This window comes from Podarcis muralis, chromosome 12, assembly GCF_964188315.1.
Source record: "Podarcis muralis chromosome 12, rPodMur119.hap1.1, whole genome shotgun sequence".
NCBI classification, from domain to species: Eukaryota; Metazoa; Chordata; class Lepidosauria; order Squamata; family Lacertidae; genus Podarcis; species Podarcis muralis.
The window spans coordinates 33,641,381-33,885,173 of NC_135666.1; the positions used below are offsets into that span (position 1 = coordinate 33,641,381).

The 243,793-nt window shown below is 41.2% G+C and overlaps 2 protein-coding genes and 1 long non-coding RNA gene across 6 annotated transcripts; 2 read left to right on the top strand and 1 right to left on the bottom strand.

Annotated features, from left to right (window-relative positions):
- Window positions 1-6,607: 6,607 nt before the first annotated feature.
- AHR (aryl hydrocarbon receptor) lies at window positions 6,608-51,307 on the top strand. Its single transcript, XM_028750019.2, has 11 exons — window positions 6,608-7,443; window positions 17,167-17,354; window positions 33,295-33,404; window positions 35,144-35,233; window positions 36,311-36,434; window positions 36,789-36,919; window positions 37,625-37,827; window positions 38,729-38,838; window positions 40,159-40,300; window positions 41,804-43,070; window positions 48,750-51,307. Exons 1-11 carry the CDS (start codon window positions 7,388-7,390, stop codon window positions 48,900-48,902), a joined length of 2,574 nt encoding a protein of 857 aa, XP_028605852.2. The 5' UTR covers window positions 6,608-7,387; the 3' UTR covers window positions 48,903-51,307.
- An 85,140-nt stretch (window positions 51,308-136,447) lies between these two features.
- On the bottom strand, window positions 136,448-201,114 carry SNX13 (sorting nexin 13). Of its 3 annotated transcripts, none has more exons than XM_028750046.2 (26): window positions 200,912-201,113; window positions 178,377-178,489; window positions 177,147-177,249; window positions 175,821-175,910; window positions 172,632-172,753; window positions 170,260-170,381; window positions 169,169-169,270; window positions 168,634-168,722; window positions 165,437-165,520; window positions 164,455-164,593; window positions 162,645-162,733; window positions 161,423-161,522; window positions 160,730-160,923; window positions 160,042-160,146; window positions 158,650-158,782; window positions 157,226-157,263; window positions 155,686-155,755; window positions 153,481-153,653; window positions 152,176-152,283; window positions 150,740-150,850; window positions 147,314-147,475; window positions 145,072-145,143; window positions 142,788-142,933; window positions 141,567-141,635; window positions 140,451-140,563; window positions 136,448-140,178 (listed from the first exon to the last, which is right to left on the bottom strand). In XM_028750046.2, exons 1-26 carry the CDS (start codon window positions 200,921-200,923, stop codon window positions 139,931-139,933), a joined length of 2,907 nt encoding a protein of 968 aa, XP_028605879.1. In that variant the 5' UTR covers window positions 200,924-201,113; the 3' UTR covers window positions 136,448-139,930. The 3 variants fall into 3 exon arrangements, with proteins under 3 accessions (XP_028605879.1, XP_028605881.1, XP_028605882.1); XM_028750048.2 differs by having other exon boundaries at window positions 153,481-153,620; window positions 200,912-201,111; XM_028750049.2 differs by lacking the exon at window positions 147,314-147,475 and having other exon boundaries at window positions 200,912-201,114.
- A 167-nt stretch (window positions 201,115-201,281) lies between these two features.
- Window positions 201,282-243,422, top strand: LOC144329320 (uncharacterized). Of its 2 annotated transcripts, none has more exons than XR_013394813.1 (5): window positions 201,282-201,388; window positions 210,513-210,611; window positions 218,715-218,808; window positions 234,970-235,110; window positions 243,124-243,422. It is a non-coding gene; the product is annotated as an uncharacterized LOC144329320 (long non-coding RNA). The 2 variants fall into 2 exon arrangements; XR_013394812.1 differs by lacking the exon at window positions 243,124-243,422 and adding an exon at window positions 238,147-238,572.
- Window positions 243,423-243,793: the final 371 nt, after the last annotated feature.

The following is a 243,793-nucleotide window of genomic DNA, read 5'->3' on the forward strand; positions in this document are numbered from 1 at the left end:
TAATTCCCGGCATGACAAAGAGATTGAACATGATATTGCTGAAGTGTTATCCTTAACTGATTGTCCTTCAGGTTAAAATCCCTGCATAATATTGTTTTGATGGATCTTAAATTCAAAGATAAAATGAATTGCTGTCTTTTACTGAGTCACCTTGCTCATTACTGCCTACACGGACAGGCTCTCTGGGATTGCAGATTGTTTTGTTCCTTCCTAGAACAAAACAATGCACTAGCCTTGAGGGTACTTCAAGAGTAGAGATGACCAAATTATTTGAAGAACATTCTAATATACTAAATATCTCTCAGTCTTAAAGTGATGTTGATTACATTTTTATGAAAAATTAAACAGATACCTTTGGTAGACATGAATTTTTCACATGACTGAATTTTTGCGTTAATTATTCTCATAATAGCAAGTCACTTCCCTCTCACCTGTTCTTCCATGTATTTGTTGTTACTTATTACTAAAGATGATTTCCCCCCTAAGAAGTAGAATCCAAACAATTTTTCGGTGGGGGTGGTGGTGGTTGATCTCCACATGAGGTATATCTTGTTCTTTGGATAAGATAGAGCCTTTGATCCCTCTGCAGGCAACACATGGAAGGCGTGTGAGCTTCCTGCTATACATTGCAAGTATCAATCATTTTTGAAAGAGTGACAGCTTTCTGGCAAAGAACGTTTGGGAATAGAGTGGCATCAAAAAGATAGTTGCATGCAGCAATGAAAGAATGTAAATGCAAACTTGAGCACCAAACAAGACTCTATTGCAAGCTAAATCTTGTATTCCCCAGCCCTTGGACAGATTTCCTCAGAACAATTAAGGGTTTGTCTGCACACATGATTTGTTACCAGCTAACGTTTTCAAATGCCCTTGTAGTCTCAGTCAAGCATGTTTCATTGCATGTTTATGAATGAAGTAGGAATTCTAATCTGTGTGACTATAAATGTTTGCTGTATGTATATATGTACCTTTCTATGATTGTTTCCCAGCTGGATAAATGAGTGTCCACTTATCAAGGCTTTTTTCTTTTAATTGTTTAATTGTTTAATGTGTAGATCACCTTGAGATGGTGGTTTGGAAGGCAATTAATAACTGTCATAATAATACCTTTCTGTCTACTTATCTGGACCTGGGAGTATCAGACCCCACAAAGTGGTCAGGTTTCAGGGTATGCAGGAATATTGGCTGTCAGTCTTAACAGAATATTTGTTTATTATTATTATTATTATTATTATTATTATTAATAATAATAATAAAACCTCCCTTAAATCATTTCTACATCCACAAAATAGAGGCTGACACTGAAAAGAGGTCAGATTATTTTTATTTTCCATAGGTATATCAGCAAAAATTAATCAGCAAAATATGGTTAATGTTGTTTGTAGGCAGAAGTTGAAGTAAACTTGGAAATGCCATAGAGGTGAAAAACTGACTCTCAGGCTCACACAGCTGGTGTATAACAACAAATACTAAGACAGGCTTATCATGTTCCAGCTTATGTGTTACATATTTAGATTTCTTTCTAACTTTTCCCAAGGGCTCAGAGTGATTTGCAATATATCCCTATCTCTTATTACAGCCTCCTATACATTTACAATGGAAAATAAGCTAAGAAATAGGGCAGGTCTGGGTCTTTTGCTGAAGCATAACCAAAGCAGATGACACACTTTAACAAAACGGCAATTGCTGTAAAAATGCTGGGGGAAGGTGTCGTCGCCTTGTGGATCAGCCCTAATGGTTGGGCTGAGATTTAAAAATGGACCTTCATTGTCCAAATGCTCTACCTATCATATGGTAGGAATTCTATGTTACTATTCAATTATCTATGACAGCAGTGTCACATGTTCAAGCAATAGCTGAAGTTCTCATGTGACAGACATTGATGTGTGAACCTAGTCTTGGACATCAACAATCCTCTTTTTGCAATCAACAGCAGCATTTCCTATACCTTGGCAATGGATTCCGTGAAGTCAACCAAGAGAACATAAATGCTCCTTTCACCCCAACACACACACACACACACACAGAGAGAGAGAGAGAGAGAGAGAGAGAGAGAGAGAGAGTCACAACAGAAGACAGGATTCTGATTAACTCTGAAACCAGCCACTGCACTGTCCCAGGAATATGATCCAAACAGGAAACACACACCAATTACATCAAGACGAGTGGCATATAGCCACATCATTCTAGCCCCATATAGAAAATCAGAAGCATATCCTTAGGCAATTTGTGGTAGGAACTTTTCACAAATAACACTCAGAAGTCTTCTCAGAACTTGGGATTTATCTCTGCATTTGGGCTCAGACTTAGACACTGACAATTCCTGATTTCATCTTCACGGCCTTGAAATTTGGATTTTTTCCCCAGACCTGCATGCAAGCACAATGACATGTTGTACACAATCCTTTTCCCAGAGCTAGCTTGCCTTGGGCCCCCCAAATGAAGCTGTTAATATGGGGCTTCATATACTTTGTGATTATTTATGGAGACTTAAATAATAACTATGATAAGAATTTAGGTAGCCTAATAATATCACATTATAGTATAATTGGAAAAGCACAGGCGCTCTTGTTTTTGCATGCTTGTTTCAAGCTGGGTTGTTGCAACATACGCCTGTCTGAAATGATTCTGGTGAGCTGGAAAACTCAACTGGTTCAAGCCACAGCTTTTTGATGGCTATTTAAGGCAACTAGTCCACACTATTCTATGTTGCCCAACCTTTTCGATACCATGTCATTTTAAAGATCTTTATCATTATTGTCAAAGCGGGAAATGAGCAAGAGATGACCTCATGTATCTGAAAGACTACCTTACTTCATCCCTTTGTACAGAAGCTGTGCTGGGATGCAGAAGATGGAACCCAGATTCCAGCTTGTCAAGACTAGTGCTGGCGTATTCTTAGAAGTAGATTTTTGGCTGCGAAATGGAAGAATCTTTCCACTTTAAGAGGATGTTGCTAAACCAAGCCATTTTGGCATGCTTCTTCTAGGGAATTGAATTTTTAAAAATAACACTATTGGTGTTCTCTCAATGTATTTCCACACATTAGGCTTAAGTGTAAAACCTACATTGACCAGACTACCCATTCATATTATAAATACCTCTAGGCTGCATTAACAATGATCAGACATAACATAAATATGAGAGAGGCAAAGACTATTTCAGTCTTACATATGAAAACACTCTGAGATATAAAGTCTATAATCTTGAAGCCATTTACTCTGCAATAGTAGTACTGAAATTAACTGGACCATTTCCACCCCAATTGGCTTGACAATCAAACATTTCAAGGACTGGTTTGCAACCAGAGATATATCAGTTGACTAGCTACCTTTGAACTAAGAACGGCATAATGTTCCTTCACTTCTTCTTAAAGGAATGAATTCCAGCTCTCAAAGTGTATCATCACCTTGCAAATGATCTCAAAATTGCTCTCTCTCTCTCTCCTTTAAGGAGTTTGCCATTTGTTTCAATGGAAGATAGTCCACATCCTTAGACCACTTACTGTGCTTCACAGAGCGATCTCAACCACATTCATTCATAAGTATGTCCCACTAAGTTCAATGGGATTTACTCCCAAGTAAATTTGTTTAGGATTGCAACCTTGGACTAGTTTTTCCACCAATTTATTGGTCTCCATCACACATTAAACTTGTTCACAAATCACAATGACCACAGGTACAAGCTGTCTCCACACACGTACAAATGTTTGTGTGAAAGGATGTACACATGTTGATTTCTACAGTCCCACTATTTGCATATGCAGATAGCTTATATGTCAAAATGAACAACTGTTACATTCCATAGCGACTCATTCAATGTAATGCATGAGAACCCTCTTAACTGCATAAGGAGTGCTTCACTCCAATTAGTAACAGTAATTCCACAGAGCTAGAATTCTATGCATTGGTGTGGATGTCTGCACTGATGAAGCATATAGATGGGAGTTGTTTGTGTGTGTACTTCTATTAGATCATGACTTCTAATCCCATTTGGGTGCAGGCCTAAACATAAACACTGTTTCCTATTAATTATATGAAGTACCCATTCAATGATAAATAGATGAAAGGAGCTACTGTACTGTGTTTCTATACAGTTTGTCCAAGGAAGTTAGAGAGGGCTGCTGTGCTCAGGTTCTGCTTTTGGGCTTCTCATAGGCATCTGGTTGGCCATTGTGAGAAAAGTACCCTTGACTAGATGCACCACAGGCCTGATCCAACAGGCTCAAATGATGTTCTTAGTTTTTCCAACACAGGCACAAAGCTAGCTAGCCTGTAATAGTGTACTTGCTCTCTGTCCTGTTTCCACTTCCTGCCTGGAATCCTCCAGCCTTCATGTATTTGTAAGGTGGTCTGGTTTTCTAACCCTATCCTGGTTTCGCATACTACCAGTCCGCAGCCCTTATCTTGTCAATATTACCTACAATGTAGGATTACCTACATCTTGTTCCTGATTTTTAACAGGTAGTTTATAAGGCACATGCAGACTCCAATGCACTTCTCTATATGGACTCTTACAAACATAAACCCTTCTGATTTTGTTTCCTTTCACGACGGTGTGTCTTGTATAATCTTCTGTTATTTGTCAGGAACTCTGAAGTATGTGACTAGCTATATTTGTTTTTATGATACCATACTATTGTTTTTATATTGTATTTTTGTGTACCACTTGGAGATTTTAAAATATTAAGCAGTTTAGAAATCTTTTTTTAAAATGCTTTTCTTCTGCTCTGGAGCGTAGGATTCGAGCCAATGGCTTCAAGTTGCAAGAAAAGAGATTTCAACTAAACATTCGGAAAACCTTTCTGACAGTAAGAGCTGTTTGGCAGTGGAACAGACTCCCACGAGAGGTGGTGGACTCTCCTTCCTTGGAAGTTTTTTTAACAGAGGTTGGATAGCCATTTGTCATGGATGATTTAGCTGAGATTGCTGCATTTCATGGGGTTGGTCCAGATGACCCTTGGGTCCCCTCCAACTCTCTGATTCTATGAAATAAATCAATAAATTTATTTGTAACAATTTTTATAATGAAAGAATCCACTTAGCTACTATATTATGGAGTGTTGTAACCACAGAGGTTATATAACCCTATAGGTCACGAACTGTTTTGCAGTTCCTTGATCTGTGGCCGGATTTAATCCATACGTCCATCAAATGTAGTTCATTATCTCAGCTTTTCTCTCCTTGTAGCAAAGACATCAAAAACATCAATGCACCTTAAAAAGACGAAGGCAGATAACTGATTTCTCAAGTGCCAAAGAGTATTGTAGAGCCCTTTGATTCATTTCCTCTCCTTCAAGTTTACATTGGTATTATTTGATCTATAACATGCTGTCAGCACAAGACACATATCTCATTACCCTTGTATAGCATTCATTTAAAACAGTGACAATAGGATCTGTCCTAGGGAACAATTATTTTTCTGTTTATTCAGTTAGTTCCGGTTCAGTCCTATCCATCTTTACTCTGCAGAATATATCAGAATTGTAGACTACAAGTGTCTGATGGAAACATCACCCTGTGTGGGGGGTTCTTTAAGGTACTACAAGAATCTTTGTTGATTTAGTAGAGCAGCGCTTCCCTAAAATCACATAAAATAAAGGATATACACTATGTTTGAGGAGGTGTGAAGCTATGGGAAAAAGCAATCTTTTAAATGGAGTTCCTTCAAATAGCATTCACTCAGCAAATAATCTCTATGGATGTTCTTTTCAGATGGTCACAAACAACTGTGCAGGATTGGGGTGCTTCTCGTGTTGACAACTGCACCCCATGCCTTTCTACTTGTCTGGCTGTTAAACCAGAAGGTTGGTGGTTCGAGCCCACCTAGGGATGTCTGTACCAGGATCCGGGCATTGCAGATTTGGACTAGATGACCTGAGGGTCCCTTCCAACTAAAAAAAATAAATCAAAATGTTCTATCTATGAGAGAGACTGCAATTTCTGATATTGCACCGAAGTACTACTGTTTCATACCTATTTTGAGTTTTCTACCTACTGCCTAGATTTAACGTTATGTTTTCTTTGGCGTTTGGTCTAAGCAGCTCTGGGGAATTTCTCTTTTTAAAAGGCAGGGAGTGTGTGTGAGAGAGCGAGAGCTGAGCAAATCCATTTCTAATACTGCCTGCCAGTGCAGGTGAGCCATGTGGGCGGGGAGCCACTTTCCTGCAGCAACTTCTTTCCAGCGCTCACACAGCACTTCAGGCCAACCATTTCCCAGTCTGATTCGCACGTGCGCGTTCGGCAAACTGCGTGAAAAGAAAAAAAGAAGAATCTCTCTCTCTCTCTCCACCCTCAATCTGATCGCGTCGCTTGTTTGTTATTGTCCTCTCCGCAAGCGCGGCAAAGTTGTCCTGATGTGTGGTCACCCTTTTCTCCTGGGGCCCAGAACCCCGTGGCATCGGGAAAACCGCCGGAGGAGGAGGAGGCCCTGCTGCCTGCTTCTGCTTCTCCCCCATCCACCCGCCGTGCCTGCTCGCTTCCCTCGCTTGACCTTCCCAACATGGCGCCGCGCCGCCCCCTTGACGCCGACGACGCCCACAAGGGCCTCCTCCGTGGGCGGCGGCGGCGGCGGGGCGGGCCCCGGGGGAGAGAGCGCAGGCTTGGCTGGCTGGCGGGGTGGCTTTTGAGACGGAAAGAGCCGTTGCTATAGCCGAGAGAGAGAGGGTGCGTGGAGGGAGGGAAAAACAGTAGCGAGGCCTTCTGGCCGACACTGAGGGAGGACGACGACGACAGCGGCGCTCGCTGAGGTGAAGCGAGGCTTCGCTTCCCGCCTCGCTCCTGAGGAGGTGGAGTAGGAGGAGAGACGGCGACTGAGGGCAGCTGCCCGGGAAGCCGCAGCCGCCGCCTCCGCACCTGTCTCGCACTCCCGCCGGCCAGACGGAGAGAGAACGAGGGAGGGAAGGAGGAGGAGGAGGAGGGCGGCCGTAGTGGGTGTAGCCGGCGCCGAGCACCTGGCCCCGTCCCCCGCCGCCGCCGCAGCAGCCGCTCCTCCTCCTCCTCCTGCCGCCGCCTCCTCCTCTCCCGCCCGCCTTCCTCGCTCCCTCCGTCGGCCGCCTCTCAGGGGAGTCCGCGCCGCGGCGGCAGGAGTGGCATCAGGGCGAGCAGCAGCAGCAGGACGAACAACAACGGTGTCAAGGCAGGCCGGGAAGCTGCGGGCGGAGCCGTTTCGCCCCGAGAGGAATATTCTCTCTCTCTCGCACACACACAGAGACACACAAGGTCCCTTCTTAAGCCGCCGCTGACATAGTTGCGGAGAGCTTTCTGCTTCTCAAGCCGAGGGGCGGCGGTTGTTGTTTCGGGCGGCGGTGCAGAAGTAACGAGGGGCTGCCGCTCTCTGCCGCAGGAGCCAGAGGAGAGGAGCTGGAGCCTCGGCCAGCGGGGGCAGGATGAACCCCAGTGTCACCTACGCCAGCCGCAAGCGGCGGAAACCCGTGCAGAAAATGTAAGTGGGTCGGGTGGGGTAGGGTGGGGTGGATGTTCCTGGAGAGCAAAAAAGGGTGCGTTTTTTTTCTCCATGCTGAGGTCTGGATTTCCCCTCCCCGCTCCCCTTTGCAAAGCTGTCGCCACTTTTCTCCACACACACACACACACCACGGCTCTCCTCCAATTAACCCTGATGCCCTTTTCCCTGTAACATTGTGCGTTGCTTTGCTGCGAGCGCATCGCCTCCAAACCCTCGTAGTGCCCGCATTGCAACTTTTTGTATTTTTGTTTCTCTCCCCCCCCCCCCCCCGTAAGGTTATGCTTTGCTATTGTGTTCTGGCAGTTTCTTCAGCTTGTCAATTAGCCTTCAGTTGTGGATCACGCCCCCTCCCCCAATTGTATCTATCCTATTATTATTATTATTACTATTATTATTATTATTGGTTCTAAACAAGGTACCCTGGGATAACTCTTAAACATGTGCAAAGGGATTTGGTGGCCCGAGTTAACCGTTTGCGCAATCTGTGTCATCCCTCCTTTCGTTGATCTGGTAGAAACGCATCTAGTGACTCCCCTGAATGTTTGTAAATAATTTGTAAAGGTCTAAAGGAGCCTCTTGTTCTGCGGTTGAAAGGTTTTTAAGTCTTAAGTTTAAGGCAGTGCTCATTGTTTTATTTTGTTCATCTTGGAAAAACTGGGCAGGGATTCGGAATGGCCTGCCATGGGGACCGTTCTGGAGCTTGTTCTAAATTTGTGGTGACAGGCTGTGATTTAGGGAGGGAAAGGCACTCTGCACATGCACAGGGGGAGCTTAGGAGCTACATATATTTCAGCAGTTAGTTGTGCTGTTGGAAAGGGATTCCTGGGCTGAGTCTCAGTAAAATTAAGCCTTGATTCGGGGCCCTATTTTTGTCAGGCTCTGATGACCCAGTTAAATTCAAACAGCTGATTAAAATCACAACAAGGACTGGGAGGTGGGAGGGGATGAAGGAATGATTTGAGTGTAAGGCTGCATCCCTGTGCACATTTACCTGTGAGTAAGCCCCACTGAACATAATGTGACTTGGTTCTGGGTAAACCTGCATTGGGTTGCACTGTCGGTCAGTGTGGCTGGGCTCCCTGACCAAGGATGTCAGCAGGCATTTAAGGTGATAGTCTGGCAGTCTGTTCAATGTAAGTTTAAGATAATTATCGAAAGCTTGCGGCAATGGATGTAGCTTTTGGCTTATTTTGGCTGTGGGCTGTGACTTGTGCTGTCTTAACAGGGATTGCTGGTTAATGTATGGTGTGTGTGCAGAAAGCCACGTTGTGCTGACTGTGCTTCTGCCACTGCAGAGGGCTTGTCTGTGATTCGAAGACGATCATTTACTCATTTGCTGAGCTTGGTTTTATGATGATTATATTGTACAGTATTGTGATTTGCCGCTCTCTACCTCACCACCGTAGGCCACAATGTTGTACAGTGTCAGTCTCCGGAGCAGCATCTTGTTGTTGTGGAGGCCAGGAGTATTGTGATACAGATGGAATAATTTAAGTGTGTCAGTAATCTGTGCACTTTTTCGTATTTATTGTAATGGTTGTAATTCTTCAAACGAGGCTTTACAAATGTAAAACTGTACAATGTACATGTTTACCAAGCTGTCAAAGCTATGTACTTTCAGATAGATTGGTTTCATCTTTAAGAGAATGATAAGCAATCGTAGGAAAAAATGGATTTATATTTTTAATGGGTGTGTAAATTCTGATCCTAGGAATATATGGAATCAATAGTTAATTTTAAAAAAAGTTAATCATAGGTATGAAGGTTTACCCTTTGGTGTTTGCTTTAAAATTAATATTTAGTAAAAAAAATAAATCCTTTTTCTGTAGTGTTTATGAGTACCACTTTTCACTAATCTGTGTTTATTGGTTAAGTAGCACTGCTGATGAAATATTTATTCCCCAACACAAAGTAACTGTACTGAGCTTGGTGGGATTTCCCAAAGGACTTCAAGAAAAATTAAATGGAATGGTATGGGAGCGGTCTGTGCTGTGTTAGCAATTTTAAAGTTTACTAAAGTGCATACCAATGTTTAATGTAGATTGTGGAGTCTAACTGGTTAGCCTTTTAAAATTGTTAATAGGAACAAATGCAGGAGGAAATCCATTGCAATAATGTATACAAATTGAATTCTATAACTTTGGCAAAGCTAGTATTGTCCTCAAGGTGCTAGTGTTAACCTTGAGATGCAGGATTTTTTAAAAAATAATAATAATAATCCTAGTTTATTTTTCTAATCCAGCATGAAAGTGCTAGGGCAGGGGGTTGGCAGGTGTTACTGCCATGCAGTATAAATAATTGGGGGGGGGGGTTGCCAGTGTACTTTATGTCTCTGACTTCACATTACAGTACTTGAAAGTTATCTGTGCTTATTAAGTAGCCTTAGGTACATTATGTAGTAGTTTCTAGATTCTAGAAAAGCAGCACTCTCATAAAAAGGATAGCCATTATGTCTCCAAAGTTTCCTTTAGAGGTGACGGTTATGCAACACTTACTGTTAAGTAACATTGTAGTTTGTCTTGTAAACAGAAGCAGGCTCCTGATGTGCAAATGTAGTAAGTTTTTAATACTGTATCCTGTAGAAAAAAAGTCTAGCATGTACGGAATAGTCTTAAAGTGGTTGTTGCTGAAGAGATCCCCTTGCTTCTAGGAAAAACACTCAGACTCACTGATGTACTATTGTGAGATACAACTACCAGCATATCATGTGAGGAATGTGAAATCTTTGGAAGCTTGTATTTGAGCTTCCTTGTTCTCCACAGTTTCATGTCAAACAGGGTTTGTTAGCTATGTGATTGTTGACTTATGAAACAAATCAGGCTCACGACAAAGTTAATTTAGTAGGCATTCTACTTAATAGAGCACTCCTCTTGATTTACGAAGCCAATTCCTGTAGGAGGGCAACACTTACACTTAATCTTTGTATAGGATTAAAGTTAAGAGAATTCCTTCCTTCCTGTGTCTACATTATGGTACACATACACGAATACTGTATATACAAAAGATACATACTCCAAAGGAAAAGTGCTGTAGTCGGTTGCAATGTAGAAATATTCTTTAGGGCTACTTGTGGAAGTAAAAACATTCCAAACCAGTGTTGTTGAAGAGTAGACAAAACACTTCCTTAGAAAAACATTTTTAAATTCTTACACCTGTGAATAAATCTCACTGAATTCAGAGGAACTTGTTTCTGTGCTTAAGATTTCACTGCTCCCCTTTCAGAGGTATGTGGAGCTCTTAATATTTATTTATTTTATTGCATTTATATTCTGGCTTTCTTTGAGCTTGCTTAATGGCAGGCTTTATCAGTATGGCAGGCTTTATCAGTATATTTAAGTGCTCTATTGATGTGTGGCCTACCCCCCACATAACATGACATGTATGTGGTGCTTTGCTCCTTCATGAATACTGATTCATTATACAAGGAGCCAGTTGAAGAAAGCCCTGGTTTGATGTGGTTCATGCCTCCGCCCGCCTTGTTGTTGTTGTTGTCCCATTAGGAATATGAAATAGAAAGAATATAGGTTCACATATGGCTTTCCTTCTGTACATTTTCTTTGGGCCTTTTGAAGCCCATTATGATACTGGGTGCAACTTTTTATTGGAAGTGCAGAATGTTCAGGATATAAGTGCTGGCTTTTATCCCTGCAACTGTTACAACATTCTGTATCTAAAAACGGCAAATAGACTTCCCAGTCTCCTAGGCCTAGTATACAATGAAGAATGTCCTCACATTCTGATGGAGCTGATATCATTCAGGGGACAAAATGAATTGGCAGCCCCCCACCCCCAAGTCTTGCTCTCATACTGGGACAGTGGGGCTATAGCTCGCTTGAAACTGCCATTTGTAGATTTGCTGGTTACAAGATTCTGGCATAAAAGCTGACAAGTTATTGTGTGTATATTCAGTGGGTCATACGATTGGGTTATTTATTGGAATCTGCCAGGGGGCAGTCAGATAATTCCCCCCTGTTGTTTCGCCTTCCCTTCTGTGGCTTGATGAACCTCCCTGCAGCATGGTTCTGGGAATTCCTGTCCTAACATGTTTTTTGTTTTTTCCCAGGCTGTCGTTCTTGGCACCTTTCCTTGGCTAAGAACTGAAAGTGTTATGTGGCTCCTTTTCATTTCAGTACTAGTGTTTATGAATGTATTTAGGATCAGAATTAATTTTAGATGTCATTCTATGGTAACATAATATATATACTTAAAGGGTTTTTTTTAATGAAACATTAATTAAAGAGACAGATTCAACCATTGTTACTTTTATGGACTTGGACTAAAATGTTTCAAAAGATTTGCATTTAATTTGACTTTTCAGTGGTAAGTTGTTTTTGTTTAAGAACCATGTCATATGTTGATGTGGGAAATAGTGGAATAGTTTCATCGTCATATGCTGCCTATATTCATCCATAGGTGCACAGGGGAAAGTATAAAATTGTGAAACATATCCACCAACATTGTCAAATGCACATTAAATATTATTCCTCTGCCTTAAAAACATGGCAGGCATGATTTTTGGCATCTGGGCATGCGCAGACTCAATTTCCGGTGCCACAGACATGCGCAGATGCAATTTCTGGTGTCGTGCTGCGCCAGTCCGGCCCACGGACAATGTCCATGGAAGAGATCCAGCCCATGGCGGGTAACCCTTGCTGACCCCTCCTTTATTGTGAACTACTTAAGAGATTCTCAGCATAAATTGGTATAAGCATTTTATGAGTAAATAAGTGGACACCTTTCACTTGCTGATCACCATAACACTGTCATGGAATTCTACTCAATATTGAGCCAAAGCAGAACTCCAATGCAGAGTAAAAACATGTTGCAGGATTCCCCCAAAATAGACCAGAGGCAATTAATATTTCATCCAGCAGAGCGTTACTGCTACTGAAGGCAAATGAGCATAATGGTCACAAATCCAATACACTCAGGATTGGCACTGCCCATAAAAAATCGAGTTGCAGCAGATTTAACATAAACTTACAAGAACTTCTAAGAAGTCTAAAACCGTTACACAGGTTAAAAGGTATGAAGAACCCCCTAATTATTCTGGGCGCATGACCTGATGTGTAATTCTACTCAATACTGTATTGACCACAGCAGATCTCCAATAATAGAGAAGGAGAAAGTGAAACCCAGGCTCCTTCTGGGCTTACTTTTATGGGCACATAACATTAAAATTATTAAGCCATTTTCTTTTTGCCTTTTATCTGATGGAGCATTTGAAAGCAGGTGATTGAGGCCTCGAACAATAGTGATAGAATGTTTAAGGATAATTTTTTTAACGTTTTTGGAAATCACTTGAGTCAGTAAGAATAGAATAGGATTCTGTCCATGCATACATTAAAATGCAGGTTCCTTACTTTAATATATCAACTGCTGTGTTTTACATGTGCACAGCATCTTCTTCATATCTGAACTGAATATGTACAACCTCTTCCACCCCCTCAAGTGTTGAAATACAATATTACAGAATGGAATAAAATATTACATAAATACCAGGAAGTCTATAACAATACTTGTTTAAGCTGTGAGAATTATATGCACTTGCCTTAGAGTAAGTCTCACTACATTCAGTAGGGTTAACTTCTACATAGCATTGGACTACCTGTCTACTAGCTAAAGGAAAGCTGTAAACCTTTTACAACTGAGAAATATATTTAATTGGCTTATTTTTTTCCTGCTCTTCTGAAAATTTTCTGGTGCCTATCTAAGAGTGATTTACTTAAGTTAAGCAAAACAAAACACTTCTACTATAAACTGCCTATAGAACTTAAAACAGTTCAGATTTGGGGAGCTTTAAACAGTGTGCAACTGGGAATATTCCTGGAATTCTGTGTAATCTGAGAAGTGTTCTTCTATTAAATGTCACAGTGGAATGATAAATTTTAAGTATTGTTTTGGCTAAAAAAGAGAGTATATATTCTTAAAACATTTATTTTAATATCGTGTTATAGTGAAATAGGTTTAACATAATTGCTTACTCCAGAGAAGAGATGTATTCCATTGATTAAACATGGCCTTGGTTCTTTTTATAGATATTTAAATTTTATTTATTTATTTATTAAATTTGTATACCCCCATATATCTGTAGATCTCAGGGTGGTTCACAACATAAAATTAGAATATAAAATACATAATGCAAATATAAACAATGACAACCCAATAATCCCCCCTTCTACAACACATTTTAATAGGACATTGGACGTTAATCAGCCAAAGGCTTGGTTAAAGAGGAATGTTTTCGCCTGACATCTAAAAGTGTATAGTGAAGGTGTCCACCAAACCTCCCTGAGGAGAGCATTCCCCAAATGGGGAGCTACTGCAGAATAGGCCTATTCTTGTGTTGCTACCTTCCGGACCTCTCATGGAGGAGGCACACAAAGAAGGGACTCAGAGGTTTATCTCAGGGTCTGGGTAGGTGTATATGGAGAGGGGCGTCCATATAAATCAGAGTACTTAAGTTACGGGGACGCGGGTGGTGCTGTGGGTTAAACCACAGAGCCTAGGACTTGCCGATCAGAAGATTGGCGGTTCGAATCCCCGCGACGGGGTGAGGTCCCGTTGCTCAGTCCCTGCTCCTGCTAACCTAGCAGTTCGAAAGCACATCAAAGTGCAAGTAGATAAATAGGTACCACTCCAGCGGGAAGGTAAACTGCATTTCCATGTGCTGCTCTGGTTCGCCAGAAGCGGCTTAGTTATAAATTTGGAAAACCAATAAAAAAAATTTGGAAAAAGAAAGAAAGATGCGGCTTAGTCATGCTGGCCACATGACCTGGAAGCTGTACGCCGGCTCCCTTGGCCAATAAAGCGAGATGAGCACCGCAACCCATCGGTCACAACTGGACCTAATGGTCAGGGGTCCCTTTACCTTTTACTTACGTTAAATTATGTGTCTGCCTTTTAGATACAGGTGTTAGCAGATATGTTGAGAACTAATAATTCAGGTATCAAAGTACCGTATATACAAAATAGCTAACCCTTTTTTGGATTAGATATTTTTTGGATAACTATAATTAACCCATGTCTGGGAACAACTGTGGATTTATTTTTTGCCTTGTTTCTTGATAATAAGCAATTGCACATAATATCTGGTCTATATTTGCATTTTTGCTGCATTTCCTTGTCTAAGCTGCCTAGAGTCCCATTAGGAAAATGGGAGAGTATAAAGAAATATAATTATTATTATTATTATTATTATTATTATTATTATTATTATTACTACTATTACTGTCTAAAATGTTGTGTAGAATTGAATTAATGGTAATGGCAACTGGATTGAACCTTTTGCTATGTTCTGTAAAAGAGACAGTATTGAAATGATGTTATGCCATTATTTCAGGAAGGGTACCTAGAGTGACATAGTTATCAAGCTTTAATTTTAGCTTTGTCACCTGTCTTGAAACTAATCCTGGTGCATTTCTGGTGGCATATTTGCTTTCTAATCTTGTGGGATTTCTTGGCAGGCTGTTTTCAAATACTCATTTGCTGCATAGTGATGCTTGTATATATCTTCAAACTTGCTGCTGTTGTTTGTTTTGTTTTTTGTGAGGAGGTGTTGCCACACTTGTTCTGGACATTCATCTTTCTACACATCAGAAACTTACTTACTAATATTCCGCCCTTCTGGAACTTGAATCAATAGGGGGAATTTAACTCTAGTTCCATTGAAAACTTTTCTCTCTGTGGACCTGGCTCTTTTCTGCCGGAGGACAGGTTTCTGTTGGTCCAGTAAAGCTGACTCGGGAATTAGCATTTCAACCACAAAAGTTTTGCAACAGTCCAGGTAGAGAATTTCCCTCATAAGATACTTAGCAACAGAGATGAGATCAGAGGTTCCCCCTAACCAAAATTGGGTTTCTATTGAGAAAGTAAGGCAAGATAACTTTGGAGACTGCCATAGAGAAAGAGAGGTGCAAGTGGGACTAAGTGTTGCTTCAGGGCTTGAGGGAGCAGGATGGAGCGAGGCTTGAAGCGAGCAGAGATTGGGAAGCTGGGGGCAGGGCGGGGCGGGAGAGACAGTTATGCTTCTCCTTCTTTGTGATATGCAAGAAAACATGTCAAAATTAGCAGATGTCCTTAGCATCAGGGTAAATCCAAAAAAGAAAAGGCCTTTCTTTAGCTGTGATAAGGCTTTAACAGTCAATGGCCATTGGATGAAGAGTGCAGAGACAGATACACAAAACCAAGAGCTCTAGGAGACAGTTGGGATGCATTTATTTTAACAAGACAGCTCTCCTGAAATCATATTGCTTCTGAGATCTTGCCAGGTCTCCCTGAGTGCAGAAGTCTATAACCAGTTATAGGCTTAGGAAAAACAAAAGGTTAAGGCAGTCACTGGAAGTAAGATTTTCTGGTGAACAAAAGAAGGATGAATGGCTATCCCCATTTACAAAAGGAGTATTTACTAACGTAACCAAAGAGCTCTGTTCCCAGTAGCCAGTTGAATGGTGATACAGTGTTATCTTGGAGGAGCACAGAAAAGGGGAGCATAGAAAAATTAGCCTTTAGCAAATCTGAGAGTTCCCAGGCGAGCACATACATGTTGGCTTCCTTCCTTTTCCATTTCAGCAATGTATGACAGCAGGAACAGCAAATTCATTTTGTGCTACTTATTGACCTTGTCAGCTCACCTTTACAGACAAAATGGAGATTTCTGAGCATAGATGATAGCATAGAGACCCAAATAAGAAACAGAATGGTGCTGTTGGGCAGCAAGGGAGCTGGCATGTGAAGTAAATAGATCTAACATCTAAGAAAACGCTAATAAAAATTTAAAGCTGAAAAATTTGTATGTTTACAATTAGCAAATTTAGCATTTATAAAGAAAAAGGGTTGCTGAACAAGCAGGGTGGAACAATCACTAAGAAGGAAACAGTGTGACCCTTCTTTTCATTTAAATCATAAAAGTATTGTTCCTTTTTTGGAATAAAAAGGAAATCCTGAAAGATTGTAGGACAGGATGTGGATTGATCTTTAAATAATCTAGGACTCACATACCTAATCCTTCTCTATGGTATTACCCACTTGAAGGAAGACACTGATCATTGAGGTTTTGCTTGGCTCAGACCTTATTGAGTTAGATATGTTAAAACATGGTTACTTCAGAGGGCAGTCCTAAAATAGTGTCATTAGGTAGGTTAACTGGACTTTCTGCATTGAATACATAAAATCTATGTATGGTTACATAATGTGCTCGACATTCAACAAAGCAAGTTCTTGACTAACTGGGAACAATTCAAACCACTGGTCCTGTGACCCAATTCACACATGAACCTTGCTGTGTGGGTGGCTCTTTAAAATGCAACTATGTACAGACTACCCTATTTCATAAGCTGTTTGTGTAAGTGACTTTCAGTGTAATTCTGCAGATTTCAACCTTGCAATTTCAAATGACCACAGAGCAGTATATATAAAATACTTGGAAGTTGTTAAATCCCCAAACCTTGGGGGAGTGGGTCAGAATAACATTTTCTAGCTCCCCAGTCCTTTTTCACAGCTTCCATTTGAATGGAGAGAATTTCTTTAAAAGGAAGAATGTGCTGGGGATGCATCACCTTAATGGAAGTGACAGAACTATTCAGGAAATGTGTGAATTAAAATATTGTGTGAGCCCCAATAAAAGCTTTATTAATGAGAATGTATTTAAATGTATAGTTATTTTAAAATGTGACTTTATACTATGTTCTGTTACTATGGCAGAGTGAAACCTTCACCTCCTGAAGGAGCCAAGTCTAATCCATCGAAGAGGCATAGAGATCGATTGAATGCAGAGTTGGATCGCCTGGCTAGTCTCCTGCCATTCCCTCAGGATGTTATTGCCAAGCTGGATAAACTGTCTGTGCTTAGGCTCAGCGTTAGTTACCTACGAGCCAAAAGTTTCTTTGATGGTAAGAAATTTGAGTTTATTTTCACAACTGACTATGAAATGTGTGTACTGTAACTTTAGTCTTATGCTGTTGCTGCTTTTTTAAAAAAACACACTAAACTAAAGTACTGAAGGACCAAGTGTGCTGGTAAGAATAATAAAAAAAGAGTTGCACTCCTTTTGAAAGACCTATTTTTAACTAAAATTTTAAAATAGTCTTAATCAGCCTGCAGAATTTTCCCCACCCCACATTTTTTCCTCATGCAAATATTTTCTGAGGCATGATATGGAAAAAACCAGCCCTAATCTGAATACAAGGAACTATTGCTTGAACATGGAAGTGTGTTGATCATAATTTCACGGTTACTGAATGTGACCTGTGGAGCATTGTCAAATACTGCATATTTGGCTGTTCATTATACATGTTCATATTAACAAAGAAGTGAGCTATCTCTCTACCCCCAGGATGAAGAAATGGGCTGGCTGCTATTAATCCAACCATCATATGGTTGGTAGTGCTTTCTGTTAGCTTTGTCTAGTTTAGCAGCTATAACCATTGCTGGTTAGGAATAGTCTGGCTATGTGCTTCATGGACTGGTCACCTTATGATTGGATTGCTGTAATTTGTTGTATATGGGGCTGGCCCTGAAGGGAACTGGAAAACCGCATATAATGCAGAATGCAGCCACTATAATTTTAACAAATGGGGATCCATGAGATCAAATTCCAAGGGAGTTGGACTGGCTGTCTAGTTCCTTCTAGACTCAAGGAAATATGCAAGTTATAACACTCAAAACCTAAACTGATTAGTACCCATTAGAGGACTCATGTTAACCTCTAGAATGTAAAAGTGTTTCAGCAGCCAAACTCTGTTATAGTTATGCTGATGGGCCAATGCAAGGGTATCTGGGACGAAAGTGGATATTTTTCTCCCTTACAATTTCTCTGTGCTTTACAGTGCTCCATTAAGTATACTTAAGTTAGTCATATGATAGCATAATGGATCTTGTGTTCACCACATTGCATGGTAATTAAAGAATTGAACAGTATAGGGATTGCTGCTTTGTGAAACACTTTGTGAAACATGCGAAACAGTGTTTGGGCTGCCTTGGCTTTAAAATATAGGGTGAGGGATTTTTTATATTGGAGCATTTCCCCCGCAGTCCTACAAATCTTCTCCAGAGGATCTCCAACCCTAAAGGATCTCCTTCCCTGCTCTTTCTAATCATGATGTTGCCCAAGTGTGGGTAGGGCTATAAGGGAAAGGAGAGGAAGGGAAGGGGAAGTCCTGGTGCCTGTTCTGTTAACTGACAGACACAACTGGATATTTGCCTTTGTGCAAGTTCTCCAATCTTAGGTAGTTAATTAACTAATAACTGATAGTATACCATAATCATATCAGGGCAAAATTACAGAAAGTTAGAAATGTCATTTAACAGATAAACTTTTAAATCAGTTACTTTCCCCGCAGCTAGCAGTTTTCATCACAGGCAAGGGTCTGGAACCTGAGCTTGGAGAAAAACAATTGGTGGGTAAGAGTTGCAGGAGGAAAGAGAACAGAAATCCAGTTGCACCACAAATTACAAATTGCCAGACAAGGAAGCAGTGGCTGGGCTTTGAAAACACCAGGAATGTACAGATCCACCCATAGCACCCAAACGATATAGCAGTTTGGGGACGTAACTCTAATCTATCAATAGACACTAAGCAACTAGTAGAAAAATCCTAAACTTTTCACTGTAAACCAGAACCTGATTGTTTCCCCCTGGGGTGGCGGACATCCTCTATCTCTGGAGACATTGATCTATTAAATTATTACTTCCCTTAATTTCTCACGCACCATGCGCAGAAGTCTCTACATGTAGTTTGCATGCCTGCAGTATAAAGCCTGCTGTGCTTAAACAAGCAAACTGCTTTAGAAATGCTTATCATTTGACTTCCCACACTTTGGATATCAGAACAAAGCCACGTCTGTGTTGTGCACTTCTGGCTTCTCGTCTTTCTTCTGCGCCCATCCCCACCCCATGCAGTTGTAATGCCAACTGTTTCCCGTATGTCCTGCTTCTTTAGACTACAGTGTAGTGGCAGCTTTTTTCAGAGGCAACCCGTGAGGTTAAGAAAGTGTGCACTGGCAGCCAGGTACTTCCTTTGTTTGTTCTCCTCCCCTGCTCTTGCTAATCATGATGTTGCCTAAGAGAGTAAACATAGAAGAACAAGTGAAAGGAAGAGAAGTTTGTCAAAAGGATCAGGTTCTTCTAGATACAGCACCAAGTAAAAGCACTTGTTTCTTAACATATCTGCTAAATGTAGAAATGCATATTGTAATGGGGAGTTGCATCTCCTAGGCTCATGTTAACAGTTAACTGATGTGAAGGGAAATGCTAAGTGAATAACAGGATACAAATGAGGGGTGTGTGAATTCCTGAGGAAAGTAAAATATAAACGTGCAATCATATAATCGCATTTGAAAGGAAACCCAAGAATTTGCTATAACAATAGTCTCCCTCTCCAAAAGAAACACTTGCATTTTTCTGTGTTTAAATAATCCATTTTGGAAGTCAATTAGTTAGACATAACCAAAGAATTATTCCAATGATCTTATTAAAAATGTGTAAACTCTGAAGGTATCTATTTTATATACAGTTCACATGTGGCTTGGAATGTGTCACCTACTTACTGTTCATGTAAGATGTATAGTTTAAGGAGTTGTTTTTCAGGACTGAAACACTCAAAATCATTGAGTCACTACTGAGGAACAGTTAAATTAAGCAGATTTGCATAAATGTCTACATTGCAGGTTATTTATATTTTGTGGTGCATAACTTCTTTTTAGTATATACATGTTAATTTTTCCTAAAATTTAGTTTTTTTTAAACCTCCAGTATACAGTATAAAGATTTAACATTCTTGTGTTGCAAGAGTGTGATTGCAAACTGGAGCTTGTGGCTTTACCTTAGCTTAATATGTTATCTGAACTATGGCATTTAGTTATGAATAAAGTCCTACTTATACATTTCTTGCATGTAGGGGATTGCTGGGCTTAATCTGGAGCAGGGGCATGCTTTTAGCTCTGCCCCTTTCATTGTAAAGAACCCCAATGAGCAATTGGTTGCTCGTGCATTGGCTGAACACAACACAGAGTTGTAGGAAGGTGATACATCGTCAGGGGTGGAGCTAAAAGCATTCTCTGGATTCAACACAATTGCCTTTACAAATGTTAAGAATGCTGAAAAATTCCATTTCAATATGACATTTAAAATAAGACATTTGTCTTGCATTTCTTTTGGTTAGATCCAAGGGCTACATTCTAGTCAATGTTTCAAAATTTACTCCAGGGCTAGAGGCACAGCATTTGAATGTGATGAATGCAAACAAAATTTTAGGAGGGATTATCATGCGTTTCAGTAAGTGAATTATTGAGTTAAATCATTCTTTATTTAAAAGGGTTGTGCTGCGCTTTTGGAAAATAGGCTGTATTTAAGGATACTAGGTAATCGGATATGTACTTTCTGTGGGTATGTGCTGACATTTTGTGGGAGTTCTTTTTACCTGTGCTTAGCTTTTAACTTCATGTTTAATTATCTCAGATTTCCTAAAGCTAGGGCTAGGCACATAAAACTTGTTAAAAATAGATGTTAAACCTGTCCTGTCGTGTTAGTTCAGTTGATATGTAAAATCAGTGCTAAAGATGGGGGAAAACATCATTCTTCAGTAGTCTTCGTATTGACTACTCCAAAATGAATAGCATTTCTATGTCAGCTTTTAGATTTTTATTAGCAATTAGTTCTTCTTAAAATGATGAGCAGCCAAAAGCCTGAATTCTAGGTTTAAAGATTTTGTAAACCATTAAATGAGAGCTAGAAATCACATATTGTGTTTTAATACAAAACTTAAACTGAAAATTACAATACAATTTATTGTAAGCTTTTAAAACTTCAAATGGCTTGTTCTCCCAAGAGAGAACTGTTTATTTGCTTTTTTTGTCTATATGACATCAACATAGCTTGTAACACAATTCAGAAAGCCACAGTACCTATTCATACAGAAAACCCATCTAAAAATCTGAATAATATTATCTCTGTAATCTTATGCTTGTGTACTTTGAAGTGAGTGCCCTTGAGTTCAGTGGTGCTTCCTCTCAGATTTGGTATAGGATTGTAGTCTTAAGTATACCAGTAGAGACTGAGCAGCCTTCATTTTAAAATCTAGAGACCAATAAAGAAAATTTTAGTTTTCCTTTTCCTAAAATGCTGCTATTCTGAAAATGTGGCAAACCTTTAAGATGTCACAGCACTCTGATTGTTTTTGCTGCAAACTCGGGAGGTAACAAGGCTACCCGTATTGAAATAATTTCTTAATGTCTCAAGGCTGTACATGTTTGGTAACTGTGCTTTCAATCTATACTTTGGGCAATGTATTTTCCCTTTATGATCACTGCTTCAAATGTGTGCTATATTTTTATATAGCATGGAATTCTAGTATTGCAGTGTCTTTCCAGGGGGTCTTGGTTTCAAACAGTGTGTGCTTTTAGATGGCCTTGAGCAATTCAGTCTCTCAGTCTGTTCCCAACTAGAAAAGAATTCTCCTAAAGACTGAAAGAATATATTTGCGCACTTTCTGGTAACACAGGGCTGAGGTGACACCTTTGTGTTCTTTCCAATACACTGAGAAAGCAGTTCCTAGAAATAACAGGGAGTGGATGTCATGTGCTCACTGAGGCTGCAGTTTTTCAGTTCCCTGTTTACTCAAGTGTCCAGTACAATAATTGCAAGCTTGGGATTTTCACTAGCAAAGTGAATGCCTGTTGTCCATTTCCTTTGCAAGCAGGTTGAATTCTTCTCTCCAAGAAGATAGCAGGTCAGCGGCTGTAGACTTCATATGTGGTTATTGTTATGTGGCTAAGTGCCTTTATATATTTGAGGGATCTGTTCACACTTTTCCACTGGTGCATGAGTCTTGGGCTTACTTTATTCCCATCCATCCCCTTTTATGGTGAGGAGGAGGAGAATGGAGGCATTCACTCCTTTTAAATTATCCATAGTTCCCAGTTATGCCCAAATTCAGACAGCTGTAGTTTCAGAATAAGCCATGTTTTGAAACCAAGACTTGATGCCAGTATGTTATAAGTCATCTGGCCTCGCATCAAGACTTGCTTAAAGAAGGGAGATAGTTGGGCTTCAAATTGCAAAAACACAGCATCAAAAATGTCTTTTTTCAAACTTAACACAGCCTAGATATGTGGTATGCTAACAAGAATGGCATTTATACAAGCTCACTCACCTGCATGCAATTTTTTGTCACCTATGGCTTCCATGTGAGTGCTTAAATCCAAGGCTGGTGTAACATTTAATGAGATTAATCTGTTTTTAAGAAGTGTGTTTGTATTGCTCAAAAGTACATGGGACATGTGTTTAAAGGGCTAGTCAGTAGCCAATATGTCTCTGCCAAATTCTAATACAAATGAAAACATGGCTTTAGTAATTGCTGCAAGAAACATTATTTTACTGATATTCCAAATATTCTGCATTAGTTTAAGACACCACACATCCATCAGGTACCAAAGAGTTAATGAATGCCTTGATAAACATGAAAGACTTGTAAAGAATTTGAGTTTAATGATACTGTTAGAACATCCTTTGTGTAGCTTAAGTGAGAATTCAAGGCAAAGCATATTTTTAAGATCAGATTCTTCTGCATGACTCAGCAACTACACCTTGTTTCTCACAGAAATTCCTGTTTTCTTGTTTTGATTTCATCAGAATTCCAATAAGGAAGTAATGCTTTCTTACATGCCGGAGCTTTGTAGATGTTTACAGTTAAAGCCATTTATAACATAATATGTTTCCCCTATATAAACAAATGCTCCATTTTTGCAAAAACAAACACTGCTTTGTGAATTCTCTCATGAAGCACAAGCTGAAGAATAGTTGCTTGGTAAATAATCTTAGATGTTAAAGTAGGCATATACTGGCAGTCATTCATTCAAATAAGTCATTCAGCCACCAAAGGTGATTTGTTTAGATATGAAACAGGGTTACCCAAAAATAAGACAGTGCATTCCTCATGCTTGGACTCCCTAAGTATGCAGAACTTTATGTGTTCATAGATAAAATTAGAATCCTAGAAAGCTCAAAACAAATGGCCAGACAAAAATAGCTGAATGTATTGTGTATAACCTGGATTTTTCATAAAATTATACAAGGTATATTATATATTAAGGTATTGTTATTCAGACAATTACAAATTTACGTTTAAATGTTTCAAATTCATATTTTTTTTTGCATGTGGCGCTACAGTCTGCTGAAATATAAGGAACCTTGCATCTTTTACTTTCTGCCAGTTTTTATATTTTAAAGTACTGTATATACAATGTCTATTAGAATTGTAAAACAGAAAATTTAATAAAAATTATAACATAAAATAAAAAGAATTCCAGTGGCAGGACTTGTCCATGGTTCACACCAAGTCCTGAATGTCTGGGCCAAAATTATTCTAACCCAGTGCACACTTGCTGAAGAGAGTAGTAGCCTAGATCATCTTAATCTACAGTTAGTGAAGAATAAAACTCATTGACATCAATCACTTAGGATTTCATAATGACCTTGTGGCTGCCTGAGGATTAGAGGTTGTTCTCTTGAACAAAAGAACAGTAATGTTTCCTGAGTCCCTAGCATCTGATAGAAATGCCTTAAACAATTATGTTCTAAATCAGAAAGGGACAATAGGAGAATCAACAACATTCATAATGATGTACACTTTGTTGTTGTTGTTGTTGTTGTTTAGTCGTTTAGTCGTGTCCGACTCTTCGTGACCCCATGGACCAGAGCACGCCAGGCACCTCTGTCCTCCACTACTTCCCGCAGTTTGGTCAAACTCATGCTGGTAACCTCGAAAACACTATCCAACCATCTCGTCCTCTGTCGCCCCCTTCTCCTTGTGCCTTCCATCTTTCCCAGCATCAGTGTCTTCTCCAGGGAGTCTTCTCTTCTCATGAGGTGGCCAAAGTACTGGAGCCTCAGCTTCACGATCTGTCCTTCCAGTGAGCACTCAGGGCTGATTTCCTTAAGAATGGATGCGTTTGATCTTCTTGCAGTCCATGGGACTCTCAAGAGTCTTCTCCAGCACCATAATTCAAAAGCATCAATTCTTCGGCGATCAGCCTTAAGTAAGATGTACACTTACTTACTGAATTTTACATGCTAATTTAAGATTTGCATAAACACTTTGATCTCTAGTGAGAGCACTGTGGTGTATATTTCCCACTTTTATGCAAATCTCAAGTTCTGTAAGCATCTGGAATGAATAAAACACATAATTATGAAACAGATCAGTCTTTGCCACTGTGAATGTTATTTCTTCTGGCAAATTGTAAGGATCCTACTGTGTGCAACTTTTGTTTAACCTCATCTTAAAGGGGTGAGATGCATGACACTGCAGGCTTGTAGGTTCAAATTGATTTCCTTTCCAAAAATTAATAAAAGGTGCACATGTTGCATTTTGATGAAAATTTTAATCAATCTGAAAGACTCATAGTATATACATACTTCGTAATCTAATGAGGTAAGTGTTGGTTATCTAAAGTACCTAAAGCTTTAAGGCTTTTTGCCAAGTAACTATTTTTTTCTGAGCTAGAAATTCACATGGATGTTGTCTATTGTATTGAACTTCACGACTGTTTTTCTTGTTCATTTTAGCATGTTGTATGAATTTGCCCTAATTCTCAAAATTCATAATGTCATTTTGGCACAACAAAAATTGAGCACGCTTGGACGGTAGTACATTACAAAAATGCACATATGTTATACTAGAAAAGAGACAGCTTCCTATATGACTTGCCAAAAATATGTAGAAAAAAGACAGAATGGAAAGGTTTTTATTTTTGAGCTTTTTAACGAGATGGGTAGAGTTTTATTTGCAATGCAAGTCAAATAAATCTAAGTATAATTGCTGAATTCTTACTGTCTTAAGGATAAGGGCCAAGCAGTGCTGACTTCTGCCTAATGTATGTGAACACTATGTTAATTTCCGCCCCCATTTGTATGCTTTTCTAATTATGCTATAGAAAACAGTTAATTTTCGTTTGAGTTAAAGTACTGCAAAAGTTGCCATCAGAGGAAACGCTCACACATCAAAATGCATCATGTTTTTCTGAAGATCCTATTTAGATCTGGACATAATCGTGGAGAAACTTTTTACATTTACAGATGGTGTTAAATAGTGAATATTTCTAGTAGCCAAAGCCCATTTCCTGAACAGTTATAATTTTGCGGTAGATTCTGAAGGCAATTTTAAAACCTTTGATCTGCTTGCATGTATGGAAATGGTACCACTTAGTGTGTGGTTACATTTCTAGAACAGAATTTCCAAAGCGGATAGATCTAGAAATTAAAGCCTTTAGTCACCAATATGAAGTTCTGCAATGACTTATTTCATCTTTGGAAACAACTCACCATACTCATATCTACTCTGAGCCATTATTTTTCAAATCTAATTAGTAAAATGTCCAGATCCTGGTGACTAAAGTGTGGGAAAGCAAGCCAAGTTCTCCAACAGTTTTCCTTATTTGTAGTCTGTTTTCTCTTGAACACCTTAATGGCAGGCACTGAACATCAAGTCTCTTCCTGTCTGCAGATCCTGGATTGTTCTTCTTTATCTGTTGCTAGCCTGTGACAAAAGCCAGCCATCACAATATCTGCTCAGATACTATGTCCTCCTCATTAGGAAGAGAGTAGTAGGCATTAGTCCTCCTTCAGGTCCCCTCACCACATGTGAACAACCAAACCTGAGATGCCATAGGTATTTGGGCCCTTTGGGCAATGCAGTCCTGTTTTCCTTGCATGTGTGTGGAGGGTGCCAGTGTGACGGAGAGACATGGAGAATTCATGGTGCAGCAACTGCCTCATTCAAAGTCCTGCCAGCTACCTGTGTCCACAGTAGGATGTGAGGATAATCTCTCCCCCGCCCCCATCCCATTTGGAAGAGAATTGCATAGTTTGGGGGCATGTGGTGAGCACCGTCTCTTGGCAGGTTAAGTGAGAAATGTGACTTCCTGGTTTTTAAAAAATGTCAGCTTCCTGCATCTTTTCCCTGCACCTATCCATTAAGTAAGTAGTGAGATGGATTTTCTTTGTATGCCAGTTCATGATATAAACAGCTTTTACTTCTTCAAGCTTTCAGGGACACTGCAGTTGTGCTGTAAGATATTATAACTTTCCTGTCATGCTGGGGGTGAGGCTTGAGAAACAACGACCTTCTTAACAGTGACAAAGCCTTTCCCCCTCACATGCAACTGTGGATTAATAATTTATTGTCTTGTACTAAAGGAACACCTGCTAACTTGGACTACGCTATATAATTATAGCTTTTCGAAAGGCATCTGCATCCACACAAAAATGCTCAAAAGTGTCTGTTTAACCAATGCCCTGGAAACTAGTTTTTCCTTTCCAAACAGAAGCTATTACAGATTAAAACATTTGTACGGAATATCTGATGCACTGCACCGTAGGTGCAATAAAAAATTAAAAATCTCCTTTTTTGAAATGAAATGATGGACTAGAGCCTTTTCTTGTATATTAAGTACTGAATGTTTTCAGTCATCTGTTAAATGACATTGAATCACTCATTGGAAATGCCCCTAAAAACAGATAATATTTTGGATACTATTGTGAGCATACGTCTTATAAAGATCTTTATGAGGATTTGCTTTATTTAGGAGGGAAGAAAATCAAGACTTGAAATTCGGAAGTTGCTATAATTTGCAAATGAATCATTGTTTTGCATTGTGTGAAGCCTTTTCTAAGTGCCTTGTTTCCCCAAAGCCTGCTATAGTCAAGATGTTTTTCTTGTGGTGGTATTAAATGGGGGAGGGGTCCAGAATTAACTCTAGCTGTTTTCCCAAAGCATCTTTTGTATGGTGTGGCTGCCCTTCAGCCTGCCCTTCAGGTTGCCAGTTGCTAAGGTTATGAGCTTTCTTGATGAGTCTCGTACAGCCTCATTCATATTGTTGGTGGATTATTAAATATTTAGATGGTGAGTCTTAAACTCTGTTCCCAGGGTGCTTTCTCAGCCAGTATATCCTCCGCCTATTTTAAACTGAGCATATATTTGAACAATCTTACATCTTCTGTAGTGAGGGGAGGTTCTTAATTTGAAGCTGGTTTAATTATTTCATTTAGAAAATTGAAGTATTTCGAGACAGAATTTGTATTTTAACTTTTTTTAAATCTGTTGAAATTCTAACCATTTTTTGAAGTTGAAATGATTAGATTTAAAGAGCCACAAAAATACTACTCTGTCTGGATGAGGTGTGCAGGCATTGCCTGCTTGTCACGTCTTGTTAAATGCCGCCTTGGTGTGGAATATATACAGTGTGTTCACCCTTAACTGCTTTCAAAAACTATTCCTTGAAGAGCAGCAAGTAGAAAACTTTGACCTTTTCCATTCTTCCTATTGTTTCTTCAGCCTAACTATTGTGTCCCGTCCCCCTGCTTCATATAGAGTTCTCTTCCATAAAACAAAAATTATTGTTGTTTAATTAGCTAAGGAGAAGAGCAGATTTTCAGATTAGTCTGGAAGCCAGGCCTTATGAGAAATGGTTGAGAGAATTGGGTATGTTTAGCCTGGGAAAGAGGAGATTGAGACGCAATATTGTAGCCATCTTTAAATATCTAAAGGGCTGTCACATGGAGGATAGAACAAGTTTGTTTTCTCCTTCTCCAGAGACTAGAACCTGAATCAGGGGCTTCAAGTTATAAGAAAGAAGATTCTGAATAAACAAGAATAACTTTCTCATAGTAAAAGCTGTTTGACTCCCAGGAAAGGTGATGGACTCTCCTTCCATGGAGGTTTTTCAGCAGAGGTTGGATGGCCACCTGTCATGTATGATCTAGTTGTGATTCCTGCATTGCAGGGGGCTGGACTAGATGACCCGTGGGACTCTTTCCAACACTACAGTTCTGTGCTTATATCATATATGTGTTTTCACTGAAAGTATAATTTTAAAGCGCTTCTGTATCATGGCATGTAGTGGTTCTGACATTTCAGTGTTTTGTCAGCTACCTAATCTGAAAGAGAAGTCAGTCTCCTGAAATAAACATAAGCTGGTAAACAACCATCAACAACTTAATATTTGGTATTCTAAAATGTCCCCCACCCCTCCTTTTTACTTAACTTTCGGAAGTTCATTGCAAATTGATTATCTTCATTGGCATTATTTGGAACACCCATGTTATTATTGTGATTTATTTTTAAAAATATAAAAGAAGACATTTATTACTACAATTGAGAATACGTTTCACTGAACACTGTGGGATTCACTTCTAATAATAATAATTTATTATTTATATGGCACTTGGTTGCTCCAGGCACTCTAGGCTGCTTCCAACAAATTATAAAGCCCAAAGTAAAACATAAAACATTAAAAACTTCTCTATAAAGGGCTGCCTTCAGATATCTTCTAAACATCAGATAGTTGTTTATTTCCTTGGCCTCTGACAAGAGGGTGTTCCACAGGGCAGGCATGACCCTCTGCCTGGTTTCCTGCAGCTTCACTTCTCGCATTGAGAGAACTGCAAACCTCAGTGTCTGGGCTGAACGATGGGTGTCGAGACACTCCTTTAGGTATACAGGGCCAATGCTGTTTAGGGCTTTAAAGGTCAACACCAACACTTTGAATTGTGCTTGGAAACGTACTGGGAGCCAATGTAAATCTTTTTGGATTGGTGTTATATGGTCACAGCGGCTGCTCCCATCCTGACAGCAGCTTCTTAGAAAACTGTAGCACAATTAACGGCTGTAGTTCAATGGTAGAACATTAAATAAGATCAGTGTAGTTTTGGCCTCTGTGTATAACCCAACCAGCCAAACCCACTCGAGTCACGAATGGTGGTCCTTCAAGAGTTTGATAACCATTCTGTTGTTGCTGCCTGAGCACTACAATAAACAAAGTGGTATAAAGCACAGTTTGCCCCAATATATGGTTGGTGCCTTCAGCATTGTGGAATCATTAGTTGTGCAGTACTAGTTGTTATAGTGAGCAGGGTTCCATACAGTTAAAGGACCAGCCAGTTTCTGATGTTCACATATTAGGTGTGGAGGTCTGGTGGGGGATACATACACACATAAACAATTGTGTACCATATACAGTTTTGTATCATCAGTATTTGGAGATGAATGCCATCTGACAATGGGCAAGTTGCAAAAATGAAGTTGTGGAAACCGTAGCAGCCACAAATATCAATGACAGGTTTTACCCTAAGGTCTTCATCTGGATTCTCAGCAACAGCAAGAATAAGTGATCATACGATGAGCCATAGTTCAGTGGTAGAACATCTGCTTTGCATGTAGAAGGACCCAGGTTCAATCCCCAGTATTTCCAAGTAGGGAAACGCAGGAGACCTGCTACCAGACAATGTAGAGAAGACTGAAGCTCTGTGTAAGACAGTTCCTGTCTTCCTTAATGTCAGGCACTAGGCAACATTTCTCATCCTTGGTTTTTTTTGTTCTATCCTAAAGCAACATGCTTGTAAGTGGCACCTCTGAAGTACAGTATGTTTGACTGGGATGGCCACTGGTCTTAGTATTGTGAACAATATTTCTACAGCTTTTGATGTATCTAATCTTCATCTGTTCTCAGTTCTTTCAGCCAGTGCTTCTTTGTACTTAATCTTGTTACGGTTCTTAAGCTTATCTCCATCAAAAGAAGTCAGCTTCAGAATGGCAAATAATATAAGCAAGGTTTAGTTTCGGCCACCAACGTGAAATATTCTATGCCAGTGTTTCCCAGAACTTCTCTTTCATTTTCTAGGACCACATTCCACCCTTAGCCCAAGTACTTTATTTGTCAAGGAAAAAAACGGGATGTAAAGAAACATAAAATAATAATAAAACACACCATTGCATTATAAATGCTAAATAAGCACCCTATATTAGAATTCACTAAATCTGCATACTATGTACAGCTTTTGTAATTTTCAATATGAACTTTAACTTTTTTTTTACTTCATAAGTTTTCTGGAGTTGCATCATTCAGTCACAGTATAATATCACAGTATAATACAAGTACTTTAGTTTTCTTTAATACAGACCAAGATTAAATCATTTTCTTTCCGTCTTCAAAGTTAGAAGCTACAAAAGGACTTAGGTATGCACTCAGGTTCCCTTAACCCTGAAAGCATGTCACGTTGCTTTTCAAATTTCCCTGAGTTTAAAAATCAAAGTTTGAAAAGGTATCCCACAGATGATAAAAACCATCACCTGCATGCCCAAGAGGTTTGATAAGAATCAAGTGACAAAATCTCCTGAAATCTTCAAGTATGTGTGCAGATGAGACTTTACGAAAGTGGCAAAATAGAGAAGCACATGCACACTGACCACTGACACAGACTACAGTGAAGAGGAATAATTATTTGTTTTCATTTGCTTTGTGTTTACATTAAGTCCATCCTCCATTACCATACCAAGTTAATGAATGACTAGGGAATGATGGATGGTTTGAGACTACAGCATGATTGGGAAATAGAGAAGCTTGTGCTGGTAGCCTTGGCCTCAGTGGTAATCAAACAGATACTTTAAATGTGAAAAAGTTATTTTGCTTGGGGTCAGTGAAGATCACTGGTGTTCTTAAACTTTTTTCAGGTACCATTTCTCAGCCTACTTAGATACCCTGCCTCCTGTATCTGCCCTTCTCAACCATGGATATTTTTATGCAGAGAAACAGATTTGAATTTAAAGTGGCACAAAATGTCATTCACAGAATGTCTAAACAATTTATGACTGTTGAGGGCACATCTTTTTCCTGTGATAGAATGCTTTAAGAAAATTGCACTTGAAAAAATCAGTGCAACTCTGTTCAGTAGATTATAATATGCCTTTGTTTGCAGTAGACTGCTATTGTTTCTTACTAACAGTGGTGGTATTCTATTAGTGTGTAGTAGAATTTAGTAAGCCTGTAAGCTATCTAAAATATTTGTGCTTGAACTGGCAGATTGGATTTAATGCGCTTGAGTTTTAATTTTTGAGAAAACCAGGCTATGTGCAGAAAATTCTTGGCCTTTTTCAATCCACTAGTGGGAGTGTGAAATGGGCTTATGATTTTTTTATGTATTTGAGTTATAATTGGGTTCAAAGCCAAATATTTATCTGTAAAGCCAAGGGTGAGACCCAGAAAAACCTTTGAATGGTTGAAGGGCAAGAGTGGTATCTCCAGTTTCTGCTAGTTTCCCCAATGAGAATGGGTTTTGTGGGCTAATACAGCTTCAATAGGAAGGAGGAGGTGGGGAAGTCCTGCTGCAGAAGCAGACCTCTGTTCACAGTTCTCTGAAACCTGCCCATGTCATTCAGTGATACAGATATTCCAAGAAGATGTGTTATTTTATCCCAGCTATCAGTTTGCATGAAACTCAAGTGAACGTTGTACGATGAGGCTATGACTTTTTCTGTAAGTTGCATCTTGTAAATTTGCTTCTTTGTGAGTTGAGAAATAAACCTAATATTTGAACTGCAGCGTTGGAACACAAATGACTTCATATATCAACATTAAGGAACGTGGTGCATTTGGAGACTGAGCAGGTTGCCTGATTTCTCATTTTAGTTGGCGGGGGGGGGGGAATCGTAGAGGGTGCGTCATTGAAAAAACTGTGTGTCCAGCTCACTTTCAAATACGTTTCATCTAATGGAAGTGAGAGAAGGGCAATGGCCTGCTCATAGAGGGGCATCCACTTCATTCACGATCTCTGGCTTTATTTTAGGACTGCATAGTAGGAAGCAAAGCTAGGGAAGCTGCATTCCCAGACCTGGCACTTTGGTCTCTAGGAAGCCAGAGCCTGAGACTCAGACTACACACTAAGTGGAGTCCCTTGACTTTGAAACTTTGCATAGCGTATTGTTTGGGGCCTTCCTCAAGGAAGCGGATATGTCTTATTTTCTTTTCTTTCTGATCTTCCTCCCCACCCCACACCTCCATGTCACCTTCCTTCTATGGAGCTTGGCTTGAAGAGAATAGATTTATTGTTCTGCAAACCTGCATTTGATGCTTCATTCTGGGCGGAGTACAAGAGAACACACTGCACCAAAACAACATGACCTAGTGACAAAAACTAGAGAACTGACCCTTCTATATAAAAAAAGCATGTGCTTAAACGAAGACTGGAGCTGCCTATGTATTTTCTTTTTAAGATGGTCTTAATTTATGTATTGCCGAAAATGCAAATAGGAGTCAAATAAAAATCAAATATACATAATTCTTGAAAATTGTAGCTTCCTAGGCAGGAAAAATCAGGTCACAGAGCAGAAAACCACAATACTAGTTCCAGGCAGCCAGAATGAGTGTGTGAGTGTTTCTATCAGCAAATTCATGCGTTTCATGGCAGTTTGCCCTCAAAATGCAGTGAACATATCTGTAGCATGCATGCTTCCTTGTCTCCCCACCCCCAGTCCCAGCCATTCAGTGAAATTCTGCTATGTAGTCACAGCTTCTTGAGCTTTTGATCAATATTCTCCAATCAGTGTCCTTACTGGCTTCACTCTTCCTTTCATTTATAGCTTAATTATTGCCAAAGCGGTTTCGTATATCTTCAAAATTATAAAACCCTAAAATGAAAAACAGTTTACTTCATTTTCCCTGTTAAATATGAAATTAATAATGCAAAATGTTTTATTCTTCAAATAATTGCAAAGTTTTTTATTTTAAAAAAATATATATAAGACATGAGAATTTGTAGCAGTAAGAACTGGAGCAAATACAAGAATCAATTCCTTTGTGAGAAAGCTTAATCCTATCAATGTTGCAGCATTGGATAATAGCTCTTAGAATTATACTTACTCTGTTATTTTTGGAGTTTTCCATCTTAAATAAGCATTTCCAGAATATGTAGTTTTAGAAATAGTACTTTTTTGGTATTTCGTGTTAATCAACTCAAGTGATAATTTGTTCACAGAAATGTTACATTTTTATTTTTCTGCAGTTGCACTAAAATCATCCAGTTCTGCAAAGTCTGACAGAAATGGCATTCAAGAAAGCGGCAGAACTATTAAACCTAGAGAGACCATGCTTGAAGGAGAACTTTTACTACAGGTACTTGTGGTTATGTTGAAAGAATTTCTGTGGGAAATAATCTTGGAACATGGGTTTAATTTGCTTCATTCATCAATAGAAGCATAAGCAAAAACTTTGCATCTATTCCAGTTACCACTTCAGGCTTTTCTTTGATCTTTTTCTAAGATCTAGAACATAATGCCTTACTATGTATAATGGGTTGAACCAGAAAATCATTGTTTACTAGCTAAGCCTTGTAAGTAAGCCTACAAAGGTTACTAGTCTAGTAAAAAAAAAATACACTAGTCAGCTAATGGCCTGCATTTCAGTTTTTGCTACAGAACAGGGAGAACCTTCTTCATGGAAATACAGGCTAATAAAATTATTGGCTTTAACTGGCAAAGGAGCTTTAACTGGAATGGTCCACCCCTCTTCCACCAGTCCTCGTCACAGAGGAAAAGACTTTCCTTCTTCAACCTTTAGCACAAATACTCAACTGACAGGAGAAATTTGTCCCATCTTCTGCCAGCCCACTCACTGGCCTGTACGGATTTCCTTGTCACCAAGCAAGTTGTTAAATACACACTATGTTGCTCATTTTACTTATTTACATAATTTGATTTCCAGAGTGAATGTTAGTATTTTGGGCTTAAATCAAACTAGTAAGTTGGGATCTGAATTACAGGTTTTTAGGTCCTCAGCTCTGGACTGCATATGTATTTTCAAAATCCCATAATTAAAGCATTAAGCATATAACATCATAGGTGTATCTTAATCTGTAAATGTGTGCAGAATCCTTTGATGCTTTATAGTAACACTACCTGAAAGTGCCCAGTGTTGCCTGGGAATCTAAGAAACTAAAACAGATTGAGATTTTTAAATGAATAGTGTAAGTTGTTAGTTTTGAGGGCTGTGCTCAGCCCCCACCCCCTGACACAGAGCCCTGATCTGACCTGGGGGACATCTGACCAGATTTGGTCCTGAATCCATTTTCGGGTGGGGCTAATGTTTAATTAGCAGGCCAGGGGAAGGAGGGACTGCATCTCCTTTCCGCCTTCTCCTGAATGCACTGCAGAGATCAGGAGAGTTGTCTCCTGCTGGGTGTTGCTTTGAGAATGCATTCCGTGCAAGAAATAAACTAATGAAGCAGACCCAGTAGCTAGCAGTGCTACAGCCTTGGTGCATGATTCCTTCAGTGTTGCTGGCAGCCGGCACCTGACACGCAAACATAGACAAAAACCGACTCCATTTTCATGGGAACAGTCATGACAAATTGGGTGACAGTATCTCGAGTTGCCAAAACCCAGGCAAAACAGCCAGCCAGATGGGTCTAAGCCTCTTCCCAAGAGATATAGTAGATGTTAGATTAGATGATGGACCACATTTTCCTAGATGCAATTTCTAAGGTAACATTCCTATGAAATGGTCGTCGAACATTAACATTATTACACAAGTGTCTTTGATTTGACTTTGGATTTAATTTTCACATCATAAAACCCTTGGATGTTAGTATTGCATGCCTAATGCACTAGCAATCTCACTCTTGGGGGTTGTTGTAGATTTTATGTAAATGCTTTGAAAATCGAAAACTTAGTCTTTAACATGGTTTTCTGCTGCTGATTTGCTGTTTGGTATTGGCCAGAATAATAAGTGTGGCTATATTAACATTTTTCCTGTGCTTCTTGTAATATATATTAAATTACATTTTTAAATCCTCTTTTTCAACATGCAGTATCAATGTATTTTTCAAATTAAACTTGTTGCTGTTCTATCTTCAGGCATTAAACGGCTTTGTGCTGGTGGTCACATCAGATGCACTCATATTTTATGTTTCTTCTACAATCCAGGATTACTTGGGTTTTCAGCAGGTAAGCACTTTTTCCTCTTTCATAAAAGAGTACTTTCAAAGTTTCAGGTCTGCTTCATGTATCGAAAGGCAAATTTATTTGTCATGGAGCCACTAGAGGAATCCCAGAAATGGTAACCTCCCTGGGGTAACAATGGTAGCTCTTAAGGAAGCTGTAGAGAAACCTCTTATAAAGAAACTATGGCCTATTTAAAAAACTACTTCTGCTTCAAACTTCCAGTCTTCTGTCGCATATAATTTAACTGCTCCATGAAGACACTGGGAGAGATTATATGGAGAGTTGGGCTCTGTCACTAGTTGCTATCAGTAGCTCTCTTGAAGTTTCCATGTGAATGTATGTAGGTGGCACAAGGGTGTTTTACACCAGCCCTCCACCTTCTCACTTTCAGTGCAAAGGCCTGAAGAACAATTCCAAGCACAAGTGTGAAACACAGGAAGATCAGAAGGAGAGGGGTCACCAAGTATTGCACAAAATATGAAAATAAGTAAATGGTTTTTGTAGCTCCTGTGAAAGGATTAAGAACTCCAAACAATTATCAGCACCCTCAAAAAAATAATGTTCTTACTATGAGATTTAAAGTTGATTTTAAGTCCACAGCATAAATGTGACTTTGATTAGTAGACTAGCCCCTTAAAAAAAAAAAGATACTATATTTTATTATCTTGATTCCGAATTAAGCAATAGAAATGCACTACCTAACTTATAGCCAGTTGTTGGAACTTTGGCTGGCACCGCATCAGTTAAATGCATACTCTAGTTAGATTTGAAATAAGCAGACCAGTTTCAACCCTGTTCAAGATACGCTTATATGCTTAGCACCTTTTGGATGTATTGCAAGGATATTGTGGTGTTTGTTTTGCTCCCAATTGTACAGATAGATTTAATAAACAATTATGAAGGATTAAAAAAACTGGTTTTTGCTGGATTAACTTTCCTTCTTTCATAATTCTATAGGAGTCCATTAATTGTAGTGGACTGTCTTACTTAAAATGTGATGAATTGTAATCTTCTCGGTAGCAATAAAGCACAGCAATATTACTTAGCATTTTCTTTGCTATCATTGTCTCTTGAATATAGTCTGATATTATACACCAGAGTGTATTTGAACTAATTCACACGGAAGACAGACCAGAATTTCAGCGCCAGCTTCACTGGGCTCTGAACCCCGTACATTCTACAGATTCTGGACAGATAATGCAAGGTTAGTATCTCTTAGTAGTACTAGCAAATAATTTGTGTCTGTCTTTACGAGACATATCTATGAAGAAATGTTTATGTTTATAGGTATTGGGGAGAAAACTTCACACTGCATTCTCTCCTACTACCTGCAAAGGTGCTTATTTGTAACGGGGACTGATACTAATGGGCCATGCATTACACATCTAGAGGTTTTCCAAATGGCAGATATTTATAAAGTGTGTTATGCCTTAGCGATACCTCCCACTGTCATTCTTGTTTAGAATAGTATTTGAAACCTTGGTTACAAAGGGAGTTGCCATTATCATATGAACAAATGTTTGTCTAAAAGGAAGTCTTAAATGATCTTTTCATATAGGTGATAATGGCTTTTCACAGTCAGCAACATATTATAACCCAGAGCAGCTACCTCCAGAGAATTCCTCTTTTATGGAACGAAACTTCATCTGTAGATTACGCTGTCTCTTGGATAATTCATCTGGGTTCTTGGTGAGTACAGAGTTGCATTAATGTCTGGTTCACACCTAACAGGATACTATGATTTCAGATTTTTCACTCGATTTTTAAAAGAAACAAAAAGCTATCATAGCTATTCCACTTCTGAATCCTGTATGCGTGAGTAGGACTATATTGACCTTGAATTGGAGCTAGCAAGTGCACAGCCTTAAGCCAGGCATAGACAAACTTGGCCCTCCACCTGTTTTGGGACTACAACTCCCATCATCCCTAGCTAACAGTACCAGTGACGTCGGTTTGTGTTCCTGAGCATGCGTGAGTGCCGAAACCCGGAAGTAACCCGTTTTGGTACTTCTGGGTTTGGCGCGGTCCACAACCCAAAAACGCGCAACCCACCTCATTCGTATCCCGAGGTATGACTGTACTTTCAAAAGAATTGTTTAAACAATATAAAAAAGTAATCTGCATATTTGCATAAAAGTAACTACTTGTGAAATAACAGTAAAGGGATTCACTCTCAATAGTGCATGATGCAATGGCTGTTCATCAAATCTCTTAATTTAAGATTCACTATCCTTTCACATGATTGGTCGTCCCATAGTAAAATTGGGTAAACTTGCTCTTTTGGATGATGTTTAAAATATCCAGTGGCATAGCTTATCACAGCTATATCTAACAAAAATGAAATTGTATCTAAAAATGTGGCATGAGGTTATAACTGGTTTTCTTCTTTTAAAGGCCATGAATTTTCAAGGGAGACTAAAGTTTCTCCATGGACAGAACAAGAAAGGAAAGGATGGCACTTCAATATCCCCCCAATTGGCTTTGTTTGCAGTGGCTACTCCACTTCAGCCTCCATCCATTCTTGAAATACGTACCAAAAACTTCATCTTCAGAACTAAGCATAAGCTAGACTTCACACCTACAGGATGTGATGCAAAGTAAGTGCAAGGTTATCTGAGAATAATTATACGCTATAGCTGAAATTCAGAAGTACAGGTTAAAGTTGTAATATATCTAGCCCCGGTGGGGCTAGATATCTATGTAGCCCCGGTGGCAATTGTTCTGCATCCTTAGTCCTTACACCCTTTCCATTGAAGTTCAGCTAATTATCCCCTCTAAATAAGTACAGCTTCATTCATGATCTTCTTCATCTTTAATGACCAAAATGTACATATTTCAGAGAATTACTGGTCAATAATGAATTTAAGCCACATTTTCAGGAAGCAAGATATGGGACACTTTTCTTCTATCATCATCATCATCATTTTTTATTTGTATGCCGCCTTTCCATAGTCAAAACAGTGCTCAAGGTGGCTTACAGCATGACAAGAGTTACATAATTACCAACATAACAAAAGTCATAAACAATAAACAGAGCACATCAGAAGGTACACAACCAAATGGAAAACAATTTCCACATAAATCATAAAATCTAAAACAAAAAAATACAACATTAAAATCAATAACAATTTAAAATGACATACATAAAAAGTAAAAACAATTTTAAAAAAGGATCCAGTGATCAGTGATACTGGCCTACTGTACTTCATCTCCTAACTGCTTATAGATTAAATTTTGTATTGTAGTGTTTTGGTTTCGTTGCCTTAATATTTCTGGAAAGGTGGTAAGTTGTTGGGTTTTAAAATTATTATTATTATTAATTATTTTGGGCAACATTTAGCTGTTGCGAATTGCCTAGTAGTTGTTGTTTTCTGCTTATTCAGCTTTTCAGTGGGAAATTCTGGTTTTATTTTGTTTATTTTGGGTTTTGTTTTATTTATTTTTCTTCAAGCTCTTGATTGCATAATATGTTTAAAATGTTTTAAATATCTTTTGCAGAGGCCGAATTGTGCTGGGTTACACTGAAGCAGAACTATGCATGAGAGGAACAGGATACCAGTTTATCCATGCAGCTGATATGCTTTATTGTGCTGAGAATCATGTCCGAAGTAAGTGCCCTCTTCTGCTGAGCCATGAAGCAGAACAAAGTGTGCCAAAATAAATTCAGAAATGTGTCCAAAATTAACCGTATTGTTTTTCTAATAAGGGCTTTTTTCTAGACGTGTCCTTCGACCAAACATGGGAGCTTACGTTGAAAGAAGCAGTGTTTAATTTTCCCATGTGGATTCCTTTAGCTTCATTCTCCATGTTCCTGTCACATCCTGCTCTTTGCACTTCCTCTTCTCTGCCTCTCTTGCTGCCAGTTCAGCAGTTTTCTCAGGCAGATGGAAAAAATCTCTTCAAAGTAGTCAAAGTCTAAATTTAGAACGTTTTCTGACCTTGATGTATTTGAATCCCTTTGTCACAAATTTTGACCATCTCTATAGCTTCTGCTGAAGGGGTGTACTCTTTCTATGTCCTATATAGCATTTTATTTGAGATGCCTTCCATTCTCCTTGCTGAAAGCTTTTTTTAAACTACAGTTTCCATTAATATGGGAAATAACTTTGTTTTCTAAAACCAGTTAAAATATTCCATATTTTTATCCTCTTTAGAGACACCCCTTCCCCCCAAAATACTGAAAAGTTTTAAATAAGTTGCAGTTGAAACCTCTTGGGTTCTATACCTGTTATTTCTGTTTACCTATGAAATGTTGGCCATATTTGTACATAATACCAACCCATGGTTTAGCATGTTATGTACAATTTGCAATGAACTTGGGCTTGCATACTTTCTTTTGCTTCTCCTATATAGCTCGGAAGATAATTTTGGAAGCTTTTATTGACAGATTTAGTTAACCAGAATTAAACACTGACTATGGTCAGTTTAAATCAAGCCAAATTCAAAACATGGTTTTCTGAAGCCAAGTTGTTTAAACTAATCGCAGTTAGCATTTACCACAATTTCAGGACTGTACAGTGTAGGGAAATGTGATTTGCTAGAAGCAGAACGAAAAGTTTCAAAAGCTATTCCAGCTATACAAGAGAAGTCCTGAGACTTAATTATGCTTGTGCATTCTCAGCAAACCATGTTTTAGCCTGGCATGCAAATACAGTCATTGTGTTGTTGAGAATAGAATACAGAACAGTAGGTTAGATCCAAACTCCGTCATATCTAGAGTAAACCACTGAAATCAATGGGACATGAGTCAGTCATAACTAAAGGCCCATTTAAATGGATATGCATTTGATCCTGAAAATTAGCTGGACTTAACCTTTTAAGTAGTTTTGATTTGATTAGTTTGTAAGTTCTATGTAAATAGGAATGCCAAATTTTTATTGGGCATCATTAAAGATGCTTCTCTCTTTTTTCTTGCTCAATTTTTTTAGTGATGAAGACTGGAGAGAGTGGTATGACTGTGTTTCGACTTCTTACCAAAGAAAATCGATGGGCCTGGGTTCAAGCAAATGCACGCCTGGTTTACAAAAATGGGAGACCAGATTATATTATTGCTACACAGAGACCTCTTACGTAAGTAGCCACTGACTTATAGAGACACTGCAGTTGGGATGATCTAAGGATATCTTATTCAAAACTTTTATATATAAAAGTTTGTCCTGTGGGGAGAATTCTAGCCCTGTACTTCCTATCCTCCCACTAAAAGCATTATCTCCCTATGGAGCAAATGCAGGCAAAATGCTGGTTCTGTGGTTAGTTATGAGAATCTTGACAATGCCTGCTTACCCCTTAACCAGTTTATCAGTGCTTCCTTTACATGGGACCTGAAACAATGCCTTGCTTGGTTTAGGGACTTGCTTAATGTTGTTTTGTTCTTCTTTTCTCTGTGGGTAGTTTGGCCCTTTTTACAGGGCAATATGTATTTGAAACAATTATATTAAACTTTTTAAATTGTTGTGGTGTTGCTGTATGAGTTACTAGTAACCTTCAAAATGGGATACGGTTGGTTAATAATCTTATAGACTGAAACCCAAAACAAGTACATGCTAGAGGCTTGCATTAGCCCAGTGTGAAATTATTTGCTTTTATTGTCTCTGAAGAATAACTACAGTATCACAAGCTGCTTTTAACTCTACTCATTTTGAAAAAGCTAATTCCCATACAGCAAGGGGAACTGTTATTAATCAAAAGGTTTGATGCCCCCTGAGGTGCATAGAACTATCTTCACTTTTTTTGATCTTCGCCTAAGTAAAGAAAAGTAAATATTCTGTAACATGTTTCTGTGAATGACAAAATCATTTAAAATACTTGTGTGTACTTTTAGTTGTTGTTCTTTATTATTAATGCTATGCAGAATATTCATCATTTTATTGAATGTTGTTTATAGATACAGGATTGATAGAATTTCTAGTCTCCATTAGCAAATAGTTTCGATATAAAAATTGAACTTAATGACTAGGATGCAGAGTGGCCAGTCATCTCTCCCCACCCTTCCCTGTGCTTTCAAAAACATTTTGCCATGTGGAATTGGCAAAAGCTAGGGGTGTCTTTCAAAAACATGTTCAAACTTCCTGTAGGCATAAGGAAGCTGTCATGTGGTCCTTTGGATCTAGGTCAATATGTAAATTATGTTTTTTGTCTCCCAGCCTACCATTAGCGTCTGCTTCTTATATAGGTGCACAGTTTTAGTGCTATGCCTTTCCCCCACTTATAATTGCTTTCTGTGTCTGTTCAGGTACTGGGAGAGTCTGTTGCAGCACTAAAGTAAAATACAGTGGACGCTTGGGTTGTGAACATGATCCATGTGGGATGCACGTTTGCAACCCACAGCATTCGCAACCCGCATCTGCACACGCGCAGGTTGCGATTCGGCGCTTCTGCGCATGTGCAAAGCGTGATTTAGCATTTCTGCGCATGCGCAACTGCCGAAACCCGGAAGTAACCCGTTCCGATACTTCCGGGTTTCAGCATTCCGTAACCCGGAAAAATGTAACCTGAAGCGTCTGTAACCCGAGGTATGACTGTATAGCTTTCCTTTCTTTCTTAACTTGCTATTCTTGTTATTTTGCAATTCAGAGATGAAGAAGGGGCAGAGCATTTACGGAAGCGGAACATGAAGCTGCCCTTCGTGTTCGCGACAGGTGAGGCTGTGCTCTATGAAGTGATGTTTCAGCCGCCTGGCTTAATGGATTCTTCTCAGGCAAAGGTTAAAAGCAGCATTGGGAAAGGAGCTTCTTCTAAGGCTACACTGCGCAAAGAATCTGTTGATCCCAATTCACTTCTGGGTGCAATGTTGCAGCAAGATGAATCTGTGTATCTCTGCCCACCTGCTCCAAATAAAATTTCCTTTGAGAGGAACCTTTTTGCGGACACCTGGGATGAACTGGGTAGCATGATGGCCTGTGATTGGCAGGATAATGTTTTACCAGTGAGGAATAACAGCATTCTGAAACAGGAGCAGACTGAGTGCCCCCAGGAAAGCAACTTGATGCTTCCTGAAGACAGCGTGGGACTTTTTCAGGATAACAAAAACAGTGAACTGTACAACATCATGAAAACTCTGGGTGTTGACTTTGAAGATATAAAATGTTTTCAGCAGGATGAAGAGTTTTTTAAAAACGAACTTTCTGGGGCAGATGATATTAGAGACATAGATATAACTGATGAAATCTTGACCTATGTTCAGGAGTCTTTAAACAAGTCTGACCTCTTGTATTCGGGTTGCCAGCAGCAACAGCAGCCCATGGTTCAGAACTCTACTTGTTTAATGCAGCAGCAACTGGAGCAGCAGCAGAAGCAACAACCAGGGGTGGAGCAGCAGCAGCAGCAGCAGCAGCAGCTGTGTCAGAAGATGAAGCACATGCAGGTCAATGGGATGCTCGCAAACTGGAACTCTGTCAGCAGCATGCCCCTTAACCCTTCACAGCAACAGACACAGCCGTATGTCTTTTCTGGCATGCAGGAAGTAACTCAGGAGTTCCCTTACAAATCTGAAGTCAACACAGCAACATACGCTTGTAGGCAGGAGTTCATTCCCTACAAGCAGCCAACCAGCATGGTGTCACAGCTTTCAGATTTTACACAGATAGACTTCCCAGTAGGAAGCTTTGACAGATCATCCTATTCAGGGTCTTCTGGTCTGGAGGATTTTCTCAGTTGTTTGCAGCAGGTTCCGGAAAGCCAGCCTTGTGGAGTAAACTCTCAGCAAGTTATAGTAACTCCACAGACGTGCTATGCAGGTGCTGTGTCAATGTATCAGTGTGTATCTGAAACTCAACCAAACAGCACAGAACAAATGCAGTATAATCCTGTGGTATCTGGACAGCAAGCATTGCTAAGCAAGGTATGGCATTTCTGAAATTATTTGTTTGGCTTTTTTTTTAACTTGGAAATGTGCTATGTCAGTGTTCTGAGAGTTGCTCTCTAGCTAACAATTTTCAATATACAGATTCATTGTACAAATGAACTGTTACCATCTGATTGGTTTGCATCTTAATTTGTGCATGGAGTTTTATTCAGTGGGCCATCCTAAAGAGACCTAAGGACTTAGCTGTGTAGCATAAATTTTCTGGTATCCCTCCAATAGAATCCTTTTCTTCTGCTGCCTCATTATTGCTTAGCAATTATTGTAACTGTAACTATGAAGAAAAAAGGATTAGTCATGTCAAATGGTGAATTATTTGCTTCATTAGGGTCAGGAAACTTAATTTTGCTACATTACTGTAGGTAATTTAAGCTATTTAAAGTAGTGATTAATGCACTTTTGCACGGGAAAGAAATATACAATATCTACATAATTTGAGTGTGTTCACATGGTCGGCATCAAATGCTCTCAGATTATTTTTGGAGTCATAAGGAACAATTATTTAAGAACCAAAATAAGTGTAGAAGGACAATATTATCTTTAATGGCTTCACATTATTTGTGAATAAATTTTGGCTGGCATTCAGAAGTTTGTGGGATAGAACACATTTATAATATCTCCTTAGGACAGCATTAGGAGAAGAAAATTGATGTGGCTGATGATGGTTATTTGGTGTAGGTCAGGTCTAGTGATGACTCTTCCAACCCCAGCTGGCAGCTTCTCTTGGCAAACTCTCATATGGGCTGATCTATAAGACGATCTTGCCTTGGGACTAAAATTGGACTTTCTGATCTTTAAACCATTTTAGCCTCAGTTCTGTTAAATTTGTATACAACACACAGGAAATGAAACCCCGTTGGTATATCTTAACAATTACTTGCTGCTGCAGACCAGGATTTCTCGAACTTTCTACTCCCAGATTTCACTTGAGAGGGCTGAAAATTCACGAGAGCCAGAAAATGACAGAGCCAAAGGCAGAATCAATCACAAAATGATAGTAGACTGAGGTAGAGCTTGGCATAACTAGCTGGCAGTTACTGGCATTTTCTATTGGCATCTACTTTCTCTTTGAAAATTGCTAAATTCTTTGCCACAGAAATTTCCTTGTGGCACGGATGTCCATCCTTCAGCTTTTCTCAACCTAAATATAGGCATTGGCTCTGGATGTGTCGTGACTCAGCATCCCCATTTTAGGTAGAATTCACTAAACCAGGGCCAAGATGCTGCTGCGCTTGCATTGGTTAGTCCAATAGGCTACAGTATGCCCAAGCACTTGATGCCCATCTAGTAGTAGACATGGGCCCACTGATGGCCCCAGACCCTCCGCTGGCGAAGTACTGCTGTAGATGCATGAAAAAAAATCAAAACACTACAAGATATTAGAAGCTGGCCACTGCTTAAAGCTATGTTTTCAACTTTTAGTACAGTGTTGCGTGGCTAGAACTGTAATCCTTCCATAGCTGTAATAGTTGACATTTTTCCATCATTGTTTGAAATGCAGCTGGGTCTGCCTTCAAGCTATTATATTTGACTCATTCAGTAGCTCTCTGACTCACCCAGCTTGAAGGTTTACTTTAGTATGCATTGAAACTTGTTTTTTTACTCCAGTAAGTTTGAATTCTGAGTCTGAGACCCTATAACAAAGCCCACAGCTAAATCTTCATCCACAGTAGTTTTCATTAGTTGGCAATTATCCCCAACAAGTGTTATAGAACTATAATGTTCAAAACCAAAATAGACTTTTATGTGCCATATAGTATGTTTCAGGCAACAAATGTAAAGAAACTTTCACACAAGCCCTTTGTTCGGTTTGCCATTCTCTTTGCTTAGCTTGGAGCATATATCCAAATTCCAAACTAGAGGTTTTCTAGAAAGACTCACATTCATCCTGTTAGAATTTTTTAAAAACAGTTTATGTCTTCTTCAACTGCAGCCTTGGGATCTAGATCGATTTCTAAAATGTAGCATCTTTTGGTGTATAAAGTCCCTTGTGACAGTTCCCCCAAGACCACTTCACTGACCCATACTCTCCATGTCTTGCGGCAAAAATATTCATCTTTAAAAATCACATTGAAAACATGTGCTGTTCGGAAGCTACAGTGAATTATTCTTGTTTACACAAACTTGGCATGTAATAAACATTATGGACTGCAAGTGTAATGGTCATGGATGTGAAATTCCCATAAGCTATAACAACAACAGCAGCAACCAGAAGTTTCCTTCCCTATCCCTCACTACATGGGCCACAACTAATTTGTACCTAGGCAAGAGGAAGCGTTGGATAGTTGGGAAAACTGCAGGATAGGGAATGGCATAAGGCTACAGGGACCATCCCTGGCCATTAAACTAGATTATGTCAAATTTGCACATTGCCTTAATAAATATAACAGCAATCATGCTGCTCTTATTCATTTCAGTAAACATGAATTGAACAAACTTTTTTTTTTTACAGTTCCAAGTCTCAATAGATGCTTACAAATAATGACATGTGAAATCTTATCAAATTTAAGCTTCTTTATTTGTGTAAAAAGGTAAAGGGACCCCTGACCATTAGGTCCAGTCGTAGCCAACTCTGGGGTTACGGCGCTCATCTCACTTTATTGGCTGAGGGAGCCGGCGTATAGCTTCTGGGTCATGTGGCTAGCATGACTAAGCCGCTTCTGGCAAACCAGAGCAGTGCACGTAAACGCTGTTTACCTTCCCGCCGGAGCGGTACCTATTTATCTACTTGCATTTTGACGTGCTTTTGAACTGCTAGGTTGGCAGGAGCAGGGACCGAGCAACGGGAGCTCACCCCATTGGGGGTTTCGAACCGCCGACCTTCTGATTGGCAAGTCCTAGGCTCTGTGGTTTAACCCACAGCACCACCCGCGTCCCTAATATCATCTCTCTTTTGATCCATTGAAATCAAAGAGGCTGACTTCCTCATACCTGATGAAATTCAGTATAGTGTAAGTGGACTTTCTCTTTCCTGACCGGACTTTCACTTTACTCTCCTCCCCGCTCCCGGAGTTCCCTGAACCTCCCTCATCTGCCTCTGAATGTCTCTGAACCCTATGGAGCAGATTTGGGAGGGGGCTGCAAATGGGAGGAGAGGCAGAAGAAGTCTTGTTGCACAAGGAAAAGTCCATTCTGCTCATGCACAGACACCAATGAACACTCACCCATCATGTTGATGAAAAAATGTGGGGGGGGGGCTTAGAACTGTCAGGATTAAATAACATCTTTGTCAGGTGTTTGCTGCTCATAGTCAAGACCTTCAATGTGGGTTTCAAATAATATTTTGATATTAAAGGGGGGAAAGGCACTGAAACATTAGTTTTAGAATGCTTGTGTGCATCAGAATATGTGCTTTTCTAAGAGCAGTCACCTGGAAAAAATTGTTGATAACATTGCTTTTAGATTTGACTTGTATCAATCCAATATGTTACCAGTTAATTTTATGAAACACTGCATTTCTGAAAAAGAAAACAACCCCAGGATGCAAGAGGAGGAAAGAAGCACATAAGGCTAAAACTTGGTTCTCCTCTCCTCGTGCAGATAATGCCAAACCATGACATGATAAGTTGTGCATTCTTTGAAACTCTTCATTAAAGCTTTGTGCTTGTAGGATTTAGATCTCTTGCTATAAAGGTCAATGACTTGGGGTAGGACATGCTCTGGCAGTTTGGAGTGTATGCTTGCACAGCCCTTGGCTGCACTTTCGTTGGCCTTAGTTGGTGCTATTGATCTTTTAGAAAACCTCCTCTGGGGCCATCCAAGTCCACTTTTTAAGAGAACATCACTAGCCTTTGCATACGCATCCACCATGCATCCCACAAAGAGACTTTTTGTTAATGCCTGTATTTATTATTATACATCCTCTCGGTGTAATTATTTGGATCATGTGATTATTCATGTCTCAACAAAAATTGCATTGTAGAACGTTGCATTTAATAGAACTGGATTGTCTTTATGATTTATAGCCATTTCTGAGGGTGCTGATGTGTAATTTTTTGATGCACTTTATACTCATTTTAAGAAGAAATCTCTTCAGGCTTTTTGGAGCATCTCCTTTTGGCCTGAAATGAACTTGAAAACACTCTTAAGAGGAAGAGTTCAGTGAAAGCAGTGATTCAGACAAGAGCTAGTGGAACTTCTGTTATATAAACTAGAAAGATCTAAAGTTAGGGGTAGCTGGAAAACAGGCTCCAAAATATTCTGACAGAAATATAAATTAAATTTTTGACCTGTTAAGGTGCTGAGAAGGTCAGATCAAGTGATGCAAAATATGCTTTTTCTTCCAAGTCCTGGATTTTGTTATAATTTTTCTCTACAACTGACAAAAAGATTTCAGAGCTGTCAAATGGCTCAGTATCCAAAAGTCTAAATAGGTTTCAGGATGTTGCAGCAGTTCATAGTGGTATATATTTTAGGCTGCAGTCGTGTACACATTTATGTGGGAATAAGTCCCATTGAACTCATTGGGGATTATTTCTGAATAGACATGTATAGGATTGTACACTGCATATCTAAGTTATAGTGTTAGAAATGTAGTTATTTGTATTTGATACTTGTGTATAATCTATTTGATAGGACACTTCTTCAATCAGAAGATGTTGCATATTTGGAAACCAGGCTAGATGTTTTACTTCTGCTTTTGTTGATGTTGCCTGTGTTAGAGCTTGAAACTAAAGCATTTGAAACAAAATGTGAAATTTAGATCTTTGATTCAAAGACTGAAATGTGATCTTTGCTGCCTGTGAAATAATGTTTTCATGGGTAGGTGGGCGAGTGAAATTAGAGCAAAATCCAGAGTGCACTAAATAGCAGTGAATATCTGCTGCTGCCAAATGCAAAATACTCTGAGGCTGTTTAGCTAAACATAGCTAAAAAAATTCAGAATTCATAAATTTTCTGAAAATTTTAAGAGCAAATTCATCACCATAATAACTTTTAATAATTTGGCATTGGAATGGAATACCCTAAAATTATGTGGTATGTTGCACATACTTGGTAGAGTGCCAAAGTATGCAGAATTATATTAGTTTGTACTTTTAAAAAGCAAATTATAAAACCTCCAATGAGCTTGCCCATGCTGTCAGCATCCAGCACCTATGGACTGTTGAGGGTATCTTCTTGAGGTGAGGTGAATGAAACAGACCTGCTTGAGCAGATATTAGGTAGATACTATGCTAGGAAGATGAAAGCCATAAGTTGTTTTACACACACACACACACACACACACACACACACACACACACACACACCTCCCTGTATTATATGGAGATACTTAGAAGAAGAAGTGGGGGAAATGAAATCTTTTCTCTTTATTCAGCAGAAACCAGTCTTTCCTGCTAGGCAAGAACCATTTCAGGAAGCTGGGAAAGAAAACAATTGTCCTTTCCACTACCTGTTAAATGTGTCCCGTTAAGATTCTGTGTTACATATTTTACAGGTGTTGGGATAAGTTGCATTTAGTTTTCATTGAAATAACTTTTCACATTGGCTCCCAAAGGACCTGAGTGCAACTAGCTTAGCTGGGATCAAATCGTTTCTGCTTAAGCAGTGAAATTAGGATACTGCATGCAGGATCATTTATTCTGTACCTGGATATAAATTAGCGGTGTTAAGAAGAAAGCAATTTATCTTTAATAAGACCTTGCCTTTTTTTTCTAGTTCCAGAATAGTTTTAATGGAGGAAATATGAATGATGCATATCCACCGCAATTAGATGTTGTCAACACCCAGCCTGGAACACATCTTCAGCCTCTTCATCATCCAGCGGAATCCAGATCTTTCTCTGATTTGGCATCCAGTGGTTTTATGTAGTTCAAGAACAAAGTCATATAGAGAAAGAGATCAGGACTGGATTATTGGACAGAGATTGAAAATCATGTGTGGTTGCACTTAAAACGCATGCATATAGGATTTGTCATCCCAAACCTAATATTTATAGGTGGAAGTTGGAGCTGTAATCGTGGCCTAAAAGTGTGCACATGTAATTTTCAGTGAGTGTGAAAATATGCACTATTGCAGTATTACTGCATCACATTGTAGAACATAAGATAAGGCAAATGGTTTTATGTTTAGCAGATAAAATGGGCACTTTCGACAATCTTATTTGGAATGGTATAAGATAGTTAATCTTAGGTTATTTTAGGCCTTTTAAAAAGCCATGTTCTAAATAGAGGAGCAAGTGAAGCACTCAATTTTTTATGTCTTTTCTTCAGTTAACTTTATTTAGTAGTTTTTCAGCTTATCCTTTTACTTTACATGTCAGGTTCTAGCACTTTAGTAGACAGTTTAATACAAGGGTTTGATACACAGTTTTAGGTTTTGTACAACCAAATCCGTTGCATTCCTCCTTTACAGTTAGCCTTAAGTGCCTCACAACTTTGCTACCTTATTTCAGAAAGGAACTTGTTAGGAAAAAGGAGATTCACTGTAAGAACAAATCATATTTACTTTGTGACTATTTAGTGATTACTTTGGTTTGTTTTTAAAAAGCTAGAGACCTATAAGCAGTGTATTCCTTCTCTATTAAATGTATATTGTTTTTCCTTAGAATTTGATATTCTATATGTGCAGAGTTTTTACTTTGTTAAAAGACTGGGATTTTTGACTTTGTGTTTTGTTGCTTTTCTGCATTCTTCAGGTAGAACAGGGTAAAAACAGAAACCTTTTAGGAGAAAATTGTTTCCTCGGAATTAGCTCTGAATTTCAAATACTGAAAACATGTGCCTTATCTTGTGTTACAACACTTGTCAAATGGTCTCTTTAAAAAAAAAAAAGTACAAGGCTGCTCTATGCAAATACTTCCATTTAAAGTGGTTATTGAGATAGGTTAATTTTAAAAACCAGTGGAAAGCAATGTCTCAGTAGCAAATAGTACTAAAGTTTACTTTTGTAAAATAAAATTTCTACACTGAGGGTCAAATTTTGATTGGCTGCTGTTTTTCAACCGTTCCAGTGGGGAGAGGGTCTGTTCATGTTAAATATCCCTGATGATTGCACTCTAAAAAGAAAAAGCTATCTTTCTATGTGTATGTGAATTCACTTTAAATGTCTTTGTTCAAGAGATGAAAAAACTGAAAATTTATTTTAGTTCAAAATTAGAGAGAGATGATCCTTGTAACAAAAAAAAGGATATTTTAAGCTTTGTTTTTAAAAATGGAAAACATTGGATTTTTATCTGAGGATTTTTAGAATCGCATACACCAATGTTTGGTGTTTCATAATAGTTTAAATGGGGGGGGGAGGGAGGGATGTGTACATGTTCAAACAAGTGAATATCCTTACATGCTGTTAATATGTAATAAGCACCATTTAATGATGTCTTTGTAAAATATTTTACAAACAGTTAATTTTAAAGTGTTATTCCATATTATTAAAATGTCTATTGCATACATATGTATAATGTAAATGACAGTGTAGACTCTTCAAAAAAGAAAAAAATAATAAACCAACTCCCTCCAGGGTGGTGTTTAAATTTTTGATGAGAAAAGAGTTTCAGTTAAGTTTTTTTTATATATACGTTTATATAACAAGAAGGAATGTTTTTAAGGCTAAGGTTGTATGGATAGTGGGAGGTGGCTACCCATTTTAATCACTTGAAAGCGGTGTTGTTGTTTTCATCTTAAATCAGAGTCATGGTAAAATTTTGCTTACACAAATCATGTAAATTTGTCCTTCTTGAAAAGATGGTCAGGCAGTTTGTAGACCTTCAAATTTAGGATCTAGCGCTGCTTTTAAAAAGGAAATACTGTTTGATACTATGTTTCAATAATAGCTATGAAGCTTGGGCTATAATGCCCTTTAAGCAATTGAACTTTGCTTTGGTCATCACTAAATGCATTAGATTAGTAGCCATTGATTGCTTCTTATTATCTTCTTTCCAAACAATTGCTGTAATATTTTTTGTAACAGTATCTTCTTCTTATTATTACAAGAGTAATGTTGACAATCAGTAGCTGTACTGTAAAATGTGAAAGGTTCAAAGGGATAATGTAGGGTTGTTGTTTTTTAAAGAAAAAGACCAAAAGAAAAACAAAAAAAATTAAACTCCACAACAAATTGAGACCTGCGTATCATATCACTTCTGCTAAACCAAATATGATCTCGCCACTAAGTGCCAAGGCTGCAGTACAAACTGGTGTACTGCTTTATTGTAGCCTAGTTTAATTCTGTTACGTGTAATATCAACTTGTTTTTCTGCATTAGCTGCATCTATATGTGTATTGGTGGTGCACTGTTGATCTACACCAAACTGTTCTCAAAAGTGATGAATTTGCTGACTTATTGCCCCACCAACCCCACACTTACCCTCCCACCTCCAAGCAAATTATTTCCTAGTTTTAATCAGTCTTAGACTACCCATTTTTGTAGATTCTGTCTTGGCTTTCCCCCTTTCCGTCTGTCTCCCATCACCCTTTGTTATCTATGCTTTATGTCATGCAGTTAATTTCTTACATGTTGGGGTATAATTTTATAGTGCTTTTAATGAGCTTCAGTCAAACTTGTAAAGCATAATATACGACAATAAAATATCACCTGACTAGAGCTAATACGTAATTTTTTCCACAGCACACCATACTTTATTCCTAGTTCTAGAAGATAATACAGACACTTGAAAGTATATTGTATAACTTGGTTTCCAGGACTGCTTGGGATGGACAACCCTCTTTCATACACAAGATCCAACATTGCTAGACCTCCCTCTCTCTAACCATCTGTTGCATACTCCCTCAGGTGTCTGTCTCTGGCAAAGGTACCAGCTGAGTTCGTGTTACTCCCCAGTAACAGAAAGAATTTCAAAATGCTTTTGGTGCCTTTAAACCCCTCCTTCAAGTGCCAAACAGAGTGGAAAGGATGATAGAATTCAAAATGAGGCTTCACCTAGTTCTTTTAAAACAGTTGAGGTGGATCTAGACCAGAGCTTTCCAAACTGTGTGTCGCGGCATGTTAGTGTGTCAGCTGCAATGTGTAGGTGTGTTGCGTGAGTGCACTCGGCGCTCCTCCCGGGGCTGGAAAGGCGTTAGTTTAACCTCCAGTTTGCTAGTAAAACTGAATTACTGTGTCACAAAATGATGCCTGTCTAAAAAGTGTGTCACCAACATGAAAAGTTTGGAAAGCTCTGATCTAGACTTTGTTATGCTTAGGAGAAACCCATTAAAGCTAGTGGGACTTCAGTGGTAACTATATTTTAAGTTCCATTGTTGTATTGGGTCTCCTCTAAGCATAATTAAGGTCCAGATCTAAAGCCTGCGTGTGACGAGGGAGGAAGTAAAGGGGGGCATTTTTTTTTTTAATGTAGGATTTGTTCTGACACTGATCCCCCAGTTAGAATTTCCAAATGCTAGACCTGACCTTGGATAATATTAGACAATATTTTTATTCAAACAAGATGGGTCCCATGCACAGAAGCATGTTTTTGTTCAAGGCTGGTACTCTCTTCCTTTGGCTACATCTCAGCAGCTAGATCTCCACTTCAGCACTATGTAATTCTGCTCACGTTATTAGGACCGCACAGAAGAGCGGACTGGCACAAGGTTGATGCTACACAACTCCGCATGGGAACCTTTCGATTGCAACCATAATATTTCGTTCTTTTGGTTGTGGGATTTCAGAGAAATTGTCTTCGAAACACTGACAACTCCATAAAGGATAACTTTTAGCTGGGTTTAGAGCTGACATCAAAGTCCAACATACTGCTTTCTTCTGAAACTCTACCCTTATGTACTTTAACGTAGAATGGTTCACCTCTGTTGAGTGCTTTGTGAATGTGTGACACAGATTGGGATGCTGTTGTTCCAGCTGTTTTGGTACTCTTCACACTGAAGCCTCTAGATACAGCTGTTCTCAACCTGTGGGTCCCCAGATGATGTTGGACTACAACTCCCATCATCCCTGAGCTCTGGCCTTGCTAGCTAGGGGTGATGGGAGTTGTAGTTCAACAACATCTGGGGACCCACAGGTTGAGAAAGGCTGCTCTAGAACAAAAGCATTTTGTTGTACAGGCATACTGAAGTGAGCTTTGACTTCCCTTTTGTATATAAGACAGGAAAAATGAAAAGGTCACTTATAGCTCTCGACCACAGAATTTAACTCTACCCTTTAGACTTAAAAATCAGTTACCTTTAGCTGCCAGGACAAAATGCAGCATTTAACATTCTACTGGTACAAGTGGAAGACCTGCAGTGATCCAGATGTGGCAGAACACCCATCCCAGCCAACATGGCCAGTGGTCAGGGATGGTGGGAGTCATTTCCATTTAAGGACCACTTACTATCTTCAGCAACATCTGGAAGGCTGCAGGTTTCCCCCCTCTGTTGCTATGGAGTATGGTGTAAAACTAAATTTGGTTTCTGTTCTTCAGTCTTGCATAAAATATCCTTGCAGACCCATTCCACTACACAGCCTCGTTGGAATTAGCAACCCGAAAACATGATTTGTGTGCAAATACACATTGATCTGTTGCTGTTTGTTGTTTCAAGGGATATGTGAATACATGGTGCATTCAGTGGAGTGTCCCAGTTCCATGAGCTGTTTTTGCAGGCAGTCTTCTGCATGCGCAAGGCAGCCATGCAGTATTTATGAAAGGCAGTTGCTTTCAGGTGTTAAAAGAAATCAGTCCAAGGAGTGTGCATACCAGAAAGGTTTGGTGTTCCATGGGAAAATAGCCCCAGAGTTTCTGATTAGCTGTATGAGAAGAGGTGTAAAAAAAAGGGTGTGAACTGTCACTCGGCTGCAAAATCTTTGGAATGTGGCGATGTGTGCATTTTTGTGCAGCTCGTTCACGTGTGCGTTTCTAGAATGTGTGTTCATTGTAAGCACATAGCAATTATTTCTCCTAGCTTTTTGTATTATAGCAAGAATGGATACAAAGGGATGCGGGTGGTGCTGTGGGTTAAACCACAGAGCCTAGGACTTGCCGATCAGAAGGTCGGTGGTTCGAATCCCCACAACGAGGTGAACTCCCATTGCTCGGTCCCTGCTCCTGCCAACCTAGCAGTTTGAAAGCACGTCAAAGTGCAAGTAGATAAATAGGTACCGCTCCGGCGGGAAGGTAAACAGCATTTCCGTGCGCTGCTCTGGTTCACCAGAAGCGACTTAGTCATGCTGGCCACATGACCCGGAAGCTGTACGCCGGCTCCCTTGGCCAATAAAGCGAGATGAGTGCTGCAACCCCAGAGTCGGTCACGACTGGACCTAATGGTCAGGGGTCCCTTTAAGAATAGAGAAGCTGTAGCCCTCTAGATGTGCTCCCAAGTCTCTTCAGCCGCAGTCAGCATGGCTTAACAGTAAGATTACTACATAAATTGTAACCCAACAAACATCTGAAGGCCACAGCTTCCCCTTCCCTGTGTGTATTTCAGAATAAATTCTCTTCTCTTCTGACATTGTGTACTTTGTTTTCTTTGTGCTTTAATGGCCCAGTGCTTGCTCACACTCAAAGCTAGACATATTCCTTACAACTGTGTGCTGTGTAGGTTGAGCACTGTGGAATCAAAGTTCCTCCAGTCACCTCATTTTAGAGTGTTGCAGGTGAACAGTATTTTCAGTCTGAAGTGATGGCACTCACAGTTTCATTTATTTGTACTTGCGCTCCCGTTTACTGACCGTGCTTCTTGTGCTACCTCAAGGGGCGAGTCCAGTGCTATGATTCAGAACCACACCCCTTGAATGCTCAAAAGCATTTGGGGCAAGTACCAATTGAACGCAGCAACTGGGTGAAATCCCCTTATCTCAAATGCAATTTAAAAGTGTCAGGCAGCAGAGCATGAACAGTACAGAATGTTAGCTACAAAAATATAAGTTCCTTGTCTCTGCCTTTTCCCTTGTGGGCATTTTTTAGGAAAAGCTCTGGAATTCTTTCTAAAGTGGTGTGTGTGTGTGGATATAGTTTATTTTCCCTCTGGCTTTCTGTCCTTTCATCTAGTTGTACTTTTCATTACTTTGGTTCCTTGCCCTAGAGGCCCAATCACAATGCATTTAGCTCAATCGTCAGTTTTTTAAAAAATAAAAGAGCAAGCAAAACAAAACCTGGCTGTCAAAAGGTGGCAGGTGAGTTTAGAAATGGCCTACCTAGAGACATTCTTTAAAGAAAACATACTTTCCCCTTCACTGTGGGCAGCTTCTCCCCCCCCCCCCCCACACACACCTCTTGTTTTAGTACTAGGCCAAGCCCTTTTTCTGGTACCTCAGGAAAAAAAAATCTGTCTATAGCACTCTATTTCACCCTTCTTTCCTACTGACTCATGTCCATGGTGAAGTACTTAAGATGCTTTGAAGCTGAAGGCAATTGACATCCTCCTAAGATGCTATTAAGCAAAAGAGATGGGCGGCGTAGAAACTTATTTGGTCCATTTTTTAAAAAACCTACATCTTGTCTAGGTCTTTAAGCTCTTTCATTTTGTCTGTACCTTTAAAGCACCCCCACTTTCTGCCCCAGCAATGGAGAACCACAGGGTGTTTCCTTACATCTATTTCTGATTATGTAAAATAAGCCTGTATATTCAACACTGTGGCAAAGAAAGCAGGTTGTGGCGGAGAGAACTCTGTTTGGCTCTTCCGGAAAGTTCTCATAATAAAGTTCTATAAATACCCTTTGTGATTGCTGACTAATAAAAGAATGGAAAGAATACGAGAACGAAACCCACAGGGCATCGAAGAAATCTTGGAAGCGGCCCCACCCACCACTAGAGAGATGGAAAGCTCCTCTGCACATTTTGTGGCCCGGTGTTCCATCATCGTTCCTTGTTATCACACAACACCAAATCAGAAGTGAGACATAAAAAGAGAGAGAACTGGAAAGCAAGTGATAAAATTGCTGTAAACTGCCACATAGATCAAGGTGAATTTAACATTAATTGAATTCATTTCCTTTGTTTGCTGAACACTTCACAATGGACAAACAAACCCAAGCACACTTGTACACAACATTTGCTCTTATCTGCCTCTTTTAGATATATTTCATTGCCTCACCTGCCTGAGGGCCCTTTCATGCAGACTGCAGTTCCATACCTATTTCCACTTACCTGTGGGTAAGCAGCACTGGAAATAGTTCTAAGCAGGCATGCATAAGATTGCATCGAGAAAGCAGGATCCATTTATTGTCTTTTATTCCTCGGACCTGGCCCCTTAAGGCGGAAACAGGGAAGCAGTGGTTCTCCCATCAGTTGGTGCCGGCACAGCCAATGGTCACAGATGTTGTTGTCTTACACCTTTCTCATCCCTTCTGTAGGGATTGCAAATCTCAAATAATGACGTGAGAAATAGTAGCTACCGTATTTTTCGCCCTATAGGATGCACTTTCCCCCCTCCAAAAATGAAGGGGAAATGTGTGTGCGTCCTATGGGGCGAATGCAGGTTTTTGCTGAAGCCTGGAGAGCGAGAGGGGTCGGTGCGCACTGACCCCTCACACTCTCCAGGCAGCTATCCGCAAGCCTTGGGAGCCTGGCGCGACTTCCCGCCGGGCTCCCAAGGCTTGCGGACAGCAGCCCGAAACCCGGGGAGCGCAGCGGAGCATGCCCAGGGCTTCGGGCAGATATCCGCAAGCCTTGGGAGCCCAGCGCGACTTCCCGCCGGTCTCCCCAGGCTTGCGGATAGCAGCCTGCATCCCGAAACCTGGGGCGCGCTGAGCAGCTCGGGCTTCCCCTGCCCCAGCCCCGTGCCTGGGGGGGGGAAATAATTTTTTTTTGTTTATTCCCCCCCCCCAAAAAAACTAGGTGTGCCCTATGGGCCGGTGCGCCCTATAGGGCGAAAAATACGATACTTTAAATGGATGCAGGCCATGGCAAAAGGACTTGCTCCTGTTTATTTTAGTGCTCCTGCAGTCTTTGGATGTAATAATAATTTAAAAAGAGGACCAGTTCACACCTGTGTCCCTTGATCGCTGTTGCAGCTGGTTTGTGGATTTTATGTTTGAATGAGCCCTCTCCAATCTAACATCACAAGATTTCCATGTTGCAGGATGTCATTTCAAATGCAATCATTGCCAGTGCCATCTGTTGGCACATTCAACAGCAAGTCATTTAAATTATGGGAGCTTGAGTGATGTACACGTTCTGTACTGTTTGAGCACAGTAGAGTCACCCTACTTCTATCAGAGTTTTTTTCTTCTAAAAGAGGTCCCTTCCTGCTACAAATGCCTCCATTGGAGACAAAGTGAGCATATGTTAGGTTTACATGGCAATGATGCATCTACTTTCTTTCAGCTGGTGAGAAAAGTGAAAAGATAAAAAGATACCTTCATGCTAGTGCACTTTTTTCCTCATCAGTTATGCTCTAAAAATGGGGCTTCTTGCTATCTGTAGTTACAGTTGGATTGCCCTGTGCCTCTCTTTCTCAGAAATTTTATTTCACAGGAACAGCTCTCATCAAACTTCTTGGGTTGGTTTACTGGAAACCGGGCTTCAGAACTAAATCAACGGCAATGTACAATGTGAACTTTCCCCAAAACAAACAATTCCATGAGGCTCCACTTTACATTGAAGCTGCAAACCCTACTTATATAGGGTACACTGTAAAAACAAAAGCCCTCAGTTGTTCTTGGAACATGTACCGTGAGATAATATGAAGCAGCTGTCTTGAATCTTGTCCCCCAACCCCACCCCAAAGTCTTTAAAGGTGTATCCTTAATACAGCATCAAACAAATGTTCTGGCAACATCCCACTTAAATAATTTCCCATACAAATTTAAGCTTTAACATACATGAAGCTTATACCATCAGGGACCATTGTGCCATTTATGACTATTCCAGAATGCATGCATAGCTACAGTAATGGCCAAAGATCTATTCAGTACCATATTTCCCCTAGAGAAATTCTTACTCCAGGGGTAGCCAACACAGTATTTGTCATGTATTCTAACGCCAACAGCCCCAACTGTAAAGGATGGTGGGCATTTCCACCCAAAAATATCACCCCCTCCCTCTGCGCCTTATGAAATGCTCTCCCTTAAGAAGCTCACCAGATGTCTGCATAAACATCAGTTTTCAGGCCAGCTGAAGACCTTCCTTTTATTTCAGGACTGCAAATGGTTTTAGCACCTTTTGTTGCTGTTCCCGATGGGTATTTTTTAGTCTGATCCATTTTAATGCTTATGCTGGTGGTTCTCATTATTGTGACAATTCTTTTTCTAGTGGTTTAGCAGACATTGCAGTGGTGTTTTTTTATTATTCCGTATACAGTTATACCTCATGTTACAGACGCTTCAGGTTACGTCTTTTCAGGTTGTGTCCTGCGGCGACCCGGAACTACTGGAAAGGGTTACTTCCGGGTTTCACCGCTCGCACATGCGCACAAGTGCTAAATCCCGCTTCATACATGCACACAAGCACCAAATCACACCACGCACCTGCGCAGGTACGGTGCTTCAGGTTGTGAACAGGCCTCTGGAACAGATCCCGTTCACATCCAGAGGTACCGCTGTATTTAATTAATTGCCATTGAAATGTACTGGTGTCAGGGGCTGGACTGAGGAGGAATAGTGGGGGCTGCCCTCCCTTCTCCCAAACCTTCCCGAGAACAGGAGGACAGTATAGATTTAGATCAGGGGTTTGCAGAAGGGCATAGTTCAGAGGCTGCAGAGGGCAGAAGCTAGGAAATATTGGAAGAGGAACAGCAGGAAGAAGTAGAAACACCAGGCAGACAGCTGACAGACTCTGTCCTTGGAAAGCATTCCTGGACACACACCCCTTCTCCCAGGACCAGCAGGGTAGTAGAACAGAGAGCTCAGCGGCAGAAGGCTAAGATTAGCAGATGCAGGACTAATATAGAATAGGGGTGACAAAGGTTGGGGTGGGATTTTACTTGGAGCAACACTATTTCTAGAGTGGGATTGCATTTCTTTGTCTCTGGTAAGAGAAGACAGGAGTGCCTGGCGTGCTCTGGTCCACAGGGTCACGAAGAGTCAGACACGACTAAACAACAACAAAATTGGTAAGAACTATTCTGGACCATAAAGAAGGCTGATCGCCGAAGAATTGATGCTTTTGAATTATGATGCTGGAGGAAACTCTTGAGAGTCCCATGGACTGCAAGAAGATCAAACCTATCCATTCTTAAGGAAATCAGCCCTTAGTGCTCACTGGAAGGACAGATCATGAAGCTGAGGCTCCAATACTTTGGCCACCTCATGAGAAGAGAAGCCGCCCTGGAAAAGACCCTGATGTTGGGAAAGATTGAGGGCACAAGGAGAAGGGGAAGACAGAGGACGAGATGGTTGGACAGTGTTCTCGAAGCTACCAGCATGAGTTTGACCAAACTGCGGGAGGCAGTGGAAGACAGGAGTGCCTAGCATGCTCTGGTCCATGGGATCACAAATAGTCAGACACGACTAAACGACTAAACAACAACAACATTCATTCTTTCTTTTTTATCTGCTTCTTTGCTGCCACCAGGGGAGGGATCTTATTCCCCGAAGCCTGACAACTGGATTTTTTTAAGTTAAGCCAATTTGAGACTTGCTGTAAGGCAGGGGTGGGGGTGGGGAACTGAATTTCAAGGACTTCCTCTCTCCATATGAACCAGCCTGGAACCTGCAATCATAATCTGAGGCCCTTCTTCGTGTGCCTCCTCCATGAGAGGTCTGGAGAGTGGCAACACAAGAACGGGCGTTTTCTGTGGTAAATTCAATGGGGCCTACTCCCAGAGATAGGATTACAGCCTTGGTGATTTTATGGCTGAGTGAGAATTCAAACTTAAATCTTCCTAGTCCTAACCCAACGCCTCTAACCACTACACCACATTAATTCTCATCCTTCCTTTGTATGACAGGCTATGCTGAAGCAAAACAGATCACATTTAATGATAAGATTTACATGTGGCCTTTATTTATTTTTACTTGGGGGAGGGGATTGTTCAGAAGTGTTTAAGTACTAAGCAAATGTGCTTCCATATCCAAAGGAAGTTGTTTCAGTGAACTATATGTGAATAAAGAGAGCTCTAATTGGAACCATTTTCGAAACCGAGCGATAGAAACTGTCATCATATTCAAACTGTAATAAAGTGACCCTAATGGGTATGTGGTTCACTAGTTATAAGATTGTTTGCTATAGTTATTCATAATGTATAGAATCAAAGGATCATTATTTTCAACTGTCTCTCTCCATTAAAATTCCAGTAAGTTATGTTTATCCATGCAACATAGGCTGTTTCTTATTTCTTTTAAAGACCTTGTTGTGAGAGCACTTGAGAAAGGGAGAAGTGAGGCTAGGAATTCTAGGCTGAAGTTTTGATTTCCCCCAAATAAATCAGTTTAACCCTCCCCAAAAAAATACTTCTCCAAAAAATACTTTGGAGAAGTGTGAATTTTAAAGGAGAGTTGTGCTTTGGTTTGTGCATTGTTTCATGAAATGGTAATTTGCGAAACTACAAAAATTGCATTTATTGAACCAATGGTGAACCTCAACATCACGACATTTGCCCTTTCCCGAATTTTGCAGTGCATTGCTTCAACCAAAGAATGGCCACAAATATATATATATATATATTAGGGGGAAGTGCTCACACAAATGCATACATTAGTGGCAATAACATACATAATCAATTTTATAATGAATGTTTTTAGAATGTTGGACTATTTTGTTTGTTGTTAGCCACCCTGAGCCCAGCTTTGGCTGGGGAGGGTGGGATATAAATAAAATTTATTATTGTTATTATTATTATAAATGCTTTCTGTCCAAGCGGAAATTGGAAAAAAGGCATACATGCTATGCAAAATTGTGTTTAAAATATGCAATACATGTGCCTAAGAACACATATCAATTTTCATACAGACTTTAAAACAGTTTTTCAAGAAACAAATGCAGAAATGGGGAGGACCAAGCTTAAAAATGAGAAACAGAGAGAGACAACTATGTGGATCCATTCATCCTTACTTACAAGCTTAACACATCATACTATTTTCTTCACTAACAGAAAAGTATACTTACATGATAAGAAATGCCCATCTGCCCATGAAATACCTGAGTGGAAATGTAGGATTTCTGCTTTGATTGTGCTGTGCTTTTAACAGAGATGCATGGACCCAGTAGGTTCAACTCCTTTCCCCTAACCCCCTGAAGATCTGTTTTAGATTCTGGAAGCTCCTATTCTGGTGGCAAACATGTAGGAATCCAGTGGATTCCATAAGCCTCCAAATCTTCAGCAATGCAATCTGTGCATGCCCAGAGGCATTTGGTGCCATGGTGGCGCTGCTGTGTTACTGGAGGCTTCCCAACACATTGTGGAATTCACCAGTTTCCAAGGAGTTTGAGCTTTGGCTCTGTTGTGATTTTGAAAACTCTGCTTTTCTGCTTGCTCCCTATGTTATATTTAGGCTCTCAAACTAGCAGCTCAAGAATAATTGCTGATGTGCTCTTATCAGAAGTTATTTTGAGAGAGGCCCAGAAACCATTTATTGGTTTTCTGTGCCTACAGTGTGGTTGAAATCAACTTAACTCTTCTCTGCAGGCCTAATGTAAAGCAGATGTGTGGGGGTTTTTTTTCCTCGCAAGGAATGAACACATTAAAATCCTCACTATAATGCAACATATATAGCACTGCTAGATTAATACTCTTGCCTGCCAGATTTGTAGCTTTGATTCTCCCTGATTTTGAGCGCTTAGTGGGATTTATTTCAGTGATTCTGCCCTTGGGCCAAAATGAATCAGCTTTTATCTGAGATGATCATATTTTGGCTAAGCCCTATAGCTTTTCTTTTAATAAACATGTAACCTTAGACTACCATTACACACACAGACAATGCAAACATAAGAAATCCAATGAATTCCCCCAAAACGCTGCAGCCAAAACAGAGCCCACGAAGCTCCTGATAGAATTTGTGCCCAGGGAGATGCAAATAAGCCTCTTCATTACTGTGCCATCTTGGTTTTCCCTGCTTCACTCGAAAGCTTGCTCTTCTTTGCATTTATGCTTTTCGCAAACGTAGAACATCCATTAGTCACAGACAGCAAAAGAGCATACACTGAGACTGGGCATATATTACAGACTTGGAATTTCATTCAGAGTAGGCATTTTTAATATAACATTTTGGCATCAAAAAGCATTAGATTGTAAATCAATCATAGAGTTGGAGGGAGGGGGATGTGTAGGCAATCCAGCCCAAGCCCCCATTCAATTGAGGAATTCCAGAGCTTGAGCAGTCCTAAAAGATGGATAGCCAGAGAGAGCATCCACCATCCCTCTGGGTAATTGCTTCCATTGTCAAACTGCTCTTCCCATTAATACGTTTCTCCTCATGATAGCTCAGTAGAGCAGGAGACTCTTAAGTTGTGGGCTTGAGCCTCACATTGGGCAAAAGATTCCTGCATTGCAGGGAATTGGACTAGATGACCCTCATGGTCCCTTCCAACTCTGCAATTCTATGATTCTATGTTCACCTGAAATCTGTCCTCCTGTAACTTTGTGCCCGTCGGATCTAGGCCTGCCTTTTAGCCACGAAGGTCTTAATCTACAGAAGCTAAAGCAATGGCAAAATGTTGTCCATTCTTGTCTTGCTCATCTCCACAGCAAACTCTAGAAGAAAGTTCAGAAAGCTGAAGTCACCTATTGATTTTTGATAGCTGTGTATGGATTTGAGCACAAGTCTCCCTGAAGAAAGTCAAATGTCTTATTGACCATCGTCTCTCTCAAAGAATTACTAACGAGAGCCATTTTTAATCATTGTTGTTATTATTTATTGAATTTATTATTCTAGTACAACCCAACAAAGCATATTACAGCAGACTAAGAGATCTACACAAATATTTTGGATTAGGTATCAGATTCTTAACAGGCCCAGCAAGAAGAACAAGTCTGGTTGAAGAATCAGTGTGGTTTCTGCAAAGGTAAGTCTGGTCTCACTAAATTTCAAGAATTCTTTGAGAGCGTTAGTAAGCATGTGATCCAGTGCTTAGAATTTTGGAAATACTTAGGATAACGTTTATCCACAAAGACTCTTGAATAAACTTAAAAGTAACGGAACAAGATCTGCTCAAGATATTTTGCTGCCCGTGGCGAAGGGACACCATGCTGCCTTTCCCGTTCTGTGTATAAACAGTGGCCAGTTTGACAGTGGATTTTTCTTTAACACTAGCAGAGAGACTGAATCCATAACCACTGTACTCGAGAGCAGCTTAGCACACTTGGGCAGGCCATGTGGCTCATGCAGCCCTGCTCCATCTCCACACGTCAGCACCTGCCCCCTCACTCCACCTAATGATAGGGCAGGTGCCCTGCCCAATGACAGTCAAGGCCTATCCACATTTGGACAGCAATTGATGACTTTGCTAAGGGTGGCAATAGAGGGACTGCTGAAGGCAATCAGAATTTACTGCATGCCATGAACTGGGCATGCTGTTTTCACTTAGCTGACATTAAAAGGATTTTCTTTCTTTTTTAATCCAATGGATTTTTAAATTTTTTACTCTTTTACAAACTTCTGGTAACCACTATCCTTGGCAGAGTCAAGCCAAAGCTGTGCAGATGAAAAGAGGCATATCCCATTACCCAGCCAACAAATCCTCCAATCGTCCTCAAGAAATTCGAGTCGAAAGCTCTTCCTTTCCAATCGGGCTGCTGTTACAACTTGCTTGCTTACCCGGAGCCATGCCAGAAGTAGTGTCAGCGGGACAGAAAGCCGTTTGATCATCATGTCACTTGTAACTGGTGCATATTAAACCGCTGCACTGCAGGGAGACTCCCTTGCTTGTCGTGAATAAACCTATTGTTTTCTGTTAGGTTCACTGAGTCTTGAGTGTTCCCTGTCATCGGCGGTTTCTCCATGTACTAGTCAAGGATGGCTGTGACTGACAGTCAGTTTAATCCTCTGCCTAACTCAATTCCCACTCCTACCAAACAGACTGAATGAGTGGCATCTGTCTGTACTAGTAAATGTCATGCCAGGAGAAATGCTTTTATAACTTTTGTGGCAACCTCCTGCTGCTTGAGTTTCACTTCATTATATAAAGCGGAGGCGGGGGGAAGTAGGATTCCTTCAGGGATTGGTTTGGAAAGGGAGTGAATAAACAGTATGCACTCTGATCTGTCAAGCCTTCCCCCCACCCCCCAAACTTTCCTGGCATGGATTCAAGACCTTTTGCTGAGGAAAGAGTTGAAGACAATATTCTGCTGTTGTCACTGGGGTGGGGGGTGGGGACTGTGCTACTGAGGAATTCAAAGGCCGTACATTTCATAAAAGAGGTGATCAACATTGCTTAAAAACCAGATTGTGTTATTGGAAAACCAGCCTTGACATTACGCCCTGATTTACCATTTTTAATAATAATAATTGTAATAGTAGTAGTAGTAGTAGTAGCAGTAGTAGTGAGCTGAGTGCCAAGATGTGAGCAAGTGATCAATGAGTAAATGGCCAGCAAGCACATAGACTCAAGGTTATCCTTGAGAACTTCTCCTGGCATCCACAAAACCTCTGAGCACCCCCTTTCCCTCCTCACTATTTCTTCTGTTATGAGGTGGGCAGGGACCATTTTGTTACCCTTGAAAAGTGCATAGAGTTGAACTGTGTAGAATGACACACTTTCCCACTTCCTGCTTCCATTCCATGTGGTATTCTTAGCTCAGACCAACTCCTGAGCAGTTGGATAGAATGTGGAGTAACTGAGAGGGTAGAAGGGAAAGAACAGCAAGCTTGGAGACTGAGCAGAGGGAAATGGAGGTGCCGGGGTGGGGAAAGGGAAGAGGTGGTGCCACAGGTCCAGAGGGATATAAGATTGATACACAAAACTTACCCTTTTAGATTCAGTAAAACATATTTGAAATTGCATCCTTCCCCATGGGTTCTCATCCCAGCTACCATCAAATCACAGAACACATCTGACTCCATTGGCAGAATCATAACAAATCACATAACCAGTTGAATGCACTAGTGCTTCTGAATACCAATTGCTGGAAACTATGGGGAAAACTCCTGTAATATTGGGACTCTTTCTGCACATCATTATATGTATATGTAACAGTGTTCCATTGCACCAGAAGCAGTTTAGTCATGCTGGCCACATGATCTGGAAAGCTGTCTGTGGACAAACGCCATCTCCCTTGGCCTGAAGCAAGATGAGCCCCATACCCCATAGTCGTCTTTGACTGGACTCAACCATCCAGGGGTCCTTTACTTTTACCTACCTTACATATATAAGATATATACAACCTATCCTTACTGAATTATGTAAAAGCATTCTTATGGAGTTACTATACACAGACTGTAGCGGGTTTGGAAAGCCCAAATACTCTCGCAGCTTATATTTTCCAAGATAGTAAAGCATTAAACAATGTGCACAGTTATCTTGCCAAAACATTTTGGCTGGTCGTTTTTTTCCTTGGGTTCCCAAAAGTATAGAAAATGAATAAACATGCAAACTTTTTATTCAGAAATGTATACAGTGTCCTGGAGATAGATAGATAGATGGATAAAACCACCCCCTTATTTCTCCTGCAGTCAGAGAACATACTGAGGTTAGAATATGCTAAAGTAATGTTTTATAATGTAAGTGAAGCCATTGTTTTGTAAGATTTTCTTATAGCCGTTTTCTTTTGAAGCTGAATTACTTTTTAACATTTTGTATACTCAGTATGATATAATTCTTATATAAAAAGGTGTGTGATGCATTTTCTTGTTTTATTCTTCAAAGGATAATACAGTCTAAAGCGGGTCATGCTTATCAGATCATTAGGGATCCACAGCATTTTCACCACATTCTGCCCAACTGTTTGGCAAAGACCCAATTCCCTTACAGCACAATCCTATACAAGTCCCAAGGAGTTCAGCACGGTTTATTTCTAGGAAAAGGTGCATGATTGCTGCCAGAATAGCATTTGTATGAATAGCACTTTCTAAAAGAAAGTTTTGAGGGTTGCCGCCATATAAATCCAGACACCAAAGTTCTTGAGCTCTTTTTTCGGAAATCAATCAATCTTTATTACGATGAAAGGCCAGACAGCAGAGTTAGCAACAGCAACGTATGCCACATCTGCATCAAGAAGCGGACGTAATTACAAACTCTCCATAAACTTATTTACATTAAAAATAGCACTCCTTCAGCTAACATCTGTATTCCAGAGAATAAAATCAGTACTCATTCCCCGGCCATCACTCTCACCACAGCCTGTCTTGTCCTCGTTGCCATAAAACAGAATTTCGCAACAGGTCTGATGATATCAAGAAATCGCCCAAATAGTTGTTGATGGGTTTTTTGGGGGCGGGGGGGTGAACCTCAGAGTTGTTGAGCTTTTAAATTTACCTCCCAAAAGGCAAAGAGTGATACTCAAACACACACTTCCTTGTTTCCTTGTTGTACACTGCTTTGAGCATTATTATTTTTTTTTTTGGGGGGGGGGGAGGCAAAGCAACATGCAAATAAACTGACTGACTGAATGAATGGTGGTTTGCTCCATAACTGGTTGAATGAATATCACCTTCCTGAGCAGACGAGCTGAAGTTTCGATTTATTGGGAATAATTTATTTGGAGGCAACAAATCAATTAACACTGGCTATTGTTTCCTGAACTAGCAATAGCAATGCATGCAGTGTGCCCTTTGACGAAGTCTGAAAGATGGCCATTTTTATTTTTAATTTTTAAAGGGACATGATGTCATCTAGCCAAGCTGCTGGTGGGCAGCCTTGCATTGAGAGATATCGGGAGAACCGAGCAGAGAGCAGAGCTATTCCAACAACAATGCAGGATGCACAAATGGATATAGACAGTGCACTCGAATTCTTTAGCTAACCCCTCAGGCTTGAGGTGACAACCCCAGAGAAACAGATTTCCCAAAAGGGGGCCTGCACAATGTTTCCCCTCTCTGAAAGAGAAGCAAAAGTCAGGGGGAGGTCACAGTCAATGCTTGTTTATTATTTCTCCCTCTCTCTTTAGCAAGAGGGACATTAATAAGGTTGTGGAAATATCCGTCGACTCTAGTGGAAGGATGTAAACAGAGAGAAGAAATATTTAATCAGAAGACTGAAATGGATCTTGCCTGCGGTTTTGAGAGAGACTGAAAATCTACAAAGAAGGATGTCATGCTGAGCCAGAAAGCATTTTCTTCTTTTCTCTCCCCACCCCCAAACTAATGTTTCCTATATTGTAAACATGCTATTAGTTCTAACTAGGGTTTCGGAAAGGTAAGCATCGAAGGCTTATCTTTCCTTTGGCCTTTCTCTTGCTGAAATAACTTGCACAAGTCACTTATGCAGCCAGATATCTTTTTTTTCCCTCCCTGCAAAAGGAGAGTTATTGATTTTTCATCTTCTGAAAGCAATTTGGATTCCCAGGAGGTACACAACCTACCAAAAAGTCTGTTTTCCCTTTTAAGTAGTCTAAGTGAGATAGAGTTGCCTAATCAATGTTAAGGGGAGAGTATGGAACAGCAGAGGGCTGTGATACAAGAGGCAGCTATTATATTCTGCAAAGACTTAAAGGGCAGGACAAAATCTAACTCTCAAATAATCACAAAAAGAGATGGAGCCAGAGAGCTAGACTGCCTGGTACATGAACAGCAGTGGATGACAATCCTTGCCTTAATTCATTTTATTCCTCTGGACTCTTTTTATATATATATACAGCAAAAACTTCCACCTCTGAGACTTTTTTCCAAAAGGCACAATGAAGTCAGATCAATGCTGACATTTTGATGCAGACTGATTCCTAGAATGTGGTCGTGTAAAGGAATGGCCTTGTTCTGTAGTGAAGTCTGTACTCTTCTTTAGTATGGTTTTAGATGAAGCTTTGGAATTTGTATATGTTGCCGATCATAAGGTCGGTGGTTCGAATCCCCGCGACAGGGTGAGCTCCCGTTGCTCAGTCCCTGCTCCTGCCAACCTAGCAGTTCGAAAGCACATCAAAGTGCAAGTAGATAAATAGGTACCACTCCGGTGGGAAGGTAAACGGCGTTTCCGTGCGCTGCTCTGGTTCGCCAGAAGCAGCTTAGTCATGCTGGCCACATGACCCGGAAGCTGTATGCCAGCTCCCTCGGCCAATAAAGCGAGATGAGCGCCGCAACCCCAGAGTCGGCCACGACTGGACCTAATGGTCAGGGGTCCCTTTACCTTTAATCTCAAATTACAATCTCATATTGTGTCGTCTGATGGAAGGTCAACGTTAACTGAACACTGAGAGCTATTATGGTGGGGGAACATCCAAGTGAGTGGACTTGGGGGACTAGGCGAGTTTCCTAAATGTTCCCAGTACGTTAAAATGTTAACCTGGAAGCCTGTGCCCAGTTTAGGGAGGGAGGCAGGATGCTCCCACTTGCAACGTCAAGATGTTACAATGTCACACATGCAATGTTGCCCCCTCACACACCCACACACCCAGAAATCGTACCTCGGGTTAAGAACTTTGCTTCAGGATGAGAACAGAAATCGTGCGGTGGCGCAGCAGCAACGGGAGACCTGAAACTGTTCTTAACCTAAGGTACCACTTTAGCTAATGGGAGACCCCATTAGCTAAAGTGGTACCTTAGGTTAAGAACAGTTTCAGGTTAATAATAATAACAATAATAATAATAATAATAATTTATTATTTATACCCCGCCCATCTGGTTGGGTTTCCCCAGCCACTCTGGGCGGCTTCTAACAGAACACTAAAATATAATAACCTATTAAACATTAAAAGCTTCCCTACACAGGGCTGCCTTCAGATGTCTTCTAAAAGTCTGGTAGTTGTTTTTCTCTTTGACATCTGGTGGGAGGGTGTTCTACAGGGCGGGCGCCACTACCAAGAAGGCCCTCTGCCTGGTTCCCTGTAACTTGGCTTCTCGCAGTGAGGGAACCGCCAGAAGGTCCTCGGCGCTCAACCTCAGTGGCACCTCTTTTTCTAAAAAATGGCAATGGCACCCACCTGAGAGGGGCCGGAATTGAGTTCCAGAGAGTTTCGGCTGAAAAAAAATGCCCTGATTGTGGTGCCCATGTAGTTCAGGAAAATGAGAAATAGCCCACACAGGAAACCCTCAGTGAAGTGAGCCAGTATGAGGAGTGGGAGGCAATTGCAATGGAAGCATGTGTATTATTAATATTATTAATATTATGTTATTTTATAATATTATATGTTATATATCTTGCCCACCCATCTACCCAAAGTTGGTATAACTGGAATATAGGCTTGTTCTACCAATTTCCTAGGTTTCCTCTGCGAAAATTAACCTCCTGTCAATTTTAGCCTCTTTTCCCCCCGGGTTTAGATTAGCAAACATTTTAATTGTCCCCAAGGCCACATGGATAAAAGAGATTCCATCTTGCATTTCAAGATTTATTTATTTTTTAAAGAAATGACTTAACCACCTTCACCACAAGGTCCCAGAGCAGGCTACAGCCATATAATCATACACTATTAAAACCCCAAAGAACAATTTAAAACACACCAAAGAATGCAGATGGGCAACAGGGGTGGTGTCACAAAAACAACACAAATCGTAAGCCAGCTAAAAGGCCAGAATAAAGAGGTGTGTCCTCAGGCAACTGTGAATTCATCATCAATAATAGGGATGAATTATGTGAAGCTGCAACAAACTAGGTGGCCTAGATGCACTTTTTTATTATTTAAAATCATCACACACACACACACACACACACCACTTTTGTAAGCTGGTGTGTGCCTCAGTAGACCACGATGCTGGAGCATTAGCCCACCCTTAACTAAGCAGGTGCTGTGAGCCAGTTCTGTTTTGTTTGGCCTCCCCTTCCTCTTCTCCTCTCTGTGACACAAAGTCGAAACTAAGGCCATAATGTGAAAGAGTCTTGTGCAAAGCAGCACGGTCTCCTCTGAAAAGAGGATTAAAATAAAAACATGTTTGGGCTGAAGCAAAATTAAAAATAGCCTCTAAAATGGATGCGCTTTTAAAAGTTGTCTTTAGGAGGTTTCATGAAGCTTTTGCTTCTTAGAGCGTTATCTGTAATCTGCCCTGGATATAACCCAAGTTTTCTGAGCTTACTGTGGAAACAGACCATTGCTGTCGGGGGGGGGGGGGGGGAGGAAGCTGAGAAGACATTCCCTCTTCATTCTGTTTTGCGGTCCAGTGATGGAGCCAGACCTCATCCAAACATACAGTTGATTCTTATGCTTACTTACCTAGGAGTGCACCTCATGGGAATTATTGAGACTTACTCTTAAATAGATAAGAACAGGCTTGCACTGTCAGATTTCATTCAGTTCTACTTTCTTTATTGTCATTATTTTAGAGCTGCTGTTTGATTGATTTCAACCAAATTACGTTTTAAAATAATTAAGAATGCATGTTTCACTTGGAAGACAGAAGAAATACCAACGAAAGAACAATAGCAAGGGAAACTTATGGAATGTGCAGAACTGGCAAAACTAACAGAAAGACTACATGAAAAGGACAACAAAGACTTTAACAGAGAATGGGAACTATTTACAACATATATGAAGAGGCAACATAAAGAAATGAACTCATTGGCAGGGTTTGAGTAAACAATCGACTGTATACAACAACAAAAAAATAATATTGGGGAAATTTGGGGGAAACAATACGCAGGGTGAACAATATGGAAATAAAAAAATGGGAGAATGAGGGAAGTCCAGGGGAGGAAGGTGGAAATATGAAAAATTGTTAAAGATATATTGTTAGAAGAAGTGTACATAAAAAATCAATTAAAAATATTTTTAAAAAAGAATATATGTTTCACACATGAAACTAAGATGTCGCCCTATGTCTGTCTAGTTTTACATGTATATCTCATTCTTTTATCACCAGATTAACAGCAACATATATAGGATTCTGAGGTGGTCCTTCTGTAGTTTAATAGCACACAACAACTGAAAAGTAAATCCCATTGAGTTCTAGGAGGCTCACACTTCCAAATAAATGTGGATTTCAGCATGAAACACCCATGTTATCATTCTTTTTTGGCTTGACTAGCTTATAGGATAACATAAGAATGGTTTGCTTCCATTAATAATATGCTTTCTTAACTAATTTTGCCGACTTCTATTGTAGCATCACCCATGTGGGATCACAGCAACATCCATGTCACTTCATTGTTACTCGTCTGGCCATTCATGAGAATTTATTTGCTAGGCTATTAATCAAAAACTGATGCCGAAATGGGAAATCATAGCTTATTCATCTGGATTGTATCAACAAGAGACATTGCTGTCTCACAGAATATCTACACTAATAGATATTATTGGAAAGCTAATCCTTATTAATGCTGGCTCTTTCTTTTCATAGTAAATAGGATCTGAGTCTGTTTACATAACCAGGGTCATCATGTTCTATTGGGTAGATAGACATATATTGGTCTTTCTCTTTTTCCTGCATCATCCTCATGATTGCTTCTCCCAAAAGTGCTGTGACCCCACCCACCCTGTCAAGCCACTCCCACCACCAGAATCTGACAAGTCAAGAGACAGAACCTGGTGGGTTAAGGGCAGAGCTGAATGTGCTTGGAGGTGCAAAGCTCTGGTTATCTAAGATTGCATATAGCATACAAGTCTTCCACCTTCAAGCAATGCCATCCACACACTGCTAGCAGGTTATCACTGATCAATCTAATCTTTAGTGCGCTTCAGACCACAACTTTGCCAACAGGAAGAAACCACAAAATAGACTGCAGGCGGAGAAGGCAACGTAAGAAAATTAGCAAATTTGCAGGCAATAGATCCCACGTTATAGTCATTATATGACCAAGAAAGTAATAATTTAGACATTTGCCCATTATAGAGATGGGGAAGATAGAATCATAGAATTGTAGAGTTGGAAAGGGCCCCAAGAGTCATGTAGTCCAAACCCCTGCAATGCAGGAATCTCAGCTAAAGCATCCATGACAGGTGGCCACCCAACCTCTGCTTAAAAACCTTCAATGAAGTAGAGTCTGCCACCTTCTGAGGGAGTCTGTTCCACTGTCAAACAGCTCTTACCATCAGAAAGTTCTTCCTGATGTTTAGTTGGAATCTCCCGTAACCTGAATCCATTGGTCTGGGTCCTACCCTCTGGAGCAGGAAAAAACAAGCTTGCTCCATCTTCCATGTGACAGCCTTTTTTATATTTGAAGGTGACTGTCATATCACCTCTCAGTCTTCTCTTCTCCAGGCTAAACATGCCCAACTCCCTCAACTGTTCCTCATAAGACTTGACTTCCAGGCCCTCTAAACATTATTTAAACAGAAACCTACTGTAGATGACAAAAAGTGGAATCTTCTTTCTCTGACTTATACACAGATAGGGCTTACATAACCACATCAAACTCATACACCTTAGGAGCTTCCATCAATGAAATTGTGGCCTAATTCAACCCAATACCAGTTTCCCGTGTATGTTGTTTCAGTCCTCTCTACACTAGCTGTGGACATCATGCACCCATGGCGGCAACTGCTGACACCTGGTGTGTGTGTGTGTGTTCGTTCCAGACTACAGGACCCCAGAGAGGTTACGTGTAGAACAAAAGCACACTAGCAAATACTCATTGGCCCCTTTGAAAGTAAGGTGAGCACCACTAAAACCCACAGGACCTCTCCATAAAACCCACTAAAACCCATAGGACTTCTCCATAATTTCCGGAGTGATATAAATAGAAAGGAATGTAAGCTCTTTTTATATGCAATAACAGCAGCAAGAATATTACTGGGCCAAAAATGGAAGCAAGAAGAATTACCGACGATTGAAGAATGGAGGATGAAGTCAATGGACTATGCAGAACTAGATAAACTAACAGGAAGGATTCGAAACCGGCGGGACCAGAAATTCACGGAAGACTATTTGAAAAGTATTTGTGAAGATCAGACGACGTTTGTAGGTTTGCAAGAAGTTTTGTGAGGAGTATTATTGGAAGTACTGCAAAAATGGAGAAGGGGAAGGATGATTTGTTAAGAGATGTAAAGGCAATATAAAGTTAAGAAATGCATAAGAAGTGGTTAAAACGGTGGATCATCAGAGGTGCTGATGGAAGTCTAAAAAGATTGTATAAGTGATAAGTTTTGTGGTACATTTTATAATTTATATGTTAAAATCAATAAAAAATAATATGTATATAAAAAAGGCCTTCTCCATAATTTCCACTGTAGAGCGGTTTAAAAAGTTAGATAACTTTTCAGCACAGCACTAGAAACAAACATCCTTATGAACTACTGCTGCCGTGAGTGCATTTTGACATTTTTCAACCCAAGCTAAATAAGAACATAGGTGGCCACAGATATCTGATTATCTTTTTCCTGTGTGTGTGTGTTTTTAATGCCAGCAGGGCATTCCACAGGAGAGTGTTCGGAAAACCAAACAAAAGCAGACTGCAGGGTTTGTAGGTAATTAAGTTACAGAGCTCTGAATATCATGTAAGCACTCGCTGATTACACAATGCATGCACTGTGTTCATTAGGTAATGTGATGTGTCTGCAGTAATTGCACGTTCTTGTAGATAGCTTAGAAATCCAAGGGAAGGAGGGGGCGGAATCTCTAGTTATTTGACATTGCGAGAGGCCGACAGTTCGCACTGGACTTCTTCAGAATGTAAAAATGAATCTCTGTACAGCAAGTGTGAGCGCCAATGTTCCGTACAGTAATTGCTCTAATCAGCGCAAAGGTTACCTGAAAGAGGAGAGAAATCAAATAAGGTTATTTTTTAAAAAATAAAATAAAAAATGTGCACACCCACCGAGCCTCTTTCCAGTCAGAGAAAACCTCAGGCACTCTTGCCTGGAAGAAAGCTCTGAGTCACAGAACAAGCTCTGGCAGGTTCAAATGATAATAGAACAAGTTCGTTGCAGTTCAAGTGTTACGGCTGAGCGGTTTATACTGATCAGAGAAAATACATTGCGGCTGGGAGACAATAAATCATTTTAAGAAGATTTTTTCCCCTGTAGCTGAAACATGATTTTCGCCCAGTTGTCTTTTGGGGTAAACATTAATTCACTCTTCCTTTTTCTAGTGGTACCCAAGAAAAAAACTATTTAGTGCTTGCTGGATACATTGGCACCTAGTTTTTCTGAGTGTTGATGTTGGTGTCTAGTTTTTCTGTGTGTCGTGCCTAGTTTTTCCATCTGTGTGGCTGAATCTGGCGATTTTTGAAGTCCTCAGGCAGGGAGGATTAAAATAACAACCCAAATCTTTTTAATAACTCAGTGCACAGTCCGGTAATGAGGGTGGACCCAGGAAAAATAAATTATGAAATTGCTTTGGAGTGGCTAAATTAATTATCCAGATGTCGCATAAATGTCCAAAGAAATTGGATCCAGACTCTGGATTGTATCTGAACTGGGACTCTATCATCACCATGTGTATGGACCTAGAAGTCACAGCCCATCTCTCAGTATTCATGTTACGCAGTGCTCCAGTCCAGCTGCCCTCTTTTTATATTGCTTCTAGAAACACCAGAAATTTCTGGTTGTTTATAGCAGTATCCCTAGTAGGATAGCTATCATCAATTTATTTATACCCTACTTTTTTCCTGACAGTGCATGTGTCCTACATTGCAGAGGCAGGCCCTCTATTTTTGAAGGGCTAACTGGCTTGAGTCTGGTTTAAAGATAGTGTTAAGAAGGGCCTTGAAATTCCCTATCAATAGTTCACACCTGAGGAGCAAATTATCCTGACACCCATGTCACCTGGTCACACTCTTCCCTACAGTGGTCAGTTGAATTGTATTTCTCTTTAAGTAATAGTCATTATTTAACAACAACAACAACTTTATTATTTGTACTTTGACTGGGTTGCTCCAGCCACTCTGGGCAGCTTCAAGCATATACAAAAACTTAATAAAACATTACACATTAACAACTTCCCTATATGTGCGCTCTTAGATATAAATTTGTATTTGCAAATGTTATGCAAATCTCTCCTCTGTGTATGTTCTAACTTAATCTCAGGCATCTTCTGTATTCTTCAATGGCTGGAAATGTGTTTGGCAAGAATCTAATCTCCTTACTGCTTTTTAGGATCAATAGTAACGTTCTCTCCGTTACGTGACACAGCCTCCCCCAATTCGGTGCCCTCCAGATGTTTGGGATGACAATTCCCATCAACCACAGCCAAGGCTGGAAGGAACTAAGTTGGGAAAGCTGATGTAATGTATGAGTTTATGGGTGGAGCACTTACACAAAGCCCCCAAAGAAGAGGGAACATTAAAGTGTGTGCTCCATCTACCTTTCATGAAGTTTGACAATGAAATTATTTTCCTTATGAATAGGAATGCAAACTTGTTTTGTTTGTTTTTTAAACCAACCCTTGATGCAATTTGAGAGGGTTACTGAGGATGGATGAGCACATGACATTGCTGGGCTGTGTGGTTCAGATCCTGGCCTTGTCTGAACTACAATTTACACCTCAGTTAGAACTGTATGTCTTAAAAGTGCTCCCTCGACGGTGCTGACTGAGAGCTTTGCACATCCTTTTTTTTTTCTGAAGGAAAAAGTTTCAGCTACCTCCAAATGCACCTGCAGCCATAGGCTATAATTATCTGCACTTCTCAAAAATGCTTTATGGGAAACATGTAGAGGGCTTTGCTGCCTTTTCCTGTCTGTTTTATGATTATAGCAAAAATATGAAGCTGTTAGACTTCCTCTAACAGATGGGTCAGCAAAGCATTTGATGACACTTTCAGATGTATCTGGGATGCAATTGGCTCCGGGCAATATGTTTTCACGCAGTATGACTTACCCATTTCAGGATAAAGAAAAAGATTCACCAGTAGAAAAATAAATGTATTCCTTTTGTAATAACTGGTTAAACACTGTCTCCAGTTATTGTGGGTTGGAGCTAAGACTGAACCCTTTAGCTTGTTCTTGTGGATACTTTCATTTTTCCTATGTCTTAGCCTGTCCATTGGGCATAGGAAGAGAGTAACCTTGCCTTATATTAACAGTGGTGTTAAGAAAAATCAGATGTCAGATTAATTTAACCCAGGAATAGAAGTATGGCAGGAAAGACAGAGACACTATTTCCTTGCTGATGAAATTGCTGAGGGTGACAAAAAGGCAACCTTTCTCAGTGTTTATGGCAGTAAAACCTATTCCCTTTAAAGAAGCCGAGCGCAACCACAAAACCTAGGGCATAAAAATGAGGCAGTGTTGCCAAAGATCTAGTTGGACACCTATAGGCCAAGGTCAAGCATAACTGTGGTATATTTCAAATTCCATAATAGGAGGAGCAATCAGGGTGCAATCTTGTGAGGTGTCTAAACACATTTGGGGGCACCACATGAGATCGCAGCCCCGAAAAGTGCTTTTTTCAGGGGGGATGAGATCACAGCACCCAAAATGATTGCCGAGATCTCACACAAAAAAGGGTTGCCCCTTTTTTCCCATGAACTTGGAGGATATGCATATGGCAGCTTGGGTTTTCCATGGATTTTGCTCTGATTCCACAGTAAAGGGCAGGTTTTTGCGGGGAAAGCAGAAGGGCAAAAACAAAAACCAGTCAGACACCAACTGGGAAAGCACAGACCTGTGCCCAGAAATGTGGAGCAATGGCAAGTGTGGATGAGCCCTAACTGTGGAGTTCAATAATTATCCAGTAGGCATGAAAATAGTTAAAGGTAAAGGGACCCCTGACCATTAGGTCCAGTTGCGAACGACTCTGGGGTTGCGGCGCTCATCTCACATTATTGGCTGAGGGAGCCAGTGTACAGCTTCCGGGTCATGTGGCCAGCATGACTAAGCCGCTTCTGGAAAACCAGAGCAGTGCACGGAAACGCCGTTTACCTTCCCACTGGAGTGGTCCCTATTTATCTACTTGCACTTTGACGTGCTTTCAAACTGCTAGGTTGGCAGGAGCTGGGACCGAGCAATGGGAGCTCACCCCGTCGCGGGGATTCAAACCACCGACCTTCTGATCGGCAAGTCCTAGGCTCTGTGGTTTAACCCACAGTGCCACCCACATCCCACATGAAAATAGAAACATGGCTTCTATTACCATAGTCAGAGACAAGACTTACCAACAGTGTAAAGGAGAGCTGAGTGAAATTAAGGATTTACACTGGGAAAAATATCCCGGTCCTATGATCAGTAAGCATTCCAGCCATATATTGGGTGAAATGCATACAAAATGGTGTTTTAGTGGAAATAACGCACAAGGATGCATATGAATATTCATACATTTTGTAAAAAAAATAAAAGCTGCAGAATGATGTGGAAAAGAACTTAAGTTTGGAAGAATGAGAAATTAAAATGGACAGTTTCGCCCATTCTAGTTCCTAAAGATTTTTTGTTTTTGTTTTTTTATTTTAAGAGTAAATTGCTTCCATTAAACTCTTTTCCAAAATAGAGCCTGTAGGATTTCAGCCTTTCCATTGTCTGGAGCCTGTTTAATTCTGAGACTGTTTCCAGAGCTTTCAATGAAGAGACAGACACAAAAAGGATGAACATGACCAAGGGAAACAGAGCTGGTTTTCCCCCATGGCCATCCTGTAGGTTTGCCTCTGACAAGCTATGCTAGTTCTTCTGGTTCAACAACCTCACTGAGGTTTAAGGGGTCATACTGTCACTTTTCAGCCCTGGCAGTTGAATGCCATCTAAGAAAATAATGCACACAGCAGAGCTAGATCAAAGGCTTAAAAAAAAATCAGTAGCAATCAGTAAAAATAAAATATGAAAATGACTCTTTGTTTACGTGTAGATATATGGAACCTGGAGCATCTTCTGTTTGCTGAACAAATATTTATGTGGTTTCTCTCTCTGTATGTGAATAAACTATGGAAGCAGCTCTGGGGTTTTGAAGAATATTCACCCAGTTTATATGCACATTTCAAATATATTTAAACACACTGCCTGAGTGGCTCCATTCAACTGGACAGAGACACAATTCTCGTGAAGTTCCAAAACTAATTTAATTAATTAAAGCAACAAACCAGAAGGGATTCCATTGTATGCAAAACCCATTTTTGCTCCAAAAACTTAGACATATAGGAAGCAGTCTTCTGCCAAGTCAGATTACTGGTCCATCTTGCTCAGTATTATCTACATGGATTAGCAGCAGCTTTCTACAGTTTACGACAGGGGTCTCTCTCAGTCATATCTAGAGATTCTGGAGTTTGAACCTGACACCTTCTACATTCAAAGCAGCTGCTCCACCACTGAACTGTATCCCTTCCTATGGATGGTTACTCTTGTCACTGCTGAGAATCCAGATGACCTTAAGGTAATATTGTCATGATCTTTGTGGCTGCTGCAATTTGTGATTCGAGGACCCGATCCCCGCTTGGGGAATGAAAACACGTGGACACAGTATATTAGGTTAATGGGCAAGAAAAAGGCCACAACTTCATTGATTACAGCATGTGAGAAGGTATTGGCTTAGGCATTGGACCACAGGAAATTTGACTCCACCCACTCGGAGAGGGGTGAGTCTGTTGAGGGATTAACCACCAATGGGGAGAGCCTGTTGATGCAAATACAACTAGAAGCTCTCCCCTGATGTCACCGAGGGTTGTGCCATGACCCCCCGCCACACAGGACGATCAGGAGCGCAATGGTAGGGAGAACTGGCACGGCTGCATATGAGCGGCTAAACCATGCCTCCCCCCCGGTGCCACTCGCTTGGGTGGCCAAGAGGGAGGCGTGGCACACCAGCGATGACGAGGGGCAGGGGGCGGAACGCCCCTTGCGAGATGCAGGAATCGTCTCCCGCTCACAATCCCTCCCCTCCGGAAGGAGGAGAGGCTTTCCACAACTTCGTTTTTACAGCTTGCCCATTGTTAGGTGGAGCTCTCAGAATCATAGAATTGTAGCATTAGAAAGGTTCCCGATGGTCATCTAGTCCAACCCCCTGCAATGCAGGAATCTTTTGCCCAACATGGGGCTCGAACCACGTTGAGTCTCATGCTCTACCAACTGAGCTATCATAACGCATTCACCCCCAGATACTGATGAAATACACTTGTATACCAGATACAATGTTATATGTGCCTAGGTGTCCCATGCTGGATGTCAACACATATCATAGACAGACCATCATAGACAGACTAGCCCTTTAATTGTGTGAAAACCTCTTCATTATTATAGCCGCCACATAACTTACAATCCCATTATGCTGAAGGCAATCCATATATTGTGGCAAGCTGCGCTTGACAGCCTTTTTTTCTTTTTCTTTTTTGCAGCACTCTGGCAGCAGCAACAGAATATTTATGAAACTCTTGATGGGCCGGATGGGTTACACACAAAATCCTAAATCACTCTGAGCTTACTTAATCATTTATGTGAGACCAGCATCTAGAATAGTTTCCTAGCACAGAAAGTCCTTATTTTGCTAAGGGGAGAATGCAGGCATTTTGAATGAGCAGCTTCTTGAGAAAGTTCCTATAAATATGTTTTCCTTCTCCTAATTCATAGTGTAAACAAGAATTCCCTGTTTCTCCTCGTACGATAAGCAAACTAAATCACAAGGAGTTCAGTCATTCAAATTCCACCGTAATCTTAAATGGAACAAGAGAGAATGTTGGAAGAGTGTATCTTTTATCAAGTTTGAAAAGTTGGTTTTCATCTGGAATTTCCCCCTCTGGCAATCTTGATCTTTTTCGCTTAGCGGGTTCTGTGACCTTTCCTGGGGTAATATTTGTGTTGCTATGGCAAGGTTTGCAATATTATTAAAAGGTGCTGTCAAAGCACATGCTTCTGCAGCGAGAAACACTTCAAGGGAGAAAAAGTGGCAAAATATTATACACAATGAAAGGAAAGGAATTTAGAGTTTTACCAGAATGGTAAGAAAGTAAACCAGAAGACACCCATATGCATTTTTTGAAAATCTATAATGGTATTTTGCACCAATTAAAAATAATCAAGTGCCAAACTTGGGTTAAAATTGATGACAAATCTAGCAAAATATTTGAAAAGTGAAGTCACTCATCCAGAATTGTTCAGCATTATAATTTCCTGCAATGGCTCTCTAAGAATAAAAAGACACGACTGAGGGCAGATGAACTGAATATTGATTTCATTTCCACTGTTGGCATCTCACTGGCTTTCTGGAAGTTGCGCAGGTAACTTCTCTTTCTAATTTTTTTTTGTTTGTTTCTTTATTGCATTTATATCTTTCCTTTCCTCTAAGGAGCTCAAAATGCTGCACGTAGTTCTGCTACCCATTTATCTCCACAACAACCTTGTGAGGTAGGTTAAGAGGCAGTGACTGTCCAGTGAGTGTCATGTAAGGATTTGAACCGGGTTCTCCCAGGTCCTAGTCAGACGCTCTGTTTGCTCCTTCTGGCACTGGAATGGTTCAGCATAAATTGTTCTATAGTTTAGCCTGAAGGGGTGCCTCGTAAGATACCCATAAGAAAGGGAGATGCTCTCTTATTTTTTAACAGACAGGATCACAGCCTTGATACTGGATAATTTCTCCATTCAACCATTAGATCAGTGAGTCCTTTATTTTGCAAATTCTGATCCCCAAATTATATGCTGTGCTCACAGTGCAACCAAGATGCAGGCGTCTGTAGACCACCCCCCACTCTCACTTCCTGGAAAATGCCTGGTCCCAGATAATCCACCCCAATGAGGCCTAATTAAGAGGATGCTCCATTAGAGTCCTAATAACAAAATGGTCAATTGTAAATGACTAAATGGGACCATTCTTTTCAATCATGGTCTTTAGTAACAAACCAACAAAAAGATTCTTAGCACAGGATAGAGCCGTTCCTCATAGCCCAGACATCTTCCACCACATTCATTTTCTGAGCAGCTTAAGTGAGCTCGTATGACTAATGCAATCCTGCTATTTCCATCATTCATCAGTTTACTTTATACCTGTCCTAATGGAAACAACAATTTAACTCTGATTTATGGCATAGTAAGCAGCAACGAGAGCCTTTACACTTCCTATTGTTGCAAAATCAGATTTCCCGTCCTTATCATACTAAAGAATTTACTGCCCCAAACTAGGCTAGATTCCAGATTATTTAGCACCAGTAGTAATTAGCTACATTCACTTATTAGCTAAACAACTCATTTCTGTTGACAACGGTGCTTCGCCAAGGAACTACCAAGATTTGTTGGCCGTTGCTGCACGGAAGCTAATAAATGTGAATAGGATCAGTCTGTATGCCTACATAGGATTGTTGCCAGGATCAGTTGTGAAGGCTGTGATCCTGGATCCACTTATTATACCACACAATACGAATGGAAATCCATGGGACTTAACTTCTGCATGCACATGTATAGGATTGCGCTTCTACTAAAGTCTTCAGCAGTCTATACAACTCCCATGTAGAGCAACACTGAGTAGTCACTCCTCCTGATGTCTGTGCGTAAAACAGGGTGCAGCTGAGGATTTAGCTAGACCACCGCTTCCAAAAAGGAAGCTCTCTCGGCTTTGGGACTGTGTACATTAATACCTGAATGCCTTAGTGAGGAGACTAGTGGTCCTCCATGTTGTAACTAATCCTTACTAATTAGAATCAGGCATTCTTTACACTAACTGGAAAAGAAGGTATTATATTTATATGCTAACATTTCAGCTTCACTTCACTCTAAGCTCTGTGAGAAGGTGCTCTTTTAGATGGAACGGGGGAAACCATACAAGTGAGTTTCTCCCCATCCTTTCCCCCAGAGTGCCTGTCTTTTTTAAGCAGCAATAAGAGTAGCAGTTTTAAAGTGGTCCTTGGCCCTGTTCAGGCACTCACCATTCCATAACAGTAGGGATATACAATCCCCAGTCATCAACCTATAACTGCCTAGAATTACGGCTCCTTTTTTGGCCCAGCTTACCACGCCAGCCTGCAATCGCCACTTACCTTCATCTCATTTTATGTAATTACTTAAATGTTTATCATAAAACAACCATAAATGTAGACTAGCAATATGCTGAGCGTATATCAAGTATATATGAAAACTACCTCTTTTGACAGTGAAATAGGTTTCTGAACGATATCTACGGCAGGCAGCTCCTGGAAAGGCAGGAGAAGTGCCACAGAACTTCTTTATTGGCCTAATTAATGAGACAAAAAGCCATTCATGCAAGCTGAGTTGTGTGGTCAACAAGAAAAGGCTTTCTACAGAGCCAGAGTTCAAGTTGCTAATAGATTTGGAATGAGAAACACTTTCATGGTCAACAGCAGGCTCAATGGGGCAATTTTGGAAGAGTAGGCTGTGGCAGGGACTGGCCCTGACTCCTGTGTAGGGGTCATTACTCCCTGGCGGATAGTGAATACATGAAGGGACAATGCAAAGCTTGAAGAGTGACTTCTGGGTTACGTCACGAAACCAACAAACGAATTCCAAGCAAAGACAGAAATCCTGTTCAGGATTGTGTTATCAACAACAAAACAGAACACCACTTCTTCTTGGGTGCTACTGAAACACAGGAATTGGGAAGAAATTCCAGAATAGCTTCATGAGGCTGAAGGAATATGCTTGCTGTAAACAAGGCTTCCATATAGACAGGCTTTCTCTGGAATTCAGGCATGGCTGGGGCAAAAGCTGAAGGGAGTCATGCCTTCCAGGAGGGATGAGGTGCAGTAACCGTGGTGTGGGGCTGCAGTTCTCATCAGCTAGAACGGTCAATGGTCAACGGTGATAGGAGTCCAGCAACATCTCGAGGCCACAGGTTCACCATTCACCTGTCACACAGGATCAGCTGGGTCCAAGCTTTCAAGATGCAATGAAGGATTTCCACATTCACTTCAGCGTAGGAGCCATTTTTTCCTGTACAATGGAGATACACGCATGGATCCATTGTGGACACTTAAGTGAAAACTCCTTGTCACACATAGAAAGTATCTGTGTGTCTGAATGTGCACTATGGGCAGCATAAAAGCACACTGGATAAAATAGCCTTCATTGTCTGCCAAAAGCCAGTGGAGATTGTTGCACAGTTTGGACACCACGGCAGAGAAGAGCTGCCACCATTATGCCTACCTGCCATACCTCAGACAGCAAATGAATAGAGAGGAGAGCATCTGGACAGGCATGCACAGGAAAACCCTTTGTAATAGTCGGCACACAGGTATTCAATATGTTTGCTGGTTCCCATCCACAACCATATACTGTAGTCACCTGGTTCTTGATACTCTCTTACGCTCCTCTGGTTTCCATGGTGATTTCCAAGGAGCTGCTGGAAGAAGTGGCAGTTTAATAGACTGCGTTTGCATTTGAGCAAATCTGTCTTGGCAGAAAGCCAGAAGAATGGAATAGCAACAAGTTCATGCTCCCAAGCTGGATCTAGACACATCAAAAAAAGCATTTCAATTTAAAGTATTGTAAATTTAAGTGAGAGCTGGACCATCAAGAAGGCTGATCGCCGAAGAACTGATGCTTTTGAATTATGGTGCTGGAGGAGACTCTTGAGAGTCCCATCAACTGCAAGATCAAACCTATCCATTCTTAAGGAAATCAGCCCTGAGTGCTCACTGGAAGGACAGATTGTGAAGTTGAGGCTCCAATACTTTGACCACCTCATGAGAAGAGAAGACTACCTGGAAAAGACCCTGATGTTGGGAAAGATGGAGGGCACAAGGAGAAGGGGACGACAGAGGACAAGATGGTTGGGCAGTGTTCTCAAAGCTAGTAACATGAGTTTGACCAAACTGCGGGAGGCAGTGGAAGACAGGAGTGCCTGGCGTGCTCTGGTCCAGGGGGTCACGAAGAGTCGGACACGACTAAACGACTAAACAACAACAACAAATTTAAACAGGGAAATCAGGTAGAGAAAAAAGGAACTCCACGTCGCCTTCTGGTGGCACAATGTTATATCACACATACAACGCATGCAAATTGCTGAGTCCCCAGACAGCATTCTGGGAGGTTGGAGAGGGGAGTAGTGGATAGCTGCAATAGCTGAAATCCCCAGTTATGGAGATTTGTATCCAATTTGTACTGTGAGCAGTGCCGGATTTATATATAGGCTAAGTAGGCTGAAGCCTAGGGCCTCTAAATCTAGGGGGCCTCGCCAGCCCGCCCGCTCCCCAGCAGGCAGTCTCCCCTCTCCCAAATTGCAAACCCAAGAGTTCATGTGAGGGCAGGGCAACTCAGGCCTCTAAATCCAAGGGGCTTCACCAGCCTGCCCTCTCCCCAGTGCTGCTGTCTCCCCTTTCCCAAAATTGTAAACCCAATACTTCATGTGAGGGCAGGACAACTTGGGCCTCTAAATCTAGGGGGCCTCGCCAGCCTGCCTGCTCCCCAGTGCTGCTGCAAGGAATTGTACAAAACAAAGTGGCACTAATAAAAAAAGTTCCAGGGTGGCAACAGAAAGCAAACTAAAAATGCTTTTGCAGTTCATCAAAACTATCCAGCAATATAAAGTTATAGGAAAACTGGTGCTATTAACAGTAATCCTTCTAGTTGGTTAATTGGTTCGGCAACTTCCATGCACATGATGTGTGGTGCTAATTATTTCCCCCAAGAGATAAATGATGACTAATCAGAGGCAGCTACAGTTGCAATTGGCAACAAAATATCTGTGAAAGGAAGAGGAGCAGGTTTGCTTAAGTGTGTTGCAGGTAGAAATACTGTTTGTAATGAAGTGAGAGCAGAAGTTTACTTGCTGGAATTAACAAATAAGAAAGTTTTGAGAATTTAAATTCTAGATTAAAATTGATTACTTCATTGAGAAGGGGATTGTAACAGAAACACTGGGGCCTAATTTGAATAGTAGAGTGCCTGGTATCTGGTGGGCAGACCAAAGCACTTGTCAGGAGAGCTATGAGATTCAGGTGAGGGTCCTTGTCAATCCCAGCAGGTATAGAACAGGAAGACCTGGCCTGCCCAGGCTTCCAAAGTTCAGTTATTGCAAAAGTTTTTCAGTGTTAATTTTATGCATTTTTTGAAATCACCATGGTATTTAACAATAATATTTTATGTTCTTTAAAGGAGAAATTGCAGAATTTTAAATACCCATCATCATCCTTGGCTTCACTTAATTTTGTTTATAACACTCTTCCATTTTCTTCTAGTTGTGAGGGTGAGGGTTGGGGAGGGGCCTAGGGCCTCTCTTCATCTAAATCCGGCCCTGACTGTGAGGAAACATCTTAAACCAATTACACAACTATATGTTGATAGGCTGTGATCCCTGCTATCTTCCTCCTAATTATCATACCTAATTGCTAGCTAGGAGAAAGAATATCCTTTCCCAGATACTCTGCATAGTAACTAGGAAAGTGAGCTCATGGTTTGAAGGCATATGAGGTCATCACCTTGCTGAAGCTAAGCAGGTCTGGGTCTGATCAATGATGGCTTGCTGCTCTGAGTTTCACAATGGGGGGGGGAGCAAGATATAAATGCAAATGATTAAATAAGCACAGTTGCAGGCTTCTTAACTAATGAAGAGTGACGTTAAAAAATGATGAGTATTTTTCAGCCTGATTTTAAGTTTCATAAGCCATAGTAGTTTTAACAGAGGGGTACCTACCCTTCCAGACTGTAAAGCACTCTAGCTCCCTTCATCCCCAGCCAGCAAGGCCCATTGTCAGGAGTGATGGGCATTCTAGTCCAGCAGCATCTGGAAGGCCACAGGTTGCCCATCCTTGATTTAATACTTTGTGTCATCCCTTTAGGAATTAGAAAGAGTGCAGTAGGACAGGGATTGCCAAGCTTTTTGGCCAGTGGGCCAAAATAAAGTGCTGTGGGCACTGGTCACGAGAAACCTACATGGTTGCGTGGCATAACACAAAATAGCTTCTGTGGAAATGCAGCACGATACAAAATGGCTTCCCCATCTAAAAGGACAGGATAAGAAGTCAGGAACACAAATAACTAGTCAGCCTTGATTACTTTGCCAGGCTGCTGGCCAAATGGATCTTCTGGATTTTACGTGAATGGCAATTGGCGACAACCTGGAATTTTGAAAGCAGAATTAACCTGAAACAGAGCCAAGTGACAGGAAACTAAAAGGTAATTGATTAAAACAATTAATAGCCACCAGAAGGAGTTAAAAGACCTTCATTCTAATGCCAATCAATGTGATTTTTGAATCATGACCAACATGCTTAGAACTGGCAAAGGGAATAAAAGGTAAAGGTAAAGGTACCCCTGCCCGTACGGGCCAGTCTTGACAGACTCTAGGGTTGTGCGCCCATCTCACTCAAGAGGCCGTGGGCCAGTGCTGTCCGGAGACACTTCCGGGTCACGTGGCCAGCGTGACATTGCTGCTCTGGCGAGCCAGAGCCGCACACGGAACACCGTTTACCTTCCCGCTAGAAAGCGGTCCCTATTTATCTACTTGCACCCGGGGGTGCTTTCGAACTGCTAGGTTGGCAGGCGCTGGGACCGAACAACGGGAGCGCACCCCACCACGGGGATTCGAACCGCCAACCTTTCGATCGGCAAGCCCTAGGCGCTGAGGCTTTTACCCACAGCGCCACCCGCGTCCCCGGCAAAGGGAATAGACTCCACTAAAAATAGGTAACATGTTTGATTTTATTGTGTGTGAGAACGTTAAAGTTTATTTTTTATCAGGAGCTTTAGAAACTCTGAGTTAATATTCACCTAAGCAAAGAGACCCAAGTTGGATAGCTTAGACTGTTTCTATTGACATCGTGCACGATTGATTTCTATAATCTCTGCTGACTGGAAAGTCATGAGGTCAAGTGACTCTTCTTAAAGCAGGCTCCATGTGACACACAGAATAATATTTGGTGACTTTGAAGCTTGTAAATAACTGCAGGCTGGGAGAAAATGGAGTTTTTAGTAAGTAGCGAAATCCATTGAAAAGTGGATAATTTGTCAAAGGATACTGATTCCTAGTCAAGAGGAAAACTCAATTCTCCTGTTTGTTAGACCTTTGCCCCAGTCGCCGGCCACACAATTTTATGCCCAAAGGGAAAAATTGGCATTGATTTGCAAATCACAATCTGTTCTATTAGCTCTCTGAATCAAAACATCACTCCCACTGTACACCAAGGGCAACTAGTGCTGCAGGATATTTGTTTGAAATGCTTCTCGTATATTGTCATCAAAGCCGATTACTGATCCCCGAACTCGTAAATATAGATGGCAGAATTTGTTTCTCAGCTACAGTGTATCTAGCCATCCATTTGTCAACATTTTATTTAAATGTCAACTGGAAGGCTACTTTTATTAGATTCTATCTCGTTTTCACATTGAATATTATTACACAGTGCCATTTCCACATCGGTTCCAGCAACACAGAATCTATATTATTAGTTATTTTTGTTTTTTTATCAAATTGAAGAATACCAAAGATTCTTTCTACCTCCAAATCAGTATTCAGAATTTATGGGTTGTATGCAATGTTAATCTCACTCAGAGTAGACTCACTGAAATGAATGAACACGACAATGGGCTCAACAATACCTCCGTTTGCCCTGCCATTTTCTCCCTTGAAAACTCTGGGTTTACCGCTGAATCGGACCAAACAGAAATCAGTTTTTTTGCAAATTTCCATTTCTTCCGATTCAGCGGAACTGAACTGAGCATGCTTTCCAGGGGGAAGCTGCAGGGAAAATGCAAAACTGCTCAGATCTGTGCTTTCTAGGCACAAGAAAAGTAGAAGTGTGGATGAGCCCTGAGTTAGGTCCAGTAGTTTCGATGGGTCTACTCTTCATTGGCTATAACACTATGGATCAGAGGAAACGTCTCTGGATCGAACCCTCTGTTTGGCACCATGCTTTTTCCAAATGATTCCCTGCCCCCCTCCAATCCTTCCATCAGTAAAACTGGGGTTGGGGCCATCTTGACAATTGCCCCTGTAGCATCCCACGCACAAGCCACCTTTCATGCTTTTCTGAAGGGTCTCCCAACCTTCTGCAGAAGATTCTAGTGGGGTTGTGGGGTGCTGTGGAGGGCAGGAAGACCCCCTAAAGATTGCCTTGGTCCCTGTCCACTGAAAGATGGCTCTGTGGGATCAAAGAGACTTCAATCAGCAAAGAGACACCAAGTGTTCTAATTAGTAGTAGAAGAAGAAGAGTTTGGATTTGATACCCCGCTTTATCACTACCCAAAGGAGTCTCAAAGCGGCTAACATTCTCCTTTCCCTTCCTCCCCCACAACAAACACTCTGTGAGGTGAGTGAGGCTGAGAGACTTCAGAGAGAAGTGTGACTAGTCCAAGATCACCCAGCAGCTGCATGTGGAGGAGCGGGGACGCGAACCCGGTTCACCAGCTTACAAGTCCCCTGCTCTTAACCACTACACCACACTGGCTCATACTTCTGCAGTAAAGTGTGACGCTGCCTTCATTTTCAACACATATCCTTGGAAAAATGTAATTCCTCTCCAGACATAACCGAATGGTGATAGTAAACACATGATTGGGGGGTGGAGTGGGGCAGGGCAGGGATGACCATGCTAACCCTGCCTCCTCCATTGCTGTTTCTGTTACCTTCCACATCAAAGGTGACAATATGTAGCAGGGAGACTTTTGTAGCCATGGGAGGGCATGTTAGACTCCTGCACAATTCAGGTTCCAAAATGCCCCCATACATTCAAAAAATGCATTGGGTTGTATTCAATACAGATCTGTTAAAATTAATAGGTATGGCTAACTTAAGTCCATTAATTTCTACTCTGGGTAGAACTTAGTTGGAGACAGACCAGTTTATTTGTTCATTTCCTTACACCTCTGCCCCACCTTTCTTCCATTATGGAACCCAAGGCAGTGTACAGATGGTTCCCAGGCACTGACCAGGCCCAGACCTGTTTAGTTTCAGCAAGGTGGTGGCCTGCTTCCAACTCTTGCCTTCCATGCCATCTCTCATTGGAAGATTATTATTATTATTATTTATTTATTGAATTTATATAACACCCTATACCCGGGGGTCTCGGGGCAGTTCACAGAATAAAATCAAGATATAAAACCACAAAATACCTAATAAAAATAAAAACAACAACCCGATAGCCCCTCCCAAAAAAAACTACACATTTTAAAAGGGCATAGGATGTAAATCGGATCAACCAAAGGCCTGGTTAAAAAGGAACGTTTTTGCCTGGCGTCTAAAGGAGTATAATGAAGGCGCCAGGCGAACTTCCCTGGGGAGAGCAGTCTACAGACAGGGAGCCACTGCAGAGAAGGCCTGTTCTCGTGTTGACAGAAATGGCAACTGAGGCAGTGGACCTAGGATGCTCAGCTGCATATAACTCTCCTCACATATTTACTGTAGCTATTTAGTAATGCCTGAAGAAAGCTGAAGAGAAGGAAGCAGCAAGACCTTCAGGTTCCAGTGTAGGGAAGGCCAGCAATTAATAACCACAGGTGCTTTTATTCTGTGAAGCACCCAGAGATCTTATGATGAAGGGCGGAATATAAAACTGAGTAAGAATAAGAAAGAATAAGAATAAGAATAATGGACTATGTGGTTCAAACTGGCCCAGCCTCAGCACAGATCCGCTGCCTCACATGTCCACTGCCTCATCAGAACTAACTTGGTCTAGTGGTCTTCTTCACCAGATCTTAGTGCATCTGGATTTGCCCTAAGGGGGCAAATTATGCCATTGCTCCCTTGGTTCCTGCCTCTGAACCACCGACACCACAGGAAACTTATTTTAATCTAAAAAGGGTAAATGGAAAGTAATAACACACAAATTGAAACCCCCTACTTTGCCATTGAGTTCTCAGAACAAAAGATGTCTTCTGAGAACAGTTCTCAATTTTCAGATCAGCTGCTCTTGTGGTTAACCAAGCTCTTTCCAGTTGTTATTACTTATTTCTGCCAGGTCCCCTCCCCCCCACCCAATAGGTTATTGCCAGTTTTTGCAAAGAATTTGGAAGAGGGGAGGGGGAGAGAATCACATTTTAACAGTCCTGGAAACCAGATGTTCTGCAGCTTCAGCTCCAAAGTGGCCCAATGCACAGCGAGAGCCCAGTTCTTGCACTGCATCAGATGAGGTGAGAAACGTGAATGGGGAACTCGGCTGATTCAAGCGGCGAAAACTGCTCCAACAAACACTGCGGTCTCTTTTAAAGTGTTCCCTTCCCATATGAACGCCACTTTACATGAAACGAAGAGCCTAGCATGGGTGTTTTGCAACTCAAGGCACTGAGCTGAGGAAGGATTTCAAAACAGCCTTGAAACATTTGGCCACAATTATTGTGCTTGTGTTCCAACACAGAAATGTCAGCTGACACTAATCGGCGTCTCAAATATGCAGCCCGAGACGCTGTGGAACAGGCCCGTCGTAGGCTTGTTCTGAGATGCTGACACAGCAGCTGATAGGCTCAGATGGTGAGGACCCCCAACAGCACAGAAGGGCGAGCCCTTTTAGTGGTACTGAGACCTGACCGCAGACACATTAGTGCTCCTCCACAGTCAGAGGCAGTAGGCCTCTGAATATTAGCTGCGGTACCAGTCGCAGTGCCACCCTCCCCCCCAGCAGTGGTTAAATTAAGGGGCGATAAGATTAACTCCATGAGAGTCCCATGGACTGCAAGAAGTTCAAACCTATCCATTCTTAAGGAAATCAGCCCTGAGTGCTCACTGGAAGGACAGATCGTGAAGCTGAGGCTCCAATACTTTGGCCACCTCATGAGAAGAGAAGACTCCCTGGAAAAGACCCTGATGTTGGGAAAGATGGGGGGCACAAGGAGAAGGGGACGACAGAGAACGAGATGGTTGGACAGTGTTCTCGAAGCTACCAGCATGAGTTTGACCAAACTGCGGGAAGCAGTGGAAGACAGGAGTGCCTGGTGTGCTCTGGTCCATGGGCTCACGAAGAGTCGGACACGACTAAATGACTAAACAACAAGATGAACTCAAGCAGACAATGATCTGGATTCAAAATGGCCACAGCTTTATTGACTACAGGTGTAGGTGGAACTTTGGCTCAGCTGGTTCAGGACGCCCAACCAGAAAAGGGGGCAAGTGGCCATTGGTAAGAATCGTAGGAGGTGAGAGTGTTCTTGTGCTCGGATCCTGCCTCTGGGTTGTCGTCCCCCTCAGGCTTCTGTTTGGCCACTGTGAGAACAGGATGCCGGATTAGATGGGCCACACAACATAAGAACGGCCTGCTTGCTCAGGCCAATGGGCCATCTAGTCCAGAATCCTGTTTTCACAGTGGCCATCCAAAGGCCTGTGGGAAACCAGCAAGCAGGATTTGAGCGCAAGAGCCCTCTCCCCTCCCATGGTTTCCATGCCACTGGCATTCAGAAGCATTGCTGTAGAAGCAGAGCAGAGCCAATGTGGCTAGTAGCCATCAATAGCCCTCTCCTGTAATCCTCTTTTGTGGCCATCTCTGTTGGTGGCCATCACTGCCTCCTGTGGGTTGACCTGATCCAACAGACTCTTCTTCTCTTCTTACGCTGCAAGGAGTTTTGCTTTTCCCAGGTCCATAAAGTTTTGTTTTGTTGCCAGAGTTGGCCATGAAGGAAAGTAAGCAGGGATGACTAGCACCAGATCCCGGGAGCTGTCTGAACTAGGGACGCTTGAGAAATTTTGTGGGGGTTTTGAGGTGGGTTTTGGTGACACGGGCTGCAAGCCAAGCCTTCCTGGCCTCCTGCTGGCAGGGCTTCCACAGAGCACTGCATCCACAGCCTTGCACATCCAACAGATCCTGGGCTAGCTCAGGCCCTTTCTACTTTTCAAATGACCTATTTGCATACCCGCCAACATTTCTCTAATGAAAATAAGGATGTCCTATTCAACAACAACAACAACAATAATAATTTTATTATTTATACCCCATCCATCTGACTGGGTTGCCCCCAGCCACTCTGGGTGGCTTCCAACATATATAAAAACATAATAAAACATTAAACAGCTTCCCTATACAGGGCTGCTTTCAGATGTCTTCTAGAGTTGTATAGTTACTTATCTCCTTAGCTGGGGGACCACACAACTGTATACTCTATAACAGTTCTCCACTGAAAACAGGAAAAGCGGGACGTTCCAGGATAAAATCAGAAACTGGGATGGCTTCTGTAAATCCGGGACTGTCCCTGGAAAATAGGGACTCTTGAAGGGTCTGCATTTGGGGGTGTTTTGTAGGCTACTACCAGCAATAGGCAGTTAGGACCTCACCTACCTGCATGTTTGGTGGGCAGAAGGGGCAGAAGGCCACACATTCCTGGCTATTGCGATTCCCTCAGAGTATATGAGTATTACAAGTTCTGCTATAGCCATTCATGCATTTTCACTTACGCACTCTTGTCAAAACAAAAACCTTAGCCAGATTACCCACTAAAGCTTTGCCACAGTCACCAATAATGTATCTACCAGCGATGAAGATTAAACGTAAATGTCTTATCAAAAGTCTGGGGTTTTGAGTATACTGAAGAAGGATCAGTAAGCTTCTATTTCCTGTTTCATTGGACGATATTTTTTTATTTTTTATTATTGGGCAGACCAGAAAAGAGCAGATTCCAGATTTCCACTTTAAAAGTCTTTTGGAATGCATAGCTAATTTCCTGCAGACATGAGTTTTAGGCTTTTATGTAGTGTTGCAATAACTTGTCCAAAATATCAGTGGGAGAAACGTCTACACCAAAAGGCATGATGCAGCCAAAGTCGAGCAAAGTTTTGAAGGTCCATTGATATCAACTGGGGAGATGTGTTTTCTTTTGCCATTGAAGTCGATGGAACCAAAAGTACTTAGCTTGGATGAATGGATCTTACAGCAGATTCCCAAGAACTGACATTTCTGTGTGTTGGCACCATCAATGTATATATCGTGAAGCACCATAGAATTCAGGCTGTCAAATATAACTGAAACTGAATTCTAAGTTTAGTTTTTCTCAGCAAAGCTGTTAGGTCTAACAAGAAACATGCTATTCTCCCACCTGTTATCAGTAATTCTGAATGGCACGACTGGTATGGTCAACTATAGCTTTAAATTGACTCACACCAGGAATCAGGAAGGCAAGAGGGACAGATTTTGGCCAATCATGTGGAAAGTCCACTATCAGTAGGAAATGATTCCGGCATCCTTGATTCACCAGATTCCCAAAAGTGGCAAGAGTGAAAAATAATTGTTTTTGTGAATCGTGCAGCTCTGTAACCCCAAGGAGAGAGAAAGTAGATTTTTGGAGTTCATTCCACATTACTGCAAAATTCCTTTTCTCTTATCCACCATGATAAGCTTTCAAATGATCTTGTAGTTCAGAATTATCCACAGCACTCTTGTATAACAGTGCCTCTATCAGTCAGTTTACCATCTGTTCTCTGTTTCCAAACACAGACATGTGTTCCTCTTTATCCACTATGTGTCACCAGTTTGCTACAACAAATTTAGTGAAGTGTGGAAATCAGGTCAAGGTGAAGTTTATTTTATGTGCTTACATTCCAGTTCATTTGTATAGCTTGCCACGTGACCATCAGATGTATTTAGAACGGCAGTTTTTAAAAGCATGAATCCACAGTCCAGCTTCTCAGTGATGTAATTGCTCCGTTCAGTGAATTTCATTCATCCATCTAAAAATGACTCTGGGTTATGATTCAAAGAGTCTCTTAGATGTGCACAAATGTGTTTGTACATGTTCCGAGGCTTCCCCACTTTTTTCTTTTTCTTTTCTTTTTACATACACCTCTTTGTACAGTTACACAGATCACTCCTGAAGCTTCACTGAGTTTGGGGCATAGATGGGATCGGGTGGGGTACAGTCAGCAAACAAGTCAGGAAACATGAGTAGGGCTCATCACACAACCTCTACTCATGGATTCCATGAACGCATCTGGGGGAGCAGGGTAGGATCACATCTATGGCCACATTGCCAGCAGCCATGAATAGTAAGGATCCCTGGACAGTTAAGTTCAGTCAAAGGTGACTATGGGGTTCCGGCACTCATCTTGCTTTCAGGCTGAGGGAGCTGGCATTTGTCCACAGACAGCTTTCTGGGTCATGCAGACAGCAGGACTAAACCACTTCTGGCACAATGGAACACAGTGATGGAAGCCAGAGCACACGGAAATGCTGTTTACCTTTCTGCCACAGCAGCACCTATTTATCTACTTGCACAGGAGTGCTTTCCAACTGCTAGGTTGGCAGGAGCTAGGACAGTGCAACGGGAGCTCACCTCATCGTGGGGATTTGAACCACTGATCTTCTGATTGGCAAGCCCAAGAGGCTCAGTGGTTGAGATCACAGCGCCACCAGCGTCCGTGGCAGCCATGAATGCAGTGTTTGTGAAAAGTGGGCCCTCTGCAAGTATAGCTTCCTGCCCAATCAGGTCTCTCAGATAGTAAAGGAACTGCGCATGTACAGCGTTTCTCGCTAGGGCTCAATGTGCAGCCATTTGGGAGGTGTGGGAAGTAGCCAAGGGATGTGACCAGTGGGCATGGTGCTCTTCCATCCTCATGTGTTCATTAAATACATGGGGTGGTTATGTGAAGACCCTTCATTGACATAGCTATTGGGAGTAGTTAAGAGCAGCCTTTCTCTGATGCATTTGGCACCCTCTCAAAATGCTATAGCTCTAAAAAAGGGTGAAATTTTGCAGTGGGCCAGTGCTCCCCACAATTTGGCATTCGTCAACAGTGAATAAACAATGGTGTGCATCTCTGTATCTTGTTTACAGAATGCAAAAAAGTAATTATGCATATTTACCTTCTGCTTTTAATATACGATAATTTTCATTTAAAAGGGTCCTACTTTGCCCACTCTTGGCATGAGACTCCTGGAAGGCTGCCCATGAGGGAATTGGCCACTTCTGGGTTAGAGACATTGCTTTTAGCAGATCCTTGCCTGCAGCCTTTTTTAATGTCTGGATTGCCAAGGCACCATAAAGCACATCAAGGCCCCCTGCTTCAACTTGTGCCACTTCATACAGTTCCCGCTTTTCATCTGATGAGCCAAAAATCTTTCTGAGGCAACCCGCTTCCCTCACTGGGATTCAAGATTCATCAGAATATGTTGCACCTCTCTGGTTCTTGAAAAACATATCCCATCATACAGTTGGGCTGGCAGATGGAATAAATGTTATTCTAGCTAAGTAACTATGATGGCCAGTTAAAGGTAAAGGGACCCCTGACCATTAGGTCCAGTCATGGCTGACTCTGGGGTTGCGGCGCTCATCTTGCTTTATTGGCCGAGGGAGCCGGTGTACAGCTTCCGGGTCATGTGGCCAGCATGACTAAGTCGCTTCTGGCGAACCAGAGCAGCGCACGGAAACGCCATTTGCCTTCCCACTGGAGCAGTGCGCCACCCGCGTCCCTTGGGATGGCCAGTTATACTGCACCAAAAAAGAGGACAGAAGACAGATTTGTCTAAAATTTGAAAACAATTTAGAAATAATGGCTATAATTTATCTAACATTGTGATGAATCTCACCACACTGTGTTCTTTGTCTTTAATTTGGACTTGACAGTCCTTTGAATAGAAAATGCCTTAAAAGAGAGGGCTCAATACCTCAACCACCTGTGTCTTTCCTGAGGAACCAACAGCCCCCCTTTCTGATGAGGGCTATTTCCATGGCCAGGCTCCATGGTTAGGTCATAGAAAATTTACTCCAGCTGTCCCGATCACAGATAATGTTTAAAGACCAAGTGAGACTTGGAGATTTGTTGGGTAACTAATATTAGTGCTACCATAGAACAGATCCAGAATTGTGGGGCAACAATGATGGTGATAGCAAAGACTGTCACATGCCCGCTCCTGGGTTTGTTTTGGTTGGTATGAGGACTAGAGTAGAGAAATAAGAATCTGTGAAACGAAGGGGCAAAAATATTTTCTTTCTGTTTGGTCAAGGAGGCAGGCAGCAGTGGGTTGGATCTTAGTGAGTTAGCTTCCAACCCTGTTAGGGCATTTCCACAGGCCACAAGAGCAAACCAAAATGGAAGCCATTTCATAATAGTGGGGATGATATTTCTAACCAAAGAAATTATCAAACCAAAATAATATTCCATAATTATATAAATAAAATGGATCTATTGTTGAACTAAAAAGATCATTGTCATTGCCGTTTTTGTGGGAAAAAATTAATCCTTATGGTAAAGCAATTAGCTTGAGAGAGGGAAATTCAGTTACTGGATTACGCTAAGTAGCTGACATTCTGTAAGGCTGCCAAAGGCCAACCTAAACTCTCATTATTTTCTCTGTCAAAACTGTTCAACTGTGTAAATTTCTGGACCACCAGAATACCTTTGGCATTTTAATTTAAAACAAAAAAACAAAAACAAACTGATGTGAGTATTGGGGCTTTGAAGGGTGAGGTTATTTCTGCTCACTTTCTGTATATGTTCTCCATCTTAAAAGCAGTCCAATTTTTGTATTTGTTTAATTGCCAGCTTAATGTTTGTTTGTTTAAGGAATTGATTTGCTGTGCTTCAGATCATCAGCTAACATGGTTGATGCATTCAAGCAACAAATTAAAAGCCAGCAGAAAATAGCAGCAGTGGAAAAATTAGTAATCTGGACTATAACATAGATTAAAATTCAGAATCTAAAATGTCCAGACAAGTAAGAAAATCCTGGTTGTAAAAAAAAAAGGGGGGGGGGGACCTGATATTTGGAACTAGACAAGCCTTCCTAGGGAGAGCATTCCCAATCTGGGTGCCACAACTAAAAGGCCACTTTTTGCCTTAACTTTGTCCACTGATTCTCATATGAAAATACCCTCCCATTATGCTTTTAGCCCATTTTCACCGCAAAATGGGCTTCCAAAATAGGTCAGCCAGCCCACTGGGGTCATGACTTCAAGACAGGAAGCAGGCTTACATAGGCTTCAGTCTGCTTCTTCTGATTTCTCAAAAAAAAAAAAAAAAAAAAATGCTTCTATATGTGTCCTGAGCTTTGTTATGTTCACAAGCCTGGATTCCTATACCTGAATTGTACGCATCTGCAGTTATAGATTTCTCTTTTTTTGAACTGATCCATTTATTCCTCAGTAACGAAGCCATAATTGAAATGGCATATGGTTAAAAGATGGGCTTTTCTCCATATGCCATTTCAATTATGGCATGCAGCATATGGCTGGTGTTTTGCTTCTCGATCCCATGTTGTAGGGATTTTATGGATGTGCATTGCTGAGCACCCCAACTTTTTATGTGAGCAAGAACCTAGCTGCTCCACACACAAAGCAGCTTGTGCTGATCATGTGTTGTGAATTCCTGCCAAGTGGGGAAATCCATGTCCCATGTGCTTACTGTCAACTTGTTCGCAATACATTATTAGAAGTTACAGCCAAACGTTTAGGCACATAAAATTGGGCCAACACAGCTGGCTCAAGGCTGGTGAGACTGCCACGTAGGCAAAACAGTCCAAACTCATCCCTGTCTCATGCCCTCTTTTCTCCATTCTGGGCTGAGGAACGACCCCATTCCTGTACCAGTTGCGAGCAAATAAGGCCACATTCACGCCACACATTTATAACACTATGATTCCGCTTTAAATAGTGTTGGCTTCTCACAAAGATTCCTGGGATGCTGATGCATCCAGATTGGCCCATGTTGGACCAAGGCAAATAATTTCTGCACAATGCAGCTGCGTCACTCCTGCACACCCTTCAAATGTCCCAATTTTCCTTGGACATTCCCAGAATCACCAAAGCCATTCCAGCTTCTGATTTGACCCCACTACCTCTGCCCTGCAATACTTGCTCATCTTGTACATTTGCAAATATGTAAAATACCAAAGACCATTATATTCCTTCAAAGAAAATGGAGTCCCCTAGGTTTTCCCTCAACACCCCACTTAACTGAGGAAAGGGGATTGCAAAGCAATGAAATCACCTCAGTGGCCATCTTTCTTTTCGTATTGGGTGGTTTACAATTTGAGAGAGAGAAGCAAGGCTCACATTAAAATGAAAAACAGAGACATGTGGCAAACCTGTATACAACCCAAAAAAGAAGACGAAAAGTGCTAGGAACACTTCTGAATCTGCTCTACTATAGCAAGAGAGACTCTAGTAAACTTCACTGTAATGGAAGTGTTGGCAATCTGCTTTTGTTTTTGACAGTCTATGGGTTGTTTTGCTCATTATAGATTGTGGCCATGAGCTATATATATAAAGAAGACTAAACAAATGCTTCATGCAAATATTTGTATTTGTTCCATGGACTCCAATAACTGTTCCTCTTTCCAGTTCCTGTGGTTGCAGTATCAGAATGGCGAATGTTCAGGCCTGCTGTGAAATATATAACAGAGTCCACATCTGCCTGCTCACCTTAATATTTCCCTAGTTTTGTAGATAAATTTGGCTAGATCTTGATCCTTGAATGTAACCACTACACTTGCCCTATAGCCATCATGGTACAAACAATCTATGGAGATAATATCATCTGGCCTCATTGCTCCTGGTAGAATATAATTTAGAATATGTTATGCATTCTGTCCAGGAGAGAATTGGACTAATTTGTGATAACTAATTTTTGTGGAATTATCACCAGGTTTCACCTTTTTTTTCTGGTGAGGGTCTCTCTGGGCCTCTGGATAATCAGATAATGGGTCAAGTTCAGTTTTATAAATAGTGTCCTCTCTATTTGCATGCCCGTCAACTGTTCCGATTTGACTGGCGAACCAGAGCAGTGCACGGAAACGCCGTTTACCTTCCCACCAGAGTGGTACCTATTTATCTACTTGCACTTGACGTGCTTTCGAACTGCTAGGTTGGCCGGAGCAGGGACCGAGCAATGGGAGCTCACCCCATCGCAGGGATTTGAACCGCCGACCTTCTTGATCAGCAAGCCCTAGGCTCAGTGGTTTAGACCACAGTGCCACCATAAAACATCCATATATAAAATGTTAAAATATATGCAAATAAACATATGTAAAATATGTAATAATGAGGATTTTCCTTGGAGTTTCTTCCCGCTAAATACTATTGATAAAAACTCAGCCACCCTTGCAGTTACTTCTGGGTTAATGTCAGACAGAATCTGATTAATTCCAAAGACTAATATCCAAGTGCCAAGCGTACCCCATTAAGAATATGAGTGAATGTACATTATAGTCTGACAAAAAACGCCAAAGACCTGGAGGCAGGACAAACTTCACTGTCTCTCTTCCAATATGTTTTGTTTACAAAAATGAAGATAAGAATCTCAGTGTATCTTTCCTCCAACCACCACTGCTGTCGCTGCCACCTTCGATTCAAAGTTGACTTGGAGCCATGTTTTGCTAGACGGGAGGTCTCGGGTTTATCTAACTTAACTTAATTGCAAACATTCTTTAAAGAACTTGGGAGAAAGATGGCAAGAAAGGCTTTTGTCTAAAAAGCTTTCAGTTAGCATTGCAGGCTCAGAATGTCCTGTAGCATATAAGACAGAGGGATGCAAAAAGGCCTTCGTGATGGTTTTTGTTAATAGTCTAATAGGTTTAATCCATGGTCCCCATCAATTCCAAAGCCCCAAGCACTTCTGCAATTTGCTCTTTTTGTGGGATGCTGCAGTCCTAACTAAGTACAGCCTGTCTGCAGTGAAGCTCGCTGTTACGTATACAATGACTATAAATTATTCATTGGGTCAATAGTTATAACGAAAAGGTTTCTGCACAAGAGCCTTTTACACCTATACAATGTGAAATGTATGCAAATTTGTTTTGCAAGGAAATGAAAAGCAATACAAACAAGCTCCATTTGTTTTTGTGTTTTCATTTTCACACAAAAAACCAAGAAAAAGCAAAACAAAATCCCATTTGCTTCATTGCTTCCAATTGCTGAAGACACTGTTTTTCATTGTATACATACTTTGGAATAAAATGTACAGTTCACAGCAAGGTGATAGTGAGGGGTGGAGGTGAGGGAGTGGGAAAATGGACAAACTAGAAACTCTATTTTTAGTTCAAATAGTAGGTTACATCTGTGTGCCTTTCTAAACTGTATATAAAATGGGGACACTTTGTCCAATCTATCTGAAATTTATCAGATCTGATGCTTTAGAGGGGTACCATAAAGCTTGTAAATTTAATGCTAATTGGATGTAAAAAAAAAAGCAAACAAACAGATTTTATAAACAGAAGAAGGGCAACTGGGTTTCCCATTTAAAGTAATAGGAGGCTTCTAAATTGCTTCTAAAACCGAGCCTCATTGTCCAATCTCTCCAAAACTTGGCAGGACGAATGGCATGGTGCAGCAGTGTGGCACAGCAGAAGGCCTGCAAATTCCACGCCACTGGAATTGAAAACACCAAAGTTATAAATGAAACAGAAATTTAAAAAATGAATGAAGTAATAATGAATGAAAAAAAGGAATCAATACAATTCAAACCACGGGAAAACAAAAAGAATGGGAAAGCTACAGAGAGAAGTTTTGCAGTGCACAGAACTTGATCCCCTCTCCCTTCCTCCAGATTATTCATTTTCATAGTCATATCATCAGTCTGCCTTATTAAAATTCAAAAAATAACAGCATCAATGCAGTGGCAGACCTTAGTGCCTCAGATTCCTGTGGTGCCCTGGGCAACACCCAAATCTGGTGCCCCTCCCACCTATTGCATTCCATTGGACCTCTTAGTCATGGCTAATGTTGGGGTGCCCCCAAGGCTCAGTGCCCAGTGCAAAAGGACCGGCCATGCCCCCTACATCCGCCTTTGATCAATGCTTCTGGTTACTGAACCATTTATGTGACTATGGTTTTGTTGTTGTTCTGTTCCTGTTGAAGTACTCATCCTTTGTTTTGGACCAACGTAGCCCATGTGGTCCCCTCCAGGTTTTACTGGGCTATAACTCCCATCATTCCTGATCATCGGCCTTGCTGGCTGGGCCTGATAGAAGCTAGAGACTAACAACATCTCACAGGCACCAGGTCACCTACCTCTGTTTTGAACTGTGGTGTAGTGATTCAGGTTCAGCTTAATTTCAGAGTATAACTCGGGCCTGACTTTCCATTCTGGTTTGATGTAATTCTCCTATTAAAGGAAGTGTCTATTTTGATACTGATGCCTATAAGCAAATAGGATGAACCATTTTATCTCCAGAGAGGACGTCTTTCACAAAAGGAGGAAAAAAATCTTGTCATGTGCCAATTTAAAAATGCCATTAAAAATAAATAAATACTTAAATTCAGTTTATTTCAATGGGATTGAACCACATTTATTTCTCTCTGGATTGCAATTGTTACTCCTAAATAATTCCATCACCACTTGGCACTCCCATCATAAATACATTGACTGGGATAGACATTTCACAGATCTAAGGTGCTTCCAAGTGAGGATCATGGTTTTAAGCAGTCTTACAGCTCAGTCCAGAATGTAGTTAAATCAAACTATTTGGAACAGAATCAGAGGCTGAGATCCAAGGGGCTGCTTGGGATCACAGAAAGGTTTTACATTAGCCAAATGGAATTTATTTCCTTTTGTTATTTGGATAGTTGATTTCCCTCTCCCTTTAGGGAACGGCTATAACTCAGTGGTAGAGCATCTGCTTTTCATGCAGAAGATTTCAGGTGTTCCATTTCCAACATCTCCCAAGAGGGCTGAAACCCAGGAGAGCAGCTGTCGATCAGTACAGAACTTGGGTAGCCAATGTGGTCCCCTCCCATCACCGCTGACCATTAGCCATGGGCTCACAGAACTATTTTCATAGTTTTGGGGATCCTAGCCAAGCCGACTTTCATTGAGTTCAGAAAGAACAAACCTGAATGAATTGACTTAACTAGATAGTTGGTTGAGGTGTCAGCCAGGCTACCCAATGAGTGAGGACCTGCTTCTTGAAAAATAAGGAAAGTATTACCGGAGCAGAGTTCGTATTGGTCTGAGTTCATAAAAAAATCACCGCCTGTGTGTTTATTACAACCATCGTCTTTTTCGGCTGCTGCCATCGAACCTATCTAAAATTAAAGAACACGTCAGCTGGAAACGCCTCCTCGATTTCCAATGCATATTTTAAATGCTTTAACCACAGATCACAGACACACAGGACCCAAATGTAAGGAAGCAATTAAATCTTTGTTAAAGCGCAGAAGAAGCACTCCATTTTTTTGCGTTCGGCAGTATATCTTCCAGGGACAACGGAAAGAAACAAAACCGCCTTTCTAAGTGAAATGCCTGTCCCCTTGCCCGGGGCCTGGGCTGACTTTCAAAGGAAAAAGCCAAATATTAGATAAGCATAACTTGGCAGCGTTTGTAGAGTTTGCTGCCAGACGGGTTACAGAACTCAGGAGAGTCACAGAAGAAGAAGAATCATTTTATAATGACAGTGCCTTGGGATTCGAGAATGAAAACCTTCTCCTCGGTGGTACATTTCTTTTGTAATTAAACTCTTCCACATTCTTTGAGAGATTATGTAATTAGGTGATGGTGTGTGTTTTTTAATCCTGCATCTGCGTACTTCAACCATAACTGTGATCTGTTAAGTTTTGTTTTGACAGACACCATCTATCTCTATTCTCTTTCTGGAAACAATGGACAGTCAGAGAGTGATCCCACCCGTTAGGAATTTGTGAAGATGAACCGTGTGGAGGGTCAAACTAAATGTTACTTTAATTGCACAGCTAACAACCACATCGGGAGATTTTAAAATTTATTTTTAATGTAATACTAGGCAGAGGAAGGCAGTGTCCAGTAGGACCATGGCACATAGGGAGGGAAAGTTTAACCATTCCTAGTCATGATCCTAACAGGAATCACTCCTCTGGCAGTAATTAGCCTTAGGGGCAAAAAGCTCCCATTGGCCCCCATGGGAGCTTTTACAGATAAAGCTAATTGTTAGGCAGGGTAGCAATTTGGGTGCAATTCTGGTGCAACTGAATCCCCGTTGCAGGGATTTGAACCACCAACCTTCTGATTGGCAAGCCCAAGAGGCTCAGTGGTTTAGACCACAGCACCACCCGAGTCCCTATTTGGCAACCTAAAGAGATTAATGGTCATGTAGGACTTTTAAACCTAGCTCAGCTACACCACACTGGCTCACAGTCCTGGCTAGTTATGGTATTATGGACCATTGTAGAGATTATTCTTCCTCCCTGAAAAATCTTCTCATTGAAGAAGACACTAATTAATACCTTGGCTTTCCTCAGTCTGGTGTTCTCCTAACACTGTTGGATTCCAACTCCCATTGACCTCAGCCAGCCTGGACAATTGTCAAAGGCAGTGGCGGCTGTAGTTCAGCCACATATGGAAAGAGCCATGTTGGCTATCTGTGTTCCAGGGAAAGAGGTGAGAATGGGCAAATGAGAACTGAAATACCCGCCCGCACGAGGGATTCTGCGTCTCTAGACACAAAACAAATGTATTATTTGGGGAGAGGAAAGCAGGAAGGTCTTTGCCTCACTTCAGTAAAGCTGCAATTGATTTGCAATCCTTGGTTTAAAAATACACATGTGTTTATCCTCTACGGAGAGTTCAACTCTTGAATGTGTGATTTAGTATATAAAGATCTATAACATTCTGGCTGCAGGTACTCAGTGGCTGGCAAACATGTGAAGAAAAGAGCTTGGAAGTTACAGATGTTGTCCTTCGACTCATGAGAGAAAGATTCATGGTTTTAGTTTTGTAGGTCTATGGTTCTGGACACACTGGCAACTGGATGGTAGCATGAGATCATCGCTCACATTACATAATGGCCAGCCCCCTTATATTTAGTAGCATCCAACCCCTTAAAATTACTATTTTTGGAAAACAAGAATAAGGCAGGGGATTAGTTGATAGGATTTGTGGTTCACATTAAGGGCTGCCTACCTCCCAGTAGAATATGAATTGTGAACCTGTGGCCCTCCAGATATTTTTGGACTACAGTTCCCATTATACCTGACTGTTCACCATGATACCTAGGGTGGATGGAAGCTTGGAGTCCAAAAGCATCTGAAGTCCAACTTGGTTCTCCATCCCTGATTTGGAACATGTTAAGTAGGCCAACTGCAAAGGTTGCCATGAGATTATAATTGGCGATGCCATTAGGTCACAACCTAAAGACAGTTTTATTTATTTAGTTAGTCCTGCAGCCATGAAAGACTTTGGCCATGGTTTGGCCTGTGCCATTTCACCTTTGGTCCCATCACCCATCTTCTACCCTAACAGTTCTGGGACAAAACAAGATGGGTGGTGGGCTCAGAAGACTAGACACTAGAATTTGTGGACATTCGATGAAGCTGGAAGTTGGAAGACTCAGGACTTTAGAAGATGATCTCAGGGTCAAGAAAGGTTCATATGGAAAGAGGCAGTCCTTGGGGTATTGCAGTCCTGAGCCATTTAAGGCTTTATAGGCCAAAACCAGCAGTTTGAATTGGGCCCGGAAACTAATTGGTAGCCAGTGCAGTCAGACCAGGATCGGTATAATATGCTGAAATGGACTAGATGTGCCATTGGCCCAGTCCAGCAGACTCTTCTTAACTTCTTATGAGAAGCATGGCAGGAAGGCTCACAGCTTCATCCTCCTTTCCATATGTTGGGCTGTTGAAGATACAGCTGGCTCCATGGGGTTGTAGCAGGGATGCTAACTTGAATAAAATATTGGAGGTGGGGGTGGAAGGTAAGCCCTGCCCCACATAATCGATCACAAGACGTGGTGTGCAATCACCATGGGGCCCTTGCTTAGAAATATCAAAAGGGCTAGAGTCTTAACATGGGACGGGTGGAACTAAATATGAGCATGGATACTTTCCATTTCCATTTTTATCTTTGGGTGTGTTTTTATTCTTGCTGGAAGAACTCGAAATGTATTGGCAGTTGAGCCGGGCCAAAAAAAGTCAGCACTCGTATGTTCAGAAATGTAATTGAGCAATCCTAGGCTCCCGGAAAGCTTACGCTGAGCTTGAGAAAGAGCTCTTGATGGGAAGGAAAACAGTTCCTCATGGAAATGGCCGTGCTTCTGTTTCTGCTTTGGCAACAAATGCCAAAATGCGAGTCCTGAAGCTGGCACTATTAGTTACGTTGGGAGCCAAGTAGGTATAAGAGAGGATGTGAGAGAGATGGATGGGCTGTGCCCATTGCCTTCTGTCAAAACATCCGTGCCTGCCTGCCTATTGTGGTGTTTGATGCAGAGATTACACCACACTGTGTTTCCTGTAGGGATGAGTGCTGAAAGCAAACAGGAGCTGAGTTCCCCAACTGTTTCCACACTTCTCCCAAGGACCTGCTGTGTGTGAAAAAGTGCAAAATACCCACAAAGTGTGTTTGGGAGGGGGGAATGCATCCCTGTTGCCAAAGGAAAAGCAACAGTAAACTAGTGCACCAAGACAAGGGACGCCCATACTACCAAGCTAGCAGATTTAATCCAGCAATGGTAACGTTCCTTCTCTCTCTCCTGCCCCAACTGAGGGTAAGGGGTTGTCTTCATTTGCCCTCAGTGATATCATCTCCTGACTGAGTTGTCACTCTTTCTGTGTGATACCTGATTGGCTAGGATTCCTCCAGGGAAGAAGAAAGGGGCCTTATCATGGTGCCAAACCAGTAGCAGAGAGGCTGAATATTTGGGAGGGGGGAGGGGGAATGTGAAAGGCACAATAGTAGTATTTTTGTGGGGTTGTTTTTTGTATCCCTTGAAAGCCCGCTTTTTGCCTTAAGTGCAGAAATCCTCTGGGGGCCACATGACAATGGTGGGAAGGGCCAGAGGCAAAAGAGACAAGAAAATTGATACTTTTCAGCCATATAAAAACCAGAGATTTATATGTAACACACTCGCCCACATCTCTCCATCCAAGCAAGCAATGAGGTCTTATTGTGGTTCAAGGACAAAGTCCAGTCAGGCAAAAGCACTAGAGGAGGGCATGGAGCAAGGGCTGTTAGGAGAGTGGCCTAATGAAAGGGGTGTCTTGAGATGGTGTGTTTTGGGGGGTTTCTAAAAAAGGCTGAACAGTTTCGTTAGTTTCCTTTAAAAAAGCTCACATTTTGGGGGCCTTCCCCAAAAGCTCAACAACTTCTGGGGTGTCCTGGCTTTTACTTTTGAGGAAGTTTTCTAGTGCTCTTTTTAAATTTGCTCTTAAAATGTCATCTGGAGAGATGTTTTGGCTCAGCCTCAGTGTTCCCCTCTGTCTTCCTCACAAGAAGATGTTACACTTAAAAATAAGCCAGATCTTTTGTTCTGAAAAAAGCCACAAACCAAATTCAAGCACATTCCAAAAGAACCCCTGGGGTGAGCAGCCCACAACAGAAAACTCTCACCCACAAAATGATTTCTGGATGTCTGTACACTTTTCCGTTTTTGTTCAACATGACAGATAGAGATCCCCCCCCCCCCAAGGCTGGGTGCATTTAACATACTTCAGAACAGAGAAAGTGGTGTGTACCTTAGCCAGAGAATAAAATGACACTAGCCTACAAACCTTAATGCTCATTGACAAGCTGACACAGAAATGTTCTGAAACGGAAGTTGGGAGTATGGTAAAGTTACCGGCAGTGTGCATATAAATTTTTTCCAGGACAATGAACATATGAAAGAGTTGCTTGATTTGGTAAATGTTGCCCTCTATAGCACTGAAATGCCTACAGGGCCCTATAGAGACTATTTCAAACACATCAGTCAGTTTTAGGGCTCATCCACACACCACAGTAAAGGGCATGTTTTGTTGGCATCAGGTGAGATTCAGGCGTGTGTGCTTAGATGCTCATTGTCTTAAAAGTCCTGTCCTGGAAATGAGTGCTTTTAATTCTTGCTGTTTTAATAACCTTCTCCAGCCAGTTACCATTCTGTTCTGCCCGGACACTGAGGTCCAGCGCCGAGGGCCTTCTGGCAGTTCCCTCGCTATGAGAAGCCAAGTTACAGGGAACCAGGCAGAGGGCCTTCTCGGTAGTGGCACCCGCCCTGTGGAACGCCCTCCCATCAGATGTCAAAGAGAAAAATAACTACCAAACTTTTAGAAGACATCTGAAGGCAGCCCTGTTTAGGGAAGCTTTTAATGTTTAGTAGATTATTGTATTTTAGTGTTTTGTTGGAAGCCGCCCAGAGTGGCTGGGGAAACCCAGCCAGATGGGCGGGGTATAAATAATAAATTATTATTATTATTATTATTATTATTATTATTATTATTATTCAATAAATATTATTGTAAAGCAAAGCTATATATTATTCCCACTTAGCTCATCCAAGCCAGTTTTGTCTTGGGATCTCAGGTGCTAATTGCGACCCTTGCCTTATGTCACTCCTCCATTAACCCATAGAGGGCAAGGTCCCTTTGCCCCCCCCCCCATAAAATATTTGAGGAGGCCACCCCCACCCCCAGTTGATGGGCACTTCCATTCAAATGGTGTGTGTGCACCACGTATTGTGGTCAGTTATGTGGGACAGGGCTGACCTGGACCCTTCCCCCAATATTGCCATCCCTGCATTCAACCAGCTTGCACAGGGTGGTTTGCATAAGCCAGCCCAGGGATTCCTCGTCTGGCACAGTACAGTGGCTTGCATTTTGCCTTCTTATCCCCAAATACTAGCTAGATTCTGACATTCATTAATTTATTTGGTTTAGGAGAGTCTCTCCGCTCCCAAAGATTCAATCACTGCATCCTCTGTAAAGCCTGGGCTTGTGTGAACAATTAGTTGAATCTAAGCCTGTTGATTTCAGTGAGCATAAAGTGCGTAGCTATGCATAGGACTGGACTGGCATTTTCTTCAGCTTTGAATCATTTTCTCTGAAATCTTCAAGCACCGCTAAACTATTATTTAAAGAGCTGAATCGCCTAAACTTTCACATAGGCACATTATTTTTCTGATTGCCTGGATCTTTACGGAAGGGGGATAAACAGGAAAAAGCACCAAATAATTTTGTGGATGTGCTTGAATTTTGCTTATTAGCTCATAGATTTGTTGGCAGATAGGTTTGTTTTTAAAGTTTTCAAACTCTTTCTTACCCGATAGATTTAGAATTCAGGGCCTGGTTAGCCTACAGCTGTCTTTCCATGAAGGAATCAAAATCTGGTTTAGATCTAGACTTAGGGTGGATCTAAACACAGGGGGGAAATGCTATAAATAACTCAGAAATTAGATCATTACAGGAAAAGGGGAAAAAATCTCTATGGAAAATTGTGTTTTAAAATTCCCTGCTCTCCGGCACTATCTGATGTTGCATGTTTATAGCTCATTCAAATCACTGTTTCTTTACTAATGCGGTTATCTTTGGTGCCATTGAAGTCACTGGGGTACATTCGTGACACTGTAACTTAGTTCCCATTGAAATCAATGGGAGTTAAGGTCAACTTAAGTGTGAACAAGCAATGACAATCCCCATGTGATGTTTCCCCAAAAGCTTAATTTAGAAATACATTGAGTTAGACATCCTGATAATATTAGCTTTGGCCTTGCTTTTGATAATACCAAGTTATCAAGATTCAACACCAAGTTTAAACTTGTCAAGCTTAAAGCATAGCCATAAACTCTGTGCAAAGAGCGGATCTTCACATCTTTACAGCACTTGGCTACACATGAGATCCAAGAAATAAATTTGCTGGTCTTCATTGGCTGTGAATTAATACTGATCTCCAAAGCAAACATGTTCAAAATGTGTAGACAGGCCGCAGGGTGGGAAAAGAGCAAACTTTGTCACAATGCTCTCTGTTTACTGCCATTCAACGTTCAGATAAAGGACCATTTCTCAGACGATGGGGAATGCAAGAGGAATTCTTGAATTTATTATATTTAAATGCATCTTGGCAGCACAGAGCTATCCCACATCCTGTTGACAAGTGTAATATAAGAAAACAAGGAGAATGTCTGAGTCACCAATCGCAGATCTGTATCGCTCCGTATTATAGAGCACATACTTGGGTAGCTTGAAATGTTATGAAAATAATGTTCAGCGTCTGATTAGGTTTCTATAATACACATGGAAAGGAAATTTAGAATTAACACTGAAACTCCAGCCTTCACCCCCACAGCTGTGCTTATTGGCTGGTCTTAAACACTTGGGACTCTGAAATCTTTGGGCCTGGTTGAGAACAGTGGTTCCTCCTTATCGCTGAATCTTTTGTTTTGTTACTCTTTCTCCTAGACCCTTGAAATTATATAATCCTTAATGCATGCCACTTTCTTTCACATCAAACATTTGCAAATTGGCTACCATTACCATGCTAGACCTTGGAGACTAGTGGTGGCTAGGACTGGGCTTCACATACCCCTAAGCTTTATTCTTTCCAGCATGTCTGAGCCAAAACTGGTAAGCAAAAGCCTTGAAGAGAGTATCAGATATTTGGCTGCTTCCTCAAATAATTTTCTAAACGTATAAAATTAGAATTTCCCAGGAAAGGCTAGCTGAGAACTTCCTCCTCAACATCCTAAGGACTTGTTTATGTTGCTGGAGAACATCTATTCCTTTTAAAAATGACTCCACTTTCCTCCAGTAGAACCCAAAGCAGCAAGCAGCAACCAATTAACTGCAATATCAGTAAATAAAAGGGGGGCTACCAGCATCACAGCACTGTCTGGACAACAACAGCTTCACATAGTGGCAAAAGTCATAGCATAGTCATTGTGGCATAATAATTCCAACAGTGGAGGTTGAACATAGGCATGAGGGTTCTCCACCTTTGTTTTAGGGCAGAGTGGTCCAACTTTTCATACCAATTGGGCCGCAAGAGTACTTCAAAATGGAACCTGTGGGCCACACACTGCCATGTTGTGTGGGGAGGGAGGGAGGCCAAAATTTGATGTGCCTCTCCCCAGCCCTCATGCTGCCTTCCCAATGCTGGCTAAGCAAGGTGCCAGACTTTGGGGAGGAGGCATGAGGCTCTGTCAGGGCCCTAAAGCCCTCCCACCGCTTTTTCAAAGCTGGAAAAGTGCTCACTAGGTTTTGGAAAGGAGGAAGAAGGATTCTAGGACCCTGTCAGAGCCCTCACACCAAAGCCTTGTTTACCCGGCTTTAAGAAGGCAGTGCAAAGGCATCAAATGTTGCCGAGGGCCACCAAAAAAGGTCTCAAGGGCCACATGTGGCACTCAGGCCACGTGTTGGACTCCCCTGCTGGAGAGCAAGCAAAATGCTTTCAACATTAAGACATTCAGTACCACAGGCGACCTGAAATGGTGAAGCTCAGCAACAGATACATCCCATAGGGCTTCTGCTTTTCTGTTTTCACTCTGAGAAGAGCCCAGATGAACGTGACCTTGCAACTAGTGTTTCTTTAAAATAACAAAAAACCACCCTGAGCTTAATTTATATTTGTAAGTAACACATTTAGTGGCAATTCCTTTTGGAGGCGTAGCAATGGGGTGAGAAAGATTCAGGGAATTACCGCTCTCACTCGTTGGCATGTGAGCGCATACACACACACACACACACACACACACACACATTTTATTGCCAAGTCATCCCGCAAATCTCTAATTTGATCACTGAAGGCTTTATTCCCCTTCTTCCCCGGGTGATCAAAGCGTTCATCAAAACTAAATAGCTTATGTCAAATTGGATTGAAAAGCAATCCAAATTCCAAAAGAAAACAAACTCCAGAAACTAAGTATACAGTGCAGTAGCTCTGGGAGTTTGCTGGTTGAGTGAACTCGTGGCAACCCAGTAGATGTATCGAACCTGACACTGCTGTGTTGAATTTGCAGGCTTATTACTGGGAAACAGTGGGATTTGGCATCATAATGGTCCCATTTGTCCTCTCGTCTCTCGTTGGAATAAATCAGCAGCAACCATTCCACCTCTCCAGTTTTAGGGCAGAGCAGCCCCAAAGGAAGATGAAAGATGTCACCGTTTTGCTTGTCAATCCAGATGCAAAAGATTGTCAGGGTGGGGAAATCACTCTATGGCTGTTTGTTTTAAAATAACTTCACACTTAACTAATGTGGAGTGACCTATGAGGGGGGAAGTACAGTTAAACACTGGAAGCATTGTTGGGAAGTATTGACTGATTGGCTTATTTGATATTACAGGACTTCACTCTACCAAAAAGAATGTCCGTTTAAGAATTCACTGCCTCCTTACATTCAGCTATCATGCTATGCTATTAGCATAAGACCATCATTATGGAATCATGGTGAAAAAAAGAAATATGAGGAAATAACTGAAATTTGTGGAAATGGCAAATATTATGCGCAAGAAAAAAAGCAGATAAATTATTGTCAACAGTGCAAGGATCGCAGGCTGTTTGGGAAAGGAAGAAAGAAACTACCCAAGTACGATGTTTGAGATTATGCCAAAATAACCAAGGATCTCTCCAGTGCAGAACTAGAAGGCGCAACACAAAAGGAAAAAGAGTTGGGAGGGAGGAGGAAATAAGCAAACTTGGGCACTAGTTCTTAGTTACAAGTTCTTCTAATGACCAGCTGGGATAGAAACAGATTGTAGGAGAGGAGGAGCCACTGGACTGGGCCTCCATAGCAGTTGAAACTATAAAATTGAACGTCAATTAAAATGCCTGATGGGATAATGAAAGGCTTTAAGTAGGGAAGCGGCCTGTCTCACCTCAACTAGAAGAGAGTTTTAAAAAATTAACACATGGTTCCTGGCAGATAGAACCTGCACATCTGAATCATTGGAGGATTGCTAGCAATTTAACCTCTGCCCAGGACTTCCAAGATTAGGCAGGGATGTGAGGGACTGAGCAGTCCTTGAGGCACCCTGGACTCAAATTGTTACAGTTCTTGTGAATTAATAAAAAGAACGTTAAACTGGCCTGGTAGCATATGGGCAGCCAGTGCACATTTGAGCATGGGAGTTACGTGCTGGCAATAATCTGTCCCCATCAATGGTCTAACCACAGAATTTTGCACCAGGCCCACCTGTTACCAAGCCCAATTCAAGGCACTAACTGTAACAGATAAAGTCCTATATGACTTGACAGGAACACCTGAGTGTTGCTCATTGTGCAGTGACCCAGAAGAGGGACTTCTCAGTGGTGGCGCCCCAGTTATGCAATTCTTTCCCAGCGGAAGAATCAATGGCCACAACATTAATGGGCTTTCGCAGGTTGGTGAAAACAAAATGGTTTTCAAACACCTTTGGAGACTGCCTGTGCTTTTCTTTTTGTTGGCTCTTTCCCGCAATGTTGTTAACCAAAATTATATTTTTACGAATTACAGTATTATGCATGCTTTGTATTTTATGATGTTTTATTGATTTTGTTTTTATTAATGTGTGCTTTGATGGAAACCATTTTGAGGTCTGCATGATATAAAGCAGTGCATAAGAATTTTAAATAAAGAAAACATAGTATGGGCAGCAGTCTAAATGTTGTATGGTAAACTTGCCTACATAGGAATGCAGTCTTGGTTTCATATGGGAAATTGTGGTGAGTTAATGGGCAAGGACTGCACTGCATGCAATAAATAATAATAACAATGTGTGTCATCTTAAGAAGCTGGCCAATTCCAAACTTTTTGAAAAAGCCACACCCAATTCCTTGGTAGAGCACAATGCAGTGATCAGCAGAAATTAATTCCCTCCCTAGAGTTTATTATGCAATGCCACCTTTACCTTACACTTCCTTCTGGTGGTAAGAGAAATCTTTCAGAGCAACAGTTCTGGTGATTGTGGTCTAATGCTACAGCCTGGAAACACAAATTGCCAAATCCTTGGACCTAGTAAATAAGCATTCCTTCCAAGTATTGCATAATTCAATTATGAGCTTTGTTTAATGATTCGGTGCGAGCTTTAGATCATTTTTCCAACGAGCTCTTTAACAAAATAATCGCCATTCTCTTTTTAATGGGATTAAGAGATATGGAGTCATTTACTTAAATTACAAGAGAATTAGTTCAACTAATCATTTGAAGAGATTCAGTACGGAATAGGTGGAAGTAATTTGAATGCCAAGACTAATTTCCTTAATATCACAAAAGAATGTGTTCTTCTGATATTAATTACCATGCAGTAAAAGATTGTCAAGACTATAGATGCCAAGCTATTCTTTTCAAGTTGGTTTCTAGGGATTGTAAAATTAAATGTTCCAAAGCAAGCTCCAGTTACTGGAACATCAACAATGGCACAAATCCTGACTAATATTTAGATTGCTCAGCTCTCCTGTTACAGAGGATATTGGCACTCATTTACCAATGTCCTGGTACCATTTTGTCAGTGTCTGCAGAAACTTTATTTCAAGGTCTACAATCTCATTTTTCCGACTAGCTTGATGGATACCCAACCTATGTTGATAATCAGGGTTACCACAGTACTGAATTTGTATGGGGGACAATGAATGAGTTTTAGGTCAGTTTAGACATGATCCCCACAATATAGCTGGGACACTGGTGGCGCTGTAGTCTAAACCACTGAGCCTCTTGGGCTCGCTGATCAGAAGGTTGGAGGTTTGAATCCCCACGATGGGGTGAGCTCCCATTGCTCTGTCCCAGCTCCTGCCAACCTTGCAGTTTGAAAGCACGCCAGTGCAAGTAGATAAATGGGTACCACTGCAGCAGGAAAGTAAATGGCATTTCCATGTGCTCTGGCTTCCATCATGGTGTTCCGTTCCTCCAGAAGTGGTTTAGCCATGGTGGCCACATGACCCAGAAAGCTGTCTGTGGACAAACACTGGCTCCCTTGGCCTCAAAAGCGAGATGAGTGCTGCAACCCCAGAGTCGCCTTTGACTGGACTTAAGCATCCAGGGGTCCTTTACCTTTTTAACCACATGGACAGCAAACAGCATAGTTTAGCCCAGGAGTTTTAATTTGTATATTGCTATACAGAATTGTTAGGGATGCGGATGGTGCTGTGGGTTAAATCACAGAGCCTAGGACTTGCCGATCAGAAGGTCGGTGGTTCGAATCCCCGCAACGGGGTGAGCTACCGTTGCTCGGTCCCTGCTCCTGCCAACCTAGCAGCTCAAAAGCACATCAAAGTGCAAGTAGATAAATAGGTACCACTCCAGCGGGAAAGTAAACAGCATTTCTGTGCGCTGCTCTGGTTCGCCAGAAGCGACTTAGTCATGCTGGCCACATGACCCGGAAGCTGTACGCCGGCTCTCTCGGCCAATAAAGCAAGATGAGCGCCGCAACCCCAGAGTCGGCCACGACTGGACCTAATGGTCAGGGGTCCCTTTACCTTTACCCTATACAGAATTGTTAGATAAGCAGAGGCAGATCTAGGGGGGGGGGGGGAGAGAGAGAGAGAGAGAGAGAGAGAGAGAGAATGAGAATTGTTTGGAGACTTTTAGTGTAAAGTAATATACAAGTTGCTCTGGTTGTTAGCATTGGGCATAGAGAAAATTCTGATGATGATGCCAACTGGTGCCAGCGCTGCTCATAGACATGATGGAGGGTTGGGGTTGGGAGCTTGAACGAAGGACCACCTCTCTTTGTATGAATGAAGAAGAAGAAGAGTTTGGATTTGATATCCCGCGTTATCACTACCCGAAGGAGTCTCAAAGCGGCTAACATTCTCCTTTCCCTTCCTCCCCCACAAGAAACACTCTGTGAGGTAAGTGGGGCTGAGAGACTTCAAAGAAGTGTGACTAGCCCAAGATCACCCAGCAGTGGAGTGCATGCGGAGGAGTGGAGACGCGAACCCGGTTCACCAGATTACGAGTCTACCGCTCTTAACCACCACACCATACTGGCAGCAGATGTGTTGGTTTGTTTTTTAGCACATCCACCACATGTCACTCAAAGAACACAATAGCATTTGAAATGAAGATATGCATTTCATAACTCCATAGATGGAGAATGGCTAGGGTTCCTAGGTATATTTCTTCAAAGATGTGCATTGCCCCTTTAAATATCACATTTCTCACCATCTCTGCCACACACACACACACACACACACACACACACACACACACATGCTATGAAGCCTTCAAAATTGCAGATTGTTCCAGGCTGGGCATGCCAGCCGCATTCAGCCTGCGAAATGGAAATGATAGTGACTTAACCCACACAGCCCCTATGAGAATAAAACTATAAAACTAGACCTTGGCATTCCGAGAACAAAAGGTTGCATCACAATTCAAGACAATAAACTAAAAAGGACAGAAAGAAATCCGTTTTACTGGAGCATTCCAAGGGGTAGGTCAGTTCTCATTTCGTTCAAGCCAATTCTATTTTGAGCCCCGTAATCCAATTGTGTACATTAATAAATAGCTATCGAGAGAAAGTGGATTTGCAAGTGCTCTTTTTATTTAATTTCTAGTTAGTGGATATTGTTAAGTGAGCCAGATGGTCGTAAGGAAGCTAAACACTTAGAAGGATTTGAAAGCAGAAACCATTAGGACGGCAGTTAAAAACAACAAAGGGGAGGGAGGGGAAAGAAGTGCTTGGTATTTTAATGCAGCTTTAAGGAAGGCCTCCATCTGCACTGTACACTTAAAGCAGTATTATACCACTTGTAACAGTCATGGATCCCAGGGAGCTAAAATTTCCTGAGTAGATTTGCAATCAGTTCCTCTTCCTGGGAACTATTGGGAAAGCATGCAGTCTTGTTTTCTTCATTCATGAATCCTGTTTCTACTACTTTCATTCTTTTTAGGAGTTCCCATGATCGGGGCCGTCTTTAGCACACGCACCACCGGGGGGCAAAGATCTGCCCAGCGCCCCCAAATTTAGTTTAGCCGCCCCCAAATTAACTTTTATTGAGCTTTTTGGGGGAGGGAGAAGCCAACGTTGTTGACCTTTTTTGGGGAGGGCAAACTCAAAGTTTTTTTGGGGGGAGGAACACTCACTTATAACAATGATGTAGCAGAAAAACTGCTTTTGTTTCCTGACTCATCAGGAATATTTGACGCTACAGAGTAACAGAGTGACGGAGAGGGGGTGGGGACTTTCACTCCCTTGCTTTTCACTGCCGCCGATCGAGAGGGACTGGTATACAGTAGGTATACATTTGGCGCCTCCCAGAATTTGGCATTTGGGTGCCCTGCACCCCTTGCACCACCACCCCTGTAAAGACGGCCCTGCCCATGATGTTATCTGTTGTTCTTTCATATCCTTCGAGACCTTATCCTTTGTCTTTACCCCGAAATTTCCCAACAACCGCTCCCAATGGTTTCATATAGATGTTAAACAGCCTTGGGGACAAGGTAGTACCATGCAGCAGCTCCCCACAAAACGACTACCTGAAAAACGATCACCCAACACTCTTCGCTGAATCCGACCCCAGAGATAGGATTGCAGCCACTGTAAAATAGTGCCTCCAGTACCCATCCTACTAAGTCAGGTCAGAATAATACCATTGCAAAGGTTTAAAAAGCCACCGAAGATAAGATTCCCTGCTGCAGACATTATTCTCAACATGAGGACAGCAATGGGGTGGGTAGGAGCAACACAGCAACTTTGAGAGCTGGCCTAAAACACAAGCGCCTTTCAAAACGCTTCCCCCTATGCACTGTTTCGTTGGCTCGCTACTTAACTAGAAAGAAGTTGCATGAGTACTTGGCAGAAGATCTATTTACCAAACACGAGCATAATTGGAAAACCAAAATATCTCATTGGCGCACCCCCAACACCATTTTACACAAGAGTTTATTTTTAGCCAAGGCCTCTTTTTGTGTGTGTCTGTCTATAATTTAGGCTACATGGTTATGTGCACAAGGAAGCACATCTAGGCACTGAGAGGATGCATGCATTCAAAAAGCAGGTGATCAAACTGTTCTGTGCCACGTGCTCAAAAGCCTATTTTGGCATTCAACAGTATATAAATTAATTAATTTTATTAGTTTATTATTTTAACATACATGTCCATTAAACAAATGGAAAATCAGAAGCTAGATTCTCGCCTGTTATTTCAACACAGTGTTCTCAGGCAGCCATAATAAATGCAAGCTATGGAGGGACTTTGATGCTCCAGAGATGTTCCTCTTCTCCCTTGAGGAGCATATTCCATTTTTTTCCTTTGTACTTACGTAGCATTAGGTTATAGCTACTGCAAGCAAAGCAAGGTCATAATGTCAAGCGAATGTTCCAGTCCTTAATTTCTTATCACTTCCACTGCCTTATAGTGACACTTGCTGGTAGAAGATGGGACTAGAAGGAAAACCACAGCGTCCCCTCCAAGCAACATCAATACTAAAATAACCAAAGCAGGGGTCCCAGATGTGGCTGGATTTGAGGTCCCATCAGTCCTCCAGTTAATGGTCAGGGCTGACAGATCACCAAATCTGATGGCCCACAGGGATGGCTCTGACCTGAAGTTAAATGGTTAAACCTGGTTTATAATCAGAAACCCCCTCTTTGTGTCATTATTGTGGGATTTCTTTTTAAACATGAACTAGAATTTTAAGAAGATGGTGAAAGCCACCTCAAGTATGGTAGTTGAAGGATAAATAACATATTGATTCAACAAAGCTTTCATTTATGGTGGTTTTACTGGTAATTTTAACTGATAGTGCTTCAAGAGCAGTTTCACTTAAAAAGCAGAAAATGCATTTTAGACATAAATTGACCCCTTTTAATAGCCAAGGGCTTATGGGAGGTAGCTCTACAAGACTACAGTTTAATACTGCTAGCTGGAGGACATATATTTAAGTATTTGCTTTGGGAAATGTCACATTCATAAACAGACCAGCAGGCTCACTTTTATTTACCGGTAGTTCCAAATCTTAATTAATAGGCAAGGGAGCATTTTCACCTGTTGCCTGTGAGCAGCAATTGACTGGGTTTTTGTAATGTCACGGAATTGTCACAAGCATTCCAACTGCTAAGGAAAGGTCAGTTGAGTAAACAATAACATACATGTGAGAGCAGCAAAAGGTCAGTTTGGGGTGGAACATACATTTCATGGCCTACGGACAGTAAAACCTCAGTGGCATTTGTGGGAAGAGGGACTAGAGAAGGAAGATGACTTGGAAGCAAGGAAGTTGAGCGATGCTCAAGGAAGCTGAATAAGAGGCAGTGAAGGAAGGAAAAGAAGACTCAGAAAGCAGAGGGACTGAGGCATTGGCACTACTGAGAATGTAGCTGGAGGAAGCAGAGGGGTGAAAGGAAGAGCAGAGGAGGCAGGGATTTGAGGAAAGGACTGTTCAGTGAGAAAATGGCACATAAGAAAGCAAATATACTGAAGTGTAGGCAAGATATAATGATAACAGCAAGAACCTTTATTGAACTAACAGAACTGGACAACAGGGACAAAGCAACTGCTTATATACATTTCTGGAGGCCTGGGCCACTCCCACTCCCAATGTGATTGGCTGTCTAAACTTCCAGGCTGCGAATCATAAGTCAGAGTTTAAGGGCCAATGGCAGAGGCCTAAATCTTGAAATGTTCTGTGATTGGATATCATGTATCGAATCAGCACAGGAACTCAGAACCCTTAGTCCAGACTCAAGCCGAGACAACACAGACTACTGAATACATAACATATACTATGTAGCAGTTATGAATAAGGGTGACTCTATACTATTGGTGAGCAAGACGGACAGAAACAGGAGCCATTATGAGTCAGTGAACAAGGGAAGTAAAGCTGTTGCATCCACTCTAGGGTCAACTTTGCAGATTAAAGTTGTTCCGTGGCAGCCCTCACGCCTGTCTCTATCAATGCTCCAAAGCAGAGAGCCCAAAGGCACAGGAACTGGAATGGAAGTATTTAAAGAGCCAGCCAGATTTTTGGCTTTAGGACTTGACAGCCCAATATTGGTGAATCCTCTTAATAAACAGGAAGTTAGTGAAATGCAGGAAAAGTAAAAACTGAGGACAGGAAATGGTGATATATTGGAAAATAGTTGAAATATACTCAGAGTCGCAAAGTGATTTCATGCTCTTTATTCAGCTCATGGTGGTGAGGAGGAATGAATGAATGTCCCCTCAAAGTATCTGCTTTATATACATTATTTACACAATGGGCTGCACACGATTGGCTAATTCCAGAATTCTACTGTAAGGCAATCAGGTTGTGGATTCGCTTCTATCTGGAGAATGATTGGGTGGTTCCTGCCAACCAATCATACTGCTGCATTGTTCTAGGACCAATCAGACTGCTGCATTCTGAATCCTATTGTTCTAGGACCAATCAGACTGCTGCCTTTTGGATCCTATTGTTCTAGGACCAATCAGACTGCTGCAGTTTGGATCCTATTCAACTCAGTACATAACAATAATGAAATTTCTCTTTGTGTGCAGTGTTCAAATGGTTTGGGCCCAGGCCAGCACAAGCCAGTTCCAGAGCTTCAGGAACTGGTTAGAGGGAGTCCCTGGCTAAGTTCCCTCCGGTGGGGCTCCTCCTATTAAAGTGCCCCCCCAAGCTGCTGCCTCACTCCTCTAACTGCCTGCTCATTCCCCTGGCCTCGGATTTTCCTGGGAACAATGGAGAGGCCTGGAGAGCCAACTGCAATTTTGATTTTCCCATAATGCTCTAGCTCAGCATCAAGCATTGTGTGAAAGTTGAAATGCCAAAAGTTCCATGTCCAAGGAAACTCCAGAGGGGCCAAACAACAACCCCAGTGTGCCCTGCAGGGGTGGCTTGACCTCTGGCAAGCCTTCCTGGGTATTGCCACAGGTTTTGCTGGATTTGACATAAGACGTTAATTATAGTCCATCTGGGACCACCTATGTAGGGAGCTATCCCACTTGACAGGCTACATGGCCAGTGAGCTGCATATAGCCACTTGCCTCATTGGCCTGTCCTTTACCTTTCCTCCCTATTGATCTTTGCCAAATATGACAATCTAGTCCAAAGTGCAACTTGAGCATGAAAACGTAGAAGAGAAACGCTTCCTCCAGGAGCAAAGCCAAGCTAGTATTTGGTTTCAATATTAGTTCTTCCTTCTATGAACACAAAGAAGTTTTGTCACATGCATACTTCCCTTCAACAACAGCAAAAACACTGGGCATGAATGCCTAGCATTGCATATTGCATGGCAAACTAAGACCCTTATATGTCAGCTGTTGCTAAATAACTTGGGGTGTCTGTGTGTGTGTGTGTGTGTGTGTGTGTGTGTGTGTGTGTGTGTTTATAAAAAGAGAAAGCTTGGTAGAGAAGTCCAGCTGTGTCTCATAGAGGGGGAGGCACAGAGAAAGTCCCTTCATTTATCATTTTATTCCATTTCTGTTATTTTATTTCTATTCTCTGTTTCTTCCACAGGAGTCAGCCAGGTGGTCTCTCATCCAGAAGTGGACCAGACTCCGGGCTGCTTAGCTTCAAGACATTGGCTTCAAGACCACGTGCCTCTGGGAACTCTAATCAGTGGACAGAAGAGGGAATTTATGCAGGTACAGCTAGTTTTACAGCAGGGCTGGGGAACCTCAGGCCCAGGACCAAATGTGGCCCTCCAGTCCTCTCTCTTTCACCCTCTCAGTTTCTGGACAGCTTTCTGAGCTGGCTGGTTTTTACCCCCCTTGAGTCCCCCCCCCCCACATGACTGCAATGTGTCCTTGAATTCTGGTAATGCCTGTTGCCTGTATGGATGGAGAATGGAGAGGATTTGCAAGTGTGAAGAAACTAGCCTACTGTACAAATGTCAAATTTACACTCATTTATCCACCCGGATTTGCCTCTGGCCCTGCTAAGCCACAGACATGTGGTTCCCTCAGCAGGTTGTCCAGGAGGGAATGTGGCTCTAGGGTTGTGATGCAGGGATGCTTCTCCATCTGTCTGGCCAATTATTAAATATAGCAACAACCCTTAATTGAGCCAGAGTTATTATACCCATAAGGAGCTGTGGCGCTGTGGGTTAAACCACAGAGCCTAGAACTTGCTGACCAGAAGGTCGGCGGTTCAAATCCCGGCGACGGGGTAAGCTCCCGTTGCTTGGTCCCTGCTCCTGCCAACCTAGCAGTTCGAAAGCACATCAAAGTGCAAGTAGATAAATATGTACCGCTCCGGCGGGAAGGTAAACGGCATTTCCATGCGCTGCTCTGGTTCACCAGAAACGGCTTGGTCATGCTGGCCACATGACCTGGAAGCTGTACGCCAGCTCCCTCAGCCAATAAAGCGAGATGAGCACCGCAACCCCAGAGTCGGCCACGACTGGACCTAATGGTCAGGAGAGGAGCAGAGCAGGACTTTTAGGGGGTTTTATGTTCTTCCAATTTTCTTGGTGTTTTCTTGACATGGTTGCTACCTGCCAACACATCTTGTTGTTGTTGTTGTTTAGTCGTTTAGTCGTGTCCGACTCTTCGTGACCCCATGGACCAGAGCACGCCAGGCACTCCTGTCTTCCACCGCCTCCCGCAGTTTGGTCAGGCTCATGTTTGTAGCTTCGAGAACACTATCCAACCATCTCATCCTCTGTCGTCCCCTTCTCCTTGTGCCCTCCATCTTTCCCAACATCAGGGTCTTTTCCAGGGAGTCTTCTCTTCTCATGAGGTGGCCAAAGTACTGGAGCCTCAACTTCACGATCTGTCCTTCCAGTGAGCACCCAGGTCTGATTTCCTTAAGAATGGATGCGTTTGATCTTCTTGCAGTCCATGGGACTCTCAAGAGTCTCCTCCAGCACCATAATTCAAAAGCATCAATTCTTCGGCGATCAGCCTTCTTTATGGTCCAGCTCTCACTTCCATACATCACTACTGGGAAAACCATGGCTTTAACTATACGGACCTTTGTTGGTAAGGTGATGTCTCTACTTTTTAAGATGTTGTCTAGATTTGCCATCGCCTTTCTCCCAAGGAGCAGGCGTCTTTTAATTTCATGACTGCTGTCACCATCTGCAGTGATCATGGAGCCCAAGAACATAAAATCTCTCACTGCCTCCATTTCTTCCCCTTCTATTTGCCAGGAGGTGATGGGACCAGTGGCCATGATCTTCGTTTTTTTGATGTTGAGCTTCAGACCATATTTTGCGCTCTCCTCTTTCACCCTCATTAAAAGGTTCTTTAATTCCTCCTCACTTTCTGCCATCAAGGTTGTGTCATCTGCATATCTGAGGTTGTTGATATTTCTTCCGGCGATCTTAATTCCGGCTTGGGATTCATCCAGCCCAGCCTTTCGCATGATGAATTCTGCATATAAGTTAAATAAGCAGGGGGACAATATACAGCCTTGTCGTACTCCTTTCCCAATTTTGAACCAATCAGTTGTTCCATATCCAGTTCTAACTGTAGCTTCTTGTCCCACATAGAGATTTCTCAGGAGACAGATGAGGTGATCAGGCACTCCCATTTCTTTAAGAACTTGCCATAGTTTGCTGTGATCGACACAGTCAAAGGCTTTTGCATAGTCAATGAAGCAGAAGTAGATGTCTTTCTGGAACTCTCTAGCTTTCTCCATAATCCAGCGCATGTTTGCAATTTGGTCTCTGGTTCCTCTGCCTCTTCTAGATCCAGCTTGCACTTCTGGGAGTTCTCGGTCCACATACTGCTTAAGCCTGCCTTGTAGAATTTTAAGCATAACCTTGCTAGCGTGTGAAATGAGTGCAATTGTGCGGTAGTTGGAGCATTCTTTGGCACTTCCCTTCTTTGGGATTGGGATGTAGACTGATCTTCTCCAATCCTCTGGCCACTGCTGAGTTTTCCAAATTTGCTGGCATATTGAGTGTAGCACCTTAACAGCATCATCTTTTAAAATTTTAAATAATTCAGCTGGAATATCATCACTTCCACTGGCCTTGTTATTAGCGATGCTTTCTAAGGCCCATTTGACTTCACTTTCCAGGATGTCTGGCTCAAGGTCAGCAACCACGCTACCTGGGGTATACGAGACATCAATTTCTTTCTGGTATAGTTCCTCTGTGTATTCTTGCCACCTCTTCTTGATGTCTTCTGCTTCTGTTAGGTCCTTTCCACTTTTGTCTTTTATTATGGAAATCTTTGTACAAAATGTTCCTTTCATATCTCCAATTTTCTTGAACAGATCTCTGGTTTTTCCCATTCTATTGTTTTCCTCTATTTCTTTGCATTGCTCGTTTAAGAAGGCCTTCTTGTCTCTCCTTGCTATTTTTTGGAAATCTGCATTCAATTTCCTGTATCTTTCACTATCTCCCTCGCATTTTGCTTGCCTTCTCTCCCCCGCTATTTGTAAGGCCTCGTTGGACAGCCACTTTGCTTTCTTGCATTTCCTTTTCATTGGGATGGTTTTAGTTGCTGCCTCTTGTATAATGTTACGAGCCTCCATCCATAGTTCTTCAGGCACTCTGTCCACCAAATCTAAATCCTTAAACCTGTTCCTCACTTCCACTGTGTATTCATAAGGGATTTGACTTAGATTGTATCTTACCGGCCCAGTGGTTTTTCCTACTTTCTTCAGTTTAAGCTTGAATTTTGCTATAAGAAGCTGATGATCTGAGCCACAGTCAGCTCCAGGTCTTGTTTTGGCTGACTGTATAGAGCTTCTCCATCTTTGGCTGCAGAGAATATAATCAATCTGATTTCGATGCTGCCCATCTGGTGATGTCCATGTGTAGAGTCGTCTCTTGTGTTGTTGGAAAAGAGTGTTTGTGATGACCAGCTTGTTCTCTTGACAGAACTCTATTAGCCTTTGCCCTGCTTCATTTTGAACTCCAAGGCCAAACTTGCCAGTTGTTCCTTTTATCTCTTGACTCCCTACTTTAGCATTCCAATCCCCTATTATGAGCAGAACATCCTTCTTTGGTGTCACTTCTATAAGGTCTTGTAAGTCTTCATAGAACTGGTCAATTTCAGTTTCTTCAGCACCAGTAGTTGGTGCATAAACTTGGATTACTGTGATGTTAAAAGGTCTGCCTTGGATTCGTATCGAGATCATTCTATCATTTTTGAGATTGCATCCCAGTACAGCTTTCACCACTCTTTTGTTGACTATGAGGGCCACTCCATTTCTTTTACGGGTTTCTTGTCCACAGTAGTAGATATGATAGTCATCCGAACTGAATTCGCCCATTCCCGTCCATTTTAGTTCACTGATGCCCAAGATGTCAATATTTATTCTTGCCATCTCATTTTTGACCACATCCAACTTACCCAGGTTCATGGTTCTTACATTCCAGGTTCCTATGCAATATTTTTCTTTACAGCATTGGACTTTCCTTTCGCTTCCATGCATATCCGCAACTGAGCGTCCTTTCGGCTTTGGCCCAGCCGCTTCATCAGCTCTGGATCTACTTGTACTTGTCCTCCGCTCTTCCCCAGTAGCATGTTGGACACCTTCCGACCTGAGGGGCTCATCTTCCAGCGTCATAACTTTTATATGCCTGTTGTCTTTGTCCATGGAGTTTTCTTGGCAGGGATACTGGAGTGGCTTGCCAGTTCCTGCTCAAGGTGGATCACGTTTGGTCAAAACTCTCCACTATGACCTGTCCATCTTGGGTGGCCCTGCACAGCATAGCTCATAGCTTCTCTGAGTTATTCAAGCCCCTTCGCCACGGCAAGGCAGTGATCCAACACATCTTAAGGGTGGGATATTCACAGTCTAAAGAAAGAAAGACACCTGCAGGCATATAAGCTCCTTCAGATGCTATTCCACAACACTTACGGAGACCACGTGGCCTCAGTGGAGGCTGGTCCCTTAGGGCAAATGGGGCACTGCCCCACCAACCTCAGCCAATGCTCACCTGATTGCCCTCTTACAACCAATCAGGCCGTGGCTCTGCCTAGTATTGGCTCTGCTGCCACCCACTTCCAAGCTCCTTACTTTCTGCCCTACTGATCCCATTGGGCAGCAGTTCCCTGGGGTTTTTTTGGGGGGAGGCATGATTGTTGTCACGACTACAGTGGTACAGTGGTACCTCGGTTCCTGAACATAATCAGTTCCGGAAGACCATTCAAGTTCCAAAACATTCGAAAACCAAGGCACAAAGGGCTGTCTACAAATTCAGTTGAGAAAATTGAAAAACACACAGTGGAAGCCGTTCAAATTCCGAGGCACGTTCGAAAATGGAAGCATTTACTTCCGAGTTCTCAGCATTCGGGTTCCAAAACGTTCATCAACGGAGAACGTTTTGAAACCGAGGTACCACTGTATATACAATGTACATAGTGTTGCTGGGGCCTACGTTTAATGTATTCTGTAGTGCTCTCTCTCTCTCTCTCTCTCTCACACACACACACACACACACGCACACGCACACAGCCAGAAACAGTTTCCAGCAGTTTCATTGGCTTTGGAAGTAACTATTAAAAAGTCCTCTTTTGTCCCCAAATTGTTACCATACTTATCAACAACAACGGGGGATCAAATTGCAGTTTCTTGTTTTGATTCTTGCCATAAAGCATTAGATGGAAACTGTGGCCTTGATGTAAACAGTCAAATTCCGGCAAATGGTATTAGTCATCCCTTTGTATGCCCGGCATTCAGTTCCAAATAGCAAAGCCGGGAGTTACAGATAACGTCCAGAGCTGCCAAAGGGATCCAAAAGCTTTCTTCAGAAAAACAGCCCTGGCGAGGATGAGTAAGACTTGACATTTTCAAGTTTGGAATTTTCGTAAATGTCTCCCTCCCAGAGGATAACTAGATTTCCAAATATTTGGTTCATTGTGGTGCGTCTCTTTTGATGCTGGAGCCATAAAATCCATCGGAGGAGCACGCTGAGTAGGAAAACAATTTATTTAACTCTTTGAGGACTAGGCATGTTGAACACAGTTTTTTAAAATGACCAAACTAGCAGGGAGTTTTGGAGAAAGAGAGCGTGGTGATTAAGTTAACAGGACAGTGTGCTGTAGTGGTTAGAGAGTTGAACAAGGACCTGGGAGACCAGGGTTCAAATCACCACTCGGCCATGAAGCTCATCGGGTGACCGTGGTCTCTTAACCTAACCTACCTCACAGGGTTGTTGAGAAGATAAAAAGTTGAGGTGGGAGAAGCATATGCACCACTTTGAGTAGCCTGGATGAAAGGTGGGCTGCAGATGTAACACAATAATAAAAAACAAACAAAATAATCAGAATGGTTATTTGAGTGGCACCTGCAATGATGCGTTGCTAATGTGATCCACTGTGCATTGGGTTTGATGAAGTGTTGTATTTGTGATTGATGTTCCTTGTGTACAGAGCAAGTGCTGAAGAATCCCTCCTTGCCCCCAGAGGCAAAATGTGAAAGCTTTTCAAAGAGGCTGTTGAGGAGGCTCAATAAGAACTCACCTGTATAATGAACTTACAGTACAATGGTATTTGTATCAAGTCTCTTGGTGTTTAATGATGCTGTGCTCTCTAGATACTGCTACAGCTCCCATTATCCCTGCCATTACTCACACTGGCTGGGGCTGATGGGATTTGGAGTTCAACTTGTGGAGGACCACAAATTCTCCATTCCTGGTTTTCAGAAAAAGTGTATCTTAGTACTGCAGTACCTTGGTTCTCAAACTTAATCCATTCTGGAAGTCTGTTCCAAAACCAAAGCGTTCCAAAACCAAGGGGCGTTTCCCCATAGAAAGTAATGCAAAATGGATTAATCCATTCCAGACTTTTAAAAACAACCCCTAAAACAGCAATTTAACATGAATTTTACTATTTAACAAGACCATTGATCCATAAAATGAAAGCAATAATCAATGTAAAGGTAAAGGTAAAGGTAAAGGGACCCATGACCATTAGGTCCAGTCGTGACCGACTCTGGGGTTGCGGCACTCCTCTCGCTTTATTGGCCGAGGGAGCCAGCTTACAGCTTCCGGGTCATGTGGCCAGCATGACTAAGCTACTTCTGGTGAACCAGAGCAGCGCACAGAAATGCCGTTTACCTTCCCGCCAGAGCGGTATCTATTTATCTACTTGCACTTTGACATGCTTTTGAACTGCTAGGTTGGCTGGAGCAGGGACCAAGCAATGGGAGCTCAGCCTGTTGCAGGGATTCGAACCGCCGACCTTCTGATCAGCAAGTCCTAGGCTCTGTGGTTTAACCCACAGCGCCACCCGCGTCCCTAATAATCAATGTACTGTACTATAAAATAAATTAGACAGTACTCTAGATGATAAAAATTAAATATTATTATTTTTTCTTACCTGCACTAATGATATTCATTGTTTGGATGGGGGGCTTTCATCCATTTCCACAGTCACACAATCAATCAATCAATCAATCAATCAGTAGCTGGGTTCCACACAGTCACAAAAACAAATTAGCTGAAAAAGCTTCAAAAACAAAAATGCAAAATAAATAGCAAAAACAAAAGCGCCAAACGTAATCCATTCCAGATGTCCATTTGACGTCCGAAATGTTTGAAAACCAAGGCGCAGCTTCTGATTGGTGCAGGCACCCCAGAAACAATAGCCAACAGCTGCATTGGACTTTTGGCTTCCGAAAAACATTTGAAAACCAGAACACTTACTTCCAGGTTTTTGGCGTTTGAGTACCAAGGTACCACTGTATCTAACTTGTGCTGTAGTCGATTGTTCTCCTGACACACAAACATCAAGAGTACACAACCCTAATCAGGAGGATTGCATCACCTGTATTTTCCCTAACAAAAGAAATGTGTCTGAAAGCTTTTCCATGGACTATCAAAAAGAGTAATCTTAGTCATTCTTTGGCCCCATTAACTCTCTCTTTACACGTATTAGCTAGGTTTCAAAACTGATTCCACTGTATAAAAATCAGGGCTGTGGTTTTCTGACACTTTTAAACATATTTTAGATGCAAAGATTATGCCTTTTCCTTAGAAAGCCATCTTCCAGCATTTATAACATAAGCAATTGCATTTGAAAGGTTGCTGGCGACCACATGCATTTTTGCATAAAGGCATCATCTAGACTAAACAAGGTCAACTTGATGAGGGATTCAGTGAGTCCACCTAGGAATAATTTCCTTTTAACATTTAAAGCTCATCCCCACACCCAAGTATTTCAGGAATTCTGCTGCATCATAGGGAAAAAATAGCACATATACACCCTCAAGCTGAAAACCTCAGCGCATAAACAGAGGTGACCTTAAGTGGAAATCTGGCTTGGAAGTGAGAAGTGTTGTAAATGGTGTCTATGTTTCTAATTCAGGCAATAAATTAAAGATGTTCTCCCCACACACACCCCATAATAACAAAAGTCCATTAGTAATATCTTTAGATCATTACCCGTAAAGTTAAGTATTTTTCATCCACCCACTCTGAATCTCAGCACACTCAGGATAGGAGTTGAAGTCCACAGCATCTGGCACCGTGTTGGCAACCACTGCTACAACACTTGAGAGTTGTGAGGGCTGTGTGTGTGTGTGTGTGTGTGTGTGTGTGTGTGTAAGAGAGAGAGAGAGAGAGAGAGAGAGAGAGAGAGAGAGAGAGAGAGAGAGAGAGGTAAAGGGACCCCTGACCATTAGGTCCAGTTGTGACCGACTCTGGGGTTGCGACGCTCATCTCGCTTTACTGGCCAAGGGAGCCAGCATACAGCTTCCAGGTCATGTGGCCAGCATGACTAAGCCGCTTCTGGCAAACCAGAGCAGCGCACAGAAACGCTGTTTACCTTCCCGCCGGAGTGGTACCTATTTATCTACTTGCACTTTGACGTGCTTTCGAATTGCTAGGTTGGCAGGAGCAGGGACCGAGCAATGGGAGCTCACCCCATCACGGGGATTCGAACTGCCAACCTTCTGATTGGCAAGTCCTAGGCTCTGTGGTTTAACCCACAGCGCCACCCGCGTCGAGAGAGAGAGAGAGAAAGAGAATAAAAAAGCAACAACACGTGGCTCCAGAGCAAAGGTTCCCAACTAGCTAAGTACTGCAGACCCCGCACTTTTTAAAAGCCAAGCCATGGACTCCCTACTTTTGAAAATGTTTATATCTCTGTGGAAGCTTTTGTTACGTGAATGATGCCACTATACCCTCCAACATGTCCCAGAGCAAAGCTAGGCCATGTTCCAGCATGAGTCACATAACCCACGGGAGAGCACGATACCTCAAAACACATTTTGGGGGGCACCACAATCTTGCACAAGACACAGCACAATCTGACACATTTTGGGGGCTTCCTCAAAATAGGATGTTCTGGACAGTTAATGGGTATGTGCCATGGACCCCCTGAGTGGGCTACACAGCCCCCTGGGGTTCGCTGACCACCAATTGCTAACCACTGCTCTGGGGCAAACATATCTACAAAAATCGGGCCCTTCAACAAAACATTGCAGGGTGGAGCAGGAGTGGGAGAATCTGTCAAGTTTGTGCTCTCAGATTCTTATCTTTCCAACCTTAAATTCAGTTCTCCACATGCATGCAGCAATTTTTGTGTATGTTGTTGTTTTTTAAGCCTCTTTAGCATTTTGGTGTGAGTTTCTCCCTAATGAACTCAGGCAGATTTGACACTCACACACATTTTTGCAAGCAATTTCCCTTCATAAAATGAACTTTGGTGTGTAATATTCTATGCATGCTTTCCCCTAATGTATGCATTTTGCAAACTTGGGTTGGAGAACAGAATCCAAAATTCAGATACCGGTAAGTGAATTTTGAAGGGTGGCTGTGTTTCAGTTCTCATATTTTTTCAAATGCCGGCGTAACAACCCCCACTGGCACCAGGAGTGGGAGAGGGTGTACACGCACATGTACCCCCCACGCCATGGGGGCAGGGCACCCAATTGGGCAGAAGCAACCAGTGTGCACCAGCGCAACGCTGTGGGGGAAAACATTGTGGGGTGCGCCACTGCGAAGGCACCTGGGACTCAGGAGACAAACCTGCAGGCCAGTGCATGCCAGCTGCACCCCTCCTGGGTGCCCCTTCCAGGTGCCCTCCTGGCAGTGCATCCCACACTTTTTCGGGCAGCGCTGGGCCCACTGGAAGGCAGCTGCGGCTGGGAGGGAGCCAGCAGCTGGCATCCCCTGCAGGCAGGGCCGGATTCAGGTTTGATGAGGCCCTAAGCTACTGAAGGTAATGGGGCCCTTTATACGTACAGCTGTCATTTGTCAACAACAAATTGTTGCTTTTTTTGTGTTGAATATATGCTATATGAGGGACGTGGGTGGCGCTGTGGGTTAAAGCCTCAGCGCCTAGGACTTGCCGATCAAAAGGTCGGCGGTTCGAATCCCCGCAGCGGGGTGCGCTCCCGTCGTTCAGTCCCAGCGCCTGCCAACCTAGCAGTTCAAAAGCACCTTCGGGTGCAAGTAGATAAATAGGGACCGCTTACTAGCGGGAAGGTAAACGGCGTTCCGTGTGCTGTGCTGGCTCGCCAGATGCAGCTTGTCACGCTGGCCACGTGACCCAGAAGTGTCTGCGGACAGCGCTGGCTCCCGGCCTATAGAGTGAGATGACCGCACAACCCTAGAGTCTGGCAAGACTGGCCCGTACGGGCAGGGGTACCTTTACCTTTACCTTATATGCTATATGGTAATTTATGGACCTAATAGGTATCTAAAGCCATTTGCACATAACAAATAGGAGCCTACACAACACAAAACACTGTTGCTCTATGTAGGTTTTATTTTATTTGTTTTTTATCTTATATTTTGGAAATGTGCATCCAGCTTTTTTTTCTTTAATTTTTTTGGGGGCCCCCAAGAGAGTGAGGCCCTAAGCTATAGCTTGTTTAGCTTATATGTAAATCCAGCACTGCCTGCGGGCCTCGTGCCACCCATGGCACACCCCAAACTGTGTTCTCAGGAAGCTCTGAGCTCGCCTGCTAAAGGGTGCCCTGCAGCCTGTGGCACCCCCCCCCCCTTTTGCTACTGCTTTCAGAAAGTTCACCTTTGGGAGACTGGGTTTTAAATATGAACTGAAATGAATTTCTTCCCCAAATTGTAGTGTGGACTGCTTCAATTCAGGATTCCAGCTGCTCCATTTCCCCTCACAATAGTCAGTTGACATTCTGCAGCCACTATGCATGCTTAGTCCCCATTGTGGGCATCTTGGCTTTTAGAGATGGTACGCCTATAAGACGCCCCCATGTATAAGACGCCCCATGTATTTTGGGGGACTGAATTTTCAGAAAATGGGGAGAGATGGCAAAAAGTTGTTGAGCCTTTTTGAGGAGGATTGCCCAGAGTTGTTGAACTTTTTTTGGGGGGGGGGATTACCGGGGGTTGTTGAGCTTTTTTTGGGGGGGGAATGCTGAAAATTGCTCACCTGCACGCATCTCAAAATCCGCCTGCTGTCTGTCCCCTCACCGGCAGAAGATGCCAATCGCCCGCCTCGGCCAATCAACAACACCCATTGACACAGCATCCAATAACACGCACAATAGCCTCTGACAGCCGCAGCAACAACCAATCAAACATCCACCCTATGCACTACCCATGTATAAGACGACTCCCACTTTTTAGCATGATTTTTAAGGGGGGGGGTCTAGTCTTATACATGGAAAAGTATGGTATTTGTGTGCTTGTCAAATCAAGAATAGATTTGTCCATTCTTGTAGCGCTCACCAGGTGGCAGCATAAGCCTAAAATGTTTCTGCAGTAAACTATCAAATAACTCCTTGCAGCTGTATAAAAACCCTGAAAGGATATGTAATAGAATCGTTAATTCCAAAATGGACTTGGTTTTGCTCTCTGTTTTTGTTTATCAGAAGACTGAGTGGAAAAGAAGAAAGCATGTAAGAAGAGCTAATACAATATTACCAAAAAAAAAAGTTTCAAACTATCAAAATGTGAGTATAAACAAATCATAGAAAAGGACCAAGACATCCTGACATTACTAAACTATTTATTTGAATGTTAGATTATCCATATCTATTTCAATATTTAGTAGGCCTTTCTAGCTATTCCTAATAATAATAATATATGTTGCTTTGTTAAATCCCTGTCTGCCTTTTGAAATTGATGAAGGCTTAATTATTCACATGCCATTAATGTAAAACACACACAAGGCGGCTTACAAAATGGCAAATATACATAACTACAACGTAACAGAAGTAGTCATAAACAAAAAGTAAAGCACTAAAAATACATAGGCAAACTGAGCAATTTCCACACAAATCAGAACAAAATCTAAAATAAAAATATAAGAAACCAACAGCAACAACAGTAACTACCCCATATAGCTTATGAAGGTGTAGCTATAGGGAGCTGTCATGAGTACCTGTACTTCAGAATTTACTCCTACAGCCACCTGAGGTATCACATATTTATATTTCTTATTATTGAAGCTGTCTCAAAACCAGGAGGGATAGGGTGGAAGTATTTGAATTAAACAACATGGTTTACAATGATAAAAATATGAATCAAAAGTTTAAAGCCAAGCATTCCATCTCTCTCCTCCAATCAGGCGCTTATCCTCCTTTCCCCATATCTACCCCCCAACCCTGTCTCCTCTGCTCAAACCTCACAGGATTTCCCCTCAAAAGTTGTTGATGACAACTAGGCCTTGATCAAGTTTCAGCTAAGCCTGGAGTCTTCATCAAAGCCTGGTGCAAGACTCAGGTTTGCATCTCAGACAACAGCAGAAAATAAATCTTATTTCTCTTCCCTGTGTGGGCACAGGGTGGAGCTAGAGAACAAGTCTTTCAGGAAATCATTTGTATGGCAGTTGAACACATCACCTGCAAAAGGAAAATGAAAGGAGTAAAAACTGCTATAACAATAATGCTAAAAAGAGACAGAGAGAGGCTGGATCCAATAATAAAATTGCTCCTGGGAGGGAAATAGAGGAAACCCTGGAATAAGCTAAATAAATGTCGTTTTGAAATCTGTGGTTAAAATCAGTGCATTATCTTGATTCAAAATGGCCTCCAATTGCATCTGAAAAGCCTGCTTCTTCATCTCAGGAGCCATCCTGCAAAAGAGCAGTTCTGCCAATGGAGGAATGTAGACAAGGGAACCCCTTAGTGGTACCTGTGCTTTTAAACTTGTTCAAAAACCACATAGAGTTGGGATGAGCAGCAAGGTAGACAAGCTTGCTGGTGATAATAAATTGTTCAAGGACAGCATCTTAAAAAGCAGAAATATCACCTTGCCAACAAAGGTCTGTATAGTTAAAGCTATGGTTTTCCCAGTAGTGATGTATGAAAGTGAGAGCTGGACCATAAAGAAGGCTGATCGCCGAAGAATTGATGCTTTTGAATTATGGTGCTGGAGGAGACTCTGGAGAGTCCCATGGACTGCAAGAAGATCAAACCTATCCATTCTGAAGGAAATCAGCCCTGAGTGCTCACTGGAAGGACAGATCCTGAAGCTGAGGCTGGCCACCTCATGAGAAGAGAAGACTCCCTGGAAAAGACCCTGATGTTGGGGAAGTTGAAATGCCGAAAGAATTGTATTTGTATCTGATATAAGCCGTTTTATTTTCAATTCCTTTCCTGATGATTCCTAGCATTAGGAAAGGAATTGAAAATAAAACGGCTGATATCAGATACAAATACAAATCTACGGCAAGCCCACAATTTAAATGCTGAGCACAGCTCTGGCCATCTCACCTCAAGGAAGATATTGTAGAGTTTTTGGGCCTTTTTACTTTACAGAAAGGGAGAGTAAGAGGCAAACGTGATGCAAGTGTATAAAATAATACACAATACAGAGAAAGGGGATAGATAAAACACAACATAACACAAGAACTCAGAGGCATCCAATGAAACAGAGTGATGGGAGATTCAGGACAGGCAAAAGGAAGTATTTCCTACATGCAGTGCGGAAAAGCTATGGAATTGGCCTCAACAAGAGGCAGTGGTGGCCACCAACTTGGATGGCTTTGAAGGAGGATTGTAAAAATTCACAAAGGCTTATCAAAGTCTACTAATCCTGATGGCCATGTTCTACCTCCACTGCCAGAGGCTGGAATCCCCCAAAGGGGAGACTGCTGTGGTGTTTAGGTCCTGCATCCCAAAGGCATTTGGCTGGCCACAGGATGCTGGACGAGATGAGCCACTGGCCTGATCCAGCAGGCTATTCTTAAATAGCTTGGGGCCCGTTTACTTGATGGAACATACTTCCTAATATACACACGCCGGAGGACCCTGTCCTTCATCCCACTGGTGGGAGTTGTATGTTATGTTGAGACATGGGAGAGGGCTTTCTCCACTATGGCGCCCAAGCCATAGAGCACTCTCCCCTTGGAGGCTTGAGTGATGCCAACATTGATGGCACTCTGGCCCAAGTAAAGACTGTTTATTCAAGCATTTGGGGTTGTTGATTGCACCTTAGCATCATCTGCTCACTGCCTGATGATTATTGCTGATTATATTATGAATTGTGGATTTAATTGATATGTACCTGGTGCCCGAGATATGAGGCAGGTTAGATTTATTTATTTTTTTGTAATTATAATTTATTAAGTTTCAACATTTTTAACATATACAAGTCAAAACACAATTTCGTCTTTTCTCTTATTTTTATCGACTTCCCACTCGTTTCCCCATGGAGTTGCTGTTCTTCCTGTTTTGCTGCACCCTATCTTCTATCAAATCACAACCACAATATTATAATCTAATTACTTCTGTTGCTCATAGCTCAAGTCCTGCTTGCGAGTTCATCATACTATATTTCTTTAGTCCAAAAAAGGCACCCATTCTTCTATAAAACACTCATCATTAGTTTTAATGTTAATTTTGCCAGTTCAGCGTAGTCCATTACCTGACGTATTCCTTCTTCTTTGGTTGGAACAACTTCTTCCTTCCATTTCTGTGTGCATAGAATCCTAGCTGCTGTTGTTACATACAACTTTATTATTATTATTATTATTATTATTATTATTATTATTATTATTATTATTTTCTGTCCTTATAATCCCTAACGGGTTAGAACTATTTTAATTAACTAATGAATTATGGCACCCAAGATTCCTTTTGCAAACTAGGATTGCCAGCTTCTTGCCCAGCAACGGTGTACATGCTCCTAACCACCAGTCAGGACTACAGACACCATTTTCCCACAAGTCCCGAGGTCTGTGTTCGTCCCCTGCTTGTGATGGGACAGAGTAGTGAGAGTGCCCCTAGCATCATTGAACCCTGCCAATCACTAACTTGCCAGGAATTCTTTTTTTTTTAACCATTATCACACCTGAGCAGGACAGCATGTAACATGTAAAGGGCAACTTTGTGCCAATGAAGAATGAATCGAAAGCTTGCACCCATCTCAACTAACTGATGCTAAAATGCAGTGGTCCCTTGCTGCTGACCTCAACGTTTCAGATCAATCTTGGTGCTGCTTCTCGCTTACCATCTCATATAGTACAGCCAGCTCTCACTTGACAACATAAAAAGTTCACTTCAAACAAGTCGCTCGACCTTTAGCAGGTGCTCTCCAGGAAAAGGTGCTACCGGGCAGAGTCAGCTGCTGGAATTCACATTTCGGAGCTGCTCTTCCCATTAGATGGGTGTATTGGATGATCAAAGCAAAACTTCGAGGTCACACCTCCATCTGCTGTGTCTCATAATAGGATTATTATTTGTGTTGTACCCATGAAATGGAAACCAAATAGCTCTTCAGCCTTCAGAGCAAGCATGCATAGGATCTGGCTGTTAGGAGTAATGTAGAAGCGTTGTCGCCATCTGCAAAACCCGTGTACTCTGGTTTGCACCCTAAAGGTTTTCTTTATTATTATTATTTTTAAGAAAAATTGTATAGTTGGGGTGGGAAAAGATTCTGGGGCACATTAAAACTATGCCTACTCTATTTCAGAGCTGAGAATTGAATTACCCTCATGGAGCGAGATAAGATGCCGAGAAAGCAGAAGGGCTACAGGTTCAGCGCAGCCCTGTTAATTTGCTTGGCTCAGTGGCTGGGGCCTGTTAAGCCCTTGATAACACAAATGGAATGTGTGTTGTATAACCCCGGACAGCTGGAAGGAGAAAAAGGCCAGTCACAAATTAAATTAAGAGGTGTAAAATGCCGTGAGAAGAAAAACAAATTGAGATGGCGAAAACAGGTGCCAACTGACATTTATTCCATATTCAGTCACACTTTCTTTTCTCACTGTGTGATTAGCAGCTAAGCTGAATTAGGGCAGATTTCATGCTTCCGTGACCTCCATGAGCACCCGTAAAGAAAAGGGAAAAACACCTGCAGGTAGATGTTTTTCCAAAGAGCTAAAACAGTAAAATCCCCAACTACTGTTGAACTGGCTTGGTGAAATGCTACCCGGAGTGAAAGGGCAACACTGCGTTCACATGGAGAGATTCAGTCGCTGGCTTAAAACACTTACGTACTTTAGTAGGAGTTCTTAAAAGATCGTTTTTGGTGTGCACAGAATATAGAGAACTATTTTCTTGCTTCTTTCACTTGCTCTTGAATTACTTCAAGTGAATCATGAGCTCTCAGAAATGGTTTATTTAGGTTCATTGCTGATATGGAGTGTCCAGGTTAGCACTGGATGGTACAGAGAGGAAGCTGGTTTTCATATTCAGAAAAAGAAGCTCAAAGTTTTTCATAAAATTAAGTTTAATTTTCATGCTGTATAAGATAGGGAACTCCTGATCACTCATATTCACCAGCTTGCATTCATAATTTCTTAATGATCACTGATCTCTCACATATGTTATGCTTAAGATCCAATGTATTCTGTAATCTAAACACATAGGATAACCATCCTCAAAGTAGGTGCACTGATTTCAGCAAGTCTGCTCTAAGTATAAGTAACGTTGGATGTCATCCATATTGGTCCCCCCCCCCCCAAATGAATTTACTTCTTCCTCAGGACCAATTTTACTAGATACCTGGGTAAGAAAAGAGCTACAATAAACATTTTTCAAGGGGACAAACAAGTGACGTTTTAGAAACTTGGTACTGTGGAGTTGTTAGGATTAATGTGAAACAGCTGGAATTTTTTTACATATAAAGTAGAACAATAGTTCTTGCATGCAGGTCCAGCTGTTGTGAAAATAAAACCTTGGGGGGGGGGGGAACCCCTATCGGAAATTGCTGCACTAAAGATACACAATACTTTGCGGAAGGTCTGCTATTATGTATAGCTAATGTGGTTGCATTGCGGGTGCACTGAAGTTTGAGGTTCATTAAGTTTTCTTACGACACATTTATTCTAAATCAATTGCTATTACACTTATGCTTCATTCAGTCCAATAACGTTTTTCTTTAATCTCCTTTATTTTGTTCTCCTAAACATGATTTCACCATTGCAAAGATCTCACTGCAGCAAATCTGCTATTTCACACGGGCTATAGTCAAATTAAGCAAATAAGACAAATTCAAAGTTTTCTTGTTAATACTTTTATTAGTGTACTTTTCTGAACTTCTCTATTGGACAAACATAATGCAAACTCCAAATAAAAACTTAGAGTTCTTAGCCGTCAGAAAGAGAGACCATGGCATTCCAAATTTGTTTTCATTCTTCATTAAAGAAAAAGGGGGAAATATTGAAAGAACCATTAGGCACACAGTTGACACATACTGTACAATGATATGCACAAGTCATTTATTTAACAGCTATATTCAGATGTGCTCTTTAGATTTTGCTCCTTGCAATGTAAGAACCATGCTCATTCGAGCACAGAGAAGTAGGGATTTACAAGGAGTGACAAACCAGACTTTTAAAACAAGTCCTTAGATAAGCCAACACAGCAGCAATAACAGAATATACATTGTTGGTTAAGACAGTATACCTTTGATCTCAAAACCTTAAAAACTTTCTCTCTTTTTTTAAACAGTTATTCAAATACACATGCGTTACAGGAAAATATTGCACTAAATTAAAACTGAGGTTGTGGAATTCATATTTTACTTTTAAAAATTATTACACATTCTGGTAGCATTTAAAATTAATTGTTTAGTCATAGCAAACACCAGAGGCAGAAGCTTGAGGGTGAACCATATGAAATATTCCACCTTACTGTTCATTCTCTCTCAATTAAGGCTAAAATTAAGTGCATTTTGCTGGACAATGGCACATTTATTTTCAGAGGCTGGTCACAGCATTCTCAGACCAGGTCACACCTGGCTAAGTATCTGCTGCATTTACACAATCAATTCCGGGGCGCTTTTAAATAACACGGGCTACAGTCGAGATAATGTGAATGGACAACATGGGAACAATGCATAATAACTAATCAGGAAGAGGTGTACAAATTGACTGCTCCTTTCTACAGGCACGCTCTGAAATTAAATATAGATGGAAAAAACCCTTTGTGCAATAATTGCATTCAAAGAAACAACACACCTTTGTTTCATTTACACATTTTCTGGATATGTAATCAATTTTAAAATTTAACAATTGAACATAATTCTGAAGTCTAATGTAGATAGCCCAGGGGTAAGAGATACCACATACTATATTGATTGTAATTCATTTCCACTTTGAAGTGTTGAAAATTAGACTCGAGTCACATATTGAGGCTATATTATGACCTGTATTTAGGCCTGCCTTTTCTCCTATTATCCAGTGTTTCACGTGGATTATAGCATTCTACTGTTTTAGAAGTCAAACGGGTAGGAATAAAGGTCATTAAGAGCTGGCATAGGCCTAAGTTTCCATTGAGCAGTATTCCTGTGTAGATCATTCAACTTCAAATTGCAGGTGATGCCTGTACACCGAAAGCTAACTTTACAGGGAAAGATCAGCAAGCTTATTTCGTCCCAACGTGACGGGTTTCTGTTCTACCTGCAGAGCTCTTTTTTTAAATTAATCGTGCAATCCTCCCCTGCAATTTAAAGTAAGAGCATCCAGACAGTTCTAATATCTCAATGAGAATTAGGCCACAGACTGAGGAACAAATCTTAAGATATATATTTTTAAGTGTATGTATATATGAGAGAGATTCATGTCAATTGCCACCTATATTTAAAAGCATTGAGGAGGCTACAGAAAGAATACTTCATACATGTTATCTTAAGCTGTTCTGATTCTGGTAAAAGGGAATCACACGTATAGTATGGATCTGTAGAGATGGGGGAGAACAATTGCACTTGAAGACATGCATACTGTAATGAAGATGTAAATATCTTTCTTTCTTTTTTAACAGCTTTGCCATTACTGAGTAGGCTTCACACCAAGAATGTAATCCAAATGAGGATAGTGGGTAGGGGAAGGGCTGTAGACTTCCTTGTTCATGCCTTAAAAACACATGTATTTCTTGGATACCCTCCCAATGAATATTTCTTTTTCTCTTTTGAGGTTAAAGCCATTTTCTCTTGATTTTTTCCCTACATGGGAGGACCTGTTTTGCAAGATCTTTAGGTACTGCATTTACACCCAAACCTGAAACACATTGTTTTTAAGTCAGCCCCGTTGAGTTAAATCAAATGTGTTTAGTATCAGAGCATTAAATGACTACTATTTGGGATATTTTCTTGGGATCTTAAACAAACTATATAGTAAAATATTAAGGGGATTATACCTAATGCTTTGAAATTCCTTGATCATGGGAGGTGCTCATCAAGGAGATTCGAGAAAAGGAGAATCCAAGATAAATTAAGGCTCAGCAAAAGTATTATTACTTCATTCTCAATTAGACATTATGTCTGGAAGTAAAGAGGATAGACAGGGGGCTTTTTGTGTAGAAGAAGTTTATTTATTAAAATTTTACATTATGCAAAAAATAAAAAAGATTGTTATTTAAAAAAATATTGTTGTTGTGTCTCTTATTTTCATATATACACTGTGGTGCATTCAGGAATTTGCAATTGTTTGCATATGACTGTTCAATGAAGTCCAGAAGACTTATGTCAGTAAGAAACCAAGTCATTTCAGCAATTTTCCTCTTAAGGTGAACACACTTAAATAAAGCTAAGGGTGACAATTAATGGCAAAAAGTAAAACCATTCTGATAATTTCTTAATGTTGAGAACGTTGTATTTTAATTTGCTTCTGTTTCCTAGCCCCAAAAACTCCTAATAAATAAATAAATGTGATAATCCCCCTTTTTAAACATCTGTCCTTCCCTTCACTAAGTGCTATTATGAGCCTTTCTTCTTTAAAAATTATATGCAGAATACAAGAACTGTTATTGAAGAGCAAAACAAGACCACTAAGCAGGCTAATTCAAACCAAGATGTTTTTCTTTATGTGTACCCATCCTGACTAAGTAATAAAACCAACGAATATAATTTACTTAGTTATTTATTATTATCATTCTGGAAAGTGAAGCTAACACGGCTTTCGCACATATTACTTCAACCTTTAGTTAGCAAATGTAGTTTGGGAAAATCATAAAATTTCTCAGAACCATCTGTTCAAAAGACTTCTTTCATGCTAGCTCAACCACTTCAGAGCCGCTCAGCGAGACCCACAAGGCCTCAACAGTCATAATGCAAATCAAATTGCACCTGATTTTCACATTGCACAATCTCCCAGTTCCGAGCAAAGCAGCCAAGTCCTCCATTGCTATCACCACAGTTGTGCTTTACTTATCACTCAACTGACACAGTCTAGCACTTTTCATTGCTGGCAATCATAGATTCCGTCAAGAGTGGAAGGAACAGACATTCTTACAGAGCGGGCTAATATTCTTCTCAATGTTGCATGAAGATGCACCAAATCATTTAGACACATGAACCCAGTTCATGGTAGTGGTTGCATAAGAGAAGGAGGATGAGAGGAACGATTATCTCTTATGGATGCATTAATAATCTAATATGTGACACTAAAAGACCGGTGCAGAAATAACAGCATGAGAGTTTTAAGCCCCAGAGAACCTGCCCAAGTCCTGGGCAAATGGACACCAACATAAAAATCTGGAGTGTCACCTTTTCTGTAAAGAAGGCGCTTGTGTAGATTGCAGTCTCTGCTTATATCGCTGCATCTGCGTTGAGGGTGAATGCAGTTTTTTGAAGAGTTCAGGGAATTCATTTGCTGGAAATAAAGTTTCCAAGAAGCCCTCCAGAAAGACGTATACCATCCTCTTATTCAGCTGAGTATGCTGAAACATTTCAAAGACTCTGAGAATGCCTTTCCTTGTTGTCTCAGCACCTAGGATATGCTTCAATTCATCTAGACAAATAACAAAATGATGTGACAGTTCAGTAACAATTCAATCTTCATGCTTATTTGCTGTAAAAGTACAAATTCTTAAAATGTTCTAGAAAATAACTATCATTCCCTAAATAGCCCTCGCACTAAATGCAAGGTCGCAAACTTCCTTAGAGAACTAGTTTCTCAACACTGTTCACATGCAGGCAAACAAGACTCTGCTTCTTTAAAACCTATGTGACACATACAAGGACATTTTCCACTTCGGCTCAAGGAGAAATAATTTCACACACCTGGCATCATCCCCAGTAATTTTGTTTTTCCAGCAATTCTCGTTCGCATTCTAATGGCATTGTCTCTGCGGGGAACAGTCTCAGCTAAAATGCCATTGGGCCAAAAGGCATCTCTGCAAGCAGACAAGTTTACAGGTTAAAATAAAAACCAGGTTATAGTTCTCCTCTGAAAACTCAAAACACATCTTGCACATGCAAAGCTTAGGTACTATATTAAGACCTCAATATTAAAGTGGCGTCTCTAGATTAGCTGGTGTGTTTCTTCAGATCCTGGTTACACAACAGGGATGATAAACCTGGATCATTGACCACACTGGCTGTGGCTAATGAGAACTGGAGTCCAACAACATTTAGAGAGCCACACTACCCTGGCTGTGCACGATTGATCACAGCCAGTGATAGTTAGCCTAGACAAATGACTGAAGCCTGCCAATACTCACCAGCCCCAGCCAGCAAATCCAATCCGCAGGGATGAAAGGAACTATGGTCCAACAACATCTGGAAGGCAACAGCTTAGCCACTTTTCAGGTGCTTACTAGCCTGACCAGAGCAGAATTAATTAGGAGGAATAGCACTATGCTGGAGGCCCAGTACCAACTAGGCTGGATGTGACATGCAAAGACAGCTATAGCTATCTCAACAAATCAAGATATTAAAAGCCACTAGTGCAAAGGAGAGGAATGTAGAAAACTCCTAATGATGTCAGTTTAAACTTTCTATGGGAAAGAGAAGTTAAACTAACTGCTACAAAACAAAGCTGGAAAACATACAGGATATAGGTATTATTCACTGTATGATGTTGCCTTGATTCCCCCTGTAAACAGGAAGGCTGATAGTAAGATTGCACATTAATTAGGCAGATTATTATTATTTTTTTTGGTTGGGTCAAAGAATGTACATCTATTTTTCAAGTAACTTTACATATTTGCAAAGGAGGCTTTCTACAGAGACCGACTATCTAGAAAAGGTTAATCATCTCTTTAAACCTAGCAGAGAAAGTGTTTCTCGTGAAAAGTAAGAATAGTTGTCAGCCAACATTGTATAGATGTGAACAACAGGAAATACAGGCAGGAAACATAAATTGCTTTGGGTACACCATGTGTTAAAAGGACATACCTGAAACGTTTAACTGCATCTGCTACTTGTTCAGGAGATGTCATCCAATCAACATGATCTACTATTTTTCTGAAATTAAGATGGGCATATTGCTTTAATATATTTTATTCTTTGAAACTGAATGCAAGAAATAAAAGGGACAAATCTCATGTCCAACATTCATTGATACAGCAGCACCTGAAAGGGTTGGTAAGACCTGTATCTCTGCAACACTTACATCTGCCAAATACATTTGTGGGGCTGTAAGGAAAGGAGAGCACACAATTTCTCTAAACAAATATGCTGCTGTTTTAAATGTTTCTATACCTTCATAGGTGCCTACAGCAAGCTGAGCTTTAAGGGGCAGACTCCAGAACCTTCATTTCCCCCCTACGTATTTCAGAAAAGTAATTATATTTAACATATTACTTATCCAAAGAAAAGCTGGATAGTTGCGAAGAATACAGTACCAATTGCAACCTCACAGGAATAGTCCTAAGAGACTGCTAAGGCTGTTTTGCATGACACGGTAAGCCAAACTTAGTAAGATTTGTTTTTGGCTACAGCTCATGGTTGGTGAGGAGAGAGCTTAGCCATGACTTCTGTTCTGGATGACACGCTAAGCCAATCTATGGCTTAATCTACCACAGGACAGCAATAAAAAGGTCAATTCAGAAGCACAATGGCTGCAAGTTCCTCTCTGACAGATAGCCTGCACTAAGACATAGTTTCACTTACAGTGTCATGAAACCAGGGCTGCGACTAACTCAATGCCAAATATTAAGCTTCACAGCTGAGCAGGAAATTGATTCAAGGTGTTCACCACATAAATGCAGCATTCAATCCATTACCCTACCCTATCTAAGATACATGAGGGTAGGGTGGGAAAGGAATTGTAATTTTACTAAGTATATATTGGTAATCTCCCACAAAGGGACACTGGACCCAGGTGATATGCTCAAAAGCTGACCATGACTACCTGGGCCCAGTACGCCATCATGCAGAAGCACCCTTCAGGTGAGTCTAATGGATCTGTTTTATAAGCTAGCTAGGTAAGGAAACAAGACAGACAGCAAAATTTGTCTGAAGGAGGAGGAGTGAGGGAACCATTTATTGCGCCCCAACAAAAATTAAATCACATCACGTTTTGCCTCCAAAATGAGTGCTTAAAAGACAAAAGTTTTTCACATGTACTTTACAGAATAAACAGGTTTTTATAATTATAAAGAAGGAAGGCAGTACTTATTTATTGTATATCCATGCATTGCTCTAATAAGCTGCTGAAGCAAGTTTTTGATATTTCGTCGTAGCCATTGATTTCTCTCCTTTAGATCAAAGATTTCATCCATGAGTAGCAGCATTATTTTAAGAGGAACATTGTCCTCCACCTATAAAATGGGGTGAAAAGGTTATTACTTTTTGGCAAGTGAATGAATCTTCCTCATTTCAGTAATGCATATCAGAATTCTGAAGAGCTTGCTTTGTTCAAAAGTATGAAACTATTGGAACATTTCAGCTCAAGCAAATACACAAGGCTGGATCTAACACAGTCCTTCTTCAAATGAAAGGAGTCCTGCTCACAAAAATGGTTTGATCCAGCAGATGCTTCCACAAACACAAAGGGACAATTTTCATGGAGTCTCCCTGCACCATCTCCTGCACTGTTCTTGAAGGTCCTCAAATTCAATGCAGCAGATTTTGGGAGAACAAGAGATCTCAGGATCCCATTGTAACCAATTCATGTTATAATTACATTAAACATGAAAGCAATCTGGTATTTACATACTACAGATTCTATCCCCATAGATACCCTAGCACTGAACTTTTTGTGACACATTTTTCAAGGTTAATATCAAAACTTGGAATAGGACCCAGAGAGAGACTGGAAGACAAAGTAATGAAATAATGTGTTTATATCTGTCAGTCCTCATCAATAATTTGTCAACAAAGTATGCAAATTTAGCTCACAGGGCTTCATTTCAGATTCCTGTTTTTGAAAGTTATAGCCTAGGAACATTAAATCATATTTAGCAACACTTTTTTCTATGAAGGACAAACAGAAGAGATCAAAATCGAAAGAAAAAAGATGCTCTATGAACTACTGGCCCCTTGTAATTTTTGTTTTTTCAATGAACAGCATGTTACAAACTGAATTTGCATTATCAGTTTCAGAAATCTTTTGCCGCTCAGCATGGGACTTGTTGTTTGAAGAGAAACAAGTCAGAAGCACTCCCGAGTGTGTGGAATCAGCTGAGTGGCCCTTGGGATGCTGCACAGTGTCTTGGTAGCTCTTAATTTCAAACAAAACTTTGTGGATCACTGATACACCCACTGTGTATCTGAATATTACAAGCTGACTAACACATTCTTCTGTGACTGAAAGATGCAAACCCAACCATATTTAGCATTTTGGAAAAAAATATTTTGCTTGTACAAGCATATGTAGAATCTTCACACTCCATTACTAGCATGATGCACCATAAATCGAAATCAGTAAAAGCAACGAAAGAGAACTGGATATAAGCTCTTTCTGTGATGATCAAAACAATGAAAACATAAAACATGTAATGCTCCTAAAGAAGGGGGGGGGGATTTGCTAAAATCATAGCAGCAGACACTATTCAGATATATAGAGTGGAATGCTTTGATGTGGCAAGAAAAAGATGTGAAGTGTAGAACAGGTGCAGATTTATGACCATGACAAATCTGCATATAATCAGTGGTAATCTTATGGTCCTTCTGTCCTCATTAAAGATAAAAGATTTTTTTGAACTGATCTTCACATATTTAATCAGTGTTTCAACCAAATCAGAAATTCCCTAGTTTATGAGAACATCAGGAACCCAACCTTTTAATCTTCACCTTCATATTCTTACATACACTCACTTTGGAGCACTTAATAAGAAAGTCAACTACATCTATGATCAAAGAAGTTGTTTAATGTTTTGAGGTCATGGAACTATAACAAACTCTTATGAAAATGTAGTAAAGGAAGCTATCCATTTTTTTTATAGAACTGACACAGAATTTGTTGATCATTTGAATATTGTAGGAGTAGGGGGGAAACATACATACATACATACATACGTAACATATTTTATAATGAAGTTTTATTGGGATCCAAAGAACTATTCAAGTAGCTTTGCATGCCTGATGGGATTCAGGGTCACGTTCCTTTAACAGGAATCCCCCACGTGACATGGCAATCAGGCTTCAAAACTGAGATTCCCTATACATTTTAAATAAGGCATGAAGGTTGCTGTCAAAGTGTGGTGGGAATCCCATGAAGCATGCTGCCTTTCAACTTGCCTATAGCTGTTCTTCGGACCTCAACTAGAGGACTTTACATATTTAGGCACCACTGATTCACAGTAATACCATGGGTAAACTCTAGTGTCACACATGCACATGTGTGTGTGTGTGTGTGTGTGTGTGTGTGTATCAATCATGCACATATAGACACACATGTATACATTTCATTTATAAGCAAAAGTGAGGTTAGTTTAAAAGCAACTATCAAACTCACATTGTCTTCAACTTGTGCTGCAACACGGCAGTGCTTAGGATCAACATATGTCTTCTGCATTAAAGGAGGATCCTAAATCCCAAAGAGAAATTATTGAAAGCAAGAAATAGTGATGAAAAAAATATCCTTTATAAAGCCATAGAATTCTGAAACTCAATTCAAAACCAATACGTTTATGAACTTTAGTTCATAAAATACTTTTAACTGCTTGATATAAGGCACAGCACTGCGGAAGTGCTTTAATAAAAATCCAAAACAAGTATTGGAACAAATTAAGCAGCCTTATGAGTACAGTGGTGCCTCGCAAGACGAAATTAATTCGTTCCGCGAGTTTTGTCGTCTTGCGATTTTTTTCGTCTTGCGAAGCACGGTGTCGGGAAAGTTTTGGAAAAGCTTCAAAAATCACCAAAGTCTTTAAAAACCTCAAAAAAGGCTACCACACCGTGTTCTATGAGTTGCTCCTCGAAGTCAAGTTGCAACTGTATTAACGGTGTTAAGAAAAAGGAAACAAACTTGCAAGACGTTTCCGTCTTGCGAAGCAAGCCCATAGGGAAAATCGTCTTGCGAAGCAGCTCAAAAAACAAAAAACCCTTTCGTCTAGCGAGTTTTTTGTCTTGCGAGGCATTCGTCTTGCGAGGTACCACTGTACCTAACAGTAACATGACAAAAAGCCTAACTAGCCTGCATTCCCACACTTATCATTTTATAAATAACTTTTTCTTTGGGATTATAAAATATAATCCCATTATAAAAAATAATAGAAAAATAAGACTTGCTTTTGCTTAAATCTCATATAACATAAATAGTTTATGCTTCTAAAATGCCTTATTCGAAAGGCATAAACTACTGCTTAATCTGCATTTTCAAATTTTACTTTAGTCCATTTTTAAAGAAAAGGTTCCAATATTGTTTATTACTATGCAGGTGCATTTTGTTAAAGGTTAGTAAGGCCCTACATTGCTGACCTTAAAACAGGGGTGGGGAAACCTGTGGCCTGTTGGAAATTGGCCAAGCTACCTGAAACTGATGGGAATTTGAACCCAGCAGCTTCTGGAATGCCACAGGCTTCCCTGCCCCAGCTCTACAGCAATATTTATGCAATACAACAAAAAGGAGAAAGGGGGAAAGGGAGATAAAATACTCATCTTGCATGGTTTTATTTTAACTTTACACACTTGAAATATTCCGTTTTGGGAAAGATGCATTAATGTGTGACACAGCAGAAGTGTTGGGTTAGCAATGACAAGGCTAAATGGAATAAATATATTTTATTCAAGGGTGGGGAAGGGGACTGATGGAAAGCAAGGTCTGTGGGGGGGAAATGGGAGGAAAAATTGCTTCAGACATTTGTCTCCCCTCTCCAGCATCTCTGGTGTATGCACGGAGCTCTTGATGCACACATGATGCTTGATGCAAGCCAGAACATTCCCTAGCATGGAAACAGAGGACAGCCTCTGCTTAGGCAGAGCATCGTGTGAGCACTGAAGCACTGAAAAGCTCTGGGCGGCAGCCAATGTGGGAATATGGGGAGGAAAACTATGTTAAAATAAGCCTAGGTGTTCTGGTAACTTAGTAAGGGTTGCAAAGTTGACAGTATTTGAGGAAAGTGCTGGAGCACAGACAGTGTTCTGAAATTAAGAACGAGAGTGTGCATTTTCAGTAGTGGCTCACCCTAAATTAACTAACATCAACATCAGGGAGCTTTACATGTCTTTGAAACAAAACTACCCTATACAGTGAAGTAACTGAATATTCAGCAGTGTGTTGGTAAGGCAAAAATGATTAAAAGAAATGACAGGGTGTACCATTCGTGAAGAAGATGGCTCACGGTTGCCAAACACTCTGTTTAAGAGAATGTTTGGTAACTTAACAATCAAGCTTCTCAACTGATGGTAGCACCTGTACGTATCTGAACCCACAGACGTTTCATTCACTCTGCTACATTTTACAGTGCTGGCTTGCAAGTATCACTAAGCTATGGTTTAGCATTGCGTGTATAAGGTGAAATGACCCCAAGCAAGATTTGGGCTTGCAACAGGGTCCATGTGTCCAGAAGGACTTTGGCAGGATTATGTTCTTATGCACTCCTTCCTAGTTATTTTTTTCATTCTTCCAAATAAAAAGAAAGGCAACACTATTAAACATAACTGTTACCTCACACTTTGCCTAGTCTGATCATGTTTAACTGAGGCGGCTCATAATGGAACCAAGTCTAATGTGCGTTACTTCAATGCATTCTTACCTTGAAAAATGATTGCTTTATGTCTTGTCCCAATCTTTCTGACATTTTGCCCATGTTGTCTGACATTTTAGTCATCCCCTCTGCGAAGCTGTCAGGGAAGGACTTGACAGCATTTGAAACATTTCTCATAGAGTTACGCAGTGGGTTTACAAATGTGTCCATCTGAAGAGGAAAACATTTACCACGATTGCATAAATCTATGAGGATATGAGTCCAGTCATCCAATAATGTGTGTTGAAAACATCACACTGTTTTGGAGAGCAGTAATACAAAGCCATTACTATGAAAAAAATATTACTGTGTTAATTTCAGGCATCAGTAAGGCTAATTTTGTAAAATACATGCCCTGACTTTGAAAACAATCAAAACTGAGAGAAATGTCATCCACAGACAGCAAGTTTCTTGGGCAAGGGATTTACTTTTGTAGCATTACTATGCAAAGTACCATGTTTACTGGTGCTGAATAATATTAATGGAATGGAAGCTAGAGAGCCCCTGCTCAAGCCGAAGACATCTCCACCCACACAGGGGGAGGTCTCAGATTTTCCCTTCCAGTTGTATCCCCCCAACCCAAAGCTCATACTGTTCCAAAAAGTCCCAACACCCTTAACAGCAGCTTTTGGGGAAGCTGCAACAAAAAGAAAATGAGAAAATAAAAGGGAGACGAGAGAGAGAAAGAGCGAGAGAGCGCACACTAAATTAAAGTGTTCATCCATTGAAGTGTACACACCAGCTACTGGGGATAATAGACTCTTGCCCTTGAAGCAGAAAAATGTTATCCTGTGTGCATTTATTTGTTATTTTGAAAGAGTAAATTTGTGTGGAGTTAGTAAAAATCTATTAAGAATTTAAATGACGGCTACACATTCCAATTAACAAAGCACTGCTGCTGAAGATGGCAGCCGTATGTGGTCTTCCTCCACCTCTGTGATGCATCAAAGAACTAATCTAAGTTTTAATACTACATATCAGCCAGCCCCATCAGCCTATAATATGGAGGGGCAGGGGAGCAATAATTCTGTGACATCAAAACATAGATTATTTTCTAGTATACATTATACAGGGAAATAATTTGAAATGGGCACATTGTTTCTGATAGATCATAATGTGTGATTCTATATTACTAGTTTACTTCTATAATGTAATCTATACAGTTGTTCTAAGCATTATTATCCACACTCCTAGAGTAGGTTCCCTGCCAAGCTAGAGTCCCTGTTTTGGTCCAATAATCTAAATAATAATAATAACCCAATAATTTTTAAAAAATGAGAACTATGTTATTTTCTGATTTCTGTTGCTTACATATATCTAAAATCCATTACAACTCAAAATATATATGGTAATGTGCCTCACCCAAGACCTGTAAAATGCAGTGGGCATGTTTCCAAAGTGGTCATGAGCTGTTTGTAAGGAGGAGGCAAGGACAAATGCCTGTGCCCAAGAGTTTTTCCAAGTGAGCAAATATAATTGATGGGACACCTAAGAACCTAGAAAAATGTAGCATCAAGCCTATTCACACCTCTAAAGCCAGCCAATTACAGCCTGGCTTGAAATTAGACCTCCCTTTCCAGATGGATGCTCAAGTATTCTCTGGAGCGTTTGGCTGATTGGCCAGGTATGGCTTTTCTTGCAACGAAACTCCACTGACAGCCTCAATTGTTGCGGCTGCCTCTAAAGACTGCTTGGAAACTACAACTGGGGGAAAATATAGCTGCTAGATGGTCAATTGGTTCTAACATGAGAGAACAGAGAACAGTTAAAGAACAGTGTCAAAAGGCAAATGAATTGATATTGATTTATATATAATTTTGTCTTTATCTAACATATTTATATGTAACAGTGTGTTTTTCTTTAGGTTGTTTGATGTTGCTTCATTTTTTTGCACACCACTTAGAGATATTTTTATATATTAAGCTGTATAGAAATTAAATAACCAATCTATCTATATTGGCTACTTATTTGTTTCTAGGCACAATTTTAAGTGCTGTTTCTGACCGTTAAAACCCCAAGTAGTCTGGGACTGAAAAGCATGGCATCTACCCCAACACCTTTTTCTGAGGACTTGGTCTGAGTGTTTCTGCTTCTTGAGGTGTTGACAGTGACTAGAGAGCGGGGCTTTTTATTACCCCTAATCTGTGGAATGTCCTACGTTTGCTTGCCTGCCAGAAAATGGGTAGGAATGTTTTTATTCCCCTTAGTTTTTATTAGAGTTTGATGCTTGCTGTTGCTACCCAACAAAATTTACCAGGTGTTTTTTTTAATCCATTAACATTTTGTTGTGGTTTTGTCAATATGTTGTTGTGTCCCTGTTGTATGTTAGCTATCTTAAGAATCCTTGTGGGATAAATGTATAAAATACATTACTTTCACTCCCTTACCATGTCCATATGGCCCTTGTGTAATATCTATAATGGAATTGCAATGCAGGATCATGCAAAATACAGAAACTTCTTTCAGATATAATTATGCATTTGGATTTAAAGCCCACCATCTTTTTAAGGCAGACGCACAGCGATTCCTGAAGAGACAACATGGTCCTCAGTCTAGCCCTCAAGGGTTTCTGGGCAAAGGCTCTCTCTTTTTGGCCAAACAAGAAAACCACATATTTTTAAGTGGCATGCAAATGAGCTGATAGGAACTGTACAAACCATGGCACAATATGAATATGCACTAATTTAACTGTTCCGTTCAAATGAAAAAGTTTAAGAACTACAGGGATTCAGTCTCCAGGAAGTTACAGAAGCTTGAATCATTTTAGACACATGTATTTTAGTTCAACCTCTACTTAAATTTAATTTTTTAGAATAGCACAGAAAGCTGTGCCTAATTTACAGAAAGGAATTGTGAGGGCAAAAGGGGTAAGTAAGCATGTAAAATCTGCAAGTTGATCTACTTCAAGCACAATTACTAAATGATCAACTTTGACAAAGTGCTGCATTTTAAAATTTGATGCTTAGCTCCTTTTGCTCTTTGATGTGAAACAGCCTCAAAAACCAGTTTTAGAGGGAGACATGCATTCTCTCTTTGGAGCAGGTGGTTGGAGTCATGAAGCATGTGGTGCCTGGAATGGGCAGAGGATTTTAGGGTAAATAAAAGGGAAGGGATATTTACATCTTTCAACACTAGGTGCATCTCAGGCTTGATAGCAAACTTATAAACAATACAGAAACTTTTTGTATTACAACAATTCTCTTATGCAAGTTTGGCTTCTTTGCTAATAAATAAATGCTTCCGTTTCAAAAAAAAACCACAACTCCTTATTTGCATACTGCATTTATGCCACGTGTCCATTCATTTATAAATCATGTAATACAAGCTAAACAACAAAGGGCATACAATATGAACAACAGATTATGTTGATTGTGCACAAGGTTGTAGGATGACAGCCATCACTGAGCCCTGCTAGACAACAGATAATATTCTTACCTTCCGAGCAATCTCTCCCTTTCCTTTACTGTATGCCTTGTTTTCCAAGAAGTCATACACACAGTGTATTAAAGCTGGATAACATTTCATCACTTCAGGAGTTAACAAAAGCTAAGAAGTAAAGGAGGCAGGTAATTTTGGAAGGTGAGCATTTTGGTTCTGAATGATAAAACACGTTACAGCACAGCAGAAATAAGATGTTTTAAATGCTTTTGCATAGCTCCTGCTTCCTAAAAGAACTAGTAGTCCTTCTCCTAAGCAGAATTGGCCAGTTCAGTCCCTCCCCCATTCAAAAAAACCCAAACCCTCTCATGATTGAAAGTACCTGTCAAATCTTATCAGTTTTGTCTGACATATTGTGGCTTTGTGCCCTCAGAACAAGCTAGTATGTCTGTACATTTATTCCAATTCCATCTAAAAATATAAAGGTTACAGGCGAACCATTACTCTCACATTTTAAAGGCATCTTCCATAAAAGCAACTGAAACTGTGCCTAAAAGTAGAATTGGCCCTGACCTCTATGGTGTCATGGGGTCACTGGATTGGGCTGCAACTCTACTTTGATCACCAGGCAGGACCAAAGACTCTTTGGGGAAGTGGGTGGCTCCCAATCAGTTTTATGGGCTCCCAAACAGTTTTATGGACTTGCCAAGCTCAAACATTTATCGGCGTTTCAGGTAGTAAGGAAATAAAAGATGCCTGCTTTCCCCTTAAACAACAGTGCATAGAACATGTAAGAAAAGGAAGAGGCACATTGCAGTCCATATTAGGGAGTGGCCCCACTGACCCCATGATGTCACAGAGACCTACACTTCAGGTCAGTACCAATTGTACTATCTTCTACAAGTATCTTTTTGTCTTTAAAAAAAATCTTTCTTTGAAGGATAGTGAATGGAAAGGAAATAAGATAAAAGGTCTCACAAAGTTATGAAGGAATTGTAGAAAGAGGGGGGAAATAGCTTGAGGAAACGTAAGAAAAACAGGAGCTTAAGGCGATGTGATGGCTTTGATCAAGCAGCAGCAAAAAAACTGAATGGGAGCCGCTCACTTTCCCAGAATCTTTGCTCTTGCCTCATGATCACAATGGAGTCAGAGCCCAATCCAGTGACACCATGACGCCAGTAGAAGATTATGACATGTTTCATACCATCAAAAAGAACTACTATGCCTGAAAACACTTTCAACTGTAACATATCAAGTTATCGTTCAGCCCGGACACTGAGGTCCAGCTCCGAGGGCCTTCTAGCGGTTCCTTCACTGTGAGAAGTGAAGTTACAGGGAACCAGGCAGAGGGCCTGACTTTTAGAAAACATCTACCTGACTTTTAGAAAACATCTGAAGGCAGCCCTGAACTTTGCTGCAAATTTTCAAGCGATCAAATTAGGAAAAAATTTATTAAAGCACACATAATGAAAAATTTGAATATAACAACATACCTGCAAATATGCATTTAAATCATTCTTCCTTTTTTCTAAGAAGTCTCTGTCCATGTTGTTGAATGTTTTTTTACCAGGAAGCTTTAACATACTTCCTAGATTTTCAAACTAGAAAAGAACCCATATTTTTTTATTTTAAATATATATCTAACCTCTACATCCAAACTGAATTACTATGCATTCGTTTCATAAATACATCTCGGGTCCATTTCACATGCAACACTTCCAATCTATTTACTTTAAGAAATCAGGAAGAAGCTCCCTCACTCACCCCCAGAACTAACTGTGATGGGAAACATCTGGAATGTTACAGCTGCACCAATGCTAAGAATGTTTAGTGTCAACTGGACAAGTGAACAACTTGTTTTTAGACTGTACCACTTCGGGCTAACAATGTGGGTTCATGCAACTGAATGCTCAACTATGCAGAATAAAGGACCATTAGTCTTATCCATTTATCTGTGAACACAAGATACCCTTTACATACAGGAAATGAAAATGTCAAGGATAGATTTAGCTTTGGTTTCTCCCTGACACATTCTTTTTCCATATGTGTGTGAGCATACAAGATACTTCTCTGCACAGTAATGTGATCCTAAATATCAATTCTGTAGTAGTATGAGAACCTAGGAAGCTGCCTGATACCAAGTCAAACCATTGGTCCATTTGAATCAAGGGTAGTCAATGTGATGCCCTCCAAATGTTTGTACTACATCATCTTTGACTACTGGCCATGCTGACTGAGGCTGATAGGAGCTGTAGTTCAAAACCTTTGGAGGGCAGCATGACTCTTAACTAGCAACAGCTCTAAAGCAGGCATGGCCAAACTTGGCCCTCCAGCTGTTTTGGGACTACAACTCCCATCATCCCTAGCTAACAGGACCACTGGTCAGGGATGATGGGAACTGTAGTCCCAAAACAGCTGGAGGGCCAAGTTTGGCCATGCCTGCTCTAAAGGATTTCAGATGGGGGTCTTTCCCACCCATACCTGGAATTACTAAGGACAGAATCTGAGACCGAAACATAAATTACCATTGAACTAAAAGCTCATTTAAATTAGCAATGCAGCTGAAGTTTGGAAGGGGATTGTTTGGGATATTAACTTACTTTATTCTGAAGTCACTACAAGCCAAACCATAACTTCTCCTAAGTTTGGACTTAGCTTATAGTTAGTTTATCCCAGCCCCAGTAGATTATCAGGAGCACAGGCCAGCTAAGCTCACTGAACCTCTTTCATCACTAATTTAAATTAATCGAGGAAGCCACCTGCTCTTTCCACAAACTCATTTTAACTGCAAATATTACCTGCTCAGTAATCCTCATGTGGAAGTCGTGGAAGTCACTGTAGCGACGATATGTTTTCCATACTTCGTCACCATTTGGGGTTCGACGACGAACACTGATAGCATATAGCGCGTATGTCTTGCCGTGGTCATTGCAAACTCCTGCCACAGTATATGGGTCATAATCAGCATAAACTAGCAATTTAAAACAAAAAACGAAGGAAGAAGAAAGAAACACAAAAGAGGAAGGCGAAAGGGCAGAAGAGACATGAAATGAAGAGATGTTGGAAATGACAAGGAAGTGGAGACAAAATGGACATGCAAACTGAGGAAGAAAACAAACTGCCTTGCTCTGTGTATGAAATCATAGCATCCTATAATCAAGCGATACTTCAGCAAAATGTTCTTGTCTAGATCAGGGCAGTCCAACCGGAAACCTGAGGACTGCATGCAGCCTTCAAGGCCTTTTGGTGTGGCCCTTGACAACATTTGACACCCCTTCCAACCCTTGTGCTGCCTTCCTAGAGCTGGGTGAGCTAGGTGCTGAGCTATGGGAAGGAGGTGTGGTGGCTCTATTTGTACAACCAAATGCTGTATACCAGACTGAAAGTATATTATGCAGCTGCATACAAGTTATTTCATTCATTTCTGGCAGTGAAGTCACATAAAATTTACTGAATGGATGCAGGCGTACTAGTCTCAGGTCATTTGTGTCTTCTGATTCCTATGATGTACCTGGGCAGGTACTTGAAAAGGGGTACCAACAACAGTGGTTGATCCCACTATTCCATAGTTGGTTTAGGTTGTATCAGTAGCTACTTAGGAACTGGATATGTCAAACTAACTGAAGCTGTATGTGGTAAATATATGAGATTTGAAAGCTAGGGAGCAACAACTGTCATATATAGAAAATAAACTTTTTTGGGGCGAGGGGAACACACACCAAATGAATAATTCCTGACTCCCAGGATCACAGAAGTTGGTTGTCTCTGTAAAGCTGCCATATTCAGTGGTTATTACCAATAACAGAATATGAAGTGTAGTGATAGATGCTTATTTAGCAACTATAGGCATTTTCCCACTTGTGTACTACCAGCACGAGTACCCCCGCTGACACGCCCACTGTTTTCAGTGCCAAAAAGGGGGGCAGAACAAGAGAATCCCCACTCTCAGCAGCCAGGAAGGGAATTCCCACATAAGTGGTGATTCCCCTGTAATATCAGGCCATTTAACTTACAGGCATGTTTCAGTTTCAATTTTAGGCATATTTTCATTTCCAGCTCTTTTTATATTGGAATTGGATTGCTAAGGCAATCGTTCCATCAATAATTTCTGCTTGTGAAATTTGTCCTTCCATGCACCCCTAAATCTGTTTGAGAGATTCCTCCAAACTTCTGGAGCAGACCTGGGGATGGGGGGCAGAAGTCCTACTGTGTAAGTGGACATCCTTGTTACTGGAATACCACCCATAGATTCAACACTTTAAAAAGAGTTTCAAATAACAACTGAAAAATTGGCTGCTAGTATTCATGCCTGGAATGAAAAAAGCTTTCCCCCCCATCAGATAGATCTGAAGAACTCTTTATTGTTGAAGAAAAATATCTGAGTATGCTATAATAATACAAATGTTTGCTTAATGTAAATAGAAGGTGAATGTTAGATGTGAACAAATAAAATTATGGTGCAATACATACAATTTAATGATGACATTATTGTACATTAAATGAAAATGAAACAAACAGAGTCTTATATTGAATAGTCTAAGGCATTCATGGAATTTCAACACAACTAAATGACATTTTAATAATACAGGGGGAAAATCCAAAATCAGAATGGCTTAGGAGCCAAGGAACTCCAAATAATTCCATAACCCCCAAGAAGCCTATAGGCTTGCCTGGAAAACTTCTTTGAAACTAAGGAAAGTTTCAAAAGGTTTGAATGAGTGGTGTGACAGCTGCTCAAGAAAAAATACGCTTTTAAAATCTACGGGGCTCCATCAAGCCCCTTCATGAGCCTTAAGCAGTTCCTTGTTCCTGGGGTTTGTGAATACCAATAACCACACCAAGCAAGCAGAGATCATGAGGACAAAAATGTTATGACGGAAAGTAGTTAGGTTTAAAAGAGGTACATGACGGCAGACTTAATCAAGGTTTATGAAGAAAAGGAACACAACAGCCATGATAGTATGACCAAATATTGAAAGAGAAAGCATCACTACTGAACTCACCGGTATCTGAAATATATGCATGTAATTGTATTGACTCATCGACAGGCACATTTGAAAGATCATCCAATGACTAGAAGAAGAATAGCCAATTTTAGCAAGAATGACAAACTGCTTTGACAGACCAGAAGCCAATATTGTGCAGCATTTTATTTCTGAAAGCCTACAGTGGATGCCTCTACAACTTTGCAAGCAAAGATAAAAAATGGAAGTCAAACTCCATGATTATCCTAGGCATCCAGTATTCAGATGTATATTTTCCCTGGATATGGAAGTTCCACTTAGGTATCACAGCTACAGGTAGCCAATAGACCTATCCTTGAACAATTCCTTCTTAAGGTTGGTATCTAAATTGTATCTTATAGCAGATCTACACAATACTGAGAATGAGGTCTTCATTTGGAATGCTATCACTTGAGATTGTAGAGGGAAAACCATATTTCTGGATGCTTTCTAAGTAAAAACAGAATGTCCTCCAGACAGTAAACTAGCTTGCCTGAAAGAAAGGTTACCATATCCCTCTCCTTGATATGTTAATAAACTAGCTTCAAAATAGATCACTAGAAATAAAAATTTAAAAACCCCACCAATTAAGTCCCACCAGCATCAATTAAATTTGCTTCTCATTAATTAAATAAGCTTTAGTTACATAATCTCCCAATTAAACAATTACAGGTGTCCCCCACTTACATGGGGATTACATTCCAGGTCCCTGTGGGCATAGGTGAAATCACATAAAGTGGGGAGCACCCCACTTTAATAGGGAGGGTGAATGGGGATGAGAGCGAGAGGATGGGGAAGAGGCAGGGGGAGAGAGGCAGATTCACCCGGGGCCACTGCCCAGCATGTCCCAAGCCTGCAAGCTTGCCTGCCTGCCTCTGGGTGAGCCAGTATGTGTGGTAGCAGCGGACGGCCATGGAGGCTGCGGACTGAGAAGGGCGCCAAGCAGAACTGGTGCCAGGATGGGGGCACAGATGGGCAGCAGAGGTAGGGAGAAGGTGCCTCCTGCTCTGCTTCTGGTCGATTAATGGCAGCAGTCCTGAGCAAGAGAAGGCCTGTTTATTTACTTATTTATTTTGCAGTGGCCTGCGTAAACGCGGTCACGTATGTGTGGGATGTGGGAGTGTGTCTGTAGTTTGAAATGAGAATAGGAAATGCTACCAAAAAATGTTGCAAAGTTTTTCCTGCAACTATCCTTATCTTTGGCAGAAGCCCAACGTAAATTTAGGTGGGTGAAATTTTCATGGCCAGGATAAAAGTTGTAGGAAAGTTTCAACTAATTTTTTTTAATAGTCAGAAGCAGGGTCAGAAAAGGAGATGCCATAGGATACAGTTGTCACAGCAATGATCTTTCTCTTATTGATATCCTCACTACTTTTTGTTACTGAATGACTGAAAGCACCTGTATGTTTTCCCCTGACAGATAAAGAGCCGCTGATGGTGATAGTTATTTGGAAGATAGCACAAGGAAAGAGTCCTGTTCCCCCTACCCTACCCCACCCTGCCACTGCTGCCAACATTACAGTTGAAAAAACACACTTACCAAATTAATGCTGCCAGTAGGAGAACCATTGAATGATTCTGTCGAAATAAGAGACAGAACTGTATGTCAAAACATAAATGTTTAAGCAAGTTAACAAGTGAAGTGTTACATATCAGGATTTCTTTCCAAGCAGAAAGTGTAAACTAAGATCTAATTACAAAACATTACTGATATCCACATAGCTTAACTTAACAATGAATTTTAGGTTAATCTGAAAGTTGCATGCATCACAATATTCCTAATTAGATTAGAAAAAACATGGTAAACTATTAGCAGGCATGCAAGTGTGGCCCTAATTTTAAAACTTTAAGTTATTACTAATCTATACCACTAGGTGGCAGCAAAGCACACTTGATATTTGTCTACTACTATCATATAATATAATATAATATTACCCTATTTGACACATAATAAAATCAGGAGTGGTTATGGTAAAAAAATTAATGACTTCCAGGCAGGAGAAGTCTCAGGTTGCAGGTACACAACCCATCAGAGGAAGGCATATAAGCTGGAGGAGGGAAGGAGCCCCACAGCTACTGCAACTGTTCTGCAGGTTCTAGACCTATAGACAGCTGCCTAGAGGCTAGAAGCATGTGATCATCAGAGCACTGTGGAACCTGCTGGAAATGCTTCTCTTGCCAATAGAGTTAACTATCAGATGTGTGTCTTCCTTATCTGGGATGGGCCACAACAATACAATACATGTTTGTACAGCAGAACTTAATATGACAAAGCATGGGGAGAAGAAATTGTAGAATCACACTTGAGTGCTCTTTTATTGAGCAAGCTATAGACTTGAAAAGTTTGCAAGAAAGTTTCATATTCAGTTTACTAAGGGGCTGCATGTAACATGTCATAATTACGAAGAATAAAGAGATTGGATAGATATCATAATTATATTTTGTGATGTTTATATATTTATCTTCCACACCATAAAGTGTATAGTTTATCCACAGGAAACTGTTCTCTATTCATGCACGATGCAAGCTCAATGCAGAATGACTGCACATTTTTAAAGTCCTATGGGTATGGCGCACAATTAACCCAACAGTGAAACTTCCTTCTGCTAAGACATATCAGTGCCTGTCATCTTAAGCACACGCACATGCACACAATGTGGGCTCCCTTTTAGAAACTGGAACTGAGTAATCAGGTTGGGATTTAATGTACTTTGGTCTCATTTTACTGGACTTGCATATATCTTGGTTCTTAAATTGTTACTGGGCATACAGGATTAGACTGGGCAAACATTTAAACAGATTTTAAAAACATCACACAGTAAATCTGATGCTGCAGTGATATCACAAATAAGCATAAAATGTAACAATTAAAGTCTGGAATAAACTTTATTTTAATTTTATTTATTAAATCTGTATATAGCCCTTCATCCAAAGATCACAGGGTGGTTCACAACATAAACTTACCCCCTTCACCATCATCTGATCCTCTGAAGCTAGGGTCCTTTAGCATATCTAGCTCAGCAAGCATTCGGACGTAGAGGACATGCAGTCTGAATGAAGGATAGAAGCGTTCGTCCCGGAGCATCATATCATATACCTTATGGAATGGAAAGTTCAGTATTACTCGCAATTAGGGAATCAAGAAGATTAGACTTTTAAAGGTCTCCTAAATTGTGGCAGAGCATCCAAGGAAGAATGGCAGGCCTTACCAGGTTGAACAACATTGCTTTCCTAATTATAAAGCTGAGTATCTCCATTCAGAACACAGCTCGTCTTTAGGTGCATAAGTCATGGCAAGCCTTCGGCTCACAAACTTCCCACCTCCCCTTCCCTTTCTCCTTCAGAAGCACTGTAAAGCTTCTGTTTCCAATTTGTAGTGAATCCATTTCCCCTTTCGTCCACCAGGGGCCGGCAAGAGATCCCTCTGTGGGCCGAATTGCACACGCACCCGTGATTTCCAGCATCTGTGCAGATGTGATTTCCAGCATCGGCGTCTGTGCAGGTGCGATTTCCAGCATCTGCACATGCGCAGACACAATTTCCGGCACCGCAGAAGCGAGTCCCCAAGCTGCGCTGCATCGGTTTAGCGCAGTGCGCAGGGACACACCGAGTGGCCAGCTCAGTTCGGGAGTGGCTCGGGGGCTGGTTAAACGACTTGTGGCCCATGGGCCTTAGGTTGCTTACCCCTGGTCCAAACCATAGTTAATTAACTAATGAAGGTCTAAAGAAGAGCTTTCCAAACTTTTCATGTTGGTGACATACTTTTTAGACATGCATCATTTTGCAAAGCAGTAATTAAGTTTTACTAGCAAACCAGAGGTTAAACCAATCCCTTTCCAGCCCCGGGAGGAGCGTGGGGAGTGACACACTAACATGTCACAACACAGTTTGGAAAGCTCTGGTCTAAAAACTGGGTCAATATTTAAACCAACCTAGCAATTTCTCTGCCATGCTGTTAATAAAGCAGCGTTATCCACACAAAATTGCCCCCAGGACAATTTTGCTGAGCTGCTAATGAATTTGTTGCTGTGCATTTTGGAACTGAGAAGCTGGGCACACCCTAATTAAAGCTTAGTCCAGTTATGATCAAATTCAGAGCAAACTCAACATGGTACCCTAGTTGACTCTGAAAAAAGGAAGAGAGGGAGAATTCATATGTGGGAGCACACCATTTTTTAGAAGTTTGGTACTTTTACATCTGCCACAAGCCACAGAAAGCAAGCTATGAGTTGCATGTAATGGAAATGATGCAATATTTCTGGGATAACTTTGAATTTTCATTGAAAACCAACAAAATCAGTTATTAGCAACCAACTTCCACCAATACATATGAAAAGGAGAATTAGCATACTATACCTTTCTCTGAATCTCATCAAATATTTCGGGAGTTGGATCCTCATTATTCAGTTTCTCTGCCAGTTTTGCAACCAAGGTATCATCAATATTGACTCTTGGTGATGCCTGCCATAGAGAACTCAATAAGTTTGTGCACCACTTGACCTTATTTCAATTTGTAAAAAAATAAAACTCAAATTATTATTGTAGAGAGAAATAATAAAGCTAGAGATAGACACCTAACAAGTAAAGACTGCAACAGTTATTTTCATCAAACCAAGCTCACTAGTCAAGGGAGAAACATGTTGAGTTATAAGTAGATTCTAGAAATGCTAGTCAGGACCTACCATTTCGTATCTGAAGAAAATATATTTCTTAAAATGTATCTAAAATGCATGTGTGTTAGCCCTGTCTCTTCAAGAGAAATAAAAAAGGGAACCAAACAACTAAGGACTTTGTCACATTTGGTCTGAATCCCCAAATTCAAATTGACTTGCTCAAAGCCAAACATAAAGAATAAACATGAAGGACATTATTCTGAGTAAAAAGTAAGGACGGATCCTCTGTAGTTCAATTTTATTAAGTTCATCAGAGCCTCTGCATCTTCAAATATTGGACTGAGGTTCAGCAGCTTGATCTTAAGGTTCCTATGCAACCTTTAGAATACAGCTATCATATAGCTTAATTTTCCTTTAAAACCCATTCTTACCTTCTCTGACAAATATTGATCATAAATTCCAACTGCAGCTGACTTTAATAGGCCTTTGGTTTCTGTAGTCTGATGCCTTCCATCTTTCTGAAGACTCAATAGCACTTCCAGCTGCTGCTGTGCTGTAACCCTGTATCCTTCTACGGTCATCCAGAAAAAGAGATGTGCTTGGCCGCCCATCTGCTGCATGTAATCTACAAATAATAATTCAGTCACATCTATTAGGATACAAATATCCTACCCAAATAATTTGCCCTGAAGAACTACAGTAGATTAAAAAAAATAAATTAGCAAAGTGATGCTGATTTTGGATCAGAATTATTATAATCAAAATTATATGCTCAGCACATTTACTAACAAATTGCTCTGAATTTTGGTGTTTACATGCTGCTCCCTAAGTCCTATCTACTGCTCCCTTGCTGCGCTGGAAGGAATCATGCCACTTAAAAAATGGCAGAGTTGACAATACATTGCAGCTCTTTAGCCTTGGAATTAAGTGAGCCATTCACATTAAAAAAAAAAAAAAAAAAAAGGTTCTGCTCATTTGTGTTAGATAGTATGGACAGCAAGGTTTGGTACTGAAGTGGATGTGGCCAAAAATTAATTTCTCCTCTCTTTATAATTCATTTGTGCCTACTGCAGGCTATGATGACATTTCATAGTTTTAAAAACACACAACTACTATTCTCTTACCCATAAAAAATTGTAGTGCAACATTGTTAATAAGAATGGTGTCCAGAGGGACTGTGCAAAGTTTTCCGAAGTTTGCAGCCAGTTTCACAGTATCTATTTCCTGGATAAAGACCACATCATGTTAATAGGTTCCTAGATTAAAATCAATATACAATCACAACGTAAAACCATTTTAGTAGCATCATGCATGTTTTCTTCCCAAGAAAAAAACTCTCTCTTTTGCCATAGCAACATTTCCAGTAATATGGAAAGTCTGCTGCCCACGAGGTCCTTCAGCTAATCGGGGTGGGGAACTTGCAGCGCTCCACGTTTTGTTGCAATCCAACTTGCATCATCCTTGGTCACTGGCCATACTGCCTGGGGCTGATGGGAGCTGGAGTCAAACAACATTTTGAGAGCCATAGGTTTCCCTTCACCCAAACTAAGTACAACTGGGAAACAATGCAGGGACCGTGCAACATTCTACTGTACACTTCAACATTCTATTCTATTCTATTCTATTCTATTCTATTCTATTCTATTCACTATGCTATTCTATGCTATTCTATTAACGGCATTAGGAACAGATTCACTGGGCTGAGGAAGTCATTCAAACATGATGATGCCTATGAAACTGTCAGGAACTGTTCAGCAGTTCTTCCAATACCAAGCTGGTATATAATGGGCTTTGATACTAACTAGGCTTCATGGGGGGGGGGGGGCAGGCTGGAAGGGACTACAGAGGGCATCAGCAACCATCACCTCTGCTCTCTTCCTCTGACAAGAGCACCACACGAATGGAACTCCCACCATGTCAGTGTGGGGCTGAGGCAGGGGACCAGAAGAGTGACCCAGGAGAGAGGACCAGTGATGTTATAGATCAGGGACATCCAATGTCCAAGAGACTGCGATCTACTTACACGATTAAAATCTGGCAGTGATCTACCCCCTTTTTTGGGGGGGGGTGTTTCAGGTCAAAAATATGAAAAGAAGTGCTCATCGAGAGATCACTAATGAGCCAGCCTCGCTAAGAAAACTCCGTATTCTGTTCTAGTGACCTAGGTCCTAGAGGATGGGGCAAGGGGGGGGGCAAAGGGAGGAGCCAAAGATCGGCCGTGACCTACCAAAACCTACTAGGGATCAACCAGTCGATCCCAATCAACCTGTTGGACATCCCTGTTATAGATTATACGTTTATACTTGGGTTGATTTTAACACATTCTAGCAGAGAAAGCACACTTACTTTTCCTGACTGCAGCCTCAGTATTCTTGAATCACATACTTTCTTCACAAACAATAAGCTATTTATCTGATTTTTTATAGTGTTGATATCTGAAAACAAACACACTAAGTAGTAAGACTCAAAAAATGGGAAGTATTTGGAGTATTACAATGTAAGTATTGCTTAAAGCTGTCTGTACAGAAAAAAAATGACCAGGAGACACTGAAGCAGTGATTTCACAAATGGAGGAATATATTGATTATTATTTTTAAAGCCAAGGAAATTGTCACTGGTTTCACTAACTGAAATAAATACTAACAATGCAAAGTGGGGGTTATAACATCAAGCCACTCTTGGCTTTGGATTCTGTTTGCCAGCTTTTAGAAATATTTTTAGAAAGTAATATCATAAATATTTTTAAACAAATGGCGCAAAAATTAAATGAACATTAAAAACTCTTCGTTTGGTTTTTAAAAACTATAGTTTAGGATACAAATGCAGTTCTGTAACTTTATATGCACTTATATCTTGACTCAGGTACTCAGCCCCACAATCAAGGTTGCATGTATCATCTGATGCTGTGACAACCATGATTGCACAGTATTTTCTACTGAGGTACAGAATTACTCCATCCTGGTTTTATTTTTACATATAGCGCTTACAGATGCAAATATACACTTTCATGCCTACAGTCTATGCCTTATGAAATCTCACAAGCCAGGTCTAGGATGAACAGGATTTCTAATTCTTATTTTGGGGGCTAGTCCCTTGCCTAGCCCCTTTCCCTGTCCAATGCTAAGTAGAAGTAGAATAAGCTTGCCAAAATAAGTAAATATACAGAATACACATTGCATAAATATGTGACTGTTTTGGAAAACAGTGTATATGCACCATTACCAATAATGGCCACTATTCTGAAATACTAAAAGTATATAGGTGACATTTGCAAATTTTCTGGATAAACTTTTAAGTCACTAAGAACTAAAAACCAATCTGCAATAATACCTTTTATGCAAGAATGATAAACTTATTAAGTGCTTGAACCAGGCACAATCCAATTTAAACCAAAGGTCATTTGTATATTCATAATATCCCCTTCTCAAGCCTCTTTCCTGAACTGCTTAAGTAACCAATTTTAAATGAGACAATCTGTTAGTCTAGCACTAGAAATGCAGCTCTACGGTGCAGAATTATTGAGAACTGCAGGTGGGCAAGAATGAATAGATATAGCTTCTAGATAGACAAAAGTTCCAGACTTGGAACACCATTATTCTGAAAGTCCATCCCATCCCTCCGATTAGGAAAGCCACTATCTATCTTCTGTGGTCCATTTCAAAGTGGAGTCTTGGAACTGAGTCAGTAAGGTTCAAAAACCTGTTCATCTATTAACTTAATGCATAGCTTTCTGCAGATCACCAGCGACCTTAGTTACCCTACGGTAATACAAGTAGACTACTGCATAGGTTGTTGCAGAGAAGACAAGGCAATGATTTTAGGTAAACAAATGCTACCAAAGTACCCTCATCATTTCTAGCATGGTAAGAATTACCCCAAACAAAAAAAGGTGCTTTTGCATTCCTTGTCTGTGCCTTCTAATCCAGTACACCTCTTAAGAGAACAAATGCTATCAAAAGTCACCCTATTTAGCTCAGTGTTTGCCTAGCCATTCAAGGGGGGGGGGGGGAGATAACATTTTATGAAAACACACTTGCAAATATGGTTTTTCCTCCATGCATCAGCTCTCAAACTAAGAATTCTCAGTCCTTTACATATTTAAACCAAGTAGTATGTTATTGATGCTTTAATTTGCAAATGTAATTTAAATACTAACCATCTCCAGCTGTATCTAAAGATCGAAGATACTGTAGTTCTTCTGCTGCTTTATCCCTTACTGCTTCCAACTCCCCTACTTTGTCACTTACTTTAATAATGTTCATAAAGGCCTCATAGTTGCAAATTGAATCACGAATCTAATAAACATGGAAAAAGATAATACATGTTAATCTACTGTTTCTCAAGCAGGCTAGACTGATATATCAAGACATAGTTCAATGCATTACAGTCCAACCTTCCTTTTTAAGTTCCCCTCAACTGGGTGTTCGTTAAATCTTCATATTGGACCTTCTAAGCAATAACCTTCACAACCCAATCTTCACTCTCCTGTTATTAACATCGAACAATTCTCCTAATTTCAAGCTATGTTCCACTCCTGCTAATGCTGCTTCAAAAAATTAGGAAGTATTACCTTGAAAGAGATTAACATCACTGGGTGTTTTTTTAAATGATTGCACTGTCAACTTCTACAATATATCTGTTGTTATTTAAGTATATTAAAAAGTGAGAACATAATGGCTTGGGTCCCATCTCAGTTTTAACCAGTTATGCTTAACTATGTTTTACACAGTATGATGCTGTATTGAGCAAAGATTGCAGCTGCTGCAACCCTGCTAATAGCTACGTCATGGTTGAGATTAGCGTTACGTCCAAACCTAGGCACGTGGTTTGTCTTCCCCAGACAAACCATGTGAGGTAAACTAACAACAAACCCTAATTGTAAGTTTGGGGGGGGGGGGTGTTTGGAGTGGGACAGACTACAAGCCGGGGGTCGGATGTAAGCACTAAGCCCAACCGTTGCTTAGCTCCTTGCAGTGTGTCAGGAATGGAGGAGAAGCAAAGTGGGTGTATCATCATCAAGCTTTGCATGCAGCTTTAATTCCTAGTTTAGCTTAACTGTGCTTTGAAGTGACATGTAAACCAGCCCTATACACGTAGACAAACATTCTAAAGATACTGTTCAAGTGTAAAAAGCTTACCATCCATATGAAATACTGATTAATATAATCAGGATCACTGAGCTGATTTATTAATGGAAGAAGAATTCCTCGAGCAAGGATTTCCTGAAAAATAAGGAACAATAAATTGGCCAGACCTTATCTAAAACAAAAACTAATGCAAAACAAGCCAAATAAAAAGAAAATTAAACAAGAAATAAAATTCTCTATCAACTTTTTCTAGAAAAAGATATTCCAGAAAGCCCCTTTTTGAAGCCTTGTCAGCTTCAAAGAGGCAGATTCGTAAACCTATACTGTCATACCTTGGTTTTCAAATTTAATTCATTCGAAAACCAAGGTGCGGCTTCCAATTGGCTTCAGGAGTGTCTGTGGCCAATCAGAAGCTGCGCCGGACGTTCGGTTTCCGGAAATCGTTTGAAAACTGGAATAATCACTTCTGGTTTTCAATCGTTCGGGAGCCGAAATGTTCGAGTTCAAAGGTGTTTGGCTTCCGAGGTTCTACTGTATTTACTGTATTTTTCGCTCTACAAGACGCACCAGACCACAAGACGCACCTAGTTTTTGGAGGAGGAAAACAAGAAAAAAAAATATTCTGAATCTCAGAAGCCAGAACAGCAAGAGGGATTGCTATGCAGTGAAAGCAGCAATCTCTCTTGCTGTTCTGGCTTCTGGGATAGCTGCGCAGCCTGCATTCGCTCCATAAGATGCACACACATTTCCTCTTACTTTTTAGGAGGGAAAAAGTGAGTCTTATAGAGCAAAAAATACGGTATATCCAAACTCAAACTGACACAAAAGCACCGAACTAGAACAGGCTCATCTTCCCTTGATTCAGAGAATGGCAGTAAGGCCAAGCTCCTTTTACTCCATTCAATCATTATAATGGGGGCAGAGGGTGGGGAGAGAAAGAAAGACAAAGACACACACACACACACACACACACACACAGAGAGAGAGAGAGAGAGAGAGAGAGAGAGAGAGAGAGAGAATAGGGCTGTGTCAGTTCCATCCCGACTCCATCAGCCCAGCAGCAACCCATCCACCCCCGCTCCACTATCCAAATATTAGTAAAGAAAGGTGAATCCTGCTGAAGGCATGCAGAAGCTCATCATGATCTGGAATACTCAATGATCACATGGAGTGCCTACATGTGTTCAGCAGGCTTTTCTATTGCAGACATCTCAACACATAGATAGGGAAGGGAGAAGGGGAAGCATTGCTGGTGGTGACGGGGCAACAGGCACAGCCTTGTTCTCTGCCTTATTGCAATCGCAAAAGGGCTCACGTTTAGCAAGGTAATCTTACAAATGTCTTGTCAGGGGTAAGAAGCAGCTGAGCTGCTCAAAGAGGAGATAAGGGTTTAATTGTCATAGCTGGCGACTCTGCAGAGCTGGAGAATCCTAGTCTTATTAGCAAGTTCTGCTTTGTACTTAATGGGATACAATAGAAGATGTGACCTCCCTCTATAGCACAGGGAGATAGGTTCTCAAATAAACCGATATTTGCAGAGCATTCTGACTGATTCTCCAGTGCAACCGACCAACCAATATAAATTCCTTTCTCCCCCAATTTATGATGTGACTGACAAGCAAGAACTCTAGGGCTTAGGCGTCTTGAAAGGCTTGCCACCACAATTTCAGCTCCATCTTCAAGTCAAAACGTAATTAAATATGTAAATTAAAGATGGAATTCCTTTCTGATCTGTATTCAAACACAAGGGAGTGGGAAAAGAATAAAGAGGCAAGGTTGAAAATAGTACTGAAAAGTGTAAGGAACTCTAATAAAACAATAAATTGCCAAATACATTTCAGCAGCAACCTTCCTCAGGGGAAACAAAATGACAAACCATAATTCAAAGAATGCAAAGTTGTTAATAGTCAAATTGTATGTTATATAAAATTAGTCAGGCAGACCATTTTTAAAATTTCTAAAACCTATAAAACATAGTGTGTGTCTTAGTAAAGGTAGCCCTTCACCTGTACTAATCACAAAACAAATTAAGCTCAGCCATTTCTTATGCACTTGTTTTTCATTAAGACTACAGTCACCCAGTGCAAAGCCAATGTTATAACTGTAAATTGTTCTATATACGTAAATAAATTAAAATAGTGCAATTCTATACACGTCTATTCAGAAGTTAAGAAACATTTAATTCAATGAAACTTATTTTGATCAAGGATTATATTAATTTTAAAATATTACCAAACAGCAGTTCTTATGTGGTTTGCTGAATGCACATGTAATTAATTTTAAGATTAAGGATTAATTTTATTAATTTGCTTACTTTTTAACATAGGTTTGATATAACTAATGACTATGAATACCATATACATGTTGCATTGTTAATATTTTAACATTGTTTAAATTATGATGGTTCATTCAGTGCCCAAGGAAGGTTTCCACAGTCTGCTGGGCAAATTAATATTCTGTTAAAGCTTTTCAGTACTATTTTCAGGCTTGCCTTTTCTTCTTCTTTTACTCTTCTATATTTAGAGTTAACTGACTGTTTGGAATTAGAAGTTATTTCTCTCTTAAAATATCCTTTCTTCTGCTCCTCCGAAAGGTACAATACTGTATGCACCCTTTGTATAACAGGCGTGCTCTAGCTCACCATGAGTGAAGCAGCTGCACCCATATTTCCAAATGCCCTTCCTGCCCTTGTATGTGTATTAGAATACATATGGGAAGGCAATGTAAGTAGTAATAACTTCATCTAGCCTCGCCTTGGACATGACAGGCTGGCCATCCCTTAACAGCAAACACACTGTGAGTGAACATGAGCATATACAAGTGCTAAGTATACATGTCTGGTGGTAGTGATGGCAGGGGAAAAACTGGGCTTTAGTTGTGGGAACCTTCCTTGCTTGGGTACCCAGTGGTGGACTGAATCATGCCATTTAATTTTTAGTAGTCTTTTTAATCACGCCATTTCATTTTTAGTTGTTTTAGACTCCACATTCATATTTAACAGAGCAACACTATATGGCCTACTCAGAAGTGAGTCTCAGAAATGAGGTAAGTAGATACAGGATAGCAACCTAAGTCATTTATACCTTAAAAACAGATTGACTGAAATTAAACAGAGAATTGCAAAAGCTTTAATTACCAGACAGATCTAGATATAAAAATCTTATGGTGCCTGATTATATAAACATCATGCAGTTCCTAGGCTAAGGAGTATTGGACACTCCTGGAGTAGGGTAGGAAACTAAATTTACCCTGACAAAATATCTCATGATCTTGTTCTGGAAGTCTCCAGGAGGTAGCAATAAATACAGTAAAACTTCACACAGATCCCTTAGGAATCCTAAAGGTACAAGATATAAAAGAAAACAGTGGATAACAAAATCTAATATTGTGTTAAACATATTCCTTTCAAATATTTTAAGCAGTAATAGAAATCATTATATACTACAATAAATGCCACCACCACATTTTCTAAGGCAATAATCCAGAAAATCACTTCTTGGTAATAATTTTCTAGGAATACAATATTAGGTTGCAATATATAATGTACAGCCACAAGTCTCACTTCTAAACTAATAGAAAAGCATTTTATTTTACTGTTACAAATACATTATTCCTACTTCTAATTAATAACAAAATTCAATGTCAAAACTATGCAGCAGAAGTACACTTAATTGAATACGAGGGATTAACAATGATCCACTTAGAAATCTCAGTTTATTTCTAGGAGACTGGTTGCTGCTCTAATTTAGTCACAACGTAACTGAAGAAAGCAAGGGAAAAAACCTTCTTCATCTTTGGGAGATGTGCAGACGAGATCACGACAGACTCTCTTTTCCGTTTCAACTTCAACTTCAAAAAATGTATTTACAAGGTCTTCTGCCCCATCTAAATAGAATTGAAAAATTTGAGCACATCAGCTGCACTGAGATTCTTTTTCCAAATGAACCTCTATAAGAAACTTCTTAACTATTTAAATATAATTCTGCTTGGCAATTTAATTTTCTTTTCTCATCTGTGACAGGATATGTATTTCACAATGAGGAAAATCTTAAAGCTCAGTTCAGTGACTACATTGTGTGCACTTCCACTGCAGTCAAAACAGAAGTCAAGAGTTCCAAGCCAGGAAATGGCCACAGCAGGGACTCTGGTCCTTGTGTTTGGTAGCATACACAAAGAATAATCACAACTGCTTTCCTTGAAAATGGAAGTCTGTGTGACAGGAAGCAACTGCTCTCTCAACCATTAGAGTACAGGCTGTACTGTAATTTGTATTTCTGATACCGTAAGTTTCCAGTTTAAGTACTTAGTTCTTTCAATTGGGAAAATCACCAGAAGACCAAATCTATTGCATCCAAAACCAGTGAATCACCTAATCTGCCTTTTCAAGCAGACTTATGTTAGCTACCAGTCAGAATACATTTATCTAGACAGAGAAAAGAAAGCTTCTACTGCGGAGGAGCATCTATCTTGCCCAATGACTTCTGTCAAGACAGAAGAGGGCTGGCATACAATACTGTGCCCCCCCAAAGATAATTTCCTGTTCCCTTTGCTTCCCTGAAAAACCCTTCCTGGGGAGCAGGAGTATAGGAAATCAGGAGGAATATGAGTGGAGACAACTTGCACTCTTGTGTCAAACAATGGAACCCATAATGTTTAAACCTGATATTTATTTACCACTAGTAGATACATATTTAATGCCAAACTAAGGCACTTATGGCAATTAAAACCACTGTAAAAGAAGATAATGCACACACTAAAATCTTATCCGTAAGAGAGCAGCAGGTGAATGCATTGAGAAATAGCTGTAGGCTACCTTTTACACAACTCAATTAATTACAAATTTTAAAACAACATATGAAAGTTGTAGGCATTACCCTTAATCTGATCCTCTTTCTCTGTTATCCTTTGCTGAGCTTTTCTGAATACTCTTAGATGAGTGGTAAAGTCATCTACGAGCCGGGTGGTAAAATAAGGCTGCCAATCTACTTCTTTTGACCTTTCAAAATAAAGAAATACTACATAGACATAATGTTATAAAGCAGACAGACAATGCAATGCTAAACATGTTTTCTCAACAGTAAACTACATTGTGCTCAAAAGTGTCTTTACTCCCTAATAGCTTAAAGTTTGTTTGGAGAGGGTTTTTTGTCTGTTTTGTTTTGTTTTACAGTGAACTGTTTTAGGAGAGAGGAATTATGATTAGCATGTAATATTAGCATGTTTTTGGTTACAAAAAATGAATTCAAGTAATAATAATTCTTTCCAGTACTTAAGTTGCACATAGTAGAATACAACAGTAGGTGGCAAGCTTACATAAAAATGCTGCTCAAGACCTCCCAAGCACATGGATGAAGGAGGAAGGAATCTAGAAAGCTGTGATCCTAAAGGAGACACCTTTGATCAAATTGGCCAGGAGGATCAATGCAGAGATCAGAGCAGGGGCTTGCTCCAAAACTGTGCTTTGCTGAATTCCCATTCTCTTACGGATTTCTATGTAAAGTGGTCTGAACTTTGCCTATCTGTTTCTTTTATAAGTTATTTCAGCCACCTAAGAGCCAGTACAAAGTGTGCTGGTCTCCAACCATCACGTGTAGAAATCAGAATAGCAAACATCACCGGGTCTTGATGCTGCGATGTTACTTTCAGGGAAACCTTGAATACATTTCATGCATTTTACACTCAATTGCCCCTAAAACTAAGGGGATGTCCAATTATTCATAAATATGTAAAATGTACATTAAAATTCCTTATAGTGCAACAGCATGTCATCCAGACCCATCACTCTCAGAAATACTTGCTGCAATGATTTCAATGCATGTGATGGCAGAAATCTCACATATAATCAAACAGCTCATAAACATCTGGAATTACTTTTTAAATACATCGAAATATGACAGAGATGCAGCCCTTGGACCACTTCATGTTCTTTTCTAATTTTTTATGTCATAAACTTCTGGATTTTAAAGGAAACATATAGTTTTGTCTTTGAAAACCCATGCAGAAACAGGATGGAATGGAACTTTGTCCTATCCCATGACAAACTGACCCAATAATTTTTTTCCTGGAACCATTCCTATTCCAGAGAGACAAAACAAAACAAAAACCAATCCCAAATGTATGGCATTATGCTCTGTAAGTATTAGTAACACCTGGTGAACAATATAACCATTCAACAACTGAAGGTTATGATGTTAAAACTGTTTTGTGTAACACAATAAAATGTGTCTAGTTCTGTGAAATAAAGTATCTGATGATGTACTGGATCTAAATAAAGACTCCCACCTAAATAAACTTGCATTTAATGCCTAAAGGGAGATCAAGGAAGTTTGAAATGACTAATCAGCATCTGTACATATTGGGTTAGAAGCAGATTAATCTAGTTGCACTCCTTCTGAAACCAAAAGGATTTAAATCATGACAAATGATTCACATTCATTTCAATGAGAACTAAGTACAACTAACCTACTGTGGCTCCAACTTATCTTTACATTTTTAATAAATGCTGAAAATATGATCTGGAAAAAGATGTCCAACTTCTTCCTGCTTGTGAGAACAAGCAGTGAAACCACTTATATTTCAGTGAGCAGAAGTGAGAAATGTTAAAAACTTCCAGGATATGAAGGGTCATATTTCACAGAATAAAGATGATAATATTTGGCTGAATTTCACAAGTTACACAGCACCTAATTGCCACTTAAATACTTTCTCATTATGAGATGAAAAAGTGGTTTCTTTGATCAGTAAACTGAAATAACAAAATAAGTTCATAAGTTTCTCCTACCATTTGATATAGGCAAGTTTCCAAAGGTTGTTGATCATCATATGAAATGTCAATTACTTGTATACATCCACGGATAGCTCATTTGGTAGAGCATGAAACTCTCAGGGTTTTGAGTTCAAGTTACCCATGTTCGGTAAAATATTCCTGCACTGCAGAGGGTTAGACTAGACAACCTTTGTGGTCCCCTCCTATTCCTCAATTCTATGATTCTAGGTCGGAACCTATGAAATATTCCCCTCTCTAAAAAAGCCAAGTTGTCCTTGTAAGCAAGCAGCTGTAACACAAACTCACAAAACATGATATATGTGTGCAACCTTTTGTGATACCATCTATTTTTATTGCATGCAACTTACTGATATATTTCAAGGAAGCATTATGAACCATTTTTAATCTACTTTTGTAAGCTACTGGGATAATTTTGGGGAAGGTTTTGTGATTTTTTTGAAAAACAAAAGTAATTCTTACCTAGAAGAAAACTGAATTAGTGCATTTTGGAGAGCTTGCCTGATTTCAAGAAGAAAAGATTCATCGTCACTTAGTGTGTAATACCAATACTGGACATAGTCACGCAAGGAAAACTGGATAACCTAAAATTGTATAAAATTAGATAAATAAAATATTAAAATATTCATGTGTGTAATTGTTTCTACATTATCTGAAAATTGTGCTAATGCTTATAAGGGCTGAAGTTGTGATGCTGCCTGGTTCACACAACACAGTAAACCAAAGTTCACACAACTTTGTGGTGTGTTTCCCTCCTCCCTGCTAGCATTTGGAGAAAACAAACTACGATCCTTGGCTTAGCATTATATCTGAATCAGGATTCATGGTTTGCTTTGCTCCTAGCAATTGTCAATCTGTAGCCAAGGTTTGTTCTTGGGTTGCTGACCATAGTTTGTTAGGAGCAAAACAACCCTCGATGCTTCATGAACAAGCAGATAGAACCAAAAGCCCCATCTTAGGTGTCATTACAATAACTTATCGACCGTAGTTCATCATAACATGCAAATGAAGTCATTAGCGTGCGACACAATTGTCATTTAGAATGTGAGAAATTCGGAACACCAACATGAATCGCAATTCTGGGTGTGCTCATGATCACAAGCACACTGCAAAGCTCTTCTGCTGCTGGTCACTGAACACATTGGCTCAAGAGTACTTTACCTTTCGTGTTCTGGATCATAGCCACTTGCTATGCTATCAGACCTTAATTAGGCTTATCAGAGTGAGGTGTTTTTTTGCCATTATCTTGATTTACTTAAAATCAGGTTGGTTACAGTTGCATTTATACAGCGACTCTTGGTAGAGTACATCAAGGGAGAAGGAATGTTTGTGCAGGAGAGAGAAGGAGCATGTGTTGCATGATTTCACAAGTCCACTCCCCAAATGTCTAGTTTATTCTACATCTCTGTTACATGACAATACTGAAAAGCTTTTTCTGACTAAAGTAGCAGTCACTGCATTTTTAAACATGGCAAACTTCACAATTCCTTTCCCCAAACCTACAGTGAACTGTGGCCACAGGTACCTATGATGTAAAACTGCCATCAATAGTGTTTTCCAAATCTTACAAATAGCACCACAAGGCTTACTTTGCTTTTGAATTTAATTCCACAAATCTTAGAATTAAGCACTTACATAAAGGGGTTATGTTCTCATTAACAACAACAATATATAAAAGTTTCTTGTTGTTAATGAGAGCTTAAACGCCTTATGTATTTTGCAACAGTAGAGAATAATACAGGGGGAGGGAGGGAGGCTCAAAGCTTGAAATGTTAAGACAAAACAGCAAACAGTAAATTACGCTTTAAATCTCCAGATATCCAAACTAATCTCAGTATTTGTCTAGGAGTGATGTCAAGGACTCAAAGACACCAGGTCATGAAATCCACCCAGTGCTAAGGTAAATTTACCACCCCCCTACAAAAACATACAAACCACCCCCCCCACACACACACACTATACAGAAGTTTCCCCTTAGCTAATGAGTACAAAAAGTACAAAAGTATTTTTCCCTCAGTAATCATGCTGCTTGCAAGCTTTGAAAGGCTTTGAAAAAACCAGCAAAACTATTTTGCTTTTTGAGAATGACCCAGGGCAAGTTTGCGTACATGTCCTCTTTCCTTCTCTTACTTAAAGTGGAAATAAAGGAGATTAGAAATCTCCATATCTGTTTGCAGCAAATGATAGTTTACAGCTTGGTTTGGGATCCTAGTTTTCTTTAACCATAGTTTGTTGAGTTTGGATTAAAGAGCAAACTCTGGTTTGCTGCAAAAAAAGAAAAAAAAAGGAATGGAAGCTTCTAATCCCCTCCTCTCATAAATGGAGAAGGGATAAGCAGAGTAGGGAGTATGCAAATTAAAAATTCATGCCTGTTCCTATCACTGCATGGAATGGTTAACATATATTTTAGCCCTGATAAAGAGTTCTGCTCAAGATTCATAGAGCATTTGACTCTTTTTGGAGGGGGTGGGGAACCATTTATTAAATATTTATGTCCTCCTTTACATCCACAAGTGCATTTCCTCAAGGGTGCAGCACATGTCCTTTCAAAGTATGAATTTACATTAAATATAATGTAAATATAATACAGTGTCAGAAAGACTTTAATTTTTCAAGTTCTAAAAACCAGGGAGCAAGCAAGAGTAGTGATATACATTCCTTAACTGAGGAAACCACAATTCAATTCTAGATCTTGCTTGATGCTTCTGCAGTTCTGTGCTAGTTCTGTGCTATCTGTTTCTGGTTACATACATCAACCATGTCTGGGGCAAGGACCATAAGTCAAACAGTAATCATCGTCTGCCCCTTCCCCCCACCCTCCACTTCAACCAGAACAACCAAAGTCTACCTCGTGATAATTCAGAGCATAACCTAAGCATGTAGAATGACTGACTATAAACCATACATATTTTATAGTTGCCTTGTTTAGCAACTAACAACTGCTTCAGACCATAGTTTAGCATTACATGTAAACCAGCTCTTTTCGTAAGATCTTTTGAAGTGGACCCACAACAAGGAATGCAAAAACAATCCGGACAAGGTATTATTTAGCCAGTTTATTCTCTTACATTTTAAACCCCGTTTTCTTCCATCTTGCATGTCACCTTGGGCTCCATGTGGTACTCTGGCAGACACCGATTCAGAGGCTAGCCAGAAACAGACCTCCTTAGCTTCAGTAATATGGTAGCTTTAGGCACCTTCAGGTTATACTCATGTACTTATGGAGGAAACGTGTTGTATTGGCTATCTACAACTTCAACGCATATGTCAATAAATATATGAGATAGATGTGATCCAATGAAAACACTAATAAGTCCTTCAGTTCCTTGGGATAACAGTCAGAAAGTCCAAGCCGCTTCAAAAGGGGCTAACCACATTTAGGACATGATTTCTACCTGATCTATCACCAGAAATAATGTGAAGTGTAAATTGGTCAGAGACATACCATATTCAAATAAATGTGATACAGCCCAGTATGCTCATTATTTCAGCCCCAAGGAGACAAGGAATAAGAACATATGTGTACTCAATATATACTAGCTTGAAAGTTCTCCTATTTCAGCATCCCACAAAAAAATCTTACTATAGCAAATGTCACAGAATATCATGGCTATAGTCTGATTTACAATTAAATTATTTTTCAAAACTTACTTGTTGCAAAGGTTCATCAATTATATAGGCGCCAGTCAACCTCCTATCAATCTTAATAGGCTTGCTTTCCTGTTTCATTTCTTCTATGCACTTTGGGAGAGAATGGACACTTAAGTCAATTCATAAAAAAATTAAATTCTGACACATGCTTATGGTTTACGATGCAAAAAGGATTCAGCAAAGGACACACCTACTGGATTTTGTACTTCTGTTTTGTCTATCAGCAACCCTTTGTGTGAGGATACCATATTTAAAAACCACATGGAAGTGCTGTTAAGCCATGATCAAAATCCACCGAGATTACAGAGCTTGTAGCAGGTCCAGTGTTAAACAGTACATTAATGTAGTATAGTTTTCATCAATACAGTCAGACAGACACAAAAACAGATATATATCTAAGCATATTTTAATCAAACTGCAGGAAGAGAACCCGACGTTCAAGATTAAGTTTTAGGCAACAGCTTCTAGTTAATCCACTAAAAGAGAGCTTCATTGTTCATACCTTGTCTATCTTAGCAACTTAGAATCTAAACCAAAGGCAGCAAGCTTCCCGCATGTACTACAAGCACAAGCTTTACTTCGCTTTTCAGTCTAAGACTATGAAAGTCCTATTAAGTCAGCTTTACTTCGCTTTTCAGTCTAAGACTATGAAAGTCCTATTAAGTCAGCTGAAGAAGCAGATGTATCAACTTAAAGATGAAAGGTCTGGAATGGTGATCCTGCCAGGACAGCCAGCAAAAACCACTTTGGGGTTAATTTGCAGAAAATATACATAAAATACAATATTAAAAAAAGAGAGAAAGCTAAACTAAGTGATATGCAAGATGCAATGTTGCATTTAATGTATCTGGGTTTGTTCGTTGCTTTAAAAATAGCAGCTGTGCCACTCTCCAATCTGGATTAGACCAGATTGAAATAAAGCACTAAACTCCTCTCTACATGCCCCACAGTCCCAAACCTGATCCACCCTGACAGAAATGCTATCACGCATTTCATGCATCATCTTGTTGAACTTTCAGAGAGAAATCACATGAGAGAAAAAGTCATTTGGGAGTTCACACACATCATCATGTTATTCTGTTTATAAAGTACTTCACGATTCTTACTTTATTTATGACTTCATTTTCAGTATAACCAAAATTGATATATCAACCATCAGCAGAAGTTGTTTAATAACAAAGGTTGGGGGGGTGTTCTTTAAATTGCCTATAATACATTTCTTTGCTTGCTAACTTGAAAAGGAAATGTGGCAGATAGCATGAGCACAATAAAGTTTGACTTGCGGAGAATAAATTGCGAAAAATAATGCCAGTATATTTTGCTTACCTTAGTAATACCAAACGATGTTGGAGGAAGATAGGAGTGTTCACACCGTTCAAGGTACGTCTCTGAGTTGTTTTTCCCAAACAAGAGTGTTACCACAAAGCCCCTAGAAGAATAAAACTATATTGTAAGTTTCAAACAGTGAGATAATCTACTAACTTTCTAAATAAAAAATAGCCAAAACTTGTTCCCCAAGCCTCCACCTACTCAGTGCTAAATGAATGTTGTTTAAATACTGCAAAAATATTTGTATTAAACAAACTTATTTTTTGGAACACAAACCCTGCTTAACATCTTTGAATTAACTTCATTCTTGTGAATTTACCAATTCATCCATAGCAAAAGTTAATACAATATGGTATTAACTTATGGTAAGTTATTCACATTTTTACCTTTTGCTCCTCTCTTTCCAGGCACACCTCTGTGCTTAAAAGCTCTGAAGCAGCAGCCCCCCCCCCCCCCGGAGCTTTCCCTGTGAAAACTTGCTCTTTAGAGCTCAATTGGAGGAAACATCAATTTGCGTTTTCTGCAGATTGACATTTGCTCCGACTGAATTTAAAGATGGGACTTTGCAGACAAAGCTCTGGAGCAGCAGCAACAACAAAAAGGGCGCTTGGATACAGAGCTTTTAAGTGAAGACTGTGCCTGGAAGGAATGGAAGTGTGGATAAGCCCTAAGTTGAGTTGCAGCATTCACAGAAAGAAATGGGTTTATAGGAATAGATGAAAATAAAACAGAGAAATTATTTATGCATTTAAAGTGATTTCACTTTAACCTGTCTTGAAGTAAGCCTTGGGTGAATATGGGTTGTACATTTTCATAATAGTTAATTTGTCCTTGACTGAACTCTTCAACTGAGGCCTCCACACAGTCAAGGTCTGGTTGAATTTTATCTCATAATGGGTATAACAATGTGCTATCAAAAAACGTGCAGGTACAGTGAAGTAATTTACTTAAATAAGCTTGATTATCTTGAAAAGAAGAAGAAAGGATGAATAATACTGCCAAACAGATGAATAATAATAACAAGGTTCTTTATCAATGTTCCGTCTTTGCAGACATCAAGAAGCTGGGGACCTATTTAAGTAACTTGTCTTGCTGACTATAATCTCTTTTTGTTTGATCCTTCTTAAAGGGAACATATTTATCAAAATAGTTCTAATTACACTGCATCGTTCTTAAGTACAATGCTTTCTTTACATATATCAAACACACACAAAATAGCATACTTACCCACCCACGAAGCAGAGAATATAAAATGCAAAGTAAAATATAGCGAATGGTCCAAATGTTATTAGAAAAAGCACGACGCCAAGGCTTCCCCATCCCCATATGGAAAGACTGGTCTGGAATACAATAAGACACAAAACAAGCAATGTTTACATTTTGTATCAGAAACAGTAATAGCCAAATCTCTCCTTACACTTTTGCTACTTAACAAAACAATGTTTCCTTTCTACTGAAATAAATAGATGACAGATAGAGGAAGCCAATTTAGAATAGCTAGGCTTACTTTAACAAGGTCTAGAAGCAGTTATACATAGCTAGTACTGAGAATGAGGGGGTAAGGGGAAGGGTGCATGTTACAGTAGCTTCCTCCCAAACCCTAAACTCCCATTTTTTAGGGGTGAGTTGAGTCAGACACACATGTAACAGAGAGGCATGTTGGCCCCAGACTTCTTCTAATGCACATTTTAAGCACACACACCCCTCAGACAAACATGTGGCTTTACACAGAAATAAATTCTCTTGAAATTATTGAGACTTCAGTTCCAAGTTATGTTTCAGGAGCAAGGTAGAACAGATTCATATGAACGGAATGTATTTTTATTTTAATAACTACAATATGGTTTGCTTTTACGACGAAGAACTGATGATCACTGAGATTCACTGAGAAACAATTAACTCAGATACATTAATGCCTAATAAGGTAATCCACAAATGGATATGCAGACCCTAAGCCTGCCATAGGAGGTGGTCTGAAAAAAAGCTGACCGAATCACCACAGAATGCCAATCACACAGTCGTGATATTTGTCAACAGCTTTCAGCCAGGGGGGTACCATGGGCACAATTATGTTGCTTCTTAAAGGGAAACAAAATTTATTGTGGCCACAACTTACTTTTAAACTATTCTTAACATCCAAAATTTGCAACCATGGTTAGAAGTCAGTTATGTTTTGCCAAAAAAACCCAAAATCAAAACCCAAACCCCAGCACTGGTGACCTAAACAATAAATATTGCTAGCTTCCAAACTGAAAGGGAAAAAGAAATGCCTTTGTAAGAAAGAAAGAAGGATGAAGAAAGGAAAAAGGAAGAGAGAGAGAGAAAAAGCGCGAGCCAGGCAGGCAGATGGCCAGACGGGAGGGGGAACAATACAAGTCCATGAGATGCTCCTGTGATCTTCCCTAAAGGGGTGGGCCTTATTTTTCTTTTTATTATTTATATTGTACCGTCTATATACACAGAGCTTTTATAAAGACAGGTTTGACTGGTCTCTACCTTAGAAGAAAGACAGAAGGGAAACATCAGAGGAACCAGGGGGAAAGAGAGGGCATGGTAAATGGGAAGAATGTGTGATTACTTCAGTTGCACATACTTTAGCTTAGGGCCAAACCAGATGTGAAATTAACTGTGTGAAAGGAATCAATGTGCAGACTTTGTATTAGGTACTTGGCAGCAGTGGCTTAAGCACTCTCTCCTCACTCTCCAAGTCTCCACAATCCCAAACCAGCCCAGGCTCCGCTCAGCAAGTGCTGTTTACACTACACAGCATATGCACTTTGGCTGTAATATGACATCAAGTTTGACCCTCATTTAGAGCAAGGTACTTGGACCAGGAGAATGTTCAAAAAGATTAAATATACTAGGGAAGGGGGTTAAATTGTTCATTCTTGAGGAATCAGGAACTAGCCAGAGATATAACATTACTGGTGCAAAAAACCTAGTTCTAGAATATAGTTGACCAGTTGTGCACACAGGGTAGTGCTTGTTAAACCTTTTTCAGCCCAAGGGGCCATTCCTTCATGGACAACCTTCTGGGGGCCACATGCCAGTGAAGGGTGTGGCCACAGACAATGGATGTGACTTTTACCCATCCCAAGGGCCAGAAGACCTGGATACTCTCATTTGGTCCCCTGGCCAGATGTTCCCTACTCTGTGCTAAAGGTTGAACTTGGTGAGGTCAGTTGAACTTGGTTAGAGTATCATTAAATGCTAGTTAATTCTTCCACCAATATCACTGGGCTCAAAGACCTTTAATTTGGCACCATTATTTCATTAGTGTGTGAGAAAATGCTGCAATATAAAACATAGTTATGACTGCTATACAGAATTCTGTACAGCCTTCTCTTCCCTTCTCCTTCCCTCTTTTCAAATGCAATCCCTGAGGGGAAGGGGGTGGGGTGAAAGCAAAACTGCAAGTCTTTTGATGCATCAGAGGTTTATCTAGGTTAGTTATGTCACTTAAGAGTTAGGATGCCAGCAGCAGCACAGCCTTTACTGTAAGAGATGTTTCTGCTGCTTACTTAGCCTTAATATCATTTTGCAAGGATTTGTAAGATATACATCTTACAATATCCCAAAGCAAACATATTCCTCAGAACTGTGGTATGCATGAAAACCATATATCTCTCTCTTTTTCTTTTTTAAGAAAATGGGAATATGAGCACCTAGGGACTTCAGTACACTTTAATGCTTACTAATTAAAATAATTACCGTACGTTCACTGGTAAATGTCAACACTACCTTCTCTACACAAGGTGCTTGTGGGCAGTATGGTTGTTTTTCTTACTTTTTTAAAAAATAGTCCTTTTAACAGCAAGAGAGAACCCAGCTCTGCATTAAACAGAATCATAGAATCAAAGAGTTTGAAGGGACCCTAGGACTAATCTAGTCTAACCCACTGCAATGTGCGCACACAGCAAAATTCCAAGACTGGGGGCAATGCAGAAAGGATCTGGGATAATCTCATAATGTTTGAGAATAAAGAAAGAGAAACAAACTTCTGCTGGAACTTCTGGGCAAATTTCACCATGCTATTTCACTGAATAGTGCCTGGCTTCCCCAGTAGCAAAAGTAGGATCAAGTTGCTCCTAGAAAGAAAGCTAGAGCAATCAGTCTTTTTTTCTGCAAGACAGATAACTGAACTGTGAGTGATAGAGCTTATTTAGATGGAGCCAGCTCACTAAAAATAGAGCACACAAATCTATAAATAATTTCATGCAAAGCACAACAGAAACCATTAATTGTGCTACTGTAGGATGTGAAACTTGCCACATATGAAAATGAAGAAGAAAGATGTTCTATATAGTTTTAGTAACACATAAATGGGGGTAGGAAATATCTACAGCAGAATTGTCTTCATCATGATTGACTTTATTTCAACCACTGGGTGCCCAGGCTACTGCTGCTTTTCATTTTTCCAGGGACACTGTCGACTCGTGGAACTCACTACCCCTTGCCTAAATTGCTACATTATGTAAGGAAGACAGCATTGCTTACCAAAAGGTGATGATCCCAACCTCATAGCCTAGCCTAGGCCCTAGCCTCTTTCCCTCAAATATAGAGCCTCAATGTCTGGATTCAGTTATTTCAGGCTACAGTAGGCAAATTCATTTTCTCTGCACACAGCATATAAAGGAGAAGATATATTCCGACTATGATTTTGTTCCCCATTCTCAGGAGATATATATGAGAAAGAAACAGTCAAGCACTAAATCTCCCATCTTAGCTGAAATAGTACAGTGAAACAAAAGCAACATAGCACGATATGTACTTCTGCTCCCAATACGCACACATTAGCTTCAGGCGCTGAGACAATCCTGAAGGTCTGGTCACTAGACTGAATGCACAACATAAACACAGCAGCATCTGTCGTCCCTGCTATACCAGATCTTACCACATAGCCATAAACCAAATTGGACCACAGAAAAAGCAAAGAGAAAAGGTTAGTGCGTACATACTCTTGCAAAGACCACAACAGAGAACATTTGAACTTAGACTAATCCTTTTCATTTCCAAGCCAAGAGATAAAGATCACTCAGGTGCAGTTTATTGGTTAAGTAGATTATTTCTATTTTGAGTTTTACTAGTGTCACATTACTAAAAGTGGGGTTTCAAAACACACGTCACAATGCTACCAAAGTTAAGTACCTTATATCTACACTGAAAAACATGTTGAACTCTCCCATTGAAATCACTGAAGCTTACAAATGGTTCATTCATAGATATAGATATATAGCTATAATATCACTATTCAGCTATAATCCCAGGACAGTTTATAAAACCCCCTGAAAGTTAAAATCAGCTAAAAGCCATAACATTATAAAAGCAACATCATTAAAAGTGCCGCTTAAAAGCTCAGGAAAATGAAAATTACTTTTCCTGGTGCTAAAAGAATAATAAAGTGAGAGTCAGTGCATTCAATATAGCAAAGCATAATGCAATCATAATCCCCAGTCCCCGTTAATAATGTGACAGCTTTTTTTATGAACAAACTGTAGTTTCCAAACAGTATTCAAAAGTAGCCCCAGGTTTAGAACATTATATTGGTCTAACCTGCAAGTTATCAGAGCATGGATAACTGAGGCCAGGCAATCTCTGATCACATAGGCTGGTCCCTTACCTTTCGCGCCCTGACCTGACCACAGTGATCCATGCAACGGTCACCTCCAGGCTTGATTACTGTAATTCGCTCTATGCGGGGCTGCCCTTGAAGCTGTCCCAGAAACTCCAGCGGGTGCAGAATGCTGCAGCGAGGCTCCCCATCTGCCATGGGAGCATATTCACCCAGTGCTTTTCTAGCTGCACTGGCTCCCGGTGGAGTACAGGGTCAGATTTAAGATGCTGGTTTGGACCTTTAAAGCCCTTCACGGCCTAGGTACCCTCGTACCTACGGGACCGCCTCTCCCGGTATGCCACACAGAGAGCCTCAAGGTCCATAAATAGCAACATCCTAGTGGTCCCGGGCCCTAAGGAAGTTAGATTAGCTTCAACCAGAGCCAGGGCCTTTTCAACTCTGGCTCCGGCCTGGTGGAACGCTCTGCCTCATGAGACCAGGGCCCTGCAGGATCTGATTTCTTTCTGCAGGGCCTGTAAGACAGAGTTGTTCCGCCTGGCCTTTGGTTTGGAGCCAATTTGATTCCCTTCCCCTCTTTCTTTTTTCTTTTCCTTTCTCCTCCTGCGATGAGGCTACATTTTAATATTTCAATATTTTAATGTTGTATTTTAATTTTGTTTTTAAGTTGTATTCATTCAACTTATTTTTATTATTGCTTGTTAGCCGCCCTGAGCCCGGCCTTGGCTGGGAAGGGTGGGGTATAAATAAAAATTATTATTATTATTGTTATTAATCTAGCTGCAGCCCTGAACTGGTAAAAGACAGGCCTTGCTCTTTAAAAGCAGAGCAGGAGGGGCATGTCAAGTGTTGGGACAATGCCTTTGCTTAGAACTTTGCTTAAGAACTGTTGCACTGTATTTCCTGTACTTGGTGTGATACTGTTTGCTGATGTTATCAATAAAGCTTTTGGGATTTGCTTAGCCAAGCATCTTTCGTCTGAGGGTGGGAGCCTGGACATTAACAATCCTGTTTGTAAAAGTCATTTGTATTGACTCTAGAAGCAATTTGTTCTAAATCTTGCAAGCTTTTCTTCATTCTGGTAGAGAAGACTACTGTAGGAGCAATATTTACCAATAGCCTACTGTAGAGATCAGAGCTAATCTAGGCCCATGACCACTAGCTGACGCCTCATAATTCTAGACTAGAAGCAGAAGAAATGGGTGGTCATAACAATGGCTTTTTCTGCAGACCACTTGGGAGAGTGGGGTATCTTTCATTCTTTACTAAAACACATAATCAAGTAAAATCAGTTGCTAAACCGCTAACTTCTTCAAGTTTATACATAAGATAATGGGAACTTAGCTGTGGCAATCAATCAGTTCCTCTTAATATTATAACAATATTTGCTATCATTACCTCTTAGCCTGCTGGGGACAGGGAGCAAGAGAACACTTCCTCCCTTTGACCAAAGATCCTGGAATAACATCTGGAGACAAAATGCACCTCATTTCCACAGTCCAAACTACAATATACACTTTATAAGTGCTCAACCTTCTCCATCTAGATTGCAAGCAACTCCAAAAACATATTTTAAAACCCCGTGTTTCATACTCATTCATATAGTAATTTGGAAACAGTACTAAAACAAAAAATCTTAATGAGGAACTAGCCAATTCAATTTTAAGATCTTATTCTTTGTTATAGGTTATCTTTGTTATCTTCCCTTTATCCAAAAAGAAAAGGCAACAAGTGAAGGAGTACTTTGGATCCATGTATGGTTTACCATTTAAATTGATTATTCCCAGAAGAAAGTAAAATCTGTTTATCAACAATAAATGGGAGATAGTACACTATAGGGAACTAAGGGATGTTTTGGGGAAATGCTAACACATTTTGTCCAAGGCTGGAAATGACAGATGGATCTTGAACAAGCTGGGACTCCAGCAAGAGTAAAATACTCAGAAAACAGGACATTTTACAATGTTGGTCTAGAACTGAACATAAAAAGAATAGCCCTGTTGGATCTGGCCAATGGTTCTTCCTAGTCCAGCATCCCTGTTCTCACAGTGGCCAACCAGATGCCCATAGGAGGCCTGCAAGCAGAACTTGAGCACAAAGGCACTCTCCCCACCTGCCATTTCCAAAAACTGCATTAAAAGTGATGTATGCCTCTCAGTAACATGTCACTTTGTTTTATGCCCTGCAGCTGCAGAAAAATAATTTTGTTTCCTGGTAGATTCTTCTCACCTTCCCACAGAGTATACTATGCAGGTATGACGTGGGCAGGTATGACGTGGGCTTTTTACTAGCTGGCTGAAGAAGGAACCAATGTTTTCTTAAACTTGTAGGCACAGAACACAAACATCTTATTCCCAAAACTATGGTAACAATGTTGACCATAGACTTTTGCACATAACCTGCATTCCAATTAAACTTTTTATCAGAAAAAGTTTCTATCTCATTCTCCTTCCATCTCAAGAATTATTGAAGTGCTTGTAAGTCATCGAGTCAAACATATCCAGATTAATGGTTTAAGGTGGCTTCTTACAACGTAGCATTCTTCGACACAGGAATGCTTCTAGAAAATTCCCACAGAAGCAGTTCATTTGGGGAAAAAAACTTTTGTTAGAACTGGACATCTCCATAGATCCACCTCCTCCCCAAAAGATTGAGAGATCCAGAATACTAGTCTTGCATTCTATTTTTAAATCTGTCTTTCACAGAAAACAGCATGGCTGATTAATTTTAACAACTTGCATGTTGGGTTGTACTCTTTCCTGCTGACATGGGGACAGTATCAGGAGATATTTAAAACATCTGAAGGTGCAAATATATATGACAAAACTGGTTGTGACATGTACAATGAGTTATATTTCTCAAGAGATGTGCTAAAAGTATGAACAACTTTTGAGCTTATAATAAACACAGACACTAAGGCACATGCCTTTATATTTCAAGGATCACCAGTACTGCACAAATGTATTTGACTCTTAAATAAAGCCCTGTAATAGAACTTTAATCCCTAGAGAATTCCCAAATAAGGCCAGTAGAGCTAGAGATAAATATTCATCTTTCTCTTTTCTTCCTCCTGTCCATAGCCAAGATAAGGAAAGACATTAAAAACCAAGGGCATGATTCAAACAAATGAAAGCACTTTTAATTCCCATTGATTTCAACATACAATCAATTGGCTTAAAATCTCCCACTGAATTACGGGAATTCAAATGTGTTTAATTTTTGGTTGCATTGAGTCCTATCTGCCAAGTTCACTGCATTTCTTCTATTAGACTGCTAACATACCGTTTTTATAACAACCTTAAAAAGAAATTCCACAATATTGCCATTTTCCTAGCATTAAACAGGTGCATCATTAAAAAGTACTTCATTATTCAGCTGTCTTCATAATCTTTCACTTCTCGAACTAAGAACTGGTGATTATGGGCTGGCAGGCAACAAGTTCATTGTTTATTATGACAATTGGAATTGCCTTGTTCTGTTCCTGTAAGAAACACATTGTTACAATGTAAACAGTTCAGGTCAAGGACTATTATGATCTATTAAAATAAGAGGAAGAAATAATAGTGGCTTTGAAATCTTTCACCTTTAAGGAACACTGAACACTGACAGCCAAATAAGCCATGAATGTCAGACAGATGCATTGCACGTGGCAGAGGATCCTATAGCATAATCAGCTTATTTAGAGTAGTGGCCATGCTTTCTCTGTAGCTTCACATGAATGTATTTTATTGCATACCCAGCACTCCTTCTGCAACTGTACTTCAGAAAAGCTTGTCTGTCATTATTATTCTCCCACTGAGGGACACCTGACAAGCCTTTAAGGAATCTTAAAACATAGATTGATTGAATGTGCGTGCGTGCACACGTAGGGGTAAATATATTACCACGGCAAATAGTTCATGTCATGCTGCTTCCAATACTGTATCATCCAAAGTGGCATCCACAAACAATCTCACTCACCAAGGGGGAAAGCCCCTGGTCTTCTTGCAAAGTCCTTCAGCAGTTCCCAAGTACAGTTTGAAGAACAGACTGAATAGCAGGATTTTCCACCTCTGTACACTTACCAGAGGGACTGAGAAAGGAAGAGTTTCCTCTCAATAAATGCAGCAGTTTGGAGAAGATAAGAAACATCAGGGAGAAAAAAGAAAGGGCAGTAGACAAATGGAGTTTGAAGGTGGGGAAGAGGATTATGCTGGACTGCCTTAAGGTGCCTCTTCTCATTCTATGAACAAGTAAACAAAACTATCTGGATCCAATAGAAATCCATGAATGGAAATTTGTTAGTACAATCCTACTTGTGAATTCCCCTCCACAGTGCATGCTGAGATATTTTAACTCAAAATCCTAATCAAAGTTTTACAGAATAACTCCTGCTGAACACAATGGATTTTCAAGAACTGTGTTTAGGACCAGGATGAAAAACAACACATCAGATTACAGTAGTATGATATAGTTCAGAGCAATGGGCATGGACGAGGAAGACCCCCATAGTTGTTTGTAAAAAGGATGGTAATGTATTTCATTGCTGAGTTGCTGAAAAAAATTACCATACACCAAGAACTAGCCTGTGAAATAGCGATGATTTATTCATTACTTATTATCATCTATTTTTACAACCATGTCTTGCTTTTAATTACTGGTTAACTTCATATGCTGTAATTATATAAAGGTCTTGTTTTATTTCTTTGAATTCAAACTTCCTTAACATAGTAATTACTTGATTTTAAAATTCTATGAAATTCTGATTAAGCATAGTGTTCAAATAAAAGCTGAATTTTCAGTTATTAGCTCAAATTATTTTTCCTTCAGGCTGAATTGCAGTATTGAATTTTCTGTTTGACATTTACATTAAAACAAAGATAAATAATTAAAAGAAAAATATTTTCAATTTTGGTGTGATGATTAGGGGTTCCACCAATTCTGCTCTTTGTGAAATAACAAGAGGACAATAGCATTTAGACTGACAATGTAGTCTGATGTATATTAATTAGGCTGCAATCATTGTATAAACAGGGATGTGGGTGGTGCTGTGGGTTAAACCACAGAGCCTAGGACTTGCCGATCAGAAGGTTGGCGGTTCGAATCTCCGTGACGGGGTGAGCTCCCGTTGCTCAGTCCCTGCTCCTGTCAACCTAGCAGTTCAATAGCACGTCAAGTGCAAGTAGATAAATAGGTACCGCTCTGGCGGGAAGGTAAACGGCGCTTCCGTGCACTGCTCTGGTTCGCCAGAAGCAGCCTAGTCATGCTGGCTACATGACCCAGAAGCCGTATGCCGGCTCCCTTGGCCAATAAAGCAAGATGAGCGCCGCAACCCCAGAGTCGGTCACGACTGGACCTAATGGTCAGGGGTCCCTTTACCTTTACATTGTATAAACACTTGACCTCAATAGGACTTACTTCTAGTAAACATGTGTTACGTTATTGGAAACAATACATGAAAGTGGTACCCTGGGTTAGGTTTTCAAAAGTACGAGATATTCTATAAAAATAAAAATAATGGCTTCATGAAGTCTAACATCTTCACTTCATGTTAACTATGTTTAAAAACGTTTCTTTGAATGCATAAATAATGTGTTTTAACTGTCTTGTTTAATGCTGACCAAGATGAGAACAGAAGAACTCCAACAGTATCAGTGAGTCAGTGACAAGAGAAAAAAACCAACACTGCCATAAGATGCAGCCCACCTGCTTTTTCCACCAACTGCTGCTGTTTCATCAGCAAACTGACATGAAGTGCAGCCAGACTGGGACTGATTAGAAGCTAAAACCAAACACCTTCCAGGTGGAGCTCACTAAAACTGATCTGGCTATGGGAGGCAACTTGTAGGCTGATCCTGTTGAGGAAACAGCAAAGGGAGTTAACCCTTTACGGAGTCATTTGAGGGATATCATGGGGACAGGGCACACCCCCTATTCTCCACAAGCTGGTGGATGGTTTACTAGAGTAGCTCATAGTGGGACTCAGAGAACTATAGAGGTCTTCATTCAATGATAGTGCAAGTGAACATACTTCAGTTCTTTCTGGTGAGTGGCAGGGTTGAACTTATGTGAGACATAAATTAGGACCCCAAATATTTTGTGAATATCTTGAGTTTTAAGATGAATTATAAACTGTAGTTGTGTACTATAGGCAGTGCTTTTTTTCTGGGGCGATGCAGACCCCTAAACATTTTGTGAATCTAAGTTTGGCCTCATTGAGGGACAGTATTTCAACATGAGTAGGAAAATGAGAGTACCCATAAACATTTTTTTAGAAAAAAAACCCACTGACTATAGGTATAGTATACTTTTGAAGGTTTAAATGTTTTTACTAGCTTAAAAGTTTATTACACTATTTAAAAGTTTATTACACTATTTATTATTTTGGTTATTGAAAGTGTTTTCTGCAACAATTACTATTGTTTTGCATATACAGTCATACCTCTGCTTACGTATCCCTTTGGATACATAAACTTCGGGTCGCGAACCCGGCAAACCCAGAAGTGTATACTTCTGGGTTTCACTGTGCGCATGCACAAAAGTGTTCTACACATGTGTGCAGAAGCGCTGAATTGCACTGCGTGTGTGCGCAGAAGGGTGCCTACAGTTATGAAGTTTTCGGGATGCAGCCGGGCCTCCGGAACAGATCCCGTTCGTAACCAGAGGTACCACTGTATTGATGCTGAGCACTTTAAGTACCTTGCTCATATGACACAATTTAATAATTCTATTTGCATTCACCAATGTGATTCACTGCATCATAGCTGTTTTGTTAATTGCATATTTAGTATTATGTGCCTACATGAGCTGAAAATGAGACTAGGGTGCCTTTACTGGTAGTGAATAGGAGGTATGTCACAGTATGGCATTGGGAAACTCTGGACAAATTAAGAAAAGGGATGACAGAAGTAGCTTCTGCTTCCATGGCCAGGCTGCCCCCCCCCCCCCCCATCATCTTTGTTTTGCATGTTTAGATGCCAGTTGAATATATTTTTGTTTATGCAGACTTTTACAAACTGAGGTTAGTTTGCTTTAATACAGCTGAAGATAGTGGTATGTTGTGTTTAATGGTTCTGAGTTTTGCTGATGTTACAGTATATTGGTTATTGCTAGGTTTTATTTAGGATACTTATTCCCCACCCCCTATTTTACTGTACATTGCCCTGGGCTCCCTTGGGAGGAAGGGCAATCTAGAAATGTAACAAATAATTCATCCCAATACAGTTGATGACAATTTCAGGTGGGGGTTCCATTCCCAGCCCCTGCGTGCCTTGCCCCTGTCCTAGTCACTCTCTGTATACATTATTTTGCATCTTACACTGAATTTTATCGGCCACTATGCTGCTTGTTTGCCCACTGGGCTCTTTGGAGCTGTTCAATCAGGTTGAGATATTACTGCACTGGGTGATTTTGTCAACCAGGTTTATTGATACCTGAACCCAAATGTCTTTTGAACATCTCCAGGTAGGACTATGAAAGTCACTGCTTCGCAGGGTAGACAACATTGAGCTAGATGGACCAGTAGTGAGACTTAGCATAAGGCAGCTTCCTATGTTCCTATGATTGCAGACTGACCTGGCATAAATTACCGAGACCTAAATTGATGAACTGCCCTACTGTGACCCAGCTGTATCTATCTGGCTATCTGGTATAACACCAGGCTAGACCAGAAGGGCGAGGAGAGGACCAATAAGAGTTGTTGGGCAAAAAACCCTTGTGGTCCCTTCCAACTCTATGATTTGATTCTCTCTCTCTCTAATATGATGAATTCCTCTCGGGGTGAATTCTTCTCCCGATAGAGATTAAGCATGCTCAGTGTTGACAGAATGCAGAATCTGTCCTGGGCTGCTCTGAGGAATTCCCCATCCCTGAAGGCAACCTTCCCAAGCTACTTCCCTGACTGTTGCGCCTGCTAGCTGCAACTGATAGGAGTTGAAGTCCAACAACATCTGGAGGACACCAGCTTGAGGAAGGCTGCTTCCTTTGGATTTTTTCCTACACATTTTACAGAATCACTGTGTTTTAATTGAGGGTGCTAGCTGTGGTGCTGCCACAATACTAACCTTTTCTCTTCCATAAGAAAACAAGAGAGAGAATAGGACGCAGTCAATAATCTGCAATATGCTTGCATTAGCAAATTAGGAATTAGGGTGGATATTTATAGGTGGCTGCACATTGTCAGGAAGAAAGCATTTTAAATCATATGCATACATAGTAAAGTACATATTAAAGCTCAATTCATAAATTCCACTTCCTGTGATCTGAGCAAGGGGAGACAATGAATTATAACACATGCAACATACCTCAAATTCAAGAACAGGGATTCAGCCAACTGTATCCCATAGTTACTTCCAAATCAAGGGTCATGGAAATTCTACATTCCAAGTCCAAAATACATCAAGCAAAGAGATTCAAGTTCCAAAACTAAATGTGTGCTTAAGATTCTAGGCTTAGACTACAAACCTGTGCATAGGTCCTACTTATTTGGCAGTACCACTGAACTCACCGACATCTACTTCTGAAAGCACATACTGTACTGCACTTTTAGCATGTCAGCTAAGCTCACCCTTGATGTCTGGGATAAAGGAGAGCTCAAGATTACAAAACCTTATATTGTTTCTATGTAGCTGCTTTTCAGTTATGATCTAATTCCACCTATGCCCACAACATAGAATTAATTAAACTTCAAACCTGTTGTCTTCCAAATAAAGACATCTGAGTCAACTAAATTTAAGCAATTAACATAAAGACATAAGTGAACAGTGCTATGTATAACAAAGCATTATATTGCTCCAAATGATACTGACCTTCATCTAAACACTACATTACCATTTATGTTGTCTATTATGGCATTTACCTTGTGACATCAACCTTCTATTATTTTAATGCTATACCATTAGATGAAATGGTGCTGTTGCTATCATGAACAAGTGAAACAGCAACATAAAGCTAATGTTGAAACAACTACTAGGCAAGTAAGAAATACAGGACCTCAAACTGGTAACTAGGTATTACACCCATGGGTGATTAGTGTTATCACGATGCTCTATTATTTAGAAATAATTTCAGCAATATAGGTTACTCTCTCTCATGATGTACCTGCAGTAATATACAAACAGGTTCAATATACAGTGGTACCTCAGGATGTGAACGGGATCCGTTCCGGAGCCCCATTCACATCCTGAATAGAACGTAAGATGCCACAGCGCGTCTGCGGGTCACGTTTTGCTGTTTCCACGCATGCGCGTGACGTCATTTTGACCATCTGCGCATGCGGCGAAACCCGGAAGTAACGTGCTCTGTTACTTCCGGGTCACCGCGAAGCGCAACCCGAAAATACTTATCCTGAAGCATATTTATCCCGAGGTATGACTGTATAAAGGTTTTTCCCCATTGCAACTACAAGCAAAGTTCATTAAGAAAGAGACAAGCAAAGGCAGATTGATCTCTGGATTATTTGTATTGCAGAGGCATGTTTTCTGGTTCCCAATTATTTAACAACTACAACACACACACAAACCCCTCAAAGTAATTGTCAATGAGACTGTTAGAATTTCCTGATCTGTGGTAACTCAGGTGTATATTTGTACTTATATATGCAACTTCCTCTAGTTCACAGTTCATTGAGTTTAGTACATAATTGGCCCCATCATCCAGCTGGGTCCCATTGGTGAACCTCAGCATTCCTGCAAAAAACAAAATAGATCTCACCACCCTGAAGTCTGCCCATGTCTGCATTAAACAAAAATAGAAGCTTGTGAAGATGAGACTTGTGCCTCATTATTTCAAGTTGACATAATATTTTAAACTACAAAAATAGAATCAGTCTATTAAAAGTTCTAGAATTACACTGAAAAGAGATTTAAAACTTAACAATTTATTATTATTATTATTATTATTATTATTATTATTATTATTATTAACAAGAACAATGACTTTAGAATATGGAAGGCATGTTGAGATGACTACCTACCAAAGTTGGGTGAGAAAAGCAACTAGAGCATTTGAATTAATAATGATGGAAGGAACAGGGAAGATGTACTGATAATCATATTGCTTTGTCCATCTCCTTTTAGTTTTTCACTGTTCTAAGATCCCCATTTAGCACTCTACACCAGCACTTGCTCCTTTATTAAAGGCAACATATTTCAAGCCATCTGCATCACTAATGAACATTTTATAAGGGTCAACCTTCCCATCTTAAAGTGCTTTGTTAAAAGCCAAACATTGATGTAAGCATTACAACAGACACATATAGAAGCACTAGCCTAGCAGCCATAGGAAGCCAGGAATTCCATGGAAGGCAAGTGTACAGAATTACCTGGTCATCTTGTGATCAGCTGTTTAAAAGTTCACTTGACCTGATAGCATTTAATAATGTATTGTGACTATTGAGGAAATACTGTTTTGAGAAGTTCTTTTCTCAGGATTAATGTACATTTTTGGTACATGTCAGACAGTGAGAAGGTTTCATGGAAGGACCCCATCCCTCCTCCAGCACCCCACTTTGTCTCTCCACCACCTGAAGAATGGAAGTCTACTCTTTTACGATCCAAAGCAGACTCACAGATCACTCATCCCTCCTCCGCTAGTCCACTTGTTATAAGGCTTTTTATTTGCCTGCTAAGAGGCTTAACCTCCTCAAGGGCCAGCATGGAAAAGCAAGCTGCTAATTTCTTAGCAAACCAGTAAGAAAAGGGACTGCAGTCTAGTAATTATTGCGAGCTTATTTACAAGGCTGCAGTATAGTACCTTTCAACAATGCACATGACATTACACATGATGATACTTTAAGACTATTAACAATGAACGTGACAATACTTCAAATCCAGTGGCAGCCTACACGAGAATAGTAAAATTATAAGTGGCTTATAACTAGCAACTAAGATTGATATCAAGAAGTTTTCACCACTTAATGTCCTGATTCTAAGTATCTGCATATTTGCCTGCAATACTGCATGTTTTGCAATTATATGCTTACTTGGCCATAGCAGCAGCTACACACACTCCTAATGACTTATTTCTCACCACTCAAGTTCCTGTGTCAAGCCATCAGTTTTACAAAGAAGGGCCAATGCCCCTGTGCTCAAAAGCCCAAGAGTAACCCATGCATTGTAAGATTAGATATTTTCAGCCAAGCATTTGCAGCAGCAGAAGTGTCAAGTCAGGAACTTTTTCTTCCTGGGTGTGGTAGTCATGGGTTATGCTGCTAGTGAGCAACTGCTACCAGAGTACAGGCAGCACCAGTGGCATAGTGTGCATGGAATTCTGTGTGCAACTGCAACCAGACATGACCAATGCAAGCTGGTGTCCACTGGGGTAGGTTGAACAGTGGGAAGGGCAGTTAACAGCAGGCAGAGCCAGGGCTAACAATAGGCAGGGCTGATGGTAGGTAAAGCACTGCAAGTTTGCACTTGTACATGTACTCCAAAGACTGCAAATCTAAATGAACACAATGGAGTTTCTTTTGAGTAAAATACATATGTTTGTGTTAGAAATCACATTATAATAAATAATTACATATAGTGCTACCATATCATTCCTATAGAGAAGTCAGAAAATATTACCTTCAGAAACGAATTGATTTTACCACACCAAGTCCAATCCAATGCATGTTTACTTGTGCCATCCAATAATGCTTATGGTTCCCATGCCACTACTCTCTCCACCATCTGCCCCCAAAAGTGGGTATCTGCAACTGGTTGATAGTTTTTCCAGTCCAAGGTGTCCAGGACTAGTTTCTTTAAGAGTGATTGCATCATCACAGGAACCACTGCCTTATGCAATGAAACATTCACCACGCTCTGAACCCAACCAGTCAACACCCGCTCCCCGCTAGATTTAATATGCCTTGAAGGTACATGGTCGGATGTGATAGCTGCCAGCCCCTTAGTCACATCTGCTGACTGCATGAACTGAAAATAATACCACAACATGCAGGAGGGACTTTGGTGTTTGTCTTTCTTTTTCTGGAGGGTTATGGGGGTATATACCCAGGCAGTAGTGATGCAGACTCCAAGCAAGTAGACATAACATGGGGAAAAGGTTAAAGAAGAGTGCCTCTGGCTCTGGGTTGCAAGAGTGGCAGAGTACTGTCCTCTTTGCCCTTATAGGCCAACCACTCAGTGGGCACTTGGAAGGGGGTTGCTAAATACCAAATGGCAAAGTTTTCTGTGTGCATGATCACATATTATCTCATATTGTATCCTCTGCTTGACGTAACAAACAGGATGACAATGTGGTCCTAATGCAAAGGCCTGGAGAGCAAATAACAAGGTGTCACCCAGCTTGTTTTCACAGTCAGCTCTTAAAATCTATAATAGAAGTATGACTCAGTTATGGTGTTTCACAATTGTGCTTGTCTATGCAGTTATAAATCACATAATGAGAAAGGCCTATAGTGTTTGAACTTTTCGCTTATACTTTATAAATATACTAGAATTTTCTTTAGTCTGCAAAATTGTAATTGCTTTATTTAAAATCAGTGTTAGACACAATTGTCTATCTCTGTGGATATATAAACATCAGAACTACTACTTAGATAAGTTCTTCAACAAAGGGGAAAATATGCTCTTCAAAAAATATTTGCACTAGGTAGGATAAAATAAAATAAAATCTACAGCTGATGGTCCAAAAATACTGAGAAACTCCCATATTCTGCATTAGGAAAAATGTGTTATTTAAATACATTGTGCCAGTTCAAATTTGCACAAGTTTAGATGGTAAGCATAAATTAATGCTTGGATGACTGGGAAATCAAGCATGGATGGCTGGGAAATCAATAACCATAAGCATAGAGCCAAGGCAGTGGTGGACCTCGGCATCTCAAATTTCAGCGGCGCCCTGTGAGATGCCAAAAGCCAGCCCTGCCCCCGCCCTCCTGTCTCTCACCTTTCATTGGAGTAAAAGTGGTGGTGACTATTCCAGCACCCCAGAACAGAAGCTCCATGCCTGATGCAATCACACCAGTCATGCTCCCCTGCAACTGCCTCTGGGCGAGGTACACTTGGAAGTAAGGAGGAAATTGTATCACCTGGAAACTATATAGTACCCTTTCTTTGACTATTACACACCCTGTCTAGAGCACTTCTAGCATCCAAACATCTATCCAAAAGACCGGATCCTGGTGTTGTGAAACCTAGTACATAGCAGTCCATAAAGCAGTCTGATCAGTTGACTGTGGGATCTGCTAAGCACTGTGACCATGGTTTTGTAAACTCCAACTATCAGCAAATTATCAGGGCTTGCAAAACTCCAAGCATGGGCCTTCACATATCCTCACTGTGCCTTTATCTACATATTTTTATTTCAGTGTCATTGTGGCATCAGTTGATTGCAGAAATAGTGAGGGAGGTAACAACACAGCCTGCTGGCAAAATCCAATTTCCTACCCATTATAGTAGGTGATACTTAATAAGTCAGTAGACATACTGAAGTCAACAGACTAACGTCAATGGAGCCATTCAGAGTATGACTAATATTGAATATAACCCAATAGCTTTAGTTATTTAAAACTAGCCATTTCTGACTTTTGTACTTTTTTACCAACGTTATTTTATGACTGATATAGGCAGGAATGTGTGCATGTAATTGCTTTGATTTATTCATCATAGTTTGTCCTACCCCAAGCAAGACTGCAAAGATGCAGTTTGCATATATAAATTCTAGTAGAGATAAAACAATCATTGTTATTGGTACCCATATCTATTAGCATGGTGTGAATGATAGCAATAGAATGATAGAACTATTCAGCTTTATCTAATAAAGTTATTTTAACAATTTATAGCTTATTTTCAAAAGTAGAGTCTGGCTCCCTTCAAGAAATGTAGACAGTCAGCAATTCTCCTATTCCCAGAAATAATATGTCCTAATTTTAGTTCTATTATGTCATTAATCTGAACATCAAAAATGTGTAGGCTGTGGACCATGTGATAAGCAGACTGATGTTTCTAAATGACTTGTGCTTTTGCTTCTTTCCACTTTTAAGCTCAGAAAATCTAGAAGAAGAAGAGGAGGAGGAGGAGGAGGAGGAGGAGAAGTAGTTTGGATTTGATATCCTGCTTTATCACTACCCTAAGGAGTCTCAAAGCGGCTAACATTCTCCTTTCCCTTCCACCCCCACAACAAACACTCTGTGAGGTGAGTGAGGCTGAGAGACTTCAAAGAAGTGTGACTAGCCCAAGGTCACCCAGAAGTGGAGTGCATGTGAAGGTGCGGAGACGCAAACCCGGTTCACCAGATTACGAGACTACCGCTCTTAACCACTACACCACACTAGCTCTCCAATCTAGACCAAATCATTATGCAGTTTGACAGTGATCTCTTCTGATGATGGTTTTCGTCAACCAAATCAGTCCCAGCCCATACTGCTGTATTAGCAATAATCTGGTGGACCTGGAAAACTAGAGGACCAAAATTATAATAACATGATTAATGGCCAGCCCATAATACAGATGTGAATGCCCACATCTCATAGATAACATCTGATTCAAAAGAGCAAACTACAGCAAGAGAGCAGTGAGCTCCAAGATCCTTATTGTTGTTGTTCAGTTGTTTAGTCGTGTCCAGCTCTTCATGACCCCATGGATCAGAGCACACCAGGCACTCCTGTCTTCCACTGCCTCCTGCAGTTTGGTCAAACTCATGTTAGTAGCTTCGAGAACACTGTCCAACCAACTTGTCCTCTGTCATCTCCTTCTCCTTGTGCCCTCAATCTTTCCTTACACTCCACATAAGGATCCCACAGCTATACAAATTCTGGAGCTGACAATCAATGGGAACAAGTTTTTTGGTGGTGGGAGGAGAAAACCAGAGCAGGTGAAAGATGTCCACCCTCTCCTGCCCCGGCTGCAGTGAGCTGGCAAAGGCATAGGAAACGGTTGTAACTCCACCATGGAATCTTCACGAACACATGCATTGCTTTGCAATCCTCCCCTCCCACTATAGACCCTGCTACAAATATTAGCAAAACAAATGCCTAGTAGACAAATATCAATCTTGTATTTGAGAATGATGAATATTTGTGTTTCATTAATCAAAACTGACTAGAAGTTGTGAACTTTGCCAATGTGGATAGCATACAACTTGTAAGTTAGAGTGGTGAGTTCAGGGGGGGAAACTTTGTAACTATAAGAAATGTTGGTACTGGTGAACCTCTTTTCCTGGAAATTTGCTGAGTGTGTTTATTTGTTTAATTTTAAGTTGCACAGGCTTCCATTGCAGGCATTTCAGGTACAAGATATTCCATGCAAGGTAGAACTAGGCAATCTATTTGGTTCTCTCCAATGTTATGAACTTTTTAAAAAATGGCAGGGAGGGGAAAATTTCTATTAAAAAGCATGGGGGGATTAGTACTAAAATATCAGCAAGTAAACCTAGGACTGATTGAATAAGTTCAGTCAAACATGCACAACTACTATCCAATGAAAGCACCAGTAAAACTGTGTTACAATACTTATTAAACAAGTATTGATACTCAGAAGCTATTTTAGGACTGTAGTCCTACACATTAGGAACTAAGCCTCAATGAACAGAGCAGGACACACTTTCAAACAAACATGTATCGGGCAGTGCCGTAAGCAATTTAAAGATGACATATGTGTAATACTTCATGCTCGCACCTTTCTGATTTTCCCCAAGCTAGATCTTTTAATCAAAATGAGTTGCAAGGCTGAAACAGAGGTTGGGTGCCAGTGCTGCTTTTAAGTTCCTTTCATTTTACATAGATAGCAGTATTAGTCAAGTGCTCACTGTGCAAGGCATCTCCGTCTCCAGCTCTTATGCTGATAGAAATCCACTAGCACCACCCTGCACCTTTCATTCTGGAATGTACATATCTGAACAAAATGAAAGAGACAGATCAAAATAGAAAGTTCCTGTCCGACACGTACCAAAAATGTACATAAATCCTGAGAAAAGAACTTCTCAAAACAGTATTTCTTCAGGTCAAGTGAACTTTTAAACAGCTGATCACAAGATGAACAGGAAATGTAAATAAAAACCGTATTTTACTGCATAGTTAACAAGTATGCATCTGCCTCACAATGATTAGGTGCAGCCTTAGGCGAATCATTATATATTAGCCTCAGCCAATATGCAATGTGGAAATAATAAGAGTGAATTTCCATACAGGGCTATTGTAAGCATTATCAAGGCATATATGTGAAGCACTTTAGAGAGCTCAAAGCACTACATAAATACTATCTGTTACTATCTGCTAATAATTTTTTTCTACACCTCCTCAGAGAATAATCCATCTCCACTGTCAGAGGCATTATGCCTCTGAATACCAGTTGCTGGGAACTGCAATGACTACTGTTGCTCTCATGTCCTGTTTGCTGGCTTCTCACAGGCATCTGGCTGCTAATGTGAGAACAGGATGCAGGACAAGATTGGGCCACTGACCTGATTCAGCAGTTTCTTCTTATGTTATCATTTCTGTTGGTGAAAAAACATGCAAGCTTCCAAATTACATGGAAATGTCTAGTGCCGGCAGCAGTAACCATGTTATTTGGTTGTCACGTATAGTTACCAAATTCATATACTGTACATAGTCCTCAGATTCATACATTACAGTTTGAAATGACATGAAAGCAGCAGCAAGGTATCTTATTAATCATTTCTTTTGCAGAATTTAATGACAAGAGCGCATCAATTGCTTTGCAACCAGGAACCCCAGTTGCACTTATCAATTAAAAGAATTTAGGGGAGCAGGGTTGAGAAAACCCACTGCCCTGGACTCCACAAAGCTCGCCCCACTTAGGAATAGGCAATACTAATGGTCTCAGAGTATGAAGGAGCTTCATATGTTCAGTATGGTCCAAGCCAATACCTTTAGGGTCACGGCACTGGAGAGCGACTTGAGTTATCACAAGGTATTCAATGTATTATTCAACAATACCTTTTACCCATTAACCACCAGCAGCTGGACCACTTAAGTATCCAGAAAAATACAACAGCAAAGAATTAGCAGCCTCGAGCACTTCTGTGTAACTTAAAAGCTTGCTGACACTTTTGCGGAAAACATAACAAGGTGGCAATCCTATGCACGCCTACCTGGGAATAGTCCCACTGAACACAATGGGGCTTACTTCTGAGTCACTATATGGTACATAGGTCTGCAGTAAAAGAGTGTTTGCTTCTTAACCTGGAAGAACACAGCTAGCACACTTTATACCAAAAGCATAACACTAGCATTCAATCAAGTTGCTGCTGCTATTATTTACTTAGTACAGGAAGTCATTTTTATTCCTCCCCCCCCCCCCCAATAAAAAGTCTCAAAGCAGCTTGACAAAAATAAAAACAAATAAAATCCAGACAACATTTAAAAACACAGAGAGGACAAAACACATGAAATGCTTTTCCGGCAACACATTTGTAAGGGCCCCAAGTCCTACCCACTCCACCAAAAGATGAGCAGCAACACAGGAGGCAACACTCACAAACCACAATTCTAATTACAGCACCCTAAAAAGTTTAAGCCATTGAGGCTGGCTGAGTCTAAGCAGCAGGCAGTCCTGAGAAAACAAGACTTGAGTTCCTGTCCCATCACACACACCCCAAACCACCCTCAAAAAAATAAAATAATTCGGGGTTGATCTTTTACACTGAGAAAGTTCCGTAACATTACCACCGCCAAGAACAATACTATCAACAACTCGCTTCGCTTTCCCTTTACGAGATATGCTGCAGGGTCACATGAGTGAAACTGAGGGAGATAAGGAAAGTGCCGAGCTGGTGGCCGCCTCTCTCTCGGCTCGGGGTAATAAAGCTGCCCCGGTGCTCGTCAGTTAACCCGGGGGGGGGGGGGGGAGGGAGACCCCGAGAAGGGATGGAGAAGGAAATCCAGGTGCGGACCTGCATCCGGAGGCCAACGCCTCCCGAAGGAGGCCTACCGGGAGCAGCCGGGCATTCAGCTTCATCACACCGACGTCCTTATGAAACGACCCAAAGCCACCCTCGGCCGGCTTGCTGAGGGGCGGCAGCAGCACCCACAGGGGCCCGCGGGGGTAAAAAACAACAACTATCCAGGGACCCAACGGCCCTCGCCGCCGTGGAAACGGGCCCCGAGGAGTCTCTCGCGGGCGGCTGGCCGCTGTCACGGAGGCAGGACCTCTCGGAGCGCCGCGGAGGGCGAGCGGCCTGCAGCCTCCGGGCCCCTTTTTCTTCTCCTCCGCCGCTGCCCGGTCCGTCTCGCCTGCGGCTCTCTTACCTCAGCTAACATCCTTGCTCGCGGTGGGAGCCTCCGGCTCTAGCCCCGCCGCATGGTGTTGCAGCTCGCAACGTCTGCCCGGGGCCGCCGCCGCAGGGGGAACGGCGCCAGCCGGCTGCCACCCTCCTCAGCGGTGCCTCCGTAGCGCCAAGCCCACAGCAGCCGACGCCGCCTCCGCAGGTCGCTCAGGAGAGGCGGCCATCTTGAGGAGGCTGCGCGAGACGCCGCCGACGCTGCTGCTGCCGCTGGTGCTCTCGCCGGCGCGGCCGCCCATTGGGGCGGCGAGACACTGCTGGGCAGGCCTCTCTCTGGCCCGGCCGCCTTGCCGCCTCCCTCCTCCGCCCACAACCGCTTCCCTTCACGCAGCCACGGGCTGAGGGCGGGCTCGCTGCCTCGCTTTCGACTCGCCCCCCAAGCAACGCGGGTCTGGAGCGGCGGAACGTGAGGAAAGGGGCACGGAGCGGGACAGGCGAGTCAGTATGTGGCGCGCTGTGAGAGACTTGAGGAGAGCTGGGCTCACGTTCACACAAGCTTGCTGAGGTCGTTGTGAGGAGTTCCTTGGAATTTGGACTGGTGGCAAAAAGTCAGTCATGATTGGAGGCGGGAGAGAGAAATGGCTCTGGGACAAGTTGAAGGCACATGCCTCCTTTGGACGCGCTTTCTATGGAGTATGGCCCACTGTGTGAATGCAAGTGGGGGCCAGCTTCTGCTTAGGAACCTGCTGCCCGTCCGAATTCCAAAGGAATCTGTTCCTTTCTTAATAATAATAATAATAATTTTTTATAATAATTTTTATTTATATCCCACCCTCCCCGGCCAAAACCGGGCTCGCAGTGGCTCACATCAAATGTATAACACATTAACATAAAATCAGACAATTAAAATACATATGATCAGAAGGGCCTTTTTCTCACACCCTTTTCAGCACTTGCTTATGGGTGTCGTCTTCTTTGAGGATCACTCGTAGCCAAGTAAGATTGTATTCCATGAACATGATCTTAACAGTGAGTCCGTAAGTGACTGTGGAGGCCAATTCTGGATCCACACATCCTTCCACAGTGGGGACGTAGGTTTCCAGGTGGGAGTTGATCACGGTGAGGGTTTGCCAAGCGTGCCTTCCTCTTAGCACGTTTCTCCCTTTCGTCCTGAGTTTGAGCGTCTTCAAAGCCCACAACACCTTTCGTAAAGGTTGTTCTCCAACTGGCGCGCTCACAGCCCAGTGTTTCCCAGTTGTCGGTGTTTATACTACATTTTTTTACATTTGCCTTGAGAGAATCTATGAACCTCTCTTGTTGACCACCAGCATTACACTTTCCATTCTTAAGTTGGGAATAGAGTAGTTGCTTAGGAAGACAATACTCAGGCATCCGCACAACATGACCAGCCCAACGAAGTTGATGTTGAAGAATCATTGCTTTGACACTGGTGATCTTTGCTTCTTCCAATACACAGGGTGTCATCTAGTGTTGGTTTAAAAACACAACCCTGGCTATGTATGGAAAGGGAATGAATGAACACCTGACTGTAGCCTTGTTGATTTGGTGTGGGGTAGGGATGTCAGAGTAGAGTATGAGAGATTTTGGACCAGAATATCAAGCAAGGTTCATGATGAGTCCAGAAGCCATCGGCTGGGCAGCGTTAAGATATGATAATGCACAAGGCCAGAGTAGCAGGCAAACAGTGACTGCTGTTCATTGCTGCTCACTTGCTTTTGTTTTGTTTTGTACGGCATTTTGGTAAAAAGAGTTGAGGGGAGCGGAGTAGAGAGAGAAGCAGGCCGGAGCACTCTAGGTTAGGGAAATGATGATAAGTGGTCCAATTAGCAGTGGAAGCAAGAAGCTAATGTGGATAACAGATGCAATGATCAGACAAAGCAGTAGACACATCTGGAATAACTTGGAAACAAGACGAATGAACAGGCAGATAATAGGATGATGGTGTTTAGAGAGGACTTTCAGTGATTGTGCATTGAATGATGAAGTGTGAGATGGCTTGACCGCAGCTGGAGTAAAGATGCAACATTTCCAGATATGTTGAAGTTGTCAGGAAAATATGTCTCTCCCACACCACTTATTGTGATGGGGTGAGAGTTTGTGAGAAAATTGAGATATATTCAACAAGTACTATCTGTGACAAAGTGCTGCAGTGTGGAGTGGTCCCATTCAGGGCTCCCTATCAGCTAGCCATGCCCTTTCCAGGGTACTCCATTCCATCTCACTACCCCAAAGTTCACCACCATCCTTTCCCCCCGAAATGTGCTCAATTATCATGTAGCTGTTTTGGGTTTAATAACTTTTGCACACGAAGCAGGGTGCTTTTTCACTGAGCTAGCCCCCCTTTAGGTGTACATAAGTTTGATTACTTACATAAAATAACATGCGGATTTGTAGATGGTGTGACATATAGGCATGTATGCACTTGCCTCTTTGCAGAAATCATGCAGTTCTGACATGGTGCTCTTAAAATAGTAACAAAACTAGAGTGGGTAAAGCACAGTATTCAAGATACTTCATTTCAGATATTGCATTACAATCTGACTTCCATCTTCCAACTGCCACCACAAATTAATATGGCAACTGAAAGTATATTCTAACTTCAGAGAACTATAGAGGGAAAAATCATTCCAATATCTCAATTTTCAAGGGATGTATTACATTGTGATGAGGGAAAAGAAGATCAAATATGAATGTGATGTCCTGAAGATGAATGCCAACTTTCATTCCAGTATTTGAAAGGTTGCATTATGATACCTGTCAGAACAGAAATCTAAGGTGACTGAAAAAGGGGAGAAGTAGAACTGATATTCAGAGCTGAAATGCTGAACTGTCCTTAAATGTATGTACAAAATCTGATTCTGGTATATCAGTTTTCAAGAGAGTTATTGAACTGCAAACAAGCAGAATACCAAACAGACAAGTTAAAGGCTTTGTATTGTTTGTGCAACAAAGTTTCTGAATTAAAGCAAAACAGGATTTTGAACATCAATGGTGGTCATGTTTAACAACAAATCCTTTGAGTGATACATTTGTTGTGTGCAACATGTTCTGTGGAAGAATCAAGAAAAGAATGTGAGGAATCCTTTTGCCTTATCAACAAGGTGACCACTTATTAGGGATGGGGAAGAAATTTGATTTAATTTACATTTTAATGTGAACCTAACCTAAACTGTACTTCTCAAAAAAGTATACAAACTGAAACACAGCCATCCTTCAGAAATCGTTTTTCTTATAATTTCCCATGCAATTCTCCAACCATAAAATGCATATAAAAGGTGTATTTGTGTAATGTGTTCATAAAAGAAGCATACATTAGTAAAAATAGCACCGAACAATGAATTCTGTTGGGTAAAATCCTTGGGGAAACTTTATTTATTGGGCAAACTTGCAAACAAATATATAAAAATCATGAGCTGCATTGTAGATTGGAAAGGTGAGAAACTGAAATTGATTTGTCCATCCCCACCATGTGTGCTGTGCCACAGAAAAGAGAGGAAATGCATGACTAAAAAGAGAACACAGATTACCATAAAATTTGCATGTGCTAATATGTATAAATGCAAATGTATAAGTAATTACTAAAATTTAAAATGCAAATACCATAGTAGGGAATGCTGCTGTTCAAGAGCTAAACCACTGGTGGGCAATTTCAAGGCCCTTGCTCTCCCTTCCTATGGTTCTTTATTTTTAATCAGGCCTTGGATAGGACAGCTGGTCTCTGTGAAGTGGAATACATGGCCACCATATTCCTCAGTTGCCATGTTTGCACTTGGTGATAGCCACTTGGGCTCTTATTTCTAACCTTGCACTTACATTGCTAAGAAAGCTTCCTGGCTGAGTAGTCCATTAATCCACCCGGTGCACCAGGTGGAGGAAGCAGTGTTCCTATAAAACTGTGAGGTCTAGCAAAATGTCCTCAAGGATAAATAGTGTTGTACATCGTTTCTGAAACAGCACCTGCCGTTTCTGATGCATCAGCATTTGCCTAATCCACAGATCTTGGTATTTTCGTTCTCTTCCGTTCTTTCCTTCTCTTATTTTCTGCTCACCTTCCTCCCTCTCTACCCTGTATCGCCTCTTTGCGTATTAAATGTGTCGCCTCTTTGCAGCTTAAAATGTATTCCTTCATCATCAGGCTATTTCTGTAATCTCTCTTGAGAGTTTCAGAATTGCCATGGTTGTGGCTGTTTGTTTCTGCTGTATTGTTCTCTTCATTCACACCTGGGTTAAAATATTAGATGTTAAGCCAAAACAGTTACCCAAGAAACAAGAAGCTCCTTTAAGACATTAGCACTGATTTTTTTATTTTTTATTAGAGAATGTAAGGCCACACAAGCAAGCAATGAAGCGATGTTTTATGGGCAGCATTCTTTCCACCAAATTGAGCATGAATATCTGCATTCCTACACATCCAAAGTGACACTTGTTTGTCTTGGTGAAATTACGTTTACCCTGCTTGTCTGTCACAAGCTCAGAGCAGACATCCAAGGTGTCTTCAGTTTTCAGATAAAGCCAAGGTTTTACTGCTACCAGAGGAGACACAGAACAGGGTTTGAATAGACAATTATGGAAGGGGAGTCCTTGAAGTTGGGGACTGCAGCCCTCCTGATGTTGCTGAATACCAACTCCCATCAGACCCAGCCAGTGGCCAATGGTCAGCGCAGTGGGAGTTGTAGTCCAGCAACATCTGGAGTCCACAGGTCTCCCAACCCTTTTTTAAAGTATTCTGTCCTCAGACCACTTAGGGCTTTAAAAGCTAGCCCCCCAAAACGAATTGGTAACCAGTGACATTGAAACAAAACTGGTGCTGACGTATTTGATTCAAAACATTCCATAATGTGTTTTCATTGTCACTAATTGTCTTCTGCCAATTATTCTCAGCTGTTCACACTATTAGTGGAATGGAAGCAACATCAAAGGAGCATTACTAAAACTATGTTGACACGCCATTCTGAACCAAGAGAGATTAGAGGAAGAGCCACATACTTTAGGTTGGGCAGAAACTAGATTCAAAATACCTCCTGCCCACACTGTGATGGTTTTAGGGATAGGGAGTAGGTGTCAGGGTTGAGTTTTTATTTCTGTCTTCTGGTTAATGGGAATATTGATTTGTTTGTTGTTACCATGCTGCCAAAGTTTTCTATTACTGTTATGGGGGTGGGCTGGTTATTAATGTGTTATATGATCCCCCTTTTTTCTGTTGTTGTGTGTGTGTTTGTGTTCAGTCTAAGTCACTTGGGAAACTTTTGAGTTACAAGCGACTAATAAGTTTAATAAATAATAATAATAATGCAATAGCCACAGTTCATTTTCTAAGTACCAGCCTAGGACAAAACTGTTAATGGAAAGAAAGCAATAAAGAGCAGAAGCAGAATAAGTGAATTTGAAGTGATTTCCCAGTGACAGTAGCTGCAACCTAGAACTGAAAGAGGAAGTGTTGAGCAGTGCTGCAAATAGCACTGTTAGGGGAACTTCTGGGGCTGATTTTTGGCAGGAAAATGATGTCTGGGAGGAAGGGTTAAGGCTAAAAACTTTTCTGCTGGGGCAACACAGCTGCATTTTGCTCAAGAAGAGGTGTGTCTGGTCTTAAGCATTTAATTTGAATATGCTGCTAACTATTACCAACATATTTATTTTTTCCTACACCATCTCTCCAAATCTAGGGTGACTAATGTGTAGCTTGACCCTTAGCTGCAACAATGGGTAAATGCTATCCGAAAGATTAGGGCCAGGGGGCACATGCCAGTTGTGGCCGTGGCCAGAGAGAAAAGCAGGCAAAGCATCTAATGTGACTTTTAGCTTTGTACAGTAGACTGCATTCCAGACATATTTGGAAGTTTCTTAAACACTCAAATACACCTCTCTCCATCCTCAATCCAGGCAAGCAAGAGGAATGATCACAGTTGAAGGACACATTCCAGCCAGGCAAAACATTTGAGGAATATGTGGAACAGGGCCAGGGAAGGGAGTTAACTGGGGAGAGTCTCAAGGGCCAGAAAGAGGTGTATCGAGACCCACAGTGGGGACCCAGGCCTGTAGTTTCCCAATCCTGGATGGGATAGATGAGTTTCTTCTGTGCATTGTCTTGTTTCATAAAAAGAGAAAGCTGAAACTTGGTTTGTACTTTTCTGACAAGCAGACTTGACAATGGACAATGGTATCTCACCTTGAATGGATTTGGAGTAACTTATGTTAAGCACTTGGGACACGGGTGGCGCTGTGGGTAAAATCTCAGCGCCTAGGGCTTGCCGATCGCATGGTCGGCGGTTCGAATCCCCGTGGCGGGGTGAGCTCCCGTCTTTGGTCCCAGCTCCTGCCCACCTAGCAGTTCGAAAGCACCTCTAAGTGCAAGTAGATAAATAGGTACCGCTTTATAGCGGGAAGGTAAACGGCGTTTCTGTGTGCTGCGCTGGTGCTGGCTCGCCAGAGCAGCTTCGTCACGCTGGCCACGTGACCCGGAAGTGTCTCCGGACAGCACTGGCCCCCGGCCTCTTAAGTGAGATGGGCGCACAACCCTAGAGTCGGACACGATTGGCCCGTACGGGCAGGGGTACATTTACCTTTACCTATGTTAAGCACAGTGGTGCCATGGTCCAGGGTTGCAGAGGGTTGAAGACCCATTACCAGTGCCTTTTTTTTCTAAAAAAAATGTTTAGGGGTACTCTCATTTTCCTATTTATATTGAAATACTGCCCCTCAATGAGGCCAAACTTAGATTCACAAAATGTTTAGGGGTATGCGTACTCCCAGAAAAAAGCACTGCCCATTACTATTTATGCAGCAGAATTCCTCCAGTGTCCCCAAACTGCCCAATCAGCATGTAGGGGGAGCTTTTTGCCCACTGTATGCTCCAAAGGTAAACATTTAGGAATACAGAAAACACGAGTTTCAAGAGAACGGTGTGCAAATTCTGCTACACTGGAACTTAACAGAAAACATAATTTAAGCCAGGCTGAAAGAAGACATTGCAGCACTCCAAATAATTTCCCAAGTATGTGCACAGGAAATAGTAGATCAAGCTGAAAGGCAACACATGGAGATCTGCGTTGGTTACTGCAACACATCCCATAATTGTTATGACGCTATAATTATAAGATTATTGTATAAACTTAGACGCTTGTGAAGGGGTGTGATTGTGACTATCATGGTTATGCGCTGTACAATGGCAATTCCATTCCCTGCACTGAACATGCTTCTACCACATCTGCAACCCAAATCCTATGTGCAATTACTTGGCAGCAAGTCAGCTCCACTTAATCCATTAGGGCTTACTCCAAATCTGTACATAGCTTGTATCATTAGAAATCGAATGATCAGCCAAGTTTGGCTTCTAGTAGGAATCCAGCATGCTGTCAAGGCAGGCTGGGGATCACCTGCAAAACTTCAGCTCCACAGTCACTGGGAATAGATTGATTAACCAAATTGCTTGGAGTGGCAATTACAGATTGGAGGTGGAAGTGGGGAGGAAAGAGAAATAGGTATGGGGAGCAAAGTAAGGAGCAAAGAGGCTGTCAACTTCCTTCTGGGAGCCCAAACATATGTATGGTTGTAGTAAGCCGTAGTTTGGCTTACCATGACATGTGAACGAGACCAAAGTGCTATGCCTTAACTATAGCTATCCTGTTGCAGTTCAACCAACTAGAAACTACATTTTGCCCATGTTGAAGTCACTTTTGTTTCAACAAGGTTGAATAAATCTAGGACACTCCCTTGGGCAGGGGTGCCAACTTGAATAAGATATTGGGGGAATCCAGGTAAGCCCCACCCTGCATAATTGATCACATGATAGAGTGTGCACACACTATTTGAATGGCAATGCCCATCAACTTTGGGGGGGCCCAGACCCCTCAAATATTTTATCAGGGGTGAAGACCCCTCAGCCCCTAGGAGCTGGCTCCTACGTCCTTGGGTGTTAATTTGCTATCATTTAAAAACCTATTTTTAGTTCCTGTTGTAAGGTTATAAATGGCCTTCAGACATTTGTGAAAAGTGATTCATAAACTAATAATAATAATAATAATAATAATAATAATAATAATAATTCTATTATTTCCATTCCTGCAACTGTATAAAGCAGAATCACCATAGGTCCTTTTGTCCTATACAAGACAGTATTCCTACTTATGTTCCTGATATAGTTCCTTTTTTGCTTTTTCTAGGTTTCTAGTACCAGCTGTTGTTTCAGTTTCCTTCTTCACTTCTCTCTTTGCAACTTGTACAATAATCTGTCTGAATTTCCCTTCTTACACACATTGTCTCTCGTCTTTCTGTGTAAGCCCTGTGTAAGCCCTTGGTTTATTATTTCCTCTGGAGCTGAACCTACTTTCAGTCTTTAGTTTGAGAAGTGACTACAGGTTTTTTCTTTCTTTAAAAAAACCCCTATACAACTAAATAAGGAAGCTGGTGGTAGGGTAATGAATTTCTAAAATTATTTCAAGGTAGTCAACCCACACCAAATGAAGTTACCATCTGTCATACAGACAACAACAAGTAAATAACACAATTACTATGTACATTTTAGGCTGAGTATGTTCAGTCATTGTTTTCCCTACTTTGAATGTAAGTTTCCTTGGCAAAAACAAGAGACTGAATATTGCTTCATTGGTTCAATTCACATATAAACGCCAAAACTATCTGGCACGTGGGATCATTTATGTAGGCTCACATATTATCTGTTTTCTCACTCACTGTAGTTTGCCATGATATCCCAACTGGGAAAATATGGTTAGTTCTAACTTCATAATAATGGTTTGCAAACTATGAATTCAAATTAGGCTTTGGAGCAGTATTTTCAGTTAAGACATCACACAAAACTGCTGTGGTCTAGCAAACAAACAAGAAATGAGAGAGTTAATGAATAAAGACTGATGGAGTGAAGAGAGTCTTCAGGGGCACAGCCAGGCATAAAATTTGAATTAAATAATTAGGTAAAATAGAATAATCCACTATATTTATAATAAATACTATTATTATTTATAGGTCATCTTTTTGGGCATAGCCCATCCAATGTCAGCTTGCATTTCATTAAAACATCCAAGAACTAACCATTTTAAAGCAATTAGAAAATGTGAAAAGGAAACTATATGCTGACCTTTATGTTCATTACACTGGTGCCTTGGTTCTCAAACGCCTTGGTTCTCAAACACTTTGGTTCTCAAACTCCAAAAACCCAGAAGTAAGTGTTCCAGTTTTTGAACATTTTTCAGAAGCTGAACATCCGATGCGGCTGTCGGCTATTGTACATGCTCACCATGCTTCTTGACAACCACACAATTAGCATCAATGTGAAAGGGACCTATGTGTGTACAGTTCTTCCATGCATTCGTGAAGGCCAGCCAATCAGGGTTGCTGTTTGCATATCAGACCCTATCACTGCCACCATCTCCAGGGACCCAGTCACCCACCAGACTTTTGCTGTGGGTGCCTAGCCTCCACCCCCACTGCCACCTCCACGCACCCCCCCCCATGGCACCACCTCTCCAAATGTTGGGAACTTTTCCCGTAGGGGAGTTTCTCCATTGTCTTTTTTTATCTGGGTTTCCATTTCCGGAGCCATACAAACCACCTGATTCAATCTTCTCCTTCTTCCTCATCTTCCTTCACAGCCTGCCAACCCCAGCCCAAGCCCAATGGCATCTCAAGGCTCATGACAGATATTCAGTCCCGAAACATTGTTTTCAGTGCTGTATGACAAACGTGCTGCTGTAAGTATCAACCTAATCTAGACCTTAGAAGGTGCTACCAGATTAGCACCCATAAAACTATGGGTTAAAAGGACAGGCTGGGGTCTTTAGCCATGGCATAGCAGCTAATGAGGCTTCTCTCGGTAATAGCATCATCCCAAAACAGATCTGCCAGAGGACATTGATTGCCACTACAAAACAGGAGCCTCCAAGGCCACATTCTCCCCAGAAGTCTCCTGGGCCCCTTCCTGGATAGGGGCCATGTGTATGATACCAGTGGTGTTTGGTTTTCAGAGAATTTCCCCATGCATTGGCTGATACCAAGAAGAGGGACATTATATACCATGTGGCACTAACCTTTTGTGCCAAGCAGTTCCCCCAAGTCTGTTTTCTGTGCTATTTTGAGACCCATCTCAATTATTTGTGGAGAGATGGAAGAACAGATTATAAATTTTTAGAGATCAGCCCTTTGCAGCCGATCACATTTCTGAATTCATGAGCTCATCCCAATGGGCTTCTTCCCTTACAAAGGGTTATATCAACTAGCAGAGAAACTGATAGCTGTTCAGCTCTTGTAACCCATATTAAATTGTCAGTAGCATTATTTAAGAATATCTGAAGAATGGAGTAGGAATTTTGTTGGGGTTTTTTAGTGCTGTACTTAAACCTATGGGACAGAAGGGCTGCAGAAAAAAAGAAAAAGAAAGCAGGAGAATTGCTCCACGACCGAGCCTATTGCTTTGCAAGTCATTGGTTCGATCGATGGCATCTTCAGACAGAAACTGTCAGGTAGCAAGTGAGCAGCTTGTTTTGCTCCAGGTGGGCCCCCTAGTTTCTGCATGTAGAACTGTTTTGATTTTTCCGTTGTTGGTCTGGTAGCATCTGATCAAGCCTTAGAATCTGTTATCATGCCATGCTTGGTTTTCCTGTGTCATATATCTAACCATGCTCAGACCTCAGAAGGGGGGGAAACCCTCCCTCTTCCATTGTTCTCTGCAGCCTGGGGACCTGGCCTCGCCATTATATTTGCACATCATCCATAACCATTTCATGTGGCGTACACCATACATTAGTATACATAATATATGTGTTATATTATACATTATATAACACCATACTTTTAAAGCACACACCTCTCTCAAAAAAGAGCTCTGGGAACCATAGTTTGTTAAAGGTAGATTTGTTAAAGATAAACTGCAGTTCCTGGGATTCTTGGTGGGGGGTTAATTTATGGTGTGTATGCAGCCATGATTAGATTCACCCATTATTAACTGGTTTTTTTTACACCTTCAATCAGAAGTTTACCATTCAAGTTGTGCTCAAGTGATCAACAAAGTTGAAAGTGTGGATTTGGGTGTGAGTTTAGCTGACCAGATAGATGCTCAGCCTAACCTGCATCGAGGCCAGGTTGCTTCTGCCACCAGTAGAGTAAACGACACTTGTTTGCAGTAGTCTAACTTTGATATAAGGCAGCTTCTGACTTGATATCTAGACAGCTACTTGAGTAGGAAGCATTCTTTTTTTTTAAGGCAGTGGCATGGAGATTGATGACCCCTATAAAACCTAAAAAGGTCACCCAGATAAATTATTATTATTTATTGTTACTAGGGAAGTTTTTAATGTTTGATGTTTTATTGTGTTTTTAATATTCTGTTGGGAGCCGTCCAGAGTGGCTGGGGAAACCCAGCCAGATGGGTGAGGTATAAATAAATTATTATTATTATTATTACTATTATTATTACTTAAATTTATATAAAATGGGATCAGGCACCATAAACTGGGACATTCTGTCATTATTTAATAAACGTACCACTCCACCTTTCTTAACATATAGGTAAGGCAAAAAATAATTTTTGACTGATAAAACCCCATTAGTATAAAAACATAAAAAGACCATGTTGAAAAAGGCCAGCTATCACCAGGATATCCACATGAAACAGCCTTTGAAAGTGAGGAGGTGTTGGCCTCCTTAGAAAAATTCTGCAATTATCAGAGTGGTAAGGCTTCCTTAGCAGTTAAACCTGGGGGGGGGGGGGTATATGACATAAAAGATCCATAGGTTGGGCCATAGTTCTACAAAATGCTCTAGAGCAGGGGTCAGCAACCTTTTTCAGTCGTGGGCTAGTCCACCGTCCCTCAGACTTTGTGGTGGGCCGGACTATATTTTGAAAAAAAATATGAATGAATTCCTATGCCCCACAAATAACCCAGAGATGCATTTTAAATAGAAGTACACATTCTACTCATGTAAAAATACAGTGGTGCCTCGCAAGACGAAATTAATTCGTTCCGCGAGTTTTTTCGTCTAGCGAATTTTTCGTCTTGCGAAGCACGGTTTCCCATAGGAATGCATTGAAAATCAATTAATGTGTTCCTATGGTCAAAAAAAGTCCAAACAAAGCCAAATTTGGTACAACAAGAGTTTATTAAGTGCTCTTTAAAGTCACACATACTGTAAAGAGCATTTCAAAAAATTAAGGAACAATAAATTAAGTTTCTAAACATGACAGAAAAACATTTAAAAATCAACAAAGTGTACAGTACATTTTCTAAGACTCGGGGACAACTCGAAGAAGGTTCCTCTTCCACTCTTTGCTTCTTGCTGAAGAACCTGTCCATGGTCTGCTGCTTCATCCGCCTTTTCAGCACCTCCCTGAAAGGCGACATGACCCTCGTATCAAAAGTGTTCGCAAGGTCATGTGCCACGTGCTTGTCAGGGTGGTGCCGCTGTGCAAAAGCCTGCACATCCTTCCACTTCAGGCAAATGTCCCTCAGTTCTTTGGAGGACAGCCATTCCTCAGTTGCTTCCTCCTCTTCCAGCGAGGCCTGCTCCTGCGCAGCCTCTGCCTGCAGTTCGACCAGCTCCACGGTGGTCAGCTCGTGGTCGTGCTCCTCCACCAGCTCGCTGATGTCCTCCTCTGTGACCTCCAGGCCCATGGTCCTCCCCAAGGCAACAATGTCCTGCACCACTGTTGACTCTGGTGCATCAGAGTCACTTGGTGCCACACAGTCCGGCCACAGGCTGCGCCAAGCGCAATTCAAATTTCTCTGGCTAATCCCGTTCCAGGCCGTGGTGATCATCTTCAAGCAGGTGACAATGTCGGAAGTGGTCCTTCCAGAATTCCCGCAGGGTGATGGTGGTGCAATCAGTCACCTCGAAGCATCACCTGAAAAGCTCCCCCAGCCCCTCCCCAACTGTTGCAAACCCCTCCCCAACTGTTCCCCCAGTCACCCAGCACACAGAAATTTAAATCCAGAATTTTTTAAAAAAAACAGCAGAGTGGCCCAATGGTCACAGAAAATCATAAAAATGCAGAAAAAACACACGCAAGCTTCCAGATTCTTGCAAACCCCTCCCCAACTGTTCCCCCAGCCACCCAGCACACAGAAATTCAAATCCAGATTTTTTTTTAAAAAAACAGCAGAGTGGCCCAATGGTCACAGAAAATCATAAAAATGCAGAAAAAAACACACAAGCTTCCAGATTCTTGCAACCCCCCCAACTGTTCCCCCAGCCACCCACCACACAGAAATTCAAACCCAGAATTTTTTTCGTCTTGCAAAGCAAGCCCATAGGGAAATTCGTCTTGCGAAGCAGCTCGAAAAATGGAAAACCCTTTCGTCTAGCGAGTTTTTCGTCTTGCGAGGCATTCGTCTTGCGGGGCACCACTGTACGCTGATTCCCGGACCATCCGCGGGCCGGATTGAGAAAGCGATTGGGCTGCATCTGGTCCCCGGGCCTTAGGTTGCCTACCCCTGCTCCAGAGGGTGCTGTGCCGGCATGCACATCATATATTTAAAGTGCTATCTTACCACTTTAAACAAACGTGGCTTCCCCAAAGCATCCTGGGAAGTGTAGTTTGTTAAGGGTAGTGAGATTTGCTAGAAGACCCTTATTCCCCTTAAAGAGCTTCAATTCCCAGAGTTCCCCGTAAAGTGGAATTGATTGTGAAAACTCTCTGGAAAATGTAGTTCTGGAAGGGAAATAGAGGCCTCCTAAAAGCTGTCACCACCTTTAACAAACTACTGCTCCCATAATTCCTTGGGGGGAGCCATGACTGTTTCGAGTGCTATTATATGGTTAAATAGAACAGAGCATTCAAAGCTTATTCAGTTCTTGAGCTTCAATAGAACTATAAATCCCTCTGCTGGTCAGTTTATTGCATTTCATGTGATAATTGCATGCAAGCAGCAAGTTTAAAAAAGTTAAATGAAGGGAAATGCTTTCATTCAATAAGGCATGTTGCTTGCATATGCAAAAACCCATTGGGAATTGTAGGCTGAACAGGGCTGGTGGAGTTGGTGAAAAAACTGGATATTTCAGCAAGGCAACATTTTGAACAATATTCTGGATACTCAAAAACTGCATTTGGCTAGCTTTCTGCTATATTATTATTTTATTTATTGAATTTATATACCGCCCTATACCCAGGGGTCTCAGGACGGTTCGCAAAATAAAATCATGCTAATAACAGCAGCAGCATTAACAATATAAATTAGATGGAAACACAGCATGTAGATATTTTTGAAACCTGAAAAGGTATATAAATGATTTTAAATAAGTCCAGCAACATTTCAATGCAGCCAATGTAAGTGACATTTCTAGTTGCCAGAGACTTTGTGAGGTGGCACATATTGCTCAACAATTGCTGCTGAGGCAATAGCGTAAAGGAGAAACATACTTTTAATGGTACAAAATAAGGAATATTTTTCAATTTCCCAATAAATAGATGAATGTCAAAGGTGCCTGTACAGACTTGTTGAATTTCATTTTCGATTTACAGATTTGTAAACTCAAGCTCATATCATGTTAAAAACTGTGCTGGTATTCTCTTTTTTAAAAATGTAATGTAGAGAGCATCCCAGAATTCCATACACTTCACTAGAAAGTACTTATTCACATAATGCATAATGAATTCATGGAATTTGTTGCCACACACTGCTGGCTGATAGTTTAGGTGATTTCCAAAGAGATTAGACAAATTCCCAGCTATTCATTTTGATGGCCATATGCAACATCTGATTTCAGAGGCAGTGTATCTTTGACGAGCAACAGTGGGAGAGATCTTTTTCTTCATTCCCAGCTTGCAGGTTTCCCAAAAGTGTCTGGTTGACCACTGGGGAAAACAGGATGTTGGACTTGATGGACTTTTGATCTGACCCAGAAGATGAAGAACTTATAGCTAGGGAATGGTGAATAAGTTAGTTTCACTTTCTGTCCATTTTTCCAATCTTGAATTCAGTTCTCTACATTTCAATATTACCTTGAGAATTTTTTTAAAAGGTCCTCTTAAGAATTCATCAGCATTTTAATGCAAAAGTTTTAGTAAGATTTATCTTGGAGTGTACCACTTCAGGTACTAAATGTGTGTGTACATTTTAATGTCCCCTTTGAAGGCAAAATTCCATATAGAAATGTAGCACATTTAGGCTGAGTCCTTTTCAAGACATGCTAGTTTTGTAAGTCATAGAATCATAGAATTTTAGCATTGGAAGGGACTCCAAGGGTCATCTAGTCCAACTCCCTGCAATGCAGGAATCTCAACAAAGCATCCATGAAAGATGTCCACCCTGCTTTTAAAGCTCCAAGGAAGGAGACACCACAACCTCTCAGTGGAGTCTGTTCCACTGTCAAATAGCCTTTATGGGCAGAAAGCTCTTCCTGATGTTTAGTCGGAATCTCCTTTCTTGTAATTCAAATCTATTGGTTCGGGACCTGCCCTCCAGGGCAGGAGAAAACAAGGTTGCTCCATCTTCCATGTGACAGCCCTTTAGATATTTGAAGATGGCAATTGTATTTCCTCTCAATCTCCTCTCTTCCAGGCTAAAAATACCCAGCTCTCTCAACCATTCCTCATAAGTCTTTGCTCCCAGAACCTTTCTCATCTTGTTCGCCCTTCTCTGCATATGTTGCAGCTTGTCAATATCCTTCTTAAATTGCGGTGCCCTGAGAAGTCAAATATGTGATCTGCCCCTTATATCCTAAAGCGGTACGGCCGACACAACAAATTATGCACCTAGTCCTGATGAACAGCTCCTGTGTTGCATAAATATTGAAAGCTACCATTGTTATTGCGTCTGTTGCAGTGATGTGGAATATATAAATCTCACCATACAGCAAAGATGCCATCCATTAGGGTGTCATGCCCTCAGTCTTGTTTGTAATTGGCATCTGCGTCGTACCCCTCTCGAGTCGTGCTTCAGAACAATGCTGTCTAACCACAAGTACTATCTCTGAGCAATAAGTAAAATATAGCCATAATATCAAGCTGGTTCTCAAACTCTAGGTGGCAGCTTATTCCATCATTTTTTCTCAGATGAAAGCATCAGTATGAAAGCAGTAGTATACTATAGTTTATGCTTCTGACTGTTTATGAAAAAGTAAAATTATGGGAAACGGCACGGCAGTCTGAGATACAAGCATCAGTTTAATTTGTATACATTGTGGGTGGCAAACACTACAAGTGCTACTTCAGGGTGGGTTAGAACAAGGCTTTTGGCACAATATATTTACTGTGAACCTAAGATTTTAGATCAGGTGTGAACAAGGTCGATGAGGATCTGCTGGTAGTTCTTTGAGCAATTCCCCACCCACTAGACCAGGCTTCCTCAAACTCAGCCCTCCAGATGTTTTGGGCCTACAACTCCCATGATTCCTAGCTAGCATAACCAGTGGTCAGGGATGATGGGAACTGTAGTCTCAAAACATCTGGAGGGCCGAGTTTGAGGAAGCCTGCACTAAACCTCCAAATCAGGTTGCTAAAATGGAGAAAGCTGGGGAGAAAATGAGTGTATTTGCAATGTAGAAACACAGTGAACTGTGCTCAGGGAGGGGCCATATCTCAGTGGAAAAGCATCTGCCTTGCAGGTGGAAGGTTGCAGGTTCAATCCTTGGCATCTCTAGGTAGTGCTGGCATTGTCTGAAACCCTGGTGAGTCATGGCAGATAATATAGTGCAAGATGGACCAATGGACTGACTCAGTACAAGGTAGCTTTCTATATTTCATATACTGAAAACAAATCCTGATCGGACCTTGCACTCAGGCACACCCTGTTCAAGAAAACTAACACAATATTTCCCACATCTGAACATGCCCTATAGAGCCCATCACAATTCCTGTTTCAGCTTCCCTGCTATTTCATGAAATATATGGCGCTGTAGTCTAAACCACTGAGCCTCTTGGGCTTGCCGATCGGAAGGTCGGCAGTTCGAATCCCCATGATGGAGTGAGCTCCTGTTGCTCTGTCCCAGCTCCTGCCAACCTATCAGTTCAAAAGCACACCAGTGCATTAGATAATTAGGTACTGCTGTGGTGGGAAGGTAAATGGTGTTTCCGTGCATTCTGGTTTCCGTCACAGTATTCCATTGTGCCAGAAACGGTTTAGTCAAGCTGGCCACATGACCTAGAAAACTGTAGACAAACGCCGGCTCCCTCAGCCTGAAAGCGAGATGAGCGCCGCAACCCCATAGTCACCTTTGACTGGACTTAACCGTCCAAGGGTCCTTTACCTTTTTACCTTTACCTTAGTAGCTGTAGTGTTGAAAATACCTCACAGAGTACTTTGCAAAATACCAAACTTTTCTTCTTTTCTGTTGCTTCATGAGCGGAATGAGGCTCATAGCATTAGTTGCTACTGCTTATTCCCTATGTGAGGTCATAATCCTTGCTTTTCAAATATCTTAATCTTTTTTCCATTGCTACCAGCTGGAATGTCAAAAACAAAGGATTACATCTCCACTAATGGAAGGCTTGCTCCCTTTCTCACAGTATTCAACGGGAGCTGTGAATATTTGGTGCCACTGATATTACAGTGAAAGTTGCCCAGGAATATCTAATGGGATTCAGTGGCTAGGATCAGAATAGTCTAGCCTAACACATTGTGGATTGGGCTGGCTCCTGACAACCACATTTGCCTGGGACTTGATAAGCTCAATAGGTTATATCCAGCATGAGTCTTACTCAGAGTAGATGCACTGGGATTAATGCATAGGACAAATTTTGTTCGAGTAATTCAAAGTGTACTCTTGGTGTACTCTGAGTTGGTTACAACCTAGTACGTGTGATTGTGTGAGTAAATATTTTCACTGACTTCTAACTTGAAGGTTCTCACTTTGACTTTTAGGCTTACAAGTCTTAGGAGCAAGTGAAAGACTATCTACTCCCATATGAGCCTGTATCAGATGCCCTGTTCTAGGTACCACCTTCTGGGTCGCAAGGTAGGTTATGACCAGCAGTACAGCCTTTGCAGTGGTGGTGCCCTGGTTCTGGAATGTTATCCTCAGGAATATTCAGCTGGCATCAGTGCTGTTACCTTTCAAGCACTTAGTGAATACATTCTTATGTCCTAAGCTTTTAATGATTAATTTTATTCATGTCGTTTTCCTTTTTGTTGTTTTTATCAATGTTTTTGTGGGGTTTTTGTGCTGCTTTCATCTTCTGCTTTGTTGCAATCTTTGATTTTTATATGTTCTGGACTGCCTCATTTTGCTAATCATCTTCATCTGAAAGTCCGTCTAAAAAACTCTTAAATAAATAAAATAATTATATGAAGAAAACATTATGAAATAATACCAGCAATATTCAGTTTGCTTTCATCTGAAAGAAGCCAAATCTGGGTAGCAGAACCTAGAACATTTCATTGATCTAGAGAAGAAAAGGGAGCATGCAACATTCTTATCACTCAAGTACTGTTATTATCAGTAGTCCCTTGACTAAGTTGTTCTGATTCAAAATAAGCCATTATGGCTTAATAAGCTTAAAATTTTGAGAACAAACGTAGAAAGGGTGTATAAACAGGATAAAGATCTCAAGGAAAAAGTGAGGCAAAGCTTGTAAGCATAACAGGAAGTGGATGTGACACACTGGAACTTAACACTAAGGCTGTTGCCTATAAAAAGCTACATTTATTTCATAATTCTCATGTCACTCAGCAAGTGTTTCCTCTTTACTCCAGAGTATTATGAAACTTTCTATGGATTTGGATGTGGCATTCATACAGCTCTTTCCCGAAACCACATGCAGCACACAATGTATTCTTTGAGACAAAAGATTGCTAATTCAGACTCAAATAAATGCCTGCTATCAAATCAGTAAGTTGGTCCAAGAACCCACTGAGACCACAATCATAGCACCTTGTTCCTTGTGCACAGTTCTGGTTGTTGTTTTTTACCATGGTTTAAGCTTTAATTAATTCAGCTTAATTGCAAGAGCTGATAATGAGCAACAACTCTGAGACTTGACACTTTTTGAGAAACTCCAAGAGCAAGAACTGATTGGAAAGAAGCATGCATGCTTACTACTGCCCTGGCTCTCAATGGATGAAAAATTTGAACTTGGATTGTGGTTTCTGACACAATCTTTAATGCTCAAATCAGAGCAGTACATAGGCAAGGCAAAGGTTAGAGGCCCGGCCTAGCCCAGCTTTAGTGAGGCAAGGGAGAAGCATATTTGGACTGGGCAAGCAAACAGGCACTTCTTCCAGTGTGCTGGGCCTGAGCCATCGGCTCAGAGTGGCATCTCCATGTCAACACAGGCTCAGAGCCAGACGCATACCTCAGCATCTCCTATGCAGGTGGAGACTCGCTGTTAGGGAAAGGTGGTTGGGAGAGTTCCTGTGGAGCCAACTGATCATGGCTGATGCCTAACCCACCTTCTTCTCCCAACAGCCTTCTGAGTCCCTCTCTGGGGTCTGATTCTGTGCCCCCATCTTCCTTCCCATACAACTCTGAAACCTCCTGAGGACCAGGCGAGGTCTGGCTCAACCTACTAAGTGTCTCCCCGGGTTCATTCAAGTCCAACTCCTCGAGCATCATCCTGATCTGACCAGCCTCTCCAGGACATTCTCATGAGGCTCATGGCAACTACCCACTCTAGATTTTATATTAGCATAATTTTAGTTAGGTCAGTAACCCTGAAAAAATTGACCATGGTATCTTGTTGTCTTAAAGTTCAGGCAAGAAACTGGAGACTAAAAATTCAATATTTTCTTTTGCAAGTGTTTTCTTACTACAAGGCTTTTCACTGTGTTTAAACTTGCTCAATGTCAAAACACAGTTTGTTCCACTTGTTCTCTTTGCTATAGAAACAAAGCAAACTAAGAACTATTGTCTGTCCTTTAAATGGAATTATTTTACAGCCTTTGGGATCTTTCACATGCTTTCTCTGTATAATCTATTACAGTGTGATAGTTACGCTTTTTAATTCGTGTATCATTTCCCCTTGTTTCCTTGAGTCTTTAAAGTCCACTCCATGCACAGATGTTGCAATGCATTTTTAATTGGTAGGGATATGTGTCTTCGAATTCAAGGAGGACCAGCTTTTTAAATATTGAAGGCCACCCATGCTATGTACACACAGTAATTACTGGAAGCCATTGAGGTGATATTGCTGTAGGTATACTAACTTAAACTGGTTTTGCAAGGACTTACAGCAATCTAAGCTGTATCCCACAGGAGCATTATCAACACTGCAGCAATGGACACACAATTGTCAAACAAATCCACAACCGATTGGATATTGCCCATAAAAAGCAACACCTACACAAAGTGTTCCATGTACACTTTTAGGAACGTATTGCTTCTGGGTGAAAATGACTTGAGTGGAATCTGATAGTAAATTATAGTATTGTTTATCCATGGAGCAGTGTTAGATAAAATGCAGTAGGCAGTTATAGCAATAATATGTTATTATTTATATCCTGGTCTTCTGGAGTTGCACTTGGAAGGGCTTATAAGAAAATCTACATAGGCATACATAAAATCCAATTAAAAGCAGTATTTTAAAAGCAGTTAGACAAATACGTTATGGCTGCAACATGCTTACCTGGGAGTACAGTGGTACCTTGGAAGTTAAACAGTATCCGTTCCGGAAGTCTGTTCAATTTCCAAAACATTTGGAAACCAAGGCATGGCTGCAGGAAGCTTCTGCAGGAAGCTTCTGCAGCCAATCAGAAGCCATGTCGGACGTTCGGGTTCCAAAGAATATTCGCAAACTGGAACACTCACTTCTGGGTTTGCAGTGTTCAGGAGCCAAAGCATTTGACTTGCAAGGTGTTCGGGATCCAAGGTAAAACTGTAAGTTGTTTAACATAGCTGCAACTGAGGCAACAGCCAATTTCATATGTCAAGTATTGAAAGTCTATCAAAACATTTCCAACTTCCATGAAAAAGTGCTTAGAGAGTGGAACAGATGCAACTTAGCTGGAAGGACATGGTGCCACCAGTGAAAAGGCCTCTTGCTCATGCACTGAGAGAAAGGCTTCATACGTAGGTCCATTTTGAAGTCCACCCAGCTCTGCATTGGGACCAAGTGTTCCTTAAGATAGTCCCAAGCCACTAAGGGCTGCCATGTTAAGCCTAATACTTAACACAGTTGTTGTTTAAGGCACATGCAATGGACCTGTAATAAACCATACTACATGTAATTATAGTAAGTGTACATATCTGCCTTGCTCCAGCAATCCTTTTTCCAGCCTGCAAGGCATCTTCCATTCAGTAGACGAAACAAATTTGTGCAGAGAGAATTATTCCCAGTTACTCTTAGCCAAAAAAAGGCTTGAAGAGTTAAATACTGTCTCATCTTCTCTCATATCCACCTGGCCAGTCTTTAGTCACGGAGGTGAAACCTAATCAGGACAGAGATCACGTAGCTTGTGGAAACTCAGCTTTCAATTACTAGGCAATGTTACTTGGTTTCTTTTCAGAGCTGAGCCAAAGGGAAGGTGAGATTCATCAGGTGTGAAAAGCCAGTCTCCTTCTGGTGAATGGGCTGGGGAGAGAAGTCCTGTATAAGGGGATAGAGTGGGCAACCTTTTAGCCTGCAAAGACTATATCCATTGGTGAGAGGTGCTTGGGGACTGCATGTCAGTGGTGTACATCTGCTCACAAACATTCAGCTAAATACACGGCTTGATGGGGAGGAGAAGGGCAGACCAATCTCAACCCCAGAGAGAGGGCAGAAGCCAGACCAGTCCTTGACTCAAATGTGAGGAAGGGCAGACCTCTCTATTTGGAATGCAGGCATTGTGCTTGCTATAGCTGAGAGCTTTCAAGAGGAAGCATCGCAGTCCTTATCCATGCCCCTCTTGAACAGGACACCTCAGGAACAGCCCATTCCATTTTACTGTCTGGGGTGACGTCTGGAGTCTACCAGAGCCTCACTTACTGGGGTTGCACAGCGTGAGTGACTTCCAGTGAGATCTCACGAGATCTCATGCAAGCTCTGCAAGATCTCATGAGAGTTCTCGTTCTCCTGCGGGATTTATTCACCCGAGGCGGCTGCTTCAGTCTGCCTCATAGCAGCTCAGTCCTGAGAAACCCATTTATGGCAGAATATGACAGCTAACAATCCTGCTCTATTTATTTCTTTAATATGTGTGTGTTTCATATGGAAAAGGAAATGCATTTTCAGACCATTTTTATAAACAAAGCAAAAAATGAAAAGGCAGAAATGTAACAGCAGTAGCACGGTAAGAAAAATACGGAGTCATTCTAGATCTTAATTTTTTTTAAAAAAAATACCTTTGATTTAGGCAAAGAGGTAAACATGCTAAAGCAGTGTCTCAGATCACTGATTTGTCTGTCTGACAAATGGGTTGGCTGACCTGGCCTGTTCTAGATGGGTTTGTAGAGATGCAGAGCCTACAGTCCTTCAAATGTTACTAGACTCCCATACCTTGATTATTAATGTATATTGCATTCTCTTTCATGTGGAGATTTGCCTGGCTCCTTCCCTGCTGACAGAAATTGAAAACGTTTTCCTTGAAAAAGGCTTTTAAGATCCAGCTCTGCTGCTGTTTTTAATTATTTCAATTGCTGCTTTTTATGGCTGCGCTATTGCATCCATAATGCAAGGGTAGAGAACCGGTGGCTCTCTAGATGTTGCTGGACTCCAGCTTCCAGCATTCTTGGCCATTAGCCTTGATGGCTGGGGTTCATGGACATTTGTTGTTGTTGTTGTTTAGTCGTTTAGTCATGTCCGGCTCTTAGTGACCCCATGGAGCAGAGCACGCCAAGTACTCCTGTTTTCCACTGCCTCCCGCAGTTTGGTCAAACTTATGTTTGTAGCTTCAAGAACACTGTCCAACCATCTCGTCCTCTGTCGTCCCCTTCTCTTGTGCCCTCAATCTTTCCCAACATCAGGGTCTTTTCCAGGGAGTCTTCTCTTCTCATGAGGTGGCCAAAGTATCATGGACATTAAAGGTAAAGGGACCCCTGACCATCAGGTCCAGTTGTGACTGACTCTGGGGTTGCGGCACTCAACTTGCTTTATTGGTCGAGGGAGCTGGCGTACAGCTTCCGGGTCATGTGGCCAGCATGACTAAGCCGCTTCTGACGAACCAGAGCAGTGCACGGAAACGCCGTTTACCTTCCCGCCGGAGTGGTACCTATTTATCTACTTGCAATTTGACGTGCTTTCAAACTGCTAGGTTGGCAGGAGCAGGGACCGAGCAACAGGAGCTCACCCCATTGCGGGGATTCGAACTGCCAGCCTTCTGATTGGCAAGTCCTAGGCTCAGTGGTTTAACCCACAGCGCCACCCACGTCCCATCATGGACATTAGCATCCAACAAAATCAGGAGGGCCCAAGTTAACCACCCCAGTCTTAAAGGAACAGATTCATAGTTTTAGGACACTCCTAGAACTAGGGGAGGTACAAGCGGCTTCTGTCATAGAATGCCTATCCCCAGCTAAAGCTGGTGTGCCAGCTGCAATCGCTCTAGACAGAGACAGTCTAGCAATTCTTTTCCATAATCTTGCAGCCTTCAGATGACAGTGCTCTAATTCTTTGAAGACTGTTCAGAGACTGCAAGAAAATCAAGATCATGATCAGATGCTTCTCCTTCAGGTGTTTCTGCCTTCTGAGGAGAGATGAGTAGTGCCCACTCTGGTTTTATTATTTTTATTTATTAAAACATTTATATACCACCCTTTATCCAGTTTGGATCTCAAGGTGCGCAACATAAGTTAATGCATTTTTAGAATTAGGCAATCAACAGTTTTTAAAAGGCACAACAACAACACAGGCCTTTTATCTATGTTGCTTCTATCTGCCTTTAAAAAGTCAGTCTTCTATTCCGACCATAGATTTTGATGGGGTGTTGTTGTTCTTGGGTTGTTTGTTTGGAATAGGCCCTGAAAATTATTGCCTATTTGTATTAAATGCACATAAATCACTCTTGCCTGTTTTATTGTATTTTAAACATGTTGTAAACCAGCTTGGGAATTCCAGTTAGTAGGAGTGCAAATAATCCAAATGCATAAAATAATGCAAACCCCTTCACTCTTTCTCTTCTTTTTGGGCATACTTAAAGCTAAAGGTACCGCTGCCCGTACGGACCAGTCTTGACAGACTCTGGGGTTGTGCGCCCATCTCACTCAAGAGGCCGGGGGCCAGCGCTGTCCGCAAACACTTCCGGGTCACGTGGCCAGCGTGACAAGCTGCATCTGGCGAGCCAGCGCAGCACACGGAACGCCGTTTACCTTCCCACTGGTAAGCGGTCCCTATTTATCTACTTGCACCCGGGGGTGCTTTCGAACTGCTAGGTTGGCAGGCGCTGGGACCGAGCAGCGGGAGCGCACCCCGCCGCGGGGATTCGAACCGCCGACCTTTCGATCAGCAAGCTCTAGGCGCTGAGGCTTTTACCCACAGCGCCACCCGCGTCCCTCTTGGGCATACTTAGAGGAGAGCAAATGTGCTCTGGTTCCCTGTGTCACCGCCAGTCTAGAAAGCAGTGACCTTATTCTGACTGGTTATGCTTGCCTGCAGTGACACCAACAGACTCACTACATAGAATCATAGATTACAGAGTTGGAAGGTACCCTGAGGATCATCTAGTTCAACCCCCTGCAATGCAGGAATATTCACCTGTCTCATACGGGGATCGGACCTGCAACCTTGGAACTATCGGCAAGGTTGGACTAGCATGAGGAGAGAGAGAACACTGTGCATTTGTGTGTGCGGAATTGTATCAAAGCAGCAACCTGTGTAATACTGACCGTGGACAGCTGGGTACAGTATTTTTTAAAAGGGTAGAAGCAAGGGCTGCTCTAAAATGTCAGTACAGCCAATATCAGGGATAAAGAACCTCTGGCCTTTTCAGTTGTTGATGGATATCTTCCATCATCCCTGACCATAGGCTGTTGTGGCTGGGCCTTGCATATTATCAGTTCTCAACCAAGTCCATCAAAAACAGAAGCCTCGTGGGACATCTTTGTCTTCATACTTCCTTGTCTTTCTCGATAGTGCAAAAAAATAACAGTAGGGTACTACTAATGAATGTTGCCGATAACAGATCACGGTAATGAGGGATTATGAAACAAGTTTGCAGGAAGATGTGGCGCAAGCCCTTTCTGCATTCTCCTACAGCTTGAGGAACTCTGCAGGTTATCGTCTTGTGCACTAGTTCATTATGTTGTACCATTTGTTTTTAACCTTGGCTTGTCCCTAAGACATCTGCTCTGCTGTGATTAATAATGCTGATAGAAATAAATTGTTGAAGGGCAGTGCTGCATTGCATGACTAATTACCCTCCTAAATTATGTGTTCATAAATGGGCTTTTTTTAATATTAAAAAACACATGCAGCGTGATCCACACATACAGAGAGAGATAAATGAAACCTTGCTAAACTGCCCAAATTCAGAGCAGCAGCAGCACACTTGCCGAGGTGACTTTACAATGGGAGTCCTTCACTTTTCCCCACATACATTTTTTTTAACCTCACACTGCCTTAACTGCCCTTCATTCGGCCTGGGTATTATTCCCTATCTTCCAAGGTGAAAAAGAGTACCTTCATAATCAGAATGAGAAAGAATAGGTGGGACGCAATTTTGTATTGTTTCACGTTCCTGCCAGGAAGTGTTTTGTTGAGCAAAGCTAGGCTACCAATTTTAATGGACAGAAATTGGGGGACCCAGAGGAGTGTGTGTAAATAAATAATTGCTAAATTCTTCCATAAAGCATAAGACCTTTGAGTTCCAGGGTTAGATGAACACGTTCCTATGCTCCTAGCCTTGAATCTCAGCACATCAGCGCTACCTTCCATTTGTCCTGTAGCAGAAGCCTTCAATGTTTCCAGACCCAGGACACCACTTTTATTCATGCATTTGGTGCCCCCACAGGAGGCGGTGATGGTCACCAACCTACAGCAGATGACTTTAGAAGAGGGTTAGGCAAATTCATGGAGGACAGGACTACTGATGGCTACTGGCCATGAGGGCTATGCTCTGCATCCACAGCTGGAAGCATCAATGCTTCTGAAAACTAGTTACTGGAAACCACAGGAGGGGAAAGTGCTCTTGCGTTCGAATCCTGCTTGCATTTGGTTGGCCACTGTGATAACAGGCTGCTGGTTTGATGGGCCACTGGCCTGAGCCAGGCTCTTCTTTTGTTGAAGTTGTGCCACAGAAGTTACCAACAAGTGGCGCTGTGGTCTAAACTACTGAGCCTCTTGGGCTTGCTGATCAGAAGGTTGGCGGTTCGAATCCTTGAGATGGGGTGAGCTTCCATTGCTCTGTCCTAGCACCTGCCAACCTAGCAGTAGATAAATAGGTACCGTTGTGGCGGGAAGGTAAATGAATGTTCTGTGCGCTCTGGTTTCCGTCACAGTGTTCCGTTGCACCAGAAGCGGTTTAGTCATGTTGGCCACATGACCTGGAAAGCTGTATGTGGACAAACGCTGGCTCCCTCTGCCTGAAAGTGAGATGATTCTGCAACCCCATAGTCACCTTTGACTGGACTTAATCCTCCAGGGGTCCTTTACCAACAAAACACTCCCAGTAAAATTTGTCATCTGACTAGCGGGCCACTAAAAATTGTTTTGCAGGCCTCATCTAGCTCATGGGGCATAGTTTAGCCTTCTCCTTTTTAGAGGTATAAACTTCACAAAATGTGAAAACCTGGAATTTAAAACTTAGAATGAACAGTGTAATCACCAGATATATTGGTAGTTCTTTCTTCATTTTAAAGAGTTTTAGGTATAGCATCACAAGTTGACAACAGATTGGGTAGTACACTTATTCAAAGACAGAGGGCAACTTGGCCATTGTAAAATGTCTTTCATTTTCCGAGAAATAGTTCAAAGATTCAGTGCCACTTCAAAGTACCACTCTGGCAATGAACTGCCAAATTGGAAACAACTTATTGCATGGAATCTTGAGGTTACCAAGGCATAAAGAGAAATACTCGAGGATCTGTGTCAGACAGAAGATAAACATTTCTGAAACACAACTCAACTATAGTGAGCTAAGAAAAGGCAAGGAATTTAGAAGGTGATTCAGAATACCAAAGGAAAACCAGTGTATGTTGGCAATGCTTCTGTCATAACCGACTTTAGAAAAGGCTGCAACCCAGTTGTGGATCCTGGACTGTCCGCTGAAGTCCAGTGCCCCATCGCACTAAGTGGAAACACATCACACACAAAAAAGAGGACAGAGGAGGTTTGCATAAAATTGGCATATGCTAATTCCTAGGCTATGGATGAAAATTGTGAAATCATTGTTCTACTTTACAAAGAAATGCAACACATCTCACCATAGTGGGGGGAACTTAGACCAGGTGACCCATATGCTTGCTGAGTCTTCTGCACAGAGGCTAACTATCAGTGAATCAACTTCAAGATCACTGATCTCCTTTGTCTTTAAACTGTACTTGGACCAGTAGGCTTTTCAGCAGAGGACTGCCCTCCATAAAGTAGGCCACCTGGCTGCTGAGGCTTGGGGTTAGGTGAGTGTTAAGCCCAAGATCTGAGTGTATGGGATATATATTTTGAGTGGTGTTGGGAATGGAGTCAGAGACCCCTCGTAAACAGAAGGCTGAATATGAACAAAGAAGAAACAACACTCCAAACTAAGCAGTATAGCTCAGTGGGTGTCAGTCTGTTTGGGTGAATGGGGCCTTGCCCCACCAACTCCAGTCTGCCAGCAGCCTGCCCCACCTGCCTGCCTTCTGACTTACGGCAGCCTGTCAGCTTCCTCCTCCTTAGCCTCAGGCGATGTAGTCGGTGGCAGCTTGAAATGCAGAGGCCGTTTTCCCTGCTGTTCTGTTTTGGTATACAACATTGTTTTTGTATCAGCAAATCCTGTTACTATTTTCATTTTTGATTATATATATATATATATATATATATATATATATATATATATATATAATTAAGTTTCTTCAAAATATCTTACGGGAAGCAGTTCATAAATGGAAATAAATAAATAGAATCCCATTTGGCCCCACCCAACTTTTGCCTCAGAATCCACCCACCCCCTGGAATATGGCCGCTGGAATCCAGTTGCCCATAAAAGAATGCAAGCCTTTGGGTGGAAAAATGTTTCCCTCAGCCTGATTCCACTCTGTCAACTGTTTTTATTTTCTTGGGAACAGACTGCCCTGCGGTCAGCATTTCAAAAACAGGACAGGCTATTTGTGCAACAATCTGTTTTCTAGAGATCACAGTAAGCATCACCGCCATGTGGCCTGGCAGATTGTGCGCTCCATGGGGCATGTTGGGTTCTTCACATTCATTCATGTGCATTTCCTTGTTTGTGCATTAGAGATGGAACGCAATTGCCTTGCTCAGGCTGTGTACACCCTGTAGCTTCAAAGCACATTCGAAACATATTCTTTTCCTCAAAGAATTCTGGGCACTGAACGTTACCCTTCACAAAGTTACAGTTCCTAGGTAAAGGTAAAGGTACCCCTGCCCGTACGGGCCAGTCTTGACAGACTCTAGGGTTGTGCGCCCATCTCACTCTATAGGCCGGGGGCTAGCGCTGTCCGCAGACACTTCCGGGTCATGTGGCCAGCGTGACAAAGCTGCTCTGGCGAGCCAGAGTCGCACACGGAAACGCCGTTTACCTTCCCGCTAGTAAGCGGTCCCTATTTATCTACTTGCACCCGGGGGTGCTTTCGAACTGCTAGGTTGGCAGGCGCTGGGACTGAGCAACGGGAGTGCACCCCGCCGCGGGGATTCGAACCACCGACCTTTCGATCGGCAAGCCCTAGGCACTGAGGCTTTTACCCACAGCGCCACCCGCGTCCCTTACAGTTCCTAGCAACCCTTAAGAAACCACAGCCCCAGAATTCTTTGGGGGCGGGGGAATGTGCTTTAAAGTTATAGTGTACACAGCCTCAAAGACTTGAATTCTAGAGATGCCGGAGAGGGAACTGAACTTTGAGGAATGGCCATTCTAGCCAATGATCGCTAATAGCATTGGGATAAGCATCCTCAAAATGGAAAATTTGAGTTGTTGACGGGCCCCTGCAAAGTAGGGAGGGCCAAGTGGTGGAAATGTTCAATTTGGCATCCTTGCTGATTCCAAGAAGCAGAATATGTGAACTGCAGACCTGCATTGTTTAAAAGGAGGTGAGTGTCCAAGTGGACAATCCACCCTGCTTTGTCTTCTAGCCCCAAATATTCTTGCTTAAGCAAATTGAAAGAGAAGAACAGGAGCTCGTAACCGCAAGCACTGGCGGAGGAAGAGGAGTGCAGGGGGAGTACACCGCCCCCGGCAGCGCAATCCTGGTGGGATGCCATCACGGCTGCCCCCCTGCCCGCGCTGGGTGCCACACCCCCACAGGCGCCACGCCACACCCCCAGGATGCATGCCCCTGGGACGTGCGCCAGCCCCGCCCCCACCTGCTCTCCACCCCCTGGTGCTGGAGCATGAAGCTCCACCACTGACCCCAGGCCAGGCTTTCAAAATTCAACTTGGATTTCTCTTCCCAGCGAACTGCTGTACATATTCAATCAACAGCCTTCAACCTTTTCAGTCTTTGGGCCCACCTTTAATCCCAGCCTGCCGCATGGTACCCATTTCTAACTGTGTAAAAAATCTTCCCCTGTCTGCATCTCCCGTTTGCTGCCCTCTCTCCTTAGCAATATGCAGTTGTTTTTAATTCTTATGCATGTGAGGGGTGTGGCGGCACTTATGCCCCTCTATCCCCCAGTCTTCCCACGTTGAACAGGAAGGTCTGGTTGCTGCCTATCTCCAGGAAGGAGCTGCAAAAGCGTTTTCAGCCATAAACTGATTGGCCAGGACAATGCTGGCATCTGCTGTTCCTATTGCAGTTGCTGCTGGTTTTCTCCTAACTGGAGAATCCGCCTCTCTTAGCCCTCCTGGTCCTTGCGGCTGTGCTGATGGGAGTGCAACGGGCCGGCCCCACCTTGGTAGGCTGGTGTGCCTCTGTGGGATAAGGGGTTGGGTGGGGTTGGACAATGCATTGTAGATGGAAAGAAGACGAGGAAGAAAAAGGGAATCCCTATAGGCATTTGTTATTAGTAGTGCTGTATTTCATTGTGGGCTGGGGAAATTTTAGCTGAGCACTGTAGCTGTTGACAATTGCTGCTTTGCTACTTTTTGTGCTCTCGTAGTAGGAGACTCCTGAAAACCCATCTAGCTTTTATTGATCTGCTGCTTTTCATCTCCGGGTAACTTGTTTCTTGGAGTCTGTAATGCTGACACAGATAGATGATTCTACTATAATTAGAACTACTGAATGAGATACCACTTTGGCACTAAGTCCAAGAAAGAGAGAGGAAACGCCTGCTAGCCCCTCCACCTCATTTAAACTTGATGGGGTGATTGTAAGAAATCCAGCCTTTCTTTAAATCACTGAGATTTGATTACTCTGAGGACGAGAACCAAAATTCAGATCTTTCAACATACATTGGGAAGCTCTGCTGTTAGGCTTTTATCTGCGGCAGATCGGAGCTTCGGGGCCAAGTGGCTTAAGAAAAATGGCAGGTTGGAAGGAAAAGAGGGAGAATGACAATGATATATCCTAATCCCAAACTGAGGAATTGCTTTCCTGGAATTCAAACATTCCATTAAAATTTAATATTAAGATAGATACCTGGTGGGGGGGGCGCTTTTTGCATCAGTGGGGTATCCATTGGAGCACTCAGTATTTTTTCTATAAAAAACACATTTTAAAATTATTTATTATTTATTGCTTTTGGTTTTTTTAATGGCCACATTTTATGGGGGAGGTGTTAGGGGGTCACAAGACATCATAGTATCACAGTGGGGGACCTAAGGGAACAGTCAGTCTGTATATTTGAATGACACTGTTGTGCTCAAATTCATTAGTAACTCAGAAACTGTGGAACTATGCCTCAGTTGTCAATGGGAGTGGTTATTTAATATTTTATTTATAAGCCCAGCTTTCGTCCCAGAAACTCAGGGAAGTGTGCATAGTTCCCCGCTCCTCATTTGATCTTCACAACATCCCTGAGTGAGGGTTTGAACCTAGGATTCCTGAATCCTAGCCTGATATTCTGATCACTGCACCATGCAGAAAACACACTACTGAAAATAATTGCCTTTATTTAAGTGCTCATTTACTCTGTTCATCTTGCTATGCCTCGTGCATATTCAGGATTGAAGCGGGGAAGACTATTTTCTGGGTTATTTCCTAGATTCTCACATGTTCTCCTACGATAGCATAGCAAAAATACTAGACACTATCCAGAGGTCATTTCTTACCACCCTGATAATGAGAAGTGTCTGCAGTAATCAAAACATTCATAAACATCCTGGTCTTATTGCAACTGAATTAATATTGGCTTCCCTTATGTGTTCCTGGCTTACACTGAAAGGTCCCTATGTCTCCGACGGGCAAAATGTTACTAAGGAGGTGAAAAAATGAGTTGCAAATGCTAATGAGCAAATAAAAGTTCTGTCAACTCTTTCAGGAAGGAAACAAAATTAAAGCTTTCCCTAAACACGATCGCAGTTGACAAAACGCTGGATGTTTAGGTGCCAATTATAGCTCTTTCAGAAACTCTCAACTCTTGTCATAACACATGCCATAAACAAGGACAGATTTAGAGGTTCTTCATGACAGTTATGTGTAGGATGTTGACAGTTGACTGTTAAATTTCAAGTGCAGGGGAAAATTTCCCTCCCTATAGATCTTCGCTTGTTTATTATGAGGGTGTTTTCTTTGCGAGTTCAATCATACATTCGCTGCCTCACGTTCTCAGCGCTTGACATTCCATTTAACTCCCCCCCCCCCTCCATGACAATCACTGAAGAGTAGATGGAGGTAAATGCAACCTCCAGTACACTCAAGAGGTGTGAGAATTTCAAAACTTCAGGGTGTTTTCTTCACTTTTCCTTTTGAATATTTAGATTTGTTATTCCCCCTCCCTTTTTTATATTAAAAAATACCCAATTATATATGGGTGGTTACATCAGAAGAAAGCAAATATATGTGTTTGACATCATAATGAAAGAAGGGAAGAAGCTTTGTGAGGAATCTGAAGCTGGGATAATAGACTAGTTCTTTGGGGGTGCTTTAAGACCTCCAACTATACTTATCGTCATCATTATTTTAATGTTTATTATTAACAACTAATGAACCATTAGTAACTTCAACAGATAATGCCTTTGGAGATGAACAGGGAGTATTTTCCCCCCTGCACAAAATGTTCACAGTGTGTGTGTGTGTGTGTGTGTGTGTGTGTGTGTGTGTGTAAGGCTTATTATGGAGGCATTAGGACCAACAAATTACTCCTTCTTGGTTCATCCCGGAAAGTCTTGCTTCGTTCCCTAGATCTTCCTGTATACCACATTGCCTTTTCTGTGGAGATTTGTCTGGCACTCTCCCGACAGAAATAGAAAGCATTTTTATTTTTAAAAGGCATTTAATGTCCAGCTCTGCTACTGTTTTTAATTATTTTATCTGCTTTTTTAAGGTCGGCTGGGTTGTTTTTTGTGGGGTTTTTTTTACAGTATTGTATATTTATTTCCTGAATGGTATGGTATGGTAATGCAACACTTCTCCAGATGTTGTTGGACTGCAATTGCCTACCAACCAGCCTGGGGCTGATGGGAGTTGAAGTTCAAAAAAGTTGAGAGCAGGGATGAGGAACATGTCACCCTCCAGATGTTGTTGGACTCCAATTCCTATCAGCCCTAGCCAGCATGGCCAGTGGTCAGGGATGATGGGAGTTGTAGTCTTAATGACATCTAGAGATCCTCAGGTTCACCATCCCTGATTGAGAGGTCCTCAGGTTCCGCATCCCTACCTAATCATATAATTGCATTTAAATCATTTTTTGTAAGATGCTAAGGGTACTTATCGATAGAAGAGCAGTGTTCACAGGTGAGAGTATGCAACAACAATAATCAGAAATACCTCCATTAATGCCTTCAGATCTGCCTTGATAATAGATAGTACGATCTAAATACACATACACCTGGTGCTCCTGAGAAGAACAGAAGCGTATGTGTAAATCAGGAGAAGGGGGGGACACACACCAAATAAAGGTGAATAATTTCTCATAGGCTTTCTAACCAGCAGGGAACAGGTGGACAAAGCAATCTTCAAGGAGGTATCAAGGACATCTAAAGCTCATAAACACAGGACCCTGGGATATAACTACACAGATGTTTGTTGAGCTAAGAACATAGCTAAATATAGAATATACATAAAGTTACTGACCTGTATAGAGGACATTTAGCGCACAAAAACTAGGGAAGTGACTGGTATGTGTTTTAGTAATCTTTACTCAAAATGTTTTGAGACTGGACAGGATAAGAGATTATATACATTAGGGATGTGTTTTGGCCCCGAGGGGTGAATTAGGGTGATTTGGGGTATTTTTTTCATGTTACTTAGTTAGATTGCACTGTTAACAAGGCATGTCAAGGAGGGTTACAGAGTGCCCAAACTTCTTAATAGCTCTGTTGACTCAGTTTTTCGCATAAGTGAAGCACAAGATCACTGCCTTGCTGCTTTTTGTTTTCTGAGAAATGAAACCAAGCTGAGTGTGGAAAGTCTGCCCTTATGGGAGAACCACCGAGCCTGTGTTTCTAAAATGTGAGTCTTCCCAATCAGGCTCAAAATACTTGGCATTTGGGAAAGTAAAACACATGAATTGGAACTGCATGGCACAGTGCACACATTTTTTTGTTACTTTCTAATTGAGTGGCCCAGAACACATTATATAACAAGCAAAAGGGATGCACTTCCCCTGAGCATAAAATATCATGAAATATTCAGTAATATTTATGAAGTTCTGGTTCAATTCTGTCAAGTCCCTGAATTTTGAATGGAGCAGTTAGCATTTTTGGTTATGTTTTAACCAGTTCACAATGACACAGAGCAGCTTTCTTTCTTATATGAACAACCCTGTACTTAGGGCTATTAACTCACCAAGAAACTTGCCTGGCTCTTTCAGCAATGGAATCCTTGCGGGATCCAGGAATTAGAAGGGACTCAGGCATACAGCCTAACCCTCCATCCCCAACAAACAATGCTATGCATGCAAGCTCTTTGCTCTAACCATGCCAGCCACCCCCCTCTCTCCCTCCCACAAATCCTCCTGCAAGCAGCCTGCATGAAGAAATGACCATATGCTTTACTTTACTTTCTTTGTAGGGCTGTCAGGTGTCTGGTCCAAGTCCAGTTAAAAGATAAAGAACCCTAAGCAAGCAGGAGCCTAGAATCTGTCTACCAACAGTTAAGCGGCTGGAGAGCAGACCAACCAGGGGCACACTGGTCACTGTCTTCTGCACTATGGTGAGATGCACTGTATTTCTATTTTGATCATGGGTAGGAAAACTAAGGCCCAGGAGCTGGATACGGCCCAATCGCCTTCTAAATCTGGTCTGCGGACAGTCCGGGAATCAGTGTGTTTTTACATGAGTAGAATGTGTCCTTTTATTTAAAATGCATCTCTGGGTTATTTGTGGGGCATAGGAATTTGTTCACCCCCCCCCTCTTCAAAATATAGTCTGCCCCCCCCCCAAGGTCTGAGAGACAGTGGACCGGCCCTCTGCTGAAAAAGTTTGCTGACCCCTGATTTAGATGATAGTAATTGTTTCTAAGTGTTATTTATCTAGACAGTGTCATTTCTCTTGAGCAGCGGTTCTCAACCTGTGGGTCCCCAGATGTTGTTGGACTGCAACTCCCATTATCTCTGAGCTGTGGCCTTGCTAGCTAGGGGTGATGGGAGTTGTAGTTCAACAACATCTGGGGACCCACAGGTTGAGAAAGCTTGCGAGTCTAGAGAGATAAATGAGAATATGCAAATTGGTAACATTATTTTCCTTTTTGTGATGTGCAAAGGGCCACTTTTCATTCAGGTTCTCAGCAGTTACTTCTCCTATTGCCCCAAATTGTTAGTGTGTGCAAACTTCCTAGGACAAATTGGCTTGCAGCAGCAGTGGGCTCACCTCATCTGCAAGCCGCTTTTGTGAAGGCAACGTGAGTGCACTGCAATTCTGGATCATCCCTCAACATTGGCCACACTGGCTGTGGATGATGGGAGCTAGAGTCCAATGATGTCTGGAAGGCACAAGATTGGATATCCCAATCTTGGGACTGAGTAGGTCACTCTGTGAGCTTCATCTGTGAAATGACTCACAGGTAGAACCTCTGGATGCTGCCTGTTAGCTTTTGGGGGAATGGATACAATGAATAAGTCTAGCTTCCCTCCCCCACCTTTGCCCACCCATTTCTGTTTCTGGTATACACACAGTCATCTCAGATGCCGGGTGAATTGTGTGCCAGGATCTTAGGCTAACCTCTTCAGATAGACACCCTAGACATCTGCAGAGATGGTTGAGGTGTCTGTAAGTGTATAGATCAGAGGAGAAATATAGTTGAAAGCTCATATGGCGACAAGGTTTGCGCTAAGGTGAAAAGGAGGAGGAATCTGCTCCACAAACTTATATAATGGGAAAATATGATCATAGCACTGGAAACAAAAAGCTGCTTTTAGCACAGGTTTCTGAATTGGCTGAAGAAGAGAGATATAGTTCTTGAAAATCTTGAGAATCCAATTGCATTTCACATCCCATTTAGTCCAGAATAGGCAATGGGCTCACAGCTAACAGCGAAAATAGTCACCTAGAAAGAGCTTTATGTTTTCATATATTTTTACTATTGCTTTTGAGTGGAATGGAAGGAGTTTAAAGTTTTCAAGGTTCAAAAATCACCAGTCTGTATTCCCTCCCGCCTCATCTAACACAGAAATAGCTTTCTTTTTCTTTTTCTAGGTTTGGTTGTTGATGAAGTTGCATTACAGTCAAGTGATGCAATACACTGCTGTATAAAATGGCATCAAGATGTGTTCTTAACCTGCAGGGTGTAGCATAACATTTGAACCTTGCTTTAGCACAAGCAATGAGATAATTTTACTGCCTATAACACCAGCAATCAAATGGTAGTTTTGTTCCAGTTTAACAGAACCTACATGTTATCTGCAGCATTCAATGCATCTCATGAAAATCTCACAGAAACGGGAGGCATTCAGCCCATCTAACATATGCAGCATCTGTGTATGAGTGTTAATTTTATTGTAGAAGAAGATGCTACCTATTGATTAAAGTTGAATGGGAGCTCTGTGACCTGGAACATTCAATGAATTGGAAAAATGGCCTCAGGTGGAAGATATAATTTATTATGGGTGAGCCATAAAGGCCACCTCGCTTGTTACTCCCAGGGAGGAATGAAATAAAAAAGACTTAAGTAACTGCTCACCCAGCACAATAGATACTGGCAGCACTGCAGCAATTTAGACTTCCTACTTTGCTATTCATCAGGATAATTGCTGGGAGCTGTCAAGGCTGGAACTGAGGACCCATGGGCTCTGTATGCATGGCCAAGTGCTGATCCAACAGGGCTACAAGTTGGAGCATCTTGCTAGGCAATGGAGATTGCAACACTTGGGGCTTCATAGCTTAGGGAAACAGCTGACGGAGGAGGCAACAGAAGTATGTAATATTATGCATGGCAATGATATCATGGGGCTGTTATGGAGGAGGTGGGAGGATCTCAAAGGAGTGGATTCAGAGATAAGGCCTTGGAGGTAGACGACCTGAGGGAGATGAGAGTTGTGGGATGAGAAATGTGGCACTGGTGCCTCAAGAAGGGTTGGAGCTGGTAGAGGGGGGCAGTGAACAGGAGGGTCAGGAGCTGGATTCAGGGAAGGTTCAAGTGGGCTGTCAGGTGGATTTGCCCCTGTGATCTCAGACACTTCTGCTGCTGCCACTGGACTGTCCTGTCTGTCACTCCTGCCAAGAAGGTCCTCAGAAGACATCTCAGAGCAGATGCTAAGAGGAGAAATGATTGTGGGCAGGGATACAATACTGGGATATGAGGCAAGGCATGGAGAAATTTTAAGGTTAGGACAAGAAAATTGTTCTGGATATCAGAGGAGGCAAGGAGCCAGCACAGGGGATTCAGGGCGGGCTGATTAGTATATAATAAGGCCAGTTGCTTCTTTTCTGATCCATCTGGAAAGGGAGCTGCAGTACCTCCTCAGGTCATCACAAGTGGTGGCACTGCAGAGGAGCAGAGATTTTCTGGGTTTTCAAACAAGCTGTTGGATATATGCTGCTTACTTACCGTAAATATCAGAAGACACCAACCCCTTTAAGGTTTTGACTTTGTCAAGCATTCAGCTTGATCCTACGCATGCTTATGCAATGGAACTTATTTTCAAGTAAGAATGTGGACAGGATTGCTGCCACAGACTATGTCATTGAATACAGTGCAGCCATCTGAATTCAGTGCATGTTATATGTGTAAATAACTTTCTCTATCTCTCAGTTTACAGGTTAACAGGAGTTTACAGGTTAACAGGGCTGATCAATTTTTGACCATTAAAAGTTAATGCCGCCCAGATAACTCTGAAGGAGCAGCAGAAGCTTTGAAAGCAATTGTACAAGCTGAAAGAATGGCATTGCAAAAGCCTGAAATTCTGATGCAGCCCTTTAATTCTCATTTGATTTCACTGTCATGGGTGCTGAGCACCTCATACAACCCTGGCCACATATTTTGCAAACCTGCAGATATGCCGAGTCTTTTGCGGTGTGATGAGTAAACTGATTTTCCAGTATCTTTGTGCGAAAACAGAGCTATGTACTTATATCGAGAGAACATATGCATGCTGTATTTTGCTGCCATGCTTGTGTGTGTGTGTGTGTGTAAAAAAGGAAATAATAAATACCTGTGAGGTTGTCACTACAAAACAAATATGACAGTTCCTTTCTTTGCTCATATTCAATTCAATTTCCGCAATGAAAATTTATTTAGGGGAAATAGGTAAATGTTACTAGTCTTGCTTAAAATCATTAAATTAGCTTGCTATGCATCCATCCTCTTCCCCCAAGAGTGGCCATTTATCTTACCTAACAGGAGGGGCAGATTTTGGTAATATGGCACTCTGAGCAAGGACAAAATTTGGTTCCTCTTTCCCACTCTTGCCTTCCGTTCTGCACATGCTCTCAAGTGCAACACATCATAGTTGTGGCAACTCTGACCAGAGGCGTACCTTTGAGTAGGTAGGCATATAAATATAGGTATTATTACTATTTTATATTATTATTATTTTGCGTTCCTCTCAGCTTGATGCCTGGGGGTGGGGGTGGGGAACAGGCCGCACCACCTAAAATTTGGTGCTGCTCACAGAGGACAAGAGAACAAATCCTCTTTTTGAAGGTGTGCTCTAACTGGAGGGCTGGCTAGTCCAAGCCTGGTTTAAAGATAAGGAACCATCAAAAGGGAGAGCAGGAGCCTCAAAATTGACTGAGCAGGCACACAATTCACCTGATGTCTTCCCCCACTGTGGTGAGATGTATTGCATTTCTACTTCAATTACAGTAGTTATTTCTAAATGTACATCTGTGCACAAAAATTATGATATGTAATTTTATGCAAATTGAAATTATCTTTTGTCCTTTTTTCTTCGTGCAACTTCTCTTATTTGGCAATGCATAACTGGCCACCCTACCTACCTGCCTGCCCCCTCTCTTCATTCTCCATCCAGCAAAGAAAGAGGCATTATTATTGTTTAATAATAATATATACCAGGGTGGCAGACACTTGAGGAAGGCACAGAGCCAGACTGGTGAGCCAGGCCTTGGGAAAGAACTGGATCTTGGGAGTAAATTTAATTCTTACATCTGAGAAAACAAAAATGGGCTTACATGGTCAGCTGCTACACAGCTCTCCAGTCTCACTAGATTCAATGGGTTTTACCCCTAAGCGTGCACAGGATTATACCTTACTGTCCATTGCTATTCATATATATTTTGATACATGTGTCCAGTGGGACTTACTCCCTAGTGTGTTTTGGATTGCAACCTTAAACACAAACCTTGATACTGATAAAGAAACAGGCTATTTTAATATCTTACTCAGTTTTTTAAAAAAATGTTACAAAAGTGACAGGAAGAAAAACAAATGATTGTATTTTGTTGCTTCGTAATTTCCAGTAGGACTACTCCAGTCCAGGTCAGAAAAAAAACTTGGAAGTCTTCAGAGGGCAAGTTCAGCCGACATGTCACATTCATGCTGCTTAACCTTTTACGAAGCTTTCCTATTTCAGTGTGTCCTTCATAAAAGGTCATAGGAGCTAATTGTTTACAATCTTTTCTCCTCGCTGTAATATTTACATTTCCATAATGAAATGCCAGCACTGTTGTTGATGCCTTTCAGAAGGATTATTTCTACCACAGACTGTTAGTTTATAAAACAAACCAATATTTATTCCATTATTTGCACCAAAAGCGGGAATTGGTGTTCTAAAATGAGTTGGGGTTGCATTCAAACACCACTACCTTGTCTTGGCTCACTGCTCATTTTACATCAGGTAGAGCACATGCATTGCATTCAGATGACCTCAAGTTCACTCCTCAGCATCTCCATTTAATGGACAACTAGCAGACGATCTGCTGGAGGTTCAGACAACTGTTGCTATTCAGGATAGATGGATCAATAGTTTGGTTTAGTAAAAGGCAACTTTCTATCTCACAGGTACATAGGATGCTGCCTTATATGGAATCACACCACTGGTCCATCTAGCAGATGGACAGGGTATTAATACCAACAACTAGTTTTGTCTCCATTGACTTGCAGCAGCTCTCCAGGGATTCAGATGAGACTTTCCCAGACCTACCTTTAGATCATGGGTAGGCAAACTAAGGCCCGGGGGCCAGATCCAGCCCAGTCGCCTTCTAAATCTGGCCTGCGGACGGTCTGGTGTTTTTACATGAGTAGAATGTGCCCTCTGAGTTATTTGTGGGGCATAGGAATTTGTTCTTTCCCCTCCAAAATATAATATGGCCCCCCACAATGTATGAGGGACAGTGGACCGGCCCCCTGCTGAAAAAGTTTGCCGACCCCTGCTTTAGATCTAGGTGAATTAACTTTTGACCATCTACATGCAAAGAAGATACTCTACCACTGAACTGCAACCCTATGAATGTATGGGCGTAATCCACATCTGCCCATGCAATGTCACCTGCCTATAATTAATTTTACAGATGCTTGCACAAGAACAGATTTGGGTGCATTGGACCAAAGTTCCTGAAAAGGGCCACTGGAGCAAAAACAAGACAGTGTCCTTGGATATTAAGGTCAGCTATCAGGAAATGTCTAACACAGGCATCCCTGGCCTGTGTGTACAATCTACCTATTGGAATGGCATGGGTAAACTACTGCAGGATTGGCTGTGGAGGATCCTGCCTGCTTCAACCATGGCACAGATGGAACCCTTCCAGCTCTACCCCTGTATAATTTGAAGAAATTCTCCACTTTCCGGGACACGGGTGGCGCTGTGGCTTAAACCACAGAGCCTAGAGATTGCCGATCAGAAGGTCGGCAGTCAAATCCCCGTGATGGGGTGAGCTCCCGTTGCTCAGTCCCTGCTCCTGCCCACCTAGCAGTTCAAAAGTATGTCAAAGTGCAAGTAGATAAATAGGTACCACTCCAGTGGAAAGGTAAATGGCATTTCCGTGCACTGCTCTTGTTCGCCAGAAGCGGCTTAGTCATGAAGGCCACATGACCCGGAAAAACTGTCTGCGGACAAACGCCGGCTTCCTCGGCCAGTAAAGCGAGATGAGCACTGCAACCCCAGAGTCGTCCACGACTGGACCTAACGGTCAGGGATCCCTTTACCTTTACCCCACTTTCCAAACACACACCTATATCTTAGTGGGACTTATTTATATAGATAAGAACGGTCCTTATGAAGAACTTGTTGCTCAGCAAAGCAAAGCGAAAAAACCTGCCTGTGTTCTGTAGTCTGTCTTGAAAGCAACTGTGCTTTGTCAAATAAAGGTATTAGAATGTCATCTTTCGTTCAAATTTCTGAAGACAGTATTTTCATACTATCATTTTTTCTTGGAGAAATTAAAGCATAAAACCAACTGTTTTCTAGGTTGAGAAAGCCCAGAAAAGAATTCTCTGGGCAACCCAAGAACAAAGAAATGTGATTGCTCTGAAAGAGCTTTAGAGAGAGATGGAGTGGACTATTGTCTGCTTGAAGATATTTAATATTCTACTTCTGGCTGAAATGATGGCATATAAGAAAAGAATACATCAAAGTAATATAAAGCAAAAATGCATGTTGATCCTGTGGATGTTTAAGTAGAAGTAAATTCCACAGAGCTCAGTAGGTCTTACTCTTCAGTTGTGTATGTAGGATTTGCAGCTTTAGTTGAAGAGTAAAGTGAAGGTCACACACTTAAAGCTGATGTTTCATATTTTCTGGCATGTAATAGGAAAGGAACAGTGGGAGCTAGATCCAAGGGTGTAACTTACGGTTATGTATTTTGCTACAGACTTGAAGTTTTTCATTGTTGTAACATTGTCATGCAAGCAAAGGGAGTTTTATTTTAGTGTGATACATGTTACTGTGCATAAGTGCATTTCAGAGGATGGAATACAGTATTGCAGTGAATGAATATACAGTGGTACCTCGCAAGACGAATGCCTCGCAAGACGGAAAACTCGCAAGACAAAAGGGTTTTTGGTTTTTTGAGTTGCTTCACAAGATGATTTTCCCTATGGGCTTGCTTCGCAACACGGAAACGTCTTGCAAGTTCGTTTCCTTTTTCTTAAAACCGTTAATACAGTTGCGACTTGACTTCGAGAAGCAACTCATAGCACGCAGTGTGGTAGCCTTTTTTGAGGTTTTTGAAGACTTTGGTGATTTTTGAAGCTTTTCCAAAACTTTTCGGAAACCGTGCTTCACAAGACGAAAAAATCGCAAGACGAAAAAACTCGCGGAACAAATTAATTTCGTCTTGTGAGGCACCACTGTATTGATGAAGCAGTCCTGCTGCCAAGATAAAGATGTCAGAGAGAAAGAAAAGAAAGAAGAGGGGGGTGGTTAACCATTTGAGGGCAGATGGATACTTGGCCAACCATTCAGACAGGGCAGTAAAATCTGCTCCATGCACAGGTCCTACAGCAAAGGTGCAAAGGGCACAAGGGAAATTATTCACTTGTCATACATTTGAATGGATTAACATATGCAAATGAGTTTTGGACTCTTCAGAAAACGCCTCCTGCTAGTACAGGTGGTAATCCAGAATGAACATTTGGAAGCAAGCTACATTATCTCTAGTTTTATAGCATACATATGCAAACTAACAAACTAACCACAATAAGGATATTTAACAGACTTTAGGCTGCAATCTTGTACTCACTTACGTAGATACACACAATATTTTGCTATCTAATCACTGTAAAATTGGTGGAAATGGGGAGTCAACTTTCTCCAATTCTCTCTCCCTGCAGCTTCCCCACAGTTCCAGGGGATCCCAACTCTCGGGAATGGAGGGCGATGCAAGGAGGGAATTGGCAAAAGTCACCTCCTTCCTTCTATGGGTGGGAAGGTCCCAACAATGGAACTTAACTCATGGAATGCTCCCACCAGCTGCAGTCACTAAAATCTGGTAACAACATTTTCTTGCCTTCTCTTTCAATACATGTTTTCTGAAAGTAAAGCAGAAATTTGAGTTTATGTGATTAATTGTGAATTTGCTGGTTATTCCTGGTTATTTGTATTATTATGTACAGTAATATTTTATACCTTTCAATACTTCAAACTCATTAAAATATATATCTATGAAAATATACCTATGTGGTGCAAAAAGTCTCAATTAAAATAAAATCAAAGCAAAATATATTAAAGAAACAGAAGTACAGAATGGCTCATCTGACAAGGTTATAAAAACAGTAAGTCATTTTCAGTAGACAATTTAATTAAACATTGAATATAAAGGCTGTGATCTACTGTATAACTTCAGGAGTGTAAGCAACAAAAAACCTTCCAGCACCTTAAGGGCTGGCATCCATCTGCTCTGGAGACAATGGAAGAGTGCACTTTTGGGGGTGAAGTCAAATCATTGGAGAGTTACAGCGCCTGCTGTGGCTGTAGAGACTGATATGGGAGAGACATGTTTTG

Bases quoted from the DNA above. Each gene is read 5' to 3' on its own strand.
- SNX13 (XM_028750046.2), bottom strand. The intron at 172,754-175,820 runs GTAAGTTTTGAA...ATACAATTTTAG, and splicing joins TTGATGAACCTTTGCAACAA to GTTATCCAGTTTTCCTTGCG. The intron at 141,636-142,787 runs GTACTGCCTTCC...TCTTAATTTCAG, and splicing joins CATGGATATACAATAAATAA to AAAAATAGTAGATCATGTTG.
- AHR (XM_028750019.2), top strand. From the start codon at position 7,388: ATGAACCCCAGTGTCACCTACGCCAGCCGCAAGCGGCGGAAACCCGTG. The intron at 36,920-37,624 runs GTGAGTACAGAG...CTTCTTTTAAAG, and splicing joins ATAATTCATCTGGGTTCTTG to GCCATGAATTTTCAAGGGAG. The intron at 38,839-40,158 runs GTAAGTGCCCTC...CAATTTTTTTAG, and splicing joins TGCTGAGAATCATGTCCGAA to TGATGAAGACTGGAGAGAGT.